Source organism: Eumetopias jubatus, unplaced genomic scaffold (assembly GCF_037043125.1).
Source record: "Eumetopias jubatus isolate StellerSeaLion01/CBP00866 unplaced genomic scaffold, mEumJub1_p1.0 scaffold_12, whole genome shotgun sequence".
Taxonomy (NCBI): Eukaryota; Metazoa; Chordata; class Mammalia; order Carnivora; family Otariidae; genus Eumetopias; species Eumetopias jubatus.
The window spans coordinates 20,985,766-21,241,958 of NW_028274818.1; the positions used below are offsets into that span (position 1 = coordinate 20,985,766).

At 38.1% G+C, this 256,193-nt stretch overlaps 3 protein-coding genes, 1 long non-coding RNA gene and 1 pseudogene across 6 annotated transcripts; 1 reads left to right on the forward strand and 4 right to left on the reverse strand.

Moving 5' to 3' along the window:
* Positions 1–1,308: 1,308 nt before the first annotated feature.
* On the reverse strand, positions 1,309–147,728 carry LOC148162773 (uncharacterized). Its single transcript, XR_015766459.1, has 6 exons — positions 147,410–147,728; positions 125,309–125,584; positions 96,188–96,339; positions 51,065–51,145; positions 48,471–48,593; positions 1,309–1,645 (listed from the first exon to the last, which is right to left on the reverse strand). It is a non-coding gene; the product is annotated as an uncharacterized LOC148162773 (long non-coding RNA).
* A 5,585-nt stretch (positions 147,729–153,313) lies between these two features.
* Positions 153,314–196,437, reverse strand: UCHL5 (ubiquitin C-terminal hydrolase L5). Of its 2 annotated transcripts, none has more exons than XM_028104671.2 (11): positions 196,252–196,437; positions 187,952–188,015; positions 186,440–186,545; positions 171,886–172,011; positions 171,743–171,804; positions 171,535–171,665; positions 169,914–169,977; positions 164,684–164,786; positions 163,250–163,360; positions 160,970–161,068; positions 153,314–155,738 (listed from the first exon to the last, which is right to left on the reverse strand). In XM_028104671.2, exons 1-11 carry the CDS (start codon positions 196,325–196,327, stop codon positions 155,694–155,696), a joined length of 987 nt encoding a protein of 328 aa, XP_027960472.1. In that variant the 5' UTR covers positions 196,328–196,437; the 3' UTR covers positions 153,314–155,693. The 2 variants fall into 2 exon arrangements, with proteins under 2 accessions (XP_027960472.1, XP_027960471.1); XM_028104670.2 differs by having other exon boundaries at positions 163,250–163,363.
* A 228-nt stretch (positions 196,438–196,665) lies between these two features.
* On the forward strand, positions 196,666–221,579 carry RO60 (Ro60, Y RNA binding protein). Of its 2 annotated transcripts, none has more exons than XM_028104669.2 (9): positions 196,666–196,829; positions 206,728–207,327; positions 210,847–211,067; positions 211,569–211,715; positions 212,189–212,326; positions 215,543–215,659; positions 216,648–216,761; positions 217,045–217,191; positions 218,979–221,578. In XM_028104669.2, the coding sequence occupies exons 2-9, from the start codon at positions 206,748–206,750 to the stop codon at positions 219,129–219,131; spliced, it is 1,617 nt and encodes a 538-aa protein (XP_027960470.1). In that variant the 5' UTR covers positions 196,666–196,829; positions 206,728–206,747; the 3' UTR covers positions 219,132–221,578. The 2 variants fall into 2 exon arrangements, with proteins under 2 accessions (XP_027960470.1, XP_087873087.1); XM_088016961.1 differs by lacking the exon at positions 196,666–196,829 and adding an exon at positions 199,687–199,741 and having other exon boundaries at positions 218,979–221,579.
* An 8,468-nt stretch (positions 221,580–230,047) lies between these two features.
* Positions 230,048–236,832, reverse strand: GLRX2 (glutaredoxin 2). The gene is made up of 4 exons (XM_028104672.2): positions 236,664–236,832; positions 233,788–233,851; positions 231,189–231,365; positions 230,048–230,327 (listed from the first exon to the last, which is right to left on the reverse strand). Exons 1-4 carry the CDS (start codon positions 236,762–236,764, stop codon positions 230,211–230,213), a joined length of 459 nt encoding a protein of 152 aa, XP_027960473.1. The 5' UTR covers positions 236,765–236,832; the 3' UTR covers positions 230,048–230,210.
* Positions 236,833–237,689: 857 nt separating this feature from the next.
* On the reverse strand, positions 237,690–238,404 carry LOC114210402 (spliceosome-associated protein CWC15 homolog pseudogene; annotated as a pseudogene).
* Positions 238,405–256,193: the final 17,789 nt, after the last annotated feature.

A 256,193-nucleotide genomic window follows, 5' to 3' on the forward strand; every position in this document is an offset into this window, starting at 1 on the left:
TCCGTGGGTGTCCTGCTCAGCAGGGAGTCTGCTTCTCCCTCTGCCCCTCCCCCAGCTCGCGCACGCTCTCTCTTCCTCTCTCTTTCTCTCTCTCTTAAATAAATAAAATCTTTAAAAAAAAAATTGACACCCCCACCACCCCCACCACCCCCATAGTTTAAATACTGTTTTCATTGTGCTTCCACTAATTTTCATTTTAGCCAAAGTGTCTGGTACTGACAGGCATAAGGTCCATGAGAGACTGCCTCCTGCATTCCTGCATCACCAGCAATGAGGATATTACAGAACAGGTGCTCTGTAAATAGTGGTTGAATCAATGAATTCTGAAGGGTTATTGACAGAGACATTTCTTAAGAGAATAAATATGCCGGGTTTGCCTATGCCTTAATTTGGAAAGGTTTTGGCCAACAGAGAAACTCAGGAGTCATGCCATATATTCGATTCATTACCAAGTCCTATTTATTTTAGCTCAAATATGTTTCTAGCCTACTTTCCGTGGCCACCCTGAACAAAGATGACAACATCTGATGCATGTTGAGGCTCCCCTCATTCTTACCCCTTCCCCCATGTGTCCCCTGCTTTTTAACTCTGGTAATCCTTTCAAAACATAAGCCTGATCGCAATTGTCTCTTGTCGCTTATAAACCCTTGACAGGTTTTCCAAACAATTAGGATAAAGGCATTATCCCAAATATGGCCTAACACCTGCATGGTTTGACCTCTCCTTCCACTCCAACCCCGTGTTCGCCATGTTTCCCCAGCTCTGCTGGCCACACTGACCTACTCCCGTTCCCACTGCAGGTCATATGCCCACTGGTCCACAGAGCCTTTGCACGTAATAGTCCTTCTACGTGGAATGCAATTTTAGCTCTTACTCATCATTCACAAATCAGTAATCAGTGCAATCGTCACTTCCTTGGGGAGCTTTCCCTGACCTCCTTACCTAGGTCAGATCCCTTTTTAGACATTCTCATAGCACCAGGTTCTCTAATTTAGAGTGCTAATAGAATTCTCACTAATTTGTAGGATTATTTGATAATTCTATGACTTCTTCTCCAGATTGTGGATAGCACAATTTGAGGGCTGTTTTTTGCTGCTCATTGCTGAATCCCAACACTTTGCCTGACACCAGTGGAAGCTGCATAAATCATTGCTAAATAAATGATGGAGTATTAAAAAGTCTTATAAGTTTTGATGAAACAAGAAGTATCTACCAATGCACAAGGAAATAATTACAAGGTTTTAAAAGGCCCATTGGCTCAAATGTCTGAAAATATCTGTAGAGTTTTACCTTTGGCAAAAAATCAATACCTCTTATTCAGCATGTTCTCTATAACTTTTGGCCTTTAATCAAAGGAGAAGCCAGATTATAGTAACAAAAAACAAGAGTTTTGAGTTTTTCAGGGCTGCTAAAAGCAAAAGCTTTATTCAGGTGGTATTTTCCAATGTTCTCTAGTGTGGAACAAACAGAAATAGATTTAAAATTAGAAGGCACATACCTCCACAAATAAATATTACTTAATCTTCCAGTTTCTCAGAGTTCATGCATTTAGGATCCACAGCCTATTCATTTTGATAGTATTTCATTTTTTCATATATTTTAAGCTCAGGAGCATTTCAAAATACAGCAATTTCAAGCAGTCCCACTGGAAAAAAAAATAGAATTGTGTATTATCTGTCATGTGAGCATAGGGAGGCAAAAGATGAGTTTCAGGGGCATGACTTAAAGCACTCACTCAAAATTTCATAGGAAATGGGTCTTTGGTAGAAGGTTTGTTTGCGTGTTTGTCTGTTTTGCCACAATGTTTGATCAGTGCCAGCAGTGATTCTCTTACGGATGGGGGTGCATTGTGCATTTGGACTTTAGGAAAGCCCCACCCTGTGCCAGGCCCTAGCCTGTTTCTAACTTTGTTTTCCTGTGTTAGACAATCGCAGATTTAAAAAAGCGTTAGTTTGACTTACAGAGAACTTGGCCACTATTAAACAGTGAGCTTTGACCTTCACGGAGATTTCTGTATACTGGCTTAGATGCCTTTTGACAACTTTGGAAAACAAGTTTTCATGTTGTTGTCAATAGCAAGGAGATGAGGTTTATTTTTGGCATTCTAGCTAAGGAATAACTTGGAGTTGCTTGAAGTGACAATAACAGCCCAAAAGAGTGTCTCCTGTGACCTGACTGGTAAAAAAAAAAAAAAAAAAAAAGGAATCACTTGCAGGGTAAGAGGTGCATTCTAGATTAAGGTGACAAGATTCAACAAAGTTCAGATATTAGTCATTTTGGGCCCATGGTCCAGCATGACCAGAACACACTCTGCAGAGGATAGGACCCAGGATGGGTGTAGAAGTGTAGCCCAGGACCAGGTGATAGAAGGTTTTGAATATTAAAGGTTGGGATTTTATTCTGAGGCAATAGGTACCAATCTCAACTAAAATTTATAAAAATAACTTGGGCAGCAATTTGAAGGATGAATTGGAGGCAGGGAGATGAGCTAGGAGACTGCACTAATAGCCCAGACAAGAAATGCCATGTGCCAAACCAGGACAATGCTACCCAATAAATAATTCAATGTGACAATAGCAGATTATACATCACCTGCACTATGCAGAACAGTGGTCTATGCCATAGAGGGAATAAATATAAAGACATGTAAGACATACAGCTTGTCCTCCAAGAGGCACCCATTAAATATCTCACAAAATAAGGGGCATCTGGATGGCTCAGTCTGTTCAGTGTCTGACTCTTGATCTCAGCCCAGGTCTCAATCTCAGGGTCATGAGTTCAAGCCCCATGTTGGGCTCTGTCCTGGGTGGGGAACCTCCTTAAAAAATATATATCTCATGAAATAATGTACAAAAGTTAAAACATAAGGTGGGCTATGACTGGTGATTAATTACCAAAAGAAAAATGCAAATACCCTTAGCTATGATCAGTCAGGAACAAAATGAAGTGGCATTTTTGATGAGATTTAAAGAATGAGTAGATTTAATAAGGATGAAAGAGAGAGAATTCAGGGTGGAGAAACAGTTTAAATTAGGGGAAAGCAAATTTAGATCTTGTATTGTACTATGACATTTGTGAAAAGCAGATACTTTTTGTGAGAATGTATATTTGAAAGCTATTTTGTTGATTCGGTTTTTTTGGCAAACATTTATGCGGGGTTTCTCTGGACAAGGAAGATGTAAAAGAGCAAAAGAAATGGTCATCTACTGAGAAGGACAGGAACAGAAAAGCTGGAAGCTCAAGCTCAAAACTAAAAGCTACACTTTATTTTTCTTAAAAACAGATTCCAGTGAGGTGATCAACCAGCCTAGTCATCAGGTTCTATGAGATCTTCCTTCGGGATATCCCAGGCATCTTTCCCTTCTCCTACTATAGCCCAGCCTACACATCGTGGTCGTCATCCCTTCAACCACACCTGAACAGACCTCAGGTTCTGCATCCTGCTTCTAACTCATTCACTAGACTGCCATTTGAACATTAATCTCCGCACATCACTCTTATGACCAGAAAATATATGAACTTTCTGGTACCTCCCACATCAAGGTAAACTCCAATACCTAATGATAAAAATTCTCCACTATTTGTTTTTTCTGCCTAGCCAGGCTTATTTCCTCACCACTGACCAGGAGCAACCAATGCTGGATTTTCTTATTTTTCCTGAGATATACCATTTTTCTCCCATTATTAGATCAAATTGTCCCCCGTGCTTAGAACTGCTCTCCCTTCCCTTAAGTTTGACCCATTTCTCAAGGCTCAGATCAAGTCTCACCTCTATGAAAGGTTGCCAAGGGTGTGTCAGTATCTTCCAACTAAATGGTCAATAACAGTACCATTTTGGCTTATTTTACTTAATTTTCAGAGTAATTAGTAAGGTTCCAAACATGAAAGATACTCAGTACCCATGATCATTGATTGACTGATTAGCTCATTGATTGATTGGTTCACAAACTCTTCCATAAAAATGCACGCAGTGAAAAAAAAAAATACAAGCAGCAATATAAAAAAAATTTTTTCAGGAGTCTGCAAAGCTTTTTATTTTAGCTCTACATTTTTACCTTGCAAATTTAGAGGGGGAAAAAAACTAAACTATGTGGATCTTGGATAAGATCCTAACATTAGATTTTCTGGAATCCCAAGTTAATCTGATATTTATATGGTTTAAAAAGTACACTGACCTATATGGAAACTTCCCTTAGGAGTGAGGCTTGTGTGTTTACTTAGCTGGTGTATTTCTTAGACATGTACAGACGTCATATCAAAGTCAAAATAATGAAAAAGAGAAAAGAGCCAAATAGGAAAGTGAGAAGAAACTATTTGCTGAAGGAACTTGGTTTCCTTGGTTGTTGTTTTGTCTTTTTTTTTTTTTTTTTAATGCATTTGCAACTTCCAGTCTCAGAGACCCATCCCACTTCCATCCCAAATGATTCTGTCAGTCTTTAGCTTTGGAATGCAACCACAAATTTTCTACAGTAAGTGCATTTTGAAACTGCAATACTGAAAAAACTAAGAAAATATGCAGTTTACATGACCTGTGGTAGAGTCTGAGAAAAACCAGATATAAAGCTTTGCTTTCACAAGCAGGTGGTGCTAGGTTGACCTTTGCCCTCCCACAGGGAAGTTTATGACATTAAATCTCCATTTGGCACAAACCAGTGCATTCTCATACAAAGTGATTTTACAGAAGTGGCCATTGAGCATGGTAACCTCAATGTCGGGACTTAAAGTTCTACCCCGTTCTTAGTTCTTCTACTTCTGTTTTCAGATTCCAGAACTTCGCAAACCCTGTGACATTCCACAAAAGTGCAAGTAGATGATTAACATTGTAGGACGGCTAGTAACAATAATTTCAAAAACAGTTTTGGTTTTCATACAACAATTTTTAGGAAAAAAAAGTCAATAATCCATCTACTATAGAAAATGTGAATATTGATGAAGTATCTCTGAACTTTGAGTCATTTTTTTTAAATCCAGAGAATGTAGAAAGAACCCAGAAACAACACTGAAGATAAAATCAGAAAAGTAGTGCTATCCAGCAAAAAAATATGCCACATATATAATTTTTAATTTTATAGCCACATTAAAAGATGCAAAAAGAAACAAATGAAGTTAATTTTAACAGTATATTTTTATATAACCCAGTATACTCAGAATAGTACTGTCATTGCAACATGTGATCCATATAACAAATTATTAGATAGGTTATATATTTTTTCTTATTAAGTCTTCAAATTAAGTCTTCTTAAGTCTGCTGTGTGTTTACACTTACAGCATATTAAAATGCACACTAGTCACATTTCAAGTGTTCAGTAGCCACGTGTGGTCAGTGGCTACCTTATTGGAGAGCATAGCAGTAAAGGCTGAGTCTGAGGTGATAGATCATAAACCAAAATAAATTTATACTTTGTCTTATTTTTTTTCCAATGCCCAAAATACATTTCATAGCCACTGGTTCTCAAAATTCTTTACCACCATGTTGCCTTTAATTAGGAAAAGTGTCTTCTATTTCCCATATGAAGGTAATAAAGCTAGATTCCCACCTCTCTTACTTGCTGTGTGACCAAACATGGACATATTATGGAACATTTTTCTGTCAAGTTTTATTTATTTAAGTAATCACTACCCCCAACATGGGGCTTGAACTCAGAACCCTGAGATTAAGAGTCACATGCTCTTCCGACTGAGCCAGCCAGGCACTAACTTCACAGTCTCTCATCTAGAAAACAGAGGAGTAATAGACTCCCTTACAGGTTTTTTGTTCTTTTAATTTTTTTTGAAATAAATGGATTGATATGTGCAAAATGTTTATGGCGGTGCTAGCAAACGATGCTTAATAATAATATTATTTAAGAGTTACCTATTAACACTACTTTGCATCATTTTCTAGACATGATGGAGATCAGTAAATATTGTTGACTGGAAGGCCACTAACTCAGTTAAACGAAAATCCTGTCTTGAGTGAACCAGTTTCTCAAAAGAACTGACTCCTTTGCTCATTATAATTTTTTTTAATTTTTTATTGCTATGTTAATCACCATATATTACATCATTAGTTTTTGATGTAGTGTTCCATGATTCATTGTTTGTGCATAACACCCAGTGCTCCATGCAGAATGTGCCCTCTTTAATACCCATCACCAGGCTAACCCATCCCCCTACCCTGCTCCCCTCTAGAACCCTCAGTTTGTTTTTCAGAGTCCATCCTCTCTCATGGTTTGTCTCCCCGCTGTCTGACTTACTCCCCTTCATTCTTCCCCTCCTGCTATCTTCTTCTTTTATAATTATTTATTTTATTTTATTTTATTTTATTTTATTTTATTTTTTTTGGAGAGCATGAGTGGTGGGGGAGGGGCAGAGGGTGAGAGAATCTCAAGCCCACTCTGTGCTGAGCTCCAAGCCTAATTTGGGGCTTGACCCCACGACCCTGAGATCATGAACCAAAATCAAGAGTCAGATGCTCAACAGACAGAGCCACCCAGGTGCCCCCAGAATTATTAGAATTAGAATTAGAATGTTGCTTTCATGCGTTCAACAATATTCATCCAGGTGCCCAACAGAGCAATGGACAAGATCTATGATCTCTGCCATCAGGGGAACTTCTGCTTCGGTGGATTGCCCCTGCATATTTCCCTTACTTCCATCTAGCACTTGGATGATTTTGTCTGCAAGTAGTAGAAAACCCCAAACTGGCATGAAAAATACAGAAATTCAAAGCTAGGGTAGATACGAGTCCTGGTGCGCTCAGACCTCCTGCTGTTGTTCGGCACTCCCTTTCTCTCAATCCTCCTCTATACTTCAGTTTTGTCAACACAGTGGCTTCCATCATGGTCACAAAATGGTTGCCATTAGCAAGGGCAGCGATGGACACCAAAGGATTGCTTCTCCAACTATAGGGAAAAAAGTTTATTTCTTAAGTCTAATTAGATCAACTTGTTGCAGTCCAGAGAAGAAATCATACACAAATTGACTTAATGCTGTGTTTCTGAATGATCATGGGTAAAGGGTATAGAATCACCAGGATTCAATACTAGTCTTTAGTCTAGGAGAGGGATCATGCCTGGGGAAGGATGGGTAGCTGAAAAAATTTAGGGTTTTGTTAGAAAGGAGGAGCTGAAATTGTGTGGTCAATCAGCAGTGTCTATTACACAATTCTGAGAGGAACTTGTATTGGTATATTGTTCCCAAGTCACTGAAGGGGCAGTCTATGACTCAGTAAGCACTTGAGGATGTCACAAAATGGGTCACTGCACCAGAACACACATGATTTTTATCCTGACAACATGAATTGTTGTCTTTATCATTTCAAACATGGCTGGAAAGTATTAAAGGAGCAAATAAGTCTAATACAAGGAATAGCTTTAGAAATCTGATTTGCAGCTCCACTTCCTAAAATTTTGTGTGTGGAAATGTCCCTTCTATGAGCCACAGTTTTCTCATTCAGCTCATCACTTAGCCTCAAGTTTTGGTGAGGGTCAAAGGATAGAATCAGTGTGAAGGAAATTTGTAAGCTTTAAATGCAAAAATAGAAATCATGTTATTATCATTAACAGGAAAATTCAAAGCTTTCAAGTTTGGGGGAAGGCAGTTCTCAATCCTGTATCTTTGATTTCATGAGTCTTCAGTTATTGTTGATATGATTTAATATAGGCTTTATGTTAACATATGATTTTTGTGTTCCAACTACTTAGACAACAACATGCATTTCTTTTGAATTTGTACAAACTGCTACAAAAATAAACACTTCCTCGCTCAAAATGCATTCTGCAAAGATTAAAAGGAAAACATGTAAATATTCTAGGTGGGACTGAACAAAGAGATTCTTTTTTATTTTAAGATTTTATTTTTAAGTAATCTCTACACCCAACATGGGGCTCAAACTTAGAACCCCAAGATCAAGAGTTACATGTTCTACTGATTGAACCAACCAGGTGCCCCTAAACAGGTGCCCTACTTCATTTATCCTACCTATATCCTAATCACATTCCCCAGGCATGCCAGCTTATCAATCTTTGCCTCCAACCCTTCATTCAACAAAACCTTGCTGAGTACCTACTGTGTGCAAAGCACTGGGTATACCAGGCTGAATAAAAGAGAGAGGTTTCCGGCCCCTATGGAACTGACATTCCACTGGAGTCAATGGATAACGAACAAGTGAATAAACAAGATAATTCTAGATTATGACAAATGCCTATGAAAGAAATAAGCTAATCAGTCAGATAAGGAAGAGATGGGGTGGTCTGAGAAGGCATATTTGAGCTGTGTAGTGTTGTTAGATGCTCCCTGAACTTGTGTTGACTGACCGGTTAAACCAAAGCCCAGTTCTGCTTTGCAACAACAAGTCCTCTTTAAATAAGAGCCTTAGAACTTGTTTTAGCTAAGCCATAATTTTTATTAATTCCAAAATAATTTTTACCCATAAAAAGGATAATTTTTTAACCAATGTATTACATTCAGTATCTTTTAAGTTCTAAAAAACAAAAATCCCTTGAGGTATTTCTCAAATCACTAAGGATACCACGGTTATCCAAATTTTTTTGCTAATGTTATTTTGATGCTCCAAGCTACTGTCCTTCTGATTATTTGTTAATGGTTTATTTCCTCAGGTAGCATCCTGCTTCTCTCCCTAGTGCCCTATCATGTTGCTGACATTATCACCACCCACTCCATCCCCTGGGCTAAAAACCTGCCACTATATACCTTTTTGTGAAAGTTAGAAACCTCACCCACTCACATTACTGAGTCACTAAACCTCAGAGATTTGCCTCAGAGCTCCTACTCCTTAAATTTCCACAAAGAAACCCAACAACAATAGCATTTAAGTAATTCCAGGATAACACCATTTTTCTTAAAAAAACAAACAATTGAATGAAGACAGTCTGCCTTTGGGCAGCCTCTCACCACCCCGCAGCTCGCTTCCTGACTACAAATTTCTCCTGAAAGTTCTCCCACCTTCAGACTGGCCTCGCTCCAGTTCATCCTACCTGAGGAAAGGGGTGGAAAGTACATGGAGCTGAAAGACAGATCAGACTTTAGTTGTCATCTTGATTCCGCCATTTTAATTAGTTGTTCAGTCTCTGGGACAATACTGAAGCTCTCTCAGACTGTCTTCTTACTTGTAAATTATATCACCATTAGAAACAGTTTTAAGAAATCTAAGAAGCATTACATGCGTTGCACTTACCACTGTGCTGGCACACAGAGGTATCCATATTTAACTCCCCTTCCCTTCCTCAAATCAAATCCCATCTCCGCCTTCATTTTTCCATCTAGGAAAGCCTGTTCAGCAACCCCATATCTTTGATACAATCAGCTTCACGTCTATTAGCAGGCTCTTCTCATTCTGGTTCAATTACTTTTCCAGCTTTCTTTGATAGTTTCTTACATTATTCCCTTCACTCTCCACTAAGGCACCCTGGCCTGCCATCATAATTTTGTTATTTCTAGAATGTCCATATAAATGTAATCCTACAGTGTGTAACCTTTGGGGACTAGATTTTCCACTCAGCATAATACTATGGAGATTCTTCCAAGACGCTGCATGTATCAGTGGCTTTTCCTTTTATTGCTGAATAGTATTCGATAGTGTGAGTCTAACACCATCTTTTTAACCATTTAGCCATTGAAATACATCTGGATTGCCTCCACTTTTGACAATTATAAGTAAAACTGCTATAAACATTCATTTATCAGTTGCTGTGTCAGTATAAGTCTCCATTTGTCTGGAATAACTGCTCAAGAGTGCAAATGCTGGGTCATACAGTAGTTGCATGTTTAGTTACGTAAGAAAATTGCCATACTGTTTTTGGAGTGGCTTTGCCATTTTACATTTTCACAGGCAATATATATATGAGTGATCCAGTTTTTTCCCATCCTCACAAGCATTTTGTGTAAAAACAATGTATTACTTTAGTGATATTTCATTGTAGTTTTACTTTGCATTTCTTTAAAAGCTAATGATGTTGAATATCTTTTCATGAGTTGCCATCTGTATATCCTCTCTGGTGAAATGTCTGCTCATGTCTTTTTTTCATGTCATTTTGTTCATTTTCTAATTGGATTATTTATTTTACTATGAAAGCTGAAATAGAATGCCCAACACCTGATTTTTAATATTAAACTCTCTTTTGCTACTTAATATTTTGAGTTGGTTATTGGTATGCCTGTCTTCCCCTTGCTTTCATGAGATAAGAACTGTAAGTAGTTCTAATAGTTACAAATGGTCTTAGTTTTCATTCATCAGGGAATGTCTTGATTTCTCCTTCATTCCTAAAGGACACTTGCACTGGATATAGAATTTGGGGTTGACAATTCTTTTCTTCCAGCTCTTAAAAATGACATGCCACTTTCTTCAGCCTCCATGATTTCTGATAAATCTCCTGTCATTCAAATTGCTTTCTCCCTATGAGTAAGGTCATTCTCTCTTACTCCTTACAAGATTTTGCTTTTGTTTTTAGTTTTAGAAGTTTGTGTATGATACATTTTGATGTGGGTTTCTATGGGTTTATCCTTTTTGTGATCCACTCACTTTCTGATTATGTAGGTTTAAGTGCTCTTGCTGAATTGGGAAGTTTTCAGCTATTGCTTTCTCAGCTTAACTCTCATCCTTTCTCCTAATGACACAAATTTTCCATTTTTTTTTTTATTGTTATAACCCCACAGGCACCTGAAGCACTGTCCATTTTTTTTTCCTCCATTTTTCTCTACTTTTTCAAACTGGAGAATTTCTATTTTATCTTCAAGGTCACTGATTGTTTCCTCTGTCTCACGCATTCTGCTGTTGGGCCCATCCATTGAATGTTTTTTATTTAGGTTCCTGTATTTTTCATCTCTAATTTTTCCATTTGGTTCTTCTTGATATCTTCTATCTCTTTGCTGAAACTTTCTACTTTTCTTATGTTTTAAGTATGTTCATAATTGCTTACTGAAGTGTTTTTTAAGAGGTTGCTTTAATATCTTTGCCAGATAATTTTAACATCTCTGTCATCTCTTTGTTGGCATCTACCGATTGTCTTTTTTTTTTTTTCATTCGAGCTAAGATTAACCTGTTTCTAGGTATGACAATTGATTTTGAACAAAAATCTGGACATTCTGAATATTTTGTTATGAGACTCTGGGTTCTATTGAAACTTTCTATTTTAGCTGATTTCATCTGACACTGCTCCAGCAGAAGAAGGGAAATGCTGCCGTATTATTTCAAGTGGACTAGGGGTCCAAATTTCCCACTTGGCCTCTGTTGATACTTGAGGGGAAGAGAAGCTTATCATTACTGCTGAGCAGGGGTAGGAGTCACAACTCTCCACTAGAACTCAACTACACTCCCCATTCAGCCTTTGCCGGCAGAGGTGTGGGTGGAACCACAGATTTTTTTCTATGGTATTTGGTTGGAGTGGAGTGCTTATTGTTTAAAGTTTTCTGTCTTGCTAGACTTTCCTTTTCCTGGTCCTTTGGCTGTAAAGAAAGAAAGCTTCTGTCGGGACTTTATGTCTGCATGCCTTGACATGTCTGATTTGCCAGCTTTTTAGCTTTAGGTCTAGAATATATAAGGCAAAAAGACAATCTAGGGAAATCACAACCATATCATTCCTTGGTCTCTAAAGTCTCTAGCTGGTCTTTCTATTGCTCTCCACCTTTCAGAGTCTTTTTTTGTTTGTCTCATATATAATGTCCACGGCTTTTAGTTATATTTAGTGGGAGGAATAAGGAAAAGAAGATGTAGTCCATCTTCTAGGAAGTGGAAGTTTCCCCTATCACTGTTTTTTTTTTAATATTTGATTATGATATTTCAACATAATTGGTTTCTTTTGCAATACTATATGTTTTATTTATGCATTTATTTATCTGATAAACATCAGACAGCCATAGAGGTTCCATAGCATAGAACCACCACTTTAAAGAAAAATTCTAAAAGGAGACCCAAAGGAAGTAGCACAGAATTAACATTCCAAGATGACACAATTGGCCCAATTCCCTTCTTTAGAGCATGCATTGGCTTTCTAACTTCCGTGCATGCTCTCCAACCCCACCCAGGGTTAGGACAATTACATGGAGAGGACTAGGGAGCTGTCCCATTGCCATGCAAGGCTGTTGCTTACAAGGTGACCCAAGTCTTCAGATCTTCCTCAAAACTCCAGAGAACAACATCTCTCACCCTAGCTGAGAAGTGGTTAGCCATTCTTCCCATCACTTTGGGTGTGGCTCTTCCACTCCCCAGGATAGCCCCTTCTTAATTGGAAATTACCTCTTCACTGGCCCAGAATACTTATATGCATGCCTCATACCCTGAAAGGAATGAAAGTCTTTGTCACACTGATGGCAGATGAAGTAGAAGGCAAAGACCACACAACAAGACTAAAGAAGGACTGTTCAACCACTATCACATTACATTTAAATGTATATCTATCCTTTCATTAGACTATGAATTCCTCAGAGGAAATAATCTATGTTTTACATTCCCTGTTATTCTCAGTGTTTAACAAAGGTTGAGACATATGAAAGATGCCTGATAAGTGTTGTTAAGTGAGTAAATAAGCAAATCTATCCCAAAGAGAAATGGTATATGTTAGACTTTACCAAAAGACCACAGAGTTGTATATTTCCAATTTAGTTTAAAAAACATTCTTAGGTCATTTAAGACAAATATTAGTCATTCCTTGGACTTTCATTCCTAATCTCCTCTTTTTTTTTTTAAAGATTTTATTTATTGATTGATTGATTTTTAGCAAGAGCATGCTAGTGGGGGGAGGGGCACAGGGAGGGAGAATCTCAAGCAGGCTCTGCAATCAACATGGAGCCCGATGCAGGGCTCAATTTCATGACCCTGAGATCATGACCTGGGCCAAAATCAAGAATCAGACACTTAACTGACTGAACCACCCAAGTGCCCTTCATTGCTAATTTCTTCTTAGCCACCCACTACTACTCACCCAAACTTGGACAATAAAATGTATGCATACTTTCTCCATTTCACAGACCATCTGGCACAGATGTCATGCATGCCGCTACCTCATAAATATGCTAACGATGGCACAGGGTTTCCAGGTCTAGTCATAACAATACCATTCCCCTCCTCTGCTTCCCTACTCTGACCCCAAGGGTCAAGGTGAGCACATCCTAGGACAAGAGTCTGGGGAGTATCACCCTAAACAAAATTTGTTTAGATAAGTCCCAGCGATCTGCCAATGACTGATGGTAATAACTTTTGTTAGCTAGAGTCTGGAAACACAAAAAGATAATGATCTTGAAAGCAGTTTCATAAATCTTCAACTCATGTAGCCCTCCTCAACGGCAAACTCTGCTTGAAAGCAAATAATGATGTAAAGAAACCATTTGTATATCTCAGTGTTACCTAGCTACCCAACCAAGCCCAAGAAATGCAACGAACATCACCCAGGAGTTAAAAGGAAATGACTAAGTAAGAGTTGGGAAATGGTTCACGGCATCAGGAACGACAATGTGTAAAGACAGGTGGCATTCCATGCCTCCTCGCTGGGCAGGGCATCCAAGACAGCCTATGAGCTGTCATGAAAGATAAACCAAGGTTTGTCTTACTAAGGCCAATAACAAAGGAAGCTTGGCAGTGAATCTGACAGCTAATACTGTGAGTGAGGTTACTGACGACAACAATTAATGAATAACCTGCCTGGAACTCTTCATCAGTGAGGTAGGAATTATTGAGGAATTCATAGACTCAAGTCTCAGAGGGAACACCTTCTGCATAGCCCAGATTGATAAGGAAATTAAAAGAAAAGAGTGTATTTTTTTAAGGCAGATAGGCAGATAATTTCATTCCTATGATTAAATAGAAAAGATGTGTGATTTGAGTTAAAACCAAAACAAACATCTGAAGTAAATAAAAAACTTTGATAAGATGAAAAACAGATTTTAGGTATATTGTAAACATCATGCACATAAAACATATTTATTTTATAAGGATGTTTTAAAATTGTCTTGCTTTGTTGTTATAAAATTAGCATTATAGACAACGTAAGTGTCAAATTGCATAAAATCATGACAGACGTAGTGTCAAATAAGTTTCCTAGAGTGGTTAAACTTCCAAAAGGACGGATTTCATTTCCAAGTAGGTTGAGCATGTGTACATGTGTGTACCACTATTCATCCCGGGTCAGACTAGAAGTTGGGGGGAGGAAGGGTGATTAGTCAAATCTCTTCTACAACCATTACCTAGAAAAAAAGACAAAACTTTTGTTGACCATTCAAATGGTGCCTAAATGGAACAGAAAATATGAATAGGGAAGTCACATAAATCCAGAAGGGTTAGAATCTCTTTTCCCCTTTAAAACTTTTGAGAATTCTGTGTCATATAGTAACTGATCTCTTTACTGTATTGTAAGGTTTCTACAGGATATAGTTCCCTTTATCTCTTACTAAATTTTTTACACTTTCCTATTTCAAATGTTCCTTCTTGTTGTGCTCAATTTGTATTATAGAATCTCATTTACTTAAAACAAAAAAGCTTACTGACACCTATTAAGAGCCAACCTGCTAGAAGTAAGAGAAACAATAAAAAATGGTTTCTATATTCTTAGTAGGTATAGTATATACTACAATATGCAGTATTAGGAGTATACTATTAATTATACTGCCAATACTAAGTTATTATAAACAATAAATATTGGTTGACCATTATACTGATGGTCAATAGTAATTCAGTGATTCTAACTTAAAAATTGCTCATGAACTCAAATGATTCCATCATTGTAGATCCTAACAGAACCCAGAAGCTTATCAGTTCTTGATGATTTAGCCCTTCATCTTCAGTGCCAACTTGATTGTTTATACTCTTTTTTTTTTTAAGACTTATTTATTTGAGAGAGAGCTGGGGGTGGGGCAGAAGGAGAGGGAGAGAGAACGCAAGACTCCACGCTGAGCATGGAGCCCAACAGGGGGCTCAGTCTCACGACCCTGAGGTCAGAGCTGAGTGAAACCAAGAGTCGGTCGCTTAACCAGCTGCGCTACCCAGGAGCCCCGATTGCTTTTACTTTTTTTTTTTTTTAAGATTTTATTTATTTATTTGACAGAGAGAGACACAGCGAGAGAGGGAACACAAGCAAGGGGAGTGGGGGAGGGAGAGGGAGTGGGAGAGGGAGAGGGAGAAGCAGGCTTCCCACCATGATCCTGAGATCATGACCTGAGCCAAAGGCAGACGCTTAATGACTGAGCCACCCAGGCACCCCTTGTTTGTACTCTTAATGATACCTTAGAACTGTATAATAACCTAACAGTTTGCAAGGTGTTTTCACAATCATATGTACCTTACAAAAGGATACTGGTACATAGAATAGGTCTTTTAATAACTAATCCAATCTTCTTATTTCATAAGAAAGAAAGAACTAGAGAGGGAAAATGACTCACCAATGTCACTTTGTTCATTTGGAACAGAACCAAGATAAGACTTCAGTCCCAGGCCATTTCCCACCACACCAGCTGCCTCAACTAGATTAGTCCATATTTTAAAGACATCAAACTGAGGACCCATGAATTTAAGTGACATTTTTAAGGTTATATGGCAAATAAGTACCAAAATCAAAAGGAAAGACTACTTGCTACTGTTCTTCTTTTTTCTTCATCCATTATGGAAATTTGATTTTTAGGTTATTTACATACAAGAAGAATGGATTTTCCCCCAAAATTTAATAATGAAACTACCCTAAGCCATTGAAAGAGTCATTTTAATGGAGGACATAAGCATAGGATTTTTTCACCAGACATTTGAAAACACATGTTTGGAACAAGGTGGATAAGTCAGGGCTGAAGACTAAGACTCTGGAGTCCTCACTGTGTACATGCAAGTTAGTGCTGGAGAATAAGTTAGCTTCCCCAGGAAGAGCCTGTAGTGTGGAGAGATAACAGAAGAGGTCAAGCATCTGTTAGAGTGTATCAAGATTTGAGAGACACATTGAGGTCCAGCAAAAGAAACTGAGGAGCAGTTAACAGAGGTACTGGTAGAGTCAAGAGAAAAAGCTGTTCTAGAAGCTAAGGGAGAAGAAAGTTTTGAAAAAATAAGGTCAGGTCACACAATTCAAAATGCTAGAGAAATATCAAATAAGAGTTAGGAGGCCATAGGACCTGGGGTACCCATTGCTAAAGAGTTTATACTGTATTGTTAAAGAAATATAGGGAATTTTTTAAAACCATTTTCGCACAAGAGGTAGCAAGATGAGAACTGTTCCCCAAAAGTCTGATCTAGCTACTTCATGCAGTATAAATTGAGACGAGGAGGAATTACAAGAAAGAAGGATTACAATTGTAATACTAGGGCATTACTAGAGTGATACCAGTAGGTACAGAAATGTGAAAGAAGATGCAATCAATATTTTGGAAGGAGTAAAAGCAAATATATATATTTTATAAATAACATGTATTAAATATATGTATGTTATATACATATATACACGTATTATATGTCATATACATTTATATGTGTGTAATACATATATATGTGTTATATTTATATATATTACAATTCTAGTCTTTGAGGAATTTTGTTGAGGGGAAAATAAATTCTTACATATTTAAGATATGAGTTGATGATGCGAGGCCATATTTACCTGTTAAGAGGAAATTCTGGCCCAGTAAGTGTTGGTATCAGGGAAGTTTGGTAAAGAGGTATGGATACAGGCAAGCCAACTGAGATACTTTTTAATTTATATGGAAACCAGGCAGCAATGTTTTTAGTGTTGAAGAGAAAGTGTTGGTTTAAAAATTACATATTAACTTCAAATAGGGAGATCAGTAATTAAGCTGAGGTGGCATTAGTCATTTAAATAGGCACCTAGTCGAACCAGTAATGAGACTTCTTTTCATTTCTAAACAGAAAAATTATTTTAAGTGGCTTTACAGATGCAGTTATCTAAATACTGTGGTGAAGACCAGTTTTAAATGACCTTCGGCTAGCATTCTCAGAAGTAATGTCTCACAATGTCCCCTAAGGTGCCCGTGAAGACAGTAAGAGGAAAAACGCATGACACCAAGACCTATGATTGACAGGCAATCCATTGCCAGATTCTAAGAGGAAATTCAGCTGCCCCAGCATACCCCATGAAGCTAATTTAGGAATCACAATCTTTTGATGACACATGGTTTACAACCTGAGAAAGAACAAAACTGCCTGCCTGAGAGGAATGAGAGAGATTTTAATTCTCTCCCCAGTGCCTGCCTTTAGGCACAAAACCAGAGGACCATTGGTTGGGGCTACCAGGGGACTATTCCCCCCAGGACTCCCATCAGTGAGCTCCCTTTATAGGCACAGGTGGAGACTGCAACCTCCTCTAGCCCATACCATCCCCCTTTTGCCAAAAAAGGAAGACAAGAAAGAATTCGCGGGGGCTGGTGAGGAACACTGAAGCCCAGTGGAGGCAGACAGGATACTGGCGGCAGTGTATGGGAAAAGCAACAGCATTCCATGCATTTCACTGTTTCAGAGACACAGCACCAGGCGATAGGGGATAGACAATCCCCCTCCACAGAGCAAAGTTATGTTTGGTGAATACCTTTGAGATGCCGGCCACTGGGCCATGAGGTGAAATATATCAGTATACCCTCAATGTGAGAGAAGGGAGATTATCACACACAAACTGACAGGGTAGGGACAAGCCACACACCATCAGTAGACTCCAAGATTGAAGCATCCGATTCTCTTGGCCACTCTCCTCACTCTGCAGTCTCACCATCTTGGTCTCTATTTCTCACTTACGGGCTCTTCTTCCAAACCTCTTTGTCTGATAGGGATGTATCTGAGAAATAGTTCATATGAAAAAGACCTGAGATTTCAGGTGGATGTAAGTGGACCACTTGTTGTGGCATGCAGTATTGGACCTGTGTTAACTGAGGTGCAGTATTTAGGATGATGGAGGTGATGGACCCAGTCTGCTGTGGACCTGTCATATAGCAGGGGCATCACTACAGTTCTGGACTCCAGTCAATGAAAGAAAAAAAAAATGTCTTCCTTGCAGTTTTGACCAACGACCTCTCCTTTGCTCAGGCTACCATTTCCCTGGGCCATTTTATCTCTGTTGCTACATCTGATGATGAGGGGAGTGTCCTGTACAGAGCCACCTGGTCCAGGAGGAGGGGAATTTAGTTATAGCTGAAGTCCTAAGGCAGGAGCAGTGCAGGCCTTTGGGGAGGAAGGGATACCGTGCAGATTTCTAATTATTTGGCCCAGAGGGAGTTTCTTTTTCTAAACCTCACATGATATGTTTGCCAGCAGGCAACCCTGCACCTCATCCACTCCCATGGCCTCAATTACCACTTATATGTTGACAATTCCCTTCAGACTATACCTAGAACCAGTTGCTATTGGACAGGTGAATGTTAGCAGGAAGCTTATAAGAAAGCTCTATCTCAATTTTAAAAGAAAAATGAGGAAATGCCTTCTCTCTTTCTGCTAGACGGGAATAAGAAAATGGATAATCCTGATTGCTACAAGCAGCCTTCTTGTTACCACAGAAAGCACAAACTTCTGAATGAAACTGATGCTGTGGGCCACAGAGCAGAGAGGGGGAAAAGCCTGTGTTCTTATTAACATCACTTGCCTGCTGAATCAACTAACCCTGAAGACCGCTCTATGTCTGATTCTCCTTCTATATAAGCTAAAAAAAAAAAAAAATTCTTAATTGTTCAAACCAGTTTTAAATTAAATATTCAGTAACAAAGACAAAAACATCCTAACCAAAACATCATGTAGTCTCTACTAGGTATCTGCTGAACTATCTGTCTAGGGCCACTAAAGGGTCAGGCCTCTCAAGCAGTCTTATTAGAAAGATACCCTAACTAGAGACATAAGACCAGTGGGGATTTTTTGTCCAGTTAGTCTAATATTTGATGAATACATTCTTGTTTCTAAGAGGGGGTGTTAGAATCCCAGCTTTACCATCCAATAGTTGGATGACCATGAGAAAGTTACTAAGGTTCTCTGGGTCTTGATTTCTTCACCTACAAATGGAGATAAAAATAGTACCTATCTCAGAGAGGTATTGTCAGGATCAAATGACATGATATATGTGAATTAGTTAGGATTTATTTCAGCTTATGAATAGCATTTCAAAAATAACTATGGTTTAAACAAGGTAAGTTTCCTTCACTCTCACATGCAAGTGTCCAAAGAGATTCATTCTAGAACACAGGTGACCCTTTGTGATATCAGAAAGTCAGGCTACTTCTACCTTGTTGCCTAATCCCCAAGCTTCCCTCATGATACATGATGGTTCCTGGAGCTCCAGTCTTTCAGGCCCCATCCCATGCAAGAGGACAGAAGCAGAAAAGAAGGGCATGCTCCTAGTCTTTAAGGACATTTTCTGGAAGTTGCATACACCACTTCTGCAGGTGTGCCCAGCTAAAAGCCGGGGTTTGTTACAGCTGAAGAGGAGAAAGCACCCAACCTCTACCACAACCTGTGAAGTATGAGCACCAGTATCAGTGGATGCCCGTTATTCTTATTAAAAATTTCTACTTCTTGAAATCCTGCCATATACAACATGGATGAAGCTGGAGGATGCTGTGCTAAGTGAAATAAACCAGTCTTCCAAAGACAAATACTACATGATTCCACTTATATGAGATACCTAAAATAGTCAAACTCATAAAAGCAGAGGGTAGAATGTTAGATGCCAGTGGCTGGGGAAATGGGGAAATGGAAAGTTGCTATTCAATGGGTATGAAGTTTCAGTCATGCATTTGAATAAGTTCTAGAGATCCTCTGTACAACAGAGTGCCTATAGTTATCCATACTGTATTGTACACTTAAAATGTTGTGAAAAGGGTAGACCTCATGTTAAATGTTCTTACCACAACTAAAAAAAAAAATTCTCCACTTCATCACAAGAGCTGGTCTTCTCTCCAGCACTTACCCTTGGCCTACCTTCCATCAAAATCCAGCTTGTCATCTAGACCCATCAGGGGGTCTACTTAAACTAACAGTTATGAAGATATCACATTGTATGGGCACAAAACATACAGAAATAAGTAAATAAATTAGTAAAGTAAGAGAAGTTACTGTCAAGTTACTGCATGTGAAGCCTTGCCTGGCTCAACGAAGTGCTCAGTGAATTAAGAATTATTATTTTTGTGGCTAAGGGCCTAGACATTAGGGTCAGACACCATCTGTGTGACTTTAGACAAGCCACTAAACCCCTCTGTCTAGTAGCCCTGTTTTCACATCTTCGACAGCTGCCTTCAGCATTTCATGTGTTATAGGAAAGAACATTACATCTTTTATTTTTAAGATTTTATTTCTTTATTTGAGAGACACACAGAGAGAGAGCCTGAGCGATGGAGGGGGAGAGGCAAAAGGAGAGGGAGTAGCAGACTCCCCACTGAGCAGGGAGACCGAGGAGGGCTCAGGACCCTGAGATCATGACTTGAGGAGAAGGCAGACCCTTAACCAACTGAGCCACCCAGGCACCACAAGAACATTGCATCTTAAGATTCTTTTCTAAACTTGAGATTTAAGTCACAAGTCTCGTAGATCACAGCACCCTAAAAAGTTACTGTCTAGAGTATGACTTCTAAATGTCCCTATATGAGAAAGGAAAGTGATTTCTTTCAAACACTGATGGTGTCTGAACAAGAAACTGTTCCTTAAATCTACTCTTTTATCTAGTGATACTAACAACATGTCTTGTCAGGTATTTGAGTTTCCAGAATACCAGAAGGATCCAGTGACAAAGGAATAGTCAAAAGAATACACAAAACATCTTTGTCCAAATTTACTCATCTTCCAAGGAAAGAGGAGTTAGCTAACATTTGTGATCATGTACTCAGAAATCTAAAAACAGCTTTTTTATAGAAGGCTAGATCTCCAAATCTTGAAATAGAGAAGTTGGTAAACAGATCATTTAGGCTTAGTTTTATCCACAGTTATTTGGTGATTCAAATTAAGCATAAATAAAGATTTGATTGGATAAAGATTGATTGGATAGGTCTGTAGTCTTAAGATTGGTTTTGTTGTGGGAAGTTTAAAGACAGAAGGGTATTTCCAGTAAAAATATTCTCTGGGTTTGTTAAAATGAGAAAGAAAGGAAGAGAGAGATGAAAAAGAGATGAAGGAGGAAGAAGAAGGCAAGGGAAGAGAATTTTAACTTGTCTATATTTACAGGAAACTTGAGAATTTTGAGAACCCCCAGCAATGGAATGGAGGTCCAAAGCTTGGTGCTGGCAAGAGAATACATAATTTATTCTCAAGAATCCTCAGAGGCAACTTCACTGGATAGGAAGACTAGCTCAACCACAGAATATCCAATCATCTTCTAGAGGGACAGTTTGGTTTAAAATTATCAAAAATGGGGGTGCCTGGGTGGCTCAGTTGGTTGAGCATCCAACTCTTGGTTTCAGCTCAGGTTATGATCTCAGGGTCATGAGATCAAGCCCTGCGTCAGGCTCTGTGCTCAGCAAGAAGTCTACTGGAGATTCTCTGCCTCCTCCTCCTCCTCCTCCTCCTCTGCTCCTCTCTCTCTCTCAAATATTTTTTTAAAGTTATCAAAAATATTTATCACCCCTTTCTATGACAAATGGCTAAGTTAAAGACATAATTTAACAGTTTACAGAGCAGGCTATCCTACTTCAGGAGGTGAAATTTTATCTACAACATCCCTTGCCAGAAAGCTTTCCAATCCTTAAGCCTAAAAACCTAAAATTATTAATTGAAAATATTCACACACAAAAAAAGGTGTTCTGGAAACTAAAGCTTCTGAGGTTACTCAATTTCTAAGTACATAATACTTATTAAGTATTGTATTAAGATATCCCTGATCAAAAGAGTACATCTCATTCTGTCTCATCTCTAACATTCTGTTCCCCATCTGGTACTGTGGACTGTCCAAATGTCATCTCGTAATATGTGAGTAAGAGCAATATTATCAGATCAACATTTCAAAAGAACAACAGAAGTGACTGCATTTATAAACCCAGGGTCTATAAATCAGGAGGTTTTTCAGGCCAAGATGTTAGAAAAAAAAAAAAAACAGGACCTGAATGCATTGCTGTTGGTTATGATGCTTTTGTTTAGAAGAAGCAAGTCTGACTCAAATGACTCAAACCAAAATAAATAAATAAATAAATAAAATGTACAGACTCAGTGTTGACCTCAGTCATGATCTGATCCATGAAGCCACCATGTATCTGTTTCTCTGTGTTCTCAGCTCCTCCTTTGGGTCAGCTTTGTCCTCTGTCTGGCTTCCTCCACAACAGGAAGATCTACAGCACCTGTAGACTTCACATTCTCCTGCCACATCGTTTGGAAGAGGAGAGAACATCTCTAGTAAAATGACAGTGGGGGTATTTCTCCCAGAATTTCTCACTTAGCATCTTTTCAGGCCATCCACTTAAGTGGAAACTCACAGACCTATTCTGAAACCAATCACTATAAGCAAGAGTACGGGCTTTGCAGAAGGTCCCTCCCTGGGCCTGAGGGGAAGTCAATCCCACTCACTTCACCCTCCACAATGGCTAAAAACATTTAAAGAAAAAAGTTCCCCCAAAGTGGTTTCTAGATGATGGTAGAAAAGGAGAAGGCAGGTAGACAGGGGTCAAAGAGGAATTCTGAGGAAGTAAACAATAGATTCCTACTGGAATTATTTAGGATTTTTTTTTTTTAATTGCAGAAACCCATTCTAACTAGCTTAGGCAGAGAATGGAACTTTATTATTAGGATCCAAAAAAAATCCCTTATGCTTAAAGGCATGAATGCTACAAGACTTCTGGAAGGGTCTAGACCAAGGCTACAAAGCCATTGGAATTTTCTCTTTTGTTTCTCCTTCAAGTGTATAAGATTTCTTCTCACTGTGTCTAGACTGGTTTCCTTTGTTCTTAAATCCACATGAGAAGTAAGACTTCCAATAGCTCTGGACTAGGCATAAGGTCCAGTTCACAGAGAAAATGAATCTCATCCTCTGGGTCTCACTTCTAGAATTGTAGGAAAGAAACTCCAATACAGTTTGGATCAAGTAACTCTCCCTAGTCATAAAACAGAGTTATTTTATGACAGGACTCCCAAATGTCCACTTTTGTGACTCTGGATGGTGGGATCATGGGGCAGTTCCCAAAGAAGGGATAGCAGAGGAAACCATTCTGTATGTGTCTGGTGTATACCCACTACAATACATTTTGCACGATATTGGCCACATGAAACATTTAGAGTATAAATTGTGTTCTAACGTTGCAAGTGTATATACAAAGAAGCAAACTGTCAAACCTGGGATTTAAAAGAAGTGGCAAGAGAAAGCTCCTTTTCTTCCCCATTGCTTTGCTGAAATCCTTCTGAGCATCTCTGTGCTACAGAAACACTTTGTACCAGTGTCTATTCGCACACCTGACAGCACTTTCAAAATTATGTCTCACTGAGTGTGGAGCCCAATGTGGGGTTTGATCCCAGGACCCTGAGATCATGAACTGAGGCAAAATCAAGAGCCAGCTGCTTAACTGACTGAGCCACCCTGGTGCCCCAGAGATGTGCTTTTTAATTCACTGTACCCAACAACTATGCTAGTACATATCTCAGAGTTAAAACTCATTAGTATTTATTCAATGGATGGATTAATAATGAGTAATTCTGGGGTTCTCATTTCTTCATTCACTAGCCATTTGAATAAATGTTTTGCTTAAAAACTATTTGAGAAAATATAGAAAAAGTCGAACATTGAATATCTTGTTTCTGCCCTCCATGATTTGTCCTTAAATGAAAAGATGAACGAAATCCACTTAAATGAAAAAACAAAATGTTAGCCTGTAATAAGTGTTTCCTTATTCATTCTCAAAGTCTTTAGTTGACTATTGTTAGTTTAAGGTTTTCCTTTGCTATTAAACTCTATAAAAAGGAGCCCCATACCATGTACTTGGAATACAGTAGGACTTCAATAAATGTGTTAATGAATGAATGTTGACTTAAGAATACCTTACAAAAATGCATCCCAGTATTTTTCACATCATGATCAGGATCCCCGGGTATGTTCCATGAGATTCCTCCAGGTCTGGGGTGACTAGGAATACATTGTCCTGACAATCCCAGGCAAGAGCTGCAGGGATCAGTATCTCAGCACAACTTTTTCTGACAGCCAAGAGGAAGAATAAATAATGTATGTCCAAATTTGTCATCCTCAGTGACTCAACTCCCTTTAGACTATGAGACTGGTAGAGGACTTTCTTTTTTAAGATTATTTTTCAGGGAAATCATTTTTAGCAGCACTGCCTCCACCAGTATTTCTTTACATGAGGGATCATGACTCCAAGCAGAAAGATGGGGAAATTTTATTTGAACTGATGCCTCCAAGTTACCTCAGCTTTCAAAATATCAGCTGTTAGAGATTTGGATTCCTAGGAGATGAAATAATATGTGTACTTCTTCATTCCATCTCTTTTTCTCCTATTTTTAAGGGTTACCTCAGCTGCAAACTCTGGGAATGTTGAATTCGAATTCCTGGTGGGCAGAGAGACTATACAAAACCATTTAATGACACTTTCAGACACCAGAACCATGTTCTTTTGCCCACAGTCATCTACATCAGAGTCTAGCAGTGTCTCCCCCCTCTCCCATCTCCTTCAGTAAAGTAGTCACTAAGTCCTACCATTTTACCATATCAACTGTCTCAAACTTGCCCTTTTCTCCTCCAACTGCACCGCCACCCTCATCTTATCTTGCTGGAGACCATTTCAAAATCCTCCTGCCTTCATCCCCACCTCCTTTAGTCAATCCCCACTACCCTAGCCAAAATGGTCTCTAAATCTATAAATTCAACCATGTCACACTTCTACTCAAAAATCTTCAGTGGCTTCCTATTTCCCACAAGAGAAAAATTGAACATGGTGTGACATGCAGAGCCCCTCTTGGTGCTACCCCCTAGAGTTGAGGAGCATTAGACAACCTTTAGTTTCTCAAATATTCCATCTTCTCTCCTGCCTCTCTGTCTCTGCATGTGCTGTTTTCTCTTCCTGGAAAAGACATTCATGATTCCACCATGTCTGCCTAGTGGAAATCTTCTGCCATCAAGAGTAGATCCAAGAATCACTTTCTCAGTGAAACTTTCCCTGAGTCCTCAGACTGGCCGAAGCAGAGGCTATGGATGTCTAGTCCACATCCCTTATCCCTAACCACTCAGGGCACTCAGGCCTGCTTTCCAACCACATTTCTCTGCCAAAGGACACATCATCTGCCTATGCAACAAGCCTGCATTGACCTGGATGAATGTCCCCAGGGGCAGCTTCAACCAATGACAGATCAAAGTTGGGGTATAAATATTCCAACTCCCTGCCCCTTGAATGAAAAATAACTCTGGGGCATGGTTTTTATACTAGTCCCCAAAGTTTTAAAGTCTAATCATCCTCAGTGGTAGCTGGCTTCATTGTCCATTTTCCTTTTCCTGTCATTCTTGATTACTCCTCTTTCAGCATTGTTTTTGCTTACCAAAAACACTACATGCCATTTGAATCTTTGTCTTAGGGTATGTTTTGGGGGCATCTCAACTAAGACATCCTTTCTGCTATGTTCCCACTGCACTTAGTAAATAATTCCATTACAACAGTCATTTAAACTTGTAATGATCTGTGTTCTGATGCCACTAAATGTCTTGTGGTCAGGAATTGGGTCTAATTTGTCTTTGTATTCTCACACCTAAAAAAAAAAAATGCTTAACAAATATAAGTCACTCTTCATATGCTTATGGAATAAATGAGTAAATTTTTTAAAGAATGAATAAAAAGAAAAGATGGAGGAAAGAGTAGAAAAATAAGATTGGAACATGATAAATAATCAGATATAAAGTGATTGATGAGAAATCAGTATTTCTATTTATTAAAAAAAGTATAATTCATAAAAGTAAAATCCTATCCATGTTTCACATAATCCATAGGCACATTAAGTATGTGGCAATATTTTTTTCATGATGATTAAATGCTTCTCATTCATTTCTATAACTATTAAGACAACCTAATATGGTGTTTGAGAGTCCTGTCAGAGTCCAACTGCATGGGATTTAACCCTAGCTTCCTCTGCACCAGCTGTGTGATTTAGAGTCATGTGCCTCTGACTTTAATGTACATGTGAATACCTAAGAATCTTATTGAATGCACATTCTGATTCTATAGGTGATGAGGTGGGGCTTGAAGTTCTGCATTTCTAACAAGCTTCCAGGGGAAGCAGATGCAGCTGCTTGAGTAGCAAAGGTCTAGGACAAGGGACTTCTCTGTGCCTCTATTTTCCTCAACTTTTAAAAAAAGGGATAATAATAATAACCCTACTTCAATGGGTATTGAGAGGATAAATGAAATAATACATGAAAAGCACTTTGAACAAGAAAATGCTATCCATGTTAGCTATTATTGTTATAAAATTCATGGCTAATACTGATGCTTTTATGTATATTAAATCCAGGGATAAAAATAACTGCTAATATATTTCATGGCTGTTGGAGAGTTTGCATATTGTTAGGATAACTGTTATTGCAATGAGAAAAAATACAAAAGCATTTCACATACACATGCATATATAAACTGAATGTGAATAATAACTGATTTTCAATAACATAAAAAAAGTGGCATTTCAATTAACAAAAAATCAAAGAAACACATCGACAACAATACAATAATAGTAGGGGACTTTAACACCCCCATCACTGAAATGGACAGATCATCTAAGCAAAAGATCAACAAGGAAATAAAGGCTTTAAATGATACACTGGACCAAATGGACTTCACAGATTATTCAGAACATTCCATCCCAAAGCTACAGAATACACATTCTTCTCTAGTGCCCATGGAACATTCTCCAGAATTGATCACATCCTAGGTCACAAATCAGGTCTCAACTGGTACCAAAAGATTGGGATCATTCCTTGCATATTTTTGGACCACAGTGCTTTGAAACTAGAACTCAATCACAAGAGGAAAGTCAGAAAGAACTCAAATACATGGAGGCTAAAGAGCATCCTACTAAAGAGTGAATGGGTCAACCAGGAAATTAAAGAAGAATTAAAAAAATTCATGGAAACCAATGAAAATGAAAACACAACTGTTCAAAATCTTTGGGATGCAGCAAAGGCGGTCCTAAGAGGAAAGTATATAGCAATACAAGCCTTTCTCAAGAAACAAGAAAGGTCTCAAATATACAACCTAACCCTACACCTAAAGGAGCAGGAGAAAGAGCAGCAAATAGAGCCAAAACTCAGCAGGAGAAGAGAAATAATAAAGATCAGAGCAGAAATCAATGAAATAGAAACCAAAAGAACAGTAGAACAGATCAACGAAACTAGGAGCTGGGTTTTTGAAAGAATTAAGATAGCTAAACCCCTGGCCAGACTTATCAAAAAGAAAAGAGAAATGACCCAAATCAACAAAATCATGAACAAAAGAGGAGAGATCACAACCAACACCAAAGAAATACAACTAAAAGAACATATTATGAGCAACTCTATGCCAGCAAATTAGATAACCTGGAAGAAATGGATGCATTCCTAGAGTTGTATAAACTACCAAAACTGAACCAGGAAGAAATAGAAAACCTGAAAAGACCCATAACCACTAAGGAAATGGAAGCAGTCATCAAAAATCTCCCAGCAAACAAGAGCCCAGGGCCAGATGGCTTCCCAGGGGAATTCTACCAAACACTTAAAGAAGAATTAATACCTATTCTTCTGAAACTGTTCCAAAAAATAGAAATGGAAGAAAAACTTGTGAACTCATTTTATAAGGTCAGCATTACCTTGATCCCAAAACCAGACAAAGACCCCATCAAAAAGGAGAATTACAGACCAATATCCCTGATGAACATGGATGCAAAAATTCTCACCAAAATCTAGCCAATAGGATACAATAGTACATTAAAAGGATTATTCACCACAACCAAGTGGGATTTATTCCTGCCTGCAAGGAATAAATCAGACAACAAAAAGAAATAAAAGGCATCCGAATTGGCAAAGAAGTCAAACTCATTCTTTGCAGATGATAGGATACTTGATGTGGAAAATCCAAGACTCCATCCCAAAACTGCTAGAACTCATAGAGGAATTCAGTAATGTGGCAGGATATAAAATCAATGCACAGAAATCAGTTGCATTTCTATACACCAACTAGACAGAAGAAAGAGAAATTAAGGAGTTGATGCCATTTACAATTGCACCCAAAACCATAAGACACCTAGGAATAAATCTAACCAAAGAGGCAAAGGATCTGTACTCAGAAAACTATAGAATACTCATGAAAGAAACTGAGAAAGACACAAAGAAATGGAAAAACATTCCATGCTCGTGGATTGGAAGAAAAAATATTGTGAAAATGTCTGTGCTACCTAGAGCAATCTACACATTTAATGCAATTACTATCAAAATGCCATCCACTTTTTTCAAAGAAATGGAACAAATAATCCTAAAATTTGTATGGAATCAGAAAAGACCCCAAATAGCCAGAGGAATGTTGAAAAAGAAAAGCAAAGCCAGTGGCATCACAATTCCGGACTTCAAGCTCTATTACAAAGCTGTAATCACTGGCAAAAAACAGACATATAGATCAATGGAACAGAATAGAGAGCCCAGAAATGGACCCTCAACTCTATGGCCAACTAATCTTCAACAAAGCAGGAAAGAATGTCCAATGGAAAAAAGACAGTCTCTTCAACAAATGGTGTTGGGAAAATTGGACAGCCATATGCAGAAGAATGAAACTGGACCATTTCCTCACACCACACACAAAAATAGACTCAAAATGGTTGAAAGACCTAAATGTGAGACAGGAGTCCATCAAAATCCTAGAGGAGAGCACAAGCAGCAACTTCTTCCTAGAAACATTGCCAAAGGCAAGGGAAACAAGGGCAAAAAATGAACTATTGGGACTTCATCAAGATTAAAAGCTTTTGCACAGCAAAGGAAACAGTCAACAGAACCAAAAGACAACCGACAGAATGGGAGAAGATATTTGCAAATGACATATCAGATAAAGGGCTAGTACCCAAAATCTATAAAGAACTTATCAAACTCAACACCCAAAGAACAAAAAATCCAATCAAGAAATGGGCAGAAGACATGAACAGACATTTTTCCAAAGAAGACATCCAAATAGCTAACAGACACATGAAAAAGTGCTCCACATCACTGGACATCAGGGAAATCCAAATCAAAACCTCAATGAGATACCACCTCACACCAGTCAGAATGGCTAAAATCAACAAGTCAGGAAACGACAGATGTTGGCGGGGATGCGGAGAAAGGGGAACCTCCTACACTGTTGGTGGGAATGCAAGCTGGTGCAGCCACTCTGGAAAACAGTATGGAGGTTCCTCAAAAAGTTGAAAATAGAGCTACCCTATGACCCAGCAATTGCACGACTGGGTATTTACCCCAAAGATACAAATGTAGTTATCCGAAGGGGTACGTGCACCCCAATGTTTATAGCAGCAATGTCCACAATAGCCAAACTATGGAAAGAGCCAAGATGTCCACCAACAGATGAATGGATGAAGAAGATGTGGTATATATACACAATGGAATATTATGCAGCCATCAAAAAAAACACAAAAAAACCCCGAAATCTTGCCATTTGCAATGATGTGGATGGAACTAGAGGGTATTATGTTAAGCAAAATAAGTCAATCAGAGAAAGACAAGTATCATATGATCTGACTGATATGAGGAATTCTTAATCTCAGGAAACAAACAGGGTTGCTGGCTTGATGGGGGGTGGGAAGGTTGGGGTGGCTGCATGATGGACACTGGGGAAGGTATGTGCTATGGTGAGCGCTGTGATTTGTGTAAGACTGATGAATCACAGACCTGTACCTCTGAAACAAATAATACATTATATGTTAAAAAGAAGAAAGAAGAAGAAAGAAGAAAGAAGAAGAAAGAAGAAAGAAGAAAGAAGAAGAAAGAAGAAAGAAGAAAGAAGAAGAAAGAAGAAAGAAGAAGAAAGAAGAAAGAAGAAGAAAGAAGAAAGAAGAAGAAAGAAGAAAGAAGAAGAAAGAAGAAAGAAGAAAGAAGAAAGAAGAAAGAAGAAAGAAGAAAGAAGAAGAAAGAAGAAAGAAGAAAGAAGAAAGAAGAAAGAAGAAAGAAGAAAGAAGGAAGAAGAAAGAAGGAAGAAGGAAGAAGGAAGAAGGAAGAAGGAAGAAGAAAGAAGAAGGAAGAAGAAGGAAGAAGAAGGAAGAAGAAGGAAGAAGAAGGAAGAAGAAGAAGAAGGAAGAAGAAGAAGAAGGAGGAAGAAGGAAGAAGGAAGAAGGAAGAAGGAAGAAGGAAGAAGGAAGAAGGAAGAAGGAAGAAGGAAGAAGGAAGAAGGAAGAAGGAAGAAGGAAGAAGGAAGAAGGAAGAAGGAAGAAGGAAGAAGGAAGAAGGAAGAAGGAAGAAGGAAGAAGGAAGAAGGAAGAAGAAGAAGAAGAAGAAGAAGAAGAAGAAGAAGAAGAAGAAGAAGAAGAAGAAGAAGAAGAAGAAGATAGCAGGAAGGGAAAAATGAAGGGGGGGAAATCAGAGGGGAGACGAACCATGAGAGACTATGGACTCTGAGAAACAAACTGAGCATTTTAGAGGGGAGGGGGTGGGGTTATGGGTTGGCCCAGTGATAGGTATTAAGCAGGACACATATTGAATGGAGAACTGGGTGTTATACGCAAACAATGAATCATGGAACACTACATCAAAAACAAATGATGTAATATATGGTGACTAACGTAACAAAATAAAATTACAAAAAAAAAAGAAGTGGCAGTTCTCTTTTAGCTGCCAGGTGGGAAAACACAGCAATAACTGGGTCCTGGTTAAGACCATAGGTTGGGGTACCACGCAGGCTTAGAATCAAGTCCTATCTCTCCTTAAACAAGTCATTAAACTTTTATAAACCTCATCTTTCTCATTGTTAAATAGGAATACTTTCAGCACTCGGAGGAAGAAAAGAGAAATACCTATAAGGCCATTAGCCCAGCACCTGACATGGAGCAGGCATTAATAAATGTCAATTTTATGCATTATTATCAACAAGTCAAAGAGTCTAAGTATACATAATATATCTATTAGGCACAAGACTAAGAACTAGAAGTTAGTTGACAAAAGTTAAGGTGGTAAATACCCTAAAACCAAAACTGAACTAAATTTTCCATCTGGCTACCTGATGGCAAGAGATTGATAGAAGACAGAAGCAAAAATAATTTGGAAAATGTCTAACTCAGCAGAACCAACCTAATATCAGCAAGCAAGGTAGAGGAGAGGGCCCAGGAATTCCAAGCATGAATGAAGCATAGCTTCAGTAACATCAGACTCTTGACATAATTTTGTTTCTTTAAAGATTTTATTTATTTGACACAGAGAGACATAGAGAGAGAGGGAACACAAGCAGGGGGAGCGGGAAAGGGAGAAGCAGGCTTACCGCGGAGCAGGGAGCCCAATGCGGGGCTCGATCCCAGGCCCTGGGACCATGACCTGGGCCGAAGGCAGACGCTTAATGATTGAGCCACCCAGGTGCCCCCCAGACTCTTGACATAATTTTGATCAGAGCAGAACATGTGATACTAAAGGTCATATTTCATAAGTTAGAGAAATACTGAGGAGGTGATGCTGTTGATTTATTCTAACCAGCAAGAACCATCTAATTGGTGAGGTGGGAATAATAAAAAATTTTAAGGGAGGAAAAAAAAAAGGTCACCTTAGCAGTCTTAATAGCAAAATTGGCCAACGTGGGCACAGTAAGATATGCACTCTAAGTGACATGAAAGCATATTTCAAAATTCCAGAGCAATGATAAATATAATTTCATATTAAGGACACTATAGTGACAGATGGAGTTGAGCGAGACAAAGGGATTCATGTTAATTCACAAACAGACACTTAGCAAGACAAACGTGGAGAAGTCTGGATGCCATACCACACTGCAGAAAGAGCCCCAAGATTTGAATTCAGGCAGACCAGGATCTTCCTGCCACTTGAAAGATAGCATGAGCTGAGTAAATGCCTTGACCTCTCTGCCTTGATTGAGGCACCTCTAAAAATGGGAATAATAATAATAAAACCCAATTCCCAGTACTGCAGGAATGTAAAAACACATGGTCCCTGCTCCTCATGTTGGGCAAACAAATAGTAATAAGCCTACCTACACTATAGGACAAGATAGGAAAATGAAATACTGAGGATACAGGACTCTTTCTACAGAAATGTTGTGAAGGAAGAGATCAATTCTGATTAGGGAAATCAGAGGCTTACGAAAGAGATATTGGTGTCCCTGGGTGACTCAGTTCGTTAAATGTCAGACTCTTGATTTTGGCTCAGGTCATGATCTCAAGGTCATGAGATCAAGCCCCTCATCATCGGACTCCATGCTGAATGTGGAGCCTGCTTAAAATTCTCTCTCTCCTCTCTCCCTCTGCCCCTCCCTCTCAAAGAAAGAAAGAGAGAAAGAAAGAAAGAAAGAAAAGAAAGAAAGAAAAGAAAGAAAGAAAGAAACGAAAGAGATGGCATTTGAGTTTGGACTTGAGTTAGAGGTAGGGAGTGAGGGGGAGTGAGAAAGAGAAAGAGTGAGCTGAGGGTGGGGGAGAATATTCCAGGCAGTTTTAGCAAAGGCAGAAGATGAATATCTGAATGTGTTTAGGGACTAATAAGAAATAAAATGTGTTTAGATGTTCAGGAAAGAAGTCAGTGGCCAGTAGCAGAAAACAAGATTGGAAGGGAGGTCAGGGTCAGATCATAAAAGACTTCTAATACCACAACAAGTTGGCTTGATAATTCTCTGTATTATCAAGATCTTACATTTTTATAGGCCTTCATTTCCACAACCATCATGTTTTAATTAAGGTCCCCCAAACCTTTGGGGTGCCTGGGTGGCTCAGTTGGTTGAGCATCCAACTCTTGATCTCAGCTCAGGTCTTGATCTCAGGGTTGTGAGTTCAAGCCCTGCATTGGGCATGGCACCTACTTAAAAAAAATAAATAAAAATTTTAAAAATTAAATTAAAAAATAAAAATGAAGTCCCCCAAACCTTTAGAGTAGGCAGATGGCCTAATTTTTCCCCACTTTAATACAGACAAAGAAACGGAGTCTGAGCGACTTCCTAAGTTACCAACCAACAAATACCAGAGTCAGACTAGAAAGTAGACCTGTTGACTGGCCAACACTCTTTCCACACTGCCATGCTCTTTCCATAGACACTTGGGAGACACAGGACTTTGAATGCCAGGCTGCAATGTTTGCAAGATTGGTTTTTCAGGCAGAAGCTTTAAATAAACACAACAGGAATTAGCACTCTGGCAGCAATACATAAGGATGCACCGGAGAGAAGAGATACTAAAGGCTAGATCTAGAATATGAAGGAAAAAAATCAACAAGATGAAATCCAATCAAACATGGTAGTAAACTGTATATTTAAGGTTCAGAATATACACTTTGTAAGTTCAGGTTGTGTAAGAACTGAATTAATAGTTCATAAGAAATAAATCTATGACTATTACTTAATTTTTTTTGACTGTTAGTTAATTTTGATACTAATGTAAGCCTAGTGTTAAGGAGCTGCCAAAAATGAATGTCCTGTTTAGCTGCGTTATCAGAAAATTAATGTCCAGTTAGGAAATATATGAGAACTGTGTGTTGCTTACACCACCCAGAAGTGTATCCCCTTGAGTTGTAAAAGGGATATTTTTGATAAGCTGAACAGATACAAAACAACTACGATGATGAAAGACCTGAAAAACACTTGAGTTTTTTGAGAAAAATGGAAATTTAACAAGAGAAAGGAGAGTGGGGAGGGAATAGATTTCCAAGGGCAAACTACAGGGCAGAATGAGGACCAATTGTGGGATTGCACACAGTTCGGCCAAACATAGGACATTTTCCCCCAAATTAAGACTCATCTGTAAAATACCAAGCTTGATGCTCCAAATGTACAAGCAACAGGGGTTGCTTGTACATTTGGAGGGGTTATGTGAAGCAGGTTGAGGCTAATTGCTCTCATGGGAAACAGGTTTGCGTGGAGGGTTTTGAGGCCTCTAAAAAATGTTTGATTTTATAAGTTTATAGACACACACACAATTCTTATTATAAATTTTCAGCAAATTCAGAATGAAGGGAGGATATAAATTATGGCATTTAAGAAAAGAGAAACTTTAGTATGTCTCATTCAGTTTCATATACTGTCATACTTTTTCCTTCTAATTCATCAATGGAGTCATATGATACATTTCTATACTGTAAGTACAGTGAATGATGGTTGTATGTATTGATAGTAACTGATAAGTCACCATCTTCATTATTTGTAATTTAACAAAGTAACTTACACTGATGGGGATTTTCAGTTACTTTTTATTCCTTCTATGGGTCTTAGAAATATAGTTGTTGCTTTCTAAATAATTTATCAGTGTTAAATTATTAAGTGTGCGGCAATGCAATATCACATGCATCAATTAAAGCTTCTTGTTTCCCATAATTTATATGTGCCCTACGAAAGAAACAGCCGTGGAATTGCACTATTTTTTTAGTTTTTTGAAAATAGGACATTTTCTTTAACCTCTGTTTATTTGCTGTCTTTTCAAAAATTTATAAAATAGAAAAAATCCGTTTGCCTAATTTAATGTTTATGTGATTTATCACATCTTGAACTGTGAAGAATGTGACTATATAACAAGTACCTATGTATCAGTTATCAATTTATGTACATGATAAAATCAATCCTATTATTTGCCACACTGTTAATTAAAGCCTTTTGCTAGCCAGTACTTCGGCATTTAGAAAATAAAGTGGTATCACTCTGTAGCATCTAGATTAGGCACTTAGGTATCCACTGAACTATGTTCAAATTAGACTTAAAGTGTATCTAATTATGTTCTTATTCTCTATAAATTGCTAATCCAAGTAGTAGAGAAATCATACTTTTAACCACATATCTCCTTTCTCAATCAAAAATCCAAAACCTATTTCTTAAGTACAGAACCCATACAAATTGCTTGTCTATACATAAGAGAAATACAAAGAAGTAAAATTTTAGAAAGCTTTCAATGAGATTATGAGCTGTTTAATGAAATAAGATACTTGTGAAGATAAAAATTAAAAGTCTGTAAGATATTTTACAATGACAGCTAACTGAGTAATGATAACCAATATCAAAATTATTTTGACATCATCATCTCATATTTTTTCAGATCTTTTTATATGAATGATTCCTTCTTTTGGTCAATCTCAAGAAGATACCATTTGTTAACTGTAGTTTTGTACGTTTGACCAGTTAATACCACTGCAACACTTATAGGAAGGGCCCCTTGATTTATTACCAGTACCAATTTCCATAAGATTTCATTAGTTATACTCTTAAACACCGTATATATACAATAGAATATAAATCCTGCTGAAACATAAAATGGAATACTTCAGTTAGCTTTGAATAACTGTGGCCAGTAATTTATTTTTTTAAGTGGGCACATTCTGTTCTAGTCTTATTTATTTATATTTAGGGGAATTTTCCTTTTACTTTAGCTCCTCAAAGATTAATTTTATTTATTTTGTTTCATTTGCCAATGACCATATTTAGATGGAGGGTCAGACTCAGCTATTCTAAAACAGGGCTGACATCTTTTAACACAATATCCAATTGAAACATAGCAATTAATATTTATATATCAAATCTTATAAGTACATCTAAAAGATTTTCAAAAAATTTTTCCTCCTGCATTAAAGAGCAGAGTACGGATTTCTTTTAGTGTGATAAATACTGTTGCTAGAGAAAGAAATTGGTTGACTATTGAGCATTACTAGAATGACCAATGTAATTTTAACACTGATGAGAGTTCCTCTCATCCCTCAACTTTCCAAATATTTTCACTGATTGTTAGAGTCACATGTTTGAACTTCTTATTATCACCCACCTTTAGAGATTATAAGTCTTGGGCTCATGTTTTTTACAAAACATGCTATTTAATCCTAATAGCCTTTAAGAAGCAAGGATGCAAACCAAGTTATTAGCTTTTAAAAGACTTAAGTTCACTTCTTGTAAAAGGTGATGTTTCTTACCAATAAATACGCACAAATCATTTTTAGGATCTGTTCTCTCTACTCAGTAGCTTGAAATAAAAGTAGAGTATACATCCGAAATTAGAGAAGGGGTAAGGATAATAAAACTTTTCAACCAGTAGAGTGGATTAGCTGTCTCCTGAAGACAAGTGCAAAAAGAATCCACTCTACAGTGTGGTTACTTATTCATTTTTGTACTTCCCTGCTAGCTTAGCCAACTACCTCTCATAGACTAGGTATTCTGTGTGTGCATGTGTGTGTGTGTGTGTGTGTATAACTGAGTTGGCTTCTATTGGAAATGTGAAGCAAAGTCTTTTAATAGTGACATGACATGGGAAAACTATTTGAGAGAGGGAGAGCATGAGCAGAGAGGAAGGGCAAAGGGAGAGGAGGAAGCAGACTTCCTGCTGAGCAGGGAGCCTGATGCGGTTCGATCCCAGGACCCCGAGATCATGACCTGAGCCGAAGGCAGATGCATAATCAACTGAGCCACCCAGGCGCCCTGACATGAGAAAAAAAATTCTTAAAAACATTTACTTAGCTAAGCTAGACGCTCCAGATAAAGGAAAGGCTGATCACATGGAGACCACTTATGAATTAGGAAAGTTAGATCTACTTTAAATTTGTTTTTGTAGAAGTTAAGCACCTCTTACAGGTTTATTTTTAAAGGCAAGATGGTAGTTAAAGTTGGCACTCACAAATATGTTCACATATTAATTAACCTACCACATGACTATATGAACACAAGTTGTACTAAACAAAGCTTGTAATTACGATGTTTGTAATTACTATCTGAAGTAGCATCTAAGTTGCTGCCAAACATTCCTACCAAATTTAGAAAGTGTGAGGGAATATAGCCACTAACTCCCAATGATAAGATTCTCCTGGAAGAAGAGAAGAAAAACTACTTTCAAGCTTTCTGTGGAAGTACCTTTTAAATTTTAAATGATTATAATTGATTCATTGTTGAATGCTGAAACTGTTTTAAAAGGGTTCTGCTGGGAATTTAGGCTGAAACTCTTTTAAAATGATGAAACTGTTTTAGAAGTGTTCTGCTGGGAATTTAGGCTGAATCTAACATGCAAGGTACATGGAAAACATGGCAAACACAACAATTTGGTGCCAGATGTCTGGTTCATAAGGAGAAAGTAGAGAAAAAGGAAGAAATATTTGAGACTATAGTAGGCTTTTATTGTTGTTCATCACCAATTGTACGAATAAGCTTCATCTATAGGCTTGGCTTTAGACTAAAAGCTACCTGGGAGGTTTTATGTTTTATAGTTTTGTTCTATTCCTAGGAAGGATGCCGTGGTCCTTCAACAGATACCCTAATGATCACATCATAAGCACAACTGAGCTTCAAATGGAAAATAGATTGTAACTTGCTCACCAACCAAGTAGGAGATTAAACAAGCTACCCAGTGTCTCCAGGAGGACAAGGAGACAAAAGGCACATTTCTCACCTCTGAATCACAGCAAGGGCCTGCTTTGAAACAAGATTTTCTTCTTCGTAACCATTTTAAATAGTCAATTAGTAGGTGATTGGGAGGAACTGGGAGTGCTGGGAGCTGCATACTGACTCACCCCATAGTGACTTGGGCCCATTGAAATGTGCAGAATGATTGAAAGTTGAGCAAAAATTTCTCAGAAATAAAAGTTTGATTTTTGGACATAGATAGAACTAGCTCTATGCATAGAAGAAAGGAACAGTCACCTACTTACTCCACTTGGGAGACACCAAAAAATTCCACAAACTTCTCTCTACAATACAAATCATGCCTGCAAAGGGAGCCTTCATAATTCCATCAGCTTACTATTAATAAGCAGTAGTTTCACTTAAATAGAGAAACTCAGAAGTCTTTAGACTCCTAAAACATTTATTAATCCATTTATTGATTTGTCAAATATTTTTAATGCCTACCATTCTAGGTTCAGGGAGTTAAGAAGAGAATAAAGTCCTTTCTCTCATGGAATTTATATACTAGTGAGGCGAGAGACAACAATCAAATATATCAAATGTCAGTGGTTGATGGGTATAAATGAAGAAAAATAAACAGAGTAAGGGCGATCATGATGGTGATGAGGGGGAGTACAAAATTTTATATTGCCTGGTTAAGGAAGGCCTCTCAGAAAAGGGGACGTTGGAGATCTGAAGGAGGTGAGGGAGTGAGCCATGCAAATATATCTGGGGAAAGAGCTATCCAGACAAGGGAAAAACAAAGGTCAAGCCCCCAAGGCAGGATAATGCTTGGCATGTTCTATATACAGCAAGTTGCTTGGTGTGGTGGCACTGGGCATGTGGAGTAAAGGGGGAAAGATGGATCACAAAGGTATTGGGGGGTCTAGAGGGAGATCAGAAAGATTATATAGAACCTTTAAGGCCACAGTATTTTAGCATTTACTGTCAGTGGAAAGCCATTCAATGGTTTGAGCAGAGGAATGAAATGCCATTTTAAAAGAATCACTATGGCAGCTGTGTGGCAAATAGATGGAGTGGGCGGAAGCAGGGTGACTGAAGAGACAGCCATTACAATAGTCAAAGCGAGACATGATCCTGGCTTTGAAGAGAGAGCAGTTGAGGTGGTAAGCAGTTGTATTCAGGATATATTTTCCAAATAGACACATAGATTTGTTTAGGGAGTATGAAAGAATCAGGGATGAAGGTAATGTTTTTGGTCTGAGTGACTGAAACGAGTTGCCAGACCCATGGGAAAATCCGAGAGCACATAGTGTTGGGATAGTGAGAGAAGGGTGGGGTTAAGAGCAGTTTTGAACCAGTTACATTTGAGATGCCTATTGGACACCAGAATGGAAAAATCAAGGAGCCAATTGTATGTATGTTCCAGAGGGAGGTCGAAGATGAACATATAAATTTGGGAATCATCAGATATCTGGTGATATTTAAAGCCATGGGATTGGATAAGATTACATGGGAAATGAATATAGAGAAACAAGGTGAGGTTCTCATACTGAGACAAGATCTAGAGTTTGGGAACAGGAGAACCAGCAAAGGAAAACCAAGAAACAGCGGGCTAGTCAAGCGGAAGGATAAGCAAGAATGCATGGTATCCTGAAAGCCAAGTGAAGAAAGTATTTCAAAAAAGGAAGGAGCAGATGTCCATCCTGCTGATTGGTCAGGAAATTGAGAACCAAGAATGTAACATTTGATTTGACAATCTGTAAATCATTAATGACCTTGACAAAGGAAGTTTCTGCAGAGAAGTGGAGAAAGTATGATTAGAATGGGTGAAGAAGAATTGGAGGGGAAGAATCAGAGACAGAGATTGTGAACAACTCCTTTAAGAGTTTAATTGTAAAAAGCAGAAGAGAAATGAGATGGTTTAATTGGAGGGTGATGTGGGGATTCAACAAAGGGTTTACTAAACTGAAAATTGTTTCAGCAGTTTTTTTTCTTGGTAGGGATCCAATAGAGAGCCCCCTCCTACAATTGTAGGAGCCACGTCCTTTAGAATATGGGAGAGGTGAGACCCAGTGGACAATTAAAGATGGTGATTGCTTTAGATAAGAGGCCTGGGTATAGTTCTTAATTGTATTAATTGATCAAATTAGCAAGCTCTTTGACTACTGATGATAAAGTTTATTGAATATTTACAGTGTGCCAGCACTGTTTTAATCACTTGACATGCGCTGTGTCTCATCCTAAAAACAGCTCTATGAAATTGAGCCCACAATTTATTCATTTATTTAATCATTGAACAAATATTTAATAAGAGCCTGCTTCCAAGCATTATACTAGCTGTTGGAGAATAAAAAGTGAACAATGAAATTATCAGGTTAACAGTTGTGAAATATTCGTGATATACAAGGCTTTTGCTAATAACTCCATATATAATCTCATTTACTTCTCTCACCAACACTCGGAGGTTGGTATTATTGTCCACATTGTATAGATTAGAAAACTGAAGTTTAGACTTAAATAACCTCTAAGAGAACACATCCACAATGGGTACTGAGATTGTGTGATTGAGCGGTGGTACCTACACGTTCCCTGCCCCCATAATATACTGGATGATCCTTTACATCTGCATTACTGAGCTAGACAAAAATTACGTGAAGCACGAAAAAATAATAAGAAATGAATTGCAATGTGCCCACTACAAGAAAACGACTGGGTACTAAATCAGAGAATAATGGAGTAATGCGGTTGGGGAAATATGTAAAAAGGAGTTGTCAGGAAAAGCTGCTCACCAAGGAAGTAACATTTCAGCTGAGACCTCGGGGATAAGAAATACTGGATGAGGGTGCAGAGAAACTTCTAGGTTGAGGGAAGAATAACAAGTGCAAAGACCCTGAGGCAGGAAAGAGTTTTTGCATGCTCAGGGAACCAAAATAAAACCAATGTGGCTGGAGCATAATGGAAGAATGTAAGAGTAATTTGAGATGAATTGAGGGACTCGGGCGGGCTCTGAATCACTGGTTATGCAGGGTCCTGAAGGCCCAAAAGAGGAGTTTAAATTGCATTCTAAGTTTGAGAGGTCACTGAAACTTTTTAAGCAGGAGAGGACATACGAGATTTATATTTAAGCACAACTCTCGTGCAGTGTAGCAGATGAATGAGAAATACTGATGAGATGAATGAGAAATGTGCAGTCGTGGAAGCAGGGAGACCAGCTGGCAGACTGGGTAGTAGTAACCCAGAAGAGAGAGAATGGTGAAGAATGGACATGGAGAAAAGTAGCAGGATCTGAGAAATAGCTTGGAGATGGAATTTATAGGATTTAGTGATAAAATGGATGGAATGAGAAGAAAGAGGGATGAATCCTGGGTCTTTGGCTTGAGCAGCTGGGTAGATGGTGAGACTTACTGAGTTTCCACTTACTGAGATGGGGAAACTTAATTAAGGGCTAGGGCAGGGGACAGGTTTGGGAAGAATCAAGAATTATCTTTTGGATAAATTCTGCTAGAAATATTAGACTCTTGAATGTTGGGGTCCAGTGGAGAACTCTGGGCTATAGACATAAACTGGGGAGTCAACGGTGTGAAGATGATATTTAAAGTTACAGGTATGGATGAAATTACCTAGGAGGAGTATCATGGAGTAGGAGAGGCAGAGAAGAAAAGGGAAGAGAAAAAGATTAATTAATTTAACAAGTGATATGAAAGCCTATTAGTATGCTGATAGAAATCCTGTAGAGAGGAGTATTGTAGATAATACTCAAAGGAGAAAAGTGTGAGAAGTCCTAGAGAAAATGAGGGGAAATGGGGGCCATACTCCAAATGGAGACAATAGCCATTCACTTAAGAGGGACACCACCTCTTCATTAAAAGGAGCAGTAGAAAACAGATGCAAGTGTGGGCTGGTTTGTTAATGTGATGAGGGGGAAGAAGACAAAGAAATTTGCTGATTAAAAACAAAGCCAAAGGGGCGCCTGGGTGGCTCAGTCGGTTAAGCATCTGCCTTCAGCTCAGGTCATGATCCCGGGGTCCTGGAGAAGCCTGCTTCTCCCTCTCCCACTCCCCCTGCTTGTGTTCCCTCTCTCACCGTGTCTCTCTCTGCCAAATAAATAAAAAAAAAAAATTAAAAATAAAATAAAATAAAATAAAATAAAAACTCCTTTCAGCTGCTGAGCATGGTTGCTGCCAAACCTGGAGAATCACTTTTTCCCAGAGCAAAAGTGGCCACAACTCTGCCCCCACCTTGCTAGGGACATCCTGCCTATAGCTCCCTCCTAACAGGATCATGGCTCAGATGTTTTAACAAAGGACAGAAAGAAGAAAAATGGCTTTCCTCATTCTGAGCAAAACGTCAAGCAGGCAGATTTCCTCCCCTCCCGGGAGTGGGAGTAGAATCTGTTCCATTTGGTTCTCTTTTTCTTAGCTATGTCATGGGAATCATTCAAAATCTGAGTATTTGACGATTCTGGGCGTTAAACTTCATACCAGTGACTGTTGCTCATATCAAACTGAGAAACTGTGTCAGACAACTTTTCCAAAAGACCAGTCACAGAGCGCATCTTCCCTGCCTTGTGCTTTCTGTCTTCATTCTCTCCTTTCTGTACTGTTGTTCTTGCCTGGACCGCACTGTTCTTGCCAAGCCATCAAAGCTTTGGTCTTCACCTGTTTTCATCCCTTCTCTTTGCCACCCACCTTCTCTACCCTTTCTAATCAAGAAATGATGATAATCCTCCTTATCGAGTCCCGAGAGATGGCATCTCACGATGCCACACTGTTTTCCAGAGTGGTTTCTATCACAGTCACAGAAAAGCTTTAAATTAAAAAATTCTAACTGCTCAACCAGATTCTGCTTGCAAATCCACATAAATATGGTTTCCCTCCCTCTAAACAATGTCAGGAACGGCATTTTCGTCTTCCAGTTTACACCCAGCCCTCCCTCGCAGGGCTCATCCTGGTCTACTATCTCTCATTTCTCATTTTGCTCAGTCCGGTCCACCCACTCCCCATCATTCTCTGCAGCAATCCTGTCAAAAAATCAATTTGCTACTTCCTCTGCTATTAAAGTGGCTGATCCAGCCATTCTTCCCTTTTATGGAAGAGAAATGAGGGTGGAAATAAGCTCTCCTCTGTTGATCCCTAACATAGGCATGACTGAATCTCTAATACAAGTACTGTGTCATTTTAGATAATTTATGGAGACCGCTGCACTTTAATCAAATCTCATTAAAATGGAAATGTTCATTATAATTCAAGAGCACTCGCTAAATTGTACTCGTTTGTTCACTGAAAGCATTCACTTTTAGGGTAACGTGACTATAATAAATGCTATTGAAGGAGAAGCCTTGCATGTGCCCAGAACTAGACCCAGAACAAAGAGATCTGGAAATAAAAAAAAAGATTTAGACCTGGAGGGAACTCTGAGTCTCAGATATTAAATCAGCTTAATTAGGGCTGGGGCTGCTACGTATTCAGGCCACCTGGAGGAAGGGAGAGTAAAGATATGGTGAATTTTTATAAATTATACCCCAAAACTTGAAATGAGGGATTGCCCTCTGAAAACATTTACCCCGTGAAGTTAATTAACGCTTAGAAGCGGAAGTTTTCACCAAAGGTAGCAGCCACACTCCTAAATGATAACGTGTAATCAGGAGGCTGAAGATTCTCCTCTAATTACACGGACAAGGTGTAGACCTGTCTGGGACTCTCTCAGTACCGACAACTGTGGCATTGATAACTGAGCCTGTCAATCTAAAGAAAAGAACAAGAAAGGAGAAGATAGAGATATTGAATCCTTGTGCATCCTGCCACACTCTGCAGACGTTCCTCCAAAGAAATTCAAGGCTTCGGCTTCCAGCTGCAAACTCTCTGGACAGAGCATCGATTCAAACTGGTGACTTCTTTTAAATTTATGTTTTGCTATAACGTCAGACTGACCAAAAAGCCATAAAAATATTACAAAGAATTCCTGTATACTTTTACCCACATGTTATGTGAGGATTCTGTTTGCTTTATCCTCTCTCTCTCTCTTTCTCTCCACCCCCTCTTTGTGTCTCCCTGTGAATTTTTTTTTATGAATTATTTGATTATAAGTTGCAGACATAATGCCCATTTACCCCTAAAAACTTGAGTGTGTAGTTCTTATCTAGCCATGGTACAATTCTTGAAATCAGGAAATTAACATTGGTTCAATATTATCACCTATTTTATAGACCTTATTCAGATTTTACCAATTATCCCATCCTAGTAAAGTCCTGTATAACAACCACAAAAATCACGGATCAAGCATTGATTCGGTTGCCATGTCTCTTTAGCCTCCTTTTATCTGGAACTGATCCTCAGTCTTTCACAACAATGACATTTAAGTAGAATACATTACTTATTTAATGAAATGCACCTCAGTTTGGGTTAGTCTGATGTTCCCTTATGATTAGATTAACTTTATGCATTTTTGTCAGGAACAGCACAGTGATATTTTTATCTTCTTAGTGATTATATCAGGAGGCACTCATGTCAATTTGCCCTGTTACCCGCAACATTAACTTTAATCACTGTGTTAAGGTATTTTCTGCTAGGTTTCTCCACTGTAAAGTTCTTGTTTTTCCTTTTATAATTAATAAGTAGTATTAATTATTCCATCATTCCATCATCATTTATCAGTTGGTTTAGGAAGACCTTTCCCTGTGATTTTGTTTATCCATCACTAGTAACTCATACAATAGATCATGATATATATATACAATGGATTATAATTTTTTGCTATTGTTACTTGTTTTGATGTTCAAATCGAGACAGATTTAGCCACAAACGGATGATTCTTTAAAAATTCAGATTTCTGGCTTTTATTGGGAAATCAGTGCTCTGGGAGAAAGGGGGGCAATAATCCCATGGATCAGGGTGAGCAAAATCTAGCCATGCCTGCCTTCTCTAATTTTTAGATCCCCATCCTGGATGACTTGACTCATTTATATTACTTAACCTAGCATTTATTTTCTTGACTCTATTATAGAAGAGGTTTTCCTAAACTGATGCAAATTGTTTGTATTTCGATTTTAACCTCCTCAAAGAAACTCGCTGATTGTTTCCCACGTAGGCTGACTGCAGCAAGAGCACAACCTGACCACACAGGTTGTAGTTTCTCCGTTGTCCTAACAGTTATTTCTTACAGAAAATTATTAAATTGACAGTCTGGTGTCTACCTAAGTCTCGCTTGGATTTTAGTTGTTTCTACCCAGTCTCGCAGGATCTATTTAGACCTGGATGCCATCAGGAGTATGTCTTTGACCTTCAAAGTAGAGGACAAGTTCCAGAGCAGCCAGTGAGGACTCTGCCTGTCTTTCTGCTCCATCAGAGTCTCATCAGACCACACTAGCACCATTTCTATCCCCAAATAAGCAAAGGTAGTTTATAAAGAATGAATACATCACAAAAGTAAATGCAAAGAAGGGGTTTATGGAGGGCTGACACAGGTAGAAATGATGATGTAAGTGGAAGTTGATGACTTGTTACCTGAACAAGCAACTTGTGGAAAGAAGATTTAAAGAAGAAAATCATGGAGGTTGGAATAGGAGCAATGATCAGAGACTTCTGACTGAAAACTCGAGGGGGGAGAGGGGGAGGGGGGAGAGGGGGAGGGGGGTGGGGGGATGCGTTAGCCTGGTGATGGGTATTAAAGAGGGCACGTTCTGCGTGGATCACTGGGTGTTATGCACAAACAATGAATCATGGAACACTGCATCAAAAACTAATGATGTAATGTATGGTGATTAACATAACAAAAAAATAAAAACATGAGAAAATGCTCAAGATATAATGTTAAATTAAAACAGAAAAAAAAAAAAAGAAAACTAGAGGGGGCGGAAAGAAACCTTGAGAGATTAAGACAAATGCCAAGCCACACCAAGCAAATCAACCTGGCTAAGTTTCTTATGTTAAAACTTGTATCTAAATGGTTTATTACCCAACGTTGCTTTCTTTAACAGTTCAGTTTAGCATAAAGTGGTTCTGAACTGAGCTTAATGGGGAGCTCCAACTCAAAGTGTCATAATATAAAAGTTTACAAGCCTGGTGTCATTTAGTAATTAATCCATTCAAACTGTCTTTGTAAGAAGTGTAAACTAATACAATTACAGTTAAAGTCTACACTATGATGCATACCTGTCAAATAAACTTGATTTTCCATAATCCTGGAAAATGTAGGAGAATTTTGAAATTTATAATCAAATAGCCTTTTGCTGTTGAAGAGGTGAGAGATTATAAATTTATGGAGCTATGAACCAGGATGTTAAAATTTATCTCATATATAGTTTGAGCTTAAGATAATATTGTTAATGTGGAATTTGTAGCTTTCATGAAATATTACTAAATCATAGGTTCCTGCACACATTTTAGAATTATGGTTGCTCTAAGAAGTAAATTGTCATTTATGGAGTAGAGACCACAAAAAAGAGAACACAAAAACCCAAGCTAAAGCAACAGAATAGAACAAGATTTTTTTTTTTTTTTTTCAGAAATAACAAGCATATACATTCATGGATATCCTAAGGCAAATGGACTAAATTGACTTTAGACTATAATGGCTCTTCAAGGGAATTGGTTGTGAAAGACAGCAGAGCAGGGGAGAATCTCAGAAGATGCCTGAAAATTCTCTCCCCTGAGAACTAAGAGAGGGTGTTTCTACCACCAGTTCTCACTCTTGTCTGCACATGGGACCCACTAGGGGATGGGAGTGGGGATACCACAGCCTCGAACCTAATCCAACGAAGCTGGGATATGGTTGGACTTCAGGGCTTTTTAAATCTTTTTTTCAAGATTTTATTTATTTATTTGACAGAGACACAGCGAGAGAGGGAACCCAAGCAGGGGGAGTGGGAGAGGGAGAAGCAGGCTTCCCGCTGAGCAGGGAGCCTGATGTGGGGCTCGATCCCAGGACCCTGGGACCACAACCCCAGCTGAAGGCAGATGCCTAACGACTGAGCCACCCAGGTGCCCCCTTTTTAAATCTTTTGAAAGTCATTTAAACTCTTATAATAGTTAAGGGGAAGTTAGGGAAGCTAAGGGGAATTTAAGGGTGTGAGAAAACTTCAGCTTAAACAACTAATCACTAGGTTTGGTTAATTTGTACATGAAGTTGCTTCATTTAAAATTATTAAAGGAACTCAACTATATTAAACAGTAAAAGAAAGTTTAAGTACTGAGAAATTTCTGGTTTTAGCTTTAGTTTTTTTCCTGAGCACTTTTCCACTTTCCTGATCCAAGCCTTAGAAAAGTATACCATTAATTTTGTTTTCAAATATAGTAATTTTTTTCTGAATAGCTTACCAATAAAGAGTGAACCAGAAGGTAGTCATTTATCAACAGCCCACGTGACCTTTAAACATTTATAAGGCACACAAACATGTTCAATATTGCCTTGTATATTGAGTGATAAAATAACCAAGGTAATCCATAAACAGTGAACTATACAATTTTATATCATATTTCCCTGGAGCCTGATACTAACTGTATTTTAAGCCTCTAAATAATGTAGTCCGAGATTGACAAATAGCATTCATTTAATACATTTTTAATACATAAATTAATAAAACAAAGTGTAAGACTCAAAATTTTAAATGAATTTTAGGACAAAATTATAGTAGCCCATTAAGTATGTTTCAAGTGGCTAGTATAATATCAAATACATAAACCCTATAAATGATTGTTTACCTATTTAAAATACATAGAACTGGTATGATTAGAGTAAGGGTAAAACTAAATTGTATACTTTTCTGCCAAGAGTTAATTATATAATTAAATTTTATTTTATCACTTGGGTTCAGTCATTAACAATGAAGCATTCTTCTGATATTCTAACAGACTTTGAAACAAAGTACTATCTGTTAAGTTATTACTGAAGTGGAGAAGCAGGGATCAGAAACTGATTATTAGTGATTCAATAGGCAAGTTAGATCAATGTATCAAGAAAATGAGCTACTTGCTAGAAATAAGGAGCTGATTGATATCAGTTGTTCTGGACACAAAGCAGAGAGAGAGTTATTTGTGTAATAAGATAGGATTGATGGAGCACTCTAGAATTTACCTGGAGTTCTGTAAATCAGCAAGGTGAAGCAATTTATCCTACCAAGCTGAAAATAATGACTGTGCCAAAAAAAATCTTTTTTTATCCTTATTTTTACTCACTATTCACATATTTTTGAAGCTCTTGCATGCAAAGCACCACTCAGCATGCAGTGCCAAGATCCTTTGCCTCAGAAACAGGGCTCAGTGTAGAGCTGGGGATTTAGGATTAAAGACGAGAGAGGAGCAGGAAATTATGTGAAAGAAATCACACCACATAGACGAGGCTAAAGTCGGTCAGGAATAGAGTTTAGTTCGCTACAAAAATAGACTGGGGGTGACTAGGGGGCTCAGTCAGTTAAGCGTCTGCCTGCAGCTCAGATCAGGATCCCGGGGTCCTGGGATCGAGCCCCGCATCAGGCTCCCTGCTTAGCGAGGAGCCTACTTCTCCCTCTGCCCCTCCACCCCTGCCTCCCACCCCCAACCCCACTTGTGCTCTCTCTCTCTCTAATGAATAAACAAAAATCTTTAAAAAAAAAAAGTTTCTCCCTCTTTCTCTGTCCCTCTCCATCCTGGTGCTCTCCCTCCCTCTCTAAAATAAATAAACAAATCTTAGAAAAGAAAAAAAGACTGTAAGAGACTACTTTAAAAAACAGAAAAAGAACAACACCGGAACACTAGAGATGATCCTAGCTAAACGCTTTGGAACTTTTCCTCCAGTAATCCCTCCAAGAGTTTCCTTAACATTTCTTTTCCCTATTTGCCACATAGTCCAAGTTTGGTGTTTGAATTCTCAGTATCACAACTAAGCTACTTCATAGAGTGGCCTCAAAAGTCAAACCTCCCCATTCACAGAGCCCACAGCTCGAGCCTGCTACTTCCAAGCCTTTTTATAACTTTCCTGCCATAATCCCAGAGTAACCAGAGGACCTGGGTTTTTCCCTTCTCCAAACGGCCTGCGCACCTCAGCTCTCCTTGCCCTTGTAGCCTGCAGAAGGTAGAGCAAGACAGAAAGTGGATTCACCCGTCGCTACTTACAAGAAACTGAGGTCCATTCACCAAGAAGCCGTGTGGGACGAGGGACAGAACAGCTGATTTTAGAGCAGCCTTGAGGCTCAACCTCTGCCTCTCGTTCGCTTGGCATCCTCTTGTGTCTCTTCCCTGGCCAAGAAAACAAAAACAAAAAACAAAAACTAGAATCTTCCTTCCTCCCAGGGCGCTGAAGAGATTAAGTAAGATGATACAGGTAGAGCGCTTTTCACCCTTCCAAACAGTGCTCGACAAATGGTAGTGATGATGAGTTAATTTTAACTATTGACACCCGTGTCAAGGGGCCTAACCATAGTGTGAGGAAGAGGGAAGGGAAAAGATGAAGCCATCGGAGCTCCAAAGGTAGGCCTGTTCAGAGGGTTCTGATTTGGACTCACCCCCATTCAAATAGGGCAGGAGCTGCGTATGTATTCTCCCCCTAGATTCGAGTACATAGCCAGCGTTCAACTGTTGAATGTGTTAATTTGGAAAACCAGTGGTCTAATGAAAACAGAGCCCGAGGTGAAATTAAGGCCCCAGTCATAGATCTGATGCTAATATTCGAGCAAGGTATTTAACTCCATCTTGCCTTAGTTTATCTGCTGATGGGAATTAATAATGCTTGTCTCTGCTTTGCCAAGAGTCATAAGGAAAAATGAGAAACAAGCATACCTGCTGTAGTAGAAATGGAAACAAAGACATTCAAATTATATTTTATTTTCTTTCTATAAAAACATTATTCAGTAAAACAAATATAAGAATACCCCTCATGGGTTTACTTTGGGAATTAGAAATAATACATGTATAACTGTTGCACAGTGACTGACATAAAATAAGAGATGGATAAATTATAGCTATTTTTCTTACCACTATTACTGAGGGACCGGAAAGTCATTTCTGCCTCCTGCATGAGGAACAGGACAGCACAGCTGTGCACACAACATACAAGTTCCTCGAAATTAATAGAAAATGTTCACATCCCAACTTTCAGGAGTCCACTGTGTTCTTGTTTGCTCAATGAGTACACCATGTGCAATGGGAATGAGTCAGCTCTGTCCAACCTTCCTTAGGATGTTATAAAATGTGGCATAATGTTAATTAGCAGCAGTCAGTGCTCTTTAAGACTCACACTGGTGTGTTTCATCCCAAGCGCATTACAAAATAAATAGGATGTTCATTTTTATCACCACGCCTTCAGAGTCTTCAATGGTATAGGAGCCAGCTTGCCAGTAAGAAACTCCCAAAGCAAATGATACGAAGCTCTCTCTACAGGCTTATCATTTGGTCAACCTAAACATGCTACCACAAGTTTAGAGGATCTTTTTGAAAATTCCCCACCTTTGTTATATAAGTAGGTACTATGGTCTTTATTTTACAGCTTGAAAAACTGAGATGCCATGAAGTTAAGTGACTTTAACAGGGTCGATGATTAAGACAGAACTATAATCCAAGTTTCTTTCCACTACATGTTGTTAGTTTCACATATCTCCAATGCCCCAGGAAAATAAAATGCCTCTAAACCACCCACCATTTTTTTTTAAAAATGACCACAAACAATGCATCCAGATGGATATAATACAACTGATTCTAGGAAGTTGATCCAATCTTACTGTTAGTAATATGTAAGATGAAAACAACTCGCCATCTCAGTAGAGTAACCTCCATCATCACTAAAGAACTAATCTGTCAGAAAATTGACCCCATCTAAGTATGAAGGCAATGGGAAGAGCTTCAGGTCAGATGTCTGGGTTCTAGGCTAAGTCTGGCTCTAAATATCTGTGTGACTTTGGATAAAACTCTAGTCTCTAGAGTTCCAGTTTTATCATCTATAAAATAAGGGTGTTGGGTTAAATGTAGCTGGCAGAATGCTGAAGTTATCATATTTACTAATCAACAGTTGATCCATTGGAGGCATTCATCTCTTTAGCAATGGTTTATTAGCATAAACACTGAGCAGAAGGTAAGAGTGCTAAGACTAATAAGGTTTACGGTAATGTTTATACAATAAAATATGGAAACTATTCTCATGAGTAAGCTGCAATAAAATATGTGGTTGCACCAACAAGTGTTGCATAGCTTTATCGAAGTTAAAATTAAAGATTGTGACATCTATTCATAGGGCTAATTGAACTGTCCCATCACTGCAGTTTTCTTACTGTAAGAATAACAAATTTCCCCTTTTGTGATTAGTGCATCCTGTGCGTCCTGGAAACTGAGAAGGAGCAGCCTCACTGAGGTCATCCCATGTCTTGAAGACACTTCAGTTGTACAGGAAAAGCCAGCCAATCTGACCACTCATTTCAGGAAGACAGAGAATAGAGGAGGGACTGCCTTTCCTCATCTTCCACACACAGTCCTCAGAATGCATTTTTTATGACTACTTTTCCCTCTTAAAGACTTTACGTGAAATTTATTTAAACCTGGTTTTATCTGACCCCTGTTCCAAAATATTGCGGTTTTTTTTTCCTTTTGTAATTGCCATTTAAGGTAATCAAAAATTCCTTAAGAAAGAAATTTCAACTTTCTATAACTTTGTAAATATGGAGCAAATATACCTGTTTATCTTGAATTTTGATGAATGTCCCTTTTAACACTTTACTTACCTCAGGAGAAAGGAGTTACCCGATTTCTCAGAAGTTCCTTGAGAAAGACCATTAAATGAAAAACAGATCCTTACTACTGCCCTAGAGAAAGAAAGATAATTTCAGAAGACTAGAAAAATAACCTTTTAGCTTTTGTCAAGAATTCGAAACAATTCATTATTTTACCACCACATACCATTTTGTATTCAACCTCAAATAGAGCAGAACAAATTTTCAGAATTCTAGACTACTAAGAATCTGAGAGGCAACTGTGGTGTTTTTCCCTCAAGATTGTTCAAAGTATGGGTTATTCCATAATATAGTAAGTATAATATCAAGGTTTTCTATGACCAGGCTAGTTTAAAAGACTCTGTCTCACTCTATAAATAAATAAACTTCTGCCTACCAGAACTGAATTAGTTATAAGGATCATGATAACCACCGACCACAGGGAAAATGTCTTCCATTAGAAATACTCTAACCTTCCCACACAGTAACATAAAGAATTTATACTGAAATAATAATTATACTAATAATTCTTTATAATATTTTTAACTTTTTCAGGAATATAAAAATCAAAAATGGCATTTTTAATTCATGCAGTTGTCTCCCTTTTGATATTGGTTTGCTAATCTCAGATGGCTTACACATAAAAAGTGAAGGTGTCTCAAGGCTGTATAAATATACTAGGTGATTCTATACACTCCCCAAGTCTAAGCTAACATATCTATGCAGATAACTCCTGAATCTACAATTCTACTCGTCTCTACTTTTTCTTTGATCTGTCTTCTGAATTCCAGACCTATATTTTCAGTTGACATATCCAAATGACATTTCAAATTCAACAGCCATACCACCTAATCGTCCAAGAGAAACATTTTAGAGTTATTTCTTCCATACCCCAAGTAGTTCGTTGGTCACCAAATTTTTTTTTTTAAGATTTTATTCATTTATTTGTCAGAGAGCGAGTGTACAAGCAGGGGGAGCAGCAGAGGGAGAGGGAGAAACAGGCTCCCTGCTGAGCAGGGATCCCAATGAGGGGCTCGATCCCAGGACCCTGGGATCATGACCTGAGCCAAAGGCAGACGCTTAACCGACTGAGCCACCCAGGTGTCCCGGTCACCAAATTTTTAAAAGCATTCGAAACATTCAGGGGCACCTGGGTGCGTCAGTCAGTTAAGTGTCGGACTCTTGATTTCAGCTCAGGTCATGACCTCAGGGTCATTAGTTCAAGCCCTGCATGGGGCTTCATGCTGGGCGTGGAGCCTGCTAAGGTTCTCTCTCTCCCTCCCCCCAGGCTTGCACACTCTCTCTCTCTCTCTCTAGAAAAAATTAAAAACAAGATAAAAAATAAAAATGTTCAAACTAAAGCCTCTCAAACCAAATTACTATTGCAGTAAGCATAGGAGAGCGGTCCAGTATATGGATTTTTGATGTCAGACAGAGCTGCGTTTTAATCACCACTCTGCCACTGCTCAATCTCTGTAAAGCTCAGTTTTAACCAGACGTTGGGGATAAGAAAACTTATCCCATATGGTTGTGTGAGGATTTATAAATGTAACACGTGCTAAGGAATTAGCATGATCCCCAGTTCAAAGTAAGATCACCATCCTCTCTCTCTTTCCTAGACTGTAGTAATAGACTACGAGTAGTCTTTCTACTTTCTCTCTTCTTTTATTTCCTCCTCCATACTCTACACTACTCCACAATGAAGACATAATTGCAGTATTCCTTTAGTTAAAAGCTTCCTGGTTACCAACTGAAAACACAACTTCATACTGGAGGAATAAATTTGTCATCACTACAATCTAATGGTCAACCTTGGCACTGCAAACAGTGATGAAATCTGATATGTATTATCTCTTGATGAGATAAAATATGAGGAACTCAACATTATATGTTTTATATCAGAGCGAAAGAAATGTTTCCCTGGAATCTACTCAAGCCTGAAGGTCTAATTTACACATTATAGGAAATACAGAGTAACAAGCTAAACAACAACAAATCAGACAAACTGAGAAGGTAGAACATGAATAATTGGGCTGGTCTATTTATCAAGTTAGTGACACAAAAAAATAAGAGGGAAAGAGGGAACTATTTAAAATTAAAAGAGGTCAGGGACCTGCAGATGTAATGATGGTCCTAGACTGCATTCTGGTTTTGACAAACCAGCTATAAAGACATTTGGGGGACAATTGGAAATTTTTAAGATAGCCTGAATAATAGACAATGTTAAGTAATTATTGTTAACTATTAAGTATTTGATATTGTTATTTGTTTACATAGAAAATGTTAGTTTTTAGAGATACAGACTAAATCATTTAGGCCTGGAATCATGATATTGGTAGTTTAAAGTACTTCAGTAATTAAAAACAGTAAAGTTTTAAAAACCCATGATTTTGAGTACATTACTATTGTTTCTACAACAGTATAAAAAATAGAAAATAGAAATAAAAATATAATGGAATAGAAATATAATGTCTAATAATATTAATATTATCATTTGAACATATAAGCCATATAAAAAGTTATTAGTGAGATGGCTAATTTTCTTTTTTTTCATGCTAAATTTTCAAAATCCAATGTATGTTTTATACATACAGCATGTCTCAGTTTGGGGTAGCCACATTTCAAGTGGCCAATAGCCATGTATAGCTATTGTCTTCAGGACTAGACTGTGTGGGACTATATAAGGCAAAGTTCAAATTCCTCTAGAATGGCATAAAATGCTCTTCTTAGTCTGCTCCTACACCATATTTCCAGCCCCATCTCCTGTCATTTATCCTATACTTCACTTCAGCCATTCCCTAACATGCCCGGCTCATTCACCCATAGACTTTTACATAGAACACATCTCTCTAGCAAAACTGAGCCCTCTGCTTTTCTTAGTCTGAACAACTTCAACTCATTTTACAACAAAGATGTTCCTTTTATTACATCTTATCATGGTACTTGCGATTTTTACAAGTACTTGTTACTTTCTGAATCTGGCTAAATAGTGAGCTTTTTAACAGGAGAAACTGCCATAATCATTCTTTTTAATTTAAATGCCATAATCATTTTTGTACTCCCAGCATGTTTGATGGAAGAAGGGGGGAAGGGAGGAAGGAAGGAATGGTTGGAGGGAAGGAAGGAGGGAGACATAACTTCACACTGCAGGCTTTCCTTTTTATCAATAATCTGAGGCTTTTTGTTTTTTTCCAGCTCTTCATAATTTTATTCCTATCTTACGTAACCACAAAAACATAGGACACAAATACTTTTTAAATCAGAAATACCAGAATTAGGACATCAAAATAAAGCACTGGCACTTTGAATGCTGAGATGAGGATCAGAGTAGCTCTAAAGAGTAAATAATTTGTGTGTGGTGGGGGGGGAGTAATCTTTTTCTTTTCTCTTTTTGTTTTGTTTTTTAGAATAAAATAATGACTAGCTGTGTGTTGTTTGTGGACTTGCATAAGTCAATTAATTTAGGCCTCCGTATACTGTTTTATAAAATGAGGAGGTTGAATTTGGTGACCACTAAAATTCGTTCACCTTTAACACTTTATGGTTTTAGAGTTTCTCTATACCTATATATGAAACATTCATGACTTCATAAAAAAAATTCATTATACCACCTTATGGGTAAAGAGAAGGGGAATTGAGTGAAAGTGATGTTGCTTCCAGGGCCAGAACGAAAAAGCTGGGTTTGGGCTACAGAATTCCTTGCAACATTGCAGGTTGTTATCATGGTCTTTTCTCTCTAAGCCCACTCCCGGTTTTTGGCTAATATCTTCCACCCACTATATCATGAAACATTTCCATGGCACAATATGGCATCATTAATCTCTAACACACCCAGCCAAGGTGAGACACTGGGTTTCTAAGACGAGACAGCAGAGACTTTTCAGTGTTCCCCAGGCCTTTATGAAACCAGATATCCAGTGAGCAGTGAATTAAGATATTTACTGTGAACGATAGGCAATTAAAGTTACTACAGAAACAGACTCACAAACACAGGGAATAAAACTGGTGGTTGCTTGAGGGAAGGGAGAGGGAGGATGGTACAAACTCCCAGTTATAAAATAAGTCACGGGGATGAAAGTACAGCATAGAGAACATAGGCAATAATATTGTAATAACATTGTACAGTGACAGATGGTGACTACGCTTATTATGGTAAGTGTTGAGTAATGTATAGAATTGTTGAAACAATATGTTGGACACGGAAAATATAACATTGTATGTCAGTTACACTTCAATAATAAAAAATTAATTAAAAGATGTTTTAGTAATACAAATAAAGTTACTGCAAAATAAGTTTGGTCACTGGATTTTTTGTTTGCTTTCTTTAAAGTTGTTTGTTTGTTGTTTTTATATGTCTCTATTTTGATCATGCTTCCTGAAAGCAGCTGCTACTTACACAGAATCTCTGTTCTAGTAAAGTGAGGAGGATTCAGGTAAAATCTTAACACTGGTATGATAGGTCTGCAGTGCAGTAAGATCTGTTCTGATAATATATATCTGTATGTGTAAGAATCCCTTGTTGAAAAAAGTCACTATTTTTTTCTTTTAATGAGGAAAAAATGACTAGAGGCCAGAGCAGTGTTTCTCAATGTGTGGTTTGGGGTTTACCTACATAAGAATTGTTTGAGGAACTCAGTAAAAAAGGCAAATTCCTGAACCCTACTCCAGACCTGCTGAATCAGAATCCTTTGTGTGGGATCTGGAAATCCTGGTTTTTATCAGTTGCCCCAGATAATTCTAGGGCACTGGGCTAAAGATCAAGCAAAAGCAAAGGTTCCTATAGGAATTTCTGGAATGGGTGGTAAAAAAATAACTCTTGTGTTATTAGTTTTTGGTTTTTTGAATAAATTCGTTGCTCAAAGCTAACAAAAACAAATCAAAATAATTTTTCCTTTGTCCTTTGATTCAAGTACTCATGGGTCTTTGGCCTTGCCCTGGCCATATTACTGTAATACAGTATCCTCAGTAAACAGAAAAATAAAAGACTAACAAGACACCAGCTACTCTATAAAATGGATCTTGTTCCCATAGTTCGTATATACAAGCTTTCTTTTTCATCCTTGGGAGGTGTTATTCCTAATACTTGCAAAACATTCAGTCTTGATGAATGTGCTGAAACCATAATTCATATTATTCCACTATGTTGAATCAGATTTCTGTGATGAATAAGCATGCTTTCAGAGAAGTGCCTATATTTTATCCAGTTTCTATCAAAAGACCATAACATAATAAAATAAAAAAAAACCATCAAATATCTTTATGTAACAATATAAATGTATTAATATATTTCTAGATATCTGGATATATATAGCATTACACAAGTAGTCAATATATCTAGATTTTTACTAAAAATGCCCATTTCCTAATCATGTTTTTAAGCCTTTTTATTTTATTTATTTATTTATTTTTTAATGAGTAGGCTCCACATCCAATGTGGGCTCATGACTCAAATTCAGAACTTTCCTTACACTCACATACTAGCACATTGCTTGCTTTGTGTTCTAGTCCTTGAGGAACTGGCAGTTTTCATCACTAATTTTAATTAATTTGATAATACCTTTAGTAAATTACGGTGTTAGAACCTTCCCAATATGGGGCGCCTGGGTGGCTCAGTCGTTAAGCGTCTGCCTTCGGCTCTGGTCATGGTCTCAGGGTCCTGGGATCGAGCCCCACATCGGGCTCCCTGCTCCGTGGGAAGCCTGCTTCTCCATCTCCCACTCCCCCTGCTTGGGTTCCCTCTCTTGCTATGTCTCAGTCAAATAAGTAAATAAAATCTTAAAAAAAAAAAAAGAAAAGAAAAGAACCTTCCCAATAATATTTACATTTTAGTATCACTTCTCTACAGAATTATTAATTTTTGTTATTGGAGGGTGTCTTAATTTGGGTTCTCTTGGAAACGGACCCTGAGATAAGGATTTAAGTGCAAGTACATGTTTTGGAGGTGACAGTAGGAAATCGTGGAGGAGCAAGGAAGACGTGTGGAAACAAATAAAGGATGACTTACCAGGCAATTTGCCTCTGTGGGTAAATACTGCAAAATCTCTGTGGGGAAGTTTGGGCACCAATGGAACACATACTTCACAGTGGAACAGGATCTGGGATATTTTTACACTAACCACCACCTGAGGGCTACTCCCAAAGGGGTGTTAATTCTTTGACACTGTTAGTCTGCCACACAACTGACAAAACTGATTCAGAGAAAGCCTCAGACAAGGAAATACGGGGGCTGGCAGTTGGAAGTTGGGCCAGTGTGCCCTGAAGTTGAAGGGCGAGGGGGATGGATGACACCATTGGCAATATTTGCTACAGAGAGAGAGCATAATTTGAAGACATTTTGAAAGAAAATTATTTTAGTCACTCATTATCCTACCTCTGACCCCACTTACATAAATAACTCCTAACATATCACTTTCTTTAGGTATACTTTAAAAAATTAAAGTCAAAATGTGCATATTGAATTTATATTCTAATTGTCACATAATAATCTATCATCTATTTTCATATGTCTTTCCGTTCAGAAATTTCAATGTAAAGGTGACATAATACTCTTTCCTACATGAATATTTTACTATTTATTTCTTCTGACACGTCTGCTCCCAGAACCCACTGGGAGCCAGGCACTGTGCTCAGGGGCTGAGGAGAGATATGGAAATGACGTTGAACATCTGGAAGAATGGACCACCATATACACAAATGTGTACGAAGTTCAGTGTTAGAAATATGTTCAACTGAAGGAGATCACCCAGAAGATGGTGGTTAACTGAAGGCCATCAGTGAAGGCCCAAACTGGGGAATGTCTTCTTTAGGTTTTTAAGGACACATGGATGAGTATGAAGCTGTGAGGGCACAGCAGGCAGCAGAAAGAACCTGTGTAAAAAGACTGCGGGGTGAGGACTCACTACTGTTAGGGTGTGTGCAAATAAAGAGCATGAATAATTTATTTGACAGGTCTCCTCCTGTTGGATTTTTAAATTATCTTCCACACTTTGTTGTTCCAGATAATATTGCAATGAACATCTCGATGCTTCCAGGTTTTTGTTTTCCTTAGATTATATTTTAAATATGAACTTCTGAATTGGAATGATTAGGTCAGAAGAAATGCTCTCTTATCAGGAGATATGTCTTAACTGCAGTATGGCTATGGGAATTTTTATCTAATTTAAATTCAATTAGCCAACGTATAGTACATCATTAGTTTCGGATGTAGTGTTCAATAATTTATCAGTTGGGTATAACACCCAGGGCTCATCACATCACGTGCCCTCCTTAACGCCCATCACCCCCACCCACTTCCCCTCCATCAAGCCTCAGTTTGTTTCCTATAGTTGAGTCTCTCATGGTTTGTCTCCCTCTCTAATTCCTTCCCATTCAGTGTTCCCTCCTTTCCCCTATGATCCTCTGCACTGTTTCTTATATTCCACATATGAGTGAAACCATATGATAACTGTCTTTCTCTGGTTGACTTATTAGGGGAATTTTTAGCAAAATGATCCAGTGGCTTAAAGAATGTAACTCCAATGTAAGACAGAGCCTACAGAGGGGGATTCCTCCTTTCTTTCTCTTCTGTTTGGGCTCTGCCTTTTCCTGCAAGTTTCTACGTGCTTGGTGATTCTATTCTGGCTGAAGGCGGTAAACAGAGCAGAACACCAGAGTTAAGACAATAAATCATTTTGTGCTGTAATAGAGCTCTGTTTTAAATTGCTTCTTTTTCAAAGAAGAAAAATCACTATATAGACTAAATTGAGCTGGCAACTAGAAAACCAGTTGTTGCCCTTCGTAAAAAGAAAAAATTTTAAAAGGCTTTCCAGACTATTTCAATTATTTATATTTTTTCTTTTTTTATTTTATTATGTTATATTAATCACCATACATTACATCATTAGTTTTGGATGTAGTGTTCCATGATTCATTGTTTGCTTATAACACCCAGTGCTCCATTCAATACGTGCCCTCTTTAATACCCATCACCAGGCTGACCCATCCCCCCACCCCCCTCCCCTCTAGAACCCTCAGTTTGTTTCTCAGAGTCCATAGTCTCTCATGGTTTGTCTCTCCCTCCAGTTTCCCCCTCTTCATTTTTCCCTTCCTACTATCTTCTTTTTTTTAACATATTTGTTTCAGAAGTACAAGTCTGTGATTCAACAGTCTTGCACAATTCACAGCGCTCACCATAGCACATACCCTCTCCAATGTCTATCACCCAGCCACCCCATCCCTCCCACCCCCCAAAACTCCAGCAACCCTCAGTTTGCATTTTAACCAATATTTTTATGAAATAAGTTGCAAGGTTTTCTTTCTACTCATTAAATGTTCAAAGTAAAAGAAAGATGCTTAACAAGAGAAAGAAAAAAGCCTCCTAAACCCTTTATCAATAGTTTTTACACAAATACTGGAAAGCAGTTATGGAGAAAATTACTTTTTGAATTATACAACAAATCAGTGGGATGCCTGGGTGGCTCAGTCAGTTAAGCATCTGCCTTCAGCTCAGGTCATGATCCCTGGGTCCTGGTATCGAATCCCGCATCGGACTCCTTGCTCAGCGGGGAGCCTGCTTCTCCCTTTGCCATTCCCCCTGCTTGTGCTCGCTCTCTCTCTCTGACAAATAAATAAATAAAATCTTTAAAAAAAATTTTTTTAAATAAATTATACAACAAGTCAGATATAAAATTTGTGTCAATATGTAAGAAGAAGAAGAATTTGAAGCAATATTCACCAAAATCATAGCATAAAGCTGTTATTGAAGTTTTAACTTAAATACTAAAAAAAACATGGTGTATTTACCCATACACTTATTTCCTTTACAGAATTCAAGACTCAATACTTGATTTAGTTTATTAGTCATACCACAGATACAAAAAAATAAAATCAAGTAAATAATCCTGATTCACACAATTCCTGGCTTTTGCACTCAGTAGTTTTGTTTACTTCCCTGTTTTCAACTTTTCTGGATCAGTTGCATACATGAATCCTATTCCTTCAGATGAAATTGCTTCAGGCCATTTCCTAAATGAAATTATGTAATATCTCTCACTCCTTTGATTTTTTTTACATCATTATTTCTTTCAAAGTAGAGTAAGAAAAATATGACGTAGAAAATGTTTCCACATAGGTCCATCTATCCCAGCTTCTATCTAGGGATGAAATTATCTTTTGGGCCATCTGCTCCTTACTTAAGCAGAGTTATTTTAAAGAGGGAATCAGAAGTGTTAACTTCTAAATCTCGCTCTCTCTCTCCCTTATTTTATTTAAATGTGCTCCTTGAGACAGAGAATCTCCATACTCACTCCTGGCTACCCAGACCTATGCTGGCAGCAGCCTATAACTTGCACATCTCAAACCCATGAAAATGACACAATTTGGGGTCCTCAAAATTGGTGCCACCATCTGATATCTAATTCTTACTAAGATGTTAAAGGTTATGGGGGCACTCAGCTGGCCCAGGGGAACATGCGCCTCTTGATCTCAGGGTTGTGAATTCGAGCCCCACACTGGGTGTAGAGATTACTTAAAAAAATAAATAAATAAAATTAAAGGTTTTCAATGGTTTAATGTAATCAGTTTCTATATTAGGAAAACTATCACATTTGGAATCAGTAGATACTCTCATAATCTTGCCCCACCACTCGTTCAGTTATCTGAATTTCCATTTTAACAGTGTAGTTTAACATTATTTTTTAAAAGATTTTATTTATTTATTTGAGAGAGAGAGAATGAGAGAGAGCACATGAGAGGGGTTAGGGTCAGAGGGAGAAGCAGTCTCCCTGCTGAGCAGGAAGCCCGATGTGGGACTCGATCCCGGGACTCCAGGATCATAACCTGAGCCGAAGGCAGTTGCTTAACCAACTGAGCCACCCAGGTGCCCTAGTTTAACATTATTGAGCACCTAGTATGTGCCACTACTCTAGGTACTGGAGATACAAAAATAATTGGAAAGACCTGGTGAATGCTCTCAAGCAGTTTGCCAATAGTGAATGAAATGTAAGAGTGAAAAAAGACCATTTCAATACAATGTGATATGTAGAGATATATTCTGCAGGGAGGGAATGGAACGCTAATGGTCTTTTGGAATTTTTTCTTTTTCCCCAAAATGTTAAGGTTTGGTAAACATCTCTCAGAAAAGACAAGTTCCCCTCTTGCTGGAACTGGAAAATCTTTTTACTTTTTCTCTTTAAATCTTATTTGTCCTAGTTTAAAGATAATAGGTGAAGCAATTAAAAAGAAAACAAAACACTAATCATCCTTAGGGATTTCACTGTTGATTTAGGAAAGATTTATAAGCCCTGTGTTAATAAAGTAATTGCTATTTTGGGTATACCTCGAAAGTAAGTGGGTGAGATCTAATCTAACTATTAAAAACAAACAGGGGGCCATCTGATCCCTCACTTATTTACAGGTGAAAAAAATGGAAGTTGGAGATGTCAAGTGGTTTGTCCAAGGCCACACAGCAAGTGAGACTCAAAGAGGACCCAAAACTAAGTCTCTCGACTTCTATTCGTTCTCTGTTCATTCCTTTAATGAACACTTACAGAGTATGACTACATACAAACTGGGCAAAGCACTGCAGGGAGTCCTCGCATGCATGAGACAGGCTCTCTGCTCCTTCTCCTACTATTTAATGATGAATTCAACTGCATTTTATGACAGAGATGAAGAGTGAGTTTGGAGAGACCTTATTTATCTGAACAGATGAGAGGAACAAAATTTAAAAGTCTGAATTATTATTAAGTATGCAAGGTGACATGAGTTCTCAGAGTAATACAATTAATGAGCCATCAAATGTGGTAGAAGCTAATGAATATTTACACTCAAATCAGAATCGTAGCCTGGTTGAGTGAGGATGGGTGACCTGAACTGTGCCTTTGATCTTAATCTCAGAGACAAAGAAGAGAGAAAAGCAGCAGCAGGGAAATAGCTTTCTAAATGAAAGATTAAAAAGAAAAGGCTAAGGTAGAAAAGTTGCTCCTGTTCACTGACAAAAAAAGGGGATGGGAGATTTATCTTATGGGCCCTCTCTGTCCAAGTCTTACCTCGTCAGAACCCAACTACAATGGAACTGTTTTAGAATTCCTATTGAAATCCCTTTATATTAAAAAAAAAAAAAAGTATATGGAGGGGTGCCTGGGTGGCTCAGTCAGTTGAGCATCTGACTCTTGATTTTGGCTCAGATCATGATCTCAGGGTCATGAAATCAAACCCCACATTGGGCTCTGCACTGGGCATGGAACCTGCTCAGGATTCTTTCTCTGCCCCTCCCCCCAAACTCTTGCAGGTGCGCTCTCACTCTCAAAAAAATTTTTAAAAAGTATATGGAAAGAAAAAGTGGTCTCTGTGAACACTTTATCATAGTGTTTATTGAACTGTTCCTGGATATGATTTGGTGGGTTTAACTGTCAGATACAACTGGTGTGAGTCTCAGTAATAACTACCTTTCAACTCTAAGAAACTGGATTCCAACCATAAATCCACACTGAAAGATGTGTTTGTTGCTCTTTGTACCTTTGGCTATAAGAATTCTTTTTTTTTTATAATTTAAATTCCAGTTAGTTAACATACAGTGTAATATTAGTTTCAGATGCACAATTTAGTGATTCAACACATACAACACTCGGTGCTCATCACAAGTGTCCTCCTTAATCCCCATCACCTATTTCATCCATCCACCCACCTCCCCACTGATAACCATCAGTTTGTTCTCTATAGTTATGAGTCTGTTTCTTGGTTTTTCTCTGTCTTTTTTTCCCCTATGATCATTTGCTTTGTTTCTTAAATTCCACATATGAGTGAATCATACAGAATTTTCTTTCTCTAACTTATTTTGCTTAGCATAATACCCTCTAGTTCTATCCACATTGTTGCCAGTAGCAAGATTTCATTCTTTTTATGGTTGAGTAATATTCCATTGTGTATATATATATATATACCACAACTTCTTTATCCAGTCATCAGTCAATGGATATTTGGGCTCCTTCCATAATTTGACTGTTGTAGATAAGGCTGCTATAAACATCAGGGTGCATGTATCCTTTCAAATTGGTATTTTCATATCCTTGGGGTAAATACTTAGTAGTGCAATTGCTGGATCAGCTATTAGAATTCTTATAAGAACTTCCCCTCCTGTTGCTGTCCTTTTGATATAGAGACTTGTACATGCCCGACTGCCTACTGGTTTCTACAGATCCCAGATACTATAAATTTAGGAGTTGCCATTTCTCATCCTTTTTGTACCTAAATCTCCTTTGAAGACTATGGTCATTTCACTGTTACACATTGTTAAATTTTGTTGTGATTAAATAGTCACCAGAAAAAGAAAATAAAATAAAACCACCCTCGTCAGAGTGAACACCGGTCAATGTCTCTAGTTCCCTTTAAACATAAAGGAAGTTCATGTTTGTTGTATACTATCCGCGACATGAGAAAACAGCCTAGGAGAGAAGTAAGGGTCACACATGTACGCAATTTTGTGTGAATTCCTCCTTTGCCAGGAAAAATATTAATATACCTATCTTGTTTTCTAAGGAACTTGTACCTGAAAGGGGAAATAAGCAAAATCTGACGTGATAGAAATATTCAATGTTAATCCGTCCATGATGCAAATGGAAAGAGCATGACAATATTAATTCCATTTTTTTAAAATGCCCTCTGGTTAATAATGCCTTCATTTTCTCAATGCACCACAGAAGAGAAAGAAGCGTTGTTGTCGGCCTCTTTGGGGAAGAAAAAATGTTGCCTGGAATAAAGCTGCAAGGAAACTCGTCCACAGCTGTAAGGATGTTTCTAGGGAGTATATGCCCAGAAACAGGTTTTCAAAAAACCTGGAGTTACAGGGTAGCCTACAAATGTCCAGTGCACTTTTCCAAGTTGCACCAAATTCAATGAATATATTTGGGCTATAAAATCATACACAAAGAGTTATGGCAACATTTCAACTTTATCTTCACCCAAATCTCTGATGAAATCAAGAATTGGAGAAGTGCACATTCTTTGTTTATCTATTTTTTGGGTTTGGAGGATTTTTGTTATTTTAATTTTTTGTTTAAACTGGTGCTTGGGAACCTCTTCTGAGTTCAGCAATCGGTCAAGCACTGGGCTATAAGAAGCTAATTTGGGCCGCCTTTCCTGACAAGTTTAGTTCTTCAGATTACATACATTCTGTGCACGCAAAAAAACCATCTGAGAAAGGGCACTAGGGGCTGAGCACACAGCAGATTGGGTAAGTCACCAAAACGCAAGGTTAGGAGGCAGTGTAGTCAGGGGTGACTGACCTCTACCGGACCTGGCCCTCCTCACGACCTTATGACAAGAGTACTGCGAAGAATTTGGGCTACGACAGAGCAGTCAGGCAAACCTCATTGCCTTCTTAAATATTCTACACGGTTGCAATATGTGGATGAGAAAGGAGCTCCCCTGACCCCCCAGGCCACTACAGGTGCTGTCCCTTGAACAGCAGTATAGCTCATGGGAAACGTCCCTCATACTAGCTTCATTTTCATAAATTCAGCTTGGAATGTGTGATTCGTATAATGCAGCGAAGTCAGGCAGATGGATTCGAATTCTGAATTCAAGCTCATTCTCACCAGCCGTGCAACTTTGAGCGAGGTACTTGGACTCATGGAGTTTCCATTGTCTCATCTGCAGTTCAACTCATACCATTCAGTTCAATAAATATGGATGAAACACAGCATTCTGTGCTAAGCCTGGGGTAATATAAGGGATAGAGTAGATATGGGCCAGCCTTGGCAAGTTGGGGACAGCCGTAGGAGCCAGGTAAGGAGGCTGCTGAATTCCCACGTGTTCCGAGGGCTCAAAGGCAAGTTGTCTGGGTCACACGACTTTCCAGGGCAGGGATACTTTTGCTGCTTATAACCCATGGTGGGCCACGAGAGAGGACTCACGTGGCATTTTCCCAGCCCTTGGGAGAGACTGGTTGTTCTCCAGCTGCGGATGTCCCCGAGACAGCCCAGAGGAAACCTTGCCAGGGGCTCTTGCCAAGTTTGGAAAAGCTCAGATCTTGATTCCTCCTCTAGAAACCACAACACATTTCTCTTTTGAGTAGAAAAAAGGAGTAAGAAATAGGACCTGAGGGAGAGGGAACTTGACAAGTAAACAGAGGGGATCTTCCCCTCTGGACGTTGAGGAAGGAAGTTTAGCAAATCATCCCAGAGAGAGAGAGAGAAGTAGAGAGGAGAACATAACTGGCAGGCAAGGGCCCTGGGATTTTTTCTGACACTGGCCACTTATGGAACACTGAGTCACTGTCTTCTCATTTGTCCAAACATAGAATTGGGCCAGATTATTGCTCAGGTTCCTAAAAACCTTGACATGCCCCCAAACTGTACCATTGGCCAGCCTCCATGATCTCACAGCAGATGATGGTTCTAACATGGGATCTTGCCAAATGAAATAACAAGAAGGCCACACTGGAGGTCTGTTGGGTAGAAGATCATCACCAACCCTAGCAGAAATGAAGCCTGCTACACACTAGAACAAGAAAACCCAGAGTTTTCTCCTGCTATGTCTTCCGAAAAATGCCTTCCTTTGGAATTAGCCCCACTTCCTTCCACCCGGTCTATCACAGGGATCTTGTAGTTTGCTTGGCTCTAGGGGAACAGACCTGAAGATATCTTGAGGAGTCGGTGAACCTAGCGCCCAGTGTTCTCAGGGCAGTCTTGATGGGCTCATTCAGGACTCTGATGAAAGTCACATGAATAAATTACCCCTCCCCCCATGCAGACAGCATAGATTTTCGGGCTGGGGTGAGTGGGATTCTGGCAATATTTTCACTGTCCTTGCGGGTGTTATGTGACAACATGCCTTTTTAACTAAAGAGACCAAGGACCAAGGGTGAGGGAGGAGTTGCCCCATACATACTGAAAGCCCAGTGATGGCCACACATTTATCACAATGGGCAGGATTGAACCCCAGAGACCGGGAGTAAAATAAACAAGTAAGAGTCAGCTACCTGGGTTCAAATCCTAGTTTGGCCCCGGCAGGCTTGTGAACAAATAATTTTGACATCTTTAAAGTTTAGTCCCACTTCCTCTCAGGACTGTTGGGACCATAACTGTAACAATCATTAGGACTCTTCACAAATATTCTGGGGTGTTTTTTTCTTCTTTTCAGTCACATGTTAAGATTGTACTTCCCCTTTCTCTCCTCCTCCCCACAAAATATAAGATGTTGGCCATGTGATTTGATTTGCGAATGGAGAGTGAGCAAAACCAGCACACGTCACCGCTGAGCAGAAGTTCAAGAGGCTGTAGACGATTCTTTGTGAGTTGCCATGCCCGCTTGGTCTCTGCCTGGAGACCAGCAATGTTTCCATAGTGACTGTCAGCTGGAGTCCCAGAGTCCGCAGCTTGACCTACAATGGTCACGTAGCTTGACTTTGTTGCTTTTAGCCCCTGACGTTTGGGGATAATGGCAATACCCGGATAATCTAACCAATGTATTCCTAACAGAGGCAATAATGATGAAAATTGGGTTTTGGGTTGTGAAAAAAATATGCAATGTTCTATGGCCTCCAAAGGGCCACAGTATATACAGACATACAATATATCTGTGGTATTTAAATTTCATGAGGGAGAGAGGGTGGGTAGGCATTTCTAAAAAAATTTTCTAAAAGGCCTCCTCAAGGGTGCAATAATGAAAAAAAAAGCTTGAGAAACACCAAAGTCTGTCCTGATTGATAGAGCAGCATAAGAATAGTAGATCGTTTCACTTTTCTTAAAAAAGACTTATTAGAGAGGGCACTATATAATATACCATATGTTTTATTTCTCCCACTTATTATCTTCCTACCTAGCTCCATGAAAGTCAAGAGTTTTCCCTACTTTGTTAATTACTAAATCCTTAGTGCCCAAGATAGCCTTAGCACATAGTAGGTGCCCATTAAAGCTTTGTTGAATCAATGAACAAATAATTGAGACAGAAATGACTCCAACCCTCTGAGCTTCCAAGCTTAATGGGAAGTTAGTCACATGCTGATGCCAACAGAGCAGTCCGTGGCTGAAGTACATGGGAGAGAAGATTTACCCACATCTGGGAAGGCAGAGAAGCCTCCTGGGAGGAAATAGTAGTGTGGCCTGAAAACTGAGAAGGTAGACAAACAAAAAGCAAAAAAACAAGGGTTGGGATGAAATTAATTCATCAAAAAGAGAAAAGACTATTTCAGGCCAAAGGAATAGCATAAAGATTGCTCAGTGGCAGCAGATGAGTTGAATTTCTTCGACAGAGATCTTTTATTTGGCCACAGGTCTCACATTTTAAAAAGCAGTATTTATATTAGAAAACTGTAAATCCAGTTTCTCTTTAAAAATGCAAGGGAAACCTAAATAAACCCTGATAACTGAAAGAGACCCAGGCACATTTAAGGCATTGAAAATGTGCTGTGGCTAAAACATAAACCAACCTGGACAGCGGAGCTGTGATAATGTCCAAATCTCGAAGACCTTTGAATGCCATCTTAAGGAGCTTGAGCTTTATCTTAAGAAAAACAAAGAGCCATTGAAGTGCTTTAAGCAAGTAAGTGACACACTTATGGTTGTGTTCAAGGAAGATCACTCTGGTGGAAGTATGAAGAATGGACTGAAGTTGCACAAGACCAGAGGTTAAGTGACCAATACAAAGATAATCGCAGGAATCCATGCAAGACAGGATATTGGCTTGATGAGTAAGCAGTACTGATGCGAGAGATTCTAGAGGCATCCATTCTCCCCTTTATCATTTTTAACATCACCCTCATTTGTTTAGGGTGGCATTATGCCCCATAAGACACCTGCCCAGAGCCCTTTGCACAGCCTTGTCAATTTCCTAGACCAGTGTACTAGTCCTGGACTGTCTTCCTGCACATTGTTCGTTAGGTAAGAAAAACAATTCTACTTTTTATCATTATGCATTCAGTAGGGGCGCCTGGGTGGCTCAGATGGTTAAGCATCTGCCTTCTGCTCAGGTCATGATCCCAGAATCCTGGAACCAAGCCCCATATCGGGCTCCTTGCTCAGTGGGGAGTCTGCTTCTCCCTCTCCCTCGGCTGCTCCCCCTGCTTGTGCTCTCTCTCTCTCTCTTTCTGTCAAATAAATATATAAAATCTTTAAAAAGATATGCATTCAATAAAATGCATCTGTCAGGAGACAAAATTAACAGAATTTAGTAGAATAGGACATGTGCTTACTTTTTAGAGTAGTAAAGATTTAGTATGTGGAGTGCTAGCACTGTCCAAGATAGAGGCCAGCAGCTAATATTAATTCCCTCGCCCTTCTTTCTTCTTGTCCCTAATTAGGAGTAAGCATTTTTAAGGCAGAAACCAAAAATTCTCGTCTTCCTTTCCCATGTATTTAGTAACTAGCATGTGAAAAGTATCTTACACATTGTACACAGCAAGCATTTGGTACTTGTGGCTGATCCACTAGGAGTTTTAGTGAATGTTTAAACATTACTTAGGTATAGGGAAAGAAGTGTTCATAGCAAATGTTTTCAGACAGACGCACATAAAAAATCACAAATAGATCATTCAGGCTGATGTTGCTACAGAAGATAATTGTACCGGGAGAGTCTTTATTCCATTTTATTTATCTCCTCTGGCAATTTGATCAGTTTTGACTCAGTGAAAGTAGAAATAAACTTCCTTTTTGAAGATTTTATTTCGATTAGATAATACTGTGGGTAATCTCTGATAATTAAAGAGAATATCAAAAATAGGGAGCAAAAATGAGAAAAGCACTGAGAAATAGCAAAGTTAACAATAAATTATATGTTCTTTTCTTTCAATGCAGTAATTTCATGTGAAGAGGCATAAAGATTGCTTAGGTAAATTTGTGCTGATCTTTTTAATGCCTGCTGAAAATAAAGTGAAATTAAAGCAAAAATCAGTTAAAAGAAGCTATAAATATGATCTCAACTCTGTTGGGAAAACAATAATATATCTATGTGTATATTAAAGAAAGCCCTACAAGAGGAGACTGAAAGGAAATGCTAGGGAGTAAGGATCCATTATGACAGAATAGCATCATAGTTGTATGTGATTTAGAATATATTTCTAAATTTCTTGTGATAGCATGTACTACTTTTATAATCAAGAAAAAAGATACTTATTAGAAAGTTTTTTATACAACATTCCTTTGACTTGACAGAGTTATAAGTGGTTCTGTAACTGTCCCTGGAAAGTTGTTAGGGTGGCTCTTATCACTGTTGACATTGATCCCCTCTTCACAGGAATATGAAGAAGGGGAAAAAACAGAAGGTGGGGATGAAGTACCACTGTCAAGGGGACAAGAACGGAACCAAGAACAGAAAGCACCCAACAAGATTAACTTGAAAATGTGTATTAATAAATCAACAAATGCTTTGAGTTTGAACTCATAAAATTATTGTCATATACACAGATTCATTACACACAATAAAATAGAATTATAATGTAAACAAACATGTGATAAACAGAGTCTGTGTATTGTCTTTCCACACTAAATAGTACATGAATGCTCTTCAGTAACTGGCAAGATCTAGTCAAATATAAATAAATGGTACTAGAATGCCCTCAAACCGAAGTTCATTTATCTCAACTGGGTGAGCAATTCTGTTTAATAAAACTTCACCTTTTGCTGTTAGCTAATCATATATACCAGAGAAAAACACACTAAATGAAAAAATAAATGCACCTCTAAAAAGAAATGTGATCTTTCAAGCAGATCTGGTGAAATGTATTTCACTCATGTATTTTTTTTTTGTCTTGAGGCACAAAGATTTGACAATTTATTATTTGTAAAGAATAAAACTACTCCTCCAGTGGAAAGAAACTCAATAAATATTAATTGATGAGCAAAATCTTGGGTTAAAAAAAAAGAGCTAAGTAAATTTTCTTTCCTTGGGTAATAAAATAAGAATAAAAGAGAGGACATTGTGTTAAGAACCCTTTGGAAGAAAGAATTAAGTTGGTTGGATTGGTCTGATGTGTTCTTTTAATAAGATTTTATTTATTCATTCATTTATTTATTTACTTATGAGAGAGAGAGAGACAGAGAGAGCAAGAGAGCACAAGCAGGGGGAGCAGCAGAGGGAGAGGGAGAAGCAGGCTCCTCACTGAGCAGGGAGCCCAGTGTGGGACTTGATCCAGGATTCTGGGATCATGACATGAGCCACAGATGCTTAACCAACTGAGCCACCCAGGCATCCCTGGTCTGACATTTCCCAGAACTTTGATTTTCACCTCTCCTCTCCCCAAAAAAGCCATGCTAGGGAAGTGAGCTAAGAAAGCCAACTGTTATGCATACGGCAATGGTGTGATGGCCTCACCGTGTGGAAAGCAGGAGCCTCAGGAGGTCAGGATAGTACCCAGGGGCTATGAAAGCAAAGCTGAAACCAAAAGTAGGGAAGTAGGGTGATCAAGTGAAAGGTGGATGCAAAGGATGCTGTCAAAAAGGCAGCATAAAATCAGATACTATCAAACTTTACCACAAGGAGAAGAAAGAAAAGGCCTATCTGGATGACAAATGCCAAACTGTAATATCCAAAAAGAAATGAGGAAGAGAGGAGTCATATGTTCTCATGTGAATATCTATACGGTTCCCAGATATGCTTAGTGTAAGCAGGACCATGTGATCACTGAGTTCTTCCCTCTCTGCTGGGCAAAAAGGATGGAAGTCTTGTCTCCGATTTCCACCTGATTTCCCTTTCTGCAACAATAAAGCAGACTGTTTATATCCAGGAGGGGAAAAAAAAATCTTAAATGTAAAAACAAGCCAGAAATGTAATTCTGGGGATTCAGCCATCTTGACTGCTAACAGAATAATTTTCTTGAACACTATGATGAAAAATGAGAGGTATAGAAATTGATACTTTAAACACTGAGACTGTAGCAAATCCTCTTCTTTGGTAGGAACTGTTTTTTAAAGCAGCGCTGATCTCATTTCATTTTAGGTCATCCCAAAAACTTCCCCCTGAAAATGGCTAAACTGTTGCTATCACCAAAATGGCTTTCATTCTGTGACATTATTTTGTTTCCACCTCAGACAGTGTACTGCAATTCATTTCTGGTACTAACCACCCCTCACGTTAAGGACTCTGTCCTCCACAAAATGGCTCCCACTTCAGATGCCAGTCACAGCTCCAGGGTCCCCAGGCTATTTGAATTCCTGATTAACTGGCTACAAATCTGGGGACTCATGACCGCCTCAGGTTTGATAATTCAGTACAATGACTGACAGAATTCAGGAAAGTGCAGTATTTACTATCACAGTTTCATTATGAAGGATATGGAGGACCAACCAAATGAAGAGACTTGTAGGGCGAGTTCTGGAAGGGTCCCAAATGCAAAGCTTCTGTGCCTTCTCCTCATTGAATCAGGGCACATCACCCTCAAGCATATCGATATGTTCACCAACGTGGAAGCTCCTAATGAATTAAATTTCAAGTGGCCACAACAAAAAGCACATGGCTGGGTGTATTGGGAAATGACCCTGGAAAGATGACTGAGGCCATACCATGGGTGGGGGTGGGAGAGGGCTCTAAATTCTGTGCCGAGGTCTTAAATATTATTCTTCAGTCAATGGAGAGCCACTGAAAAATTTTTGAAGAAGAATACTTCACTGTGCATCAGTGCTTCCTCTTCTGTAGGTCTTTTGAGAGTTTGTAGACAAAAATGAAACCAATTACATTATTGAAATACTCCAGACAACAAATGACAAGGAACCATGGTACTGAACAGTGCAGGAATACCAGAAAAGAGAACCTACGAAATTCATGGACGTGGAGGCAGAAACAGGAGAAGTTGAAGATGATTCCCAGATGTCTAGCATGCCTTCCTAGGAATATGGTATCACTGAAAGAAATGAGGAACTGACCTACTCTGCTCAGGCTGCTCTAGTAAAATACATTACACTGGATGGCTTAAACAACAGACATTTATTTCTCACAGTTATGGACACTGGGAAGTCCAGGATTAAGGTGCCAGCCAATTCCATTCCAATGAGGCCTGTCTTTCTGGCTTGCAAACAGGTGTCTTCTTGCTGTGTCCTCACATGGAAGGGAAAGAGAGGAAGCAAGCTCTCTCATTCAGGAACAAATAGTATCATTTCCCATATTCAAAAACCTGGCATTGAAATCACCCCAAGCATCCTTGACCATGATTCCCAAAGTATCCCTGACTTGATTCCTGCCTCTTTTTACAGCATTATTTGTCACTCTTTTTCACTCTTCTCACTCAATCACATTGAGATACATATAATTCACAAATGGGTCACAGTATTTTAAGGTTCCCTGTTCTCACTCATGCTATTCCCTGTCTGGAATGCTCTTTTGATATCCAACTTTTTTTCCTCTTGATGATGCTCCTCTTCCAACGTTCAGTTCCAGTTATCATCTCTTCGTAAAGCTTTGTGGGGACATATTTCACAGGCCACCCTGGGATGCCATCGTAAGATAGAGTGTGTCACTCATCCATTAGTTTGCCTCTTCCATAAGACTGTCAGTCCTTGACAGCAGGGATTCTGTTCGTTCTGCTCTCTACCTCTAACGCCTAATAGAATGTGGCATTTGACTACAGCTATTTTTTTTTAATTTCTTAAGCGTGCTCAGTTAATTAACTGACTTCTCAATACTCAAACATTCATGAGTGATTAATGTGCAAAAAAACCCCTTGAATGTTCTGTTTTCCTTCCCCAATGTGCTGCACTTGTTATTTAAATGTCTATTTGAAAGGGTCAGTGTCTAGACTGGCCAAAGTAGGCAAAAACAAAAATTCTAACTGTATTTCCTTTCAAGAAACATAATCTATTTTTAAAACAACCTTGTGGACTGTCCCTGGAGAACATAGTGGAATAGAGCATCTTTTCATGAATCACCTCACTAGGCTGATTCTCTGTGAAGAACATGGAAGGTTTGTTTGCGGTGAAAATACTAGAAAATGAGAAACAGAAAAATCATATGGACATGGACAAATGAGTAAAGGATGATGAACACTAAAAGGGATAATTCAAGTTTGGCACAAAAACATAGATAAGCCATGTTTCTGAAAGAGAATAAATATGATCAAAGCAGCTAGAATGAAAGACGATTTGGGCAGAAAAATCTTGGAGACATAAAATTAGAAATTTCTTTTGTTCAGATTGTACTGTATTTTCTTTGAGATTGTAAGTTCCTAACCCCATGACTGTTTTTATTGAACACTCACAGTGAGTGAGGCTTTGTTCAGTGGGACCTAATAAAACACCAGTGTAAATCATTCAGCAAGCATGGCCAAAGGATCATTATACCAATAATTAATCAGGCTTTCTGTTCATTCTCCTTTCCAGGGGTTAAAAGTTGGAAGTATTATGTCTGATAAATTGAAATCTGCCGTATATCTGCTAGGTCACAAAGCATGCATTATAAAATAAAAACATGCCAAAACAAAAACCACTGGCCACTTGCATTATTTCCTAAAGCGTTTCAAACACATCCTATCTAAAAATAGATTTTTAAAACAAGCTGTTATCAATTTAGAAAAGAACACAAAGTTAAACTCTCTATAATCTTGAGCAGAATAAAGGGTTCATTAATTGTACAAACTGTAATTTAGCAAAACCTCATTGTGGCATCTTGCTCAACATCCTGAAAACAAAAAATCCTCAATACCTATTATAACAGCAAAATGAATAGCTTCAAAATGAGCTGATATACCAACAACCATATAAAAAAACTATATAAACAAAAGATTTGCTGGGGCTAATTGGAAATACTGATAAAAGGAATCTTGAGTGTGCCTGGGTGGCTCAGTCGTTAAGCATCTGCCTTCAGCTTAGGTCATGATCCCAGGGTCCTGGGATCGAGCCCCGCATCAGGCTCCCTGCTCTGCGGGGAGCCTGCTTCTCCCTCTCCCACTCCCCCTGCTTGTGTTCCCTCTCTCGCTGTGTCTTTCTCTGTCAAATAAATAAATAAAATCTTTAAAAAAAGAGGGGAATCTTGAATAAGAACTATGAAATTGAGTGCTAAGAATTAAAAGAATGCTTATGATTTCTGAATTTGTTTGGGGATATGTGACAAATGAAGACATTCTGATACAACTTAATATTTTTGAGAATTTTTTGTATGTTATAGAATATCATAATTTGGGATTTAATTCTTCAATCTAAAACCTAACGTTTTTTGAGCACCTACTCTATGTATCAGGAACTAGATGAATTAAAGCAAAAGACCTGTTATGGAGGAGCTCACACTCTAGTAGTGGAAACTGACATGTAACTAATTATAAAACTGAGGATCAACTGCAATATAAAAGTATTGGCCAGGAGAGGGACTCTCTCTCCTAGTTAGGTGGTCTAGAGAAGCTGATAACTCCTCCAGAAGGATGACTTTAGATAGAAAAGCAGGCAGGAGTCATTCCAAGAAGAGAGGAAAAAATGCTTTATCTCACAAACCAGACGGCAGAGCCTGTCTTTTCCTTCTTTATAAAACTCAGAGTGCATACAAAATTTTCAGTGATCTTGGTTAATTACCAAGATAGTTCTGCTTGATGAAATTAGGTAATTTGGTATTTGAAAAATTGGAGGCATCAGCTGAAAAAGAAGTCCATGGGACAATAAGAAGGAAGGGAGGGAAAACTGAAAGGGAAGTCATCAAGGAGGGAGGAAAACCATGAGAGATTTTTTAAGATTTTATTTATTTGAGAGAAAGAGAGTGAGTGAGAGAGAGCACAAGCAAGGAGAGCAGCAGGCAGAGGGAGAAGCAGGCTCCCTGCTCAGCAGGGACTCCATCCCAGGACTCTGGGATCATAACCTGAGCTGAAGGCAGACGCTTAACCGACTGAGCCACCCAGGCACCTGAGACTCTTAACTCTAGGAAACAAACTGAGGGTTGCTGGAGGGGAAGGGGTTGAGAGGATGGGGTTAAAAAAAAAAAAGAAGAAGAAGAAGTAAAGTCTTCCAGGTGCCTGGGTGGCTCAATCGGTTAAGTATCGGACTCTCAATCTCAGCTCAGGTCTTGATCTTGGGGTTGTGAGTTCAACCCCCACATTGGGTGTGAAGCCTACTTTAAAAAAAAAAAGGTAAAATCTTCACAAAACTAAAAATAAATCATTAATATTGCTTAATAAGAAAAAATAATCTATCAGAGGTAGCCATAGGATTGATAAATATAAGTCTGAAGCCAAACATTCTATTTCCAAGTTTACTGATTGCAGTGGCTCATACCTCACAGTCACTAACTATCACCAGTACAATCGAACTCTGGGTCTCACGAACCCAGAATGTAGAAGGAAGTTTTTGTGGTGAATACTGAAAGGCTCTGGCTTGTACTGTCTATAAAAGAAAAAAAAATATAAGAAGGTTCAAAAGAATTTTAATCTTGAGTACAACTGAGAGATCTAAAGTTTTGTCACTGGAGAAAGGAATAAGAAAGACAAAGAACAAAATGAAAGAGAAATGGAAGTAAAGAAAATAAGAAGAAAGAAGGAGGAAGAAAGAAAAAAACATTGTGGGAAATATGAGAGAGCCACAGATATTCTATCACTAAGATCCAAATTTTCACCCACGTTCTACACTAGAATAATCTCTATATGATGTCATCATTAATCACTAAAGATTTGGAGAATAATTGCACGTCAAAATGCACAGAAATCCATACAAGTCTCACCTTACTTTTTAAAAAGTGGAATTATTCTCTTCTGTTATTTATGATTTGAGATGTAAGTTTGTTTTGATTTTCCAGTTTAATATGTGTATATGCTTCTTTGACATTAATTTCAACTGCCTCTAGAAGTCAGCTATTATTCCTAATTTCTAACACTCAGTATTCATCAGTCAGGTTAACAGGATGCTATTATCCAGGATGGCAGAAGGGAGCCAGGAGAGGTGGAGTCTCTGGGTCCCCATGGAAGTTGAGAAAAAGCTCAGGTTGTCCAAAAACATTAGGAATAGACCTTAGTCTGGGAGCTTTGGTAAAATTTACTTCAATATAATACCTGCCAGATCAGGTGCACTTTGTCCGCATTTGGTAGTATAGAAGAGTAATAGAGTTTTATTTTTTTTGTTGTTTTTTGTTTTGTGTGTGTGTGTGTGTGTGTGTGTGTTTTAGAGATCTTATTTATTTATTTATTTGAGAGAGAGAGAGAGCATGAGCAGGGGGAAAGGGCAGAGGGAGAGGGAGAAGCAGATTCCCCACTGAGGAAGGAGCCCAAAGTGGGTCTTAATCCCAGGACCCTGAGATGGCGACCTGAGCCGAAGGCAGTCACTTAACTGACTGAGCCATCCAGGCACCCCTAGAGTAACAGAGTTTTAAAGCAGCAATTTTTGGGTCTGTGAAAATGTTGTACGACAGGTAGGCACAAAAATGGTGGGGGAGTGAGGGATGTCCAATGCCATTCAACAGCCGATCCACTTCTAATCTCTTCCCAAGCTGTTTTAATTGGGTCTTCATTGCTGTGAAAACAATCTGGCTCATATTTTAAGTAGAGATTGTCTATTTTTTTTTGTTTGATGTTTTTGAGAATGAAGGAGACTTTTCACTGTTTAAGTAACTATTATCATAAAATATGACTCTTTCCTTTGGATGTATTTTTTATTCTATAAACTGAAAATTATGTGAATTCGGGGTTATTTTTTTCCTCTCCATTGTTCTGAGCAAAGTAATAGACTGGGAGTAGGGTCTCTGTGTGGATCCATTCATCAAATGATAGTTTATAGAATGAAAAAGACTCTGATTTTTGGTTTATTACTTCAATTAAGTCATCCAGGTAATGAGAGTCAAAAAGAAAAATCTAGCTGTAGTCTATGTTCTTCATAGATCACTTTACCAAAACCAAGTATCTTATAAATGGGGTCATCTTGCCCCAGAGATTTTTATGCATGCCATCCTTGAAGACACCTGCATGCCATTAAAGTATATATCTTAAATTTCCCAGTTATCATTCAACTCAATCAATAGTCCATCAAAAACTATTAAAACTATCGATTGATTCCCAGGCACTATTCTAAAATGATTTGCCAAGAGCCCATTATCTTAAAAGCATGTGAGGTGCTGATAATTCTGTGCTCCCTGATCAGTGTGCTCCTTATCAGACTGCCCTGCAACAGTGCAGTGATGACTGGGTACATTTCACGGCCTGGTGACAATGCCACTGGAACTTCTTAAAGCAGCAAGATGTTCCACAGCAGATGGGTTTGGACCAAGATAAGCCTAACATTTCTATGTCTTCTATAGATAGCTATGTTTGAACTAAGAAAGAGTGACATTCATTTTTGGACCTACACTTTCTTAGAGACTCAGAGAACTTGCATACTTTTAAAAGTCAGTGGGAATTTCCTACAGAGAAACTGGTCCATGAATCCTTGACTCAGAGCCACAGAACTGACAGAGATCCTACAGATCACTCCAGCAAGTGCTTTCCAACATTTTCTGATGCTCAAACCTCTTTCACTGTAATATGCTATCTTGAGAACGCCCTAGGATGCTAGGTCCTTGGAATGTGATCTAGAACAGGGGGCAGACCTGGACAGGCACAACCCTGTGGTCCAGGGACTCTTCACCCCACAGAGAGAACAACTGAAAAAAGGTTAATACATTATTACCTAACTTTCTGATCTTTACCAATCTGAAAGATGAAAACTTAACCTCAGAAGTTTTAATTGACATTTCACTTATTATGAACAAAGTTCAACATACATGACTTTATTTTGAAAGTAAATCATTCATAAGCCCGGGACTGCTATTAGTTAATTTAGTCAACTCTAGATTACCTGAGATAATGGGTAGAGGTGGTTAATTTTTTTTTTTTTTGGAATTGTCAAAAATGGTATACAATGATTCAATGTTAACTTATTTCATTAAAAATTTACAATTGTACTTTTTTATCCAAAAATGTTTAAAAGAATGCAAAAAAAAAAATCTACGTTTAGGAGCACTAGAGATCACATAAAACGCTTAACCAAGAAAACTGGTCACAGGTTCTGCTTTTTAATATATTACAACAGTACCTGAGTTAGGCAAAGGCATAATTCAGAGCAAATGTTCTTTCTTCCTCTTTCCTCTCTTAAAGACCTAAATAAATGGAGAGATATACTGTGTCATGAATTGGAGAATTCTGTGCTTTTAAAATTAAAAATCAGATCTCTCCAAACTCCATACATTCAGTGCAATCCCAATAAAAATCCCAGCAGGAATTTTTTTTATGGAAAACAACAAATTGATTATAAAATTTATGAGGAAAGGCAAAAAAATTAGAATAGCCAAAATACTTTGTAAAAAGAAGACAAAATTAGGGCACCTGGATGGCTCAGTTGGTTAAGCGACTGCCTTCGGCTCAGGTCATGATCCTGGAGTCCCAGGACTGAGTTCCTCATCGGGCTCCCTGTTCAGCAGGGAATCTGCTTCTCCCTCTGACCCTCCCCCATCTCGTGCTCTCTCTGTCAAATAAATAAATAAAATCTTAAAAAAAAAGACAAAGTTGGAGAACCGATACTACCTGATTTGAAGACTTACTATAAAAACTACACTAATCAAGACAGTGTGGCATTGGTGAAAGGACATGTCATAGATTATTGGAAAAGAACTAGACCCACACATATGTGAGCAACAGATTTTCAAGAATGGTACAAAGGCAATGGAAAAGATGTATATAGATACACACGCACATACACACACACACACACACATATACCCACAGTGATGTGTTTACTAATAGTCTATGAAACTCACGCAAATAGTGTTCTTACCTTCTCTCACGTGGCAGTCTCAGGCCTTTTCCAAAGAACTTATATGTCACTTGATCCCATTCTTTAGTAAGAAATTCATGTGAAATACTAAATAATTATATTTTTATATTTTATCTCCTCTAAAAAAGCTTTTATATAACCGAATGGAAATGAATAACAATAATAAAAATAATAGTCACCACCTATGGAGCAGCTATAATGTTTCAGACCCTTTATTAAGATCTTTATTATACATCATGTTTAATCCCCTAAACAATTTGAAGATTATTATTCCCTTTTTCCAGAGTAGAAAAAAGGTTCAAAAAGATGAAGCCACCCACAAGACTGGGAATTCATTCAGGGTAAAGACTGTGTCTGATGGATCTGGGTAGCCCCAGAATCAAGCACCAGGCCTGGCAAGCACTCAGTAAGTGTTGAGCACATGAATAAAACTCACCCCAAGTCACACATTGAGTAAATTGTGCCCCTGGAATTCAATTAGGCTCGTCATAGTACTCCCCCCATTTAAAGACACCCAATACCATTTAGAATAGAACCCAAACTCCTTACCTTGATCTACAAAAAACCCTTGGCAATCTGACACCTGCCTGCCCCTAGACCGCATTTCATACCATCCCCCATTACTCATTGTCCAATTTCTGTTCCTCAACCACAGCAAGCTTAGGGCTTTGTCATTAATTGCTGCTTCTGCCTATATTAACCCTCACTCTTCTCCCTCATCTATCCGTGGTTCTATCCTTCTAGTCATTAGGACTTCAGTTTAAATGCCACCTCCTTAGGCTTTCCCTGACCTACCCCACCCCCTACCAGTGTAAAATAACCACCCAGTGACTTCCTATTATTTAGAGTCCTGTTTTAATTTTTCTATATTACACTTCTCATGTTCCAACATTTTTCTTATTTGCTTACTAATATATTTACCGTCTTCCTCCTCTGCTAGAATATGCTATATGAACATTCAAGATTTATATTTTTCCACTTACACCTTCTAGATATAAAATAGCAACAAAAAATAAGGAAGTTTGATTGTATTGTTTAGTATACTCCTAAACTGGGAGAGCAAGGACCTCATCTATCTTGTTCACCACAATCCCCACAAAATGGAAAGACTGTCATATAGTGGGAGCTCAGCTGATAGACTGAATAAATGATCAATGTTTCATTTCATGCTGTTTTCCTATGGTCCTGCCTATAGGCCCGAATTGAAGAAATAAATTGTGCCACAACCTGTTATTCCAGATCTCTCTGAAATATTCGAGTAATTCTCTGTGTTCTGATACTTCCTTTGTCCATATGGCACTCTGCCTCCCCAGTCTGGCAGCAGCCTCCTAGTAACTAAAGCAAGTTGTGGAAATTAACAGCTGTACCATTGATTCTGAGGCGATGCCAGGGGTATTCCCCAACAGGTGCCAAGTTTAAATATAGGCTGCAAAGAAATGCTCTATTGCTGGTGAAAAGTGGGATCCCAGACAACTGTACAGCATTGGGACTTCACAGGGCCCTGTGTCTCTTTAGGGACATTTATGTTTATATCACTAGGCATAACCAAAACCGTTTCTCTTTTGCAGACCATCACTTTGCTTCTTTTATCATAGTAGTAGGTAAAAGAAATTCCTTGGCATTCATGTAAATTGTATAGAACTACTCTATCCTTCTGCCCTGATTGACTTCAGAATCCCCCAGATGTCTTATTTCAACCCCCAAATCCGCATAGCTTATATATGACCATTCTGCTAATTTCCTAATTTCCTAGTCTTGCTAAGAATAGCTCACACACCAAAAAAAGTTCTTTCATCTGTTGCAAAGTTTCCACAAAATAGCCCCAGCTTCTCTAAGAGCTGCTGTTGACAAAACCCATGCTTCCTGCACTGCTTAGCGAAATGCTTATGGAATGTAAAATAAAATTTGAAGATGTTTCTCCACTTAAATTGTGAATATATTTTTTCCAGTGTTAGCCTGTATTCACCATTATTTGATGGTAAGTACTGCACTTTTCAATCTGATATTAACTTGAAAAGAGAAAGTCCATCTCAGTTCAACAAACTAGATGGTCAGTTCAGGCATGAAGGAATCACACTATCACACACAAAATTGCCAAGAAAATAGCTTCTTCAAGTTTCCTTAATAATACATTAGTCTTTTATAGTCTCAGAATTGAAGGTTGAGGAATAGCAATGGCATATGAACCTGGCAGCTTAAAAATGAACTTTGTTATTTAGTGACTTAGGATAAGTGACCTACTATAAGATAAAGTGAAAAAAATCAGGATACAAAACTATCTAAGTATTTTCATTTAAAAAAAAAAGAAAAAATGTGGTATTCTCTAGGTACTTGAATAATGCACTACTTTCATTTTATTTTTTCTACTTTTTTGTAATTGAAAGAATTCTACAGTGAATATGTGCTAGTTTACAATTTTCAATAGTATTTTTAAATGCTTTAAGTTCAGTGCTCACACATTCTGTAAGTATTAACACCCTCATTGTACAAATAAAAAATTGCTCCTCCAGTAGAGACGATTTGTCTCAAAGTTTGAACATTCTTTACTTATTATATTATATTTGCCAACTTTCCGGTTAATCCTCCTGCCAGCTCCACACTGACATGCCAGAGAAGGGAAGAGGGGTTAAGTAAAGGTTGAAGGAAGGAGAGAAATGAGGGCGTATACATGCGACATTCATAATTTTGACCAATTGTAGCTGAGTCAGTGATAAGTGCCCTTCACAGCCTGTTTAAGATCAGCAGTGTGAGGCAGGAACTGTCCTAGGGATCAGAAAGCTCCCAGCAGTTTCGTTTTGAGGATAAAGACTCCAGCCACCCGCTCTAACATTACAGAAAAGCAAAAAGAACATACGTCACTGGCTGCTAGCTTACCGACAGCAACCTACTATGATTCATTATTTTGGCAAGCGAATTAGAGATAGTAATGTTTTATTTAGAAGTTTTGTACAATTTAGCAATACGCAGAGGTCATGTCTCACAGGACTTCACCAGGGGGACATACACGTAGGTTTTGCAAATGTATCCAAATCAGTAATGAATGATTCCTTTGATTTAAGCATAAAATAAAAAAATTATCAGCTTCCCTATTTTTTGTTGTTAGGTTTCATCTAGGAGCTGTGACTGGAAAAATAGGAGCCGTAGCATGTTTATTAAACTGATTCATCTATTTATATATCATATCCCACTAATTGCAAAACATTTCTAAATATAAATGTCAGTTCTTAAAGGAAATTATGAAATTCTTTACCACTATCCCCCACATGGACTGGGAAAAAAACATGCAATAGCTACTGGCTTTGAGGAACAATAGCCTTTTTTTTTTCTTCATTCTTCTTTCTCTGAGAAAAATACAGCTACATTAGGAATACACAGTGACATCAAAGTTTTGATCACCGTGAAGTTCAGTAAGTATGTTATCTCATTTTAATAAGGATATCCTGTATCAGTCTTCCATAAAAGTGTATGTGTGTATCTCTGTTTGTGTGTCTGTTGAGAGCCTGTTATATCAGTTTCACATGAATCTCACTTTTTTTACATTGCTGACCATAAAGAAAATACAAATGCTAAAAAAACCTATTGGATTTTGGGGCACCTGGGTGGCTCAGATGGTTAAGCGTCTGCCTTCGGCTCGGGTCATGATCCCGGGGTCCCGGGATCGAGTCTCACATCGGGCTCCCTGCTCCTTGGGAGCCTGCTTCTCCCTCTGCTTCTCTCTCTCTCTCTCCCTCTGTCTCTCATGAATGAATAAATGAAATATTAAAAAAATATATTTAAAAAAACCTATTGGATTTTTAAGGCAAAACTGCTAAATACTACAAATTTTCTTCAATCAATAATTATATCATGAAACTTCACATAAATACTGTGATACTAATTCAAGGCACTTGATGATACTTTGTGGCTCTTTTATTAACATAACTATATATAATTTCTTTTTTCCTAAAAATAATCCAGTTTTATAAAAAAATTCAAACAAGGCATAACATAAAGTAGAAAATTAAAGTCCCACTCTGCCAAATGACACTTGTCATTGACACTTTTATGCTCATTTTGAATAGCAAATCTCTTTGAGACCACAAAGCCAAATTTAGTTAAACCTGGCATTCTGAATGCCATCTCTATTTACTCAGCAGGTAGCCTGGAACACGTTGATAACAGGTCATTTGTTGGTTACATGAAGCTATGAATTCCTCATCAATTCATTCATTCAACAAATATTTATATTAAGTATTTGGAATCTCTCCCCAAGCTGTTTACTTACTGCTGCAATTTTATCATTAGAGATTCATTTGAGAGTACATAAGTAACTTTTGCCTAAAAATTAAGTTAACTTGTAACAATAACATTTATTCAATAATTATTGCACTAGGCTAAGCACTTTGCATATGGTATTTTATTTAATATTCACATTAACCCCATAGAGTAGGTACTATTTTTATTCTCATATTATAGCTGAGGAATCAAAGACCCAGAGAGGCAAAGTGACTTGCTCAAACCAAGGTCGCTGAGCTATAAAACTGAAGGTCACTGAACTAAGATGAAAACCCCAGAACCACCACACTCCAAAGCCTGCCCTCTGAACCACAGTGCCATATTCCCCCACAGAGTAAGTTTTCTGTGGGGAGAGAATGCTACCAGTTATTAACATTTGAATGTAAATGAGTTGACTAGAGGGGTGCACGCAGTAATGTTCTACAGTGGCAGGGGGTAGGAGGGGACACAGCAAAGGATCAGCTGGAGAAAAATGATGGCATAGGACACCTTACTGGAAAAGAGACTCCAAGAGGAGGAAGGAAAAAGAGGTAAGAAATAAGGCAAAGATTTAACCTATTTTACAATTATATCCATGTAGGGGCAAGTTGAATAACTCATTGGCTTCTGTGTGAAATTCTCCTCGTCTAAAAATTATTCTTGTGAGTGGCATCACATTTTTTCCCCTACTTTATGCACAGTAACAGATTACTGAGTGGTCAAGACAATTATTAGTATGTTAATCAGGATAACAAAGATAATCTCATCAACCACATTTTCCTTAACTTTTCAAGTATTTTATAGTATAGTAAGCATCAATAATTTTGGAATATATTTTTTTGTAGATACCAATAACTTTTTGTTCACAACTGTCTAAGCCAGATTATATGTTTCTGAAGAAAAAATAAAAGGGACAAATGTGAAAAATATTTCTGTCATGTAAATTTTTAAAAAATCTAGATCTATTTTATCCAATGTAGTCATATGTGACTATCTAAATTAAAAGTAAATCAATTTAGAATTTCAATTCCACAGACACATTAGCCCTATTTCAAGTGGTCGTCAGCCATATGTGACTGGTGGCACCATATTGGAGAGCCCAGATATAGAACATTTCCATTATCATAGAAATTTCTATTGGATAGCACTGGTCTAGATGTAAAGCCACAGAGTAAGAGAGCATTGTATTTATACAGTTAATTAACCTGATGAAAGGAGCAAAATAATAAAATGAGACAGTTTAAGAATAAGAAAAGAGACTTGACAATCAAAATTTGTTAAGAAAAGAATAAGAAAGGCTAAATAGTTGACAGTCATTAGGTAATATTATTAAATTATAGTTTTAATACGTTATTAGTATGTACCTGTTATTAGCCATTATACCTACTATTTACTGGAGTTGAAAACTTGATGAAATCAGTAATATGCAAAGCAAAGCAAAACAAAACAAAACAAAAACATTTCAAACTCCAGAAATCGTCTCAGTGGGTTAAGGAAGACAAAGAAGACCAAGTTGATTGTTAAAAGATGAGATCCAGGGGCGCCTGGGTGGCTCAGTCAGTTAAGCATCTGCAGCTCAGGTCATGATGTCAGGGTCCTGGGATGGAGCCCTGCGTTGTGCTCCCTGCTCAGCAGGAAGCCTACTTCTCCCTCTGCCTCTGACCCTCCCCCCTGCTCATGCTCACTCTCTCTCTCTCTCTCTCCCCAAAATAAGTAAATAAAATCTTTAAAAAAAAAGAGAGAGAGAGATGAGATCCAAAGGCTAGAATCAGAAAAGGAAAACTCCCATGAATGACAGTATGGAAAGGACTGGATGAATTAAAACAATCCCAATGATGTGATAATGAGAGAAATGAAAGAGGAAAATTTGCTACAAGGACATCGTGAAAAATAAATACAATTACATCTGGTAAGTGGGCTCCCAGTACAATGTGCTGCTGGTTACTTGATTTGTGTGATATATCATGAATAATGCAAATATATTATTAAAAGAAAGTTGCAGAGTATAAAATTTGCCTTATTCACTTTAGTACAACTACTACAAGGAAAGATTAGGGATAAAGAAAACACTGTTCCTGCCACCTAAGAACTTAAAATCTAGAGACAGACTTGTAACCACAAAGACGCTTATTTACTGGGCACCTCCTTTGTCAGGCAGGAGGCTGTGTTCTTCACACCATTATGTGTCATCCTCACACTATCTCTACCCCCAGAGACTCAGAAACTCCTTGACTCACCAGTGCATTATGTTCTAGAGGCAAAAGTACAAAATGACTTTATTCAAGCCATCCCTGATGTCTTGTGGTGAGTTACTTCTGTTCTTACCTAGCTTTACCTATTTAATGAACTTGCATAGGTGCCAGAGAGAGCAACCAAGAGTAACAAGAGTTATTATACCTATGAAAGTTCATAAGCTGAAAGGGTGCCAAAAGAGGAACTCTATTATTAATCCATTTCACCAATGAGAATGCTAAGACTCAAAGGGTTGACTTGCCTCACATCAAGCAACGCGCAAGTGGAAAAGCCAGGGGGAAGGCCTAGGTCTGCATGGCTGCAAAACCCAATCCCATTCTATGCAGTTTGCCCTGTAGCCTCTCACCAACCATATCACAAGACAGAATGAATGAAGGCGGCCCTGTTGTCTAATGGAAAGAGCAAGTTTCGACACCCGTTTTAAGCTGGGTTCCTCCAGCAAGAGATCCCAGGAAAAAGAATGTTGAGTGTTAGTGGTGTAATTTGGAAAGTGATTCCAGGAAGCTCTGCCAGTGCAGTGGGGAAATGAGATGGGGAGGGAAGGAGTCCATATAGCGTGCGTTAAAGAGAAGATGAATTCTGTAAATGGGGAATAAATTCCACTGGCCACCTCTGGGAAATGGTGGAGACCTGTCATCAGAGTTTTTTTTTACCCAAAAGAGGAAGCTGAAACATTTAGTCTTCAAAGTCTCTCCTTTATTTGCTAGGTGCTACTCCCAGGGCCATTAACTCTCAAACCCCTTCTGGACTGCCCTAGGCATGGGCAAAAAAAAAAAAAAAAAAAAGCCCTCTGGCAGAGAGTCTCAGGTGCTTGAAGTCAGAAGCCTTTGACACAGAAGAGCTGGTAGAAATGAGAACAGTAAGTGCCAAGAGCTTATGGCATATGGCTGGGACACGGACCACATCTCTACAATCTCGGACAAAGATAAGCTTGACTTGTGACTCAGCTGCTGCATGCCTTATGACTTTGGGCAAACAAGGACCCCATCAAAGATTACACATTTTATTTGGTTGTTGTTACAGTTGCTATGTATCCATCTACACATTTTGGCAAGAATCCATGGGAGGTGATCTGTACCTCACATTTCATCACATCAGGAGGCTCACCGCATCCAAATGTTCCACATCAGTTAGGCTAACTTCATCATTGGGTAAGATGTTTATGGATAGATCTCTCTGGCACTCAGATTCTTATTTTTGTCAAGAGGAATACAAATAGTCATATTGCTGGATTCCTATGAGAACAAAAGGACATAGTCAAAGCAGTTTGTGTGTTGATGTCCTTACTGTATTTGGAGTAAGGAATGTAAATCATAAATACAGTAAGTTACATTCATGAAAAGTATAATACATCTAGAATAAGTACAATGGGAGAAGAGAAGGAACTACAGATGAATGTACACTTGACAGCTTCCCAGAAGGACAGAATTTTTAAACTGAGTTTTAAGAACAGATGGAGAAGTGCCTTCGAGTGTGAGTACAAAGGAGAGCAAATACAAAGTACATGGTGCAAAGAGTAGCACGGATTGGGAAAGATAGGAAAGCCAAGGTAGGGCAACTGTGATGAGGAGAGACTGGGGGAGGATTTAGGTATCAAAATCCTTTGGATTTTGTGTTGTAGACAATCGGAAGCCATCAAAGGTGAGATTTTTAAGAATCACTTGGCTTGTGTTTCAAGAATATAATGATGCCAGAGATCTTTTACTTGCCCTTCAGGGTCCCCTCTCACCTTCCTCTACCTATTTCTCTGCCCCAAGAGGCCACTATGTTTGCAGCACATCAACAGGTTTTCTTGGTTTCTCACTTCCCTATGGTTTTGACCAGTGAGGAGCCCCAACAGTATCAAAGAGAGGAGAGTGCAGTAAGAGTACTTCCCTCATCTTCCCTCCTGCAGGGTCACTTCAGGATGGCTCTGCCTCTCCGCCCAAGACAAGAAAGAGTTCCTCTGAGAATGTGTTCTCCACAAGACCCTCTCATTCTTGATTATAGGAAAGAATCCCTCCCTCTCAAGCCTAGACCTAAAGAATCCCTCCTGCTAGTGGCTCAAGGAATGCCAAAACTACAGCTTGGGTCTTGCTCATACCTCACCATACCCTTTATTAAGTTCTCCTTGAATCCTCTCATTTGAGTTGCCATATGTTTCCTGCTACATATATTAATAGCACCAAAAATTACTCCAGGAAACAAACCTCAAAAATAAAAGTCTAGGATTGATTTGTTTATCCATTTGAGGATCTTAGAAGAATGAAGCTTAGATAATCTTACCAAGAGAGAACTTCTGTCCAGCCACAGTACCAGCAGAGAGAAAGGAGAACACGATAATACGTGTGACAGAAGAAGGAAGCTCTGATTACCAATCTGTGCTGTGTCCAGGTCCAGATGTCGGGACTGTGTCAACTCCTGTTCGTGTTCCTTTTTATTTCTTTTGCCTTTTTTCCCTTGCTGCCTTATATGAAGAAACCCAGTAATTACTAGTGTTTTAGTTCTGGACACAAGTATGACTGAATTGACATCACCCCATGATGATTCAGTAGCTGATGAGATTTTGTATGTTCCCTGTTATACAGACACAAACTTTTCCCACAAAAAGAAATGGATGCCAAGGGGCCAAAGGAATGATGGTACCAGATGTCGTGTTTACTACTGCAGATCCAAGAGGCTCTTCCCAATGGGTTGTATCTTTTGTCTCCTTTGCCTTCAGGGCTGCAGTTCCATTCTCACACAGTCCTAGCAGGAAATTTGACAAAGGGATGAGAGTGAAATGAGGGCATGTAGTCTTCTGCTCCCATCCTGGGAGCTGTCTCTGGCTGGTTGCCTCTCATAACCAAAGGACACAGTTCCTGCCATGATGAGTGTTATAGACTGAAATGTGTCCCCACTCCACAAACTTGTATGTTGAAGCTCCTACTGTATCTGGAGTAAGGAAGTAATTAAGGTTAAATGCTGTCATAAGGGTAGAGTCCTGATCAATAGGATCAACAGCATTAGGACTTATAAAAAGAGATGTCAGAGAACCTGCTCTCTTGTGAGCACTCTCTCTCTCTCCATCTCTCTCTCCCCTTTCCATGCGAGGACACAGTAAGAAGGAGGCCATCTGCAAGCCAGGAAGAGAGATTTTACCAGAAACAAAATTGGCTGACACCTTGATCTCAGACATTCCAGCCTCTAGAACTGTGAGAAAATAAATTTCTCTTATTTAAGCCACCCAGTCTATGGTATTTTGTTATGGCAGCCCAAGCTGACTAAGACAGTAGGTCTTTCTATAGGACCCTCTTTTCAGGCTTTTGTAGCAATTCACTAACTTGTCACTTCAGACTTGCGGACAGTTAATAGCCCCACTGCTCCTCTTCATTTCCCTCATGTGTACACATTTTTATAAACAGCCCTTCTGTTTAGCCCTTCTTTTTTACCCTATTTTTAAGCATGCCATCTTCTTTCTATAAGGCCTTGACTGATTCAATAGCTCTAGATTTCATGTGAAAGATGAAATGAATAATGTGGGAAATTAAAGGCAGGGGGACTGGTTCGGGGTCCTTTCTCTTTTAATAAGTATTTCCTGAGCACCTGCCTTATGACAGGCACCATTCTACAGCAGGAAAGAAAAGAGACAAAGTCCCCAGGAGTTTCCATTTCAGTATGGGAGATAAATAGTAAACAAGTAAACAAATAAATGAGGTAATTTTAGGCTGTAACCTGAGCTTTTCCGGAAATACAGTGTGATGAGATGGAAATAAAAGGGTTGAACATGCTTTTACTAGGTTGATCAAAATGGCCTTGGAGGAGATGACCAAAAAAGAGATTGAGAAGGTAAAATCAATAATACTGATGAATGATTACATAGGAAAAAGAAAAAAGAAAAAGGCATTTAAGATCATCCCAAGATTTCTATCTGAGTAACTAGGAGGAAATAGCACCACCTACATCCATAGCAGATGTGAAATGGGTCCGTGTTCTCCGGCAGGGATCGGCAAACTACAGATCATCCCTCCCCTCCTGTTGTAAACTAAACGCTGTTGGAACCCAGCCACACAGTGTCATTTATTTGTTGTCTGGGGTTGCTTTTGGCTTACAGGAATAGAGCTGTATAGTTTCAGCAGAGACTGTATGGCCTGCAAAGGCAAAAACATTATCTGGCTCTTTACGGTAAGTTTACTGACCCCCTCCTCTGTGGCGTGTTGCCACAGCATCATGATATAAGGAACTGAGAGGTGGTCCATTTCCTCCAAGAATTTTCTGGTAGCTCCAGTGACCCTTCCCGTCCTTGACTGAACTGGAGGAAAAGTCACACGCCAGCTTCATCAGTACGTGGGAGTGGGATAATCCTACTTTCTCAGCCCTTGAATAAACTTGTCCAAGAACTCTGCTAGAAATGCCCCATCAGTGATGAAGAAACAAACAAAAGAAAGCTCCACCCCCTGGCTTGGGACGGAACTCGGAGTGACTTTCTGCATGACCAAGCCACCTCTAGTTCTCAGCTGTCTGCTATTTCTCACGTCCCCACTCCTACTTTCTATGTTGTACTGTTGGTTCTGGCTGAGAGTAACACCTAATCCACCCAACAACAACTACATCAGAGAAAATGACTGGGATCCGAGAATTCTCCCTGGCCTCCCACCTTGCAGCCTCTGAGGAAGGCTCTACCACTGTCTACAGGTTAAGACTCGAAGGAAGCTTTAGCCTCCAGAGAAGGAGCAATACTATCCTAACAGGGGTCACAGTTGTGGCAAATCTGTTGATACAGTATGTCATCTACAAAGTAACCTGTTGCAGAGCTGAATTAACATTAGCCCCAAGGCTGGCTGATGTTTGAAATAATATAGTTTATTTCAAAGTAAGATTGTGTCCACAAGATTATCTCTGTTGCTATTTTACCATGTGAATCTAATAAACAGCACAGGCTGCTCTACCATCATTTGCTTACCCCCCTTGTTACCATTTCTTTGTATCTACTTTTCTGTGTTACTATTTTTGACCTTGCTTTTAGCCCCAGGATTGAGTCTGAGAGCAAGCAGATAGAACTCAAGAAAGATAGATGATGGTTTATATTTATTCTGCCAGGATAAAGACGAAAACAATTTTCTCCTGTCCAAAGAGCACTCAAAACTGGGTAACTAATTGCCGATTGTGAGCAACCATAAACACGTGACAGATTTGCAGGATTCTAGTTCATAGTGTAAACTCTAGCTTGGCTGATCATAAATTCTTAAGTTTTACAGTAAAACAGCTGTAGAGAGTGTCGGGTAAAAGCACACATGATTTGAGTATTAAAATGAACTTGAGCAGAGTGCCTGGGTGGCTCAGCCGGTTAAGCCTTGGTCTCTTAATTTCGGCTCAGGTCATGATCTCAAGGTTCTGAGATCGAGCCCTGCTTCAAGCTCAGCACTGGGTGTGGAGCCTGCTTCAGATGCTCTCTCTCCCTGCGCTCCTTCCCCCTCTCTAAAGAAAATAAAAATTAAAAAAAATAAATGAACTTGAGCTGTGGCCCTTACTCTGTGTCCCCACTGGACAAGTCTAGTGTACAGTTTCTTATTTGAAAAGTGCAGGGATTGCCTTGATTCCACAGAGTAACTTCCAGTACTAAAAGTCTATGAATCTCTATCTGGTCTAGTTTAACCCCTTATTTTATAGATGTAGAAACTAGCACACACGAAGATGAACTCTAAGATCGCTCGTTAGTGGTATAGCTGAGTTTGGAATCAAAGTCTTTGATATTTTAAATTAAGTGTGTGTGTGTGTGTGTGTGTGTGCATGCATGTGTGTAGGTGTTCTGAAAAGTTCAAGATCATAAGAATGCAATACCCTTGGCACCAGGCCTACCTCTGTGAATTTCTGCCTCTTTCTGTTCTTAGAACAGAAGGGACCATAGAGATTGTTCAGGGGCGTGCTACTCAATGTATAAGCAAGAACTTGTAAGACACCCCAATGGAATACCAGAGCTGGGGGCACATCTCAGATCCTAGAATATCCGAGGGCCTGAATGCTGGTGGTATTTGTACTGACTTTCAAACCAAGTGGTATTTCTCAAATTTTCTTAGCAGTGAATGACTTACCAAAAAAGCTAGTGATTAAATGTCATTTGTTGGTTTTTTCTAATGAAAAATCATTTTCTAGGAATCACTAACTGCTTAGTATAATGACTTTATTGTGGCATTATTTTAATTTTACTATAGAAATTAGGATTATGCCAATTTCCTTTGCCTCAGAAGTCTTGGAATGGAAAATTCTGCTTGTGGAAGCACATGTTTGTTGGATAATTTTAAAACAAAATTGTACTTTTAAATAACATGGGTCTCCATCACTCGAGGCATTTCATCAAGAACATAACAACTTAGTAAATTTGTTGTTCTGAAATGCAAATGTACTTTTACCAATTTCATTCACTGACAAAGGAAATCTTGTAACCAAAAATATGAATCCAGCCTATTTATTCATGATACTTTGTTTGGCACTGTGCATAATTTAAATCAAAATGTCACTGCCCTGCCTTTCTTCTTACACTTATATTTAAAAGCTTCATGGTTCAATTACAGTAAGAGAATCTGAGAGTCTAAAGCAAATTTGTCTCTGGTTTGTTTTTCCACTTAATGAGGAAGTATACAGTTCTGATAATATAAAATGAATAGACATGAATAGACATTCCTCCAAAGAAGACATACAGATGGCAAACAGACATGTGAAAAGATGCTCAACATCACTCATCATCAGGGAAATGCAAATCAAAACCACAATGAGATATCACCTCACACCTGTCAGAAAGGCTAAAATAGAAAACACAAGAAACAACAAGTGTTAGCGAGGAGGTGCAGAAAAGGGAATTCTCATGAGGGGAATGCAAACTGGTGCAGCCACTGTGGAAAAAAGTATGGAGATTCCTCAAAAAATTAAAAATAGAACTATCCTATGGTCTAGTAATTCCACTACTGGGTATTTACCCAAAGAACAGGAAAACACTAATTCAAATTCAATGTTTATAGCAGCATTATTTACAATAGCCAAATTATGGAAGCAGCCCAAGTGCCCATTGATAGATGAATGGATAAAGAAGAGGTGGCATACACACACACACACACACACACACACACACACACACACACACACACAGTGGAATATTACTCATCTGTAAAGAAGAATGAACTCTTGCCATTTGCAACATTGATGGATCTAGAGGGTATAATGCTAAGAGAAATAAGTCAGTCAGAGAAAGACAAATACCATATGATTCCACTCATATGTGGAATTTAAGAAACAAAGAAGATGAAAAAAGAAAAAAAAGAGACAAACAAAAAAGACTCAACTATAGAGAACAATATAGTGGTTACCAGAGGGAAGGTAGGAGAGGGGTGGGGTGAAACAGGTGAAGGGGATTAAAAGCACACTTACCATGATGAGCACTGAATTATGTATAGAATTGCTGAATCACTATATTGTACACCTGAAACTACTATAACACTGTACATTAACTATACTGGAATTTTAAAAAACTAAAATTAAAAAGTAAAAGTTTATTCCATCAACTAAAGTCCCTAAAAAAAACACTGCCTTGGAAATAAATTAGATGTTCAGTAGAGGATTAATTAAACACACTGTGGCAATTTCATAAAATGGAAGACTATCCATTTAAAAATGTGTTTTAGAAAAAAATATATTTGTATAAACAAAACAGGTTATGAACTATTTGCATTCTATAGTCCCCATTTTCTAAGTCTGTGTATAAAATTTTAAAAGTGGATTACACCAGAAAATTCAAGTCAATTTTGAGCAAAATGTTTTGCTGAAAATTTTTTTAATATGATGCTATTTTTTTCTTTATCTGGAAAAATTCATTCCTAACATTCTCTCTCCCCATTTTATTTCCACCCACTCTACAAAAGCTACCACTTCCTTCATCCTCATCAGAATTGATAAGAATTTAAAACGGTATCATTCCGTTTCTTTTTACACTTAAATTTAAAAACTTCATCGTTCAATTACAGTAAGAGAATCTGAGAGTCTAAAGCGGATTTGTCTCTGGTTTGTTTTTCCACTTAATGAGGAAGTATACAGTTCTGATAATATAAAAATGATTCAATATGAATCAATTTTCAAAATACCATAAATCACAGATATTGCAACTTCAAAGTCAATGTTCCTTCCTTGTATAACTGGAAAAGAGGAAACCTTACACACACCCTGTCCTAATTCCTGACCCCTGGGGCTGTTTTGTACGAAAGAACCATAATTGCCTTGCCGGGGTTACAGAGAACGGTGTTGGGACATCCTGACCAGCTTAGAAAAAGCCATCAGGAAGGAAAGAAAAAGAAATACCAAAGCTTTGGCCTTGTCTTTGTGTCTCTACCAATAGAAGGCTTTGTGATGTGCCCTGGTTTCTTGTGTTAGGTGAGCCTTGGGAGAAAATCTGGGTTCAGGGAGGTAGAACAGGATGTAGAGTGACATTGAAATGCATCAGAATAATAAGTCCCTATACGGATATTGTAGGATGCTGTGGGATGCCTGCCAGTTCTGCTCAGATCTACTCTGCTGGGCTTATTCATCCATTACCCGCTGCTGAGAATGCTGGTTCCCAATGGCTCCCACTGCCTCCCCTCCTCCAAGCCCTCTGCTGAGCAGAGTCAAGCCTGGGAGCTTGATCTGTTCTCTCCCCCTACAGAGCCTGCAGCCCCCACCTAACAAAAACTACAAAAAAAAAAAAAAAATAGCCCCCTTACCTCCTGGAAGGACCACTCTCCAGTGCAACTTCATGCTCCACAGCCCAGCCCCACCACCCCACTGTATCCCTGGATAGGGGTCAGGGCCAGACTTCACCTTGGATCCCATTTTTACCCAGCCCCATCCCTCTTCTGCCCTGCTTACTCAATTTCTGAGAGGTTTCTTCTCTGAAGAGCTAACCCTCAACAGATCACAGGAATCCCAGTCCTTGGCTCAAACTCTGCCTCTAGGGAGCCCAACATAAGACAGAGAGTTTGGGCTTGAAGAAATGATTTTATTTCCTGACCAAGTATCTGGATTCCTGCTGTAGATGATCAGCATGGACACAATGATTGGAGTTACTCATTTTAGGCTACTACCTGTTGAGGAGGTTGTTCCCCATGAGCCTTCAGGCTGGCCTGCACTATAGCTGGATTGCACTATATCCAAGAAGTAAGGTTGATCTTTGGGTCTGTGTGTCTAAGCATCCCCATGTCTGCAAAGGGCTGTGGATGCTGGTGATGAACACAAATCGCCCTTCTCTGTTGCACACTTGAAGGAATGCCAAAGGCCAGGCTGAAGAGTCCAGCATCATCATAGCCGTCTAAAGTGAATAATTGCAATCACTGTCTCCGCCCGTCATTTACAGCAGGAATGGCTCCCAGGGCAAGATGAAACCTGTGGCAAGGGGCTGGGAGTTCTTAAAAGAAAAGGGGGACAAAGATTCTGTACAGTGTGGAATATTCCTCAACACCATGGACAGTCTGAACTCTACTCTTTTATTTATTTCTTCCCCCTCTCTGAAAAGCACTTCCTCCTTATTACAGCTTCTCTAAATCCTGAGCACACTTCACCTGATGTGTTCTATGTCCTCCATGCTCTACGTCATCCCAACACTCCTTGCCACAGAAATCTCTCGGCTCCCCCACTTTATACAACTCTTGCTGTCTATACCACCCTCTTAGCATATATTCTCATGCACTGTTCCTGATATCTTTATGTCCCTTCTCTCCAACTGATTTAAAAGTCCTTGAGGATAAGGTCTATACCCTATACAGAATCTTCCTAGATGTTATGCACGTTACAGGATACTAAGTAAATATTTATTAATGACGTTCATTGCTGGGCCTGCAAAATGATATGTTTTAATGTGGATAACAGGATTTTGTGAGATCTGCTAATTAAGATCTTCTCCTGCCCTAGGAGATTACCAAATGATTTCAGGGATTGAAGAGAAGTTTAATGTTTTATTGAAAGCAGAGATAGTAAATTTCAGTTCAGAGGGCTCAGTTCTTACAAGTAGCCCCCTGCTCTGGCCCCAGGTGCAAGAGAGGATGATCTGGTTTGGCAGCCTTTATTCACAAAAGATATAAGAGGGAACTCTAAGACCCCAAAGCAGGGCTGTTGTGGGGGGCGGCGGGGGGCGCGGAATAGGAATGCAGAGTTTGTAAGGAGAGGACAACCTCTTCCATTAACATCCTTTTTTGATTGGTTTCTGTCTCAAAAACTGTGCTCTAAATTCAAGAGACTTGTTTTTGAAGTTTTTGTGTAACCAAGAGTTGGTGACAATGGTACTTTGTTCCCATCCCAGTTGGATGTCCTCTGAAACACCAGAATGGCCAGTCTGCCCCAGTGCTATTAAAGCACAGGGGAGAACTAATACGGTAGAGAGGAGCCAAGGACTCTCTTGGAGGTACACGAGATACTAGTTAGTGTACTAGAGGTACGCGAGATACTAGCTGCCTATGCCTTTAGGCTCAAGAGTTAGGACCACAGAGGATAGACTCCAGCCTTGGTTGGCCAACAGAGTGCTGCCTGTTTCAGATGAATGTTTCGTGTAACTACCAACTAGACATCAACAAATGTGGCAGCCAGGCCCTGAAAGGGACTATTATTACCTAGAAAAGCTCCTTGGGATTGGGTCCCTTATCAGCAGGATGGGAAGGGGCCTTTGCCTTCCCACCCCAAGTGGGCAAATTGCAAAAGCAATTACAAGTAGTTTCCCCTTATCCATGGGGAATATGTTCCAAGACCCCCAGTGGATGCCTAAAACTGCAGATAGTACCAAACCCACTATATACTATGTTTTTTCCTATACATACATATATATGGTAAATTTTAATTTATAAATTAGGCATAGGAAGAAATTAACAACAGCAACTAATAATAAAATAGAACAATTATAACAATATGCTGTAATAAAAATTAAGTGAATGTGCTCTCTCTCTCTCTCTCTCTCTCAAAATATCTTTGGTACTCTACTCACCCTTCTTCTTGGGATGGTGTGAGATGATCAACTGCCCACGTGATGAGATGAAGTGAGGCGAATGACGTAGGTGCTGTGACATAGCGTTAGGCTGCTCCTGACCTTCTGACCGGATGTCAGGAGGATCACCTGCTTCTGGATCGCAGTTGACCCTGGGTAATGGAAACCACAGACGAGCAAAACAGTGGATAAGGGGAGACTACTGCATGAAACAGAAAGCAGACAAAAACCTCACCAAGTCACTGACGTGGGGCTGTCTCCATCCCAACACTGGGGAAGCAAGCTTGGAAGAGGGCGGGGGGAGGTGGAGGGAACATTCTGACTTGAACATGAGATTGGAGTTTGAGGTTAAGATAATTAAAACATAATAATCAGGACTGGTTACATAATGTTCAAGGCGTGGTGCAAAATGAAAACATGAGGCTCCTCATCCTAGAAACAAGAAAATTCATCCTTGAAGATACTCAAATATAAAGCTTTTTCCTTTCATTCATGGTCTCTCAACATGTCAGCGAGGTTTTTCTATTCTTGCCCAATGTCACTCTCCCTCAGGCACAGGGATACACACAGGCCACATGTGGACCCTTGCAGGCTTCAGGGGCCCCAAGGGGGGGCATGCTGGACTTGCACCGGACAGCTCCGATTCCCTTCCCACAAACCGCTAGATCCCCAAAGATGTTGCAGCCTCGGCGCTAGGATGCACTAGGCCCCTGAATGAGGCGTGGTGAGAGGCTCCCTCCAGCTGTTTGCCCACCCAACACAGCATGATGCTGCTAACCCAGGCAGGGACCACCCCAGCTGTGCCCATGCAGAGACTGTGGGGGTGCCGACTCCACAAGGCCCCCAGTGGGGACAGGGGGCAGCAGAAGTCACTGGGTGGAGGTAGGGAGGGGAGTGCATGCATGGGCCTGGGACCCTAAGGGGTAGAGGAGTGGTCAGCTATAAACCTGTCCCAGGGAAGTAGCAGAAGGAGATCCACGTGGGCCTGAGGCTCCAAGCCCCCAGAGCCCGCTCCACTGCTCCATCAGACTTCATTTACAAAGCACAAGTCCAAAGAGAACATTGTTAAGAATTTCAAGATGGCAGCTGGAGAGTGTTAGGCTCCAAGCCCCGGGCCCTTGTGAGAATGTGGCCCTGGATGGCTTCACTGGGCCCTGCACACAGCCTGTGAAGCTGGCCTAGACAGTAATTGAAATAAGATTTTGTTAATTCTAAACCTGACGGAAAACGTACTGACTAGGCCTGAAATGTTGTTAAAGGAATCTGTTAGCCAGAAGGAAATGTTGGTTTAATGTTGGTAGCTTTGGGGGAAAAAAAATTCCTATTTATATGTCAAGGAGCTAAGACTCCTCAGGCACATCAGTGACACTCACATTTCCGCCCAGCAGATTTTAACGTGCAGTCATTCCATGCTTCCCCTTCCTTCACCTCCTTTCCCACCTTGTCGCCAAGCTCTGCTATTTTCTCTTCTGAACTGTCTCTGTAGTTCTTTCTGCCCCACTGCTGCATGTTAGATTAGATTAGCCCTGGAACAGGCCACCAGATACCAGAACCTTCCCCAACCTGCCTACATTCCATTGCCAGACAGATCTGTGCCCCAGCAGTTAACTTCAGCTCCTGCCCCTGCCCCTTACTAGATTTTTTACTCTAATGAAGTTACTTAGCCTTTTTGTTCCTTATGTTACTCATCCTATAAGCTTGTTTAAGGATTAAATAAGGTAATGGGTATAGACTGTAATTTATCCTCCTCTTTGCAAATCTAGGCAGGCCAGGCTTCTCTCTGCCAGGCTATAAGGAATGGGTCATTCTATAATTTAGTATAATTCAGCAATTTTCCTAAAGTGCAGATTGCCTGGACCTAATAGATAGTTTCCCCAGCAGCACTGCCTGCTAAGATTCAGTCTCATCCCTCTTATATGGGAATATAATGTTTACCCATCAAGAAGGCTTTGGGCTGGGGCCCAGAAGTGCTGTAACAGGCCAGAGAAGGACCTTAAAAGGACAAGAACAGAGAAGCCCAAGAGATAGATAAAATCAGAACTGTACCCAATGAAAGACTTTCATAATGGCCAAGGACACATAAGGCAAGGCACAACTATTTTGTAGATATATATGATGTACTTTGTAATATATAAAAAAAAATCTGAGTGCAGTACAGAGCTACTCTTATAAGATAGGTTTCCTCTTTTTGTTTCCTAAAGTGTCCAATAGAAAATTTTATTTAAAGGACATTCTTAACACATTCAAGCATGTACACCATGGACACTCAATAAATGTTAGAAGGCAGAATATTTTAACACATGAATTTGGAATCACAGACAGTTATTAAAAAACAACAACAAAAACCGGAAGTCATTAAATCGGTGCTCTTTTAAGAGTTTGAAGGACACTTGTGAAGTAGTTCAGGCCTGTCATTCTGTGGAAGTGGTTATAAGGGTCAGTGAGGATAAGTAACATGCCGAAACTACATAATGAGAGAAGCAGTTATAACCGAGTCTGCTGCCTACCGTGTATACCTTTTACTGGACATGGTACATGTTCATTACCCCCGAAAAGTGTGTCAGTTGATGCAGACACTACTTAACATGATTGTTGAATTTATACATTCATTTTATATATAGTTGACCCTTAAACAACACAGGGGTTAAGGGTGTCAACCTCACGTGCAGTCTAAAAGCCTAGGTGGCTCAGTCGGTTAAGCATCTGCTTTTGGCTCAGGTCACAATCCCAGGGTCCTGGGATGGAGCCCAGCATCGGGCTCTCTGCTCAGTGGGGAGCCTGCTTCTCCCTCTCCCACTCCCCCTCTCGCTGTCTCTCTCTGTCAAATAAATAAATAAAATCTTAAAAAAAAGTCCATGTATAAGTTTTGACTCCCCAAAAACTTCACTACTAATAGCCTACTACTGACCAGAGCCTTACTGATAATATAAACATTCAATTAACACATATTTTGTATGTTATATATATATATTATATACTGTCTTCTTATAATAAAGTAAGCTAGAGAAAAGAAAATGTTATTAAGAAAATTATAAGGAAGAAAAAATATATTTACAGCACTGTACAGTATTTATTGAAAAAGTTTGCATGTAAGTGGACCCATGCAGTTCAAACCCTTGTTGTTCAAGGATCAACTGTATATCTCTTAGAGATGTGGATGTTTTTTATTATATATATATATATATATATACACACACACACATAGTCTTCACATGTGTCCTTCATATTTTTTTTACATCATATATATCAATTGCAAAGAAATAAAAATGTTTTATCTCTGGGAAACTTGGGTGGCACAACAGGTTAAGTGACTGAATCTTGATTTCAGCTCAGGTCATGATCTCAGGGTCATGAGATCGAGCCCCACATCAGGCTCCGTGCTCAGTGCAGAGTCCGCTTGAGATTCTCTCTCCCTCTGCTCCTCCTGCTCGTGCTCTCTCTCTCTCAAATAAATAAATAACTCTTCTTAAAAAATCTAAAAAAAATTCTATCTCGATATTGTAAGAATGCATATACTACATATACAATATATAGAATAATATAGATGTACCTGTTCATGAAATTCCTATGACTTCATTTACTTACAGCACTTCACAGGGCACCTTGCACATACGATATACTTGGTAAATTTAAGAAGTTCATACATTAAAGTTAACCCTCTTTCACAGATTTACTGCTTAGAGGAACACCAAAGAAGTAGCAGAGGTCTCTCCAGTGTCCACATGAGCCCCACCCCACCTCCGTATGCCTGATAAAAAAATGGAAATCCAGGGCCCCTGAATGGGGTCTGTCACTGTCATGTGGCTTGTGAGTGGTAGGACGAGAGCTAGAGCTACCGGTTTCCTCACTTCAAGCACAATTTACCATTTGGAACTTTTTACTCCAAAGATATCCTTGGTTATCTTTTCTTAGGAAAGCATTATCTTTCCCAACTAGATTGTAATCTCCCTGAGAGCAGAGATAAAGTCTTTTATCCTTTGTACACCTGCTTCCCCCAACAACACATCTACAATAATTTGCCGATGTTACTAATTAAGAAAGAGGGTAGGAGGCTTGGAGGACATGATGGTTTTAAAAAACTTCCATAAAAATATGGAGGCTAATTCTCTCCTTGAATACGGGCAGCCATAGTGACTCACTTCTAATGTTCTATGACCATAACAATAATGCAGCAGAAATGTGCCTTCTGAGGCTGGGTTAGGAAAGGGGATATGGCTTTTGCTTGGCTCTCATTCTCAAGACACATGCCTCACCAATACGTAAGACCATAAATCTCATCTAAGGGTTGAGAACACCTCTAGAAAGGTTAATGGTACCATTACCCCCATTTGGAAATGAGGAAACTGAGCTATAGAAACAGTGAGCTCTCTAAGGTCACACAACAGATCAGGAATTGAATCCAGTTATAACTCACTCTTTATTACATATATACTTCTCTAATTTTGATCTCAAGCCACCCAATTAAGTTCTCTGATGCTCAGTCATTTGTAAAGTAAAGTGGTTATGAATAATCTGCCTGCATCATGGGATTCTCGTAAAGACCAAAGACGAAAGTAGGCAAAGTTATGCATTATAAACTAATCTATATTTAGCACTTAGATTCAGCTAAATTTATAATCGTGCTTGTAAAAAATGCTTTTGAATTAATAAATATGTAGTCTGTTATTATTTCTGACCTATTTCTTACAAAACCCATAAAAACAAATTAATTTCAAAGATCTATGTGCTGTGTTTAAATGAATTTGGAGGAAAATGCTGTTTCTTGAAGCATTTTGAAAAAGCATCCTTAGTTTCTGATGAAGCCTTTAATTATTCAAACCCGCTATAAGCAAGAAATAACTCAGAACAGTAATTTCCAAAATTCCATCTTTGGAGACCTGGGAGTTCTTCCCCTGGAGCTGTTCTCTCTCTCTCCACATTGTACATCGACTGCAGGAGGAAATGGTAACACACGTGTATTTGTTTCTGGGGAGAGAGCCGATAGCTTTTATCAGAGTCTCAAGAATTCAAGACTCATCAAAGGTCCTAGAACATAAAAAGAAATGGAAGAGATGTGAAATGTCATCTTCTCCAATCATCCATCTGAAAATGGTGGACCACCTTCAGAAATAGTGTGTGCCCTCTCCCCAGACGGCCAGTTCCGTCCCTAGGGGCTTCAGACATGCCGAAAGAAATCCTTCTCCTGTATCTTCATGCACCCTTGGGCTGAAGTCCCTGCACCTTCCTGCAACAACACTTGGTCCATATTTTACCACTTGGCATTAACCACAAAGCCAAACTCTTGTCCTCATCTCACCCTTAAAATATTTGAAGGCGGGGAGCCTGGGTGGCTCAGTTGGTTACGCGACTGCCTTCGGCTCAGGTCATGATCCTGGAGTCCTGGGATCGAGTCCCACATCAGGCTCCCTGCTCGGCGGGGAGTCTGCTTCTCCCTCTGACCCTCTTCCCTCTCGTGCTCTCTGGCTCTCATTCTCTCTCTCTCGAATAAATAAATAAAATCTTTAAAAAAAATATTTGAAGGCAAGTATCCTGTTCTCTTCTCTTCTTAATGCCTCTAACTTTCTCAAGAGGGGTCTCACAGGAGGACAACATATTCTGAGTATTGCCAAGTCAACAAGGAGAAGACTATCCTCGTCGCCCCCATTGGCCCCATGCGTGTATTAATACAACCTCTAATTTAATTTGCTCTAACAAATCTATGGATATGAACATGGCATTCTAGCATTCTGGGTATTAAAATATGACATCTCCCCAGACTCCTCACTACCTAGATACTAAATAAATAAATAAGAAAATGAACAAAACTTAAAAGAGCTTGAGGATTTAGAGTCAGCAAAGAGGGCTCTAAGGAAATGGCCATTTTATTTTCACATCCCCCAAGTAAAAAAAAAAAAAAAAGGAATAGATAGAAGGATAATTTGGAAGGCTGGAAGAAGAGAAGTGAATATTTGTATAGGAACCAAATAAGAAAAAAACGTCCCAGGACTCATTTAGACATTTCCTAATTTTTAAAAAGGAATTTCCACCTTTACCCCCCCCACACACACACATACTCCACACATACACATTCACCTTAACACCACCACCATCATTTCCGTAATAGAAAACAATACTGAAGAATTTAAATGTATCTGTTTTTGTGAGTTAAAACAATGTTTTAGCTGGGAAATAAGGAACAAAACACTGACACAGTTTGTGGACAACAAATAATAAAAATATTATGCCTTTTTAAAACTCTTAAATAGGGGCGCCTGGGTGGCTCAGTCGTTAAGCGTCTGCCTTCAGCTCAGGTCATGGTCCCAGGGTCCTGGGATCGAGCCCCGCATCGGGATCCTGCTCAGCAGGAAGCCTGCTTCTCCCTCACCCACTCCCCCTGCTTGTGTTCCCTCTCTCGCTGTGTCTCTCTCTCTGTCAAATAAATAAATAAAATCTTTAAAAAAATAATAAAATAAAATTAAAAATAAAAAAAACTCTTAAATAAAACTTCTGGCAATAAATAAGACTGTCTCCTAGAAAAAAATTAAAAATTAGTACAGTCCCAAGGTTTCTTTCAAGTGCATCTCAATCAAACTGTTCTACCTTCTTTGTCCTTCTTAGGTGAACGTCCCCCCACCCCTGTCTTCCATTTCTCTGGCATTACAACAATTTAAGGACTATGTCAAGTTCGTGACCTCCTCCTGCTCCATGTAATTCTGTGTTCTGTGCTTTTACCCACAAGCAAAAACGGATTTGTGAGCATCGTTTGCCTTTGACATCATTTTACTAATAAATTAAATTGTTTAGTTGGCCCTGTTCCCAAAAGTATATTCCACACCAGAATCTCATTGTTATAGCTCAGGGACAGGGGGGTGTGGAGGATGTCACAGTGCTCTGTGGCTGTGGCCACCTATGACCCCAGCAAAGAGGTTGGTGGCACCAAGACATTTGCAGCAGCTGCCAACTGGCCACGAGTCCTGACAACCAACTCATATGATATAAGTTTTGTGCTTCTAATTTAATTTATTTTGAATATTGTCATGTGGTGAAAAATTCAAAAGATACAAAAGGACCCAGATTCCCCATCTTAGAAGTAACCAATGTTCTGTGCTTCCTCACAGATACATTTTGTGCATTTACAAGAGAATATATATTTTTTACACAAACAGTAGCATTGTGTACACAGTCTCTTGTACCTTCCTTTAATGCGTTTAACTGTTGGATATCTATGTCTTGAAATAGGAAAGCAGTAGAGGGTGGTATCCTGAAAACCATTTAGAGACAGTATTTGAAGGAGGAGGGGGTGCTCAGCTGTGTGAAATGCTTAAGTAAGATGAGGATTGAGAATTGACCACTGGGTTTGGTGAAAAAAAAGAGGCCATTTATGACTTTGGCAAGAACTGTGACTAGGGAATGGTGGGGATGGTATCTAATGAAATGGACTCGAGAGAGAATGGAGGAAAGGTTACATACATTATGTAATCTTGGGAAGAGATTTTGCAGGTCCCTTATCAGTTGACTGAGAGTTCTTCCAAAGGGATTATCTTGGATGGGCCTAACTCTTCAATTAAGCCTGCAGAGAAAGGTTAGGTCCTCCCTGAGCAAGAGATGCTCTCCTGAGGCTTTGAAGAAGCAAACCATTTTATGAAGCAAACCATTATGCATGCTACAGCTACCAGAAATGAATTCTGTGTGCGTTTGGAAGAGGACTCCATGCCTCAGATGAGAACGCAGCCCAGCCAACATCTTGGCTGGTTGCGGCATCGTAAGACCCAAGGAATGGACTTGCCTAACGTGTTGATTGGCCTCCTGACCCTCAGAGATGGTGCAATACCAAAGAGGTGTTGTTTTGAGCCACTAAGACTGTGATAATTTGTTATTACAGCATACAAATCTGAAACAGAGAGGGAAAGAGGCAAGGAAGTGAAGGGTATAGATGAAGACTGATTATAATGAAGGATTACAGAAACTAAGCTGAGTGAGGAGGGAAGTAAGAACATGAGGAAGGTAAGCATGAGCATCGGTATATTTAGTGTTTGAATATTAGCTGAGTGTCGAAAATGTGCTATGTGCCATGCTAAGGGAAAGCCTGCTAAACATGATATTGCGGCAACTCTTAAATGGCCCGAACAGCAGGCTCCACGTGGCTGTGATGTCCGGCAACCCAGTGTGGTTTGGAGCCGCAAAAGATGGGGGGAGGGGGGGAGTGTGGTTTCCCGAGAGACGCAGGTCCCATCCCATGACACTGGCCAGAATGTTAACAGGTTTGCTGGGCCTCATCGAAGGGCCCTCAACTCAGATCCTAGAGCCACATGAAAGCCTAACTATTTGACTCGACGCTCCCACCCTGAGGACCAATTTGTATCAGCTCCCGGAGAGGAAGCATCCCTTGCAAAGGCCCTGAGGAAGGAGGTTGGAGGGCACTTGGAAAAAACTGCTGGAATGCAGAGACCCAGGGAAAGAGAGGTGTCAGACAGAGCTGGAAAGGTAATCTACATATTTGGGGCAAAGCAGACTCCCCTACATCATAGGCTAGGACAGGGCAAGAATAGTGTTCTGAAACCCTTAATTAAGAGATGAGGCTTCAAAGTGATTTAAATGACACCAAATGCTAAAAAGTGCTCTCAAGTTGAAATGAATCACTGGCTCCATTGTGCACTTGTTCTTCCCCCCCTGAGCCGAGCTATTCCCACTGCAACTATCTTCAATAATCTTAAGTGGCGTCAGAATGTTCAAAACAAAATTATATTTAATTCAAACAGTAAAGCTAGCCCACTACAGCTCTTAGGAGAAAGAGTAGAGAGCGACAGATGGAAAAAAAAAAAAAAAATCAGAGGCTGTCACAATACCAAGAGGTTAGAAATCGTTTGCTCAAATCTTTAGTTAATAAATGCATAATGAAGTTTCCGATCTTACCACTGCAATTGTTTGTGTCCTGTAATGTGGGATTTTACTGTCATTTCATAATGTCATTTTATAACGGAAATGATGCAGAACAGGCAGGGTACTTTAGGAAATCGTATTTTCCTTAGTTGTACCAAAGTATCGTCTTTTGTTAAACTCTTGCTGTTGTCTTTCGAGAGCTATCCCTTGCACAAGTATAAAAAAGAGTCCATTTAGTGCTTGTTTCCTACCGTTGGCTGGTCTTCGCTGTCTATAGAACACATGATTACAAGGGAACCAGCAAGAACAAAATAGGAAAGACATTCAAGTAAGAAAAAAAGTAATTGGGTAGCTGCAAGATGGGTCTGCTCTAAGGTATTGTTTCTAAGCAATCAAGAGAACTCAAGTAACTTATCAACACTAACATTAAGTACAATGATCATTTTGGAGGATTTTCTATGATACCTAACCTTTGTGTCTGTTGTTATCTTTAAACATTAACACAAGACTTAGAGGGAGGCTTTCTGACAAGGGCAATCCCAGCCTCATTCTCAAAGCATGTTCTTCTCTTGGCTTCCAAGACAGCCCCTCTCTGAAGTTTTCTCCTACTTCTCGGTCTCCTTTGCCAGCTTGTCTTGCCCTCCCAGACCCAAAAGGCCCAGACTTTCTGCCTACACTCTGTGCGGGGTTGAGCTTGTCTGGTCCTGCAGCTTCAATACGCACTTTATCTGGACAAAAGCCTCGAGCTCTGACCTCTCCTCTGAGCGCCAAACCAAATTGCCAGCATGGTTTTTTTTAATTTAAATTAAATTTAACTTATGCTTCTGCTGATCTCTTTCCAAGACTTCCTCTTGCATTTAAAAGGAAATGCAAACATCTCGAGTGGCCTCCACTGTGCTCCCATCACCCCCCACCCCCCTCCCCTGCCCGCTCCCCACCCCCTCCACCCCCAACCCCCAGCTGCACTGGCCTTCCTGCGTAGTTCCTGTCCCAGCCTAAGGAAGCACCACAGGCTGTGGCATTTCCTCACGCTGGGAAGTGCTTGTTGCTGATCTTCCCCAGGCTGGCGCCTTATTCCACCTCTCTGCTCAAGTATCCCTTCTGCAAAGAGTCCCTGAACACCCCATCTAGAATAGATCCTCCTACTCACACCCACCCACACTCTCCCTTCCCTTGCTTTATTTCTCCACAAAACTTTGTACTACTTCAAAATATTTTCTTACTTGTTATCGTCTATCCACTATAATGTAAGCTCCCTGTGGCACTGACTTTGTATTATTCAGTGCAATATCTTCCAGGCCTAAAATAATACCTGACATAATAAGTATTTGTTATATAGCATTATTATTTTAGAGATAAGAAACTAAAGCTTGAGGTGTGTATTAGTTTTCTACTTCTGCTGTAACTAATTATCACAAACTTAGTGGCTTCACACAACAACATTTCTTGGCAGGGTTGTGTTCCTTCTGGAGGGAGGCTTCAAGGGAGGATCCATGGCCTCACCCTTTCCAGCCTCTAGAGCGGTTTGTATTCCTTGGCTCACAGCCCGATTCTCCATCTTCAAAGCTCATCATTCCAAAGTCCAGTTCTATTGACACATGTCCTTTTTCTGACCCTGAGTCCTCCTATGTATCCTCTTAAAAGGACTCTTGTGATAACATTGTGCCTTCCCGGATGATCCAGAATAATCTCTCCATCTCAAAGTTTTTAATTTAATTATATCGGTAATGAAAAATCCCTTTTGCTATGTAAGGTAACATATTTACACATTCCAGGGATTAGAACATGGACAGCACTGGGGAAGCGGTGGGCATTTTTCTGTCTACCACGTGATGTTTAAGTAACTCTTTCAAGTTCAGTTACATAGCAAGTGGCAAAGCTGAGTTTTTAACTTAAGCTTTTTTGACTTCTATGGTCTGTGCTGTCTTTGAAGCCAAGACATACCACCAACCATCCAGTGCCGGCAAAGCCCAGAAGGAGGGCTCAGCCAGAAGTGGTTCCAAGACTCCAAGAAGGAAATCCCAGTATTGTAGTAATGGTGGCAACATCAGTGCTCTCTCAGGTTCTCTTCTCCATCAAGGTATCTTTACAATATGTAACAAGCCATTCCTATCACTCCAGAAGAGTTTAATGTAAAGAGTCTGTTCTAAATGTACAAGTGCTACACACTGATAAATATGTCGCAAGCTTTGCTGAAGAGAATTACTTGTACGATTCTGAACTATACTAAAGAATAATAATAATACCGATCAGACCTACCATTTTCTGAGCACTGTTATTTCCTAGATAACTTCACATGTTCATTATCTCCTTTAATTCTTACTACAACCACTAATGATAGGTATTATCATTTTTGTTGATAAAGAAATTGATGTTTATAGGTATGGAGTGAATTACCATACAGCTCCAAGTGTAAAGAGGGATTCAAAGACTCATTTGCCTGCCTCCAAAGTTCATACTCTTCCAAAAACCCAGAAACCTTCAAGGGCAAAGGAGAGATTTCCTGCTGAGCTATCAATAGCCAGAGGGGAGAAATTGAAATGGAGGGCACTAGTAGATTTCTTTCTGGAATTTTTTCTTGGGAACTTCAAAGACTAGATAGTGGCTTGTGAGGATTTTAATTTAGAATCCTCTACCCCTTGTGGGTTAGCATAGTGCCCAGAGAATTATAAATACCTAATAAATATTGGTGAAGGTTACTGAATAAATTTAGATGCAAATTTGCAACCTTTTTCAGAGGATGAGCTATTGTTCATTTCTTCTATGAGATCACATGGAATTTAATTGGGAGAAGAGAATATAACCCCAGATAGTATGCTAATAGCAGGATTCCTAAACAGAACCGGGAAGGGATGCTTATCATTGCAGTGCTCCACGCCCTGATGGGAATGACAGTTTTCAAAGAATGAGTCGGAGGGTGGTAACCACCAGTGTACATATCTACCAGGTAAAGCTTTGAAATCCTTTAACTCTTACCAGTTTATCCTCTGAACCTCTCCCCACCCCTCTTTATTCATTTATTTACGCACTGAGCTAGCATACACGGAACCCCTACAATGAGACTGCCTCTGTGCCGAATTATAGGGATATAAAGATAATTAGGAATCAGTCCCTGACCTAAAGAGGGTAAAAACAGTAATAGGAGAAAGAGATATAAAATAAGTGCACTAAAGTATTACAGGGGCTATATCCACTAACCACGCATAGTGAGAAGCTCAAAATGTGGATTGATAAATTTTCCCCAGTGAGAGGTAAATGTGGGATCAGGAAAAGCTTCAGACAAAGGAAGCTTTTTTTTTTTTTAAGAAAGGGAGAGAGAGAGAGAGAGTAGAGCATGCAAGTGGGGGTGGGGGGCAGAGGGAGTGAGACAGAGAGAATATTAAGCAGGCTCCACGCCCAGCACAGAGCCGTGCCCGGGCTCAATCTCACGATCTTGAGATCACGACCTAAGATCATAACCTGAGCCAAAAATCAAGAGTCAGAAGCTTAACCAACTGAGCCACCCAGGCAACCCAGACAAAGGAAACTTTTAAGGAGTGTAGGTGCTCCTACATTTAGAGGAAAAGTTAGGACTTTCGTGAGGGAAAAGGATGTTTCTGGATAGAAGGAATAATGTGAGCAAAGATGCAGCGATATTGAGCCATTGTGTTTTATAGAAGCTAAAAACTAAAGGTTGGTTTAGTGGCTCCTTTTCATTGTGAAACTGGCCATCAGACAGAAACATAACTCAGTGTAACACAGCAAGTCCTCATGAGTGCCTTCCAGCCTGCCATCTGCACTTGTCTGGACGTAGCTGCAGGCAGCTCTGCCAAATTCCCCAGGCTGTGCCTGCTTCTAGACCAGCACACAGCAGGATATGCCGCAGTGGACAGGGGGGTCCACTTCCTACACCAGGCCACGGAAGAGACGAAGCTCCCCACTCCTGCTTTTTTACCCTCCCAGGGCTTCCTCCACACCCCGCCTCCATTTCTTCTCCTCAGTGGGACCTTCCACGCAGTGAATGTGTACCTAGCTGCCAGCTCTCATGTGAGCCAATAGAACTAATTGAAGAAGTGGTGGAAAAACAAGCAGAGATTTGATCCATCATTAAGCTAAAATAAAACAGAGAGTCTGGGAGTTTTGTGTATGTCTCTTTCCTGTGTTCAGAAACTCTAGAGATGAGAAAGTGAGGTAAGTAATTAAGGGAAAAGTTTTAGTCCTTGAACCTTCCATACTTTTCCCCATCTTGTATTAATTTGTACCCATCACTTAATCTACACAATAGGGAAATCTCCTATGAAAGATCATGTTAGCAGATGATTAAAATTTTGACTTGATATAATTTTACATCTGCACTGCAAGCTTATCCAGGGATAAGTATCTTGGAAACACAGTATTTCCAAATCTAAATGTCAAGGCAAGTTCAAAAATAGCCCACTGGAGTGTTTCCCTTAAGCAAAGCAAATCCCCCTCCAAGTCCAACATGGGCAAAGTTTAAAACAAGGGTGAATAACTCTACAATAAAGTCCAAAATATTGGCAGGCCCATAAAAGATTTAGGACTGGTCACATATTATGAAAGACTATTTTTATCACTTTCCTCCCAGACAACGGGACTTGCTACATTTGCAAACAGCTATCCTGGAGAGTCATCAAAAAGTAAATATCATGAGTAAAGACCTCCAAAAATAAAAGTATGGATTCAAAAATACTAATCTAAAAAGAAAGTATTTCACCACCACCCACATTTACAGTTTTCTTTTCTTTTTCAACTCTCAAACTTTTATATATCTCTAAGAATCATGTTTTCACTTCACCTTAGATATCATCAGCTCTGTTCCTTAGAGTCAGAAAGGATCCAAAGTATCACTTAATCCCATCCTTTCATTTCACACATGACCAACTTGACAAATTGTATGGAGCACCTGGTGCTACCTAAGAAGCAATGTACCAGGAGAGACACGAATATGAAAAATGCATGATTCCTCAAAGCATTTAACAAAAACAATTTCACTTATGCCTTAAAGAAGTTTTCTGTTTATTTGAGGAGACTGATACTGTATACATGCAGAGAAGGATAATTGCAAAAAGATTAATTCAAACGAGGTGCAATCCATAGACAGAAGGAAGTTATTTGGGCTGGTGAAATGTTGGAAGTAAATAGGTTGTGAGCTAAATTTGAAGAAGGGATAGAGTTTCACTAGAAATAAGCACAGTAAAAAGTTGTTTTCCATAGATGGAAGTGTTGGTAAAGATTCATTAATAGTAAAAACCATGCGTGTCCCAGGAATTCTACAATGCAATTTGATAGAAGCAATGAAGAAAGTATCCAAAGTTGGAAAAGCACAGAATTAGGCTAGGTGGAGAAGTCTAATTGCTTTTTCACCATTTTTTACAACATTTTGTATTAAATAGAATTTTTGATTGGAAAAAGGAAAGAGAATAGGGATTATATATATAAAAGCACTGGAGTCAGAAACTGACTGAGTGGCCAAGGGTCCTACATCAAGATTAGGGCCTCCTAATGTTGAGAGTTTAGCAATAAGGATGCTCCTAGCTGCAAGAAGCAGAGGACCTCAATTTCAACAAATCAGTCGATTTAATATCTCATGTGAGAAAGAAGTCCAGAGGTAGGTTCTTCCAGGATTTGTTTCTCAAATTTGTCAGAAAACCTTGTTTTTTCCATTTTTCTCTTTTGTGCCATCCTTGCCATGTGGGGTTGGATCTCCCTTCATGTCATAAGGTGGCCTATGTGGCTCTTGCCATCACTGCATGTACCACAGCATCCAGTATAAGAAGAGAGATGACTTCATCCCTGGGCCTCCTTTTAAGAAGGAGAAGATCCATCCCCTGAGCTGTCCAGCTGTCTTCCCATTTGGCTTGACCCACATCATATAATCATTCCTAAACCAATCTCTGAAAGGGAATGGGATTGCCAAAAGCAACCAAGATTTTACCCTTGATCATCAAAGGGGGGGGGGGAAGTGAACATCTAAACAAAGTCAGGGCTTTGCTAGGAAGGAGAAAAAAGAGGTTGGCTTTTGAGCAAGCAACTCATACCCTAAGTGACCACAGCTATTCCCTAAACCCTGTTTTGCGGAACTGTTAAAGTAAAGGCCCTCCCTCCCTATTCAGAACAATGGCTCATGCACAAAGGCTGGAGAAGATGAAGGCTGGGGGGTTCCTCCAGGCAAAAGCAGGCCTCATATAATAAACAATGGTTTGGAGCTGGAGCCAGGGTGCCTTCACATCCTAGTCAAATCGCTAGGCGGTCAGGTGCATGAGGAGAGAAGCAGAGGGAGGAAGCAGTTCAAGGTGCCAAGAAAAGGTTGGAAGAATTTAAAGAAGACATTTGGAGAAAAAGTAGGATCTTCTCAGCCCTCTTGGTGTTGGGCAGGATTGCCCCATCACCTCATTAACCAGTCTTAAACACTCAGAGGGTAGGTCCTTTCCAACTACGTGCCTCTTGCCCATAATATAATGCTCAATACATATATTTAAAGATGTCTCAAATTAATTTATTATTTTCTCCATTACTTTATTTCATACTATGATGTCAGAATTCTTAATACCTCAGTAAAGGTAATGTTTTGGTTAAGGTAACTGCTGCATCCTGCGTCAAGGGCATACAATCCGGGCACCCAAATCAATTTTCATAATCATCTGTTGCTACATTGTCATTTTCGTAAGGAAATGATGATGATGTTTTGTGAAACCACATTTTTTTCCCCACTGTTTTCTACCTTATGATAAGAGAGAACACAAAAACAGAATGAGTCACTCTTTCCCCACCGCTTCCCTTTCACTTTCCTTCCTGTTTTCCCATTGGAGGCTGCATGTAAGGTCAGCGACGGACCTATTAGATTCTCAAATCACACATAAATAAAAGTATTGAGGAGATGTTTTGTCCTTCATTCAACAAATATTTATTCCAGACACTGTGCCAGAGAATAAAAACTCCACTAGAGAATGAAAATGCAAGCCATCTTCAAAGTGCCCTCATGGGGACACCTGGGTGGCTCAGTTGGTTAAGCAGCCGGTTCTTCATTTCATCTCAGGTCATGATCTCAGGGTCTTGGGATCAAGCCCTACGTTGGGCTCCGTGCTCAGCAGGGAGTCTGAGGATCCTCTCTCTCTCTCTCTCTCTCTCTCTCTCTCTCTCTCTCCCCCCCCGCCCCTCCCATGACTCCCACTTCCTCTCTAAACTAAATAAATCTTTAAAAAAAAGTGGCTTCATGAAGAAGCCACTGAAAATTATATTTTTTAACAAAAAAGTAAACTCAATTTTTAAAGTTTTTTAATGTATGTTTTTTGTAATCATAAAACCAAAAAAGAGAACTAACTCTTTTCATAGCCTGAAGTTTTAGATCCTTGAGACTAATTCTTTCAGATTACAGTAACCCAAAGTGAGTCCCCAGGTTAGGGTCAGCCAGTAATAAATTTTCACCAGTCTAAGACGCAATAAGAGAAATAAGTACAATGTAGTGAATTTGGTATACAACTTAAATCTACTCAATTTTTTTGTGTGTGTCTGTCATTAACAAAACAAAAAACTGACAACCCTATGTTGGTGCCCCCTCATACGTTTTTGGTTTTTCGCCCATGAAAGAAAACTTAAGTTCAATAAACTACTGGACTATAGTTGTCCTGTTTCACTAGACACTGAAAATAGCCAGAAAAAGGAAAATAAGCTAAGCAAAAACACAGGAAACACAAGAGAGAAATCAGAGAGTTAGAGGAAATTCCAGTGGTCTAGGAGAAAGTGTGGAGGTGGGAAAAGAGCTAAATTTTACTAGCAAATATAGCATTTATTCCCCGCAAGTTTGGAATAATTTATTTTAAGAGAGACACAGTATATCTTTCTTTTAGATTTTTCATACCAAATGTCTAGGTCACACATCTGTATTTTTAGGAGACTCATTTTGGGGCCTGAAATACAAGTCGGAGGGATAAATTCCCTTTCTTTATGAGATGTGTCTTCTGTACAACTGGCTATCAGGGAAAGTTTTTTACCCTGTGAATCTTTATTCTCCCAATTTTTTAATGCTGAAAAACCTCCCCCAGTCGATGTGTTCACAAGTCTGACAAGGAAGGAATTGTTCTGGCCTGTGGAATGCAGCAGAATTGCAGGGTATTTGCTGGGAATTTCACCTTATAATTCACGTTTCCTTTGCGTGATTTTTTTTCAGCATTGTTCTTGTTCTCCGTCCTACAGTCCATCTACTCGCAAGAGCTTGGTCCTCATTTGTTCCTTGAGTGGTTGTATTCTGCCAGCCACAGGCACATAAACTCCTTGAGATCAGTTCTTTCGTCTTCTGTTCGTATCCTTGCCCGGCACCCAGGCCCACAGACTCATTCAAGTCTGTTTACCTTCTTCTTCCCACAGTGCGCAATAAAGAAGATGACCTTAGCTCCATAATCCTCATCCCTGATTTACAGACTGAGGTTAAACCATCAGTGGTTTCAATTTCAATCCTATCAATCAATTGTGTTTGGGCAGGATATCTCAAAGTTAAACATCATAAAACTAGATTTAATGGTAACTTATTGCTATATAAATGGATATATCCTTTTCATATTTCACTTTCCATTTATGTTGGATCATACTACAAATTAAGTCCGTCTGCCTCTAGCATCTGCATGGTATGTTTAGTTAGAGACAAGAAGAATAGAAATTAGAAGGGTAGATCTGAGGACAGGTTAGAAAATGACAAACAGATTTTCAAATTAGACTTTGCCTTTAAAGAGCAGACATGTGTGCTTTGTAAAATCCATGAAACGTGTTTGTTTCCTTATAAATAATGAAAGAAGAGGATAAAATTTAAAGCTGCATATGTACGTTTTAGAAATGTTAATTTTTATCAGATAAGAAAATATTTTCAGAGTATATCATTATTTTATTTTCTTCTCAATAATTTTTTATAAAGATTTATTTTAGAGAGAGAGAGGGCAGGAGGGAGAAACAGAGGGAGAGAGAGAATCCTTTTTTTTTTTTTAAAGATTTTATTTATTTATTTGACAGAGAGAGACAACAGTGAGAGAGGGAACACAAACAGAGGGAGTGGGAGAGGGAGAAGCAGGCTTCCTGCAGAGCAGGGAGCCCGATGAGGGGCTCGATCCCAGGACCCTGGGATCATGACCTGAGCCGAAGGCAGACGTTTAATGACTGAGCCACCCAGCCACCCCAGGAGAGAGAGAATCTTAAGCAGACTCTGCACGGAGCTTGGAGCCCCATGCTGGGCTGGATCCAATGACCCTGAGATCACGACCTGAGCCAAAACCAAGAGTCGGGCACTGAACCTACTGCACCACCCAGGCAACCCTCAATAATTATTTTTAACATACAAATAACTTATAAACCTATTTCACCATCAATGGTTTAAAAATTGCATAAGTATTTTTAGTAAAACACACAACCCTCTCCTTATTCCTATTCTGCTTTTTTTAATTGCCCTACCTAAAAATAACTACAATAATAGTTGTGTGTATTCTTTCCCTACAGGCTATATTTTAAGCAGCTAACAATGAACCCAAATTCTTAATAACTCAGAGCACATGTCAGAATGATACATAAATAAAGCATAGAGGCTTGCCTTGAAAAAAATAGCAATATCACTACTTCTTAAGATTAGTAGTAACTACCATCTAGTGAGTACTTACCATATAGCAGGCACTACGCTAAAAATTTCACACATACACATTCATACGTACATAACAGACATATCTGTTTATTCTTCATAATGATACTACCTTTTGGTGCTTTTAATGTCCCCATATTACAGACAAGGAAATGAGACTTACTGAATGGAGATACTTGGTTAGTAAGAGGCAAAGCAAGGAATGAAATCCAGGTCTGTCTATCTAACTCTGAAATCCATAGGCAATTGCCTGGATAATTATAAAACATGGAGGCACACTGGAAGCCCTGTAACTCATAATCACTCAACGCAAATGGTACTCAACACTAACAGTCTTACTACAAATTCTCTGGTGAGAAGACACTCTCACTCTTTGCCAAGACCATTTCATACTTCCTCAATGCTTGGCACACAGGAGCCTCTCTCAATAAATATATGTTTAATATTAATAGTAGTAGTGGTAATAGTGAACACTTAGATAACACCACACTCCAAGCACTTTTCTAAACTTCATATATTTTTTGTTGTCAATTTTAAGTTCAATTAATTAACATACAGTGTATTATTAGTTTCAGAGGTAGAGTTCAATGATTCATCAGTTGCATATAATACCCGGTGCTCATTACATCACGTGCCCTCCTTAATGCCCATCACCTAGTTGTTTCATATATCTTAACTCATTTAAATCTCACAACAAACTTATGAGGCAGTTACTGTTGCTATCCCCATTTTACAGATGAAGAAACTGAGGCACAAATAGGTTAGAAAAAGTGTTTTGGGTCATACAAGTAGTAAGTGACAGAATAGACTTCAAGCCCAGGAAGTCTTATTCCAGAGTCCCATAACCTATAGCCTAAATAAATAGATGAATGAATGAACCAGAATGATTTCTGTCAACATAAATCAAATTGTATCATTGCCTTGGTTTAAACCCCTTGGGGACTCCCCATTGGGTGTATAATTAAAATACTAACTTCTTCGCCCAGCCTGTGAAGTCTTGCATGATCTCCTACTTCATCTTTTGCCTCACATTTTATGCCCCTCACTCTCTTCAGTCAGATACAGCAGATTTCATTAAGGACTTTCTTTCCAACTCAGGCACTTCACACATGCTGTTTCTCCTCTCTGAAAGCTCTTCCCCATACTCTTAACTGGCTAATTCCTACTCATCATTCAAGACTCCACTGAAATGTAACTTCCTGTGAGAGGTTTCTCCAATATGTCAACATAACACAGATGTCCACTTTTGTTATATAATCCAATAGCATTCAAAACAATTTCAAGTTGTGTGTATGTGTGTGTGTCTAGATCTGATTGTCTTTCTCTTTTGACAGCCTGTAAGTCTGATGAGGGCAGATACTATGATTCTTTTTTCTTTCTTTTTTTTTTTAAAGATTTTATTGATTCATTTGAGAGAGAGAGAGGGAGAGAAATCATGAGCAGGGGTAGAGGCAGAAGGAGAAGCAGACTCCCGCTGAGCCAGGAGACTGGTGTGGGGCTCTATCCCAGGACCCAGAGATCATGACCTGAGCTGAAGGCCGATGCTTAACCGAGACACCCAGGCACCCCTGATTCTTTTTTTTCTATTAATGGCCTATACTAGGTACTTGATAAAGGTTGTTGGAAGTAAGAATGAGTTAATGAGTGAATGAATGAATGAACAGCGCAATCAAGAGCATTAGGCACAATGAAATCTCATAATATTGTATATGCATGTGTATGATTGCCGATTGCCAAATATATCTTGCCAAGCACTAACTTAAAAACCAAGACATGTGTTTGAGGAGCTATGATTGAATATGGTTATCTAGTCAAGGATATAATGAAAACAAAGGCAGATCTAACTCCTCTTTTCTAACTCATGATACGAAATATGGTAACTATAGTTTTTATCTGTTAAACCTGTTTGGTAACAGCATGCTCCCTCTTCTTTGAGGAAGATCACCTGCATATGGCAACACTGCCACAGGTGGGAGCAGAGAACCATGTGAAACCAATCAGGGTCTCCCATACCTCTAGCAACAGTAATTCACTCAGAGATGAGCACAAGGTCCCCCATGGGCCAATCAGAGTCCTCCATGTGCCTGTTAAGTTGTTCAAATAAGGTGCGTTTCCTCTTTGTCTTTGGAGTCACAGATATGGGAAGATTTAAATATAATGTCGCTTAACTGTCATCTTCCCAAGTCACATGGTGGAAACCTTTCTATATTACAAGAAAAAGAGGCCAAGGTGCTAACATAAACAGAAATAAACAGCGATAAGAAACAGAGAGAGAAACTGCTAGCAACATTTAAACCCTTGTGCCCAACTGTATCTCAAGTTAGCTATATCCCAGACTTCCAGGTAGGTGAGCAAACAAATATTTTTCTTTTATGAAGTTGATTTGAGAAGTCCTTTCTATTCTTTGCAGCCATGTGCCCTGATTCACACAAATTCCCAACCAACAAAATTTCTAATACTTGAAAACATAAGGCCTTACAGAGACCTGTCTCAAGATTTGCAGATAACTTAAAGGTTATTGCTTTGGCTCAGGTTTATGGTGAGCTTACATGCAGTGTATAAAAACAGAAAATACCGCCCCAATCATAAAATAATACGAGGCCACAGAAAGGCAAAGAAAGTAGAATATCCCTGGGGAAGGAAGCAAGAAGGAAGAAAGTACCCCTTCCAGAGAAGAGCTTCTGTCCCCCTCTCCACTGAGGGCTGTTGCTATTATGGGTAAGGATCCTGGGAAAACACTAATCGCGTTTCCTGTAATCAGGCCTGGCTTCCTCAAGAGAAGTGTGACTACAGAGGCTGCTATCTGTTTCAACCTAAATCTGGTCACAAACTTCAAGAACACTTAATCCTACCATCATCTGACTCTTCAGTGCTCTTGTAACAGTTGAAATTTCACATCCATTTGTGTGATGGAATCAACTTAGGAATTACACACCAATATTTTTATTCTTGTTGTTCACAGTGTTCCTCAGAGTCTTATGAGAGGGCAAAACAATACAGAAAGAACAGCAAATTTAAATGATCTTCTAAATAGATTTTTTTAACTTATACCATAAGCAATGGTCTGAAGACAAAGTGTGGGCTCACCTACAAGGGTGAGTTTTTGGACATAGAAGTCTGTTTTTTAATATTTTTTTCTATCCCAGGAGCTTGGTTTTCCAGAGAGAAAAGGACTCAGGTTATATTATTTATTTTTTTAATTTATTTTAAGTAGGCTCCACTGGCTGTGGAACTCAAGGCAAGGCTTAAACTCATAACCCGAGTACAAGACCTGAACTGAGATCAAGAGTTAGACACTTAACCAACTGAGCCACCCAGGCACCCCTGGACTCAGATCATATTAATCACCAACATTTAGAAAGTAGTTACTGTAAGGCAGATGCTTCTTCCTGTTTGAAGTATTTTAACCTTTTTAATAATTGTATTGTCTAATTTTGCTGATGAGAAAATTCAAAGAGGTTCGATTCACACAGCTTTGGGACCACAGTTTTCTCTACTATGCCCTTACCTCTATCTTTTCCAGAATCTCAATACTGCCTACCAGTCTTGGGTATCTCCAATTCAGCTCTTTCTGCCCTTTTGTAGATCAGCAATTTTAAATCTTTATTACTCTGCATGAAATCTTGACCCTGTACTTTGTCATTTTGTTCTACTTTCTGGAAGCTTCCTCAATTTTATCTTCCATTTTTTTTTAGAGAACTTTGAATAAACGTCTTTAATTTCCAAGAACTGTCTTTTGTTCTCTAATTTTCTTTCTCATGGCATCCTTAATCCCTCTTGTGAGGATACTTATTAGAATTTATTCACATTTCTCTTTTGTTCCTTACACTATATTTATTTCCTCAGGGATACTTTGTTTGTATGTTTTCCAGTGGTGTTGGAGTGTTACCTCAAATGCATAGTAATCCCATAGTCATCATTCATATTTGAGTATAAGGCACTAATAAGCCAGTTGGAGGTTTCATTAACATGAATGAAGTTTTTTCAACTGACAGTTTGCTTTAAGATCATAACTGAATGAATAAGCCATTATACCAGGGTTCCTCAAAGATACTATTTGGAGGTCATTTGTGAGGGAATGCTGTTTATTTAGAGAAGAAACCTCTGATCTTCTGTGGATTAAAGGGAATCATACCAGCATTATGCACATTGTAGCAATTGACAATTTCATATGTAGACTTCCACCCCCTTGTGAACCCTGCATCTCTGAGTTCTCTCCAGATTCTGCAGAGCAAATCAGCTTTCTTCTTATTCCTTTTTTTTCTAAGACTCTCAGGTGCCGCTTCCTCGCTACATCTATGAAAACTCTATTCACTTTCCACCTTCTAGAATTTTGTTGAACTATCTCATCTTCCAGTGGCACCTCTTGCATTCTCTCCTATATATTTGCATGAAATTATTCTTTTGTGATCATTTTATTACTCGGTCAGGAGGAGAAGTGATAAGTGCTGGCTCCAACCAGAAGTCTCATCTCTACCCCACCACTGCTTGGGATCCCACTTTATCTATCTCTGTGGGACTTCACTCTTTTTATTAATAGATTTTTTTATTATTAACATATAATGTATTATTTGTTTCAGGGGTACAGGTCTGTGATTCATCCGTCTTGCACAATTCACAGCGCTCACCATAGCACATACCCTCCCCAGTGTCCGTCACCCAGCCACCCCATCCCTCCCACCCCACCACTCCAGTAACCCTCAGTTTGTTTCCTGAGATTAAGAGTCTCTTATGGTTTGTCTCCCTCTCTGGTTTCATCTTGTTTCATTTTTTCCTATCTTCCCCTATGATCCCTTTTTTCTCAAATTTCACATATTAGTGAGATCATACGATAACTGTCTGTCTCTGACTGACTTATTTCACTTAGCATAATACCCTCTAGTTCCAACCACATTGTTGCAAATGGTACGATTTCATTTTTTGATGGCTGCATAATATTACATTGTGTGTGTGTGTGTGTGTATACACAGACACACCACATGTTCTTTATCCATTCATCTGTCAAGGGACATCTGGGCTCTTTCCATAGTTTGGCTATTGCAGACAGTGCTGCTATAAACACTGGAGTAGCAGTGCCCCTTCAGATCACTACATTTGTATCTTTGGGGTAATAGTTTTCTGAATACAGATCCTTTGCCTCTTTGGTTAGATTTATTTCTAGGTATCTTATGGGTTTTGGTGCAATTGTAAATGGAATTGACTCCTTAATGTCTTTCTCTGTCTCATTGTTGGTATAGAAATGCAACTGATTTCTGTGCATTGATTTTATATCCTGCCACTTTACTGAATTCCTGTATAAGTTCTAGCCATTTTGGGGTGGAGTCTTTTGGGTTTTCCACATAAAGTATCATATCATCTGCAAAGAGTGAGAGTTTGACTTCTTCTTCGCCGATTCAGATGCCCTTTATTTCTTTTTGTTGTCTAATTGCTGAGGCTAGGACTTCTAGTACTATGTTGAAAATGCAGTGGTGATAGTGGACATCCCTGCCGTGTTCCTGACCTTAGGGGAAAAGCTCTGTTTTTCCCCATTGAGAATGATATTCACTGTGGGTTTTTCATAGATGGCTTTTGTCATATTGAAGTATGTATCCTCTATCCCTACACAGTGAAGTTTTAATCAAGAAAGGATGCTGTAGGGGCACCTGGGTGGCTCAGTTGTTAAGCGTCTGCCTTTGGCTCAGGTCATGATCTCAGGGTCCTGGGATTGAGTCCCACATCAGGCTCCCTGCTCAGTGGGGAGTCTGCTTCTCCCTCTCCCTCTGCTGCTCCCCCTGCTTGTGCTCTCTCTGTCAAATAAAGAAATAAATAAAATCTTTTAAAAAAAAGGATGCTGTACTTTGTCAAATGCTTTTTCTACATCTATTGAAAGTATCATATGGTTCTTGTCCTTTCTTTTATTAATGTATCACATTGATTGATTTGTGGATGTTGAACCAACCTTGCAGACCAGGAATAAATCCCACTTGCTCGTGGTGAATAATCCCTTTAATGTGCTGTTGGATGCTATTGGCTAGCATTTTGGTGAGAATTTTTGTATCCATGTTTATCAGGGATATTGGTCTGTAATTCTCCTTTTTGGTGGGGTCTTTGTCTGGTTTTGGGATCAAGGTAATGCTGGCCTCATAAAATGAGTTTGGAAGTTTCCCTTCCATTTCTATTTTTTGGAACAGTTTTAGAAGAATAGGTATTAATTTTTCTTTAAATGTTTGTTAGAATTCCCCTGGGAAGAAATCTGGTCCTGGGCTCTTGTTTGTTGGGAGATTTTTGATGACTGCTTCAATTTCCTTGCCGGTTATGGGTCTGTTCAGGTTTTCTATTTCTTCCTGGTTCAGTTTTAGTTTTGGTAGTTTATACAGCTCTAGGAATGCATCCATTTCTTCCAGATTATCTAATTTGTTGGAATATAGTTGCTCATATGTTCTTATAATGGTTTGTATTTCTTCCGTGTTGGTTGTGATCTCTCCCCTTTCATTCATTATTTTATTTATTTAGGTCATTTCTCTTTTCTTTTTGATAAGTCTGGCCAGGGGTTTATCAATCTTGTTAATTCTTTCAAAGAACCAGCTCCTAGTTTCGTTGATCTCTTCTACCATTCTTTTGGTTTCTATTTCATTGATTTTTGCTCTGGTATTTACTAATTCTCTTCTCCTCCTGGGTTTAAGCTCTATTTGCTGTTCTTTCTCCAGCTCCTCTAGGTGTAGGGTTAGGCTGTGTATTTGAGACCTTTCTTGTTTCTTGAGAAAGGCTTGTATTGCCATATACTTCACTCTTAGGATCACCTCTGATACATCCCAAAGATTTTGAACAGTAGTGTTTTCATTTTCATTTGTTTCCATGAATTTTTTTAATTCTTCTTTAATTTCCTGGTTGACCCATTCATTCTTTAGTAGGGTGCTCTTTAGCCTCCATGTATTTGAGTTCTTTCCAACTTTCCTCTTGTGATTGAGTTTCAGTTTCAAAGCACTGTGGTCTGAAAATATGCAGGGAATGATCCGAATCTTTTGGTACCGGTTGAGACCTGATTTGTGACCCAGGGTGTGATCTATTCTGGAGAATGTTCCATGGGCACTAGAGAAGAATGTGTATTCCGTTGCTTTGGGATGAAATGTTCTGAATATATCTGTGAAGTCTGTCTGGTCCAGTGTGTCATTTAAAGTCTTTATTTCCTTGTTGATATTTTGTTTAGATGATCTGTCCATTTCAGTGAGGGGGGTGTTAAAGTCCCCTAATATTATTATATTATTGTCAATGTGTTTCTTTGATTTTGTTATTAATCGGCTTATATAATTGGCTGCTCTTATGTTAGAGGCATAAATATTTACAATTGTTAGATCTTCTTGTTGGATAGACCCTTTAAGTATGATATAGTGTCCTTCCTCATCTCTTATTATAGTCTTTGGTTTAAAATCTAATTTGTCTGATATAAGGATTGCCACCCCAGCTTTCTTTTGATGTCCATTAGCATGGTAAATGGTTTTCCACCCCCTCACTTTCAATCTGGAGATGTCTTTGGTTCTAAAATGAGTCTCTTGCAGACAGCATATCTATGGGTCTTGCTTTTTTTATGCAATCTGATACCCTGTGTCTTTTGTTTGGGGCATTTAGCCCATTTACATTCAGGGTAACTATTGAAAGATGGGAATTTAGTGTCAATGTATTGCCTGTAAGGTGACTGTTACTGTATATTGTCTCTGTTCCTTTCTGGTCTGTGTTACTTTTGGGCTCTCTCTTTGCTTCAAGGACCCCTTTCAATATTTTTTTTAGGGCTGGTTTGGTGATTGCAAATTCTTTTAGTTTCTGTTTGTCCTGGAAGATTTTATTACTCCCTTTATTTTCAGTGTCAACCTAGCTGGATAAAGTATTCTTGGCTGCATATTTTTCCCATTTAGTATCCTGAATACTCAGGATGAAATGAAATGAAAATCATGCCAGTCCTTTCTGGCCTGCCAGGTCTCTGTGGATAGGTCTGCTGCCAATCTAATGTTTCTACTGTTGTAGGTTACAGACCTTGTCCTGAGCTGCTTTCAGGATTTTCTCTTTGTCTCTGAGATTTGTAAGTTTTACTATTAGATGTTGGGGTGTTGACCTATTTTTATTGATTTTGAGGGGGGTTCTCTGAGAGTCCTGGATTTTGATGCCTGTTTCCTTCCCCAAATTAGGTAAGTTCTCCACTATAATTTGCTCCAATATACCTTCTGCCCCCCTCTTTCTTTCTTCTTCTTCTGGGATCCCAATTATTCTAATGTTGTATCACTTTGTGGTATTACTTATCTCTTGAATTCTCCCTCGTGATCCAATAGTTGTTTATCTCTCTTTTTGTCAGCTTCTTTATTCTCCATCATTTGGTTTTCTACGTCACTAATTCTCTCTTCTGCCTCATTTATCCTAGCAGTTAGAGCCTCCATTTTTTTTTAAGATTTTATTTATTTGACAGAGAGAGACACAGCAAGAGAGGGAACACAAGCAGAGGGAGTGAAAGAGGGAGAAGCAGGCTTCCCACTGAGCAAGGAGCCTGATGTGGGGCTCAATCCCAGGACTCTGGGATCATGACCTGAGCGGAAGGCAGACACTTAATGACTGAGCCACCCAGGCGCCCCTAGAGCCTCCATTTTTTATTGCACCTCATTAATAGCCTTTTTTGTTTCGACTTGGTTAGATTTTATTTCTCCAGGAAGAGATTCTCTAGTGTCTTCTATGCTTTTTTCAAGCCCAGCTAGTTTCTTTATAATTGTTATCTGAACTCTAGTTCCGACATCTTACTAATGTCCGTATTGATTAGGTCCCTGGCAGATGGTACTGCCTCTTGTTCTATATTTTGTGGTGAGTTTTTCCATTTTGTTATTTTGTCGAGAGAAGACTAGATGAATGAGAGAACAAAATGCTAAAAGGGTAACAACGACCCCAGAGAAATATACACTAAACAAATCAGAAGAGACCTATAACCAGGGGGAAAAGAAAAAAAAAAAAAAGAATATGATCAGGCTTGTGAATAGAACAGAGCCATACACTAGATTCTGAGTATATTTTGGTCTGTTAGAAGAAACTGCACCCCAAAATTTTAAAGAAAGAAAAACTTATATATATACAAAAAATGAGGTTAAATACAATGAAACGATAGAATATGACTGTAAAAATGAAAATTAAAAAAGATTTTAAAGAATTGGTAAGTTGGTTGAAGAAAGAAGAAAAATTAAAAAAAAGAGAGAGAGAGAGATTGAGAATGTGATCAGGTAGATGAATAGAACAGAGCCATACACTAGATTTTGGGTATATTTTGTTCTGTTAGAAAAAACTGCATCCCAAAATTTTAAAGAAAGAAAAACATATATATATGTTTTATATATATATATATATAATGAGGTTAAATACAATGAAAGGATAGACTATGACTGTAAAATGAAAATTAAAAAGGATTTTAAGGGGCGTCTGGGTGGCTCAGTTGTTACGTGTCTGCCTTTGGCTCAGGTCATGATCCCATCCTGGGATTGAGCCCTGCATCGGGCTCTCTGCTCGGTGGGAAGCCTGCTTCTCCCTCTCGCACTCCCCCGCTTGTGTTCCTGCTCTCGCTCTCTCTCTCTCTCTCTGTCAAATAGATAAATAAAAAAATATTTGAAAAAAAATAAATAAATAAAAAGGATTTTAAAAAGGAACTGATAAGAAGTTGGTTGAAAAAGGAACGAAGAATAACTCAAAAAAAGAAAAAATAAAGAAAATTTTAAAAATTAACTTTGAAAGACTAAAGCATCATGGGGGAAAAAAGCCATGAATTCTATGTGCAGTATTCCCCTAGTGCTGGAGCTCTCCCGTTCTCATTGATCAGTAAACTTGGTCTTGGCTGGCTGTTCGTGCTGACCTTCTGGGGGAGGGGCCTGTTGCCGTGGTTCCCAAATGTCTTTGCCGGAGGCGGAATTGCCCCGCCCTTGTCGGTCCAGGCTAAGCCATCTGCTCGGGTTTGCTCTCAGGAGCTTTTGTTCCCTGCAAGCTTTCCGTACAGCTTTGGAGGACGAGAGTGAAAATGGCGGCCTCCCGATCTCCACCCCGGAGGAGCCAAGAATTTGGGGCCCCACTCCTCAGTGTGCCCCCAGAGAAAAGCAGTCACTCCCATCTCCTCGGTCTCCGGCCGCACTCCGTGCTCACCTGGCCTGTGACCGAGCGTTTTTATCTCTGGCACGCAACCCTGTGTGGAGTCTCCAAACCCAGCAGATCCCTGCAGTGTGCTCCCGCACTGCTCCTCCCGGGGGAGGAAGGGGAGTCTCCCCGGATCTGCCGCTTGTTGGGTCCCTGCTGGAGGAGCAGTGGCCCAACTGGGCCGCGGATCACAGTTTATGGCAACCCCGAGCTGAGAGCCCGCGCCTCGGCTCCGTCTCTGCAGCCGGCTTCCCCGCTCCGATACCTGGGAGCTCTGCCGCACTCAGGCACCCCCGGTCTTTCTGTGACCCCGAGGGTCCTGAGACCACACTGTCCCAGCGAGGGTTCCACCCCCCGCTTAGCCACTGGAGCCACGTCCCTCAGCGGAGCAGGCTTCTAAAAGTTCCAATTTTGTGCTCCGCGGCTCTATCACTTGCCAGAAGCGGCTGACGGAGGCCCCCTCCCCCGCTGTCTATCCTCCGAATATCACCTCGGACTCACTTCTCCGCACCTCCTACCTTCCAGAAAGTGGCTGCTTTTCTGTTCAGAGAGTTGCTGCTATTCTTTTCTTCATTCTCCAGTTGAGTTCATAGGTGTTCAGAAGGGTTTGATCCCTATCCAGCCGAATTCCTGGGAGCAGACGAAATCCAGGTCTCCTACTCCTCCGCCATCTTGGACTCCTCCCAGCCTGCGGGACTTCACTCTTGCCAGGACACCCCGACTGTCATACATCTCTTCTGATCATTCCCTCTCTAACTGGCTTTTACCATGGCACATGTTCAGATCTCTATAAACTAGAAGGAGAATGAGAAGAAGGAAAGAAGAGATGAGAGGAAAGGAAAAAAAAATTTTTTAAAGATTTTACTTATTTGAGAGAAAGAGAGAGAGCACAAGCCAAGGGGAGAGGCAGAGGGAGAAGCAGACTGCCCACCAAGCAAGGAGCCCGATGCGGAGCTCGATCCCAGGACCCCGGGATCATGACCCAAGCCAAAGGCAGATGCTTGACCAACTGAGCCACCCAGGCACCCAAGAAAAAAAAATTTTTTAATAAAACGGTACTAAACCCTATTGCACCTTTTCATAACAACCTCTTTCCTCTCTCAAAAGCCAAGAATATTGAGGTAATTGTCTCCATTTGCTTCTCTAGCTCCTTATTTCCCAGTGATTCTTCAGATACTGCAATCCTGCCTTTGCTGTCATCCATGGAAACTGTCCTCATCAAGTTACATCTTTGTTATTAAATTTAATTGCTACTTTTCATTATCATACTTGACCTCTCTAGCACTTGACACCAATGCCTCCCCTGTCTTCCACAAACCACAATATCTAGGTCTCCTCTATTAGTTCCTCCTTAGTATTCCCCATGAGTTCCTCTTATTCTGTTTATTTTTTAAATGTTAATATTTTTCAAGATTCTGCACTGAGTCTCTTCTATTCTCATTCTAAAAATTATTTATAAATTACTTCTTTTGGGACACCTGGGTGACTGAGTCAGTTAAGCATCTGCCTTCAGCTCCAGGTCATGATCCCCAGGTCCCGGGATCGAGCCCCACATCAGGCTCCCTGTTCAGTGGGAAGACTGCTTCTCCCTCTGCCCCTCACCCTGCTTGTGCTTTCTGTCTTCCTCTCTCTCAAGTAAATAAATAAAATATTTTTTAAAAGAATTTCTTCTAATTCTGTAACTATAGTTATCAGCTACATTTTAATACGTAAAAAAAAAAAAAACTATAATTATAATCCAGTACAAGTTTTTCTCTTTTATTCCAATTACCCACTGGGCATTTGAACCAACTTGATCCATGAACATTCGAAAATCAACATCTTTTTTCCTCATCTCCCAATCTCACAAATCCTCTTCTCCTATATTCTTCATCTGTGGATGCCACATCATCCACCTCGTTGCCTAAACCAGATACTGTATATCTTCTCCAAGGTCCTAGTTCCCCTCTTATATGCAGTATCAACTCTTTTTATTCTGTTCTAGTCTATTCTATTCTGTTCTGTGATATCTCTGCAACATCCAATTCTACCCACTATTCTTGTCAGGCAACAGACATAATTTGTCCCTGTGCCTTGAATCTTATTCTCTAGAAAGGCTTCCCTGAAATTTCTCCCCCAGCCAGTTTCTTCCTTTAACATTCTTATTCAAATTTGTACTCCTCATTCAGAGCACACATCAGAGTTATAAATAAATGATTCATTATGTTGTTTGCCATTTGTGTCCCTCAAAAAATATAAGCTCCCTGAGGGAACATAACACTCATTTGTTGGATGAAGGAATGGATAAATCCTTCTTAAATCCATTTCCACACTGCCACCAGCCTAATCTTTCCAAAACACAGTCATGTCACTCCACTGTATAAAAATTTTCAAGGGACTCCCACTGCCTTTAGCAATTGACTTTACATCTAAACCTTTTCAGCATGGAATACAAGATTCTTTATGACCTGGCTTGCTTACCTCTCCAGCTTTGTTTCTTATAATGACTGATTGCTTAATATCACTGCTCTTCTTCAACCTTACTACAGATAAATTAAATACTTCAAAAAAGCCTTATTTCAAATAAACACCCTAAATTACCTAAATAACCTGGGATGCTTCTTTATTAAAAACCAAATAATATTCCAGGTAAGTTAGAATTAAGTATAGCACACCTAGACAGAATTCCTTAAGAGGAGTTATTTACCTAGTATTACTCACTTTGGACATCACAATCTTAAAAAAAAAAAAAAAAGTGGTGTCCACTAGGTTTAGATAGATAGATAGATAGATCAACATGTGGGAGGATTTCCTGAGAGTACAAAGGAATTTATTGAAAATAACTAAACTGGGGCACCTGGCTGGCTCAGATAGAGCATGAGACTCTTGATCTCCAGGTTGTGGGTTCAAGCCCCATTGTGGGTGTAGAGATTACTTAAAAATAAAAATCTTTAAAATAAAAAAAAACTAAACCAACTCTAAAATGAGAATTATATAAAATTTGTTCCAGATATCTAGGAAGGTAGATCTTTATGTCCTTTCTTCCCTAGTAATTGACCTCTAATTAACCCAAGACAGACTCCTAACAAATAATTTAATCAAACCCTTGCAAAAAGGTAGTTTCTAAACTTCTCTTTTGTCATTACATAGCTAGAGGTATGCTGAAAAAGAAATACTTACTCAGTAAATGGTCAGCTTCCTATATTTCTAATAGACCCAAGTCTGCATAATTCAAAATTGAGGAACAAGTTGGGAATTAAATGAAATACTCCATGTGTAATATCGATTATGCCTTTGGAGAATAACTTGACTTCACAAATTTGACAATAAGAAAACTTTTCTTCTTTCTTAAATGTATAGTCTATCTTGGAAGGAGTTTGTGTGGGTGATTTTGTTTTTTGGGAGGAAGGTGGGAGATTCAACAGTTATTTGCCAGACAAGGGAAAGAATAAAGAGAAGTCTACAACTCACACAGGCGGAAGCCTTAAGGAGGACCAATCTTGAGTGTCTGATCAGTTCTTCAGGGTTCTGGGGTACCAAGGTCTCCGGTACAGTCATTCTCACTCCCAAAGTGACCTAAGGACTGAGAGCACCAACACCCACCAAAGACTGTCCTTCATGAGTCCTGCCAAATTTCATTCTGAACAGATCCATTCGGATTTGGCTAATAATACTGCTGAGAAGGAAAGTGTGTATCTTGAGGGGAATGTCAACCCTCATGAGTAAAGACAGAATTACCTAAAAACTAAATGGGGAGTAGTTATGGTTTCATGAGTGTATACTTATCCCCAAACTCATCGAGTTGTATATATTAAATATGTACAGCTTTAAATGTATATATATTATAGAAATAAATCCAAATACATCACTAATCACACATCCAAAAAAGAATATGAAACACTGGAGGCAGATTTAGAAAGTGATGCTCTTACTGGGTGTTATACACAACTGATAAATTGTAGAACACTACATCTGAGACTAATGATATACTATATGTTGGCTAATTGAATTTAAATTTTAAAAAAATGAGGTGCCTAGGTGGCTCAGTCAGTTAAGTGTCTGCTTTTTGCTCAGGTCATGATACCAGGGTCCTGGGATCAAGCCCCGCATCGGGCTCCCTGCTCAGTGAGGAGCCTGCTTCTCCTCCTCTCTCGGTCCCCTAGCTTGTGTTCTATCTCAAATAAATAAATAAAATCTTAAAGGAAGGAAGGAAGGAGAAGGAAGGAAGGAAGGAAGGAAGGAAGGAAGGAAGGAAGGAAGGAAGGAAGAAAGAAAAGAAAGGAAGTAATTGGGATGCCTGGTGGCTCAGTCAAGTGTCTGCCTTGAGCTCAGGTCATGATCCCTGGGTCCTGAGATTGAGTCCCACATCAGGCTCCTTGCTCAGCGGGGAGGCTGCTTCTGCCTCCGCCTCTGCCTCTCCCCCCTGCTGTGCTCTCTTTCTCTCTCTCTGACACATAAATATATAAATTTAAAAAAAAAATAAGAAAGGAAGTAATGTTTTTGCAAAGAAGTCCAAACGTGAAGACAGAGGGAAAAAGAGTTGATGACAACTGTAAGGTAACTAGTCCATGGCAGATTAAGTTTCTCACATGTTTTTCCTTTGAACATGAGGAAAAGTCACCTTTAGAAATAGGCTTTTTGGGCACCTGAGTGGCTTGGTCATTAAGCGTCTGCCTTTGGCTTGGGTCGTGATCCCAGGGTCCTGGCATCGAGTCCCACATTGGGCTCCCTGCTCGGCGGGAAGCCTGCTTCTCCCTCTCCCACTCCCCCTTACTTGTGTTCCTGCTTTTGCTATCTCTCTCTGTCAAATAAATAAATAAAATCTTTAAAAAAATAGTTTTTTTTTTCTCATCCCACACTATAATTTCCATTTGTCACCCAAACCCATCAGTAAAATCTAATATGCCCACACAGTCTTCTGTGTGGTTAATATGGAGAACAAAGGTGCAGGACAGTAAAGGGAAGTATGATTTGCCCACATCTCGTAATTTTGGTGCTTATAGGAACAGAGCTCTTACCACTCAAGAAAACTGGGTTAGGAGGCAAAATTTGGCTCCTAATAGAGGTGGGGATGACAAGAAGGAGAACATGCTTTGGAGAACACTTACTGGACATAAACTTGAGAATAGATATAAGACACCCTCCTTTTTGACCCTCATCTGGCAGCGTAAGAGGACATTTAAGGAGAAGTAAAATGGGCATCTAAGTTATAGCAGTTATATTGAATGATCTAGAATGTGACATTCTCCCAGTTCTCACCAAAGTACTGGTGATCACAATTAAGTGGCTTGGGTTAAAAGAACTGACTCTGAGCTTGGAGAATTTTCTTTTGTTTCCCTCAAGCTGTTGTGTCAAGATTTTTCTGAGATATTTTCATCTTTTCTTCGAGGTCTTTGCAGATGAGTCTTTGCTTATTAATCCTGGGATGACTGTGTAATACTCTGTTTTCCTCCCACTGGAATGATCTGATTCGTTATCCTATGTGCTTTCTTAAATAACCGCCTTCTCTAAGCAGAATTAGCATTCTTTGATCTGACTGCTTTATTCTCTTGTTTGTTGTGACAATGGGAAATGTTTCAAAGATTCTCTGGCTAAAAGAGACTATTTCAGCTGGAGTCCAAAATGAAAATACATCTAACACTTGGATAGTGCCATTAAATGTCCTTCTGTGGTGGGTGCCATGATGACCACCTAGGCACTCACTACCGCAGGACTCAGGCACTCACTCCTCAGCCCCAGTCTGTGTTGTCTACTCCTGGTTCATAGCTGAGAACCTCCCAGGGAACTAGCCTCAGCTGAGGGAGCTGCCTTGACTCTGTTCATGTTCCTCTCCCCACCCAGGATCAGCCTGCTTCAAAGTAGATACAAAGGCTTGGCCCCTTGCCTTAATTGGGACAACGTTGAAGGCCACCCCAGCTCCAGAACTCCTGCAGGATGGACTGAGATCACGGCAATCAGGTGGGCAGATCAACTTCTTTCTCTGTCTTCCTTCCTTTCTTATAAAACTTCTACATGCAACCATTCATCTCAGAGCCTGGAATCCAATCTAATCACTAATACTATTAAGGTTTAATGATCACTTCATTTCCAATATCTTACGGGTTAGATAGATCTACTGAAATTCATTAGATCCATTGAAATGCGGAAACAGAAATTAATAATTGAGGACAGAGCACCTGGGTGGCTCTGCTGGTTAAGTGTTTGCCTTCAGCTCAGGTCATGATCTCAGGGTCTTAGGATAGCGTCCCGCATCAGGGTCCCTGCTCAATGGGGACTCTTCCCCTCCCCCTGCTGGTCCTCTCTCACTCTCGCTCTCTTTCAAATAAATAAAATCTTTAAATAAGAAAAAAAGTAATAATTGAGGACAGATTCTGCCATTATAAAAGAAATAACTAATTCATAATTATTTAAATATTCCTCAAATTGTTGGTCATTTTGCATTTAGTAGTTTGTACTTATTCACCTATAGTTCTTTTAATAATGAGTTTATAGGGAAAATATGAATTCAGTGAAAAAAACGCACTGACTCAAGCTTTATTCAGTTTTGAATACTTCATTTGTCCTAGTTTTAGTGTAAAACATTTCTAGATAATTTGAAAAAGCTTGTGCATAACTTGCCTTTACTGTTAAATATGAAGATAGTTTTTTAATCTCAAGAGAAGCTTCAAGGATACTTCTGAGTTTATCTGCCCAGCATCCCTTCCTATGGAAAAACTCCCCATCCCTACAACTTATGGTCCTGAGGGGGTGTCAGTCATGATGCTACTCTACCCCAAGGCATGAGCAGTGATCCAGGCTGGGCAATGAGTACTCTATCTCCTTAGCATTTGAGTTTATGAGCTAAATAGTGTGAAAGGGACTCTTCCCTGGGATGGATATACACGTGATGGAAAGAAAAAGGATATGGCCTGAAGCTTCCTATAGCCAACTTTTCTTCTATGTGCCAAGATCTTGCCAAAACAATGAAGCCAATACCCAGAGAGAAGCAAAGCCAAAAGATGATAGCGTGCAAGCCCCTGGTTACAGTGAGGGGGTCCAGCCTGTCTTTTGGACTTCCCAATTATATAAGCCAATCAATTCTATTTTACTTGACTAGTGTGAGTTGGGTTTCTGTTACTTCAAAAGATACCTAACACAAAGTTTTACATCACCACCTTTATACTCACAATCATCCCTCTGAGGACTCAATTTCCAGCATCTTTTTTCTAAGAACAAAAGCAAGGGCCACTACATTCCACACTCAACTAGACTTTCCCAAAATTTTTCCCACCCTCTTCTAGCTATTTTCCTCATGTAGTCATAACACCTGGTAGTGGTAGTCAGCTGTTGCTTACATTTATTCATAAAGCGGCACTTTAACATTTTGTAGCAAATAGCATTTCCCATTTTCGAACACAGACCAGTTTCTATTCCAGAGACATAAGTCCTCGTGTGCTACATTTTCTCTGACTTAATAATTTGTCTGTGTGCAAATGAGCTTTTGGACTATGAAACCGCAGCCAAAGCACCACGGTTTCCCTGATGCCAATTTTCTCAAATTGCTGACATATTGCTTAGGAAAAAATAGCCTCTGGAGTGCTAAATTTGCAAACTTCAATCTGTTGAGGCAGCAAATGTCACATGCTTCATTAGAATAGTGAAGGGAAGTCAGTCATAGGACAATTAATTATGGAAACCTGCCACTCAAGTGCCTAATAAATAAGCATCCCCAAGACTCAGTGGTGCTCGCTTTTCATGCCATTTTCAATCCGTTCCAAGAACCACGGTGACAAGATTAGTTCATCAAACAAGTGATTTTTGCTGCTCTAGAGTAAAATTATTCTACAAATGAAAAGCCCATGACTTCAGCTATAGAGCGAGTTTAAGTTGATGTTCAACGCAACTGTTAACTGCTGACATTTTTACAGGTGCTCAAGAAGCGTGAATATGGAGGCTCAAATAGAAGCACAAGCAGAACACACACAGTCAATCTCTCTCTGGTAGTCAAAAAGGGAAGCTTTGTAGCTTATATAAAGCATGATTTGTACCCTATTTGCATATGCAATTCTCAATTATAGAATCACAGGATGTTAGAATCAGGAAACACATAACAGATCATCTAGTATAATTCCTTGAAATTGAGACTCAGGGAGGTGTAATGATTCACCTAAGATTTCACAGCTGGTGAATGATGTAGCCAGGAGCAGGCAGATCCATTTCCTTACCATTTTTCCGGAGCTACCTCACCACTTCTCTTCTGTAAACTGTTTCTTCACGATAAATCATTGGTTTGCTCCAACCGCTAGCTGTGATTTGGTGGCAAAACCATTAGACCTAGGATTAGAGTGCCAAGATTTAAGTCCTGGCCTCACACTCTAGATTTATGATCTTGGGTCAAATCAGGTAACCTTTCTGAGCTCCATTCTCTGCATCTTCATCTTTTCCTCTATCTTATGGGGCTGTTATTAGAATTAAATAAAATAACACATAAAGCACTTTAGTAGACTATAAATCACTTTGCAAATACAAGGTATAATATTTATAACCAAACTGTAACCATGGGAAAAAGAAAAAAACCAATCATAGTAATCATCGATAACTGTTCAGTACCTGTTCTTGGCATAGTATTGAGGTAATTCTTCTACAAGGAACTTTCCCAGAGGGTGAATCCCTATCGACAAGCAGTTTATATTCCAAAGAACAACAAAGGAACAAATGGATTTCTGTTCTTTGTCTAAGTCACAAAAGTCAGAGTATTTTGCCTATTAAATGAAGATATGATGAATCTGGGAGCCTGTCATTTAAGATGCCTTGGGCTGTGGGTACCAGGAAGCCCTGACTCATAGTGTCTTAAACAATAGAGGTAGGACAACTTCAGCTATAGTTTGTCAGGGTCCCAGTTCAGCTTCTTAGCAATTCTCTTGGCTCTGCCCTTCTTCATATGTTGGCATCTTCCTCAGCTGGTAGCAAGATGGCTGCGGCATTTCCAAGTATCACATCCCAACAAGATAAACTTGTTGAAAAGGTCTGTATCTTTAGTGTCACCTACTTAAAAGCAAAAGAAGTTTTTCCAGAAGTCTTCAGCAGACCTGTCCCCGTATCTCTTTGGCCTGAAATGGATATCATAGAACTCCTGTGAATGGCTTAAGATAGTCAGAATACATTTGCCTGAGTGGCAGATGGAGCCAACTTTTCCTTGAGCTTAGGTTGTATGGTGAAGGGGTGGGTACTTAAGCAAAATTAGGAAGGAGAGATGCAAAGAATTCTGATGTCATACTTTTCTCATTGTTCTGTGGCTTCATCATTAGTAATGCCTCCCAGGCAGCAATTATCAATAAAGGTGTTGGCCCTGGTAGAGGCAGAGGGGAACCTGTTTATTGATACTAGTTCAGTCTCTAGGTTTTCAATTGTGGAACAGTGAGGAATACCTGGAAACTAAATCAGTTTGAGTTTTGTCAGTATTGTTCCTTTGTTTTTTGTTTTTGTTTTTGTTTTAAAGATTTTATTTATTTATTTGAGAGAAAGAGAGAATGAGAGATAGAGAGCACGAGAGGGAAGAGGGTCAGAGGGAGAAGCAGACTCCCTGCTGAGCAGGGAGCCTGACGTGGGATTCAGTCCCGGGACTCCAGGATCATGACCCGAGCCGAAGGCAGTCGCTTAACCAACTGAGCCACCCAGGCGCCCAGTACTCTTTCTTTGTTGTATGTTACCTTGCTGTGTGGCGTTTGGGTGAGAAGCATGCTGGAAAACAGAAGAGCAAGTTGTAAGTAATCATTACAAGTTTAGTGGGGAAAAAAAACAGATTTTCAGAAATCTAGAAAGAAGAGCAGCATCAGTCTGGAAGACTGAGAAAAATAATTATCTGAGGTTGAGAAAATGGCATCAGATGGATACAAAAGTGACATAGGAAATGTGACTGAACACATGAGGAAGGTCAAGCAAAAAGCAGGAAATCAAAGAGGAAGGTTGGCTGGACAGTCCAAATGGAGAAAGACATTCACATTCAAAACAAGTTTAAGAAAATGTAAAAGCCAAAAGAAACCCACTTGAGAGCCTAATTTGGCTCTTGGGCTGCCAATCTGTGACTCTCGGTAGAAGAGTTGAGAAGAATCATTTGAAAATATCTAATTCCAATATTCAAATGTCGAAACATTTGCAGAAGCCTGAAGTTTGATCGTTTTTTTCTAAAACATTTCTGCCCTTTATTTTGTGTTTAAATTTTCCATATATCCAATTCTTTTCCAAAAACCAATTCTATTGGGTTCTATTTCATTTGTATGGATTTCACATATAATATCAAATGTAAAGAGTTTCTCTAAATTATTATCACAAAACATTTTACATTTTCAAGACTGATTCTCAACATAAGTAAAACAGCTCCTATTCCTCAGCAGTAAGATTCTTAAGTACCCGGGCAATTCAATCATCTTGTTTTATTTCTATTCGAGTGACAGCAGATCTAGCAGGAATTCAATGTGCTTTTGTTCTATACAGTGTATCAAAGATGGCTGCTTTCCACCTCTCTTCTAAGCATTCTGAGCTGTATGTGCCAACCACATGCAAACAAAGAGAGTGGATGATTTCCTACACCATTTTATTGAGGGTTTTGCTTTGCAGGCATAGTGCTAAGAGTCACCCTGCAGCTCAGCTTTGCAATCTTATTTCTTCTCATCCTATTCTTGCCCCCAAATTGAATTACCATAAAAGACAACTGAAGTCACTTTCTCAACCATGTCAGGAGACCAGCGAGATGACTGCATAAATGTCAAAATAAGTCAGCGTTCATAAATGCATCGAGACAGGGCAAATGTACCTGAATCTATTTTTGGCTGGTGAAAACTCTTAACCATTTTTGGTGGTGTGAACAGTCACACACATGCAAGCTCAGCTCAATGCAAACACTGGCAGTAGCCTTGATTCGTTTCCATGGTTTCAAATCACTGCAGATGACAGCCGTGATGCAGCTTACAGTGATGTCTCCTGGGAAAACTCTGGTTGCGATACCCTCCTTCTCCAGCTCACTTTGAGAAATACTGTTACAAAACCAGCAATTCTGATTTTCTGAGGTTGTTTTTTTTTTTTTAATCACTACTTTAAGTGCTTGATATGTATTTGATTATGGTGTAGAGAGAAAAAGAGTTTGGGTTAGGTTAATGAAATATCTAAGTGCTAAAGAGGAAAAATGTAAGTTTTTAATTTCAAGATTGAAGCACTAGGCCTCCTCTTATGTTAACTGGCTGATTCTCCTGACTCAATAATCATCACTGATATTTTTTTATTGTTTGTCTGTTTATTTGAGAGAGAGAGCACAAGCAGGGTGGGGGGAGCAGCAGAGGGAGAGGGAGAAGCAGAGGGAGAGGGAGAAACAGACTCCTGCTGAGTAGGGAGCCCGATCCCAGAACCCTGGGATCATGACCTGAGCCGAAGGCAGACACTTAACCAACTGAGCCACCCAGGCGTCCCTATCATCACTGATATATATGTGCCCACTCCTGTCTTTTGTTTGGATGGTATTTTACTATGTAATTATTCACTTTGGTCAGTTGAAAACATTTAAATGGAACATTACTAGATAAGTCAAATACCTAAAGGAATCTTTAAGAAATTTAAGGAGTCACAATCAAAGTTAGATGTATTCATTATAATGAGGGTAGCAAGGAAAAAAAGAATTTCTTATGATGAAGATAGGAAAGACATTTTTTTTGAATTCTAGACCCACCACTTCCTGCCATAGCAAATTTGTGAGAGACATTTGCAGAATGGATACTCTACAAAAATATACACTTTATTCTATAGAGATTTGATTAAAAACTCCTATGAGACTCTCACGCTTATGTAGTGGGTTGAATAGTGTCCCCCAAAACTTTAGATCCACTCAGAACCTTGGAAGATCATTCTATTTGGAGCTCAGATGAGGTCATACTGAAGCAGGGTATTGGGGCTCTAAATCCAATCACATTTGTCCTTATAAGAAAAGGAGACACATGAGGAAGAAGTCCATGTGATAACAGAGGCAGATACCGGAGTGGCAGATATTGGAGCTCCATGCCAAAGAACACTGAAGATCACCAGCAACCACCAGGAGCTACAAGAGAGGCATGAAACAACTCCCTCAGAGCCTCCAGAAGGAACCAAACTTATCAACACCTTGATTTCAGACTTCTGGCCTCCCAAACTATGAGAAAATAAATTCCTATTGTTTTAGGTCACCCAGTTTGTGGTACATTGTCATAGTAGCGCTAGGAAATCAGTGCACCTTATAGGGGGCTAAGCCACATATATCCCACAAGGAGTCCCTTTACCCATATTCCTAAGGCCTAGACTAAAAGTTGGCCCTCTTGGCTCCTTTCCTTAAGCCTACAGCCTACCTTTAGCCACCAAGGTCTTCTACCCCCACAGCATGACCAACTCAAAGAAAAAGTTTTTTCCTTAAAGACTTGAGCATAGGCAGCCTAATAGTCCACCCCATGCCTTCGTTCCCACTAGATTCCACCTTGACCCAGAAAAAAAGCTGGAGGATCCTTTCCAGGTCAGAAGGTTCACCCATCCTAAGGCCTTCTTATGTTATCAGCTAAATGGGAATTTAGAGAAAGAAGGCATTTAAAGAGCAGTGCAAATTAAAGAAAGCGTTCTTACCTCTTTATTTTTTTTTTATTTTATTTGTTAAAATGTAAAATTGACATATGACATCATCTTGACTTCAGGTGTACAAAATAATGATTTGTATATATTGCCAAGTAATCACCACAGTAAATCTAGTTACTATCTGTCCCTATACAAAGTTAAACTTGGGACGCCTGGGTGGCTCAGTCAGATAAGCATCTGCTTTCAGCTCAGGTCATGATCCCAGGGCCTGGGATCTAGTCCCACATCTGGCCCATTGCTCGGCAGGGAGCCTGCTTCTCCTTCTGTTTGCCATTCCCCCTGCTTGTGCTCTCTCTCTCTATGACAAATAAATAAAATCTTAAAAAAAAAAAAGTTAACCTTTAGGATTTACTCTATTGACAACTTTCAGGTATGCACTACATTATTGACTATAGTTACCATACTGTACATTATATCCCATGACTAATTTATTCTATAAACAGAAGCTTATACTTCTTGACCCCCTTCACCCATTTCATCCACTCCCCATCCTCCCTCCCCTCTAGCAACTACTCTGTATGAGTTTTGTTCTGTTTTGATTCTATTTGTTTTGTTTTTTAGATTCCACATATAAGTGAAATCATACAATATTTATCTTTCTCTGACTTATTTTGCTTATCATAATACCCTCAAAGTCCATCCATGTTGTCACAGATAGCAAGATTTCATTCTTTTCTATGGCTGAATAGTATTCCATACTATATATATATATATAATAGTAGTATTCCATAATATATATTATATTAATAATTAATAACATTATATCCATATCCATATATATCTCCCACATCTTCTTTATACGTTATCCATCAGTGGACATTTAGGTTGTTTCCATATCTTGGCTATTATAAATAATGCTGCAGTGAACATAGGGGTACATATGTCTTTCCAAATTAGTGTTTCATTTTCTTCAGATAAATACCCAGAAGTGGAATTGCTGGATCATATGGTAGCTCCATTTTTAACTTTTTGAGAATCCTCCATAGTTTTCCCTAGTGCCTGTACCACTTTACATTCCCACCAAGAGTAGGCCATTGTCTTCTTTTCTCCACTTCCTCACCAACACTTGTTTCTCATCTTTTTGATAATAGCCATTCTAACAGGCATGAGGTGATATCTCATTGTGATTTTGACCTGCATTTCCCTGGTGATTAGTGATGCTGAGCATCTTTCCATGTGACTATTGGCCATCTGTATTCTTCTTTGGAAAAAAATGTCTAGTCAGCTCCTCTGCCCATTCTGTCATTGAATTATTTGGCTTGTTTGTTGGTTGCTATTGAGTTGTGTGAGTTCATTATATATTTTGGATATTAACCACTGGGGTTAGCGTAACTTGGAGAGTAGTTTCCATGCAGTGATGGCAAATACCTGTTGCCGTTGTTATAAGAGAAAACGGACAGGAGAGAAATTGATGACAGGAAATAATAATGCTTTTAAGAAGGAGATTTGCTGCAAAAGGGAACAAGGAAATTGAGTGTTAGTTGTTGAAGGAAGTGGAGTCAAGATGCTTTTTTTTATAAGTTAACTAGAATGATCCAGTAAAAAATGAAAAAAATAATAATGTAGGAGAAAGAGGAGAGAATTTCTGGAATGTTTTTCTTGAGCAGACAAGAGGGGATGGCATCCAATGACAAGTAAAGAAGCCAGCTTTAGATAGGAAAATGGGTGGTTCATCTGCAGGAACAGGTAAGAATGCAGAGGAGGTGCTAATGCTTTTAAGTAAGTAGATGCAGTGGTGGAAGTCTATGCAAGTTTTCTTCTGATCGGTTCCATTTCTCAGTAAAGGAGGAAGTTACAGTCATCAGCTGAACATAGGAGAGATGTTGAGATTTAAGTAAAATGAGGAAAGTCCCCATATAATCACCTCAAAAAGAGAGATGAAAGGGCCTACGGATGTATAGAATGCCTACCTAATAGAATTAAGGGCCCACTTGAGGTTCATGATCAGAATTTCAAGGGATGGGCACCTGGGTGGCTCAGTCATTAAGCGTCTGCCTTCAGCTCAGGTCATGATCCCAGGGTCCTGGGATCGAGCCCCACATGGGGCTCCCTGCTTGGCGGGAAGCCTGCTTCTCCCTCACCCACTCCCCCTGCTTGTGTTCCCTCTCTCGCTGTGTCTCTCTCTGTCAAATAAATAAAAATCTTTAAAAAAAAAGAATTTCAAGGGAAACAAGGTAACTTGGTTTAGTGTTTTTTCCCCACCAAATCAGATGCAGGTTCAGAATAACAGCGATTTGGACTCAACCAGAATGTAGTTTTGCCAAAAGAATAGCGCAAAGAGAAGGGCAAAAGAATTAAGGGTGTATGCAAGAGAGAGCTTGTAATAACTGACCATGAAACTTAGGCTGGGAAAGGAGAAAATAAGGATATCAAAAAAAAAAAAGAGGAAAATTGGAAATGTTGTGGAATTGATGGAAATGAGGGCTCCAGTGGAGTCAAAAGATTGCTGGAATTAGAATTCTGGAAGGAGCCAGATGGGGGAGATAAGAGGTGGTGTTCAGAGAGTGAAGGGCATGAAATTCGGGTTAAAGAGATGCAATTATTGGTGATAATAAACGTCAAGGGTATGATCGCAGCATTGAGTGGCTTGAGGGCAAGACTAGAGAATATTGCTGAAGAGGAAGACTTCAAAGCACTGAGTGACCAGGGTGCTCTGCATTGAAATAGTCAAGAATTGAAACAAGAGTTGTGTAGGAGTAAATAACATGACTTGGGAGTTAAAATTACGAAGAAATGATGGGTGTTGACAGTAATGATGAGTCATATAATTTGATGACATGAGATCCAAAAACAGCAAGTTTTAAGGAGGAAAGAGGGAGAATGAAAGAGGCAATGGTGAACAAGGAAGACAAGACCTACCCAATCTCAAGACGCAGTGGGAGGAAGAAATAGCAACTGCTATAGGGCAGTGGAGAAAGTCACATTTTCGTTAGAGCAAGAAGGTAAAAGAAATGTTTAAAATCTAGATTGAGGACATAAATTACATAAATTACACTGTGGGCAATGTGGAAAGGTATCCAGAGTTGGAGAGGGTGGCCAAAGGACACAAAGAGTCTACAGGTGAGTAGACTCAGGGGGATAGGGAAGACGTGGGAGTCTGTGGAGTTTTATGGTATGTAAATAAGTATAAAGAGCACGATGGGCATCATGCTTTATTTGTCCATTCCTTCCCATATCCACATTTGCTCCCTCTTTATCAATTCTCTGTGTTACAGCAAGTGTGATCTTATAAAACTGCAAGTTTGACCATATCCTTCCCCTTCTTAAACTTCTTTAATGGCTTCTATTAATTTTAGTATGAAGACTAAAATCCTTAGTGTAATTCACAAAACTATGCACAAGCACCCTTCTCAGCTCTCCAGACTCAACACACGCATTTGCTTTGTGCACCCCAGTCATACTGCCTTTTTAACATTCTGAAACACTAAATTCTTTCCTGTCTCACAGACTTTGTACTTCCTTCTGTCTGCAGTACTTCCCTCCACACACAAACCCCAGGTTTTGCCTACTTAACTCCCACTTGTCCCCCAGATTTCAGCTCAAACTGTAACTCAGATAGGTCAGGTTCTCCTGTTTGATGATCTCATAGAAATTTTTGCTTTCACAGCACTTACAATGGTTCGCAAATACACACTTGTGATTATCTGGTTCACGTCTGTCAAACTCACTAGAGTAAATCCCATGAAGACAAAGATAATATCTGTGGTTTTTACCATTACATGCCCAGAACCTCATTAACCTGGTGCTTAGTATATGTTCAATAAATATTTATTAAATGACTTGATCTAGAGGACAGTCTCCAGCACTACGATGAGGCAAATGTCATTAGCCTTAAACCATTCACGTCAATGTTCCTCCTTATTAGTAATCTGATGGTAGAGAAGCATTAGGAATAAGATTTCAGCTTTCCTTAGGAAACAAAATTTCTTAATATCTAAAAAGCTATTTCAAATGAATAACAAAAATATTAACACAGCAATAGAATAATGGGCTAAATACACAACAGGTACTTCATTAGCAAAGAAAGACAAATGGCCATCAAACACACAAAAGATTAACTCCAGGGCACCTGGGTGGCTCAGTTGGTTGAGCGACTGCCTTCGGCTCAGGTCATGATCCTGGAGTCCCTGGATCGAGTCCCACATCGGGCTCCCTGCTCAGCAGGGAGTCTGCTTCTCCCTCTGACCCTCCCCCCCCATGTGCTTTCTCTCTCTCTCATTCTCCCTCTCTCAAATAAATAAATAAAATCTTAAAAAAAAAAGATTAACTCCACTAATAATCAAGGAGCATGGAAACACAAAGTATGTCATTAGTGCAGAGATAAGAACTACATGTATTTTTATATTTTTATTGAAATTACTGTCAATTTTTTTTAAATAATTAAGAACTACTAGTAAACCTTGACAGTTTTTACATATAGAAATGAACAGAGAAAGAACTTCACTGTCTACTGATGCTGTCCTGGGAGCGTCCTAGATCTCCTGCTTACAAGAACTTTAAAATTAATTAATTTTTTTAAATGGATGAAATGAACAAAGTACCAATAAAATAGTAAGGAATTCCCAGACCAAAAGAAAAAAAGAAAAGAACAGTTTAAGAGGGATAAGAACACATGAAGATGTTTTTGCCAAACTCTGAAAATTTTAACTTTCATTTTTATGGCCTCCCAGGTCAGCAGGAATAAAATTCAAAGCCCTGTCTCCCATAAAATAATTCAATTGGAAACCCTTTCCACAAAGATCCTTGGGACTCCAAAGGGTTATACACCATGACAAGAGAGACCATACTTAGATTAGCCTTGCGTCATTTTGTAGTCCAGGTTTGAATGACTTGGGTAGTCCAGGAAACCCTGGGTCTTCAAAATAGAATAAGGGGCACCTGGGTGGCTCAGCAGTTAAGTGGCTACCTTCGGCTCAGGTCATGATCCCAGGGTCCTGAGATCGAGCCCCGCATCCCAGCATCAGGCTCGCTGCTCAGTGGGGAGCCTGCTTCTCCCTCTCCTTCTGCTTGCTGCTCCCCCTACTCTCTCTCTCTGTCAAGTAAATAAATAAAATCTTAAAAAAAAAAAAAAGAATAAGGCTCTTCCAAACTTGCTGAGCCTTTAGGTACTGCCATAAGCAATGTAAACTGGAAGAAAACATCCTAGGCCTCGAAACATTCTTACAAATAACTTTTCAAGAACAATGAGGTAAGAAACACATACATGCATGCGCACACACACACACAGACAGCTTGAGCAAGAACTAACAGAAACCACAGAAATTAAAAACAGACTTCAGATATTGGAATTATCAGACTCATTATGTAGTAGCATAACCTTATATCAGATAACCTTATTATCAAAATCCAAGCAATGTAGTATGAGAAAGGCAAAAAGGAGACCGGTATTACTGACAGATGCTAGAGGCACAAATTCCAAATAACAATAGAGTCCAGTAATACATAAAAATACATACTATAGCAGGACTGAATTAGGTTTATCCAAGAAATGTAAGGTGGGTTTAACAATGGAAATATTTAAGTGTTGAGATCAGAAATACTCAGGCATTTCATAGATAAGACTCTTCCTCTGGATATTCTTCAATAAATTCTATGACTCTATTGTATCTGCACTTCTAGAGCTGGCTGTTCCTTTTTGATTAACTCCTTCTTGCTTTACATAAGTATATTTAATGCTATAGCAGAGATTACAAAGTAGAGACTTTGGGTCAGGTTCAGCCCACAGATTGTCTTATTTGGCCTGAGATGTTTTAAAAAAACTAAAGCCCACATTTACAAACTGAGAAACTTCAATAAATTTAGATTTTTGGCGTCTCTCAAAAAAAAACACAAAAAACAGAAATTCTGGCAATACTAGCCCATTTCTACCTGCAAGTAATCAGCTACAGCTGAGGAATAGCTGCTCCCTTTAGATAGGGTGTCCTTTCCTGTTTGCTAGCATCTCTGCCAAGTGTCATTCGCCATTAATCTGTGTATGTTCTTTCTTCCCCCTTCTTAGAGTAAACTTGAGAGAAAAAAATAACACTTGTTGTTCTAGCTTTCAGATGAGGGAAAATAGAAAACTGGACAAAGAATGGTCTATATGTCAAGAAAAATGGAGGAAAGCACGTATATTGGTGGAAGTGGAGACTATCACTTTGTGGTTACTACACCGATATCTGGTCACCTTCACTCCTTCACATTACTCACCTAGCTCAATACGTGTTATGTTAGTGACCTCTGAGTTAGTAACATCCAAATGGCCTGGAAGCAGTCTGTTTCATTCTAGGAACTTTCCAAATTCATACTCTGTTATGTGTTGACCTTACAATTTAATTTTCAGAATGCAATATTACTTCTGTAATTCCCAAGTTCCTGGAAAGCACCTCACTAGCCCCCAAATGCTAATAGAACTTAAAAGTTGCAATTGCTACTTATTATCTACCTTGAACCTTAACATAAATACAGCTAACACCTCAGTTCTCTTTTCTACTCTTGTTTCCTCCTCCCAAAATAAGCTGTTACTGAATCTTAAAAAAGACAAAAGTTGACAGGAATGTTCACTCTGTGACCACAAAATATAATAGTAAGCTGGTATCTCAAGTGTAAGTCAATTCTCATAAACATTTGCCCAAACTACATAAACATTATTACTGCATATGGGGCAAAATAGACTTATTCTAAGACTGTTTTGTCTATTCACTGGTAACAGTTACTTATCATAATGTTGTCTCTGCTCTTTGAGGAAGTTATCACCAGTGAGATTTATAACCCCCCAAGGCTAACAACCAGTCCAAGCTCACAGAGCAAGACCATGTCTTTGCATTCATGTATCCCCAAAACAGAATTAAATCTCACTCTGAGTCGATGCTTAATAATACCTTTTGGTTGAATGAATTAATGAATGAACAAGAAGACATTCAAGCCTATCTTAAATCTTACTTCTTCTACTATAATACTATCATGTGGTGTTTATAGTAGGGCTTCTTTCCTTACATATACTGATGCTAAAATATATCATTCAAAATTCTTTAAATGGTAATTCTATCACAAGGCTCCAGAATTGTCTACATTTCTTTAAATATGTATCCAGAAAGGAGTTGATTTTCCTTTTTGTGAATAAAGATTGTGTATAAAAATGACTAGATTTCAAATTGGAGATGCTGTGTCAGAATAGTTTATACAGATGGTTCCCAACTTAATAATGCTTCAACTTACAATTTTTCAACTCTTCAATGGTGCAAAAGCGATATGCATTCAGTAGAAACTATACTTCAAATTTAGAATGTTGATCTTTTCCTGGGCTGGTAATATGCATTATGATGCTCTCTTGTGATGCTGGGCAGCTCCCAGTCAGCCATGCAATTATGAGTGTTAGGCCAACTGTAGGCTAATGTAAGTGTTCTGAGCACATTCAAGGTAGGCTAAGCCATGATGTTCAGTAGTTTAGGTGTATTAAATGCATTTTAGACTTAGAATATTTTCAACTTACAATAGATTTATCATTGTAAGCTGAGGAAGATCTGCATTAGCTTACACTCTTAATACCATCTTAGAGGTTAAAATTAGCAAAAGGACTGCCTCAAGATAATAATACAAATTAGATGTATAAGTTTATAAGGTTGTCAGTGCAGGAGGCTGAGAGATCCCCAAAGCATAGGGATAAAAGCTTAGGAAATGTAACCAAACTTCTTCTAAATATCATCTGTGTTTTTTAAAAGAAAAGAAAGTCATATACGCGTGATTTCTTATGTTTAGACTCAACCACGAGAGACAGCAAGAGAGGGCCAGAAGTGTTTGTGCCTCATACCACAAAGCTTCCATTTTAATTTGTTTTAGGGGTTAGAACATACGTGAAATATGTTTGCTAAGTGCTATTTGAAATTTATAAGAAAGGACAAAGTACATTCCAGCAGGTAACACAACATGGGCCAAGATCATACAATAGTTAATAGCAGAGCAGGACCAGAATCCCAGGTCTCCAAAGTCCAAGTCTGGTAGTCTGCTCTCCCACACACTGCACCATGAGGTTACAATTTGAGAATAAATTGGTATGCAGAAAGTTCAGTGTCTTACCTGTGACATTGTGTTTGCCAACTTCAAGAAAGTTGGCAAGAATGTATATATAGTTCGTAGAATGATAGCAGAGGCTAGAGTGGCCAAGTTACTCATGGAAGATATAATGAGGCTACTTAGGTTGACACTATTGTTTCTTATTGCAAATGTTAATTCAAGTAAATTTTGGCCTACAATCTGAAAGAGTAACTGCATCACCCAAGGCGGTCACTGTATTAGCAACACAACTACCCCAATAACAATCCTGTGTGCTCTAAGAGAAACACTTCCCACATCACCTTAGGTGTGCAGGGCATCCCAAATATGTAAGTTAGATATAAACCATTTCAGGCATGCGATATTAAGGAAGGTCATAGTGGCCATATTAGAACAGAAACACTGATTCCTCACACATAGGCGTTACATAGGTTATAGAAAATATATAGAGAAAATTCATGAGGAAGCCAGATAAAAATAAAATTGAAATAAAATGAATATAAACTTAAATTACAACATATTTGAGAACATTTTTCGGTATGAGAAGGGGAGTAGGAAAATATCAACCAGAAAAGTGATCATAATGGAGTTTAAAATTTTGTCATTGTGTCTCTAGTAATGTGTAGAAGGATGCAGTAACATTTTGGCCAAGAGGTGTGAGTGTACCAGGCAGATTTGGTTAGTGTCTAGTATGGCAAAACATCTAATAGGTTGTCACATCCAGTATGTCTCAAAAACAAATACTTTCCTCTGGACCAGTTCTATAGTCATCCTACCTTCTGGTCTTAATTTGGTTTCCTTGGTAAGTTTATCTGCCGGGGAGACAAGGTACTGATAGGTTGATAGGAATGTCTGGTCTCCTTGGCAGTTATAATAGTAAAGTAAATTAGTAAATTGTCTTTCAGGTGTACATTATTCTCTAAGTTTTATTAAGTTGTTTCAACTACCCAATGTCTTTATCACCTTCAGTGAGTGTACACTCAACGCCTCAAATCATAAGCTGAAAGGGCAGAACTTGGACTTTGGTAACTTCACTAGGAGACACAGCCTGGGAGGCCCAACCTGGATAGCTTGTTAGTCTCTTATCAAAATCATTATAATTACCAGCCCACAGAGAGCCACCGGATCCCAGAGCTCATGATTACCACTTACTCTATGCATTCCTTAATAATTCAGTGAAGGTAATTAATGTCTCCTACAGAGCTTCTAATAAATCCAGAGATAGGGTAGTTTTTTTACCAAGAACCTCCACTTTTCGTTTCTGTCCGTAATGAAACTTTCACCCCTAAGAATGAGGGAAGGGGGGGGGTGGAGGAAGGAAGAGAGGGAGGGAAGAAGGGAGAAAGATAAGAAGGGAGGGAGGGAAGCAAGGTAGGAGAGAGGGGGTTGATTGTGAGGACGGGAGGGAGGGAGGAAATGAGGGAGGGAGGGACAGAGGGAGGGAGAGAAGAATTGAGGACCCAGTTAGTTGGGTTTGAACCCTAGGTCTACTGCTTACAGAGCTGTGTGAACTTGAGTAAATTACTTACTGTTTTAGTGCTTTAGTATCCTCATATGAAAATGGGAATAACAGGATGTATTTCATATCTTGTGAAGATTAGAGTTAATATGCAAAAATACTTAGAACAGTGCCTGGCACATTGTGAATGGTTTTGTATTTTCTTCCTCTCTCCCTCCCTCCATCTCTTTATAATTTTATTTTTAACTCTTTAATTTTTTTTTTATATTTTAGGTAGGCTCCATGCCCAACATGGGGCTTGAACTCATGATCCTGAGATTGAGTCACATGCTCCACCGACTGAGCCAGCCAGGCACCTGCTGCATTTTTTTTTAATATACTTAAATTCAATTAGCCAACATATAGTACATCATTAGTTTTTGATGTAGTGTTCAATGATTCATGAGTTGCATAGAACACCCAGTGCTCACCATATCACATGCCCTCCTTAATGCCCATCACCCAGTTACCCCATCCCCCAACCTACCTTCCTTTCCACAACCCTCAGTTTGTTTCCCGGAGTCGAGTTTCTCATGGTTTGTCTTCCTCTAGGATTTCTTCCCATTCAGTTTTTCTTACCTTCCCCTATTTCTTATATTCCACATATGAGTGAAACCATATGATAATTGTATTTCTCTGATTGACTTATTTCACTTAGCATAATACCCTCCAATTCCATCCATGTCGATGCAAATGGCATGTATTCATCCTTTTTAATGGCTGAGTAATATTGCATTGTATATATGGGCCACATCTTTATCCATTCATCTGTTGAAGGACATCTCAGTCCTCCCAAAGTTCAGCTATCGTGGACATTGCTGTTATGAACATTGGGGTGCAGGTGCCCCTTCTTTTCACTACATCTGTATGTTTGGGGTAAATACCCAGTAGTGCAATTGCTGGGTCATAGGGTAGCTCTATTTTTAACTTCTTGAGGAACTGCCCTACTGTTTTCCAGAGTGGCTGTACCAGCTTGCATTCCCACCAACAGTGTAAGAGGGTTCCTCTTTCTCCACATCCTCATCAACATTTGTTGTTCCATTTCCTGTTAACTTTAGCTACTCTAACTGGTGTAAAGTGGTATCTCATTGTGGTTTTGATTTGTATTTCCCTGATGACAAGTGATGTGGAGCATTATTTCATGTGTCTATTGGCCATTTGTATGTCTTCCTTGGAGAAGTGTCTATTCATGTCTTCTGCCCATTTCTTGACTGGATTATTTGTTTTATGGGTGTTGAGTTTGATAAATTCTTTATACATCTCGGATACCAGTCCTTTATCTGATATGTCATTTGCAAATATCTTCTCCCATTCCATAGGTTGCCTTTTAGTTTTGTTGACTGTTTCCTTTGTCGTGCAGAAATTTTTTATCTTGATGAAGTCCCAATAGTTCATTTTCGTTTTTGTTTCCCTTGCCTCTAGAGATGTGTCTTGCAAGAAGTTGCTGCGGCAAAGGTTGAAGAGGTTACTGTCTGTGTTCTCCTCTAGGATTTTGATGGATTCCTGTCTCACATTTAGGTCTTTCATCCACTTTGAGTTTATCTTTGTGAATGGTGTAAGAGAATGGTCCAGTTTCATTCTTCTGCATGTGGCTGTCCAATTTTCCCAGCACCATTTAGTCTAATCAATTTTCTAAACCTACTAATTCTAATGCTACTGAAACTGCAAAAATCCTAATATCAATTTCTTAAGTGCAGAAAATATAGCACAATATCCACTGATGATGAAAACAGTATTTCCATAAATATAACAAATGAGCCTCTGCTTGTTAAATTTGAATGTGCACAGGAATTAACTAGGCATCTTGTTAAAATGCAGATTCTGATTTCATTGGCCTGGGATTCTGCATTTCTAACAAGTTCTGAGGTGATGCTGACACTGCTGGTCTGAAGACCATGATTTTGAGTAACCTTGTTATAGATGACTTGATTTAAATACATACATACATATATACATACATAAGATGAACAAAGTGAAATAAAATATCTTTAATGCGAGGGATAGAGCTAGAGACTATTATGCTAAGTGATATAAGTCAGAGAAAGATAAATACCATAGGATTCCATTCATATGTGGAATTTAAGAAACAAATGAACATGGGGAAAAAAGAGAGAGAGACAAACCATAAAACAGATTCTTAACTATAGAGAACAAACAGAGGGTTGCTAGAGGGAAGTGGGTGAGCAATTGGTTAAATAGGTGATGGGTATTAAGGAGGGCACTTGTGATGGGCACTGGGTGTTATATGTGATGGACGAATCACTAAATTCTACTCCTGAAACTAATATTACACCATATGTTAACTAACTGGAATTTAAAAAAAAACTTGAAAGTACAAAAAATTAATTAAAAAATAAACTGCTATGAGAATAGCCACCAGGGGGAAGTACCCCATAAACACCAGTATTATTGCTAGGAAGACATAGGTATGCCTTAGATTACACAATAAATATATTACTCAAATGTATGTGTTATATATATATGTGTGTATATATATATGTGTGTATATATATATATATATATATATATATATATATATATGCCGCATTTATGTTTTGTTCATTTTTAAATGCATTTAGGGAGCATCTTATTGAAAGAAATCCTGACAATACTTTTGTCACAAGAATAATTGGCTAACTTATTGATATGGTTTAGAACACAAAAGTAATATATTCTGGTAGGAAAAAATTCAATCATGTCAGAAACCTGTAACTTTAAAATGGAAAATTCCCCACTTCACCCTTCCACTTCTAAGCCCCTGGGCTACTAACTGTTAAGAATCTCATGTGATACTTCCAAATATTTTTGTTTTCATGTATACACATGTAAGGTTTTTCTTCAGAAAATGTATTTATACTATACCACTATAGTGCAGCTTTCATTTTCCTTAAAAAAGGATCACAGACGTCCTTCCATTTAATACATGAAATTTATCTCATTATCTTCAGTGATTTGCATAGTATTCCAACATACTATAACTTATTTTCCCATTTCCTCTTGCTATGCTTTTAGGTTGTCTCCAATTATTTGCTATTACAAATAACCCTATGATGAATCTTCTTATACGTCTTTATATAGTTGTGTGAATACATATGTAATATGGTTCTTGGAAGTGAAATTATTGTAAGGATATGTACCATCTAGATTTTGAGAATTGCTAAATTGCTTTTCAAAAAGACTTCTGCCACTGGTCCATCAGCTTGCCTGCCCATTTATGCCCACACTGTAAAGTGGATGTTTACAAGCGTTTTAATTTCCTGATAATCTGACAGGAAAAAGGCATCTCTTTAAATTTTGATTTGTATTTTCTTGATCACTAGTGGATTTACCATCTTTTACAATGTCACTAGCCATTGTTTAACACCTTCTGTGAATTGCCTGTTCATGTCACCTGCCAATTTTTCTCCTGGGGGAGAGGTCTCTGTATATTAGACATTAATTATATTTCTAATATACATATTACATTGTTATGTATGATGAAATTTTGTTCTCACTTTTAAGTTTTTGTGGTGTTTGTTGTACAGAAATTTCTATACAGTCAAGTGTTTCTCTTCTAGATTTTTTTTTCTATGTTTTATTGCTTGCTTAGGAAGCTTTTCTCTATCCCAAAATAATAAAATATCCTCCCATATTTTTCTAATAACTTCATTGTTTTAGTTTTCATGTTTATTTCTTTAATCATGGTATATGTCAAATTGTTTTTAAAATATACTTGCATGAGACTTTTCCCACTAATTTTCTGGTTTAGTCAATACTATACTACATTGCTACAAGAAAGTGTTATATAAGTTTATGTAGACTATCTGGATAGCCTAAAAAAGCACATAGGCCAGTGGTCCTAGAGTTTCCTACATGTAATTTTTATTCAACCTATTTTCATATTAAAAATCAAATCAAAATCACCCCAAATCAACTTTCATAAACCATTTAACTATCACACATTATTAAAAATTAATATTCAGAATTACTGCATGTTGATTCTACCTGTATGCAATCCTCTTTCGTAGTGCTGAGTCAGTACTACAGAGAAAATTCTCTTCATTTAGATCTCTGCTTCAATATCATCTCCTTAAAGGTATTTTCCATGGCCATCCCATCAAACCTCACCTCCCTCCATTCTTTTGGCCTGCTGTTTTTTTTATAGTTCTTTCCAGTACTTGAAAAATTATATTATACAGGCTTGCCTACTGCCTCTCACCTTGAGGGCAGAGGCTTGATCTCCAGCATCTAGAACAACTCAGATATATGTTGGATAAATTATCAAGTTCTCAAGACATTAATATAAAGTCAAAAATAAAAAGTACTAGGGGGCGCCTGGGTGGCTTAGTTGTTGGGCGTCTGCCTTCGGCTCAGGTCATGGTCCCAGGGTCCTGGGATCGAGCCCCGCATCGGGCTCCCTGCTCAGCGGGAAGCCTGCTTCTCCCTCTTCCACTCCCCCTGCTTGTGTTCCTGCTCTCGCTCTCTCTGTCAAATAAAATCTTTGAAAAAAAAATAAATAAATAAAAAATAAAATAAAATAAAAATTACTAGGTATGCTAGAAGTGGTGACTCTTTGACCTCTCAGTCATTGGATTTAAGCCTATTAACCACATGTTAAGGAAAAGAACAAACTGAAGAACATTCATATTTGACAGATCTAAGAAATCATGTCAGTTTAAAAAATAAATTCCTCCCCCCAAAATCAAACTATCCAGTTTGCCCATTTTATTTCTATGCTTTATTCCACACTACTAGGGGCTTGTTAAATATAATAGAGCATACTTATATAATGGAATACTAAGCAACCATTAAAAAAAAGATGTGATGCAAGCATATTTATTAATATGAGACGTTTGTGGGGGGAAGCATGGAACAAAATATTTAATTGTAATCCCTTTCATAAAAACAAAAATATTTACTACATGTGTGAGTGTAAACACATTCTTTGGTGAGATATACATCAGAACACTAACAGTGATTATCTCTGGGTAATAGGATTAGATTTTATTTTCATATTTTTTCTCTGTATTTTCTCATTTCTCTAAAATAAATATGTATTACTTCTGTAAAAAGAAAAAATTGTTACTGTAGAAGAATGTAGTAATGTGTGATTGAGTGGACTTGCCAGCTCCCTCCTAGAATGCCTTCCTAATCTGCAGAGACTGCAAAGCTAAAAACTCACTTCCTAGATTCCCTTACAGAAAACCTAAGTTTTGAAAGTCAAAAGGCAGAGGCCATCTGCCTGTTGCTTTAGCTAATCTGAGTGGCAGAATTTATTCTGAGTGGCTTTCACTATTCTGAGTGCTTAGCCATGGAGCGGTTGAATTTTTCCACAGTTCTAGTATATAGTCACTGGGTGACAACACATAATTGCAGCACATTCCTCATTCCTAGACCACAGCTGCTGCAGCAGGTCCTAACACCAGGGACTCCAATGGTGAACCCTTGACTGCTGCAGATGTAGCAGTTCTGCTGGTGGGCCAGTAACACAGGTTTTGCTGGGAGTCATTCCTGGAAACCCAAACTAGAGCCTACTCCTCCATAACTTCCAATGACCTTGTAAGAAACTAGCTTTCAAAATGTTCAGTATTAATCCCTATTCCTCTTCAAATAGCTGGAGTGGTTTGTTTCCTGAGAATAAGTTGTCAATGATACAAAGATGATAAATTGCATATCATCTGCTTTAAAAATAACTTATAGTACATAAATCTATTTTGGCATATGGGGAGGGCATGCAAGACTAACACACAGAAACGCACACATATGGGGTAAAAGAATCACTAAACACACTAAAATGTCAATGTAGTCATCCCTGATGGTAGAACGATGGGTAATTTAAATTTTATTTTTGCTTATCTTTCTTCAAATTTTTTAAAGGAAAAACCTTAAAAGTTTTTCCCCCCCAAGACACAAAATACTCCTACAGGGGGTAAAAAAAGTGATTTCTAAATGTATCTTGAAATGTTTTAGGCAACTAGATTAACTGAAGTTATTAATCTGCATGTAACACCATAATACACACAGAAGTATGTATCATGGTCTAAATAGGGGAGCAAGTCCCCATCGTTCACGATCTCAGAACAAATATTTGTCTATTCCAGTGGCACAGTCAAGCAGACTGCTCTCTGCTAGAAAAAGGGCAGCTATCTTGGGAACTAAACATATGAGGTGAGACTAGCCAGTGCAGCAGCTGTTGGCAAGCTTTCTTTGTTTATGATAGCAAAAGTATATTGCTTAGAATTGGCTAGTTATTTTAAAAGGCACAAAACAGAATGGAAGTGCCTTCACCTATCCAAGCATTAAATGAGATATTAGAAAAGGGCAAAAGTGAAATGAACAAAGGAGACTTTCTTTTAAACACTCCTTTCAATACACCTTTTTAAAAAAGAAAAAACTTCCCACATAACTAACATACATTTCTGGATTGTTCTTTATTCATCCATTTTCTCTACCCATCAGCTTCATGACTTAAGACCCAGACAAAGACAAGTCATATTTCTTTATTCACTGGCAAACATTATCATGAAGGATTACAATGCATTTACAATTATCAAAGAAGCAGCAGATAAAATAAGCCATTCTTAAGCTATGGAAATTCCTATCAAAGAATTTTATTAGAATTAGATTATAAGAAAATATCCTTATACCTATTAACACAGTTTTATAAAGCTATTTTAATGTCATTTGATACTGGTTACTCTTATTAAAAGCATCTTTCAATGACAAGTTTTTAATTTTTATAAACAGATTTTGGATCTTTATGGTTATTGCTTTCTGTGACCTAAGAAACCTTTGGCTACACTCAAGTCACAAAGATATTCACCTATGTTTTCCTCTAAAAACCTTTGTACTTTAGCTATTAATTGAAGGTCAATGATCCATCTCAAATTCATTTTTGTGAGGAAGGAGGTCTTGGTTCCTTTTTTTTTCCACATGAAGGTTTAGCTGTTCTGGCCTCATTCATTGAAAAGACTTTTCTTTTCTGTTGGATTGCTTCGCGACCTTTGTCAAAAATCAAGTAACCACATAAATGTGGATTTATTTATAGGATTAGTCTTCTATTCCACTGATCAATTTGTTGTTGATCCTTATGCTAGTGTCACACTGTGTTGATGACTGTATACTACTGACTATAATATTCCTTGTATTGCTTTACAAAATTTAAGCCTCTATAAAACGGGTATATAAGGGCACCTGGCTGGCTCACTCAGTAGAGTGCGCAACTTTTGATCTCGGCATTGTGAGTTCAAGCCCCACACTGGGCATAGAGATTACTCCAAACTAAAAATATCTTAAAAAAAAAAAAAACAAGGTATATAAATTAAGTTGAAATAATTGCATGGGATCAAGATGAGCCTAAAATAATCCTTAAGAAATCACTTTTTAAAATTGTATCATGGCTTTAAAAGCACTCCATAATTACTATTGTATCCAGAGCAAAATACATTTACCCACAAATGAAAAACTACAAATTCTTCTTTATTACCTTCAACTAAAATTATGTATGAAAAATATTTCATTAATTTTTCTACTCAATTTCCCACCAGATTTTTTCACATTAGTTATTTAATAATACCACAATGTAGTAAGTTTTAAAATAATCCTTAAAAAATTCATGTGTTTGAAGCTAGAAGATGAATAAGCAGTTGCTCTATGTATGTTTAAACTTTACCATAATAAACTGTTAAAAAAAAAGTCATGTATCAATTTCAGAAATGTATCTAGTAAGAAAAAAAAGTAGATAATTTCCTTTATAAAAAGAAGTTCCATAAAATCTCCTTTAAAGTTTAACTTGGAAAAGATTAGGAGCAAGAATACAATTATTGCATAAAACAAAAAAAAACAAAGCAACTCCCAAAAGTAATTTCAAAAATTCCATTGTGAACGAACTGTACATGGTTCTTGAAACTACTGGGCTGTACCAATTTCATTCAAATTGGCATAGAAGAATCCTCCACCACCACATCCTATTTTTTTAAAAAAGCAGATAGCCTAAATTGTCAAACCTCTGATTTTTTACAAAGATACAGCTTAGCAGCCTGAAAAATGTTGCCAGACTGAGAGTAACACCAAAAATCTTTTAAGATTTATCATTTGTTCTTAACCTGAAATTCTGCTTTGAAGCATAATAATCACACCTTCCTGAAATAATTCTAATAATAAATAATCCCAAACACTTAAAGAAAGTCTGCTAAAATAAACTGAATGTTTATTACTTTTTCTACCAGCAGCAGTAAAAATCACTAGAAACTATACTTTTGTCTTTTTCAAATGATCTGCATTAAAACCATACTTTCTCAAGATAAAATTCAGTTTTAAAATCCTCAAAATGTTTAGATATCATAGACAAATACTGATCTTTTTCATTAATGATGAGGAGAAACAAGAGATCTAATTTAATCAAGATTTGACATTCATAAATTTTAAGCATGTAACTGAGCTAAAAGATTGAGAGATTAATTATAACAATTACAGGTTGAGAATAACATTTTGTAATTCCTAGGTTCATTATGATAGTGTATATCCACAGAACCAATAGCAGAAGCTCTCAGATCCAATGTCAAATAACGGAATTTGGGCAAGCACTCTGAATATCACTTTTATTTAATATGCACTACATGCACATGATGCAGGTAGGGAAAGAATCCATGCATTAAAGACAAGACAGACTGGTACTATTGCCAAACGTGCACTGAGTCAATTAGGATGATGCTCAAAGTTCCTTATACTTAATGGTTTCCATGAAAATAAGTGCAGAAGCAGAAATGTGTATACATCCCAAAGCATCTTCTTCATTTGGTTTCCTGTGCTTTCTTTGCATTCTGTTTTTCTTTTGCCTAGAAGTTAAAGATAGTATTCTATAAATCTTAAAAGTCCATTTTAGATCATGTTAAAATGTGTGTAAGTGGGCATTCTTAAGCTAAAAGGCTTGAAATGCATTGTTTTTAAGATTTCTAGAGCATTATCTTTCATAACTCAAGACTTGCAACAAACTACTGCTGGACCACTTATAGTTATGTTTTGCCCTCAGTAAAAAAGGATCATGTGTGGTTTATAGTTCTTTCTTATCTGCAGTTGAAATATAATTGTAATAATTTAAATATACATAATTACTCATGCCACAAAGTCATACTCATTCATAAATACTTCAAAACGATATATTTACATATGTGCCCATTTCTCAAATTGAGTATAAGAAAAATCTCATATTAGTTTCTGCATGTTTGAATGAGTTTAACAGAATATCACTAAAGGATCACATATCTGTAGTATTAATAAACATTACTTATAGAACCTTTTTAAAAAATGCTCTCTTACCTTATTTCATTCAATCCTCACAACAATTATATAGCTTGAACCCAGTAATTCTATTTTGTTTTTCAGCAGATGAGAAAGACAGCTTATAGATCTCAAACTTGACAAAAGTCACACAGCTAGTATAAAACAGAACCTCAAGAGGTCAAAAGACACCTGTTCTATAGTGGTGCTTTTCAACGTACAGACCAATGATCTGGGGACCCTGTTATAATGCTGATTCAATAAAATGCCTGAGATTCTAAATTTCTAATAAATTTTTAGAGGATACCAATTCCGCTGGTCCTCAGATGACACTTTGAGAAATACGATCTTAGAGTACTAGAATATAATGTTCTTTCCACTATGCCAATTGAATCAGAAAGGAACAAATAGAGTTTTGTTATTATACAACTAAGAAAAAAAACTTCCTTAGATTAAAAAATAGGGTAATTAGAACAACTACAATATTTTTATAATGTATTAGGTAGTATAATTATTATACAACTATATGATAAAATAAAGTGCTATGCCTTAGAATATATTAAGAAGAAATGTTATATGTATCATATAAAATAAAATTGCTTGCATGAACATTTTTAGTTAGCAAAATTTATAATTTGATATGTATATGATTTTTAACAAAGAAGTTCTGTTTCCAAATAAAAATACAATTTAATTTCAGATATAATTTGAAATAAAAATATGTACTTTTCCCATATTGATCTCTAAATATACTCTGAATATACAGAATGTTTAGTAGGATTAACAAAAATAAACTTACTGGTTTATGACATAAATTTTATAATATAATTAAATGAGCAAATAATACAGATAAACTATATAATTTATTAAACTGTATAATTTATTAAACTATATTTCAGATAAAATTTATTAAACTATATATTAAACTATATAATTTATTAAACTATATAATTCAGATAAAATTAAGAATAAGCGAAATAAGTTAACAATAATTACCATTTATTGAGCACTCATTTAAGTACTTTATAGATATTTAGTCCTCAAGAATGTGAAGTAGGTATGATTCGTAATTTACAGATGAAGAAATGGAAACTATAAGCAAATAACTTGCCTAAAAGCACCAGCTAAATTTGCACCAGCGATTTAAAACCAAAAGCCTGTATTCTGTTCAGCCTTTGTTACAAATAAAAAACAATATTACATTTCTACATAGCATGGAAAAAAGGTACATTGTTACATTCTATACAGTATGTCAATGAAACATCAAAAATCACTGACTCAAATCAGGTAATTCTGTAATCACAGATATCAATGTCGGTATTATTGTGAATACCAACTATTCTTCTACCTTATTTCTATTAAGGAATAGAAAAAGTAAGTTCTAAAGATTATTTTTTAAAGATTTTATTTATTTGTTTGACACAGAGAGAGAGAGAGAGAGGGAACACAAGCAGGGGGAGTGGGAGAGGGAGAAGCTGGCTTCCCACGGAGCAGGGAGCCCAATGTGGGGCTCAATCCCAGAACCCTGGGATCATGACCTGAGCCGAAGGCAGATGCTTAACCGACTAAGCCACCCAGGCGCCCCAGTTCTAAAGATTATTACCAACTGAATTATAATGTCTTAGTAAAATGTGGACAAAATTCAGTATTTTGAAGGTGCTTTGAATCCCATAGCAACTGATTCTATGATTTTATATTATGGTAGGTTATTGGTGATTATTAAAAACCTGGGATAGACAATGATCCAGAATTACTAGGTTAGGATAAAAATATTAAAAGAATTTTACTGAGTATACCTGAACTCAGCAAAAGTTTCACAGTTAAGATTTGGTATATGGCACAAGAAGTTTTATAACTATGTATTTTTAGGCTATTTCCCAAGCAGGTATTACATAATGTATATTCACTCCTCAGAAAAGAGAAGAAGCCTCATATAACAAAAATACTTATAAAAGGTAAGATCTTAATCTAATTCATTATAGCCATACGCTCTCAGGAGAATCAAAGTCTTGATCTTTTCTTTATTATTCTGTAAAATAAAAAGATGTTCAAATTCAAATACTTTCATGCCATTACAGGCTCTAAGCAACTATCTCAATTACTCAGAGATCTGATCCTGGACAGGTTTGGTATTGACATCACTGCCAAGAGTAGCCACATCTTTCCTCTTTGGTTCTTTCTACTTCTTTTATAATTTGTTCCTTTATTCTACTTTCCCTTGGCATAGGGGACCGAGGGGTGGGGGGAGGAACTGTTAAACTTATTAATTTCTTAGTAATTTCAACTTATCCATTTCTGAATTCTACATGTTATTTTTCTTAGAAGTATTACTATTAAGCAATTATCACTATTAAAGCCTTTGTATTGTATATAATTATAAAATCTCATCATTATTGTTTTTTCATTTGTAACATGTTTATCTGTAGAAAGTAATATTCAATATGATATAATGATTTCTTTTTTTCAAACTGTGATGAACAAAATACATTTATGCTTAAGGAAGCTGATTTATTGGTAGAGAATAAGCATTTGATTCTAACCACAGATTTAAAATTTTATGGATGTGAAACTTCAAGTGGCATAAGGCTATTAAGGAGCCACCCTGTGCTCCCCCAGGACTTTCAGCATGTTGTTGATTCTGGCACTTATCAGAACAATCCTATTTCAGCATGATACTATAATTATTTATTCCTTTCCCCAACTACATCATGAACTGCTTAAGAGAGAAGAGTATATCTTAGTTGTACGTATATCTATAGACTGTAAGAAGTCCTAGAATATACTTACAGCTAGATAAATGATGAATAATTTTAAAATTTCAAAAATTTTAATCAAATAATGCATCTGAATTCCTTTATATTCCTTAGGGGATATTCTTTAGGGGATATTCCTTAGGGGATAACAGATTGATTCCTTTAAGGGAATTCCTTAGGGGATAACAGATATTGTATATACACAAGGAATAAATGCAACCTCAATATTGCTTATGCAATATTATTAATCAAAAAGTAGTCTGAAGAAATAGGCAAAAGTAGATCAATAACTATCCCTTCAAAAAAAGGTGTAAACACAAGAACACACTGAGCTGGTGTCCCACTAACACCAGGCATTCACATACTGCCACCCTGTGTCCAAAATGTGAAGTAAGAAATTACAGTTCAATGCTTGTTCTCCAATTATGCTTTCAAAAAAAATCTGGGGATATACTGTCATTAAAATCAAACAAGAATAGTCGTTTTCCTAATTTGCACCAAAAAGTTTATTCACAGACCAATTTTAAATTTCTCTAATAACATTTGGCCTTTAGTAATATTTATCTATAGTTGAATCTGATGCAACAGATCATATGATTTAACACAACAATATATTATTTTAATATTTTTAATAGAGAAATATTTCATAGTGTTTCATACAAAGAACACAGTATCTAGGAACTTCTGAGAATCACAGAACCCTAAATGTTAATCTAAAACTTTTTAAAATCAGTTTCCCATCTTGAAATAACACCATGGGATACATGAACAGAAAAATCTGCATGGAAAAGAGAAGACTTAGCAATTTTCTGCAATAATTTGTGCACTTAGTGCTAAAAGCAGAAGCACATGTTTCAGGATCTGGGTAATAAGGTATACACAAAAACCTCAATTCTCATTTCCTATTATTTATGATGATACAAAAAGGCTGGGTTGAAATGTATCTTTGCTTCAGAAACTTTAAAATTAATAAGAAACACATACCTACCATGTACTCTGCTCTTAAGTTAATGGCCCAAACTTTTATTTGCCTAGTAGTGTCTTCTCAAAGTGTTTCTCAAAATGTGGTACACAAACCAGCTGCATTAGAGTCACTTGGGGTAACTTATTAAAGATTCCTTCCCCTATATCAGAATATCTGGGGAGGGGCCAGGTAACATGTATTTTAAAGAGTATCCAGTGATGGTCACGTTCAGAAACACTGATTTACAATATAAACTTAAAAACAATTTAACTGCATTGCAATTATACAATTAATATTTAAGTGTCTTATACTGAAGAAGAAAAAATCTTAGAAATCAGAATTTTTCACAAACCTATGTGAGCTTTTCTTTGGCAGAAAGAATACTAGCTTAGGAATGAATAAAAAAACCCATTTATTAGTCTAGGCTATAGTTATTTTTTTCCCCCTTCAATGTCCATTCTAGTTTTAAATTCTATGATAATTCAAATTTTTCCTAAATTAAATAACAAGGAATCTATTATTTCAATTGTTAACATTAAAAAGTTGCTTTCAACTTAGGGGTGCCTGGGTGGCTCAGTTGGTTAAGTGTCCGACTCTTGCTTTTGGCTCAGGTCATAAGCTCAGGGTCATGAGATCAAGCCCCACACATCAGGCTCTACACTCAGCATGGAGTCTGCTTGAGATTCTCTCTCCCTCTTCCTCTGGCCCTCCCCACTGCTCTCTCTCTCTCTCAAATAAATAAGTAAAATCTTAAAAAAAATTTTGCTTTCAGCTTAAAGACAGGAAAAGTTTTAAATTTTATTCTAATATTAGGTACAACCTAAGTTCTTAACACTAAAGATTTGGGAAGACTAAAGCAATGGGACAATTCCTTATTTTGATTTTATATCAGGCTGAACTAAAAAAAAATCAGGTTAAACTAATGCTCATCTAGAATATAAAACAATAGATAAATGCAAAAAAAATTAACATAGGAATGCTTCAACAAATTTTACCTCTACTCAAACCAAAAAAACAACTTGTTTTGGGGGAATCTAAATCTAATTTAAGTATTCATCAGTAAAACACTTACCTTTTCTACTAGTGGTATTAACTGTTGGTGTTCTGCTAAAGTCTTTAATAATTCCATAATGAAAGGCAGGTAATTATGCTTCCTTCTGATATTTTCAATCTGAAAATAAAACAAATATCAAACCACACTAACTTTACATTTCCACTAAGTTTCTGATATTTTGATCTTTGCATCCAACTCAAAATAGAAATGGGAGAAAACCTTCCATTCTCATAAGAAAAAATATTAGAAATAATGAGATTCCATCCCCACTGAGAATAAAGACCAATACAATAAAACATGTGAAGAGTTTCTTGGGTGTGGCTTCCTACTCTTGGCTTAGCAAATAACACTTTTAAAAGTCTAAAATTATTTATGAAAACTTAAGATGAAAGTAAATTTAAGAAGCCCACATGATAAATTAATACTCTTACTACTACAACTATGCAAATAATCAGGCCACGCCTAATGAAACCAGCTTTATTTTGTGATCAAGAATAATCTTTCTTGGGGCGCCTGGGTGGCTCAGCTGGTTAAGCGACTGCCTTCGGCTCAGGTCATGATCCTGGAGTCCCCGGATCGAGTCCCATGTCGGGCTCCCTGCTCAGCAGGGAGTCTGCTTCTCCCTCTGACCCTCTTCCCTCTCATGCTCTCTATCTCTCATTCTCTCTCTCTCAAATAAATAAATAAAATCTTTTAAAAAAATAAGAATAATCTTTCTTTGAATAACTTTTAATGAAGAAGATAGACTATAGAGAAAGATCTATGCTTCAAGTGAAAACTATGCATTGTCTACAGCACCCCTCCCAAGTTACGTGATTCTAGTTTTTCACTGCCATTGAGCTATTAAATATTCTCTCTGGTAGAGGTTCAATTTACTTCCCTTCTCCCATAGAAAAAAAAAGTTTCCATCTTCAGTAAATTCATTTCAACATTCCTTTACTCCATATAAACTTGAGCTGCTTTAACTTCTCGTTTGAACTAGTTGTGACTACAGGTTCCTTCAATTAATTAATGAATTAAATAAAATCTTAACACATGTTCATTTTGTAGCAGTAAGAATCATTTCACCTTTTTGAACAAGCATTTTCAAGCAATGTAGCAGGTAAAGATTCTGAAAACTTAATTTGTGTTTTATTTTAGGCTAATATTAAAACTTAGTGATGAAATAACCCTGAATTAAGAATATATAAGTGATGGGTAGTTATTTTTGTATACTGCATAAAATGGAAGATAAATATTCATGCTTTCATCCCTTACTTTCCTATCTCCATTAACTTGGAATACTCTGGAGCCAGCCCCTACACCACTTCCAACTGAAGAAACTGTACCAGTTCAAGGTTCGTTTATTTTATTTAACAGTCATTTATTGGCTGTTAAGTATGATACAAAGCACTATGCTAATGCTTTCGTGAGCAATGAAAAAGAAAAAAGGACAATCCTTGCCTTCAGCTCAGCTTCAAATAACAATGCTTTTTCTACTATGATACACATGAGAAATGACGTTAACTACCATTTCCAAACTCACACAGCTTAAGAGAAGAGATGCAAATGGTTAACTTCAAGTATAAAGCCCTTTAATTCTTTCTTTCTTTTTTTTTTTTTTTCAGTAGGTTGCCTGCCCAACTTGGGCTTGAATTTGTGAGCCTGAGATCAAGAGTCGCATGCTCTACCAACTGAGCCAGTAAGGAGCCCCAAGCCCTTCAATTCTAAATTTGAAGACTGAATTCACATTGTACAAATTCACATTCTATTTTCTCTTCAAAACTAAAATAAGAAGCAAACAAAAATGTATTTCTTAGCTCTGAAAAGGCCTAGACATAATGACTAATCAGTATCACTGAGCATCCAAAGAGTGGTTTCTAAATAACATTTCCCAACAAAAGAACCCAGGGCTTCTTGAAAAAAATGGCTAATCAAAGTCTGAAGTAGAAAATGGACAGGATGAGTCTGAACCATCTTGTCACACTGGAAATCAAGGAAGCTATCAAAGATGAAGAGAATCATATCAAAAGGACTTAGGGCTTGAAGTGGATCCTAATGGCCAAAGATGACAATTTGATCATCATTAATTGCAGTGAAGTGAAACATCAAATAGGTTAAAAATTTGTTCATAATGATACTTAAAAAAAAATTAAAAAGAAAGAAACCTCCTAGTTACCTTTGTGGGGTGCCAAGGAACCAACTCATAATTCTGAAAACTAGTAAATGATGGGGGGAAAAATCAAATATTTAACATACCTTCATGTCAAAATATACTACTCTATATTAAAACAAAGGAACAAAAAAAAGAAAACATACCTTATATCTTTTTAGTTTCTGTACTTCTTCTTCAATAAGCATCTGGTTTTTGGCAACCTCTGACTGAATAGCACTTAACATATTATTACCCTGGTCTGTATCCATGGGTTCCTCCTTAGGGTAAAGAAAAAGGAACAGCATACCCTAATGATTGAGGCTTGAGTCCAAAATATTTAATAAACACAGTACAATTATTTTCAAATTTTACTCTTAATATTGGTGACAGAATACCAGTCTAACTGCAATATTAAAGGACAAAAGCCCTAAGTAGTACCTCCCATATTTCTATGTTCTACAATAACACATAGGAATTTTTACCTAAAAAAAACTTATACTGCAAAATACTATATTGCTACAATCTTTTGCTTAGCTACAAAATAAATCTGCTTAAATATGCTATTAAGAAAATGTCATCAAAGGAATGTAAAAAAGGTACTATTACTAATTATCTTCTCCGATCATATTTACTACAAAAAAAACAATCAATTACAGACTAGTAAATATTACATGTAAACCTAAATGTACCCAATTAATTCCTTGAGAAATATATTCTAACTTGCTTAATTATAATAATGAAATTAAATAGTTAATTGCTAACACTTAGCATGTAATATTTGTCAGTCTGTTTTAAGTGGCTTACATATATTATCTCAGTTAATCCTCACAACAGCTTTCTAAGGTAAATACTACTAACCTCATTTTTCATTAAGAAACTGAAGCACAGGGGCAGGGGCTCCTGGGTGGCTCTGCCAGTTAAGCGACTGACTCTTGATTTAGGTTCAGGTCATGATCTCAGGATGATGAGATGAAGCCCCTCATGGGCTCCATGCAGGGCATGGAGCTTAAGAGTCTCTCTCCCTCTCCCTGCCCTGCTACCATTTGCACGCACATGTGCTCACCCTCTCTCTCAAAAAAGAAAGAAAGAGAGGGAAAGGAAAGGAAGAAAGGAAAGAGAGAGAGAGAAAGAGACAGAGAGAAAGGAAGAAAGAAAGGAAAAAAGAAAGAAAGAAAGAAAGAAAGAAAGAAAGAAAGAAAGAAAGAAAGAAAGAAAGAAAGAAAGAAAGAAAGAAAGAAAGAAAGAAAGAAAAAGAAAAGAAAGAAAAACTGAAGCACAAAGAAGTATATTCCAATTCATACATCCACTAAGTGGCAAAGCCAGGAGCTGAATCTAGGCAGCCTGACTCCAGAGTGTATTCTCTTAATCACCACTCAGGACACTTCATCAAATCAAGAGGGAGGAAGGGGGTGGGGGGGGAGGGAGAGAGAGAGAGAGAGAGAGAGAGAGAGAGAGAGAGAGAGAGGAAGGAAGGAAATGAAAAGAGAAAGAAACAAAGAAAGAGAAAGAATAAAGAAAGAGAAAGAACAAAGACAGAGAGAGAATACTTTCCCTGAGACATAAACTAGAACTTTGCACCTAAAAACATGGTCACAAACCTCAGCAAGTTGTCTTTGTAACTCTGCTATCTTCTGTTCATATATCATTTTTCTGTCAGACACAATGGCCATTAAGTTAAATCGAATTTCACCTTCACTGTACCTAAAAAAAGTTAAAGTTTATAATGTAATAAACAATTGTAATACTATTATAAGTAAGATAATCTATTGTGACTACCCCATGGTTCTTTAGGATAAACACAAATCTATCAATTGGCTAGCAGTGAAAACTGACATTTAAAAAAAGCTTTCACAGGGTGCCTGGGTGGCTCAGTTGGTTAAGCGACTGCCTTCGGCTCAGGTCATGATCCCGGGGTCCTGGAATCAAGTCCCGCATCGGGCTCCCGGCTCAGCAGGGAGCCTGCTTCTCCCTCTGACCCTCTCCCCTCTCATGCTGTTTCTCTCTTGCTCGCTCTCTAATTAATAAATAAAATCTTTTAAAAAATAAATAAATAAAGCTTTCACATATGAAAGGCTACAACTGCAGAAAAAAACTAAATTTAATCACAAATATTTTCAAATCTTCTAAAATAAAATTATACCACTAAACATGTGAAATAAAAAATATTTGTTTTCCTACTTTTATAAGAAACATGGCAACCATCATTTAATTCAGATCTCAGAAAAAAATAACTAAGACCTCACCGTTGTTGGATTAATTATACTGTCATTACGATGGTAATTAACTATATTCCTAACTATATACTTTTTTCCCAAGTCATGATATAATTTTTAGTTAATATATTTTTATATTTCACTTATACTTTACATTATAAATTATAAAATATTTGTATATTTTATTAATATAATACGGTTATATCCTTTTGCAAAATTTCTGAATGCTGTTTTATTTTCACTACTCTGATACCAGAGTATCACAATGAGACATCTCATAGTATTAGTTTATTTATGGTAAGGATTGACATTAGAAGAATTACTGGTAAGATTATGTAAATGGTGCTTAATCAAGATGAGAATATATAGAAAATGTAAGCCTGTTTTTGCATTATTCACTTATAACAGTTTCTCATAGATAGTTCTATTCACTGAAAGAATATGGAGCAATATTAACTACAGTGCTTTGAACTTATGTAAAAATGTTGTTTTTAAAACTCTGCTGTGGGGGCACCTGGGTGGCTCAGTCATTAAGCATCTGCCTTCGGCTCAGGTCATGATCCCAGGGTTCTGGGATCAAGCCCCACACTGGGCTCCCTGCTCAGTGGGAAGCCTGCTTCTCCCTCTCCCATACCCCCTGCTTGTGTTCCCTCTCTCGCTGTGTCTCTCTCTGTCAAACAAATAAATAAAATCTTTCAAAAAATTAAAAAATAAAATAAAACTCTGCTGTGGACAATTATCATACGATCTCACTGGTATGTGGAATTTAAGAAACAAGACAGAGGACCACAGGGGAAGAGAGGAAAAAATGAAACGAGAGGAAACCAGAGAGGGAGACAAACCATAAGAGACTCTTAATCATAGGAAACAAACAGGGTTGCTGGAGGAGAGGTGGGTGGAGGGTTAGGGTAACTGGGTGATGGACAATGGGTAGGGTATGTGTTATAATGAGCCCTGGGTATTATGTAAGACTGATGAATCACAGACCTGTACTCCTGAAACAATTAATACATTATATGTTAAATGAATTTAAATTTAAAAAAAAAATAAAAAAATAAAAATAAAATGGAACTTCATTTCCTTATTTCTTTCACTAAGAAAACACCAAATAAAAACACTAGACATAATATATATTTTTAAAAAGAAAATGAAAGGATGAACGAAAATTCTGAAAGGTGGAGAGAAGGTAGATAAGCTAGGGAACCAAGACGCAAAAATGACACAGCGGTGAACTCCTTGAGTTATCTCATTTGCCTTCATATAGCCTAGACTTGGAATTAAAGAAGCCAGCAACTAAGAAACGCCGACAGGCACAGACAAAAAAAGCACCAACAAAAGTCTGCTCCTTCTATCCAAATAGGAAAGGGGCGACTCATGAAACAAAACCTTTAGATAATTACCACTCTACCATAGGTAAACACAACTGAAAAAAAACTGTGCCCTAACCCTACCCACCAGCAAAGACTGAGTAGGGAGATAGGACTTTCATCTCTGCGGGCAGGAAAGACACCTATTTGCAGTGTCTAGAAGAGACTAAATGGGAAGCCAAGTGGGAAGTCACTACCATACAGTGGTAAAGAAGCCTCCCCCATATCAGCAACAGTGAAGCCATGTAGTAAGGAGTAACAAGGCATTCCTACTTCTTCCAGCCAGGGTAGTATCAAGTGGACACCCTTTTGGGGCCAGAACTCCCACCCCTGCCCAGCAATAACAGGGAACCTCTTCCCATCTCAGATGTCAATGGAAGCAGAGTGGGGAGCCTGAACTTCTACTCTCACCTGGCAGTAATGAGGTAGCATCCTGATTTACCTGGCCAGAGCAGTGCTCATATAAACCAGCTTAACAGAAATTTTATTTAAAAAAATCCAGTGTTTTATTATATAAAACCACAAACGTCCAGGTTTCAATCTATAATCATTTGTCATATTAAAAATGATGAAAATCTCAACTTGAATGAAAACACTAAATCAAAAGAAAGCAGGACTGGGGTGCCTGGGTGGCTCAGTCGTTAAGCATCTGCCTTTGGCTCACGTCATGAACCCAGGGTCCTGGGATCGAGTCCCACATTGGGCTCCCTGCTCTGCGGGACGCCTGCGTCTCCCTCTCCCAATCCCCCTGGCTTGTGTTCTCTCTCTCTCGCTGTGTCTCTCTCTGTCAAATAAATAAATAGAATCTTAAAAAAAAAAAAAAAGAAAGAAAGCAAGTAGGACTGGCTATATTACTATGAGATAAACTAAATTTCAAAACAAAGAAAATTACTAGAGAAGGACATGACATAATGATAAAAAGATCAATCCACTAAGAAAAAATAGTGATAAATGTTTAGTTAATGCACCAAACAATAGACCTGCAAAACATGTAAAGTAAAAACTGATTAAAACTGAAATTAGAAGTAGACAAATCCAAAACTGCCCCTATTTGCAAATGACATGATTACGGAGAAAATGCCAAAGAACTCACAGATAACTTCTAAAGCTGGTGCATGAGTTCAGCAAGGTTAAAGGATGCAAGAAAAAGAAAGAAAACAATCAAATGTGTTTCTACAGACTAACAATGATCAAATAAATCAAATATGAAAATACAGTTTCATTTGTAATCACTCAAAAGACAAAAAAAGTATGTGGGTATAAATCTGACAAAACATGTACAGGACCTGTATGCTAAAAAGTACAAAGTACTGATGAAAGAAATTAGAGAAGATCAAAGTAAATAGAGAGACATACCATGTTCATGGACAGGAAGACTCATCATAGTAAAGATGCCAATTCTCCCCAAATGGATATAAATGTTTGACACAATTCCTATCAAAATCCCAGCAAGAATTTTTGTGGATATAAAAGATTATACTAAAATTTATATGGGATTATTATACTAAAATTTATATGGGAAGACAGAGGAACTATAACAGCTAAAACAATTTTGATGAAAAAGAATAAAGTTGTGGGTATCAGTTTATCTGATTTCAAGACTTACAATACAGCTACAGTAATCAAGACTGTGCAGGATTGGCAGAGAGCAGACAAACAGGTCAATAGAACAGAGTAGTGAACCCAGAAATAGACTCACACAAATACACCCAACTGGTTTTTTATAATTCTACCAAACTGCTAGAGGAAGGATAGCCTTTTCAACAAATGGTACTAGAGCAAACGGACATGCATAGGCAACAAAATGAACTTTGATTTAACTTCACAACATGTACAAAAATTAACTCAAAATGGATCACAGACTTAAATGCAAAATGTTAAAATATAAACTTTTTAGGAAAAAAGAAAATCTTTAGGATCTAGGACCAAAGACTTCTTAGATTTGACAACAAAAAACAATTCATAGTGGAAAAGAATGATAAATTAGATTTCACTGGGATTAAGAGCTTTTGCTCTGTGAAAGACTGTATTGGAAGAATTAGGAGATAGGCTTCAGACTGGGAGACAGTATTTGCAGGCAACAAATAGTACTATCTAGAGTATGTAAGGAAACTCAAGGCTCAACGGTCAAAAAACAATCCACTTACAAAACAGGCAAAAGGCATGAAAAGATTTTCAACATAATTAGTCATCAGGGAAATGCAGATTAAAACAATAATGAAATATCACTACCCACCTACTAGAATGGCTAAAATAAAAAATTTTGACAAAACCAAATGCTAGCAAGGATGTGGAAAAACTGGATCGCTCATACATGCTAGTAGGAATGTAAAATGGTACAGCCACTTTGGAAGAGTCTGGCAGTTTCTTAGAAAATTAAACATCCATTTACAACTCAGCAGTGGCACTCCTGGGCATTTATCCCAGAGAAATGAAAACTTATGTTCACACAAAAATGTGTACACAAATGTTTCTTGCTGCTTTATTCATCACAGCCAAAAACTAGAAGCAATCCATATGTCCTTCAATGGGTAAATAGGCAAAAAAAAAAAAAAAAATCCTACCCATACCATACACTAGCACCCATCATTAGAAAAGAATGAAGCACTTATGTACTTAGTGACCTGGACAAATCTCCAGAAAATTATTCTGAGTGAAAGAAGCCAATCCAGAAAGGTTACATATTGTACATTTCCATTTACACAACATTCTTTAACTGACAAAAATTATTAAACCTGGGATTAAAGATGGGAGGGGAGAGTGGCAACAGAGGAAGGAAGTGGCTGTGGCTCTAAAAGGGCAACATGAGGAATCCTTGTGCTTATGAAATCATTCTGTACCTTGACTGTATCAATGGCAACAACCTGGCTGTTGATACTGTACTCCAGTTCGATAAGATGTTACCACTGCTGGGTAAAGGGTACACCGGACCTCTCTGTATTATTTTTATAACTGAATGTGAATACATAATTATCTCAAAATAAGAGTTTTAATTTAATAAAAAAAAGATGTTTAAAAACAATTCTACAAAACAACTATATAAAATATCTAATGGAGATCTGCATGTTTAACTTTAGAGGACATATTACTCTGTAGAATTTAAATATTTCTGAAATAGATTTCCTGAACATATTAATCCAATCAAAAGTAGATGTTCAACAAGCACTGCTAAAATAATAAAATAAAAGTTGAAAAAAAAATGTTTAAAATCCAGACTACTATGCCAGTGAGAATAGCTGAGCATTTACTTTTGTATCCTTTTTTCTATGACTGGCCTCACTGCGCTGATCCAGTCATCTTGATTGCATGCACCTAGAAAGAAATATGAAAGCAATTAAATCAAATAAAATCAACATTAAAATTATTTCAAAAGTTAGTCTAAAATATTGTTTTATAAATATTTTGGGAAATTCAGGATGGTAAAAATCCTTTTAGCATAACAATGTTAAGCTTCAATTCTTAGTTTCGGAGTAAAGGTAAGGGCAAAAAGCATTAGTATAATTTGCATTACCACATTCTTGTGTCACTTAGTAGGTACTGAACAAATGTCTGGAAAAGTAATTAATTAGGGAGTGATCCCATTACAATCCACAACTTTGTGAAATAAGAATAACTACCATTTCACAGTAATGAAACTGAGGGGTAAGAAAAATCAGCACAAGTCAGCAGCAAATAAGGATTCAATCCTTACCAGTCTGACTCCCTACCATCATAACTATAAAATAAAAAACTAAAACTACACATAATGCAAAACCAATTTTACCCACTTGTTTTAATCCTCTTTTCACCATAATTTTTAGCATAGCACCAGTTGTATAGCAAACTGGCTGTTCTACTTTATCTTTTACGTCCTTTGTGTTTGATGGTTCTAACGAATATAGAATAAGTGACCAGATAGAAGCCAACAGAGAAAATGCAGAGATCAGCTCAACCATCAAACTACAAAAAACTTCAAGAGAATTTAAAGAACATTCTATTAATTTTCTGTGACACAGAAAAATAAATATTTTTAAACATAGAGGTAACACGTAAATCTGCATTAGACAAATTATTGGTTCTATGCAGGGGACATGGTCAAAAAGTACAAACAAAATGAACCGATGTTCATTTTTTAATCTAAAAAAACTATAAAGTTTTATGAACAGCAGATAACATTAGGTTCAATAAAATCAGGTTTCGTTGGACTTAAAAATGAACCTAATTTTTGAAAAAAGGAAACTTAATGAGGTAAAAATAAGGAGTTAAAATTTCTTTGTGGGTCGATGATTTTATCATTATATCAGAACCACCAATTATATCCTCAACCTTGCTAACCATTTATCATTTTTGCTTAAGGTTAGAGATGGGTGGGATTGGGACAAATCTACCCTTTGGCCCAAAGGACAGCATATTAACACACTATTTAAACAGAAACTTCAAAGAAAAACACTTCTTGTAGATTGTTAAACACTGAATTAAAGTGATTCTGAATGATCCAATTCTAAGTGAAAATATTTTAATGCAAGATGGTAAGAAATGCTTACTACCCCTTATCAGGTTAAAAATGACAAGAATAACTTATATTCACTATAAAAATCAGCTTTTTTAAGTTAACTGGAAAATAAAAATAAATAAATTATGTAATCTATGGGTTAAAGAAATTTTCTTAGAAAAAAATTAAAGATCCCAGTTGAACCATAGTAGTTAACATGTCCTTCCTATCTTATTTAACCTCATAAAGTAATGAAAAGCTTAAGACTTTTCATGACATTATACCTGATAGTCACCTTCCCCTTCAAAAACCTAAGGAGCATTGTGGCAAAAACAAAGGAGAATACCCAATCTTTTTTCCTTGTCAAAAGTGAAATAGCAGGAACAGAAACCAGATACCTAAATCAATCGGTCCTTCTCTTAATCCATCTAATTCATACAATCTTCCATTTACAGGAACATAACTGACAAAGTGAAAAGCATCTTCTTCTTTTGCTGATGTCTTTGCATCAAATTCAAACATCTGCTGTCTACAGTAAAGAAAAAAAAATAGTGAGAGACAAACAAGCAAAAAAGAAAGTGTTTATTTAACAAAAAGTCTCTTTACCTGGCAAAACTGTTGTGTACTTGTCGAATCACATCTGAATTGCTCAGTGCCAAACCTTTCATCTAAAATAATTGTTAAAGTAGCCTATTAAAAAGAGAAGTATCACAAATAGAGCATTTTAGGAATAATAAGATTATACTCACAGCTGCATCAAAACTTTGTGAAAATTCTTTAAACTCTGATAATGTCTCTCCCAAATGGACATCTTGATGGGTACAGTTCAACAACACACTTACTATAGCTTGGGTAGCACAAGCATTGTTAATTACCTATAAAATATAAAAGCAAAAATATTATCAATTTATTTTTTTAAAAAGCAGCTTTTAACTGATGACAATGCCCTCCAAAATATGAATAACGTTAACAGTTTTCAAAATGTATTTCATATAGTCTTAACATAAACATAATAAATGTCCTTAATTCCATTCTAATGTATTTTCAGGAATTTGCTGCAATTCTGGAGTTGAGGATACTAGGAAACCAAATAAATTAAATAAACTCATAATATCAGTGAAACCAATCCAGTTAGGGTAATAAGACCCATCTTTCCTGATCTAAACACAGCTGATTAAATCAACAGAACTTGTCCCCCCCTCCTATTCACACTTCTTCCTAAATTGACTCCTGCCTATCCAAATTTAACCCATATTTCAGTATTCAGCACAAGCTCCAACTCACCTAGGTGGCTTTTAGAGAAATTATCCAACAACTGCTATTAGTTTCTACCTTCAAGTTCCTAAAAAGGATATATACTGTCCACACATTTTTTCAGCTCAGTCATATATAGTCTTTGCACTGCTGTCATCTAGTTGTTAACTATTTATTTAACAAATTATGTGGACCTTACATTTTAGAGTGAAAAAACATTTAGATAGCACTTACTATGTGCCAGGTACTTTTCTAGGCACCTCACATGTATTAATTCTTTTAATTCTCTCAACAACCTATGAAGGAGTAATATTATTATCCCCATTTTACATTTGTGGAAGCTAAGGCACAAAGAAGTTAAGTAACTTGCCCCAAGGGCACAGAGCTAAGCAACAGGCAGATAGTCTCATTCTAGAATTTGTGCACTTAGCCACCATGTTAGGCTGGCTCTGTACATATATATGGTCTAACAAGATTATAACCTACTGTGGACAAGGGCTTCTTCCATATTTCCTATAGCCCCTATACAGTGTTGAGACTATAGAGCTAGAAAGAACCTCAGATGATCAGTGTGAATACCAGCAACATTAATTATAAAGTTGAACTTAAATTTGGTGAATGATTTTTAAAAATACAGTTTAGTCCTATTGCTATATTTTGTTACTACATTATAATTAAATACTATTTTCTAAATAGAGTCTTTCCAAAATGCTAATTCACTTATGATTTTACAATTTAGCAAACTATTTATAACCTGCCGGATTTCAGAAGAAAAATTTTCAATTATCTTCTGTCTTTTTAATTCTTATATTCCTCTACTTATTGTGTTGCCAGAGGCTTTGGAGGTCTTGTGAAATCCACTAGATCTTACATCGTTTGCTGCAATATGTTTGAAAAATTCCTTGATAACACTGCTTTCTCTACTAAGAAACATTCTCTTACACCCAGTTCTCAAACAAATATAATGATACCACCACACTTCGGATATTCCTCTCTGATATTATCTTGTACTCAAAACCATCTTATAATTGACAAGTTAGAGAAAACTAACAGGAAGTCTAGAATCCAATTAATATTGCTGATTTCTTTTAATATGTATTTTTCTCTGAATCACAGTTGTTTAGTAAATTTGGAGAAAAAATTTCACTGACTAAAGGAGACTTCATAAAGGTGGTTAACTAACACTTTGTAAGACTCAGTGCCCCTTTATCTTGGACCAAAATTATCTGGGATAAAATTATCTGGGAATGGGTTGGTAGGAGTGAAGTTAGATGAAGTTAAAATTTATATTCATTCACACATTCTTTCAAATTCACACATTAAGGACACACAATGTACACAGCGCCAGGCTAGATGCTGAGGCTATGGCAGAGAATACTCTCAAACATTCCTATGACCTAAGGACTTCAAATCTGTAATCCATCACTTTAGAAAACTTTTTTAAAGAATTAGAAAAAAAAAAAACTCCTTCCAAAATCATCAAGTTATATACATTAAACATGCAATTTTTGTATAATCAACTTCAATATTTTTTTAAAAAGACAAATATCCTGTGGTTACTATTTCTCCTTCAATGTTAATAATGATTCACACTGTCCATGATTTATTACAACTTATTTTGTGTGTGTATGAAGAATAGTAATCATGGTGTGCACGAATATAAAAAATACCTTTCCAGGTTTAAAAATGAGTTTAGCACCACCAAGTGGTTATGCTACATATAGCATAGAATTGCCAAAAGAAAAAAGACCTTAGGGGTGCCTGGGTAGCTCAGTCGTTAAGCGTCTGCCTTCGGCTCAGGTCATGATCCCAGGGTCCTGGGTTTGAGCCCCACGTTGGGCTCCCTGCTCCGTGGGACGCCTGCTTCTCCCTCTCCCACTCCCCCTGCTTGTATTCCCTCTCACTCTGTCTCTCTCTGTCAAATAAATAAATATCTTAAAAAAAAGAAAAGAAAAAAGACCTTAAAAAGGGTACCTCCATATAGTCATTCAAGTATTTACTAAGCACCTGCGGTGTGCCAGACATTGTGGTGTGTGGGATGCACAGTGAACGAGAGAGTTAGAGAGGTCTTTCATCTCATGAAACTCACATAAAAATCACCTTATATACATCTACTTGGCAGAACTTTAACTTTAGTTCATGTCACAAAAAATTCACTGCAGCATAAATTATTTTGTAGTTCCCAACTTTTTAAATCTTTAATTTATCCTGAGTATTCTATTATATGCTCTGGCTTGCAACACATTTTCAAAAAGAGTAGTAGAGTTAAACAGGAAACGGAAGACTAGAGTAAGAGATCACAGACAGGGCTGGCCCAGGCCCTTAAGAATTTGGTTTGAATTCCTTTGACAGAACATATATTCTTTAGTTCATCCAGGCTCTTCACTCCCTATTTCTTACACACAACCTGATTCATGCATGCATACATGTTGCCAACCTGATACTGCAGCCATTTGACTTATAACCCCTGGACTAGAGAATAACTTCTTTTCATAGTTTATATAAAAGAATATGGTGGGTGCTCAGAGGAATGCTCCTAAAGTAGTTTAAGGTACTGCATTATAAATTACAATCTTCACTGAGTTGTAGCTATAAAATAAAATTTTCACTATTTATACTCAAGGGAAAAAAAGGTTGAGAATGAAACTGTGGGTTCCTAAAGGGAAGGTGACTCTAAAATAAACACAAAACAAAAAAAGTATATGCCCTGCCTGTGAAAAATTTAGAAAAAATCCATACATGAAAGAGATGAATAAAAAACCAAAATGATGAAGGAAGAAATCATCTTTAACTGAAGTATCAGAGGTTTCTCTATGAATGTAAAAAAAATTTTTTTTTAAAGGTTTATTTATTTATTTATTTATTTGACAGAGAGATAGTGAGAGAAGGAACACAAGCAGAGGAGAGGGAAAAGCAGACTTCCCGCCGAGCAGGGAGCCCAATGCGTGTCTCGATCCTAGGACCCTGAGATCATGACCTGAGCCGAAGGCAGATGCTTAATGACTGAGCCACCCAGGTGCCCCTATGAATGTAAAATTTTTAACAGAACTTTTGAAAGCTTGACAGGACCTAGAGAATAGAGAAGGAAATTCATTCAGGGAAGCGAGAGGGTATGAACAAAGGAACAAATTTACATGGTATGTTCAAGAGACAATGTGCATACTGGTTTGTATTAGAATGGCTGTGGTCAGGGTATGGCATCATTTGCTACCTTGAAAATCACTGACCTTGAGCAATTAGTAGTTTGCCCTAGGAGCAAAAGATTTTTAATAGGGAAATAACATAATAAAAAGTTTTTTTTTATTATGAAAGATTCAGTCTGACAATTTACAGCAAGGATTGAAGATGGCTGAAAACAGAAACAAGATCAGCTGGATTGCTACCCTAATGCAGATATGAAACAATAAAAGGTGATAGATTAATGGATATATGAAACCTCCATCACACAAATATGCAAGTCAGAATTCTAGGAGTCAGGAATACAACTATAAAAAAAAAAAGGTTGGGCACCTGGGCAGCTTAGTTGGTTAAGCAACAGCCGTCGGCTCAGGTCATGATCCTAGAGTCCCAGGATGGAGCCCCGCAACGGGCTCCCTGCTCAGCAGAGAGTCTGCTTCTCCCTCTGACCCTCCCCCTCTCATGCTCTCTCTCTCTAACAAATAAGTAAAATCTTAAAAAAAAAAAAAAAAGGTTGAGCGCCTGGGTGGCTCAGTTGGCATCTGCCTTTGGCTAAGGTCATGATCCTAGAGTCCCAGGATGGAGTCCCGATTGGGCTCCCTACTCAGCAGAGAGTCTGCTTCTCCCTCTGCCCCTCCCCTTGCTCATGCTCTCTCTCTCTCTCAAATAAATAAATAAAATCTTTAAAAAAATAAGGTTAAAAAAGATAAGGGAATACTAATAACCATATGAAACAATTTTGTAAATTTAAGCTAAAATGGAGAAATTTTTTAAAAATCTTATCAAAACCAAGTCAAGAAATAAGTGATCTTTTAAGTTGAACCAGTAGTTACATATACTTACAAAGAAAATACCAGGCCCAGAATTGACTGTAAAAGCCCAGAATTGGCTGTACAGGCCAATTCTATCAAAATCTGAAGAAAAAGATCATCTAAATTTTATACAAATTCTTTGGAACTATAAAAAAAAGAGGAAATTCCAATTCATTCCATGAAACCAGCAAACCCCAGTACTAAACCTAATCAAAGCCATTATAAGAAAAGAAAATTAAGGCCCATTTCATTCATAAATACAAATGCAAAACACTAAACAAATAATAAATCTGACAGTACATAAACAGAGAATGTATCATGTTCAACTGGGCTTATACCAGATATGAAGGATGATGTAATATTTAGAAAAATCATGAACATAACTGACTGCACTAATTTATTAAAAGAGAAAATAAACACAATCGTTACAGTAAGTACAGAAAAAGCATTTGAAAATTTTTCATAATAAAGACACTCACTAAATTAATAACAGAATGCCCTTACCTGAGAAAGAACATTTTAAAAAATAAAAATAAAAACCTGAGTAAACATTATCCAAAACAAGAAAATGGTAAAAGCATTCCCTTTAAAATCATGATGATTTCTGGGGCGCCTGGGTGGCTCAGTCGTTAAACGTCTGCCTTCGGCTCAGGTCATGATCCCAGGGTCCTGGGATCGAGCCTCACATCGGGCTCCCTGCTCCGCGGGAAGCCTGCTTCTCCCTCTCCCACTCCCCCTGATTGCGTTCCCTCTCTCTCTGTGTCTTTCTCTGTCAAATAAATAAATAAAATCTTAAAAAAAAAATCGTGATTTCACTGAAGCTCTTAGGCAATAAGAAAAATAAATTAGAAGCATAAGGATTTGAAAGGAGGAAATAAGACTGTTATCATTTGATATAGTAATTTAGATAGAACCCTCTCAAAAAAAAAACAAATAAATATTAGAGATAATAGAAGAGTTTAGCGATATAGCTAAATATTAAAACATAAAAGTGAATTGCATTTTTTTACCAGCATCGAACACCTAGAAAATTAATTGAAGAGAAGATAGGATTTATAATTACAACAGAAATATCAAGGAGTTAGGATAAATCTAACAAAAGAGGAAATGACCTCTAGAGAGAAAATTATACATGTTAAAGATAATAAAGTTCTAAAGAGATACATACTATGTTCATGACTTAATTTGAAGATATAAATTCTCCCCAAATTGATATATATAGTCAATGCTATTCCAGTCAAAATTCCAACAGAATTTTTCATACAACTTGATGACTCTGAAATTTACATGAAGAGCATGGGGCCAAGAACAGAAGGATATTTCTGAAAAAGAGCAGGGAGGGGAGACATGACCTATTAGATATCGGACCTTAAGAAGAAGTGAAAGGAATTAGGACAGTGATACTGGCACAGAGACAAACTGATGAATGGGACAGAGGACAGCCCAGAAAACACACACACACACAACTCTGATTTACAACAGAGGTGTAATGTTAGATAAGTAGGGAAAACAACAGATGTTTAATAAATGAGGCTAGAAAAAAATGATGATCCATATGGAAAAAGATAAAACTGAACTCCTACTTCACTCACCAAAACCCAACTCCCAATGAATTATGGACATAGATGTCAAAAATTAAAATTTAAATACATAGGTAAATATCATTTACAATTTCACACAGATAACAATTTCTTAAACAAGATACAAAAAGCACTGGCTCTAAAATATAAAATTCTATTCATCAAAAGACACCCAGGTAAAACATTAAGGTGCCAACTTGAAGAAGCAATATCAAGAATACATAAACAACTCATACAAATCAAAAAGAAAAGCACGATTCACCCCAAAGAAAAAGAAAAATAAATAGAAATTTCAGAGAAGAAACACATATGGCTACTTTCAAAATGATTAGTGTCCAAGCACACATAAACCAAGACCACAATGAAGTACCATTTTAGGACGAGCAGGCTGGCAAAAATTAAAAAGGCCTGACAATACCACATCAGAGCATGTGGCTACACAGTTACTCAGATATTGCTAATGGGAGTGTAATTGGAGCATCTACTTCAGAAAACATTTTGATACATTTATGTATCACATGAAGTAGTCAATTCTACTTCTAGGTATACACCAGAAGAAATCTGCACATATACAACAGCAGACATGTATGTAGAAAAATGTTTATGGCCACACAATTCATAGTAACTCATGTAAAACCCAAATGCCAACCTAGGAAGAGTAAGTAAATAAACCCAGCCTGTTCATGCAGTTGATATTATACAGCATGCAAAATAAAGGAAATACTATGATGAACAAGTTATAGAAGAATCTTAAAGATATAATATTAAGTCAAAAAGTAAGTCCCCCCAGGAGTCCTGGGATCGAGCCCTGCATCGGGGCTTCCTGCCTGGCTGGAGGCCTGCTTCTCCCTCTCCCACTCCCCTTATTTGTATTCCCTCTCCCGCTGTCAAATAAATAAACAAAATCTTAAAAAAACAAAAAAAAAGTCAGTCCCCCAAAATCACACAGAGGATGTGAGAGATGAAATGAAATGAATCACTTATGTCAAGGGGTTTTAAAGTGGAGCCATGAGGGATGCCTGGGTGGCTCAGTTGGTTAAGCATCTGCCTTCAGATCAGGTCATGATCCCAGGATCCTGAGACTGAGTCCCGCCTCAGGCTCCTTGTTTTATTAAACAAATAAAATAAAATAAAATGGAGCCAGGAGGCCAATAAGGAAATGGGCTTTATGCACATCCTCACAGAATAAAACCACGAACTTTGAATGGGCAAAAGGGAATAAATTCCAAGGCCTCTGCCCATACACCTGCAACTTGCTACAGTAAGACTTTGTTTAGTGAAAGCCTTAGCAACCAATTATATTCAGTCAAGATTAGTTTTCTGTGAGCCAACACCAATAAAAATTCTTTGTAAACAACACATACAAACATTCCTTTTGTCTTTTAAAACCCTTGATTTTCGGGGCACCTGGGTGGCTCGGTCGTTAAGCATCTGCCTTCGGCTCAGGTCATGATCCAAGGGTCCTGGGATCGAGCCCCGTGTTGGGCTCCTTGCTCCAAGGGAAGCCTGCTTCTCCCTCTCCCACTCCCCCTGCTTGTATTCCCTCTCTTGCTCTGTCTTTCGGTGCCAAATAAATAAATAAAATATTTATAAATAAATAAATAAATAAATAAATAATAAACCCCGTGATTTTCATTCCCTAGGGAACACAATTTGGATTGCTACCCAAATCTCTGCTTCCCAACTGCAATTTTGAGACCCCAAATAAATGCTTTTATTTTATTTCAGCACTGCCTCTTTTCTCAATTGATAAGCATAATACTTTTTATCTAGCCAAAATTTTACATACATACACCCTTTTTAGGATTACAAAAAATACATAAAAAGAGAAAGCAAGGGGGTTGCCTGGCTGACTCTTGGTTTTGGCTCAGGTCATGATCTCGCAACGAGCCCCAAGTCTGGCTCTGTGCTCAGTGCTGAGTCTACTTCAGATTCTCTCTCCCTCTCTCTCCTGCTCAAACTCTCTCTCTCTCAAATAAATAAATTCTTTAAAAAAAGCAAGGAAATGATATACCAAATTCAACAGGAAAGATTACAAGGAATGGAGGGAGGGAGAATGAGAGTTATGTTGAACAGTGGGTGAGAGAGAAGGAAATAATAGATGAAGTTTACTTGGTTGGTGAGTTCTTAGGTGCTTAACATAGTACTTAAAATTATGAAATAAACAAATAAACAGGAGTCATGAGTGTGTGTCATCAATCAAGGATTATCATAATCCCATTCCATGTACCTGAAGATGGATTTTTTTAAAAAAGAAAAAAAACAGGCATCATCATTGATTGCTATGTCTTCCTCCTTCATCCCCACATCCAATCCATTACACATTAAGGGTGCTAACTACTTTATCTACTAAGTATTATTCAAATCTGTTCATATTCATCTCTACCACCAGTCTTTCATCTACTTTTGCATGTACTTCTGCAAAAGCCTCCTGATAACTAGTCATATTCTACACCACTGTCTCCTCCTCAAATGCATTCTTCACACTATAGCCAAAGGGAATCTCTTCTAAATAAAAATCTGATCGTGTCATACTTCTTTAAGCACTTCAATAACCTTCTATTACTCTTAGGATACAGACAAAAAGCCTCAATCATGGCCTAAAATACAGTGCATGATATGACCTCTGTCAGCATATTTGGCAGAAGGCTGATATTCTCTAATAACCACCTTCTCCTTCTTCCATATAAATTAAGTACCCAAATTTTATCTGGGTTCATGACCACCTGGAATGAAGACAACTTTCCCACTCTCCTTTGCTGCTAAGTACAGCAATGTGACTGAGTTCTGGCCAGAGAGAATTAAGTATGTGACATTGGCAAATTCTAGAAAATGTCCATAAAAGGAGAGAAGTGTGCTGTCATCCTCTTTCTGCTTTCTGGAATGTGGAATTAAGATAGAATGGCTAAAACTCCAACAACCATCTTGGGCCGCGAAGTAATCTTTAGAATAGAATCCACACACAAAGGAACAAAACAAAAGAGCCTGTAATCCCGACAGTTCTTGGAAGTGAAAGAGAAAAACTTCTATTTCTTATAAACCATTGTGTCTCTACACCTAACTGTACCTAATTCTGATTAACATGCTGCCTGTTCAGCCTCACATCTCATGCCACCTGCCCCCTGCTCTGTATATGTCAGTTACACTGGCCTTCTTTTAGTGCATTTTACGTCTTACTCCCTTTTGCTATAAAGCTGTTACTAATCTGGGATGATCTTCAACCTCTTTCCCCCATTTAACACCTACTTAACCTTTAGACTTCAGCTGAACCGTCACTTTCTCAGAGTTTTCTCAGATCTCCCTAAAGGGGTCAAGTCCCATTTTATATATATATAATAAAAAACTTAATCTTGCCCAAAAAGAGGCCTTACCTTTGCCCTTGGCTCCTGGGAGCTAAACCCTAAGCTCTTGAAAAGCCAGGCCTCATAAGAGCATCTTTGTTTACCTGGGCATATGGTCCACAAAGGTAGTCTAACACTGTGATTTCGGGTAGAATTTTGGGTCAACAGTATCAGCTCAACCTCCAAGGTGACTGGAGACTGAAGTCAGCCACATTGGGTGGTCAGCCAGGTCTATGAGACTGAGGCCAAAAAAAAAAACTCTGGATACCAAGAATTGGTTGAGATTCTCTGGATGACAATGCTCTGTATATACTGTCACATATGGTTACCAGGAAAGTTAGTGCCATCTGTGACTCTATTGTTAGAAGACAACTGGAAGCTCTCAGCAAGGAAATTTCCCAGACTCTGCCCCATCCATCTCTTCCCTTGGCTGAATTTAATCTGTATCTTTCACTGTATTAAATCATAACTGTAACTATAACAGCTTTCAATAAGGTCTATGAAGTTTTTCTGGCAAATTACAGAAACTGAGGGTGGTTTTGGGGACCCCCCAAATTTGTAATTGTCAGAAGTGAGGGTGGCTTGGGGAACCTGAATTCTGTAGTTGGTGTTCGAAGTGAGGGTGGTCTCAGATTGTTTTCAAACTTCACAGTATGATATGGTTGTCATTTCACTCTACTTAGTACTTATCATCACCATAATTTTGTATTTCATTGATTAAAACCAATCTCTTCAACTAAACTCTAAGCACCTTGTGGGAAGGGATTATGACTGTTTTTCATTCTTCAAGCACCTAGCAGAGTATCTGGCACATTGTAGGCAATCATCCTTTCCTGGAAGGCTGAATAGATAGACAAACCCAGTACAAACTTAGCAAGTACAATCTTAGCAAGTAAATCAGTGAAAAATGATAACAAGACAATGATGTTTTGCAGAGAAGTATTACCAAAATGTCATTTCCTACCCACAAATTATAATTACGAGATTCTTTTCTCAATACTTTATTAATCAGTCATCCGTGTACATGCATTCCTACAATTAGAGTGTATGACCAGCTTAAGACAGTCAGTTTTACTATTACCTCTCTAAATTGGTGCGATTCCACCCATAAAGACCAAAACTATATACTTAGTTAATATTTATGAACTCTATCATAAATAAATATAATTTTAATTACAATTTCTGAAAATAGGAGACTCCTGGATAAAATTATTAGTTCTTGAAGCCTAGAATTAGGGATTTTATATTTATGCAATGCAAAGTTTCTGGCATAGGCTTATAGGAGGCATACACTAAAAAGACTAAAAGATACTATTGGGAAATTACTGATCTGTCCGTTCACTAAGAACTATTGAGATAATACAGTACAAAAAACACCCAGTATTATTGGAAAATCACTAATCCTAGACATTAATAAACATGGCAGGAATAATACAAATAAAACATTAAATTATAGTTAAGACAGAAAGACAGACCTAAAAAAATACAGACCCAGAAAAATATCACAAATTCAAACCCTAGTACCATTTTTCTTTAGAGTACTTTCTTTTACCTTAAAAATACTTAGACCTCTATAAATCATTAATGCCGTAGTGTTAGTGAATACTAGTGTTAATTGTAATATTCTTAGAGATGAAGAGCTCAGTCTACATTTATTGGATATCTACTATGCGCCAAGGACTGTACATAGAAACAAAAGCCCAGACTCCCAAGTTCACAATTTAGTGTGGAAGAAATTAAATGCACACATATACACAGAAAAAATCCGGAAGAATATAGATCATTTTCAGTGGTTATCTCTGAAGCAGGGATTATAAGGGACTTTAATTTCCTATATCATATAGTTACAATGCTTAAATTTTGTAAAATGAATATATATATTCATAGAACTTAAAATATAAAACCTTTCTTTAAAAGGAGAAAAAACACCTGAAGGGCTTTTAAAATTACCTGTCTCCTACTTTTTCTCTACTATCGAGATCTTGAAAATCACAAACTGTGGTTTTGAAATTATAATTATTGTTGTACAATAATACATCAGTACAAGTAATATATAAATTATATAGTTATATATAAATGTATAAATTATTTGTGTTAGAAAAGTAACTAGAAACTCAAAATGTTGATCATGAAGAGATTAGTTAAATAAATTATAGGACATTTACACCAAGAATACTTTTAAAAGAGGCAACGTTGTCATGTGGTCAAGAGCATAAACTTCAGAGCTACAGTGCCTGAGCCTATACTCCAGCACTGTCAATGACTAGCTGCATAACCTGGGCAAGTTTCATAAGCTCTCTGGGATTCAGTTTCCACATCTGTGAAATAATAAGGAATCTATAAAACCACAAAGCATTGTTGTATCAGCTACTATACATAAATTAATACATAAAAAATAATACATATGGAAGTATCTAATAAGCCTTCAGAAAATGTTAGCTAATACTATTATGTGTATGGAAATGGAACAGGGTCAGACTTTTAACATTAAGTGAAAAAAGATACAAAATATTTTGTATAACAATCCAGTTTTAGTAAGAAAATTATGAGAATGTGTTAGCATATAAAAAGACAATGTGGGAGGTAGTATAACATGTGGAATCACAAACCTGTGTTTTAGACCTGGGTTTAAATTCTGTGTGACCTCTGAAAAATAAGTTAATTTTTCCAGGTCTCAATTTCTTCATCTGCGACATTAGGATAATAACCTTACAGAGTTGTTGCAAGGATTAAATAAATATTTCTAAAGCACAATATCAGATACACAATAAGAATGGTAAAGGTTAGTTACTGTTGGTATTGTTTTCATTATTGTTGAAACTAAGAAGACACATGCCTGTCTTATTCACCATTATACCCCTAGTACCTAAAACAATGCCTAGCACAAAGTGGATGCTCAATAACTACTTGTTAATTAAATGAATGAGTCAAACCATTAAAAGTGGTTAGTAGAGATGGGTGTGGGATTACAAAGATACTTTTATCACTATCTATTTCTGTACTTTACGTTCTGCTATCAGAAAAAAATACACAATAATGTTCTCTAAACCTTTAAAGTAAAAAGAAGAAAGTACTAATTTCTCTAAAAAAACACTCAATTTTAAAAAGTTGGGGGAAAATGGAAAGAAGTAGTAAGAGAAAAAGGGAAAACAAGTTACTAAGTTGAATAGCAAAGGCTTGATCCAAAAGGGCAGTAACGAGAATCAGCAGTTTTATTTTCAACCTTTTTTTTTTTTTAAGATTTTATTTATTTATTTGGCAGAGAGACACAGGGAGAGAGGGAACACAAGCAGGGGGAGTGAGAGAGGGAAAATCAGGCCTCCCGCGGAGCAGGGAGCCCGATGCAGGGCTTGATCCCAGGGCAGATGCTTAACGACTGAGCCACCCAGGTGCCCCTATTTTCAACCTTTCTAAAGGTTAAATAGATTATCCTAAGAAGTTTTTTGAGTCTCAGAAATAAGTGTAATTTTCAAACAAATGTCATCATATTTAGCTTAGATTTTAAACATTAATCAAACCTCTTTTATCATTTTCTTTTTCAGCTTTTCCAAAAATGGACCAAATGTATGGAGGCATCTAATAATATTCAACACTTCACTGTATATACTAGAACAGCAATTCTCAAGTGTGGTCCATGGACCCCTCGGAATTCCTAAGACACTTCTCAAGGGGTTCATGAGCTCAAAAATTGTTTCCTTAATAATTTAAAGACAGTTTTGCCTTCTTCCCTGCTTTCATATTTGCACTGATAGTATAATAGCAATGCTACATAATACTGCTGGTATTTTAGCACCAATCTGGGCAGTGGCATTAAACTGTTTGATTGACACAGATAGTTTAAAAAAAAAAAAAAAGCCAGGTTTACTGAAGACTGTCTTTAATGAAGCAGTAAAAGTTATTTTTATTAAAATCTGAAGTATAAGTCTTTAATATTCTATCAAATGAAATAGGCAGCACAAATAAAGCACTTTGCAGAACAAAATATGCTAGTCATTTCAAGGGAAGGCAGTAGGATGATTGAGTTGTGAGCTAGGTTGGCTGCTTTTACCTTGGAACATCTTTTTCACTTGAAAACACAAATGGCAGACAAATACAGTTGTCCAAACAGGGTATGTGGCAGATATTTTTCTTTGAATTGAGTGAAATAAAACTGTTACTTCAAAGAATATACCTGACAGTATTTGGGTTTTTTTGACAAAATTTGAACTTTCAAGTGAAAATCAGAATTTGGTAAGACTAAGATCCTCCACTGTTAGTTTAAAAGTGTCATGATACTTAACCCACTGTGAGTTTAAAAGTTTCATGATACTTAACAACTTTTCTGATGATACACATGTGACTTGTTGATAATGTATGTAATCAAATGTGTCAACATTTAGAAGATCTGTATAAGTCAGTGAACTTTCAAAATGACCAATGCACCATATTATCAAATTCTACATGAGTAAAAGATCCATTTGCAGAACAAGATAAACCAAAGAATTTTAATATAATAAAGAATAAAGTTCATTGATGTGGTTTCAGATTTCACACTGCAACTAACCTTTATGAAAGCAACATTTTTGGAGTTTTGATATCAAAGAATATCCATAATTCTCTGATATAAAAAGATATTAAAATACTCCTCCCTTTCCAACTACACATATGTGTGAAACTGAATTTTCTTCATATACTTCAACCAAAAACAAAACAAAACAAAAATACTGCAACAGACTGAATAAAGAAGCAGATAGGAGAATCCAGCTCTCTGCTATAAAGCCAGATATTAGATCTGCAAAAATGTAAAACAATGTAAAACGTAAATGTAAAGTTTCTTGCTATTTTTTTATTTTGGTAAGTGTGATTGTATTTCACTAAAAAATGTGTTATTTATGTTAACATGTAATGCATTTACTGTTTTTTAAAATCAATTAATATTCTCAAAATGTCTCAGTCTTAATGTCTAATATAATAAATATTGATAAATATAATCCATATAAACAGAGAAGCTCTTTGGAGATCTCAGTAATTTTTGAGAATGTAAAGGGGTCCTAAGACAAAAAAGCTTGTGGACTGCTACACCAAAAACACAAAAGTGAAATAGAGTTCTGTTTATAGAAAGGATTGCTCTCAAGACTTCAGAGTATCCAAGGACCATACCTGCTTGGCAAAAAATATTGTGTCAAGTCTGGAGTCCTGAACTACAGAGCCGGCTGGTTCTTCTCCTGGCTGCCACTTGAAAAGAAAAATTAACCCATGAACTGGCCTACAAAATAAAATACAAATTAGTGACACCAAATCCTGCTTCTTTGTGAACACGCTGTCAATACATTACATTTTAGCAGCTACTTAACAAATACATTGCAACAAAATTAAGTTTGAGAAAACTATTTAAGATTTCTATTGCTATTCACAGTCACTAGAATGTTGCCTATGACATGGCTAATAAACCTTAAAATTACACAAACCTACAAACCAAATAATTATAATGGAAGGTTTATTGTCAAATCTGGATTATTCACTTCCGCCTTGTATCACTTCACTTAAAAACTAAAAATAAGAACATAGCAAAACTAAAAGAAGCTGTTAACCCTAGACTGAATTCTAATCTATATGAATAAAGTCCATGTGGGATGTTTATAGATAAATGGTTTATAGCATATATATTACAAAATATATTAAGTCATCTTTATATAATTGTTGGATTCATGAAAAATTGTCAAACTGCAGTATGAATGGATGCTACCATCTTATACATAATTAAGTCATCCACTTTCCTAAAGGAACTCTTGTTGCCCATGAAACATTAAATCACACTTTAGGATTCTCTTCAGTCTCTTATAACTGTCTTCCATGCAACAAGACCCATTCCTATCCTTTGAAGACAGTTCAAATGATGCATTTTTAATTAACCTTTCCTGATTACTCAGCCAGAATTAATCCCTTATTTCATTTCAAGTCATTGCTCTTTCTGTGGGGAAGGGGAAAGTAGGGGGAAGCAAATGATCTCTTTACTATTAAAAACAGTAGCTATATCACTGCAATCCCCATTTCCCCTTTAGAAGCCTACTCTCTGTCACATTCCAAGAATCCAAGAATTCTCCCTCCAATGAAAATTCCTCTAGCCCTCTATTTACAATACAGGGTCAATGCTTGGGGGCATGGAGGTTGAAGGTAAGGGGAGTCTCAGAGAGTCTCTAGCTAGAAGGATGGGGGAAAAGGAAGATACTCCCTGGCATCTAAATTTGGAATTTGAACTGTAACCTCCCCAAGAAGCGATGTGATAATATATAGACAAGTTCTGAATTACTATTCATATATGTTATCTACTAAATATGTTTTTGTAGACTAACCTATTAGTCACGTTTTTAATGTTAAAATGTGTTCTACGATCTAACCCTATTGATCTATAAGTGAATATTGTAAAAAAAACAATCAACCAATTCTGATATGGAGTTACAGAGACTTAGTTTTTAATCCTTTAAAAGTTAATTATATCTGAGTCTCAGGTCTGGGTTATAAAATAGAGTAATAATACCTATCTCACAAGATCAAAGAAAGACTTAAAGGAGATGATGTAATCAGCCCGTAGCAATCCAAGTAAAATAAACAGACAACAGTCTGCTTAAAGTACAGACATATTATTTTTAACACAACTAAGATCATACTTACTTTAATTTTTCAAAATTCTCAGGCTCTAAACTCCATATTTCTTCTACTTGGGCTCCTCGGCAACCTGAAATAAGAAATTATTTCTTTAGAAAACAAAATAACTCTTTTTTTCCTTCACCATTAAATAAAATACTAAGTGAAAGAAATGCACATTTAGGGACAATGAGACAAGACAAATTAAAATGGTAAAACTGATAAAGCTCACAGCCATATCTTTTTACTTCCTTTACTACTTCTTAATTATTTATAATGGGAGTATATTCCTTTCATAATTTAAAGAATTTTCAAGAGTTTGTTTTCACTGAAACACCACCCCAAGACTTCTCAGTCTCAATCTGTCTCTTCTGCATCTGCTCTTTTCACTCAACTGCCGTTTGCCTAGCTCTGCTCTTGACCCTCTTCTTAACTAGACAATTTTTTTAAGTGGTAATAAATACCATTTAACAGTAACTTTCATATCACATGTTTAGTTCTGACCCTTTTCCTAAATTCCAATTCTATACTGTCTTTAATATAATTTTATTTTCAACTACCTCAGAGTCCCCCAAACATACCCTTCCTTAGGACAGTGTTTCTCAATCAGGTGATGTTTTTTGCCCCCACCTTGCTGCCTGGGAAATACTTTACAATGTCTGGAGACATTTTTACTGTCACTACTGTCACCAGTGGGAAGGCCTTGGCATCTAATGGATAGAGGCCAGAGATGCTAAACATCCTACACCGCACAGGACAGCCACCAACAGCAAAGAATTATCTGGCCCAAATTGTCAACACTGCCAAGGTTGAGAAACCCTGTCCTAGTAGATGTATCATAGTAAGAGTGTACTGGTTAAGATGTTGGCTTCAAAAATGCCAGGGTTTGGATCCCGGCTCCTCCATTTACTAGCTATATGACCATTTAACCTCTCTGTTCCTCATACTTAGGGAGTTGTTATGAGGAATCAATGAGATAATTTAGTATGCATGAGATACATTTAATACAGTGCCTGGCACCCTATAAGGGCTTACTAACAGTTAATTAATATATTATCACAAAACAAAAACCAGCCATATTTACCATGCCTTTTATCTGTAAACTGCTTTAAATGCATTTCCCTAATCACTGCAAGGCAAGTATTATACAAAAGTAGCTTAGGGATGTTAAGTGGCTTGCCTAAATTCACTACAGTTAGTATATGCTAAAAAATTAAAACCCACATCTGGTCCCAAAGTCTGGACACTTTTTAATATTCCAGATATTTTCAAGTAAAAGCTAGAGAAGCCTTTGACATGGGGAGGAAAAAAACAGGTGGGTCAACCAACTCCATGACTTTGGGCATTCATACCATCCCAGGACTCAATTTGCTCTATTCAGCAAATACCTATTAAGTACCTACTCTCGTATTAAACATATGTACAAGGGAGAGTTACTAGGTTGTCTGTAGTAGAAAACATGTTGCTAGACATTCACATATAGGAAGCTGGAGGAAAAAGCCTTGTAAGTGTGAACCTATATTTATATGAGTGTTGAAAAGGGCACGAAAGGACACTAATGGAATTGTTCTTTGGGGTTTTTTTTAAAGATTTTATTTATTTATTTGCTAGGCAAAAAGAGAAAGCGTGCACACAAGCAGGGGGAGCAGCAGGAAGAGGGAGAAGCAGGGTATTTGCTGAGCAAGGAGCCCAATATGGGACTTGATCCCAGGACTCTGGGATCATGACCTGGGCCAAGGGCAGACGATTAACCCAATGAGCCACCCAGGCATCCCGGAGACGATTCTTTTTCTTTTTTAATTTGTCAGAGAGAGAGCGAGCATGCACAAGCAGGGGGAGTGGCAGGCAGAGGAAGAAACAGGCTCCCTGATGAGCAAGGAGCCCAATGCGGGACTCGATCCTAGGACCCTGGGATCATGACCTGAGCCAAAGACAGACGCTTAATCAACTGAGCCACCCAGGTGTCCACTAATGCAACTGTTAACACTGGTTACTGCTATTGGAAATCAATTATAAAGAGGTCAAACATTAAAACACTGCACATATCATACTAAAACAACAACAAAAACCCATTGAATAAACGTGTCCCAAAATCTGCATAGGCTGAATTTCAAGTGGTCACACCTGTTTAAACAACCTTATGCTAAACACACACACACCTCTTTCTGTAAAGAAAACATTGTATTCAACTCTTAGTATCCATCTCCTTATATACATTCAATATCTAATAATCCCCTTATGTACACTCAATTTCAAATAATGCATGGTATAGGAAAGAGAAAAAAGCAGTGATTCAAGAGACCTGGGTTCCAATCCCAGCACTGCCTTATATTCTTAACCTTGAGCAAGAACATAATGTTTTTGAGCATCACTTTCCTTGTGTAAAAAACAAGGGTATTCCTACTCCCTGCTTCATCCAATCCACACAATTCTTGTGAGGTATACATTATTAAACACTAAATATAAAGAATCCCCTAATGCAGACTCCCTAACATATATTAAGTAAAAAGATGGGGGCAGGGTGGGGGGAGGCTTTAAAAAGTTAACAAAATGTTGGTATTTTACAAACACCTTCTATGTGCCAAGCATAGTACTAGGCCCTGGCAAGGACAGAAAATAAACTATTGTCACAGTACTTAAGAACATCACAACTAGGGGCACCTGGGTGGCTCAGTCGTTGGGCGTCTGCCTTCAGCTCGGGTCATGATCCCACGGTCCTGGGATCCAGCCCCAGGTCGGGCTCTCTGCTGGGCAGGAGGCCTGCTTCTCCCTCTCCCACTCCCCCTGCTTGTGTTCCCTCTCTCGCTGTCTCTCTCTCTGGCAAGTGAGCAAGGAAGCGAATGAATGAATGAATGAATGAATGAATAAATAATAAATAATAAATAAATAAATAAATGAACATCAGGACTAGGGGGCGCCAAAATGAACGAATGAATGAATGAACGAATGAACATCACAACTAGGGGGCGCCTGGCTGGTTCAGTCAGTAGAGCCTGTTACTCTTTATCTCAGGGTCCTAAATTCCAGCCCCACACTGGGGTTAGAGGAAGGAAGGAAGGAAGGAAGGAAGGAAGGAAGGAAGGAAGGAAGGAAAGAAGGAAGGGAGGGAGGGAGGGAGGCAGGGAGGGAAGGAAGGAGCAAAGGAGGGAAAGGGCTTCACAGCTAGTAGGAAACAAGTATGTAAAATTCAAAGACAATGCAGCATACATAATTTGCATATGAAAGGTACAGTGGAGAGCCTTCTGGAAGTTAAGAGGTAGGAGAGACCATTCTTACATTTGCTGATCAGAGAAACTTTCCTGGATAATTGAACTGGGTCTTAAATAGGATGACCATAGAATCTGTCATCCAAACTGGAACACTACTCCAAAATGAAAGAAAGTACTAAATTTAAATTTGTTTAAAATATTTACGTATTGACAAACACATTTGCATCATGATACAATGATGTGTGATTTTATGATGGCTCCATAAAATAGTTCTATTCAAAAACTAATTTCAAAATTAATTCTCTTAAAAATATACCTGGAGCATTTCTCCCCAAGAAAAATACCCTGGTGGGGCCCTCCCTAACTGTTGCCAGTGCCTTAAATTTAAATTTAATGCTATCTTCCAATCCCCTAACCTCACCAAGTCTACCAGAAGTAAAGGCATGGCCCCAGCTTCTGTACCTCCTACAAAAAAAATAGTCCCAGATATCTTCCTTAATCGTGTCATTTCATGTTAGTTAGTGATGTGACCAAACAGGAAAAAGTGGATTGTGGTGGGCACTCCAGGCAAGCACTCCAAAACCAAGGACTAGACTCAACTATTTGGGAACCTCAAGTTGGAAAGCTGTTAATTTGTATCCCTAATGAGAGGGTTCCATTTTGGGGGCTCCAACGATTATAAATACTTGTTTCTAGGGGTACCAGGTGCACTCTCATTAAGTATACTTTTACTTCTTGTGTGAAAGCCAGGCATTAACTTGCCTCTCTCCTGAAAACAAGGGAACATATACCTCAAGAGAAGTGATAACCAACCTTCTTGTCAAGGAAACACTATGTTGGCCCCAAAAGTCATTCAGATTTGTCTCAACTCCTGGGCCAGAGTTGTGGATGATGGAATTCTGCAAGACTTCTTCCTTGCAAGCCCAGGAGGAGTCCGTGCAATCACTAAAATACCCTGCTCTACCTGAGTTCATGCCTTAAGCCAAGATGAAAAGTCAATACAAAAATTTAAGGAGAAAGCCACCTGCTTTCTAATGTAAACACTACAAGAGGTAAATTAAATAGATTTGGTACCAGCCCTGTGGGTCAGATCAAATAAATCAGAGTAGCTGAGGGAAAGGCATGTTTGGTATAGAAAACAAGAATGGATTTTGTGGGAAAACAATTTTCAATGAATTTCTCCTGTTTCTGCTTGTCTTCTGAGAGTTCTGGACTACCTTTTCAAGGACGTTATTTTAATAAACAAACTTAAAAGACAAAGCGTCTCCTCCTGGTGCAGAGACAAGACTTATTTGCTATCCATAGAATCTTCCTAAAGCTAAAGGTAGATCAGGTTTGTTAGCAACCTCTTTAATAAAATTGGGAGTTCCCTAAGCTCAGGGTTCCTTAGCTATGACATAGACCCACGTGTGCAACATCCACCTGGATCCACCTTCACTCCCATGGACCTGTAGGACAAAGGAACCAACAACAAACATGAATCCCCTGCTGCTTACTGTGCCAAAGGTAATACAATTCTTTATCTCTTTATCAATCTATCAATAATACAATTCTTTATAAAACAGTGGCAGGCTAACTCGTTAGCTGGCAAACAGGATAAAATATAATAGTACATATTTCTTAACAGATGTTGGATTTTATCAAATGCTTTTTGTGTCTATTGAGATAATCATATATTTTTCTTAGTTTGTTAATATGGTAAATCACATTGAATCTCAAATGTTAAACCAACATTGAATTCCCAGGATAAATTCCACTCAGTCATGATATATTGTCCACTTAATATACTATTAGATTTGATTTGCTGAAATTTTGTTTAGAATTTTTATATATATGTTGGTGATGGAGTTAGGTCTGCAGTTTACTTTTCTTGTAATGCCTTTGTCTGGATTGGGTGTTAGGATAATGATGGCCCTCATAGAATGAGATGGGAAATAATTCCTTCTCCATTTTTGGGGGGAAGTTTGTGTAGAATTGGTATTACTTAATCCTTAAATATTTGAAATAATTTACCAGTGAAGCAATTTTGGCTAGTTTTCATTGTGAGAAAATTTTAAATTATAATTTTATTTTATTTAACAAATATAAGGCTATACTGGTTATCTATTCTTGTTTGAGTTTTGGTAATTTTTGTCTTTAAAGAAATTTATACATTTCACCCAAGTTGTCAAATTATGGTCATAATGTTTAGAATACTCCCTTATTATCTTTTTAATCTATAAAATCTATAGTGATATCCTCTCTCTTACTTCTAATATTGGTCATTGGTGTCTCTTTTTTTTTTTAAGATTTTATTTTTAAGCAATCTCTACACCCAACATGGGGCTCAAACTTACAACGCCGAGATCAAGAGTCACATGCTCTACCAACGCCCCTCTCCTCCTTTTTCTGATCAGGCTGACTAGAGGTTTATCCATTTTATTGATCTTTAAGAAACCAGCTTTTTGTTTCATTGATTTTCTCTACTATTTTTCTTTTTTGTTTTACTAATTGCAACTCTGATCTGTATTATTTCCTTTCATCTGCTTACTTCAGGTTTCATTTGCTCTTCTTTTTCTAGTTTCTTGACATGAAAAGTTGGGGTCATTGATTTGTTGTAGGAAAAGTAAATGCAGTCCCTGTTATTCCATTTTGGCTGGAAACAGAAGTTTACAGCTTCTGTTTTTAATCAGTAGACCATAATAGTTTGTTTTGGTGCATTTATGAATTATGTATGTACCACACCAATTAAAAGTTTAAGTTCTGCTCCATCAGTTTCTTAATAAGAACTTTGTTTTTTGAGGCGCCTGGGTGGCTCAGCCGGTTAAGTGGCCCACTCTTGGTTTCAGCTCAGGTCATGATCTCAGGGTCGTGAGACTGAGCTCCGCATCTGCACTGGGTTCTGTGCTCATCCAGGAGTCCGCCTGAGGTGGGAGTCCGCTTGAGGATTCTCTCTCCCTCTGCCCCTCCCCACACTTGCACACATGCATGCACTCTTTCTCTCAAATAAATAAGTCTTTAAAAAACAAAAAAGTCTTGTTTTACCATGACGTTATATTCCACTAAAACTTGTATTTATATATTCACTGACACCACAAATACTTTCCCCACCAGTGAAGAAACTTTAAAAATAAATTGACAATAGCATTCATAACACAGTAAGATTGTCCACTTTTTAAAGAATGAACTTCAAAAAGCTTTTTAAATCCATGAATTGGATAAGAAAAAAAATGGAAATGCTTGGAATAAACTTATTTTCTCTTTGAAGTACCTGATGATGATATACAATTTCCATCATTTAACTTTTTGCAAAGTTTTTCTGCTAATGTAACCAATCTATTAATAGCAATTGCTCCACTTTTTATATGTGCCAGTGCAGAAGATACATTTACATATCACTCTCTTATGCACGACTTTCAATCATTTTCAATTTTAAGTTTTCTATACATACGGAACTGAAATAACAACTGTTAATGGAGTGGATTAATTTAAAAACAAACTTGCCTAGTATACTATTTCTTAAAGTTAACTTTAGTATGTCATAATAGTTAAGGTTTTGAAAGTAAATATTATGGCTAAACCTGCAGACATCTCAAACTAAATATCCAAAAATGAATTCATTTTCTTGTCCATCAAGCTTGTTCATCAAGCTTCACCAGCCACTTAAGCTAGAAACCATGGAGTCATTTTCACACTTTCCCCTACATCCAGTCAGTCAGCAGTCCTGTTGATTTAAATAGAGCAAAATTACTGCAACAACCTCAACTCCTCTTTAACCCATTACTTTATGTCAAGCTAATCAACTAATTCCAACCATTTTAAGAGACTTCTAGCTTCTTTCCCTTCATACTACTCCACCCTGCACACTACACATAGTTAAACCCTTTTAATTATATATGTCATTTCAGCATTCAATATCCTTGGTCCCAGTGACAAACTATACAACTCAGCATACAATCTGGCCTCAGTTTACTTTTCAGCTTCAGATTCAAATAGTCCTCTTGTCTGTTACATTACGTGCTTTCCGTCACTTTGCTATTTCCTATGGCTATACTTTAACATTACTACACTTTGTTTTTCTTTGCCTGTGTTCTTCCGTAACGTGTGTTCCCATAACATTTTGCATATGCTCTAACATAGCAATTGATACACCATATTAACCTGAGGGTCATATCTTTAGAAGAGCAGTCATGGTTTATTCACATTGAGAATTCCCAAGCCCAACAAGCGTGCCTGAGATATAGTAGGTAAACAATATACGCTTGATAAATTATATTCCAAATATTCAGCTACGTACAATAGACAGTATCTGTATCAACGTTTAGTTTTTATCCCGAGGACAAGTTTTAACATAATAGCTAGAATTAATACTTGAAGAAATGTAGCAATAAAGTTACTGCCCAAAGAAAAGGATAGGTACAAGGACAAGAAAGGATATAAAGTCAAATACGCTGACTATTTAGGATGTAGGACAAGGAACACGGCCAGAAAAAAACCTGAGGAAAGCATGTGGCCTCTAGTTTAGAGCACTAGATCAAGAAACCACACTTTACCGGAAGCCAAAAAATGAGCAGGGAGAAGAACTAGCCAAGTGGCTCGTCAGTCCCATGCAGTCAGCGTGTGTGAACGTCCGCAGAGCGATTCACACACTCCAGGTGTTCTGCTTTGAGTAACCAGAATCTCGGGTTCCTGCGCGGCTTGGGCCATACACACCCCACCGTCGAGGAGGCACACCCTAGCTTTTCCTGCAGGACTGATGGCCTGAGAACGTGCATCTAGACACACCTGCCGGGTAAGGGGAACGCGCCCCAGAGGAGCGACGGTGGAAAGGGAAGGGTATGTGCGTAAGGGCGGGGCGGGGAGCGCTCCAGTCAATTAACAAGTAATTGAGTGCCGAGTCCTGAGGATACGACAGCGCACAAGACAGATACGATCCCTGCCCTCGTGATGTGGCTCTCAAATTTACTGCGGAAACGCGACTGCCCAGGACTGAGGAGGGGGCGAGAGACCTCCGCGATCCAGGTTTCTGGAGTCGCCTCCCTTCAGACACGAGGCGGCGGTGGCCGCAGAGAACCACTCCATGCCCAGCTTGGGCCTCCTCCCGTGACCCCCGGCCCAGGACTGTCCCTTGGCTCTCACCGAATCCTTTAATGAGCTCGGTGAAGACCCCGGGGTCGCTTTCCATGAGGCACCACTCCCCGGCATTGCCCGTCATGGCCCCGGCCACACACCGCCCCGCTCCACCTCAAGCTCTGGCCGCCCCCCACACCAGCTGCAGCCAGCCACTGATCTGGGCAAACCCGCCGCTGAGCTCGTCAATCCCACGTCACCCCGCCTACTTCCCGACAGCCTCCGGGCGCCGTCACCTGCAGCGCGACAGAGCGCGGGAGGACGCTCTAGCCACCCAGGAGACAGAGAAACTCTTCCTAGGCCATGCAGGACCCGTAGCGGATTCGGAAGGGGCTAGGGCCTAAGAAGAAAGGGCGGGGATTCAGAGCGCCGTAGGAGGTAACATCCGGGATCCTCTCCAGCCGGGGGTGGGGCAAAAGGAGAGGGGCGGGGCTCGTTCCCGGGAGCCGAGCCCGGAGTCCCCGGCGGCGGTGGAGTTGGAGCAGTTACCGGCCGTGGGGTTGCAGCAGCTTCTTATCGTTTCCACGCACCGCGCAGGGCTTCTCCCGGTGGCGCTGCGGGTTCGGAGTGTCGGCCGCCAAGCATAGGTGAGGGAACTGCGGGAGGCCGGCTGGGGCCCTTTGTGCGGTCTGAGTTGCCCCGGGGACGTGCAGGGTTTGGCTGATCCTCCATGTCCCTCATCCAGCATCCCAGCGGCTGAGGCCGGAACAAACACTTCGCCAAACCATCGTTCTCGCGTCCTGCCGTTGCTGGATAGCGGAAGCAGCATCTCTGCGGGCACAACCTTGCTTGGCCCGGCTCGTTCTCTCCCGAGGGTGGGCCCTTCCCAAATCCCGGATCGCTCCGTCTTGTGCTTGCATAGCTTTCCACAGGCCAGCGTCCGGAGGGCCTGCTTTAGCTTTACTCCTCCTCTTCCTCTCCTCCTCCTCCTCCCGCGGCTTTTGCGCCGAGAGGCGTTGCCCCGGGTTTGGAGTTTGGGAAGAGGAATCTTTGTGGGAAGACAGAAGGTGAATTTATCCTCGAGGGAATGACGAGAGGAAGAGCTGTAGTTCGTGGAGATGATAGATGCCTCAAAGAAAAGGAGGTTGAAAAAACGTAGTGTATTAACTTAAAATTATTTGTAATGTTTCTAAGATTAAATGAGGAGTTAACCCCAAAATGCCTGTTTTCGCTAAATCGTGAAATTGCCCTCATTCAGCAGGCTTTTGCAGAATAATAGTGTTAAGATAAAATCTTCAGGAGTATGTGTATTTATGCATCACTCCTCAAAGCTCTGAATTCCAAGAAGGGCCTTTGGATTCCAGACAAAAATACTTCAGTAGACAAAACTGACCTCAGAGTTAGCGAGCATTGTGTTACGGACTATGTGAAGCCACAAAATAAACATGACAAATATTACTGAGGGAAACAACAGAACAGTTTTATACTAAAACAAGCATGGCTATGGGGCGCCCGGCTGGCTCAGTCGGTAGAGCATGCAACGCCTGATCTACGAATTGTGATTTCGAGCCCCCCATTGGGCGTAGTAGAGATTACTTTAAAAAAAAGGGGGGAGCATGGCTATATTATGGAGTAGAAATGAAAGTTTGTATCAAGTGTTTGATTTTTTTTTTTAATTTGAAACTTTGGTGGGGGGGACTTTTGTTCATTATTCCGTTAAGTATACTAAATGGAAAAGTTTGTGAGGCACTCTTGTCTAGCTGTATTTCCTCCCAAAGCTGTCTGTGGCAAATTTTAACGTATAATATTACTGTGAACTTGAAAGTATTTTCTGTGCTGAATATGCACTCATAACTAACATTTATTTGATATCCAACTTAACATGGTGCCTGTTGCAGAAAGACCAAACAGAAAATTTAGCCCTTTACACAACCTAGAAGTAACCAGAAGGGAGGGTTAAAATTTCTTCAGTTATGTTAACATTTAATCCCAACTTCACATGAAAATCCAGATTTCTGGGTCTTTGAGAAAAATAAGATTTGGTAATACAAGGTCCCTACCGCATGGCAGCCACTTGGCTGAAAGTGTGTGCCTTTCAGGATGGCATGCTGTGATGTTTGCCACAGTTCCTCACCACTTTTTATTGCATCACATTTGACTTGATCAACTCAGGTACACTACCAGGAATGATACAGTTTGAATTTGTGGCCTGTTTTTGCAGTAATGTTTCTTTTAAATTGTCTTGCATGCTCATAGATGTATGTCAGCTTTGACTTCATTTAGAAAGGATTAAGCTGCAAAACTTGTTTGACCTCTTGGGATGAAAGCATTTTCAAATAACAAATGATCAAGAGACTTTGGAAAGATACTCAGATGTGTACATTCAAGAAAAACAGTAACCCAAGAAATAATATTAGTACTGTTAAAAGATAGCTATAGGGACGCCTGGGTGGCTCATTCAGTTAAGCGTCTGCCTTCGGCTCAGGTCATGATCCCAAAGTATTGGGATCAAGTCCCGCATCGGGCTGCCTGCTTGGCGGGAAGCCTGCTTCTCCCTCTCCCTCTGCCTGCAGCTCCCCCTGCTTGTGCTTGCTCTCTCTCTCTCTTCTCTCTCTCTGACAAATAAATAAAGTCTAAAAACAAATTTTAAAAAAAGATAACTATAAATGTTGTTCTCATGAACACAGAGCAGAAAGAAGTGCTATTACATATTGTGTATTAATTACTAGTGTTCACTGATTTTTGCATTCAATATTAAGAGAGAAGTGGGCAATGTATAAAATGGCCACGACCGATTCCAAATCGTGGCCATACCTTTAAAAATACTGTGATCTGTTTAATTCTTCCCTAAATTTTAATTTACTGAAGTTTAAAACAACTTTAGCTCTATTAAAGTCTTTGGAGTAGTGTGCTGTAAGAGCACTGGATAGGACAGGCCAACCCAAAGAATTAACTGTCTTTTTTTGTTGTTGTTGTTAATCTGGATTTACAACACTTGATTATTCAGGAGTGGATTAATTGATGACCAGGCTCTGACCTCGCTCACTGCCCAGAATGCCTTCTAAATCACTGACAATGGAGCTTAAGCTTTGAGGAGGGAGATGATGGGAGTTGGGGAAAAGGGAGATTAAGGTCCTGTATATGTATGCGTGTATCTCAAATTGCTTTCTGAAGACAAATATAAAAAATACAGGGTTAAATATTGTTTGAATGTCTATTTATTTAAATAACTTCCTGGCTATATTTTAATATAGTTAATTTTTAGTTTTCATTTTTTTAATGACAGATTTTTGAGACAATTCCTGTGTCATGAAATTCACTATTTTTAAAATATGCCATACAGTGAATTTTAGTATATTCACAGACTTGTGTTGCTATAGGCAGACTGAGTCCATGGAACCAGAAGGAGTCCTGCAGGACCAGCCAAGAGGGTCCTTGGCTTTACAAAGGATAGAAATCAAACACCATTTGAGAGGAAGTGAGAGCAGAGTTTTTTTGAAGATACAGAGAGAGGACAGATAGAGACACAGTATCTGAGAGACTCCAAAAGGAAAGGAGAGTGAGTCTGTTTTGCTTGGGGGATGGGGTTTTTATTGAGGATTGTGATCTGGTGTGCATGTCTTCTCAGACGTCCAGAAACTGGGCAAAACAAGGATGAGTCCTCTGTGTCCTCCTTAAGTCACTTACACCAGGAAGCTTGGCGTCGGGGTGTCTAGAGTCAGTGGTCTGCAAAATGTACATGACAACTTGCCCTGTCACTCCTATTTATTGTAATGAAGACTCCAAAGAAATCATTAACTCCTGGACCCTTATAAGAAGGGCATACATTATTTGTACCATAAGTATAAGGCATACATGTATAAGGTGGGGGTGCAGGTCCTAGCAAGAGTAGAAGCAGGAAAGGGAGCAAAAAAGCAGTTCTTCATGGACTCCCTTCAGTTTCCCTATCAGTGTAACCATCACCACTATCTAGTTTCAGAACATCTTCACCACACCAAAAAGAAACCCCTTACCACTTCAGAGAAGAGTCTGGCAGTTCTTCAGAAGGTTAAATATAGAGTTACCATGTGATCCATCATTTTACATTACCACTAGCAATGTATGAGGGTTCTAATTTCTCCAGATCCTTACCCACACTTACTGTCATTTTCATTGTAGCCATCCTAGTGAGTGTGAAGTGGTATCTCATTTCAGTTTTGACTTGCATTTCCCTGATGAGTGATATGAACTGTTGGGGTTCAGGAGCAAACAGTCAAGAAAGAATTCTTGAAATGTCTCTAGTGCAGAAAGGGTGGTTTTATTTAACCATAGGAACAGGACCCGTGGGCAGAAAGAGCTGAATTGGGGTTGTGAGGAGTGGCTGATTATATACTTTCAAATTGGGAAGGTGTTAGGGAGACTTAAAGCAAGGTTTCCAGGACCTTGAGGGGCTAGCTGTTAGGAAAATGTCATTTATTACTGTCTAATAAAACCTTAGTTACAAGACTCAGATGTATATCAGGAGGCCAGATGCTTGGAGGATGACTGCTAACATATATCTGGAGGAAGGGGATAGAGATAAAGGAAATTTTCAAAAGGATTGTGATAGGATCCTGGAGGTTGGGCTAATGTCAGGCTAAGGTTGCCTTTTGCCTTATTAACGTTGAGACAGCTACCTAAGCTCCTTGATAACCAAGTTCTCTCTGCCTGTCCCAAGTACTTGTCAATGGGCTGCAAAGGAAATTTAATTTTTTCTGTATTTCTTTCTCCTTTGTTCTCCACATCAATGAGTACTGATATTCGGCATCTTTTTATGTATTTATTGGCCATTTGTGTATCTTTGAAGAAGTGCCTACTCAGATGCTTTGCCTGTTTTTTAATTGGTTTATTTTATTATTATTGAGTTAGGAGGGTTTTTTTAATATATATTCTAGATATAAGTTCCTTATGGTATGATTTGCAACTATTTTCTCCCATTCCATGGGATCTCTTCACATTCTTGGTGGTATTCTTTGAAACACAAGTTTTAAATTTTGATGAAATCCAGTTTATCTTTTTTTTCTTTTGTTACTTTTGCCTTTGGTGTCTGTTTTGAGATCACTTCTCTGTCACAGACTCTGTCCTGCAATTCATTTCAGTTCCAGAGTTAGCTTCAGATGCCACAAGTTAGAGGGCAAGATCCCCAACAAGACTGCCCTTATTTCAGACACCAGCTAGAGTAGGGTCCCTAGTCTATGCAACCAAATACAGTAAGTCTTCCCACAACCCCCCTGGGGTCGATAATTCACTAGAATGACTCACATAACTCACTAAAAGCACTATCCTTATGATTATAGTTTTAATATAAAGGATATGACTCAGGAACAGCCAAGTGGAAGTCACATATAGGCCAAAGTCTAGAGGCAGGAGAGGGAATACCCTCTGTGTTGAATCCTGGTAGTTCATACTCCCAGCACATCAATTTCTTAACCAGTTAGGAAGCTCCACTGAACTTCGATGTTCAGAGTTTGTACATGGGATTTTATCATGGGGCATGATTGATTGTGACTGGTTGACTATGTGGTTGAGCCCAGCCTTGGACCCTACACCCCTCCTGGGGTGTTTGATCTGGCCCAGAATTCCAACTCTTTAATCAAATGATTGGGCTTTCCGGTGACCCTCCCCCATCCTGAAGCCCAGAATGAATTGCCACATTAGCATAACAAAGACTCCTATCAATCTGGAAATTCCAAGGATTTTTGAAGCCCTGCCAAGAAACATGGACAAAAACTAGATACTCTTTATTATACCACTGTCTTATCACCCAGCCAATTTTAAAGTTAATTTATATATCAGCACTTAGGGACAAGGAGAGTAGCTTAGAACTGCTGCCATTCCGCTTTTCATATTTCACTTTTAAAAATTTGATTCTGGCAAATTTATACAAATGAGTAGAGAAGGGCCATTCATGTGATCTGTTCCACTGTTTTATGTTGCACCTGGAAAGAATAGTCACCAAAGCATGTGAAAAGCTGAGCCTTTTTTCCTGCAGAAATGTTTAAAGGGTAGGTCTTCGTGGTTGTTTTTAATATATACAAGAGTAAGATTCCTTTGATAAAGCAGTGAGTAAGTAACTACATTTCTTGTAATAGGGATTACAAGGATTACATTTAGGGATTGCTTTTAAGCATCTACCCTAGATTTAAAAGTTCATTTTTCTGCTTGCTCAACAAAAGATAAGTTGAATACCTCATATTAAATATATTAGAAAAATTTACAAAGAGATACTGTTCTGCTCAAAAGACATTTTTACTCCGTACTTATTACTTCCTCTTTGTAACTTTTTCATGTTTAATTTTTCTTGATTGTATATCCACTACCTGTATATAGTATATTTTTTCTTGATTACAGAATTTATCTTAAAGGCTTGAATTACATTTTTAATTGCACACGTTGAGTCTTATTTTCAAAATAAATATGTTACAGGAGAGAAAAACCAGTCATACATGATTCTTAGATGGTTCAGAAAATCACTTTAATACTGCTTAGTTATCCTCAAGTATGTATTACTTAGTGGTGCTCTAGGTTCAGAGAAGGGATACATAACTAAACCAGATCCCTGCTCTTAAAGGAACTAATATTAGCTAGACATACTCACAAAGAATAATAACAAGGGAAAGAATTTGGAGGAGAGGGAATTTTGAGATTTGGATTGGGACCTTTAAATCACACCTCTTGGATTTTGGTTCAGGAAAGCTGTTTTATTAGCATAATCTGATATTGAGTATCATTTCAATATTATTCATCTAACAAATACAGCTAATAAGCAGGAATAGCCAGGTTAAAGTACCACCCAAGGATATTTTTGTAAAAGCTTAGAGATGAAGCTAGCAATGTCAAATGCAGTGTAAAAGTCAAAATAATAGAAAATTTTCCACTGGAATTAGCAGTTAAGGTGTCAGTCTTTGAGAAGCCTGTTATTCTCAAAAGTTTTTTTGATTGAAAGGCGGATAAGAAGCCATATTGAAAAGGGTAAGAATAAATAGCAGAAGCATCATCCGTTGCACCAGGAGTTCCAGTCTATACTGCACTGGGTAACTATAAATCAGTCCCTAATGACTAATATAATATGATCATTACACTTGACACCTGAGGCCTAGGCCTGCCTTAACATAAGCTACTTTATACCAGAGCTTTATTTGAAATGTGACGCTGTTTATTTCCAACACAATCCAAATCACCCCCCCGCCACAGTCACATTCAAAATGTGAGGGTTTCCATTCTCCAATGCATTTATCCCCACACCATTCTGAGACCCAACCTCATTGCTCCCTTGCATACCAGACTTCCCACATTGGAAACTTCCTCAGTTTCCGTATTCTTCTCTCTTTTCTCAAACCCATCTTCACCCTTAGTGAAGGAGATACCTCTTTTGCTGTCAATAGGCCAGTCTCAACCTGGACGCTCTAAAGCTCATTCTGTTCCGCTTTTAGTGATCTCATTCCCTCAGTTATATTCTTTCTTTACTGTTTTCCAGTCTCCAAATTGAATCATTCAACTTCAGCCTCAGTGTCCTCTCATCTAGAAAGGTAAAAAGATTTTTCTTCATGTTCTCATCTTCTCTGTTACCGTCCTAAAAGAGTAGTCCACCTTTGAAGTCTCTCCCTCATTGCATACTCCTAATCTTTTTTTTTTTTATTTTTTTTTATTTTTTGAGAGAGAGAGAATGACAGAGAGACAATGAGAGGGGGGAGGGTCAGAGGGAGAAGCAGACTCCCTGCTGAGCAGGGAGCCCGATGTGGGACTCGATCCCGGGACTCCAGGATCATGACCTGAGCCGAAGGCAGTCGCTTAACCAACTGAGCCACCCAGGCGCCCGCATACTCCTAATCTTACCACTGTGATCAGGCTCTCTCTTGCAGAACTCTACTACAGTTGCCCTTCCTCATCATTACTGTTTGCTAATCCAGTGGTCATTTTCCCGAGTTATTTTACTTCATCTCTGAGCATTTGGCAATTACCAGCCACTGACTCCTTGAAATTCTCTTCCCTATGGTCCATGATACTACTGTTCTGGTTTGCTATGTACCCCTCCTCCTCTTTCTCCTTTAAAAAGGGCCTTTTTCTCCCTAGCTCTTTTTTTAAAGATTTTATTTATTTATTTTTGAGAAAGAGAGCAGGAGCAGGGGGGAGGGAGAAGCAGACTCCCCACTGAGCAGGGAGCCCAATGTGGGCCTCCATCCCAGGACCCCAAGATCATGACCTGAGCTGAAGGCAGACACCCAACCGAGCCACCCAGGTGCCCCTTTCCCTAGCTCTTAATTATTAATATTCACCAGGATTCCATCTTAAGGCTTACCCACAATATATAGACATGTTCAAACTTGTACCATCCCCAAAACAAAATGTCTTACCTTGTGTTGCTCTTTAAGCTACTACCTTATCTGTCATTTCTATATAGCTGTGCCAGTATACTTAGTTCTTTTTCTAAAATCTAAAGATAGCAAGATTTCAGAATCCCTTTCTGGAACACATTCCCCCAAACTTAATATACCAGTTTTTCAGTTTGCCTTCTCTGCACAAGTCTTCTTGTATTATTGAAACAGCATTATTTTATTCTCCTCTGCTGACTCACAGTACTTTTTTATTAAAGCACTTAATTACAGTTGGCTTTGTATATGTATATATTTCTGCCTCACCAAACAGAATGTGGTTTTTCTAAGGGCAAGAAAAAAACCTTTTTGGGGGGATGGGGGGGAATTTAAAAAAAATATTTTTAATTGAACAGGAATCTCTTTAATGTCTTACACATAACATGCAGTAAATGCTGGTTAAGTTTTTGTTGTTGTTGTTGGTTGTATTGTTTTGTTTTGTTTGCCATGGGGAGAAGCCTAGTGCAGTGCACTATAATGGTATAGGCAGGAGACTTGGAGCACCTGGATAAGCAGCTCTACTGTATTAAGAGTAGCAGTGGACTGATAAAGTAGTGGACGGTTATGGTTGCTCTGTTAGGATGAAAGGGGATATTGCTGTCTTACAGCTAGTTCTAGTAGCTTTAGGGTTAATGGAAGGAGGAAAGCACAGGTAGTTACAGATCACATAAGCTATAAATGAGCATAGTTGATAGGAATTTAATCAATTAGGATGCTCTCAACCATAGGTAACAGAAAACTTACAAATGGCTTAAACAATAAGGATACATTTATGATATATTCTGAAATTTGTAAGTAAGGCATTTCCAGGTAGCTCATAGATAGCAGGGACCCAGATTCTTAATTTTTTTTCTTTTTTCAGTTCTGTGCTTATAAATTAGTGTGTCTTCATAAACTGACTCCCCTGTGGCTCTAACCCACCACTCCAAGCATCACTTGTAAATGAATGTCTGAAGGTAGAAAGGGGAACATTCCTTTTTAAGAGCCCAAGGCCACTTTTAAGAGTGAAGAAAATCTCAGAAGTATTCTCTGCAGACTTAAACGTGCCACAGTGGCCAGTTACATGCCCTTTCCTATACTTCTCACATGGCCAAAGAAATGAGAGCATCATCTGGGAACTTGTGATAAGTACAAATGCATAGGCCTTACCCCAGACATACTGAATTAAAAAAGAAACTTTGGAGGGGCGCCTGGGTGGTTCAGACGGTTAAGCATCTGCCTTTGGCTCAGGTCATGATCCCGGGGTCCTGGGATCCAGCCCCACATCCGGGCTCCCTGCTGAGCAGGGAGCCTGCTTCTCCCTCTCCCTCTACCTGCCGCATTCCCTGCTTGTACTCTCTCTGTCAAATAAAAAAATAACAATAATAAAAAATCTAAAAAAAAAACTTTGGGGATGGTGGGTGGGTCCCACCACTCTGTGTTTTAACTAGCAATTCAAGTACATCTGATGCACATAGTTTGAAAACCACTGGCTTAGAGCAATCAGGATTCATCCCTTAGGGCTGGAGAAAAGGCTAGCCTCCCCTGAAGAACTTTCCTGCCTGGAAAAAAAGGGGAGGGAAGGAATGGATGTTGGATATGCAACCAAAACTGTGTACCCAGTTATTGGGAGAGTAAAGGGAGTAAGATCTTTTTTAGCCTCAGCTACCATAGCTGCCCTCCCTAACCCTTTTATTCTCTTTCTAGGCCCCCAGGCCCCATGCTGAGCTGTGGGCTTAGTCTCTGAAACAACAAACTGTACCTCAGAAATGTAACTTAGTTGCTTCTGGCTATCATGCTACCACTTAATGAGCTTAAAAAAATACCTGTTAAGTTAAAAAGATTGTGTAACAGGGGCACCTTGGGTCGGTTAAGCCTCTGACTTCGGCTCAAGTCGTGATCTCAGAGTCCTGGGATGGAGCCCTGAGCTGCAGACTCTACACTCAGTGGGGAGTCTGCTTCTGCCCCTCTACCCTGTGAGTGCACGTGTGCATCGTGCGCATGTGTACGCTGGCGCGCGCGCGCGCACACACACACACACACGCTCTCAAAATCTTTTTTTAAAAAAATCAAAGATTTTGTAACAGATTTCAAAAAGCATAGATTAATAAATGTTTTCCTTTTTATAATTTTACTGTTTTCTTTCTAGCTATAATAACATTTTGCTTTTTGATAGGTTTCCTAAAAGACAGAAAAATGGAGGAATCAGTAAACCAAATGCAACCACTGAATGAGAAACAAATACCCAATTCTGAAGATGGATATGTATGGCAAGTCACTGATATGAATCGACTACACCGATTCTTATGTTTTGGTTCTGAAGGTGGGACTTATTATATCAAAGAACAGAAGTTGGGCCTTGAAAATGCTGAAGCTTTAATTAGACTGATTGAAGATGGAAGAGGATGTGAAGTGATCCAGGAAATAAAGTCATTTAGTCAAGAAGGCAGAACCGCAAAGCAAGAGCCTATGCTCTTTGCACTTGCCATTTGTTCTCAGTGTTCCGACATAAGCACAAAACAAGCAGCATTTAAAGCTGTTTCTGAAGTTTGTCGCATTCCTACACATCTCTTTACTTTTATCCAGTTTAAGAAAGATCTGAAGGAAAGCATGAAATGTGGCATGTGGGGTCGTGCCCTCCGGAAGGCTATAGCAGACTGGTACAATGAAAAGGGGGGCATGGCCCTTGCTCTGGCAGTTACAAAGTATAAACAAAGAAATGGCTGGTCTCACAAAGATCTATTAAGATTGTCACATCTTAAACCTTCCAGTGAAGGTAAGCATAAGATCTTTGGGTTGGGGGAGGATGCAGATATCTGGTAAACACCAAATTTTTATTTGACATAAGATAATTATATAATATCTTCTAGAAAGAGCCTTTCAGTTTCAAAACACATTGGTTGACTAATTCAAATGTTTAATGCCAACCTGGAATTAAACCCCTACCACAGGCAATCCAGACGTTACTAATCAAGGATCAAATGACAGATACAGATTAATCTAAATCTCAAAATGTCACCATGCTAACTAGAATGCTTATCCAAGTGATTATGCACTATGAAAGCAGCATGGACATGATTAAAGTTGTAGTAATAAGCAAAACAGCTCCTAGCCAATAGATGGCAGATAGCCAGGCTATACTGCTCTAGTCCCTTATGATTTTTTTCCCTCCCTGTCTTCCTAGGATATATGTTCCATGGAACCTAAAGGCTACCTGAAATAGTGCTGAACTTAACAATTCAGGATGTTAATTGTCTCCAAGCAGTCAGCCAGGGGACCTGGTAACTTGGGGCAGTTTTTCTGTGTCTATGGAAAGAGACTTTTGAGAAGTTAGTTGGATGTATGATAATTAGTCCTTCTTAGAACGGAAATAAGAAAAACATTTGGGCAAGAATAATGTAAAATATGAACTTCCATAACATTTCCAAAATTTGCTCCTTTTTAATACCACAAGTGAAACTTGAAAAGACAGCTCCTCATTAATTCCTCATTTATCCATTTTATTATGAGTGGCCTTTTTAAAATGAAATTTAAACAGTAAATTATTGCAAATAGTTATATAAACAAACCCATTTGTATTTTGGTTTTTTATTAGAAATTATATGTTTGTTTTAAAATAGCTGGATAATACATAAAAATATAATGCAGAAAGTAGGAGTCCTGCCCTTCAAAAGAAATCACTGTTATGTGTTGTATATGACTCCTAAACATACAGTGTTTTAAATTTTTATATACCTTCTTTGTTTCAGTTAAAAGCATATTGATATTTCTTCAAGTCAGTAGAAATAGTTGCTTATATACCATTGTATGAATATACTGTAATTTAGCTAGTCTCTTACTGATGACAGTGAAATAGCTTCTGGTTTCTTATACTATTAGAAAACTGCTACAGTGAAAAAACTTGCATAATGTAAATATTTATATAATGGGTAAACCCACAGAGTATATAGAAGTGGCCGGTTTCTCCACATTTCAACACCGACTATTACCAGTGTTTTTTAATCTCTGCCAAGAGGATAGGTGAAAAATTATATCTTATTGAATTTGTGGGCAAATGTTCATCTTCTCATATGTTGATTATATGTAATTTTTTGAGTATATCTTTGTCCTTTTTTCCATTGAGTTGCTTATCTTAATATTGATTGTCACCATTCATTCATTCAACAAATACTTATTGAGCACCAAATGGATGGGCGCTGTTCTAAGAACTTGGGACACATAGGAATTTATAACTTCATATTATATACATATCATGCGCATTCCCCCCCTTTTTTTCTTTGTCTTTCAGTTTTTTTTGATGGGGGTTTCTGGCATATTGAGGTTTGGAATTTTAATGTAATGAAACTTGACTGTTTTTCTTCATAGATTTTTTTGTTTTGTTTTTAAAGATTTTATTTATTTGAGAGAGAAAGAGAGCACATGAGAGTGGGGAGGGTCAGAGGGAGAAGCAGACTCCTGCTGAGCAGGGAGCCCGATGCGGGACTTGATCCCAGGACTCCAGGATCATGACCTGAGCCGAAGGCAGTCGCTTAACCAACTGAGCCACCCAGGCACCCCATAGATTTTTGTTTTGTGTTAGGTTTAGAATGGCCTTTTCCAACCTAAAGTCATAAAAATATTTACCTGTTTTTTTCTCTAACATATTCATGCTTTAATTTTTTGTTTTTAAATCTTTAATTCAGTATAAGAAGAATGTAGGGATCCAGCTTTGTCTCTTGAGACACTACATGGTGGTGTGTACCTAAGTGCTAGTTATAATTGGAAAAAGTAGTTTCTGAATTTGTGCAGATAGTTACTCTGGGTTTTGAATTCTTGTTCTATAAAATGAGGAATTAGTAGATGTTCCCTAAACTTGCTCCCACAGACAGTATTCTTTAATTCTAAACTTTTTGAGGGCAGAACTCATACTTAAAATCTTGTAGTAATAGCAACATGTTCAGGTGTAAGAGATCCCTAGGCTTCTCAGAGTGAAAAGAATTTGGAAAGAAACTCTAAGCTTCCAAAATAAGTAATATTGGAATACTTTAACTGAAATGTGTATTTGAAACAGATGAAACACATCAAAATGTAATTTAATTAATCAGGTATTTATTGTATACTTACTGTGTGGCCAACATAGAACTTGAGTAAGATAAAAATAATAATAAGCCTGCCTTTAAGGAAGTTATATTTTAGTTGGAAAGACAAAATAGAAGACATGCTCACATACAAAACATTTAGTAATTTAAGACAATATAAAATTCTGTACTAAAAACTGGATGTTAGCAAGAGTCAGAATACTTTAGAAGTCCCTACATATTAGTATTGACTTTTGATCAAATTATTTAGAGTCCAGAGATAACACATAGTCTCACTCTGCCTTAAGGATGGATTTTATTTCGCCTGCACAATATTTTAAGGAAAAAATGAATTCTTTGCTAACATCACTTTAAAAAAATCAGAAGACATCACATAAAAATACCTATTCTAGCTTGAAAATACTTTATTTGGTAGCACTAAGCCAAAATTTCGCTAAAACATTAGTAGGTTGTACTCTTTAGTTCGTTCCATCATCTTAACCACTCTCTATTACATGACCTGTGCCATTTATTTATTTTACCAACATTTACCCCATAGGCCTCTTTGAGTCTGATAACTCAAACATCCTCTTCCCCATTTTACAGAAGTGAAAGCTAAGGCCCAGATTGGTCACACAGCCAGTTATTGATAAAATGTAGGCTAGAACCCAAGCTTCCTCAGCACCCCAATCCAAAGTTCTTTCCACTATTAAAAGAAATTACAAAAGAAATGAACACCTTGTTTTCCTTTAGTTTGGCCTGTAATACTTTCTCATTTATTTAAAAAAAAAAACGAATTACTTACCTACCTGTCCACTTCCACTTATCTCTGCTACTTGTAAATGTTTATTTATTTAGTAGTGGAAAGGGACAAGTGAATAGATTATTTGAGACAGATCTGTACTTTGTGAATCATTCTGAGATTGTAGACCTGAGATAGGTATTGTCTACCAAAGTTTCTAATGCTGGTGTCTCAAAAAAGAAAAAAACTCTATAATAAAATGACTTAGAATATAGGAGATTTTTTTCCAGAGCCTCATATTAAAACGATTATGATGGAATAAACAAAATTATTTGACTCCATTGGCTTAAATGTCTTTTTTATATCATAGAAAGTAGCCTCACAGTGTAGAGTTTAGCTCCTCTGTATCTAGTTATTTCATTCTCAGTAAACATGTTCTGTTTTTCTTTTTCACCCAGAAATTCTCATGCCATTTCAATTCTTTATTTTCTTAAAGGACTTGCTATTGTGACCAAATATATTACAAAGGGCTGGAAAGAAGTCCATGAATTGTATAAAGAAAAAGCACTTTCTGTGGAGACTGAAAAATTATTAAAGTATCTGGAGGCTGTAGAGAAAGTGAAACGCACAAAAGATGAACTGGAAGTCATTCATCTAATAGAAGAGCATAAATTAGTTAGGGAACATCTTCTAACAAATCATTTAAAGTCTAAAGAGGTAAGTATATTATAGCATGTGATTAAACATGTGAGTAATTTGTGGTTTGTATTACGTATTAAAATTTATGATGTGATATGTATAAAATTTAAGATATGTAATTTATAAGATGGGTAACATCAGTTCTTTTTAACAAAAATGTAATTAATACCTTGAAATTAATATTTATTTAAAATACTTAATACAGTGCCCAGATGTAGTTGGCATTCAGTTAAGTGTTATTTCTGCTTCATAAAGGCTGGCTAATTTGCCTTGCTAATTAAAAATAAATAAAATTCTGTGCAGTTCCTTCATAAAATATACTTTACTTTCTTACTCTAGTAAAGAGCAAATTAATTTGATAAGCCTTTAACCAATGTACAAATCTTTTTATTTAGGAAATACTTAGAACCCCAAAAGAAAGCCTTAAAGAATATGTTAGTAATATTATTATTGATACCACTATTATACTGATTCATTTGCCCTTAATTTCTTATATTTCTACCTGTGTCACTTCAATAGGTATGGAAGGCTTTGTTACAAGAAATGCCTCTTACCACATTACTAAGGAATCTAGGAAAGATGACGGCTAATTCAGTGCTTGAACCAGGAAATTCAGAAGTATCTTTAGTATGTGAAAAACTGTGTAATGAAAAACTGTTAAAAAAGGTAAGCATTGGGTGGCTCGGTTGAACATCTGCCTTTGGCTCAGGTCATGATCCCGGGTTCCTCAGATCCCCCTGCTCAGCAGGGAGCCTACTTCTCCCTCTCCCTCTCCCTCTGCCCCTCCCTCCTGCCCCCCCCCCGCTTGTGTGTGTGTGTGTGAGCGTGCACGCTCTCAAATAAATAAATAAAATCTTAAAGAAAAGAAAAGAAAAAGGTAAGCATTACCTTTGTTAGCTACTACTAATTGAAAAAGTCACCTCCTAAATTTTGGAAATGTAGCCAGTGCAGTTTCAGATGTTCTGAGACTTGGATACTTTTATCATACCAGATTTCATTTAACTCTGAAATCTATGTCCTCGTTTTTGTTTTTTCTCTATGAAATATATTTATTAGCTACAGTAACAAAACCTAAGACACATAATGACTATCTTTCACTTGAATTTTGCATTTACTTTCTGTATCTTTCTTGTTTCTAGGCTCGTATACATCCGTTTCATGTTTTAATTGCATCAGAAACTTATAAGACAGGTCATGGTCTCAGAGGAAAACTAAAGTGGCGCCCTGATGAGGAAATTTTGAAAGCTTTGGATGCTGCTTTTTATAAAACATTTAAGGTAATGGTTTGACTTTTGTTTTATAACAAATGACTCAGTTGGGACTTGATATATTTTATAAAAACACATTTTAAAGATGATACTAGTAGTTTAACCATTTTTTATTAGATACTCATTTGTTTTTCCATAGTTCATGTAAATGTGGATATATAATTAACATTGTTAAGTTTATGAGTAAAGAATTTCTCCTTACCTATGGACAATACCCAATCATAAAATCATTTTGTTAAGTTTTAAGATACCAAATTTAAAATTTTTTATTCCTGTAGAGTCCTTTGACTTGGTCCTCTGTCATTCTCTTAATCAGTAGTGGATCTCCTCTGTCTTGGTGGGAAGTGATTTTTTTTTTAGGACTGAAAATCCTACATCAGAGCTATAAGTTAAAGTTTTTGGCTTTAAAATTTTCTTGTTACTCCGCAAAATAGTAACTAAATTCAGCAAATTAAAGGGATTATACAAATGAAATTTATCTTCAATATACAAAATCAATGTAATACATCACATTAATAGAATGAAAGGACAGTCACACGATCTCAATGCAGAAAAAGCATTTGGCAAAATTCAGTACCATTTCATGATTTAAAAAAACAATAAACTAGGAATAGAAATGAACTTCCTCAACATGATGAAGGCCATATATAAAAAACCCAGAGCTATCATTATATTCAATGGTGAAAGATTGAAATCTTTTCTCCTAAATCTAGAGAACAAGACAAAAATGCCAACTTTTTTCCGCTTTAGTCCTACAAAGTACTGGAAGTTCTAGCAGTTAGGCAAGAAAAATAAATAAAAGGCATCCAGATTGGAAAGGACGAAAAATTATCTCTGTTCTCAGATGACATGATCTTATAAGGAGAAAAGCCTACAGAATTCACAGAGAGCTTAGAGCCAACAAACAAATCCAGAGTTGCAGGATATAAAACCAATATGTTTTTCTAAAATACTAAAATCATTAGTATTTTTATATACTAGCAATGAACAATCCAAAGGATTTAGCTTTTGATTAGCCTTAAGAAAACATTTCCACTTACAGTAGTATCAAAAAAATAAAATAAAATAAAAAGACTTAGGAATAAACTATGAAGGTGCAAGATTCATAAACTGAAAACTATAAAACATTGCTGCAAGAAGTTTAAAAAGACATAAATAAATGGGGGGAAAGACATGGTTTGGAAGACTTGTTAAGATGACAGTACTACCCAAAACAATCTGCACATTCAGTGCAATTCCTCTGGCATGTTTTGCAGAAATAGAACCCACTGTAAAATTTATGTGGACTTTCAAGGGACCCCCAAATAACAAAACCAATCTTGGCTCAGTCGGTTAAGCATCTGCCTTCAGCTCAGGTCATGATCCCAGGGTCCTGGGATCAAGCCCTGCATCGGGCTCCCTGCTCCGTGGAGAGCCTGCTTCTCCCTCTCTCTCTGCCTGCCGCTCTGCCTACTTCTGTTCTCTCTCTGTCAAATGAATAAATAAAATATTTAAAAAAAAAAAACCAATCTTGAAAAAGAATGAAGTTGGACTACTCACACTTCCAAACTTAAGGGTTTCAAAACAGTATAAAGCTACAGTAATCACAACCGTGTGGTACTGGCATAAAGCAAATACATAGACCAATGGAATAGAATGCAGAGGCTAGAAATGAACTCTCACACGTGTGATCAATTGCTTTTTGACAAGAGTGTCAAAACAGGCTAACGCAGGAAAAGCTGGTCTTCAAAAAATGGTGCTGGGGAAACTGGATAACCACGTTAAAAGAACAAACTTGCCTCTTTAAATTACACCACATACAAAAATTAAAGTGGACCAGTGACCTCTATCTAAGAGCTGAAACTATAAAACTCTTAGAAGAAAACATAAGAGTGGAAGTTTCACGACATTAGATTTGGCAGTAGATTCTTACATATGTCACCAAAGCACAGGCAATAAAAGGAAAAGTAAATGAATTGGAGTTCATCAAAATTTAATAAACCTTTTGTGCATCAAAGGACACTATCAAGAGAATGAAAAGATAACCTACAGAATAGGAGAAAATATTTGTAGATATATTTTTGATAGCTTTTTAATGTTTAGAACATATATAAAGTGCTCTAACTCCACAGTAAAAATACAAAAAAAACAATTCAAAAATGGGGAAAGTACTGGAACAAGATATTTCTCCAGAGAAGATATCCAACTAGCCAATTAGCACGTGAAAAGATGTTCAACATCATTAGTCATCAGGGAAATGCAAATCATTGGTTCTTATCAAAAAAGCAGAAATAACAAGCCTTTGGGAGGATAGGAGAAATTGCAACCCTAGTGCACTGCTGGTGGGAATGTAAACTGGTATAGGCCTGTGGAAAGTTTGGTTGTTCCTCAGAAAGTTAAACATAGCATTACCATGCCATCCAGCATTTCCACCACCTATGTATATACCCAAAAGAATTGAAAACAGAGAATCAAATGTACCTGTAAATGAATGATAATAGGAACACTATTCACAATAGCTAAAAGGTAGAAACAACCCAAGTGTTCATCAAGAGATGAATGGATAAACAAAATACAGTATATACATACAGTGGAGTATTCAGCTTTAAAAAGGAATGGATTTTGAAACATGCTACAACATGAACCTTGAAAACATTATGCTAAGTGAAATAAGCCAGATACTAAAGGACAGGTATTATATGATTCCATTTATATGAGGTATCTGGAATAGGCAAATTCATAAAAAAGTAAAACAGTTGCAAGGGGCTAAGGGGGGATGGGAATGGGGAGTTATTAATGGATACAGAGTTTCTATTTGGGATGATGAAAAGGTTCTGGAAATAGATAGTGGTGGTTACATACCATTGTAAATGTACTTAATGCCATGAAATTGTACCCTTAAAAATGATTTAAAAGCAGTTTATGTTATTTATATTTTACCACAAACATTTTGCTAGAAATTCTCAGTTTACTTTATGAGGAATGATTTCTAAAAAAGAAAACAGGAATATGGTAACTTCTTTAAATAAAATTACTAAGTGGGCTATCTTATTTCCTTTGTTTTTCCCCTCTAGTAAAAGCTAAGCATTTTCAAGTACTTGTCAATTAATTGGTAAATCAAAAATCACATCTTTTATCTTAGAAGTCTCTCAAGTGAAAGATGAGTAAATAATGATTTTTAGGAATCTAATTGTAATTTCTGTGATTGCTTTTAATGATTGTTTCGTTTTGTTTTGTTTTTTTCAGACAGTGGAGCCAACTGGAAAGCGTTTCTTGCTGGCTATTGATGTCAGTGCTTCTATGAACCAGAGAGTTTTGGGTAGTGTACTCAATGCTAGCACAGTTGCTGCAGCAATGTGCATGGTGAGAACACTAAGACAATTTAGAATTTTTGCCACCCTAAAAAATGTTTAATGTGGGGCAAAACTATAAAGTTAGGTATGATCAGGATTACGTTTTCACTCGCTTTTGTCATTTTGCTTCATAAGCAAAGTTTTAAGCCTGGGTGGCTCAGTCAGTTAAGCATCCAACTCTTGATTTTGGCTCAGGTCACAATCTCAGGGTAGTGAGTTTGAGCCTACATCGGGCTCCACACTGGGCATGGAGCCTGCTTAAGATTGTCGCTTTCCCTCTGCCCCTCCCCACTGATGTGCGTGCTTTTTCTCTCTTTCTCTCAAGGAAAAAAAACAAGTTTTAAGTATACTGTATGCATACAGTATTGTAGGTAATACTTATAAAGCATGTCTAATAACAATAGAAATTTTAATTTTATCAAATATTAAATAATGTATTGTTGAGAAAGTAGATAATGCTTAGAGAAATTATTAATAAATACAGAAGTTAAAAAATCAGGAACTAAGAATAACAGACTTTGGTTCTAGCCTGACTCTGTCACTTCTCTTCTGTGGCTTTATTCTTTATTTAATAAAATGAGAAGGACATATACTCTGTTTGCTTCAAAGGATAGTTATGAGAACCAATTGCTTTGTAACAGTTTGTGAAAGTACTTTGAAAGCTATACTGTTACTGTGTAGTTCCAAAACAAAGTAAGTTTAGAAATAAAATAAGTATCTTTTCTTTTAAAGATTTTATTTGAGTGAGAGAGCATGGAGTAGGAGGGAGGGGCAGAGGGAGAGGGAGAAGCAGACTCCCCACCGAGCAGGGAACCCGATGCAGGGCTCCATCCCAGGACCCCGGGATCATGACCTGAGCTGAAGGCAGACGCTTAACCAACTGAGCCACCCAGGCACCCCAAATTAAATATTTTCTAAAGATGAAGTTTTATGAACTTCAAGATACTGTGTTTATTTCACCCAAATCTGCTGAAAAGTACCATCTTTGAATTTTTCAGGTTGTCACACGAACAGAAAAAGATTCTTATGTAGTTGCTTTTTCAGATGAAATGGTACCATGTCCAGTGACTACAGATATGACATTACAACAGGTTTTAATGGCTATGAATCAGGTAAGGAACTGTTTTATTAAGTTTACTTAACGTGTTATGTAATAATCTTATTTTGATGTTATGCCTGATATTAATAAGTTTATGAGAACAAATAGTTTTATCTCAGTTTTCCCATGAGCACAAAATAATAAATATATACACATGCTTTGAGAAGGTCTGTGTATTAGCTGTAGGCAAAGTGATAATGTAAAAAATAGTATTTTTAAGTATTTAATTATTTCAGACATCTCAGTATGGAAACTAGGACACTTTTATTCTTATCCATGTTTTTGTTCTGAGTTAGATCCCAGCAGGTGGAACTGATTGCTCTCTTCCAATGATCTGGGCTCAAAAGACAAACACAGCTGCTGATGTCTTCATTGTCTTCACTGATAATGAGACTTTTGCTGGAAGTGTCCATCCTGCTATTGCTCTCAGGGAGTATCGAAAGGTAAAATTCTAATATTCTTTCTCACCCCAAATAAGACTTAGTTCTCAAATATCCATCTTGTTTTTCCAAAAAATACTGAAGATAGTTCTGTACCTTTGTATAGGGATATGCCAGTTCAACAGTACTTGAAATAAAAAATATTGGCTATACATACATGGTTTATTTCAACTAGTCCCAATTCTAGACATTACTAAAATATCCTCTGCAAAATATTTTTGGCAATAATAAAAATATTTTCCCTTAACTCTGAATTTTTAATAATTCATTGTGCTCCTTGAAAAATTAAAGTATCATTTATTAATTTTGTTAAAGCACTACATAAAGTTAAAGCAAAGCTATCATCTGTGTTTTAAGTTGTATGGCTATTTCTGTGTTCTCATCAGTGCTCTCTCTGAAATCATGGAAATGTTCTTTATCTACAGTATCCAGTGTGGTAACCACTAGTCACATATGGCTATCAAGCACTTGAATTGTGGCTAGTATGATGAGAACTAGAACTTCAGGAGTTCTGGTTCTCAGATTGGGGTTTTCCTATCAGCAGGCTTAGCCTGGGACCTTGTTAGAATTGCAAATGCCTGGACCCCATGGGAGACCTGCTAAATAGAAACTGAGACAGTGGGATTATGTTTTAACAAACCCTCCTGGGGATTCTAATGTATGTTAAGTTTGAGAAAAAGGGAGAGAATAGAAATTGTAGTCAAGGCAACCTGGATTCTGAGTCCTGGGTCTTTCTCTTTTACTAACTGTGGACCTATGCAAATTATTTAACTGATACATGTCATAGTATTTAACAGTACTAATCTTTTAGAGTTATAACAATTACATTAGATAAGTTACTTAACGAGTTCATTATGGTATCTGGCATATTGTATACTCAGTGGTTATTGGGTTTTCTCCAAAATTCAATTATTTTAACCTAAAGTCATAGCTGTAGAGAACAAGTTCTTACATGTGACATGTATATATAACAAAACTATAGACCAAAAGTTGATAATCGCAGGGAAATATTTCTTTATATATACCCACACACACTGCCCCAGTGTTTCATATATTGGTAAAAATATATCTGATGCCCCCAAATGTCCTGACAGGTTTCATAAGTAGAAAGTCTAGGCTGCATAAGAATGCACTCTAGGGTGCCTGGGTGGCTCAGTTGTTAAGCGACTGCCTTCGGCTCAGGTCATGATCCTGGAGTCCCGGGATCGAGTCCCACATCGGGCTCCCTGCTCAGCGGGGAGTCTGCTTCTCCCTCTGACCCTCCCCCCTCTCATGTGCTCTCTCTCTCTCTCTCATTCTCGCTCTCTCAAATAAATAAATAAAATCTTAAAAAAAAAAAAAAGAATGCACTCTATGGGGGCGCCTGGGTGGCTCAGTCGTTAAGCGTCTGCCTTTGGCTCACGTCATGATCCCAGGGTCCTGGGATTGAGCCCCTCATCAGGCTCCCTGCTCCGTGGGGAAGTCTGCTTCTCCCTCTCCCACTCCCCCTGCTTGTGTTCCCTCTCTCGCTGTGTCTCTGTCACATAAATAAATAAAATCTTAAAAAAAAAAAAAAGAATGCATTCTATGGCCCATGGAACAGAGAAGTGGGAATTTCAGGCAGGCTGTTTACATTCCTGTTCTGAAGATCACAGAGTCTGACCCTGAAAGATTAACCAATTTTATGGGGAGAAAAAAATAAGACTTTGAAATGAAAAGTTGTGATAGAATTTGAAGTGTTTTAATTTCGGAGGTTATTTGCTTTTGCTTACATAAATTTTTAAAATATGTATTTTGATCTTTTCCTACAGAAAATGGACATTCCAGCTAAATTGATTGTTTGTGGAATGACGTCAAATGGTTTTACCATTGCAGACCCAGATGATAGAGGCATGTTGGATATGTGTGGCTTTGATACTGGAGCTCTGGATGTAATTCGAAATTTCACATTAGATGTGATTTAACCATAAGCACCAGCATGATCTAAGAGGTCCGTTGCCATCAGTGATCTCACTAAAAGTATGTAGCTACTTCCCAGCTAATCTTAATCCAATGAAAGATGGTAAGATGATAGTATAGTATGTGCATAATGGAAAATTTACCTTACCAAAAAAAAAAAAAAAGATGAGCCCAAAGTTCTTTCTGTCTACTAAACTAGCTCTTGGGAAATAGCTTCAAAATACACTGTAGCTCCCTCTATCTAACAGAGAACTTCTTGTTGATAGACACTGTAAAATAGTCAAACAGTTTTGCTGTGGTGAATAATCACATTTGTACGTAAAAGAAGTAAGAGCCAAAAGTAAGTAGTTCCTTATCATGTCACTTGTTTGAAAAGTGCTTAAAAGTTTTTTTAAATGTTTGCATTGGGAAAGGACAGCTATGATAATGTCCAAATACTCCGAAATGCACTGGACCATGTAACTGTGATGGAATATGAAATTCATATGTAAATTTTTATACCAAGCAGTTTTAAAAAAAAAAAAAGACATTTGATTAAATTATGAACAAGTTTTACAAATTCCTTGGAGTTTTCTAAGATCACATAACTAGCAGCTTTCTTACTGGGTGAAAAAGATGCTTTGATATTTTATTTACACTTGTAGGATTGTTACATTAACCAGAAAAATAGTGGAAAAACCCCTGAGAAGTTTGTGTCAGGTGAGGAAGTCTGTTTGGTTTGCTTTTTGTTTTTGTGCATTTTATTGCTGTGAGTGGGGGCATGACTTGACAGTTTGTGCTAAAATATAACAACATAGCCAGGTGTAGCCACACTTTTTCTTTTTTTCATAGTCCTACCAAATGAAAACAACAAACTTTTAAGCATTTAACTCCCCCACTCATAAATCTAAAAGTATGATAATTAAAATCTCAACTGTAACCAGATTAGCTTTTTCCTTACTTGAAAATAAATATTCTAATTAACTATTTTTTTAGTCAGTTGTCAGTGGGTTTAGTTATTTCCTAATTGTAAACATGTCAATGACATATCTCTCTGTCCATTATTCATTTGTGGCAAGACATTCTTTTTTGATAGTGTAAAAAAAATAATAATAAAGCAAGCTAGGTCTTTCACGTTTCAAAGGCAACTTTTGAGTAACATTACTACTAACCAGTCTGTAAGAAAATTTTTTTTCTTTTTTACTTGTGTATAATTAAACTTCCTTTTCATTACACTGAAGTGCATTATTTTCTTGAGCAAATGTCCCTTCTTTCTGGGGAGGCTTAACCTATTGAAATGCCAATATTTTTGCTCATAATTATATCATGGTTGTTTAAGATAACATAAAATTTCAATTTTTATGTGTTCTTTTCATAATAATGATTTACTGAGGATTTATAAAGCCCTTCTTGCTGTCATGTGAAAAGTCAAACTAGTAAATGTAAATTATAGCCTTCTGTGGTTAGGAGTTTGAGGTTTTGTTTTGAGGGCAAAGGGGACTTCAGTAGCGTTACGATTTGTGAAGATATTTTGTTTCATGAGAAATTTGGGCTCTGGAAGTGACAAAATGTCCCTTTCAACCTTATTTGACATTAATGCTGGCTCTGCTATGAGTCATTCCTTCAAGGCAACTGGTAGCAATTAGTAAACATTGTGATTTACCTGAGATTTTTTTGTCAACAAAGTAGTATGTGCATACCACCACCCCCATACATTGCTTCTGATGTCATTGTTTTTTGACCCTCTGTCAAACATTGGATGTAAGGTGTTAGCTCCTTTTGATAACATTAAAATATGTTCAGATTGAACTTAAAGTTTAAAGAGCCTAGTAAAATTATATAATAGTTTTTGAAGTTTCTAAGTAAACTCAAGATCTTAAATTAAAAATAACATGATCTAACTTTTTATTCCTAATAGAAATGTTAACTGGAATATAGCATAAAAGTTTTATTTCCTTCACTTACGTACTGTTCCTATAGTGCTTTTAGATGTTCACAAGCTAATCAATCAGAGAAGATTAGATGTGACCTTTTTGAAGTATTTAGGTACATCTAATTAAATGGATTAGGGTAAAATTTAAAGAAGAAGAAAATCTGAAATTTAAAAGATTATTAAGTGTAGGTTAGGCAAGGTCTAAAATAGTATGGCTTTGGAGTACTAGATCTAGCCATCTTGGACTCTTCATCCCCATTCCAGAATTCATCTCCCCACAGAATGGGAAGACATGACTCACAAGAGTAGGAGGTAAAATAAAATTATTCAAGACTTTTATCTTTTTAGGTATTAGGAAATAATGTATCTACATGATTGCTTTAGGAGTAGAAAAACAAATTGTGAACATGTATACTTTTGTAGTTCATAGTAATCCTCAATTATGATTAATGTCTTAACAACCTGTGTTGCTATATATAACATAACCCTATAGAAAAAATTTTAAAACTTTACCTCATTATGAATAAAATTTACTCAAGTGATAAAGTTTTATTTTCTGATTTACTTTTAGGATTATTGCTACATTAATATTTAGGGAAATTTGCTTTAAAAACAATTCTAAGAAAAACTTTATTTCTTAGAAAATATGTAAATATTTTCAGGATATAGTTATAATTAGTCAAACAAAACTAATCTTATTCTCATACCCTTCCTTATTAGTTGAAATTTCTTGAAAATGCCATTTATTAACACTGTTATATATTATTTAGTTTAGTTACTGTTTTATGGGAACATGAGTGAGGAAGATGCTAGTGAATGGAATTTAGTGTTACCCTTCTGGAACCTCTTGCTTTATCTTACTGTGACTGTAGACAACCAGTGTAACCTTCAGTTTTTGTTATCTTTTGAAATGTGACCTATCTTGATGCTGAGATCTTAGAAGAATCAATGATTTAATATCTGTATAAAAGTTTAAATTAGGAGGAGGGCTTGCAATACAAATTAGAACTTTTTTTAATTAAAAACATTCTTATTAGGAGATACATGTTTCAAATGATAAAATGTTTTCAAAAAACCGTTCAATAGGCTCAGTAATTCGTTAAAACATTCCTGTTCTGAGTGGGAAAATGTGGAAGATACATGTTCACAGTGAGTATTATTGACTAAGAAGTCACTACTGTCTGATCAAGAGAAAGTAACATATTCCAAGTCTTAAGATCCACTTGGATAGACCTAGAAAAACTTATACTCTAAATGAAGAAACACTATTAATAAGCATTTGATTAACCTTTTAAAATAACAGATAAATCTACAAATGATAGTATAACATTTTATCAGGATTTAGCCCTCATTTTCAGAGATTTTGCAAAAATAATATAAAGTTTTGGAAATTTAGAGCAAAATTCCTGAATAAATTGGAGGATCTGACAGTTAAGTGAAAAATATTTTAAAAGCACATCTAAACAATAAGTGAAAGGAAATCATTGTGATCACTTATTGCACTTGGCCTAATTTAACCGAAAGATTACATACCCACAAATAAAACTTTCTTGAAAAATTGTGCCCTTAGAGTAAATTATCAAAAATGAAAAATTCTAGTCTTATATGCCACAGGTTTGGGGTGATCTGTTAAGGCAATATCCCCTCTAGAGAAATGCTCTATAGCCTCAATATAAACATGCACAAGGAAGAATTAGAAAAAAAGGTATGAATTCAGTTATATTTACTGTACAGATTTTATTTAGCATTTCCCTGTTATCCGCTTCCTAATCTTATTTGTTCGAAGATTATACCTTGTTTTTTTTTTCCTTTTTCTTAAAATTACTTTATTCTGACATTTTTGTCTTCTGTTTCTAGTCCTGCTCTTACCTCAATAATAAAATGAATGACAGGAAAATCACCCATATTTAGGGTTGGGATGAATTTCTTTGCAGATTTCCATTTGTTCCATACAGATTTAAGATCATATTTTTTCAAACTAATAATGGGCAGGTCTCTTGGAACAATAATTGGATTAATATATTTTCTCCCCAAATCAAATTACATTGTATACTTTTTACGTTAGATGGTTGCAAAAATTTTGTGGCCTTTAAGTAAGATTATTTAGCCTTTGTTTGCAACTCTGGATCTACTTTGCTCTTAGAAAAAGCACTCTTAGAAAAATAATTAACTGAATACTCAGAAAATAGCATCATGAGCATCATGCTCATATTTCCATATAAAAACGACTTTCAAATCTTTCATCTACTAAGTACTTCACTGAGCTTATATATACATCGTTTGTGGTGTACAGGATCTTGTAAATAACTTGTATTCACATTTAACATTTTTTTAATTGGTAAGTTATTTGCTTTTAAAAAATTATAAAGTTAATTTTAAAATTCTATTGCAATATTTTTTCATGTACTTAAGCATACCGTTTGAATAAAATTATAATAAATAACACATTTTCCTAAACCATGAAAGTATCAAATTCTATATTAGAAATTGGTAGAGACATAAACTAGAGGAGTTGCATTGCAAAATTCTTATTACTGAAATTAAGGTGATTATTTTCAATGATTATGAATTTTATAAATACAATGAAAATATACAAAAGCTGTTTCTGAGCCTAAAGAGATTTTTCCCTTTGCTTTTTTTTAATTTAGCACCACCATGTGTCATATTAATTTTATGAACATAAGTCATACTGAATTTTAAAATATATTTGGATTTCTATACTTTTAGAAGTTATCAGAAAACTGAACAAAAGAAACAGTAAGTTAGCTACATTTTTGCTGGTTTCACTTAATGAACACTTGGATTGTTGAGGGTAGTAAATGAGGTAAAGCCTTGCTATTTTATATATCATTACCACATATAATCGATAGAATATTGAAACTTTCGTTTAAATACTTACTGGGCTTTATTTGCAGTGTAAACTTTAGAATTCATATACAGCCAAATTAAGTTTAAAATATTATACAACTAACGAATAGTAATCAAATGTTTTTGTTGTACTATTATTTTAAATACGGACTATAGATAATGTGGTTTGGTGTGAGTAGACAACATTTCTGCAATGCATTTGAGTTATATTTTCTTCCTTTATGTCAGCTTCTGATAATGAAGAAGTTCTCTAAAGGGATGAGATACATGAAATCATCTTTTTAAAAAAGTTGGTTAGGGGAGAGGTTATAATCTAGTTCTAAAAAACTGTCCATTTGTTTTATATAAAGGCTTTGATTTCCATAACTGACCACTTACTGAATATTTAAATTACACAGAATAATGCCTGCATAGAATAAAATATAAGTATGCAAGAGCCTTAAAGTGAAAAAAATGAATCTTCTGACTGCCTTAAAATATGACTAACTCTCCAACAGGCATACTAGTTACTTTCGATAGCGTCTGTTCATTAAGTAATGCCTTAATAGTGTTAGTGTTTCTGAAGTACAGAACTCAAAGGGTCTTTTAGAGCTTTCATTTTTACATAATGGAAATTTAACTGTTAAGTTTTAAAACCTGATAGTACATTAGTAGTTTAAGCACCCATTTACAGGATAATCTGGGTACACTGATACATTCTACATACAAGACTTAACATCAGTAATATTTTGTGGTAGTTTAAGGTTTTTTTGTTTGGTATAACAAGTTATCCAAGAAGCTGGACTTTGTATAACATAATCTCCAAGGACCAAGCTGCATATTTAAACACTATGAATGAAAAACACAGTTGTACAGTTTCAAAAATGATTACTTTTTTGAGGGAATTTTTCAAGACAAAAGGCAAATACTTTGTTTCAAATCTATAAGCAGATTCGTTCAATGAAGTGAATATAGTTGTAAAACATTGTGATTGTTGCAATAAAAACCAGGCCCGTCATTTAATTACATTCACATTTTTACATTCACGTTGCCTTTCAAAGCAGGAATATTTTATAAAACTGAAAGAAAACTTTAAATTGTCAAGCTGGTGCTTAAGAATACAAAGTTTTATTTATACAAGTTTCATTTCAAAGGAAGGGACCCTGCAAAAGGGGGGGTTCTTAGGTCTGTTGATAAACTTACTGATGCTTTGTTGAGTCTTCCATGTTTTCACTGTAAATAATATACTTAACAATGTAATTTTGATGTTTTCTGGTAGAAAATGGATGAAATACTAATGAATTAAATTTATTTCATGATAAAAGTTTTCACCGATACTGTGAAATCTTGACTTTCTCTCCTTTTCTAGCCTTGCAAAATACCATACTGAATACATCACTGTAGACATGGGGTGCAGATGCACATTATGGGAACTGCTTCTGATCAAATTGTATTATTGTAGAAATTGATAGATACACCAAATAAACTCTATGCACATCAAATAATGGTCTTCGTTTCTTTAAAGAAATAAGAATTTTAAGGTTATAATATGCCTTATAGAATCTGAGGCTCTTAGTAATCTAATATTTCAATAAGATGAAACTAGTTTGATAATTTTTTTTTAAAGACTATTTATTGGACAGAGACACAGCGAGAGAGGGAACACAAGCAGGGGGAGTGGGAGGGGGAGAAGCAGGCCTCCTGCTGAGTGGGGAGCCCGATGTGGGACTCGATCCCAGGACCCTGGGATCATGACCTGAGCTGAAGGCAGATGCTTAACGACTGAGCCACCCAGGCGCCCGAAATTAGTTTGATAATTAACATTAGCCTTATAATGCCTTCTAGTTTAGTTATATATGTTTAAAATACGTGTGTGGCGCCTGCGTGGTTCAGTCGTTAAGCCTCTGCCTTTGCCTCAGGTCGTGGTCCCAGGGTCCTGGGATCGAGCCTCACATCGGGCCCCCTGCTCTGCGGGAAGCCTGCTTCTCCCTCTCCCATTCCCCCGCTTGTGTTCTCTCTCTTGCTGTGTCTTTCTCTGTCAAATAAATAAATAAAATCTTTAAAAAAAAAAAATACATGTGGTTGAGGAATCTCTCCCAGTGGATTTCTGGATTTAACCAAAATGCACATTCTTAAAAAGAGTTTTATAACAGGATTCTTTTGTGAAGAAATTACTCAAAAGTTACCTTTGGGAAGTGATGTTAACACCAAAAATCAATTATGTAAACAAAGTTTTAGTGCCAATGCAGACATTCCTCTTTTCTCTCTGAACTCCCATAAAACTTACGAAAACCTCTAAGATCTGAGCATATAGGTTATACAAAAGAGTAAAAGCAAGTTACATCAGAATATACCTACCAAAACTTTGAACATTTGGTTGATTTTATAGTTCTCTATTTAAAGATGACAGCAGTTGTATGGAGAAAGTAAGATCACAAATTATGCATTCTTCATGGATGAAGAAAACCAGACTTAAAAAATGTTTAACAGTAGGGGGTGCCCGGGTGGCTCAGTTGGTTAAGCAGCCCACTCTTGATTTCGGCTCAGGTCATGATCTCAGGGTCCTCGGATCGAGCCCCACGCTGGGCTCCCTGCTCAATAGGGAGTCTGCTTCAGGATTCTATCTCCTGCCTCCCCCCCCCCCCGCTTACTCTCTCAATTTTTTTTTTTAAAAAGTTTAAAAAAACGGCGCCTGGGTGGCTCAGTTGGTTAAGCAACTGCCTTCGGCTCAGGTCATGATCCTGGAGTCCTGGGATCGAGTCCTGCATCGGGCTCCCTGCTCAGCAGGGAGTCTGCTTCTCCCTCTGACCCTACTCCCTCTCGTGCTCTCTCTCATTCTCTCTCTCTCAAATAAATAAATAAAATCTTTAAAAAAAAGTTTAAAAAAACATTTAACAATATTAAACCTATTTAATATTGACTTTAAAACTATTGTTCAAATAGTTTTTTTTTTTTTTTTAAGATTTTATTCATTTGAGAGAGAAAGAATGAGAGACAGAGAGCATGAGAGGGAGGAGGATCAGAGGGAGAAGCAGACTCCCCGCTGAGCAGGGAGCCCGATGCGGGACTCGATCCCGGGACTCCAGAATCATGAACTGAGCTGAAGGCAGTCGCTTAACCAACTGAGCCACCCAGGTGCCCCTTGTTCAAATAGTATTTTTAATATTAGTAAATCCAGATCCATTTAGACAAAAGACCAATTTTTTTCTCAACAGCTTTTTAGCTTCCCTATTAGATATTTTGTCAATTCAAGGATAAAATGATTAGTGATTAAATGAGAAACGATCCATTTTTTAATATTAGTAGGCTACAATAAAGTTTATCTTCCAAATCTCAACATTAAAAATTAAATAGACTGAAAAAAAAGGTAATATTACCTTTTCTTAAACATCACCATTCTCTTCTTTCTAGCCTTTGGTTCTAGAAAAATAGCTGCTGAGACAACTTACACCTAGTTTTGCCTTAGATCTGTATGATACTTTTATCAAGCTGTAAAATACAGTGTTACGGAGTAAATTGTCTCCCCAAAGTTTGTATGTTAAACCCTGATTTCTAGTGTGATGGTATTTGATGATAGGGCCATGAGGAAGGTAATTAGGTTGTGAGGGTGGAGCCCCCGTGATGGTTTAGTGCCTTTGTAAGAAGAGACAACAGGGCTTGCTTTCTCTCTCTGCTGCCACGTGGAGACACAGAAGATGGCCATCTGCAAACCAGGAAGCGGGTTTACACCAAAAACCAAATTAGTGGGCACCCTGATCTTGGCCTTCCCAGCCTCCAGAAATTTGAGAAATAGATACTTCTTGTCCAAACCATCCAGTCTATGGTAATTTGCTCTAAGAGCCCAAGCTAAGACATGCGAATAGAGAAGTAATGGAAATCTACTCCTCTAAAATCTTAACTAGGATGCTGGAAAATCCTGATGGGTCCACAAGAAAACCATACATACTTCTGAGCCATTGTGATTATAACAGCCATTACATACTGAAGTCTACTGTCCATGCTAAGGACCATGCGGTGTGATTTACATTATTTCCATTTCCCAAAATAAACACTAAGGAAGATGGTATCCGTATTTTATAAAAAGGAATTTATCGTTCCAAGAGATTCACCTACCTACGGGTAGGTGTTAAGTGTGTGATCTGTGTTTTGAACACTTTTCTGTCTTGATCTAATATGTATTAATCACTGTTTAAGTACTAGGGATGATTTTCTTTCACTGAGGATTTGGTGGTTTGTTTAGTCCCTATTCAAATCCCTCCCCCTTAACCCTAGGCTTTGTAACTAGCTCCTTTCAGTTAAAAGTAAGTAAGTATTGGTTATCTGGGATGGGCATGTCAGGGCAGCTGGTGAGTCCTACAAGACTGCCCCTCAAACACTGCTTCAGGCACCAATCTGAAATCCAGGTTGTCACCTGTTACTCTGACCAGCTATAGATTAAGGGTTCCAAGGACCCTGCAATGACTGATTTGCTAGAATGGCTCACAATCTCAGAGAAACATTTTACTTATTAGATTACAAGTTTATTATAAAAGGACATAGGAGGAACATCCAGATGGAAGAGAGAACATAGCAAGCATCTAAAATTTCTCATTGGCACAATGCAAGATAAAGGACTAAAGGACATGCCATTCTGTTCCATTCCAGTGTTCTAATTTACCACATGAGAATGAAATAATTCAAATTCTTGCTTTATCAAGGTCTCCTAATGGCAGTTTAATAAATCCATGTATGAAGCACCACTGATGGTATATGGCCAAAAAAGCCACCAGCTGTCTCCTGCAGAACTGTCCCCGATTCCTTGGTCCATCTTGACCAGAAAGCAGAAGCACTTCACTTAAAATGCATTGTCCTTCCACCTTTGAGGAAGTTTTCTCTTCCTAGCATCTGGCAATCTGCCCTAGTGACTCTGTGGGATCAGCTACGAAAATGCTTCCTAGAAAGTGCACTTAAAAAATTCTTGTTGATAACAAGTTTGAAATAGGGATGTGATTAATCAAGTATCCAAAATATTTTTAATTATTCTATTTTTTTAAGATTTTATTTATCTGACAGAGAGTGAGAAAGCACAAGCAGGGGGAGCAGCAGAGGAAGAGGGAGAAGCAGGCCCCCCATTGAGCAGGGAGCCCAATGCAGGACTCGATCCCAGGACCCCGGGATCATGACCCGAGCCGAAGGCAGACGCTTAACCAACTGAGACACCCAGGCGCCCCTATTTTTAATTTTTCTAAAATAAGACTTCCTATAGAATAAATCTTGCTTGCTAAGTTTATCTGAAAAAAGATCAGTTTGAATCAGTCACAGAATTGAAGAATATCTACATCAGAAATTAAGGACAGTCTAACCTCCCACCCAATACTTGGATCTCTTATGGAATGTTTCCAACAGCCTTTTGACACATTTTGGAAAGCAGAACTTTCCACCTCACAATAAAATTCAAGTACATTTCTGAACTATTTCAAAAGTTCATCTTCATACAATGCTGAAATCTTCCTCCTTTTAATTTCTGCCCCTTACGTACAGTTAGTTCCATTCTCTGGAACTACTAAGACATTAAAGGAGTGATTTGGTTCCTCTGAAATAAATTTCATTCCATCCTACAAATTTAATATACTTCTCTCACTCTAGAAGTACAAAGTGTGAAGATTTGTCACAATACAGTACAAGGATATCCCTACTGAGTTGACAACTCTATCTGGGACAACCTTCCATTTTATTTATTTATTTATTTTAAAGATTTTATTTATTTATTTGAGAGAGAGAATGAGAGAGAGAAAACACGAGAGGGGGGAGGGTCAGAGGGAGAAGCAGACTCCCCACTGAGCAGGGAGACCGATGTGGGGCTCGATCCTGGGACTCCAGGATCATGACCTGAGCCGAAGGCAGTCGCTTAACCAACTGAGCCACCCAGGCGCCCAGAACCTTCCATTTTAAAGAGAAATCACAAATCAGTCCTCACCACTAAAAGCCATAAAATATGGTAAGGAGTCAGCTCCTTCTGAATATTACACAGAATAAATAATCCCAAATGCTTACCTTCTAGCTCATGGTTGTGAAATTCATATATGAATTATTAATAAAACATTCTTTGCTTATCTTTTGATACAATTTCACTCCTGTAGTTTTAAATATCATCTCCTTTGGTCAAGAATTGGCAAGTAGGAAGAAGAGATTTCCACAGCAATTTATTATTAGTTTTACAACTTTTTCAGCAAGATAATTTACATATTTAAAACATCCTCAAACATTTAAAAGGCATTATCACTTTCAATCACTGACATTTTACCAGCAAGGTTATAAGCACCTACATAACTAAAATTCTTTTCTCTTACTTTTTTTTTAAATAACACTGATGAACTAGTGGAAGCAATTTCCCTTCTTTGTGAAGCCTATGAGTGTCAGTTGCACCTCCAATAAAAGTTCCATTGATAAATATTCTTGGTACCTGTTGGATAAACAAAAGATTAGCTGTCACTCTATTGTCGGAAGTATTAAGACCTTTCACATAATAGTAATAGATGCTCATACTCTGGGTACTTTTATGGGCCAGGCACCAGACTAAGCTCTTTCACAAAGTACTTAAATCTTTACAACTCTTGGGGTAGGTACTAATTTTAGCCTTATTTTGGAGGGAAATGAGGCACAGGAACTTGTCCAAAATCACAATGACAGCAAATGACAGAGGTAGGATTTAAATCCAGGGCAATCTGACACTCAAGCCTTTCCTTCTAATTGCTATGGCATATAAAAGGTAAAATAACACAGTCTGTAATTATTGTTTATAAACATCTTCCATGCACATTAAAACAAGAAGGAAAATGGCAACATTATATATTTTCCCAATAATGCATTTCACTGAAAAAATGCATATGGTTGGACAAATTTCAGGAATCTAAAAACATGAAGAACTAAAGCACTCCTATTAGCACAGTAACTGGAGACTGACCCATGGTCTGTACTGTTGAAGTAAAGGGAGGAAGGATTTCATCTTGAGAAGAGCTACAGGAGGATCTTAAAGATTCACAGACAAACACCCATGACAACACCATCACCCCACTCTCCTAGTCAAAACACACACACATACACGCACGCACACACATATGGCAAGAATAAAAATAAAATGAATGAATTCTGCTGTTTCCCAGTCTCTGAATTTTGTTCCCAGATCTGCCATTTCTTTATCCAAAAAAGATTCTCAGAGGATGAGACAGAGAGAATGCCTGGCTCCCTTTATGTAAGCGTCTAGGCTCTACGTGACCCAGGTACCACCTATTTGGAGGAAAAGCACCATAGAGGATACACTTACAGTTTTTTCACCAGTCATTTTGTAGAGAGCATCTTGAAATTGACTTCCATATTCAAGCATGTCCAATTCCACCACTTTATACTTAACATTCATGTCATGGAAAAGTTTTTTTGCCATTGTACAGTAAGAACAAGATGTTTTTGAGAAAATCACCACACAATTATCAGAAATTGTTTCCTGAAGTCAAACAAACAAACAAAATTTTTTCTTTAATTCTAGACATTACCTTCTGGAAAGAAATCATTATTATAGTGGAAACAGGATGGATTCTGAAGTCTCATGATTCAGTGTTCAAACTAAGTCTCCATCAGCTATTTTCTCATAAGGGATGTTTTTAGGAAAAAAGGATAGAACAGATGCAAAGTTGGCATGAAGTGATAACAATAATCACAGTCAATTCATATACAGCAAACATCTCTGTGTGCCAGACACAATTCTTCACATCTGACCTTTACTAGCTCATGTAAACCTCACTGTAATCCTGAGATAGGTCTTATTATCTCTACTCTACAAATGGGGAAGTGAGACACAGAAGAAAATAAGTGACTTACTCATAGTACTAATAAGAACTGGAAAGCTGAGATTTGAGCCCAGGCAAGTCTGATTCTACAGTCCAGGCACTTAAACTCTGTTATATTGCCTCTTAAATAATCAGTAGGTGTTTAGGAGTTAACTCCTTACCTTCCTTAACTTTTAATGGTGAGGACTGATATATGATTTCTGTTTAACATGTAAGGCTGTCACTGATCCAGGTATAGACAACAGCTTACCCCCTCAACTTCCACTCCTTCCTATATATCTTTATAGTTAAAAAAAACTGTCATTGTCATTACAGTATTGCTAAGGCATTCTTATATTGTTGTTCCTGGAAAAGCTACTACCAGAAATGCTGATTCAAAGGATTTCAGGCAGGGCGCCTGGGTGGCTCAGATAGTTAAGTGTCTGCCTTCGGCTCAGGTCATGATCCCAGGGTCCTGGGATCAAGCCCTACGGCGGGCTCCCTGATCAGCAGGAAGCCTGCTTCTCCCACTCCCCCTGCTTGTGTTCCTTCTCTCTCTGTATCTCTGTCTCAAACAAATAAAATCTTAAAAAAAAAAAGGGGGGGTGGTTTCAGACAGAAGTCAGAAACTTTTTTTTTTTTTTTTTTTTAACTTCCCAGATGATTCTATTATCAACCCGGTTTGGAAACTACTCTCCAGGCCTTTATCACAAAGACTATGATTTTGCTATGCATCTGCATTGCTTGTAAAATTTGTTTTCTTTTTTGTTTCTGAGTATATGAATGTCCAGGTCCTTCAAGAGATTCTGAATAGATAAGTAGCACCCAAGCATCTGTCTTAAGTTGTTCTTATGTGGGTCATAAGCAACACCTTCAAGATGAAAGCCAAAAATCAGAAAGTAGAGTACCCAGGCAAAGTAATTCTAAAGTTACATCCATCCTTGGGTGTCAGAAGGGTTTTAAGGCACAGTCTAGCTCTCTGCAAGTTGGTCTATTTTTATGCTTTCTCTTCTAATTACTCATAATATTCAGTATAGAAGTCTGTCTCGGAGAAAGCCAGCCATACCAGAGATGTATGAACGAATCCATTTTATAGATGAGAAAATTGAGGCTGAGAAGTTCACAACACTAGGATTTAACGCAACCTGTCCCAACACCAAAGCCAGCACTCTTTCCTCCACCATGCCACCTCTCAGGTTATAGGCACACTGAGACCATCGTGTAGAGAGAGCTGAGCATCCCGGGTGCTGATATGCAGTAAAAACACTGATGAAGAGATTCCAAAGTGAGCTGAAACTCAAGATGACAGTGCCAGAGTATCTCGAACAATCCTTCTCACCTTCTCTTGAGCTCAACCTTGCTAAATTTTCATCATTTTGTATTCTTGTTTTAAAAAGGAATTCCCTCACAACAGGTTTTTAGCATTGCTGTTACTTTCATCAGCTGTGAGTGAATACTTTCTTAGCCAAATAAATTAAAGGCAGAAATGTTATACATGTGGTGGTGGTTGGTGATGAAGAACAGAGAAAGGAAAACATGAGTATGTCTTGTAGACTGCAGGGGAAGAAAAACATACGAGAGTTTTTCTGAGGCAGAATGAACTGGGTTTTGCAGTGAAAGAGAGGAAAACAGTACCCAGCAGCGCATGGTCTGCAAGTTGGTCTATTTTTGACCTATTTTTGATCTTGAGAGGATCATTTATAGAGTAACTACAGCATACTAAGTTCTGTGTTAGGGGAGAAAGCTGTTAAGCAGCTTCCCAGGCCAACATCAAACAGCATCCCTGGCTAAGAGCAGCTTGCCTGGTATCAACAGGAGACCTGAGGTAGGTCTGAGGGAAAGGAAGAGCTAACCTCACAGACCCAACTTAGAGGGAGTAAAGACTCCATTAATAATAAATCTCATAAACTTTGACTGCCAATATGATCTAGAACTTTTCTGTCACATGGATTATTTTGATAGCAGATTTTAAAGTATACATTTAGTAATTCATTTGCTGAACTATGTCAGGCTGGATAATGAATAAGCATATTAAATGTGTAAAACACAATTCTTTTTCTACAGAGGAAAGGTTTCTCCTACGTCTCCCACATCACTCACTTGAATCTGATTCACAGGAACAGTTGCTGACTTCCCCAAAGATGACGATGTGCTGTTCCCCATCCTAAAAAGATTTTAAAAGGCAGTGCAGCTTTAAACATTAAAAATAATCATTAATGATAATATAGCAAATGAGATCCATTTGAAGAAAACCTGATATGCAAATATATATCCAAACCTATGAAACAGAAAAAAGTTTTACTTATTAGTACAAAAATAACCAAAAGGGACTGTATGCTTCTCTAGCCTCCCAATGTTCTTAATTATTTGGTAAAACCACATTTACTGTGTTTAAAGCCTGGCACACTCTTATTTCCGAACACCAAATTTTGAATAGACTGTCCTAATGACTGACCTTAACCTGACCATTAGTTTAAAAAAAGTTTCCATTTTCGTATTAAAATATGCCAAATCTCCATGAACACGCTGTGACACAGAGAACCTACAAAAATTCAAAGATTTTAAGGAAACTAAGGTATGTCAACCACAACATTCATAGCTCTAAGTTTCCCAATCTGTAAAGTAGGAATAATAGTCACACCCACCTCAAAGGGTTTTATGAAGATTAAATGAATTGATAGAAAGCAAAACAGTGCCTTGATCACAGTAAATGTTCAATAACACTATTAGTATAATTTCCTGATTACAGGGACCCTGTAGGTATGTATTATCTAAAACCCAGCTGTTGGGAGCTTGTAAAAGGAGGCATTCATTGTAACAGGAATATATTCACTAAAATATTGACCAGTTTTATATCATCGAATCTCTCTGCCTACCCCTAGAGCTTTTCCCCATCCACTTTATCTTTCTTGATCAGCCAGGCCCTATTGCATTGTTCAAACCATATACAGCATCCTGATGCAAACTAGTTAGAGCAAAATTACAAATCTTAGAAAAGAATCAGAATAATATGGGCTTCAAAAGAGAATTTCTTGAATATCTAAAGATTAAGAGAATAAGATAAAGAACTGAAGTTTCAAATATTTCCAAAAATAGTCTCCTTATGATTATGTTCCAAATTCAAGTTTTGATAGAAAACCTTTTCCTTGCAAACACTTCATTCATTCATTTTGAGTGCATTTAAAATTTAAATGTTGGGGGCACCTGGCTGGCCATAGTTGGTAGAGCATGTGACTCTTGATCTTGGGGCTATGAATTTGAGCCCCACATTGGGTGTAGAACTTACTTAAAAGAAAAAAATTAAAAGGATTTTTTACATTTTATCCTTGGATGATGAGTGGCTGATCTACACAGCCATGCCCACACACTTAGAATAAGGATGCTGTAACAAACATCACCTTCAGTAATTAGAGTTAGAGGCAGGAACTACTCCAAGGGAACATTATAACATTAGAACTCCCCAGTGTTTACAATCTATTATTCCTTACTTCCCAATAGTCGGTAAGGAAATCTTTAAAACAAAAAGGGCCTGTGTACTTAGGAAGGGGTTAGGAGTAGCATGCTAGGGAGACTGCAACCAACTTAGGTGGAGGGCAGAAGCTGCCTTAAGAAAAAAGCAGGCTGAGTTCCTGGAGCGTAAACAAACAAACAAAATGTTAATCGGCATGGCCTGGACCCAAAAACTTTTTTTGGTGTGATAAATCAGCAGCCTATCTGGTTTATCAACTAAGAAAACAAGTCCTTTTCATCTCTGGTCCAACATCTAACTGTCATCCCCAAACCATCTACCACAATATTTACTATTGAAGCAGGAGTTCCAGTAGAACCTTCATCTCCAAGTTATCTTGGGCAGTGAGAGGAGGTAGGAGGTGCATCTGAAATATCACCCCCTACCCTCCCAAATAAAAGAAAAAGTTTCTGGAAAGCACCTTTCTCCTTCAATTCTGGTTGAGCTTGGCAAAAGTTATTACCTAGTAAGGAAAGAGACATCAACAGAGAAGCGCACAAGAAACGTTTCACCTCAACACTGATGTACCCATTAGCCATGCGAGATTTATGGAGCGCCTCCTATATACTAAGTAGGCGAAATGCTCAATGCCCCAGGGATACACATCATTGGAAAAACACGTCAGGGGCTCAAGGACCTGTCAGTCAAATAGGTAACACCACGTGGTCAGCACCTTCCTGAGTGGATCACCAGATTAGAATAGAAAGATAATTAGCAGTTCCTACAGTCTGGCAGTACTGATCAGAGTTACCAAACCACGTAGGAAGGAAGAGACTCCCAGACAGAGGGATGGATGCACAGTGGCAGGCACAGACATTCGAACTGGCAGAGAACCACCATGGAGCACAGGCTCGGGCCCGAGGGCGGCACAGCATCAGCCCAGGCAGTGGGTCCTCCACCGCAGGCCTGGTACTGGAAGCGGGGAAGCACAGGGAAAGCAATCCTCGGTCTAGCCAGAGGTGACGTCTACCAGGGTAAGTCACAGTCCCCATCCTCAAAGACTGGGCCATTTAGTAGGAAGCGTCCCCTTCACTTCCTGCGGTAGGGTTGCCAGGTTTAGAAAATAAAAATGCAGAACGCTCGATTACATTAGAACTTCACATAAAAAGGGAGTAACTGTTTAGTCTAAGTATAATCCGTGCAATATCTGAGATACACTAAGACTGAAAATTAATCGCTGTTTATCTGAAATCCCAACTTATTAGGTGGGGTGGGGGGGGAAGGGTCCAAGCCCCCCAGTACCACGACTCGCGTATTTTCGACGTAAGAGTCACAGGATCCGTAAGAAGGCACGACCGCTTAAGGCATCATTCACCCGCCCCCACCCTTCGTGAGCTCCCGCCGCCCTCCGAGGGCCCACCCGGCGCCGGGGAAAGAAGCGCCCGCGCCCACCGCTCCATCCAGACCCCTGCGAGGCTCCGCCCCACACCAACCCCCACCCCCGTGTCCTGCCCGCCGCACCCCGTACCCAGAGGCCGCAGCTCCTGCTGCCCCGCCGAGCCGGCCCGCCGGACTGCTCCCGCTCCGAACCAGCCTTGTCCCCAGCAGCGCCGCGCGACGCCAAGACATGATCCGAGCGCCGGGGTGGCGGCGAGCGGAGAGGGCGGCAACCGCGGCCCGAGAGAGCCCGCCTCCGCCGGCTGGCCGGGCCTCCGCACGCCCGGCCCCTGGCCGACCCGGCCCGCCTCTCCCCGCCCCGCCGGGCTGCCCGAGCGCCGCCGGTCTCCTCGGCGCGGCCGCCTGAGTCCTCCCAACCGGGCGCCCGGCGGTCCCAGGGCGGAGTCGGGGGGAGTGCGGCACGCGTGTGGTTAAGCTGCGGTCCAGGCCGAAGCCGACGCCTCACCTGCTGGCTTCGAGGGCTCGACCCAGCCCTGCACCTGTTTCTTTAGGGATTAGGGACGCTCATAAAGGCCCACAGGCCCGCGGAAACAGCGCGTGGGGACTGTGGCCGACATTCTGGCGAAACGGAGAAGAAAAAATGTCCGAAAGAAAGACTCGAAATGCTTGGGATGTTTACATGAAGATGGTAGCGTCATCACAACTTCCGGTCAGACAGGTGTTTCTGTCGGTGAAGTAAGAGCCTAACTATGTCATCTTAAAATTAGGCTGCTGATCCAGAACCCATATAAATCGTGGGACTATTAGATTTTACATCCAGAATTAAAAGAAAAAAGTAATCCAACGTAAAACATTCATTCCAAGGAAAACAGAATTTGTGTTTATAAATAAAAATGAAATTAGAAAATAAAACTTGAACTAGCCCAAAGGGTTTTTGCCATGGCTGTGGAAATAGCTGAGTGCTAAGGACAACATTGTGCCACTCGTGGTAATGCTAGCCCTTTGTGCGTCACTATTTGAGGGGGGTAGATCTTTATTTACTGAGGACATTGAAATCTATTTGTTAAGGGCAAAGGGCAAATATAGTATTTTTAAAATTCTAAACAATTATTAGAACAATCCAGACCTTTTTTTTCTTACATTTTACTGTCTTTAATTAAGCACATAAAACTGTACTATTTAATATATTTCTCCATGAACTTTTTGTGAAATTCAGATCGCAGCGTATCATTTACAAATCTTTTGTCTTTCTTCTGATCATCTACACCTTTTGCACAGTTCTTGAAAACAACATCATCATCCCACCTTCTTTTAACTTTGAAGTTGGCCTGAGGCTGGGATGGGCCAGTGAGATTAAGGAGAGGGTTTCCACTCAAAATGTTTTCCATACGTATTCTTTCTTCTTCAGCTTTCTGTTCTTGTTCCTTCCTGGCCTGCTCTTCAGCTCTTTTTTAATTTTTTCTAGTTCTGCAAGAAGAGCTGCAGTATCATCATCATCACTCTCCTCTTCAAAATCTTCATCTTCATCTGTTAGAGGATCATCTGCATCAAGGTTGGCAGCAGGAATCTGGTCTAACCAAGGCTTCTTTGACACTGACGAGGAGGTTGTATGTTCTCGTGTTGGACGATCTCTATTTTTTTCTCTTGCAGCAGCTCGCTCTCTCTCTTCCAGCTCTCTCCTGAGGTTGCGAACCTCTTCAGGGGCATCCTGAGTAGTTTGTCTATATTTTATCTTTGTATGAGAAGGTAGGTCTCTACTTGAATACTGCTTTGAGAGTTGGCTCAAATCACCTTCTCCTTTTCCTCTCCCACCTCTCGCAGGTTCAAAAGTTGGCCTAGCTGCTGTTGTCATCTTTTATGCTCCCAGAAACTTCTGCCAATCCAGACCTTTTTTGATCCTTCATATTCAACTAGCTAAGTTTAATATTCGTGTTACCAAATTACAAAATTAGAACGTCTGTTTCTGACGGGTTTTTTTTCCTATTTTCAAGTGAGTTGTTTCATTACTTCATAAAAGGATGAAAGTTAGTTGCAAAAACAAATATCCTAAAAGGTGTGAAGTCATTCTTCATAAATTCAAAATTAACTTTAAAATTTAAGAGATGTTTTCTGTAGTGTTGTGGGGTTTTGTTTTGTTTTGAATCAAAGATAGCTATTTAGGAAATTTACTGTTATTTTTGTTTTGAAATAAAATTTTACCTTACTGTTGCAAAGTTTTACAAAATAAAGGCCATTATGAAGTGAAACAATCATGTCACAATTTAATTTTCATATAGTACAGGCCTATGTTAAGCACAGAATTCACTGGACAGATTTTTTAAAAGGGATCCCCAAAGAAAGTACTTCAAACAAAAGTGTTATGTCTGAATTAAGCATAATATAGTCATAACCTTCAATTTCTTTGGGCTTCATTGGGTAGCTACAGAAGTGCTGATTCTTGGTCATGATTGTGATGTCTATAATAGTACATTAACAAGTATGCCTGCTGGATGTTCACTTAAGTGTATGGTGTGAACATAATGGGGGGGTGGCCAGTACAGGTACATCAAGAATAAATGATTAAATACAGACTTATGAGTTCTATACTTTTTTTTTTTCATGATTGAACATGATATCAATTAAAAGAATTGACATATCTTGGGGCGCCTGGTTGGCTCAGCCGGTTGGGCGTCTGCCCTCTGCTGGATCATGGTCCCAGGGTCCTGGGATTGAGCCCTGCATCAGACTCTCTGTTCAGAGGGGAGACTGCTTCGCCCTCTCCCTCTGCCTGCTGATCCCCCTGCTTGTGCTCTCTCTCTGTCAAATAAAAGCATAACATCCTTTAAAAAAAATGACATATCTTTAGATATTCTTTCAATTTGTTTTTTTATTGCTTAAATTGTCAAGTAAAGCTCATACTTTTTTTTTTTTTTTTTAACCTCAAAACAGGTTTATCCCCTGCCTGGTGTTGAAAGCTACTGTTAAAAAACAAAATCCAGCTGAGTAAATTTGAAGCTCTAACTGGCTTTATTCAATGATTCATAAATTGGGCAGCATCTCATCTAGCAAATAGCAAGGAGCTCTACGATGTTGTACAAAATGGAAGGCTTTAAAAGGCAGAGGAGGTGAGACAAGGACATCATAAACAAATGAAAGGATTATTTCAGGCAATGTCACCTATCTTTCAGGAAGAAAGAGGTCTATCAAGCAGATTACCTCACTACTTCTCACCAGGAAATTCCCAACTAACCTATTAATATTATATCCCTGGGAAAGGCTGAAACTGCAATTAGGTTAGGTATTAAGTCTCAGTTTGGTGACGGGCTTAGCACAAGTGACTCCATTTTGGACCTGTTGTGTTTTGTTTGTTTTTTTTTTAACACTGCTAAGGTCAGTAAATTATGAAATCTTCTACTTGAAATGGCCCTTATGGGAGGCTCCATACTGGGTCCAACCTGTGGACCTTAGCCACATGGGAACCTTCATAAATTCTCCCTCAAAGAAACTTTTCTAAAAAGAGCATGATTCTGAACCCTCAAGGGTTAGCTATTGTATCCTAAGACTGCTGTAACAAATTACCACAGATTTGAAAGAACAGAAATTTATTTTCTCACAGTTCTGGAAACTAGAAATCCAAAATCTGGCAGGGCTGTGTTCCTTCTAGAGGCTACTATAAAGGAGAACTCGTTTTCTTCTTCTTCTGCCTTCTGGTGGCTTCAGGTGATCCTTGGCTTCTTTGACTTGTGGCCACACCACTTCACTCTTTGTCCATATCTTCCCATAGCCTTCTCCTCTGTCTCTGATGATGAGATTTAGTCCACACCTGGATAATCCAGGAGGCTCTTATCTCAAGGTCCTTCACTAAATTGTATCTGCAAAGAGTCAGTTTTCCAAATAAGGTAACATTCACAAGTTCCAGGGATTTGACCTGTATATTTTGGGGGAAGGACCATTTTTTTAGCCTATCACAATGACAGTATTTAGCCTGGAGAAAGCCTGATGTTTCATTAAAGTCTTGGGTATGTTAAAAATTCTGTGAATATTGTGTTATATTCATTTCCTGTTTTTGTTTTACTGTATTACTTCATTCATCCTTTACAATGTCAGTCACTGGGCACAGGATACAGACAAGGTCCCTGCTTATAAGAGATAAAACTTTTATCTTTTATCCAATTTTTTGAACAAGGTATAAAATTCATGGTTCATAAAAATGTGTCATATTTTTACTTTGGTATCACTGTTAAATAGTCCCATCTGAAAAGGTAAAAACAAATTTATGTGTGCCCATGCATTCTTTTAGACTAAACAATGTCTCTCCTTTATGTCTGTTTCCCAAATATACTTCAGCTATAATTAAAATCACATTAGTTTAAAACCATTACTGTAGGGCACCTGGGTGGCTCAGTCAGTTGGGCATCTGACTCTTGGTTTCTGTTCAGGTCATGATCTCATGGGTTGTGGTATCTAGCCCTGCGTTGGGCTCCACACTCAGTGGGGAGTCTGCCCCTCCCCTCCTCTAAAATAAATAAATCTTTAAAAAATAATTACTGCAATTTATTATAAGCCTTTTATCATTATAGAGTTTCTCATTTTACAAGTACAAAAGTACAAAAATTACAACATGTTATGATTTCACAAGAAGGCTTAAGAAGGACCGTTTGCTTTTGCAAACAACAACCAATTTTCCAATGCTGTCATATCAACTGGGTGTTCTACAGTTCAATTCCGTTCTAACACAGACAACCTGGAGTTAGTACAGACCCCACAGGTTAAGGGCTCAGTCCTACAAGATTGCCTCTACTTTGACACCCGCCACAAATGGGGTGTCCAGACTACGTGCACTTCTGCCTGGCCAACTACAATTTGGGGTGTTATCATGACCTACCCTCAGGTTCAATAATTTGCTAGATAAACTAATTAAACTTGGGAAAATACTATACTTAACAATTACAGCTTTATTATGAAGGCTACAACTCAGGAACAGGCAAATGGAAGAGATGCATAGGGCAAGGTTAGACAAGGTTAGGTGCAGAACTTCCATACTCTCTTCAGGTACACCATCCAGCCGGCAAATCAATCTTGTTACCAACTCGGAAGCTCCCCCCAAACCTTGTTATTCAGGAGTTTTTATCAAAGTGTCATTGCTAGGCATGATTGATTAAATCATTTGCCCTTGGTGCTTGAACTCAATCACCAGGGCCTTCCCCTCCCCTAAGGAGTGAAAGATAGGGGATGGGGGGAGAACTGAAAGTTCCTTAAGCATAGTCAGCCCCTCTCTTGACACTAAGGGACATCAAGAATCACTTCATTACCATAAACACAGGTACAGGGGAAAGAGACTTGCTATGAATAACAACACTCTTGAATCCCTAAGGAAATACCAAAGGTTTTAGGAGCCAGGGACCAAAAAATCCAAGTATGGTGGTGCCTGGCTAGCTCAGATCGTGGAGCGTGCAGCTCTTGAACTGGGGATTGTGAGTTCAAGCTCCACAATGGGTGTAGAGATTACTTAAAATTAAATCTTAAAAAAAAAAAAAACCTTAAAAATTAAAAAAATTAAAAACCCAAATATGTATTTTTTATTAAACCACAAGGACCTATCTGGTCTTTTTATAGAAACGAAGGGATAAAAGCAGTAGCAAATGGAGGTGTCTGATGTTATTTGAAATTCTTATACTCAGAAGGCAAGAATTCAAGAATTAAAGGAATAAAAAATACCTTTGTTGGGTAGAATATCTGCCAAAATAGTAAGAATGGAAAGGATTATTTAAGGATTTATTCAGAATTTTTAAGTGTCAAGTTGAAATATATGTAAATGCTCCAAGCCCAGGGGAAGGAAAACAAGATGGTGTTACATACCTATATTAGAAGAATTGGGAGCAGTTTATTCCTGGAGTAAGTATGTCCTGGATGTATTCATGAAGGAAATGAAAGCCATACCGTAGACTAGGAGAACTTCTGTTTAAAAATGTGGTAAGTTTATCACCTGAATTTACTGAAGAATTAGCATCCAGTATGTTCTAATGAAAATATTTATCTGGAAAGCTTTTTATTTTTTGCCAAGCATATTTCCTTCCTTCTACAACATTCCTATATCCATAAAATGTGTGTTCTTAAGTCTTTGGGCCAATAGACTTGGGATAATAAGACCAGCAAATATATTTTCTTTTGAAGTGTGAGCAAATTACTTGTTTAAAGATCTCAGGTCTGTAAGGTCTGTAAGCCTTGCGCTAGACAAATTTATGACTAACTCAGAGTGCCATCTGGTGTTGAACAAATAGCATTTTGTGATAGATGTTTCCTAACCTTTGCATCCTGAAATATTCTTTTCGATCTCTGTGGAGAGGTTAATGTTGTTTTGCCCAGTCTTATTTTCTTTTTGTCAAAGGGAGGTTAAACTTGTATTTTTATTCTTACTTTTCTTATAAATCGAAAGGGAGAGAATGAGTGGGGGAACTATGTTTTCAACTTTACTGGTGAATTTAATCATATTTGAGACTAAAAATTTACCTAATAGTATAGAGAGTTTTAACTATTGATGCAGATGAATAAAAGATGTGTCTTGCAAAATTTAATAGAGACACATAGCGAGTAGGTAAATTCAAGTTCATAATACAGTAACATTATTTCATTCAAACTAAAGACAGAAATTTCAGTGGTGTTTCAAAAAAAAAAAAGCTATAGTGTTTAGTCGTGTCCCACCGAATCTCTCTTTATACTATAATGATTGATACAAAAGTGTGAGAGAACAATGCAATAGGAGTGCATCTAATCAAATTCCCTTAAACCTAATCTAATTCCTCTTTAATCTTAGAGGACTTCCCTGATCAACTTATCTAAAATAATGCTTTTACTCTGCTTAATTTTCTTCTGAGACATTTATCACCAACTGACTTTGTACATAGGTATATATGTATTTATTGTCTCCTTCGCTGTGCAAATGAAAGCACCAAAGGGCAGAAAATTTGTTTTGTTTAATGCTAAATTTACTTAAGAAACTATAGTTTTGGAGGCTCCTGGCTGGCTCAGTCTGAAGAGCATGAAACTCTTGATCTCAGGGTCATTAGTTTGAGCCCCATAATGGGTATAGAGATTACTAAAAAAAATTTTTTTAAAAACTGTAGAATTTTCACTATAGTTGCAGAAATAAACAAAAATTTGTACATTTTAAAATTTGTACAATTTAAAATTTAAAATAGCAAAATTAATAAATGCCACAAAATACAGCATAAATAAATTTACATCGGAAATGTAATAACATTTGGTTAGAACAGTAGGCTGATAATTCTCAGAGAAAAAAATTATGATGATCTTATTACTCATACTGAATTAGCTAATTTAAAATTTAATGGTCTACAATATAATATGGGAGAAAAGAGGGCAATCATTTAGGAAGACATCTAATCAAACTCCTTTCGATCTATTCTAGCTCTTTTTTTTTTAATATAATGAAGCAGCTTATCAGAGAGGTCTTCTCTGATAATATTATATGAAATAGCTAAGACATTCTGCACTCCCTATAGCTCTTACTGCTTTATTTTTCTTCAGAGCATTTATCATCTCTTGACATATCTGTTTGTGTTTATTATCTGTATTCCCTCAAAGAAGCTAAGCTCCATGAAGGCAGGGGCCTCAACTATTTGGATCACACCAGATTCCCACGTTTTAGAACTGGATCTAGCATGCTGTAGATATTCAATAAATAAATGATAAATGCATGAATTATTTTGTTATATTTGAGTACAGAATATAATATTTTAATTTAGCAGTCCTTAAAACAAATTCATAGCAGTCTTCTGAAAAATAATATAATTTTATTATTATAATAGTTCATATGGTATAATTATCTCATTATAATTAATCTAATATTTCTACTCTGTTTCTAATTTACAAGTCATAGAAAAGAAAGTATTTGACTCTAGCATTTCAGAAAAGATAATCCTTTTATCATTTGCTCCTCCAAACTAGATCCTCTAGCAATTCCTATTTCAGAATGTGCAAAGTGTTTTAGAGCCATTAGTAGTTGTCTGATCTCCTTTTAAATTGCAAAAAATAATGTTAAGAACACACAGTTTCAATATATACACATATCAAATTATTGTATTGTACAACTTAAAACGAATACAATATTATATGTCAATTATATCTCAAATACACATACACACATAGCTTATTACTCTTCATCATTCTTATCATTTAGAATTGGAATAAAAATGTGATGTTTTAGAAAGAGATTATGATTTTGTTATGAACCTGAAGTTATCTATACTGAAGTGGAAAGATGTTAAGCATATGTGAGATGGGCTCCAGAAGTAAGCAACTGCGTAATTCTCAAACTAAAAATCTGCTATTATGAATAAAACTTCAAGATACAAATTCTTTAGTGATAATAGCAAAAAAATTTCAGTGTGATGTTTTCCTTTCTTTCTATAATTCTTGTCATCATGTATATCTTATGTCTTTGTGCTTATCTGCCTTGATATAAAGTAAATTAATTTTAGTATAGGCTCTTTATGTATTTCGTTGCATTTCCTATGTTTCCCCAAATCATTTTTTTTTTGTTTTCCCAAATAATCTAATTTTTAAAAAGTAACCCAGGGGTGCCTGGCTGGCTCAGTCAGAAGAACATGGGACTCTTAATCTTGGGGTCATGAGTTTGCGTCCACATTGGGTGTAGAGATTACTAAAAAATAAACTTTAAATGTAACCCCAAAAATAGAATAAAATGAAAATAGTATTTTTTAGAAAGGATACAATTATAACTGAAAAACAGTCCATACTCAGAAAATAATTTCCCACTATAAAAACAAATGAAGACTATCCAAATGAGAACAAACAGAGGATATTTATTAACAGTTCGCTATAGTAAGGGAGTCAGCACTTAACACTTTGGCAGAAACTGAAAGGCAGACATGGGAGTGGGAAAGTTTTGTCGTTAAAAAAGAAAAAGAGACTTCAGGTGTGCTCTGATTGGAGTTGTTGCCACGGGGAAGCTGGAGGCAGGCTAAATGGAGGCAGGACATCTCATATAATGGGACTGGGGAGCATATCTGGCTTTCTCTGGTTAATCCTAAGGCACAAGTGGGGGCAAAAACTGGGAAGCTGGCAGTCATTAACCAAGTCCTGATTTTTTGGCTGTTTGCTGCAGAGTTGTAGTTTGGCTCCCTGGATTTGGTGCCGCCGAGGTTGTGAGTCAGAGTTCTATTGTCATATATAGCCCGGTCATTGTCCTTTTGTATATTCAGTCTCTCATCACTAAATGATGGGAGTTAAACTCTTGTTCGTGCACTCAATACATTTTATGTGCCCATCATATGCCAGGCACTGCAATGAATAATATAAATACTAGAGGGCAACTGAGATTGAATTTGAGGATTAGGGAAGGCATACCAGAAGGTAAACCTTCTAACTCAAGGTTTCAACAAGAGTAAGAATTAGCTAGACAAGCGGGCGTTGGGAGGGAGATGGGGAGGAAGGGGACGGGGAAGAGCGCTCTAGCCAGTGGAGAAGAAGACAAAAGATATTACATGCTTCCTTTTAAAATACTTTAATATAATCAGATTTGGAATTTAGCCATGTTCTTTCTTGTAATGTGCTGGTGAAAAAAAACAAGCATGAGTAGTTTCTCTGTTTCTGTATTTCAAACTCTGCATTGAAAGAGCAATCAAACCAACAAATCCAGTTTTGTCATGTGCCTTACTTTTTCCCCCTCCTTTCTTTTCTTTGGCAAAGACTTTGGCAAAGTTTTGATTGACTTAGGCTTTGCTGCTTCTTCCTGTTGGAAATCCAATACTTCATTCTTTTTAAAAAATTCATTCTTGTGTTGCACCAGTAACCGACCAGATAGAGATGAGACCATCATCTTCCCTCACCCTCACTTCCAACAGATCTCTGATATTTCTTGGAGCATCCTGAAACAATTATCAATAGAGGTACAATTTGTGTGAGGAGACACATATTGTGTGCATTTTCATAGCTCAACTCAGTTCTGGAAAAAAATTGTGATGGTTAATTTTATGGGTCAACTTGGGCTAGGGCATGAGATGCCCAGATATTTGCTCAAAAATTATTCTGGGTGTTTCTGTGAGGGTATTTCTGGATGAGAACAACATATATATTGGTAGACTGAGTAAAGCACATTGCCCTCCATAACGTGGGTGGGCCTTGTCCAATCATTTGAAGGCCTGAATAGAGTAAAAGGCTGGCTGACCCCCAAACTGAGAGAATTATCCTACCTGATGGCTTTCTTACTGGAACACTGGATCTTCCTGAACGACAGCATTTGAGCTGGGATATCAGCAGTATGCATTTTGGACTTGTCAGCCTCCATAATCCCATGAGCTGATTCCTTATAAGAAAACATAAACATATTCTGTTTCTCTGGAGAACCCTAATACAATATCCAACTGTTTTATCAAAGATAAGAACATTGTTCAACTCTTTATTAGCTGTTTGTTCAAAATTACTTATGTCTTTATGGTTTCCCAAAAACAAAAGTTCAAATTCAATGAGCCTCGAATTCCTTTTCTCTATAAAGTTCCTGAACATTGCCAATCACTAATTATAGAAATCAATGAATCAAATCAGAATCCATTCTACAGGGAACTTTTACAGTGCTCAGTCCTTTCATTTAAAATTTTTTTTTAAATCTTTTTTTTTTTAGATTTTATTTATTTACTTGACAGAGACAGAGATAGCGAGAGCAGGAACACAAGCAGGGGGAGTGGGAGAGGGAGAAGCAGGCTTCCCGCGGAGCAGGGAGCCCGATGTGGGACTCGATCCCAGGACCCTGAGACCATGACCTGAGCTGAAGGCAGACGCCCAATGACTGAGCCACCCAGGCGCCCTCATTTTAAATTTTTTGAAAGATGTATTTATTTTAAAGAGAGAGGGAGCATGAGTGGGAGGGGCAGAAGGAATCTGAAGTAGACACCACGCTGAGCAAAGAGCCCAACACAGGGCTCGATCCCACGATCCTGAGATCTTGAGATCTTGACCTAAGCCAAAGGCAAAGGTCAGACGCTTAACCAATTGAGCCACTCAGGCACCTCAGCCACTTCATTTCATTTTTTTTTTAAGATTTTATTTATTTATTTGAGAGAGAGGGAATGAGAGATAGAGAGCACGAGAGGGAAGAGGGTCAGAGGGAGAAGCAGACTCTCTGCTGAGCAGGGAGCCCGATGTGGGACTTGATTCCGGGACTCCAGGATCATGACCTGAGCTGAAGGCAGTTGCTTAACCAATGAGCTACCCAGGCACCCTCAGCCATTTCGTTTTAAAAGATGAGAACAGTGTGGCATAGAGAAGTTGTCTGACCTACTAAAGATCACACACTATTTGGAGGCGGAAAGCAGATTAAAACATTCATGTTCTAATTTCAAAGATTTTATTTATTTTATTTATTTGACAGAGAGAGACAGAGAGAGAGGAAACACAAGGAGGGGGAGTGGGAGAGGAGAAACAGGCTTCACTCAACCGACTGAGCCACCCAGGCACCCCATAAAGCGTGTATCTAGTAGGGCATCTGAGATGGGCAATGCGGACAATAGTGGTGAGAGAAGTCAGTACAGCCCTTTACGTATTCACAAAGAGAAAGGCTCTTTTTTTTTTCTTATGATCATTAATTTATTTATTTGAGAGAGAGAGGACACACAAGCACGGGGGAGGAGCAGAAGGAGAGGGAGAGGGAGAAGCAGGCTCCCCGCTGAGCAGAGGGAGCCCGATGCAGGGCTCGATCCCAGAACCCCGGGATCATGACCTCAGCCGAAGGCAGCCGCTTAACCGACTGAGCCACCCAGGCGCCCCGAGAAAAACTGCCCTTGATATCCAAGATCTAGATTGGCACCAACAGCTGGGCTGATATGTTCTTCTATCAAATATAGTTTGACAGACCATCAACATCAAATGCATGACTGCAATGAATTAAGACAAAACAAGACCACTCAGTACTCATGTTTGAACACATATGCCAAATGATCACTATGAGTCCTTTGCCAGTTACAGCTTGAACTTCACTTTGTTTCTCCCACTTGCTGGGTAAGACAAACTACAGACTTGCTGGCCAAATCTGGGCCTTGGCCGTTTTCATACAGACTTTCAGCTAAGAATGGTTTTAATGTTCTTAAAAGTTGTTTTTTTGTTTTTGTTTTTGTTTTTTTAAAGGAAAACAAAAAAGAATATGTGAGAGAGACCATATGTAGCCTGCAGAGCCTAAAATATTTTCCATCTGGCCATTTACAGAAAAAGTTTGTCAATCTCTATCCTAGAGAAAATCAGGATACCCAATGATAAAATTACCTTTGCTTTCTGATAGGATCCAATACAAAGCAAAGCTCCACATCCTTGAATGCTCCCCAAAATTACCTAATATGAACCCAAAATCCTATAATAAGTTCTATTTAACAACCTGTTACAGAGATACTGCACAGATACCAATAATGTGTGGTCTTTAAGTCCAACTTTGTTTTTTGTTTTTGTTTTTTAAGATTGTATTTATTTATTTGACAGAGAGAGACACAGCGAGAGAGGGAACACAAGCACGGGGAGTGGGAGAGGGAGAAGCAGGCCTCCTACTGAGCAGGGAGCCCGATGCGGGGCTCGATTCCAGGACCCTGGGATCATGACCTGAGCTGAAGGCAGACACTTAACGACTGAGCCATCCAGGTCCAACTTTGTTTGACTAATAAATGTGTCAAGAACAATAGTCAGCAAACCCAGAGTCAGCCAAATCCCATATATCACCTGGTTTTGTACGACTGTAAGAATATTTTTTTTATAAATTACAGGGTTGTTTCAAAACAAACAAAGGAAGAAAAATATGTGACAGAGACCACATGTGGCCCACAGACCCTAAGGTATTTACTGTTCAGTCCTTTACAGAAAAATTTGCCCAGTCTTGGTCAAGAACTGTGAAGAGTCATATTCTATTGTACTGGCAAACTGACAAGTTAATTTGGAACAGTTTCGTGGATGATGACAAAATTATATATGAAATTTCTCGATCAGAGATGAAAGGTTTATTACTGAAAGCAGTAGCCAGAGTATCAGCATATTTGCTTTGGTTTCCTGAGCCTCAATTCCCAAAGGGAGATGTAGAAGGCCAGATGATACCAGCATCTTCAATGGGTGGCTTTACAGGAGAAGAACCCAGGGCTGAGGGTCAAGCACTTTGTGAGCAAGCAGCAAACATGATAGGATGATGCAATTAAACCAGTTCTCTTCACCTGGGGACTGAGCAGTGGTCATGTTGCAGTTACCTTGACATATTTAGTTGCCTATAGGACTTTCTACAGCAACTGTTCGGGATCAAGAGATGGATAGATAAACCTTATAGTCTGACATCCCTAGTAAAAACATTCAGGGATGCTCAGGACCCCACACTGTGCTCCTGGTGGTCTCTGTTTGAAGGTCATGATGGAAGTGAAGTTTCCACCAAGATTCAGGGTAAACCTTCACTGCTGCAGACTGGCAGCCTTGCCTCTCTAGTTTGGACATCTGAAATCTCTTGTGTCTCCTTCTGGTGAAGGCCCTCATGCCTGGAGTGGGTGGGTAAATTTATGCTTAACTGAGCTCTGATATTTTATTGAAGTCCTTCACATTGGGTTTTCTTTTCTTTTCGTTTCATTTTGTTTCTTTCCTTAGGAATAGTCTCCTGGGATCTTTCTGTTATTTGACAGATTGGTATTGTTCCTTAGTGAAACTGTTCTTGCTAGCCTTGTAACATTTTCTCCTGTGGTCTGTCTGCTTGTCTAGTTGTTTATTAGCAGACAAGTCTATAGAAAGAGGACAGGCAAAGATCTGTCTATCCTCCAGCTGGCCCCAGGGTCAGAGAAGCTCAGGTCTTTAAATCAGCTTTACCTTGAGTCTCCATTTTTAAAAATTATATAAAGACTTCTTCATTAGTCTTGTCTTTGTACCCCTGCTTTGTGTAATTTCATCTGCTTAGAAGCAGGAGGTTTGTCCAACCTGAATTTGGTGACAGCCTTTGGCCAACTTCCAGAGATAGGAGGTAGCAGAAGTATCATCTTTAGGGAACACTGCAGTTATAGGGTCTCCTCAATTGAAAATTGCCGCCCTCATGCCAAAACATTGCTTCCTTAATGTTTTCACACTGCAACATTAACTCGTATGCTTTTCTCTCTAACTTGCACAACTGTACCAGAAACATTTGGAATTATACTAGCCACTTTAGCTACATTTGACAAGAACAAGATTATTCATTTAGGAGGTGCTTTGGAACAGAAAAAGGAAGAAACCCTGATGAGGAAATTGTCTTACGTGTGTACAAAAAAAAAAAAAAAAAAGGAACTTTTTTACTGAAGGTAGAAAACACCCCCTCCTTCATATCCATACTTTGAAGATTAATAAAGGCTGGCTTTTTAAATTGTATGGCTAAATAAAATTGTCAAGGGCCCAAGTTATTCTTTAAATTAACTATAATAAAACTCGTGTGTGTGTGTGTACATGTTAAAATGGTATTTCTATATAAATTCTCTCTTGCATAGAAAATAAAAATTAGCCTTTTACAGTGGTAACTCCATATTTGTCTGAAGCTGGCTCCTTAACATTTTGTTCTGTTTTTCTCTCTCGGAAAATGTAAAGATTAACTGATGGATCAAACAAACAAAAACATTTAGTTTTAATGTGCTCATTCTAGAAATATCTAGTCCAGATAAAGGAAAAATCTAAAAGAAAAAGCAGTTGTCAAATTCTTACTGCTTGTTTTGTGAACCCTGAAAAGCATATTTACTGAATAATCCTTGTTACATAGTTACAAGACAAAATGACAAAGCTTTAGTTAGTTCCAAAATAAAGGAAGAGCTTTTGATATGATTCAGTTTTTATATTTTAATTTACTGTATAAAAATTATGCCAACACAGTATTTTGTTTGTACAGGACTAGGGTTAAATTTTTTATGATTTAAACTTTCTAAATTTCCTATGTTGGTTTTATAAGTTAAATAAATTATCATTGTTTTTATAACATGACTAAAATTACTTATATGTATGTGTTGTACATATATGTGAATATATAAAATATATGAAAATATAAATATATATAAAATGTATATTAACTAAATGAAATGATAACATATCTTTTCAAGGATTAAATTTCATGAATAATTTTTTTAAATATTTTATTTACTTATTTGAGAGAGAGAATGAGATAGAGAGAGACAGCATGAGAGGGAGGAGGGTCTGAGGGAGAAGCCGACTCCCCGCCGAGCAGGGAGCCCGATGTGGGACTTGATCCCGGGACTCCAGGATCATGACCTGAGCCGAAGGCAGTCGCTTAACCAACTGAGCCACCCAGGTGCCCAAATTTCATGAAATTTTTATAATACTACAAATAATAAGGATTTAATATGTTAGCTAAAATTTTAAATTCCAGATCCTTAAATAATTTTAAGACTTTATTTTTTTAAAGATCTTATTTATTTGTCAGGGAGAGAGAGAGTGAGCCCAAGCAGGGAAAGCTGCAGGCAGAGGGAGAAGCAGGCTCCCCACCGAGCAGGGAGCCCGATGCAGGGCTCCATCCCAGGACCCTGGGACCGTGACCTGAGTGGAAGGCAGATGCTTAACTGACTGAGCCACCCAGGCATCCCTAATTTTAAGACTTTAGACAAATGGTTAACTAACTAATCTTTTGATGCCTGGGTGGCTCAGTCGGTTAAGCTGCCAACCTTGATTTTGGCTCAGGTCATGATCTCAGGGTCCTGGTATGGAGCCCCACATTGGATTCCCTACTCAGCAGGGAGTCTACTTCAGGATTCTCTCTCCCTCTGTCCCTGCCCCCGCTTGCTCACACCCCCCCACCCCCCCACACTCTCTCTCTCAAATAAATCTTTTAAAAGGGGCGGTATTACTGCTTATCAAGATGTTAATTTAAAAAATTTTTTTATTGTTATGTTAATCACCATACATTACATCATTAGTTTTTGATGGAGTGTTCCATGATTCATTGTTTGTGCATAACACCCAGTGTTCCATGCAGAACGTGCCCTCTTTAATACCCATCACCAGGCTAACCCATCCTCCCACCCCCCCCCTCTAGAACCCTCAGTTTGTTTTTCAGAGTCCATCGTCTCTCATGGTTTGTCTCCCCCCACAAAGACGTTAAATTTAATATGATGTATACATCTTCAAGGCCTCTTGAGGTCTGAACTTCATAACCTTCACAGCACCACTTCTGCCACAATCTATTGGTCAGACATCCTGGGGGAGAAGAGGTTCTGCTGGAACAAGCTATTGCAGGTGCAAGTGAAAGCTTTGAAGATGTAGGCCACTCCTCTGATGCCAGAGAAATGCTAAAGCAGTACTATATTGGTGGTGTGCATCCGAATGACCTTAAACCTGAAGGTAATAGCAGGGACCCTTCCAAAGATGCCACATGCAAATGTTGCTGGTCACACCGGATTTTGCCCATCATAGGCACTATTGTCTTAGATTTCCTGTACTGTTACTACACGTCAGAAAGCAAACCCTCCTGAGATTGTGTGGAGTCAGAAAGCATATCCACTGGGGGCACCTGGGTGGCTCAGTTGTTAAGCGTCTGCCTTCGGCTCAGGTCATGATCCCAGGGTCCTGGGATCGAGCCCCTCATCGGGCTCCTTGCTCGGCGGGAAGCCTGCTTCTCCCTCACCCACTCTGCCTGCTTGTGTTCCCTCTCTCATTGTCTCCATCAAATAAATAAATAAAATCTTAAAAAAAAATTATTTAGAAAGCATATCCACTGGAAGTACGAGCTAGAGGCTTGTTTGGAGGCCTCACGAGGCCCTCTTCTTGAATCCTGCCAGGTGTGTGCTTTCCCCCTTGGAGCCCAGATGGTTGGCCAGACATCCACCCCAGAACTGGGGCCAGTGTCCTTCATCTCCTAGAGCCTTACTCCCAAAGCACCTGCTCATTGTTCTGTGTCCCTGCCAGTGCCCCTCTCTCTGCTGGCTTCCACTCGCCAAACTTTGTTTTATAATTACAATCCATATGTCCTAGTGACCATCGTCCTTTGGGGAAAATGTCTGCTTTCCGATACTTAGAATGCACATTAGACTTTCTTAACAGGGCAACACACTCTGGTTTTGAAACTTTTCTTTTTCCATTTTTCTTTGAGATAAATATATATATTTAAATAAATAAACACATACATATACACATGTATACTATAAATATTAATATACATATTTTAAGGCTATTGTTAAAAACTTCAAATATCAGTGCACCTTGGTGGCTCTGTTGGTTAAGTGTCCAACTCTTGATTTCAGCTCAGGTCCTGATCTCAGGGCTGTGGGATCAAGCCCCACCCACATCAGGCTCTGTCCCTCTTCCTCTGCTCCTCCCCTCGCTGGCTCTCTTCCTCTCTCTCTCTCAAATGAATAAATGAAATATTTTTAAAAACTTCAAATGTGTTAATTATTTCTATATATATTCATTTGTGCCTAAATACACACATATATCAAGGTATATTTAGGAATCTTATATTGACAATAGTTATGCAAATAATGTACAAAAAGAGTAAAGTTAGAATATGGGTGTTTTTTTTTCCTGTAGGAAGATTCAGTTATTCTGTGCCCAAATTAGTAGATGTTCCCTTTGTCACCAAAGTATTTGTTAATTCTTAGTGCTTTATCACATATTCTTAAACAGTTTTGAAGAGGTTCCTCTTTACTTTTGAAAAAATTCAGCCTGCTTCTCCTTCTCCCTCTGTCCCTCCTCCCCACTTGTGCTCTTTCTCTCTCAAATAAATAAAATCTTAAAAAAGAATAAAAAGATGTACCACTTTCTCCTGATTGCTAGACATTTATTCTATAGGAGAATTCAAACTGAGACTTGTTAGGAATTCTTTGGAAGCTGGTGACTGGAGAAGTGGACAGCTTTCACCCAAGACAAAGAAACAAGACTAGTTTTCCAATTTTTTTCTGGTTAATTGTCTACGTTCAGCTTTAGGACTAATCTTGCCTTTCATTGTATTTTGAAATGAACATCACTGAACTAATACTAGTAGTATTTGCATGGGATTTAAACAAAAAAATGCTCTACACATTTCTTTAGCTGTTATAAGCAACAAATTACTAATGTCATATCTCATTACATTGAGTTTAAAAATCACTACCCTCAAACTCACAATTTATCCTAAAAGAGACTGTCTGGTCATTGCTATAGACTGAATGTTTGTGGTCACTCCCTTTTTCCTTCCACCATGTGAGTATACAATGTGAAGCCTGAGGTCTATGAACCAGAAAGCAGCCTCTCACCAGACAATGACTCTGCTGGCATCCTGACCTTGGATTTCCTAGCCTCTAGAACTATGAGAAAGAAATCTCTGTTATTCATAAGCCCCTCCAGTCTACGGCATTCTCTTATAGCAGCCTGAATGGACTAAGTCATTGTTTGTGTATGAAATAAAATTAAGTATCATTTGAGGGAACTACTGTTGATTCTCCTAATCTACTCATCAAATCTTGAGTTTGTTGAACTCATCTATCCATTTATTAATTTAACATTTTCTAGGAGCCAATAATGTGCCAAATCACGTGCTAGACACTAGGATATGATGACACAGGTCTATTGCCCTTCAGTTTTGCAGGAAGAGGCAGGCAAGTAAATAACGGCTGTCAAGTAATAGTGGGTGCTCTGATACGAGTATGATTAGAGAGTGTGGGAGATTAGAGAGTAGTAAGTTCTTTGTAGTATGTTTTTGCAGTGAGATCCAGGAAAATACCACAGGGATGGGTGCATTTGCACAACAGACAAAATTTCTCAAATTAATTTGCAAAATGGCCATAGTTAGAATAGGAAGCGAATCACACACTTTTATATCCCTCTGTATTGCACATGATAAAAATGGATCCCTTTTGAAGCAGGTCAAGGTATTTGGTTATATCAATACAGAAGTTGCCTTCCCACTCCCTCCTTTCTGCTACAGTACAAGGAATAAAAAAATTATGGGCCCCACAGGGTGATTGTTTTAAGGTATGCAGGCCACAGTATATTGTATTTATATCATTGTTTCCAGCATGGCAAGGACACCCTTTAGCCTTCTGAGTGTCAATAAAGAATCAAGTCATCCTAAAGTGTTCTAATCCTGACAGTTTGGTTTGTGTTTTCTAACTTTTTCATTAGCATCTTTGAACAGGGCCATTTAAACGTACCTCTTTGGGGCTGGCAGGGAGAAGTGGCCAGGATGGAAAAAGTCATCCTCTAAGGAATTGAAGTGGAAGATCCAACATTTACGATATTTTGATGATTTGCTAGATGCTTCTTTCATCTTATTCTCATACTAACTCCTTTTCTCCAGTAACCAATTAATGCCTTGAGAAGGTATGTATCGTAGCCAAGGTCAAACAACAGCTAACAAATATAGGTATCCGGGATTGATCTCCTCCGGGCTAGGTCATTACCACTATGTGAATACACTAAAAACAAAACAAAACAAAACACCCCCAAACTAATCCGCCCCCAAACCGCACCCTTCTAAACGGTTTTAATAAGATCACTAAGACTGAGAGGCCATTTAATGGGTCCCATTTGGTTGGTAAGGTAATCCGAGTGTTTTGCAAATCTGCCAAACTCAGCTCCTTCCAAAGGAACGAGCCGAAAGCCTTTGTCCGCAAAGCGGGTCGGCGATCACTCGGTGCATGCTCAAGGGACGCAAGCAAGCCGCTTCCTTGCAGGTGCGCGCGCACCT

Coding starts and splice junctions, on each gene's coding strand:
- UCHL5 (XM_028104670.2), bottom strand. CDS start 196,327: ATGACGGGCAATGCCGGGGAGTGGTGCCTCATGGAAAGCGACCCCGGG. Junction 188,016..196,251: donor CGAGCTCATTAAAGGATTCG/GTGAGAGCCAAG, acceptor TTCTTATTTCAG/GTTGCCGAGGAGCCCAAGTA. Junction 164,787..169,913: donor ATAGAAAAAAGGATACAAAA/GTAAATGCTCAG, acceptor AACTTTTTTTAG/GTACAGTGAAGGTGAAATTC.
- RO60 (XM_028104669.2), top strand. CDS start 206,748: ATGGAGGAATCAGTAAACCAAATGCAACCACTGAATGAGAAACAAATA. Junction 211,716..212,188: donor ATGAAAAACTGTTAAAAAAG/GTAAGCATTGGG, acceptor TCTTGTTTCTAG/GCTCGTATACATCCGTTTCA. Junction 212,327..215,542: donor CTTTTTATAAAACATTTAAG/GTAATGGTTTGA, acceptor TGTTTTTTTCAG/ACAGTGGAGCCAACTGGAAA.
- GLRX2 (XM_028104672.2), bottom strand. CDS start 236,764: ATGTCTTGGCGTCGCGCGGCGCTGCTGGGGACAAGGCTGGTTCGGAGC. Junction 231,366..233,787: donor TTCCTGTGAATCAGATTCAA/GTGAGTGATGTG, acceptor GTTTGACTTCAG/GAAACAATTTCTGATAATTG. Junction 230,328..231,188: donor AAATGACTGGTGAAAAAACT/GTAAGTGTATCC, acceptor TTTATCCAACAG/GTACCAAGAATATTTATCAA.